Source organism: Candoia aspera, chromosome 1 (genome assembly GCF_035149785.1).
Source record: "Candoia aspera isolate rCanAsp1 chromosome 1, rCanAsp1.hap2, whole genome shotgun sequence".
Classification (NCBI taxonomy): domain Eukaryota; kingdom Metazoa; phylum Chordata; class Lepidosauria; order Squamata; family Boidae; genus Candoia; species Candoia aspera.
This window is the reverse complement of record NC_086153.1, coordinates 128,261,060-128,504,852: the sequence shown is the minus strand read 5'-3', so window position 1 is coordinate 128,504,852 and position 243,793 is coordinate 128,261,060. Positions and strand designations below refer to the sequence as shown.

Here is a 243,793-nt window from a genome sequence, read left to right as displayed (position 1 = left end):
CGGGCAGGTGCTCCGTTTAGTCATGCTGGCCACATGACCACGGAAGTGTCTACGGACAAACGCCGGCTCTTTGGCTTTGAAACGGAGATGAGCACCACCCCCTAGAGTCGGACACGACTGGACTTAAGGGAAACCTTTACCTTTACCTACTATATTCAGCTGGGCAAATCTAAATGAAACAGCATATATGACCAAGTCAGCTGACCTTTTATATAACATTAACAAAATATTTTGAACTTATGTATTTATAAAAAATTATCTGGTATTGATTGGATCTCTAGTTTACCAACAGCAATCTTGCCTATACTGAGTTAGCGAGGCTTTATACACATCAATGATAGGAAATGGAAGAAAATAACAAAGGATTCTGCAAAGGATTGACTATTCCAGCCAGGAATGCACAGTGTATGTCACGGCACCTGCCCTCTGAAATGACATCCCCTGCCCCAAGATCTGGGTGGCTCCCACCCTACTGGCATTTTGGAAGGCCTTGAAGACCTGGCTGTTCACCCAGGTCTTTGACTAGGATAGCTGTAGCCCCTTCTGAAGAGTGTGTGTTTTGTTGATGCCCAGTTTTGCCATCTGTGCTTTTTGGATTATCTTCTTCTATTGCTGCACTGTTTTATATTTTATAGTTCTTGTGTTTTCTTATGAACTATCCAGAGACTGCTAATATTAGAGATGTCTTAAAAAGGATACAGTGCTGTGTATCCTTCTCTGTAATTCCAATGTGTGCATGCGTGGGGGCAGTTCTGCTCCTTGGTTTGTTCCAATACCTATGCCATGCCTGAATATTTGTAAATAAAGCAAATAGTAAAATACATCTCAAATGTTCTTTCCCCCAAGGTAGCTAAAACACATGACTTCTATTTAAAAAACTATTTTCTTTTCCTGTGACTTTACCCTGTTGTATCCTTTGATGGCTGGAAGTGAGGAAAAGGCCATTGCTTGTTGAAGGTGAAAGAAGAGAGTGCAGAAGTTGGTCTGCTGTTTAATTAAAAAAAACCCCCAAAGATGATGTCAATAGGCAATACCAACTCAGTGTAAATAGGTAAAGGAGAAGTTGGAGTAACAGCCTTTTATCTTCTCAGACTCAAACATTCACAGGGAAGGTGTTTGTGGCTGTATAATAAAAAAAAGATGTCTGCTACTTGGGAGAAAGACTGACAGAGCTACCAAAATATGCAAATACCGTGATATTATGCTGACCACACAGTTAGAGCTATTGATTTCCCAGCTGTAACAGATAGCTGTAAAAGCTGGACCATTAGAAGGGAGGAAAGAATTTAAAATGATGTCTTTCAGTTGTGATTCTGGAGAAAATTGTTGAGAATACCTTGGATCACAAAAAAACGAAACAGGTTGTATTAGATAAAATAAGGTCAAACTGCTTCCTGTAAGCACTAAATATGAGGCTAAAACTTCTATTTTGGACACACAATGCATAGACAAGACTCACTGGCAAAGTCCTCGATGCCTGGAAGAAAGGAAGGCAATCAAGACGAGGCCAACAAAAGTGGTTAGATACGGCCCACAATAACATAAGTAAGAGCTTACAGTAACTTAAGAAAACAGTTACTGAACTGACAGAAAATCCTGGCGAAATGGTGTCCATGGGAACACTGACCTCCATCAGCTTTTATAAGAGTAGCGACAGATACGACTCGGAAACGTCTGAAAGACAACGAAAACGAATCGCGCTAAGGCATAACCAAGAACGACCTTGTGATCTATCCCAATATCTGAACAAAAAGGAGGAACATTGCAACATCCAAAGCATCGGATCGCTTTCCACAATTATCAGAATTATTGGGGAGATGGTTTTGTTTCAATGCATATTTCACTGCCTAGTCCTCCAATAGCCACTTTGAGTTAGAAACCGGAAGCGCGGGCTGCTCACGTCGCTCACCTATTTCTCTCTATGGTTTTCATGAACACCCCAAACTGGTGGCTCGAAAACGAGAGAGTCCTCTAAAACACACGGAGGCCCTCTCCGCTCTCGAGGCACTGTTACTTCCGGCTGGATCTCTTCCTGTCACTCGCTATTCCTTCGATTTCCAACCTTTTTTCCCCTTTCCTTCCCAACAATCTTCGAATGACAGACTGTGGAAGAAGGTAAAGGCATTGTCATGGCAACTCCCTGGAAGCAGGAGGAAGAGCCAATCAGACGGACGTTCTAATAAGGGAGAGGATATGATGTCACGGACTGTAGGGGCAGGGTACACTGATTTCGCGCGGGAAATTTAGTCGGCTTGGAGCGCTTATAGATTGCTGCTGGTCGGTGAGTAGTTTTTTGAATGGATTTCCCTCTTGTTTAGTTGATGTCAAGTGTTTCTAGCGAGGTGATCTTAAACGCGTTTTATTCATAAGTTAGTCTGACTGAATTCTAGAGTGTTTTCTTTTATACAAGTAGGCCACCAAAATCCTGCGGTGGTCTATTTCCGGAGGCATGTATTTCCTTAATCTCCTTCTCTTCAGATGTGTGGGGACCATAATTCCCAGAGAGAATACTGTGGAAGATGTGGTTCCAACAGATATGAAAGGTATTAGCTTCGACAACATTATTCTTACTTCTCCTTAAATGGCAGCAGGTACCCACACAATGCTCTACTAAAATGCATCTGCAAAATTTGTAGTTCAGTGTATTGGATGAACTGAATTCATCCACCGTGGTTAATTCACCGTTCAGTATATTGTGTGGAATCACCCAGTTGGATTAATTGTGAAGCTATGGATTATTTAACCATATGTTGGTGTGTTTTGCAAATGTAGAAATACATGTAACTGTGTTAATTTAGCAAATCATATTTCTTTTAGTTAACAGACACTAGACAGTTAGGATCATATGTGGTCTACTGATGCTTTATTCTTGTCACTTTTAACCTCTGAACATTAAGCTGCTGATCAAAGAGCAAAAGGAATGTAGGGTGCAAATATGGTTTTTGCAGTAACTGAGTATGGGAGGGGCATGGCCACAACCCACTTTTCTAGAAGTACTTGTGGACAGGTGTCTAGCCTCCTCCTGTCCATATTTTCCCTTTGGAGGCAGCAAAGAGATTCTGCATGGATGTTGTTCATTTATGGTAAAGATGTCCTCAAATTGAGTTCAACTCCTGGTGACTGCCTTACGCCATTTCCTTGCCAGTGTCTTGGTATTTTACAAAATATAAAGTTTGAATTGCATTTAAAATTATGTAACTGTTCAGGGAGAAAATCATAACATCAAATACATGTAACCAAGCAACTTGATCCCAGAATAAAACTTGTGTTCTAATGTACTTAATGAATATTCTGAATCATGCTTATCCTTTTCAGTCCTGATTGTTCATTTCTTATTAAAGTATTGCAATATTCTTTTTAGGTTTATGTGGAAAAATGCAATTTTCTTCAAATGGCAGACGGGGATTTTTGAAATTGGGAGATAACCAAGAGTTATATCCTTTTAGTGTCCAGTTCTATCTGCAGCCTCCTACTGAAAATATTTCTCTGATGGAGTTTGAAAGTTTTGCAGTTGATAGATTAAAATGTGAGTATATAGAATATATAACACAAAATGGTTGTTTCATTATCTGTAGCTTTTCAGAATGATCCAAGTTTATATTTCTGTGAAATTCCATGGAATTGTATGTATCTTCACCTTTTTTATAGTTACAGAGTTAATACAATTAGAATTCTGTTCAGTATGGCAGCTATCATAATTTATATGTGATTGCTATAATCTTGTTCTTATTGTTAGTTTATATCCATTGTATGAAATGAATATTTTCAGGTATTTTATGTTTTTAATCACTGCTCCACCATCATGTTTCAAGGCTCTTGTCTGGTCTTTGCAGTACTCAAAACAGTTGAGAACCTGGGTGTGAGTTATGTGAAAGGTGGTGATTCTTACAATGAAAAGCTACAGTCAGAACTTCGACGTCTTAAATTTCCATATTATGTAAGTAAAGGTGAATAATATACCCTTGATGCTTGGCACCCAGGATAAAATAAAATACCATCTGAGGAGAGAGCCAAATTAAATGTGTCTTGGATATAATGGGATTTGCACCATTGAATCTGGTATTCCCTCCTGTACTTCCAAATGATTGTGTACCTGGTTCCAGTTGATGGCCCTTGTAATAAACCATGAGGTTAGCCCTGCTATTGCCTGAATAAATGACTGACTTTTTATAATTCTTATAGCAAGTGTTAAAAAAGTACGGTAAAATCCAACATTGTACAAAAGGGAGATTAGGATTATACTTTCCTTTTCCTTCCTCCCTTACATCCCAGCCTCCTTCTCCAGTAGACTCCTGAACTACCCAAAAAACTTTTCCAGAGAGTTCAGGTGATAGACAAACAGGGTAGTCTCTGGGTGTTGAGTCTACAGTGCAGTGGTGGGTGAAATTGGCTCAATAGACAAGTGTCTGGTAAAAGGTTTTCCTCCACTTGCAATTAATAAGACACAGCTTGTGCTGTTTTGTAGGCCCTTGATTCTCTAAAGAACGCTTTTAAGAGAGGGGATTGCAGGAAATTGAAGGTATAGGAAAGAAGAGAAAAACTGTGGTTACATGAGCTTGCCTTCTATTACGTGATATTACCTTTCACCAATGTGTGGTATGTTACACTGGATGCGATACAAGTTTTCTTTTACTGATATATTCTTTTTTAATTAGGCTTTGATTGAAGAGGATTATGATGCAAGAAGAAAAGACCATATTTCTCACTTTATACTGCGCCTTGCCTACTGCCAATCGTAGGTACTATTTGTCTCGGTCCAGATGTTAAAATCTACAGTACATTATGATTTCAGATGTATTTTGATGTTGTACATGTTTTGGAATTGTGGTTTCCAAAATGGGCTAGAAAAATCTCTGTAAATTGGTACAGTGGGAGGAAGAAAACAAGCATTTTGTTTGCAGATAATATTACTAAAATTTGTACACTGCCTGATTCCCGGTGACTCTGGGTGGTTCACAAAGTAAAAACACAGAAAAAATTAATATAACAATAAAAACAAATGAAGATGGCAAAACCGGGCAGCAACAAAAACATACACACTATCCAGAAGGGACTTCACCTGCACTACCCCAAAGCCTGGGGGAAGAACCAGGTCTTTAAGGTCCTCCAAAATTCCAGTAGGGTGGGAGCTACCCAGATCTCAGAGGGAACCTCATTCCAGAGGGCAGGTGCTGTGTCAGAGAAGGCGTGCTTCCAGGGTCCTGATAGATGACATTGTCTAATCCAGGATTTCTCAACCAGGGTTCCGTGGCACCCTAGGGTTCCATGAGAGGTCACTAGGGGTTCCCTGGGAGATCATGATTTATTTAAGAAATTATTTCAAATTCAGGCAACTTCATATTAAAGAGGTAAGTTTCATTATTTTTAGTTTAAGAACACTGTTAGTGCATATATACAGGCCTACACATGAAATGCATATAATAATTTTGTAACTTCTGGCCTATGTTTGAGCCTGAATGTGCAGGGGTTCCCTGAGGCCTGAAAAATATTTCAGGGGTTCCTCCAGGGTTGAAAGGTTGAGAAAGGCTGGTTTAATCAAAAGAACCGAGATCGAATCAGCCCAACAGATGCAATGGGAAATAGGGTCTCACGTAATCAGGCCCTGTGCCATATAAGGCTTTATAAGTAACAGCCAGTACCTTGGCTATAGATGTGGTCTTTCCTTAAATATAATACCTCTTAGGTGGATGCTGTTTATAAGACATGATTTCTGAAAGAAAGAAAAATGGAAATCGATCATTGCTGTGAGATGAAGGTAGTTTTTCTTTCTTAAAAGATTAATAAAACCCCATAATGCTGTTTATGTTTATCAATAAAACCCCATAATGCTGTCCAGCAAACTTGCTCCTTTAACATGTACACTTCAGTGTGCATCTTAATAAGTTTCATAAGCAAATTTGCTGGGTCCCCCCCCCTCGGGGGAAATGATAGAATCTGCATTTAAGCCTATATAAGGGAGGTTATTGCTCAAATGTTATGTGGCTCAAATTTGGGGAACAAGCAATGAGAAAACTTTCATGTTCTACAAAACAAGTTATCGAATCCTGGGTTTTCCATCAGGAATTTCAGCAACATTTCAATAAGCAGAAATTGGCTTACTATTTATAACAGCAAGGATTAATAAATAATATTGCAAAATTAATAAAAGTTGTTTCAAACGGTAGAAAGCCATTTACCATCCATCAGTGAAGTGGCTTCACAGAGCTTTGGGTAAAAGCAAGTAAGTTTTATCATATATACATCACTTCCTGTCCCAAGATTTCTATGCCATGCAGAAACTTTTTGAAAGGATACCTTTATAATATTTTAACTGATGCTAATTATGTTGCCTTTGGGATTTATTGGTAAGCTTCAGATTCTTATAATGAATATTATTTTTAATTCTTCAAGTAAGCTTTCTGTATCATGTGGTGTCCTATTTTTAAGTTGGTTCACAACAAGAGGAAACAAATAGGCATAATTTTACAATGTGTGTGGTAGTATGATGGTAAGAAAGCCACAGCTGTTTATCTGCTAGAGATTTTAGTAGTTCAACAGTGCCACCATGAGGCAAAAAATTACATTGTGATTGTTTTAATTCATAAATTAAAGTCGCTCTTTGAGTGAGAAGGGTGGTGATGAAATTCAAAATATATATATAAAAATATTTGATACTGTAGTTTGATTTCACAATTATTCTTAATTTATTTGCCTATGAGTGAAAGAGAACACTATTGCTGGTTGTATATTTGGCATATTCAGTATGTATGTTTAAACAAAATACTGCTGTGTTTTGTTCCATGTGTTATTTCACTAGTTATTTTTATTGAATGTAAAAAATATTACAGTTGAATTTTCTTTAAAAATAATAATTTGTTTAATAATATAATGTACCTATATTACTATTATATAAAATAGCTATATAGTTTAAAAAAAGAAACCTAAGCTATTAAGGTGAAGAAAAAATAAAACTCTATATTAAACTACCTAAAAACAATACAAACATAGAGGAAAAAATAACCCAAGGAAATAGGAAAAAATGAACCCCTTTAAATTAAACTAGGAAATCAATTTAATAAAGTGAAATGCCTAAATACCTAAATTATATCTGTTTCTATATGGATAGAAATGCATTGATACAGCGTTACATTGATTTCCAGTTTATATATATTGATAGTATAAATTATACCGTACTATAATTTATATATACTAGTTAACATAAATTAATTATATATGTATATTCACACAGACATAAATTAGAGATTACATAATTTTCTTCAATTTTTCAATATTGTGATTTTATTTTAAACAATGAATTGAACCTAGATTATACAGAAGTATATTGTCCAGTCTTGTCTCTCTGAAAGTACGTACAAAGGCTGAGGGTTGTAACATATTATTAAGCCAGTATTTAGAGGCTGGTTTACAACCATTCCTCTCTGAGTACATGATAACATGTTTCAATTGTCCAAGCATCATATTATAATATAATAATTATAAAAAGGTTTTCATAGATTGAAAGATTCCAAATTTGGAGAATATAATTTAACAAAATATTAACATTTCCTTAACTGTCTTTGAAGAACCAGATTTACCATAGCAGTAATATCTAACCAATAAGGAGTTACAAGTAGACATATCCATCACATATGTACCAAAGTTCCTTCAAATTTATTGTATCTTCAGCATAGATATGATGAGAATGAATCTTTTCTAAACATTATTTGAAGGATCCAGTAGATCCTAAGGATTTGTTGTTGTTGTTGAGGTAGCTGAGTTTTTAAGTCATAAGAAACATACCTAATATTCCATAAAGCCTGAAGATTGATTATTTATTTATTTATTTATTTATAAATTTATTCACCGCCCATCTCCACCTCATGGGGAACTCTGGGCGGTTTACAATAAAATGCAGTTAAAATTTAAAAACATATCAATACAGCAATACAATAAAATAAAAATATAATAAAATCTAAGTGGCAAAAGATTTTAATCAGTCCATGAGTGTAACAGGCCCCTCAAAATCACTTAGGGCGCTAGCCACCCCCAGGTATAACTATTCCCCTCCCATTCCAAGCCTGCTGACAAAACCAGGTCTTTAGTCTTTTTCGGAAGTCCAGGAGCGAGGGGGCCTGTCTGACCTCTGGTGGGAGGATATTCCAAAGGGTGGGAGCTACAGCAGAGAAGGCACGCTTCCGAGACCCCACTAGATGAAATTCTTTTATAGATGGGATCCGTAATATGCCCTCTCTGCATGACCGGGTGGGGTGGGTTGATGTAATAGGGATGAGACGGCCCCTCAGATATCCTGGTCCCATGCCATGTAGGGCTTTAAAGGTAATAACCAACACCTTGAATTGGACCCGGAAGCAAACTGGGAACCAGTGCAGCTCACGCAACAAAGGTGTTACATGTGCAAATCTTGGAATGCCCAAGATTGTCTGCGCAGCTGCATTTGGATCAGCTGAAGCTTCCAGATACTCTTCAAGGGTAGCCCCATGTAGAGCGCATTGCAGTAGTCAATATGGGAGATAACAAGGTCATGAGTGACCGTTCGAAGGTCCTCCTGATCCAGGAAGGGGCGTAACTGGCGGACAACACGAAGCTGCGCAAAGGCCCTCCTGGCCACGGCTGCCACCTGCTCTTCGAGCAGGAGCCATGAGACCACAAGGACTCCCAAGTTACGCACCGGGTCTGTCTGGGGCAGTGCAACCCCATCCAGAACCAAAGATGACAAAGTCATGGGTATGGTAGAGCCCTTAACCCACAGCCACTCTGTCTTACCAGGGTTCAGCTGAAGCCTGTTGTTCCCCATCGAGGCCCCCACAGCCCCCAGACACTCAGAGAGGTTGGTCACAGCATCACTTACTTCACCTGGGATGGAGATATACAGTTGAGTATCAGCATACTGATGATACCTCATCCCATGGTGAAGGATGATCTCGCCCAGCGGTTTCATGTAGATGTTAAAAAGGAGAGGGGAGAGTACTGATCCCTGCGGCACCCCACAAAGAAGGGGCCATGGGGCCAACCTCTCCTCCCTTATCAACACCGATTGGGACCAGTCTTGGAGGAAGGAGGTGAACCAGCGCAAAACTATGCCGCCCACCCCCAACTCCCTGAGCCGACCCAAAAGGATACCATGGTCGATGGTATCGAAAGCCGCTGAGAGGTCAAGAAGCGCCAGGATGGATGCACTGCCACCATCCCGCTCCCGCCAGAGATCATCCATAAGTGTGACCAATGCCGTTTCCGTCCCATAACCGGGCCTGATACTGATTGGTTAATATAGGATACTCCAATACTGTATTTCACATTTCTTGTATATTGTCCAAATTTATTTTTGATTTAAAAAAAAAAATGGTAATAGTAGATTGTTGATTTAACTTCAGTATAGCCTTCTCCAACAGATTTAATACCTAATGGTGTTTCAGATGGTGTAAGGGCATCAGGGCCAAACAGTATAAAGAAATATTTAACTCTTGTGTATTGCCATTCAGCTTTTCTAGGTAAATTATATTCTTTTTGTGGAACTTCTTGCATGGTTGAATGAAATAATCCTTTTAAAATTATATGTTATATTCATAAAAAATCAGTCTCCAACTCACTGTTGTCTAAAACTAGCCTCCTAACTGAAGACCAAGTACTTGCTGCAGTTCTAACTGCTTTCAATGAAATTTGCTTCAGTTGCCCTTTAAACATATTCTAATTATTATAAAGCTGCTTAGTGAAAATGTGATGGTTTTAATAATAATAGCCTCCTCAAAGGCTATTATTCTTTAAGCTAGAATTGAATTTGTGAATGATTAGAAACTTTTGGAGACTTAGTTGTTGTTTATTCGTTTAGTCGCTTCCGACTCTTCGTGACTTCATGGACCAGCCCACGCCAGAGCTTCCTGTCGGTCGTCAACACCCCCAGCTCCCCCAGGGACGAGTCCGTCACCTCTAGAATATCATCCATCCATCTTGCCCTTGGTCGGCCCCTCTTCCTTTTGCCTTCCACTCTCCCTAGCATCAGCATCTTCTCCAGGGTGTCCTGTCTTCTCATTATGTGGCCAAAGTATTTCAGTTTTGCCTTTAATATCATTCCCTCAAGTGAGCAGTCTGGCTTTATTTCCTGGAGGATGGACTGGTTGGATCTTCTTGCAGTCCAAGGCACTCTCAGAATTTTCCTCCAACACCACAGTTCAAAAGCATCAATCTTCCTTCGCTCAGCCTTCCTTATGGTCCAGCTCTCGCAGCCATATGTTACTACAGGGAACACCATTGCTTTAACTATGCGGGCCTTTGTTGTCAGTGTGATGTCTCTGCTCTTAACTATTTTATCGAGATTTGTCATTGCTCTTCTTCCAAGGATTAAGCGTCTTCTGATTTCCTGACTGCAGTCAGCATCTGCAGTAATCTTTGCACCTAGGAATACAAAGTCTTTCACTGCTTCTACATTTTCTCCCTCTATTTGCCAGTTATCAATCAAGCTGGTTGCCATAATCTTGGTTTTTTTGAGGTTTAGCTGCAAACCAGCTTTTGCACTTTCTTCTTTCACCTTCATCATAAGGCTCCTCAGTTCCTCTTCACTTTCAGCCATCAAGGTGGTATCATCTGCATATCTGAGATTGTTAATGTTTCTTCCAGAGATTTTAACTCCAGCCTTGGATTCCTCAAGGCCAGCTTGTCGCATGATGTGTTCTGCATACAAGTTGAATAGGTAGGGTGAGAGTATACAGCCCTGCCGTACTCCTTTCCCAATCTTAAACCAGTCTGTTGTTCCGTGGTCTGTTCTTACTGTTGCTACTTGGTCATTATACAGATTCTTCAGGAGGCATACAAGATGACTTGGTATCCCCATACCACTAAGAACTTGCCACAATTTGTTATGGTCCACACAGTCAAAGGCTTTAGAATAGTCAATAAAACAGAAATAGATGTTTTTCTGAAACTCCCTGGCTTTTTCCATTATCCAGCGGATATTGGCAATTTGGTCTCTAGTTCCTCTGCCTTTTCTAAACCCAGCTTGTACATCTGGCAATTCTCGCTCCATGAACTGCTGAAGTCTACCTTGCAGGATCTTGAGCATTACCTTACTGGCATGTGAAATGAGTGCCACTGTTCGATAGTTTGAACACTCTTTAGTGTTTCCCTTTTTTGGTATGGGGATATAAGTTGATTTTTTCCAGTCTGATGGCCATTCTTGTGTTTTCCAAATTTGCTGGCATATAGCATGCATTACCTTGACAGCATCATCTTGTAAGATTTTGAACAGTTCAGCTGGGATGCCATCATCGACTTAGTAGTGAGGTCTAAGTTCGCTAAACTTGATTGCAATACTTTTTACCTTATTAATCCCTTAAGTGCTAGAATTAACATAGGGACCAGATAATGTGCTATCCATGGAAGGTAGCCTTTTGTCCATGTGCAGTATCAATCGAAATTCCGATGTAGCTTCTCGTAGCACAGATGTTCACACTGCTGGAAAAAGGAGGCAGCAAGAATAGTTTTACCCTTGTAAGCAAAATGCTACAATAGTGATTTAACAAGAATTTGCAAATAGGACTGATGAACTGTATTTTGTTCTAATTAGTTGTAAAAATAGAAAGCTAAATGTGCTAAGTTTTTTTCCTATCTCTCTGAAATTAAGTATCTAGAGAAACTCTGATGTATGTGTCTAAATCAACTGCATTTCATTTTGCATTAATTGTTTTATTATAGGGAGGAGCTTAAACGATGGTTTATCCAACAAGAAATGGACCTCTTCCGTTACAGATTTAGTCAGCTATCTCCTCCCTTAGTTGAAAAGTTTCTTCAATATGCTAATCTGGGATATGATATTGTAAGTACTGTATATCTGAATAACTCCGTAACTGGTTTTCGTTTCAGAACTCTTACTATATATGATGGTGCAAAAATAATTGCTACTGCTGGGCTCATCTTCATTTTGATCTGCTAGCTTTTTATTTTATCAGTTATGAATTTGCTGCATCATACATGCTGCAATGATTGTTAGAGTGTAAATTGTTTTGTTTTTTTTGCTTCCCAGTCACTCTCTTTCAGCCCTAAAAAGGACCACAATGGCAAACCACGTCTGAAAAATGTTGCCAAGAAAACTGCACAGACTTGTCCATGTAGTTGCCAGATGGAATTGAAGGCACACACACACACACACACCCCAGCAAAAAAGTGCCAAATGGCATATCTTGTATTGGTTGTGTATACATTACTTAGGAACCTCAGCAGGAGTTTGCATGAAATACAAAATATGTTTTGCTTCAGGCTTGAGACAAAATAACTCAAGATGTTTCACTGGGACATTCCAATTTAGCTGCATTTTGATGGGCAAAACTCAAAGCAGACTGAACATTCCAGTGATTCAAAATAATGGAAGATTGGGACCAACTTTTTGTTCTGTGTCTTGCACCCAAGATCACAACACTAGATGGAGTGGTAATCTTTTGTGACTGCTTTCTGCCAGCCAGCCTGAAGAAAGATTGGCAAAAGGGAGGATTTTAAAAAACCTTTTAGAAAAAGCATTAAAATATCCTAATAGGAAATAAATGATTCCAGGAAAAGATGAAGTAATCTCATCAATGCTCTTTCACTTCCTGGTCTTGAGACTAAAATTTGACAGTCAGGTAAGCAAATCTCACTCAAGAAAACCAGTGAGGTTGTTTAGCTATTGTTACTTTTTAATTAAAGATTGCCCCCAACCTAATTTTCTGCATTGTGCATACAGATTGCAGGCAGCAAGTCGAAGCACATATTTTAATACCTTTTTTACAGCCTAGCTGCCAAACAAAAAGCCAGTGCTGAGCACCTGCTTGACTCTTGCAGGAACAATTTACAGTACAAACTGAACAATATTGCCTCCATTTGCATTCTAACACCTGAATTTGACATAAAGCAAATATGCAATCATGCATATAGTTACCTCAACCTTTCCCCCACTCCCCCAAAACCCCAATTATTTTTACACTTCGAAATTCCAGTGGAGAATATAAGGGAAAAACTCAGTACTCCAGATCAGGATACCTTTCCAGAAAATACACCATGAACAGTATTGGCAGGTTTCTAGAGTATGCGTAAGTACACACACACAGAACTGTATCACCAAACTTGTATGAAAGCTGCATCTGTGACTTATGGGTGGATAGAAGAACAGTAACAGCATTTTTCCAAAGGTAAAGATAGCAAGAGTAAATGAAAAGCTATGGTAAAGTGACTAGACTTGAATTATGGAAGATTTTGTGTGAGGATGGAAGTAATGTTGGAAGGTAATAAAAGTGGTATGGGAAGGAAGAAGTCATGCCTGTAAATAAATAGACTGCTTAGCGAGCAGTTCAACACTCAGGACTTCAAGACTAATATGTGAGATGTCTCTTTGGTTTTTAATGTATTTATGAACAAATGTGTAAGGAACGCATGTGATGACATCAGAGGAACATTGGTTTGGTTATGATTTACTCTTGTATACAGATACCATGTTGTTGGCTGAAAAAACAAATGATTTGCAGCAAATGTTAGATTATGTTGCTATGATGCTGATAGCATTTGATTCTTGATTTAGGAGGAAGTCACTGGAGAAATGAGTTTGAAGGGAATGGATTAAATTGAAGTTTGTGGAGGTCAGCTTGGCTGACAAAGTTGTTATAGTAGGGTACAACTGAATGCCAAAGGTTAACAAGGTTTGTCTGGGGACTTTTTGGTTTAAGTTTTGTTTCCTAAGAAAAGATCAGAGCTAAGCCCCAAAAGCAGACAATCTAATAATCAATCTGGAAGAGGATTAAATTAAAAATCTTTGACAAAAGCATAGTATTTTAATTTGTACAATTTTAGGGTAGTTTTTTCTTTTGAACTGCATCTTTTGTTGCACCATGTTTTAATATTATTTGATACAATGGGCAGGATCTGGATTAGCCCCTCTGTGAATAGAACAGCTCCTTCCATTCCTCTCCAGGAATGGCATCAGTAGGGGAAAGGAAGTATGCAGTATGTTTTTGGCAGTCATATCAGAAGGAACGCAGAAAGGGGGCTCGGGACCCACATGTTGTACTGGGGCTCCAGATCAGGCCCCTCGCCTAAGGCCATGGACATCTGTTGGCATCTTTAGTGTTCTTATCCCTCTCCCTTCACTTATGTGTCTTTTGCATTCAGATTTCTCTGTATGAAGACAGCAGGACTTTGTAGATGTTTTTTTCCGTTTGTCCTTTGTTTATAAATTAAACTCAAATCATTAATACTTTGGCATCAGTATCATAATATCAAGGTTCAGTATAGAATTTTGCATTTGTGCTTTTTATATACTATTCTGGCTATTTCTCTAGAAGAAAAGCATCTTTATAGCTATCCGGATATATTTACAGAATTAAAATTTTAAAAGCTATATGGACTCACTGTAAAACCTTTACAAAATCTCTCAGAAACTTCTAGAAGAAGAGCTGGTTTGTGGGAGCCACTCTGTGAATAAATGCTTTCATTTAAAATGATGGAGCTTTCTAAAGGGCACTGTGGAAACAGGTGTATAGTACACACAATTTTAAGGTATTAAAGCATTACTGTTTCTGTTGGTGAAGATAACTAATTAAAATATTTTTATGGATGTCCCAAGCAGGTATTCAACAATTGCTTTCACATTACTTTTTTTTAATGGAGGAAAAATAATGCCTAATATTTTGAATATGAGGCTTATTTTTCGATGGGGAAATGCTGGATTTGTCACTCATGCTAATGTGGTTTGTTTGGTTTCTGCTTAGTGAGATGTATGAACCCAGCCATTGTGGCTTGTAACCATGGTTTCTGTTTTAGCATTGTGGGTGAACCAGGTCTTTGTAGGCTATTATATATCCTGGTTTTTTAATGTAGTTGTTGTGGTTAAATTGGGGTTGAATCATAGATCTTGTATGTCCTATTCACAGCATTTTGCCTACCATGTGTAAATTTTCCCTGTTAAGAAGCAGTAATCATACTTACTGCCATAGTGGAACTGGGGTTCTGATTGGCCTAGCCATAAACTTACTGTCATCTTCCCTGAATATTGAGTTGTGATGGAGTTGATTTACTATAATACCATGAGATATATCATGGCCACAATCTGGCATATAGATTTCAGTTCAGGATTTAAATGTCTATTTTTTGAGAATAATTGTGAATTACCACCAGAATTATTCCTATTGGGTTTTATGGACAAGGAATTAGAAAAGAAATATGAGTAATTAATATTGTACATGCTTGTTGTTGTTGTTTATTCATTTAGTCGCTTCCGACTCTTCGTGACTTCATGGACCAGCCCACGCCAGAGCTTCCTGTCGGTCGTCACCACCCCCAGCTCCCCCAGGGACGAGTCCGTCACCTCTAGAATGTCATCCATCCACCTTGCCCTTGGTCGGCCCCTCTTCCTTTTGCCCTCCACTCTCCCTAGCATCAGCATCTTCTCCAGGGTGTCCTGTCTTGTCATTATGTGGCCAAAGTATTTCAGTTTTGCCTTTAATATCATTCCCTCAAGTGAGCAGTCTGGCTTTATTTCCTGGAGGATGGACTGGTTTGATCTTCCTGCAGTCCAAGGCACTCTCAGCATTTTCCTCCAACACCACAGTTCAAAAGCATCGATCTTCCTTTGCTCAGCCTGCCTTATGGTCCAGCTCTCGCAGCCATATGTTACTACAGGGAACACCATTGCTTTAACTATGCGGGCCTTTGTTGTCAGTGTGATGTCTCTGCTCTTAACTATTTTATCGAGATTGGTCATTGCTCTTCTCCCAAGGATTAAGCGTCTTCTGATTTCCTGACTGCAGTCAGCATCTGCAGTAATCTTTGCACCTAGGAATACAAAGTCTTTCACTGCTTCTATATTTTCTCCCTCTATTTGCCAGTTATCAATCAAGCTGGTTGCCATAATCTTGGTTTTTTTGAGGTTTAGCTGCAAACCAGCTTTTGCACTTCCTTCTTTCACCTTCATCATAAGGCTCCTCAGTTCCTCTTCACTTTCAGCCATCAAAGTGGTATCATCTGCATACCTGAGATTGTTAATGTTTCTTCCAGAGATTTTAACTCCAGCCTTGGATTCCTCAAGGCCAGCTTGTCGCATGATGTGTTCTGCGTACAAGTTGAATAGGTAGGGTGAGAGTATACAGCCCTGCCATACTCCTTTCCCAATCTTAAACCAGTCCGTTGTTCCATGGTCTGTTCTTACTGTTGCTACTTGGTCGTTATACAGATCCTTCAGGAGGCATACAAGATGACTTGGTATCCCCATACCACTAAGAACTTGCCACAATTTGTTATGGTCCACACAGTCAAAGGCTTTAGAATAGTCAATAAAACAGAAATAGATGTTTTTCTGAAACTCCCTGGCTTTTTCCATTATCCAGCGGATATTGGCAATTTGGTCTCTAGTTCCTCTGCCTTTTCTAAACCCAGCTTGTACATCTGGCAATTCTCGCTCCATGAACTGCTGAAGTCTACCTTGCAGGATCTTGAGCATTACCTTACTGGCATGTGAAATGAGTGCCACTGTTCGATAGTTTGAACATTCTTTAGTGTTTCCCTTTTTTGGTATGGGGATATAAGTTGATTTTTTCCAGTCTGATGGCCATTCTTGTGTTTTCCAAATTTGCTGGCATATAGCATGCATTACCTTGACAGCATTATCTTGCAAGACCTTGAACAGTTCAGCTGGGATGCCGTCGTCTCCTGCTGCCTTGTTATTAGCGATGCTTCTTAAGGCCCATTCAACCTCACTCTTCAGGATGTCTGGCTCTAGCTCACTGACCACACCGTCAAAGCTATCCCCGATATTGTTATCCTTCCTATACAGGTCTTCTGTATATTCTTGCCACCTTTTCTTGATCTCTTCTTCTTCTTTTAGGTCTTTGCCATCTTTGTTTTTGATCATACCCATTTTTGCCTGGAATTTACCTCCAATGTTTCTAATTTTCTGGAAGAGGTCTCTTGTCCTTCCTATTCTATTGTCTTCTTCCACTTCCGCGCATTGCTTGTTTAAAAATAATTCCTTATCTCTTCTGGCTAACCTCTGGAATTTTGCATTTAATTGGGCATATCTCCCCCTATCACTCTTGCCTTTTGCTTTCCTTCTTTCTTGGGCTACTTCTAGTGTCTCAGCAGACAGCCATTTTGCCTTCTTGGTTTTCTCTTTCTTTGGGATGTATTTTGTTGCCGCCTCCTGAACAATGCTGCGAACTTCTGTCCAGAGTTCTTCCGGGTCCCTATCTACTAAGTCCAGTCCCTTAAATCTATTCTTCACCTCCACTGCATATTCCTTAGGAATATTAGTGAGCTCATATCTAGCTGATCTGTGGGTCTTCCCTAATCTCTTTAGTCTGATCCTAAATTGTGCAAGAAGAAGTTTGTGATCTGAACTACAGTCAGCTCCAGGCCTTGTTTTTACCGACTGTACAGATGTCCGCCACCTTTGGCTGCAAAGGATGTAGTCAATCTGATTTTGGTGTTGTCCACCTGGTGAAGTCCATGTATAAAGCCGTCTCTTAGGTTGTTGGAAGAGAGTGTTTGTTATGCAGAGTGAATTGTCTTGGCAAAATTCTATCAGCCTGTGTCCTGCTTCGTTTTGTTCTCCCAGGTCATACTTACCTGTAATTCGAGGTGTCATTTGACTGCCCACCTTAGCATTCCAGTCTCCTGTGATGAAAGTAACATCTCTTTTAGGCGTGTTGTCCAGTAGGTGCTGCAGTTCCTCATAGAACTGCTCTACTTCAGCTTCTTCAGCATTTGTGGTTGGGGCGTATATTTGGATCACTGTGATGTTAGATGGCTTGCCCTGAATTCGAATTGAGATCATTCTGTCGTTTTTTGGGTTGTATCCAAGCACTGCTTTCGCCACTTTACTATTAATTATGAAGGCTACTCCATTTCTTCTGTGGTCCTCTTGTCCACAGTAGTAGATCTGGTGGTCATTTGATGTGAAGTGGCCCATTCCAGTCCATTTCAGTTCACTGACGCCCAGAATGTCTATCTTTAATCTTGACATCTCACCAATAACCACATCCAATTTGCCCTGGCTCATAGATCTTACATTCCAGGTTCCAATGGTGTGTTGATCCTTAGAACATCGGATTCGCCGTTCACCACCAGCACCGTCGGCCGCTAGCCGTCCTTTCGGCTTTGAGCTAGCTGCGTCATCACGTCTGGGGCTAGTTGAGCTCATCCTCTGTTCCTCCCCAGTAGCATTTTGACCATCTTCCGACCTGGGGGTCTCATCTTCCGATGGTATACCGACATATCTCTGGTTGTACTGATCCATTTAGTTTTCACGGCAAGAATACTGGGGTGGGTTGCCATTACCTTCCCCAGGGATCGCATTTAGTCTGACCTCTCTGTCATGACCTTCCCGTCTTGGGTGGCCCTTCACGGTTTAGCTCATGGCATCATTGAGGTGCTCAAGCTCCAGCACCACGACAAGGTAACGATCCTTTGCTGAAGATTGTACATGCTATCCAGGGCAAAATTATTGTATGCAGAAAGTTGTAAAAGCAATGAACTACCTACAGTGGACGATCGGATTATAAAATTAACTGAACTTGCTTAAATGGTGAAGCTGAACAGTCTGATCAGAGAAAAAAATGACAAAGATTTTTTGAAAGACTGGCAACCTTACGTGGACTTTTTGTTGAAAGAGGAAAAGATCAAATTGATGATTTCTGAATTTAGGGATTAAAAAAGGACAAAGAGGATGGGGAAAAGAATAAGATGATAATTACTTGATAGAAAGAAGGGCAGGAGGCATATGTTTTCTCATTCCCTTTTTCTTACTTTCTATCTTTTTGTTTTGTTTTGTATACTTTTACTGTATTGAAAAATTCTTAGAGAGAAAATGTGAATTACCCTCAATTTAACTAGAAGAGAGGAAAAGGTTCTTTTAAAAAGATGAACTTGGATGCAACATTTTTTAAAAATCTCCCCCCACCCCCATGGTTGCAGCAAATTAAAGGACAAGGTGCAATATGACCCGAAATGAAAGGAAATTGCATAATATTGCTACTAATCTTTCTTGAACTGGAATCTGTTTTCTTCAGGTTGGCTTATGTATTACATAAATACATAGCATTCAGTATGCATACAGATTCCTCGAATGCTCTTCAGAGTACCTTAGCTGTACTGAAGAAGGAAGACAATGTTCTGGATAGACAGCTGGAGGTGCTAATGCTCTGTACTTCAGTTACTGACATGCTGGAAAAGGAAGGGCGGGGGAGTGGTGGTGGGGGAGATGCAGAAGCTAGTGAAACTTGATTTTTCTCCAGGTAGCTGCTCCTAGATTATTGTTATTGTTAGTTTTTTAAAGAATCGTTTTGGAGAGTTTTGTTAGGCAATGCAAATGACATTTCTTCAGTTTACTGTTTATCAATGAATTCTCTGGCCTCTTTCATTTGATTTCACTTTCATGCCTATTTTAATTGACAAATAGTAGAGCAATGTATATGAATGCTGATACTTCAGTTTTTCAATGTGTTGATAGTTTTGTAGTTTCTTTGAAAGTTCCAGCCAGACAATGGGCTTTGCAAGTTCCAGCCAGGTAACAGGCTTTTGACCATAGTTAATTTAAAACCTCGAAGTGCTTGATATCTACTATGTTTTGGATTTCTGAAGTATAGCTTCCTAACCATGTGAAATAAATCAAAATTGCATTTCCAATTTTGGATTTAGTGATTATTATCTGCAAGAAATTAGAAAACACAATGCTGGATCAGATTCAGCATGTCTAATCCATCCATGTTCCCATAGTGAAAAGTTCATAAGCAGGATATGAAAAGAATGGCTGAAAGGAATGGCAGCTGCTAGTAGTTACTGATTTCCATCAATTATGTAAAAACTGACTAGAAAATCTCCTTTTGGAAACTGCCCTACCAAAAATGTTTTAGTTAGTTTGAAGCTTTGAAAGCAGTTCCCTTGTTGAAGAGCCGTTGACTTTTCTATGAGGGTCCAGTTGTTTTGGTTTCCTGGCTTATTTCAGATTTGATTTCTAATAAATAAATAGTTAATACAGTGATATATCAATGTACCTGTTGTCTTTGTTATCAATGAATAACCACACTTAGTCCCTGTATATTTCATTAGAGCAGGTTTTCAAAGTCAGAGAGATACTCAACTAGATTTAAATATTCCTGGATTGGGAGGCTCTACTCTCAATCACTCAGGCCCTTGTCACCTCCAGAATGGTTAATGTAATGCCCTCTACATGGGGCTGCCCTAGAAAAGCACCTGGAAGCTACAGCGCGCGCAGAATGTAGCAGTGTGGGCAGTTATGTATGTTCCTTGCATGTTACACCGCTACTCCGTGAGCTGCATTGGTTGCCAGTTTGCTTCCAGATTTAATTTGAGATGCTGGTAATGACCTATAGAGCCCTACATGGCATGGGGCCAGGTTATTTGAGGGACCACCTGTCCCCAGTTACATCTATCTATTTCATCAGGGCCCTCAGGAGAGGCATGTTACGGGCCCCGTCTACTGAGGAACGTCATCTGATGGGACCCAGGAGAAGAACCTTTTCTGCCACAGCACCTGCCCTTTGGAACATCATTCTCCCCAAGGTTAGGCTGGCCCCGACCCTGCTGGCCTTTCAGAAGGCTCTTAAGGCATGGTTTTGTCATCAGCCCTGGGGATCATACCAGTGGCGGTATGGAGCCCATTAGCTGGTTGTATTGTTAGTCATTGTATGGATTGTACTCTCCCGCAAATTAAGTTTTAACTGTTTTAATTGGCTTTTAATGGTTTTCATTTTAGTTGTTTGTTTGTGACTATTTATTGTTTACTGATTTCAAGGGTGTGAGCTGCCCAGAGTCACATATGTGAGATGGGAGGCTAAATAGATAGATAGATAGATAGATAGATAGATAGATAGATAGCATCTTGTACTTCAGAAATTAACTTTTGAATTTTGTTAACACTATATCTCTTGGTCTACTATGATTCCAAGTAAGGATTATTAGATTAATTATAGATCATTGTACGTTTTATTTCTCATCAGGGACGTGTAGTTGCCTGAGGGCCTCACCGCTGTGGATGCATCTCATTTTGGTTTAGCTTCTCAAAAATTATGTAAGGACGAATTGTGCTTATGTTGTCACCACAGCTTTCTAATCTGCTACAATCGTACATAGGCAGTTTGGTATCTAGTCTTTTTGGCAGTCTTCCATTTAACTAAACTTACCAAATGTAATCACTGCCCATCTCCTGTCCTTTTGGAACATTTCCTCCATGAATGTTATTTAGTCTGCCGTCGATTTTGAATGAGGTAAAGACAGATGCCAATTAAAAGCAAGAGCAGTACTGAAAAATAATGGCATCAGCTGCCCATTAACTAAGCTCATCAGGGGTAATCACTGTACATCAAGCCCCAGAACTGGCACAGGGAATAGAGAAATATCCTATTTCGGTGTAGCTTAAACAGTTTTGGAAGTTCTAGATTTTGAATCCCTGCAACTAACAGTCCTGCTGGATGAAGATTTTTTAAAATGCTACATTAATGATTTTGTGGCTTCTGTACATCAGTTGAATTCACTTATAACCCTATGTATTGTACTCTTCTGGTAGAAAGCCTCTTTGAATTCGGTAGCATTTCTGAGTAGATATATAAAGGATTTTGCTTTAAAGTTGCAGGCCTACAGAAATTGAAATGAGATTAGATGCTGAATTATGAGTTTCATTTCAAGAAACAATAGAAAGTTTAGAGGTTAGATCTTTGAGTTTTGTTTAATTTTAGTTAGGTTTAGGATTAATTAATCCAACTGGTTATTACTTAATTAAACTATAAATGAAAAGAGAAAACAAAGCCTTTCTGAACTTTTGTGGTCCACAAGGATGGACATACTTTTCTTTCTGTGGAGGATTGCATGACCTTGTAAGCAACTCCTTGGAGCTTATATTGTCATGAGTACAGATGGTGAGCAGGAGGAGACCCCTATCCAGGGGGGAAAACGCATGCGTAGTTTAGAGACTTTGAGCTGTCATTCAAAGAAACTCAGAACAGACCTGACTTGAGTTTTGGGGTTTATCTGTCTGGGTTTTCCCATGCTTCTTCAGTTTGGTAGGATTTTCTGTCTACTATAGCAGTTAAATAAAACACTAGAGACTTTCTCCTCATCTCAGCATGGTTTTTGCTTAAGCCAGGACATATATACTGGTGATATTAGACTACTCCCTTCCTTCCTGCCTAGTGACAGAGTGCTTTGTATTTGTGTGAAGGTGCGTTACAGGCTGCTTACCTGTACAGTATACTACACCTACTTATTTATTGAAAAAATTATATCCCACCCTCATTCACAAGACTGGGTGGTTCACAATTCATAAAAAACTTACAAGTAAGAGCCATATTATTAATTCCTGTAAAACTCCGGAATACCATTCAATGAGATTCAGTGAGATTCTAATTAAATATATACACACACACGCACACAGTCCAAGAGTAGGCAGCCCAATAAACAATTGTTTAAGCCCACATGCCTGTGGAATAAAACCATATTCCCAGTCTTCCTAAAAATGAAGGAACCATCTGGATCTTTGGAGGCAAGCTATTCCATGATGATGAACAATCACCATTAACATCTGTCTCTGGGCTTTCATCTGCTCATCTTTCAGGTGGAAAGACCTGAGGCATCCCTTCTGACATGGAACACACAGGAGAAGCAGATTCTGTTCTGAGAAAATGGGAAAAGGGGGAGAAAGAGCCAAACCATGTAGGTCAATATAGGTCAACATTAGAATTTTGAGTTGTACCCAGAATGTATTAGCAACCAATGCAGTACTTGCAACTTAGGTGTGTCATTGCTGAAGTGCCCCTTTCCCAAAAAGGGCTGCAACTGGTTATCGATTCCAGATGTTGATCAAGAAGGAGTAGTTGTCTAGAAGAACTCCTTGCAGGAGGGGTGTGTCCCCATTCAAACCCATATGATTTCAGTGCGAACACTATGTTCATGTTGCTCAGATTCAGTTTTAGATATTTTTTTTTTTTGGTCTTATCCAGTTACCTCACAGAGTCTACAAATTGTGTGAGGATTGTCACTTCAGCTCCGCCTGGAATGGAGATATATAGCTGATACCTCACCCCATACTGATGGATGACCTCTTCCAGTGGTTTCATATAGATAATACAGTATATAATGGGTGTCATTGATTACAGCAGCATACAATACCAATAAACAAATTGTTGGCAATGTCATGGAAGACTGGCAGGTCCTAGAAATGTAATTGGGGGGCCTTGATTAATCAAAGCAAGGATGGGTAAGGAACATTAGTGGATTTGTGATGGAATAGATGCACCAAAGCTGGGGAACTGCAGTTGAGATAAACAGGGAAGATGAATGGATAGTATGGCAGGAAAGAGGGAACCATGGATGGGAAAACCAGAGGTAGGAGAATGGCAGTGGCAGGCCAGGGTTTCCCTGTAGCTAGTGAAAATTACAAGTTGGCTTGGTGGTGTGGAAGGGAAAGAAAAAACCAGGAAGAAAAAGGAATAGAGAAGCCAGAGAAAAAGAGCAAAACCGCTGAAAAGAAAATCTTTCCTTCTCCACCTCTTGAAGCATAGTGCCAGCAAAGTCGCTTTCCTAATTCTGTGTTGCTGCTATTCCACCATATAGCAATGAGTCTTCTCTACACATTTTGCGTATAAGAATTGTGCTTAAGTTTTTATTACCTTAGTTCTATAATGTTCAGAGATATCTACATTGTTCAGGAGAAGTTTAATGAAGTGGCCTCTGAGAGCATTGTCTTTGGCTGTGCTTGTTCTGGGCATATGGTGTAGTTTCTACAGTTTTTGTAAAGTAAAACTGTAAATGTGTTTGAGGCCTAACTGGATGGCTGCCTCTTCTTACTTCCATAAACATAATGGAAAGCAACTTAAGGCGAAAAACACAATGCTAATTAAGAGTTTCAATTTGTTAATTTTCTCAGTTTGATGAGAAACAGATGCTGATTTTCAAGAGATATCTAAATAGATCCTCCTAAGAGTGCTTTTATAGTTGGAGTTGTAAATCGTAAAAATAGTTGAGAATGAAATAAAACTTAACTATGACTAGTCTATGTTAAATGTATTAAATTCCACTTAGATTTTTACAAGTATTATAAATATTTAAAATATTTTTAAAATAATATGAATAGGCTACTTGATAGAATTGGGTTCCTAATGGAAGGTTCACATGCTTGCTCAGTCACAAATACATGGTATGCTGACTTCCAGGGAAGAAATGGTGGGCTGAAGATGGCTCCATGAAAAGTGGAGCCAACAACCATGGCAGAGTGAAGAGCTGGTGAGTAGGCTGGCTCTTCAATAATTCTTCTCCGGACAAGGAGAGGACTTGAGATCTCCCGCAAGTGTTCCAGACAGTTGCTCCTCGCAAAGAGTCCACAAGACAGTGGTCTCCAGCGGGTTTAGAGCTCTGGGAGACGACGAGATAGCCATCTTGCTCAAACCATGGTGGGTTCTCATACTTCCTCTTCTAATCACTTTTGGAAATTGCTTGTTAACTGCCTTTCAGCTATTAGGAACCTTTGGATTGACAAGTTTTACAGTACTGCAGGAGTCTCTTTCAATCCTTAGTGAAAAATTTTTTAAATACAAGTTTAAGGACTTTAAAAAATACATGGTATGCTCAGGGGAATAATAAAGCAAGAAATACAGAACTATATGATGCTTTTAAGTATAAATGCAAAATTTGTGCAGATTTCTGTTTGTGATGTTCAGCCAGACATAGCTGGTTCTAAATGAAGCTGAAAATATTGATGCAGAAGTCTGTAGAACTTACATAACTTCAGCTTATTTGTATATTATCAACAGTTTGCCAAATGTCTATTGCTGTTGTAAAACTATAGTCTTTGAATGAAAAGCTCAGTGGATTGCTGTCTAAGTAAAACAAGGTGTTTTGTTTACTGTATGCTCACAGTACTAACATACAGAACCCTGGAAAACCAGACTAACGCAAAGAATAAAACAGCTTTAATAAAGCAGAGCTCATTTTAGTTTTGCAGTTTAATATCTTGTGTACATGAGCTACGTGGTGTTGTATTAGTGGATTGGAAGGTAGTAGTCATTATTACTTGGGAACTCAAAATTTGCTTCACTCTAATAAAACTGAATAATATGAGGACTTCATTGTTGAATGCATGGTTAGTATGTGCATACATGAAGGTCAGCTGCTAGGACTGATATTCTACTTTCTAGCCTGATACCATTTGGGATTTTCTAAATCATTGCACTTAACCTTTCATCAGATTTGGTACATGAACTGGAGCAGTGAGGGAAGCACGTTTTCAGTAACTGAGCATTTCAAAAATTAGACATTTTAAAGACGTTCAGAAAGGTGTATTACAACATTGCGTGCTCCATTTATAAACTTCTGCCTTCATATGTGGATTACACTATTACAAAACATGTACTTCAATACCTATTCCTATGATTATGTACAGTTGACAGGATGAATTTTGTTGTTTGGTTCATCATTCTGAAGTTTTACTATTCATTGTACATCATTCTGAAGTTTTGAGAAAGTGTTATGAGGTGAATATTTTATGGTTTTAAAATATTCCACATTAAAAGAAATAATGACTGCATTTAAGGATGCATGCGACATTCCATGTATGAAAAATTCTGCATGCATGACACTGGTTTGGGGTGGTCAATACCTAGATTGAGATATGATATTTTAGATGTTTTAGTCCAAGGACAGGATGAAATTGGGTTATTTAGTTCTGGATATGACCAAAATACATTGTTTTGAGCAGAAGGGCTGGTGGGAAATGCCATGTTGGGAGCCTGTTCTATTGAGACCATTGCAAGAAGAAATGGCTGCACAGGCCAGTGGCAGCAGTGGTTGATGGGAGGGAGGGAGGAAGAGAAAATGCTGTGAAGATGGGGTGACACCCAGGTCATGGGGAGCTGGAAGCGAGAAAGGGAATGACACATTTCAGCCTTGCTCTGCTTGCCCAGATAATCGTTCTGGGATCCCCTCAGATTTTGTTTCAGCCAAATTGTCATAATGAAAATTCAGCAGAATTGCTAGGACATGATCGTTTTTTTTATTTTGAAACAAAACATATTTCCCATTTCATGAACATCCATAATTGCATAAAAATAATAAAGTGGTAAATCATAGTTTCAGCATGACAAGTCTGAGCTGCAGTGAGCCTTGGAGTTGTAGTTAACATTAACCCTGTGAACCCATTGGGTCATCCTTTGGGAGAAAGGTAGTGCGGTCTGATGTGACCAGAATGAACATTACATTTTAGGCTGACCATATTTTTCTTGCCCATTGCAATGCTGGACGGTCCCGTGATCATCTAAGAAGAGTATATATCATAAAGAGAAAAATAATCGTAGTGGCATACGAACACCATTAATAAGTCAATATTTACTTACCTAAACCGATAAACAGAATGACCACGAGCAGGCAAAAAAGCAGTGGGGATGGGAGCAACTTCCGACTTCCTGCCAGCTTCCCCACTGACTCTGCTTGTGGGGAGCTGGCAGGGAGCATCAGAGATCATGATTACGTGACTGCGGGGACGCTGCAACGGCCACAACTTTGGGAAAAAAACTGGTCTGAACATCATGGACATTTCAATTCCACAGGAGTAATGGGTCCCAGATTTTTTACACATTCTTTGAGTTAGCAGATTTTAGGTATAAAATAGATGGTATGTTGAAATGATCCTGTTTCATAAAATAGGATTTGGTTAGTTTGTCTGGTCTAAATACATGTATTTAGCCTACTACCATTCATTGTTCAGGATAATACAAGATGATACTGTGCTAAGTAAAACTAAGTAAAAGCCTCTGAAGTCTTCCCAGCAATGGGAGCAAAGTGAAAGTATGTGTACTTGAAGCTTGCTGCTGCTCAATTACATTAAACTCTGTGCTACTTTTTATCATTTTTATGCATGTCTTCCTTTTTAACCCTTAATATCTTTTTTTAATCATATAATTTTCACACCTCTGTAATCTAGATTTATTTATTTATGCATAGTTGCCTTAAAAGAACTTCCACTTAAAACATTTTCAGTGGGTATTAAAAATATGACAATTGTTTTAGCTTCCAGAAACTGAAAAGCTGAACATTGCAGACAAGCTAATAAATGCAACTCCTGGATTTAATACCAATGAACTAAAAAATAATGTCTTCTATAAGGTAAGCAAGCAAATGGCAACTGTGATGATATTTAGAATAAGTTGCAATTCTCTATCATTCTCCTCTTAGTTTTACTCTTTTTCTGTGCAAACAAGTGTTTTTTTAAATTTCATATTCCAGTTCTTTCTTTTTGTCTAAAATATTTGACTCAAAGGATATGGATGATTGATTTACAGGTAGTCCTTGAGTTATGACAGCAATTGGGACTGGAATTTCCATCACTAAGCGATGCAGTCATAAAGCTCAGTGTCATGTGACCGCATCTCTTAGCAATGGCAATCCTGGCACTCCACGTTGCCACTGTTAAACAAATTCCACCAGTCGTTAGCCAAGGACCCACCCCAAGCCATTCCTGGGCCTCAGTTCTTCCAAGTGCCTCCCCTTCAGCTTCCCCCCAACTGCCTATTCTCCCCCCCTCTCTGACCTTTTGGCCTCCCTGCATCTTGCCTTGTGAGGCAGCAAGCAGCCCCAGAACCGTGTGGATCTGGGGCTGCTTGCCACGCTGCAGCTCAGGGGCTTTTTGGCATGCCATGGCTGGGGCTGCAAGAAGCCCCTGAGCTGCTGCACAGCATGAAGCTGCAGCTGCCCTGGGAAGCTGCAGCTGCCCTGGGAAGCCATAGCCACCCTAGCCTGTCCCAGCAGTGCAGCATGAAGCTGCAGCCGCCCCAGCCCAAACCAGAAGTGTGGTGCGGCATGGTGCGAAGCCACAGCTGCCCTGGGAAGCCACAGCAGCCCCAGCCTGGCCCAGCCCAGCCTCAGGAGCAAGAAGATGGCAATGGTCAGCTGGGGCAGGGGAACACAGGGCAGCAGGAGCAGCGGAGTGCAGGGGACCAAAAGGGCACAGATGGGGGGAGATAGGTGGGTGGGGGGAGTTGAAGCACCCCTACAGTCATAAGTGCAGGCGGACTGCCAAGCGCCCAAATTTTGATTATGTGACTGTGGGGGCGCTACAGCAGCCGTAACTTTGGGGACCGGGTATAGTGCCCCGTAACTTTGAATGGTCACTTAACAAATTGTCATAACTCGAGGACTACCTACCAATCTATATACTAATATAGTAAACTGTCAATATCTGTGCAAATAAGTGGATGAATACTTTCCCAGAGTGAAAGTGCAGTATCAGGCTATTGAAATGTATCTTATGTCTATAAAAGAGTTGTTCTTGGTCTGAAGCAGCATTTTCTGAAACTTGAACTTACAAGTACTAGTTCACATCTGCTTCACAGAGCTAATTATTCAACAAGGTCATGTATCCTACTTCAGGAAGTGGGCTTGATTGCTTTGAGTTCTAGAAATAATTTAGACTTTATTTTCAGATCTGAAAATAACAGAAACGCTTCTTCAGTTGTACTTTGGCTCCTATATATACGTATACTGATAGTGTGCTTTCCTGTGATACAATTCTATCCTCCTAGAGATTGTGTGTAATATCCCAACCATATTCATGTAGCCAAATCCATTGGTCTCTCTTTGTCTCTGGACAGTCTCTGTCAGAAATGATGTGCTACTAAAAGAATGTGGTCCATTTAATACATTGGGATGCATTAGCATGTTAATCTGCATATTTACTTTTAAAGGTGTATCTTTTGTGCAATGAAAAGAGAACATCTGATCAGGAAACAGCAATCTGCAGTCATGTCAACTTGTGTAGAAATTCATGTAGTTGTAAAATATTTACTTTGTGATGTCTAGATATTCATAACTCAGTCTTCCCTAACCCAGGGTGTATCAGGACTGCACGGCCCAGGATTTCCAGCCAGCATTGCTAATAGTGTTACAGTCCCAACATACCCAATGAAAACTAGACGGTGGTTTCACATGCCCTGAAATGAAAATGTTCTTTATTGGGTTTTTAAATGGTGGTACTTGGTTCATTTTAATCCTCCAGATGTTTTGGACTATAAGCCCCATCACTCCTACCCTACCAAGCCAAATGACATATTGGCTGGGTGGTGATAGGTGATTACCCAACTCTAGCTTGGGTAAGGGTGATTTATTGGAGTTTTAAATAGTGTTTTGTATAATTAATTATATAATTATAGACCAAAAATATAATTGTGGTCTATTCCTTTATAGATCATACTTGCTTTTTTATACAGGTCCCTTTCTGTGATGCTGTGGATTTAGTTCGTGTACGAAAAGTTTACTTGCTTGGTGGGTATGCCTGTGTACCTCAGCAGGATTTTGTTAGCATTGTCCTGAACAACCACAGAACCAAACTATCAAAAGCTCTGGCGGTACGTATTTCTTTCTTTCCAATTTGCTCTGTTCTCCATGGTCTCTTGTTTGTTTTCTGTTCATGAGCGGCAGCCTTGTATCCAGTCAGGAAAAGACTGATTTCAGAAGGATGCAGATTTAGCTTGCAGCGTTGAAGTATTTTAAGCTTAGAAATAATAGCAGTCATGTGCAAAATGTTCTACAGTACTGTACCTATGAACCATTCTGTATACAGAACAGCTGGTTTAGGATGATCCGTGCCCAATTCATATTTTTAGCATTTGGTCCATGTACAGAACAAAATGGTGTTGTTTCAATCTGGGTAGGAGTGACGGGATGGGGAAGAGGGAGAGCAGGAGAACAGCCATGGGCATTGGTAGTGGAGAAGAGGATGGGAAAGGAAGGTGCTGGGAAGATGGGGGTGGATGGGTTGATGGGATAGACTGGCCTGGGAGATGCTGAGGGGAGGGAGGACCAACAACACCGGTTTTGCTCTGCTCACTCCTCAGATTTTATTTCTTCTAATCCTGGAACATTCAAAGCATTCCAGGTTTCAGTTCTGCCAAACCATGGAAGATTTGAAAGGGTTTAGAAATAGTGTTTTTCAAACTTGGCAACTTTAAGAAGTGTGGACTTCAACTCCCAGAATTCCCCAGCCAGCATGCAGTTTAGAAGAACTTCTGGAATGCAATGGTTTGTTCCAGATTCAAGAGAATTTTTTTTCCTGTTTTGTGTACACTTCTAATAAACTCTTTATTCTTAATACATACCACTTCCATTTTTACTGTACAATATATAATTAGAGCCCTTCTGTTAGTGGTAGCATTAATATTCACAGTCATTTTTTATGATAACTTCTAATGCCAACCAGTTCACTTTTGTTCCAGTCAGCTTTGTAAAAAATTGAAATGAAGGTATAAAACTGTTAGAAACAGTGGTGGTATCTTGAACCTGAAGTATTGTTACTAAGCACCCTATTATTCTAGCTGATGGAATAAATCTTTGCCATTGGGGAATGATCTATCCCTGATAAACTCTAATTAACATCTTTATACTGTAATAAGCTTTGGATGGCCAGAATTTTGAAATGTGGGAGTAAGTTCATTAAATTTTTAATATTAATGAGATGAAGACTGATGTGAATAGCCAGTCATAATTCACTATGCTACAACTGCCCTGTCAGTGTAAATGCCAGACAGTATCAGAGTTTGGTACACGTCTTCTCTGAGGCCTGAGCTCTATAACATACACTCAGGAGATTCCCCCGCCACTTCATTTTCTGGATGGGAGAAAGCTTTGTTCTTTTAAAACCAGAGGCAGAAGGAGGTATGCAGCAATAGGTTTCTGTGCCTGAGTTAGGAAAACATGTGGAGAGTATCTGTAGTGGTTGCCTACTCCAAAATACTCAGTCTCACAAGCCAGAGCTTAAAGATAACTGATTTATTAAAAGAATAGTATGCAAATACAGAGAAAGCTGAGAATGAGCAAAAGCGCGCCAAATACAAACTAAAAACCCTTGCTTCAAAACCAGCCCCGCCCTTACCCCCTCTTAGCAACCACCCCCTCCCAGGTGCTGGCGACCGTTACCCACATCGGCCTGAGAAAGTAACCTTGAACAGAGTTACAAACCCAAACATACATTCCTAAGCAGCAAGATAAGAAACAAAGAGAAACGGAAAAGTACCAGCAAGCCTGTCAGCCTGCAATACACAGATCAGAGGTGTGACATGTGAAACGTTACGATGTTAACAGAATGTTGAAATGGTGAACATGACAAGTATCTTTAGCCCAACAGCTCTGATAAATGGCTGGAATTATACTAAGAAGCCAGGGAAGGTCCAAGGACAAAAAAGCAGAGAACTTTGCTATAGGATTAAAGTTACTTCTAAGGAACAGATGGCCATGTTGTTTTAATTTTTTTTGTCTGTATTTGTTAGAAGCCTTATTCTCTCTTACCTGTAAAAGTAGGGCATTCTGTGTAATTTTAGATTGAGTTCAAGATTTTTTTGCTTTTTAATTTCTTGGGAGCTGATATTTAAGATGAAAGCCATCGTTCTTCCATGGTCACTAATTATAGTGGAGCAGCACTGTCTTGTGGTCTACTGAGAACATTGTATGGATTTTTGTAAACTGGGCTTCATATATCATATCTCTTCAGTTACTTTTTTAAGAAATGAACTTTGATTTCTATCTCTTGCCAGACTGATTTGTCTCCCCACTGGGGGAGGAAGTCCTTAAACCACTAGTCACACACCTTTATGCTACAAATCCAGGAGATTACATTATAGATATTATTTCCTCCCCCACAGCTTTTTTTAACCTTTTATTCACCAGAGGGGCAGTACAGGTTGTGGGACCCTTATTTCTCTCCCACATTGGAGTTAGCAGGAGGATACCAGATGAGTTGCCTACTAGAAGATAGGTAGTAACACAGAGAACTACCAAGATGCTATGCTAGACAGGAGGTAGATCCAGGATGTGTAGATCTAGAGGGCTTCTGGGAGAGAAGGTTGAGACCTTTAGCCTTTTACCCTAGGCTTTCAAGGTATAGTATTATTATTATTATTAGCTGCACAGCAACATGAAATCACAGCTGCCAGTTCTTTAGCTGTTGACCTTCATTCAACTGAGTTCTTCCCAAGTACCTAGGATGTTGTAATGTATTGGAGAGTATATGTGTGGATCCAAGCAGCGTGGCCTTTTGTAATTGACAGATGGAAATTTTATCAATGCGCAGATTGTCTAAGTGTCATCCAAGATTTTTTGGGTATGGCACCCAGTGTGCTGATAACTACTGGGACCACCATAGCCAGTTTATGCTGTAATCTTTCAACTTTGGTTTTCAGATCTTGATACTTTATGACCTTTCTCCAATTCTTTGTCTTCTATTCTACTATTCCCTGGTACTGCCACATCAATTACCCACACATTCTTCTTTTCAACCACAGTTAAATCTGGTGTGCTATGCTCCAGAACTTTATCAGTTTGTATTCGGAAATCTGACAGTATTTTAACCTGCTCATTTTCAACTACTTTTTCAACTGTATGTTCCCACCAATTTTTCATTTCTGGCACATGATAATTTTACAGATGTTGTTATATTCCCCTCCAGTGAATCATTTTGGCAACTGTGTTAGGTTGTCTATAGTCAGTTTCTGCAGTCTTCTTGCACAAGCTGAGTATATGATCTACTCTTTCTTCTGCTTCTTTGCACAATCTGCACTTCGAATCATTTGATGATTTTTCAATTCTGGCCTTGACTGCATCTTGCTCTTGAGCAGCCAAAACCAAGCCTTCAGTTTCTTTTTTTAATGTTCCACTTATGAGCCATTGCCAGGTTTTATCTTCATCTGCTTAACCCTTGATCTTTTGTAGAAATTGACCATGTAATCCTTTTCCTTGCCAGCATTCTGTTCGTGTTTTTATTGCATTATTTTAATATTCACGTTGGTTTCGTGTACATTCAGTAAGTTCCAATTTTTAACTTGCATCAGTGCTTGTTCTTGGCTGTCTTTTACATAATCAGCCAATGCATGCTTTTCTTCTTCGACAGTTTGTTTGACTTGAAGTAAACCTCTGCCTCCATTTCTGCAGGGCAGGTATAATCTATCAATATCACTACAGGGGTGTAATGCATAGTGAATAGTCATGTGTTTTCTTGTTTTTCAGTTCAAATTGTCCAGTTCAGCTTGTATCAGTTAATAATTCCAGCAGTGTATCTTATAACAGTTAAGGCTTTGATGGTGTTTCCACCATTCAATTTTGTCTTTAACAATTTTCTCACTCTATGGATGTATTCTTCACTGATCACATTTTTAACTTGTTGGTGCTTAATGTTATTTAACTGTAAAATGCCCAGATATTTACAGGCTTCATCCTGATGACTCCTAATGGTTTGGCCATTCAGCATTTCAATTTTATTACTGTTTGTGATTTTACCCCGATTTATTGCTCCTATAGCACATTTCTCTGTGCCAGATTCCATTGTTATATCTGTGCTAAAAATTCTTACAGTATTTGTCTTACAGTTGTTGTTGTTGTTGTTGTTATTATTATTATTATTGGTAGTAGTAGTTGTTGTAAAACTCAAGGGAGCATACTTAATGCTCCCTATTTTCCCCCACAACAACAGCCCCTGGGAAGTGGGTTGGGCAGTGAGAGAGTAAATGGCCCAAAGACTCCCAGCCAGCTTCCATGCCTAAGGGAGGACTAGAACTCATGGTGTTCTGATTTCTAGTCCAGCACCTTCACCACTACACCAAACTGGCTCTGTATCAAGAGGTGTTATGATTTTAATTAGTAGAGTTTCTAAGATGATTGTTGAAGAACATAGAAAAGGCTGCATTTTAAGTCTTGCTGTCAGAGTAGGTAACATTCCTGAATTCATCTCATATTCCTGAGAACAAGTACATAATTTTCCCCCAACACCAGTATATTAAGCATATTACGTTACATGTCTCAATTTAATTTACTACTATTTAGTGTTCTATTAATCTACCCCAGTTGGAATATACTTTCTTTTTCTTTGCACATAGGAATTCTTTTTGGCTAGATTATTTCCTGATGCCATTTGATATTCTAAAATTAAAGTATGTGATATGGATGCTAATACAATTCATGCTTCTGTGAAACTTATAGCTTTATGTGATTCTAATGTGAATACAGTCAAGGACCACTTAAAGACTGTATGTTTGCTAAGTGATAAGAATTTTATTAAACAGATGGAACTGGAAATGGCAGAGGGTTTTTTTCCCCACAAAGCAGACATTCAGTTATACCATCTCTAATAATGCCAAATTATCACATACATATAAACAGAAATAACTATTAGTTAAAGTTAAAATTTTAGAGAGACTTTATACATCCCATCTATCTCCTGACTGATACAGATCTTTGGTACCTACTAGGTATGAATTTGACAAGCTGTATACTTCCTCAACAAAGTGATACTGGGAAAAGGGAAGGAAATCAAGTAAGATATTGGCTTCCAAACTTAAATAAATTAAACAATTTAATATTGTGCCCTTTATTCAGGAAACAAGTGGAATTATGCATGGGACTCAAAATTCATTAATTATTGTTATTATTTGTATTTTATTCTAAATTCATGTATTTATTTATGATTTGATCCTCATTCCTTGCTATATGAGCAAACCACCTCAATGTAATCCTTTCATATTGGCCACTTACTTTTGTATTTAATCCATATTTATTTAGCACCTATTACTTCCTGACTCTATTCCCTCTTCTTTTAATACACATACTGCTTAAGAACCCCATTCCCACTGCATTCAACTTATTACAGGTGGTTCTTGAGTTATGACCGTTCATTTAGCGACTGTTCAAAGTTACAGTGGGAAGAAGGCCTCATGTGGCCAGCAGCTGCCTTGAAAAGGGCCAGGCGGGAGCAAGAAGAGGCGGTCAGCTGGGGCAGCATAGCCCAGGACAGCAGGGGCCTTGGTGTGCAGGGTGGTGAGGGTGGTGTAGCTAGGGCTGGGTTGGGGCTTCCTGGGGCAGCTGCAGCTTCATGCTGCGCCATGCTGCTGGGCTGGGGTGGCTGTAGCTGCAGTGTGGCGGCTCAGGAGCTTCTTGGCCCAAAGGTGAAATTTGGTTAATGATGGCAATGGGGAGTGCCAGGATTGCCATAACTAAGTGATGCGATCATGCGACATTGAGCTTTACGACTGCATTGCTTAGCGATGGGAATTCTGGTCCCAATTGCTGTCGTAACTTGAGGACTACCTGTATTATGTTTCTCCTGACATACCCAACTCTCACTTTCATGTAGCAGAATAGGTAGAAGTACACTGTGATACAAAGCCATTTTTGCCTCTTTAAACAAACATTAATTTGTTGCAACAGATAGTATACAGTATTAGCTACCATCTTTCTAGTAGCCTTTACACTTTATTTATTTATTTAACAAATTTATATGGCTGCCCAACTCACACACAGTGACTCTGGGTGGCTTATAGAATTAAAACCAGTAAAACAAGAAAAAGCCAATAAACCTCCCCACCTCACTCGGTAGCAACAGACACACTCTAAATAACTAATGGGCTCCATATTGGCCTGGGGTCCCCAGGCCTGCCAACAAAACCACGTCTCTTCAGGGCCTTCTGGAAAAGTATGAAGGTGGGAGCCGGTCTTATCTCTGTGGGAATGGTGTTCCATACCAAGGGAGCCACCATGAAGAAGGCCCTTTTTCTTGGTCCCACCAGGTATACCTCCTTCATTGATGGGACGCGCAACATACCCTGCCTCCCTGCTCTGGTGGGCCAGATATATGTAAGGGGTGAGGCAGTCCTTCAAATAGCCTGGCCCCAAGCCATGTGGGGCTTTTAAGGTAATAGAAGGCTATAGAAATCAACTAACTAACTAACTAACTAGCTAACTAACTAACCAACTAACCAGCACCTTGAATTGGACCCAGAGGCAGATCAGCAACCAATTCAACTCCTGCAAAAGAGGTGTCACATGCACAGATTTAGGCTTGTGCAAAACTGCAGGCTGCTGCATTTTGAACCAACTGAAGTTTCCAGATACTCTTCAAGCGCAGCCCCATGTAGAGCGTGTTACAGTAGTCCATATGGGAGGTGACTAAGACGTGGGTGACTGAGAGAGGGGCATGTTGGTCCAGGAAAGGGCATAACTGGTGCACAACTTGCAGTTGTGCAAAGGCCCTCCTGGCAACGACTGCCACCTGCTCCTTGAGCAGGAGTCGCTAGTCCAGGAGAACCCCCAGATTACTCACCGAGTCCCGTTTGGGACTGTGCAACTCTACCCAAGACCAAAGATGGTCATTCTCTAGAAACTGAGGGGCCCTGAACCTAAAGCCACTCCTTGCCAGGGTTCAGGGTTCAACCTGTTGTTCCCCATCTAGACCTCTACAACCTACAGGCAGTAAGAAAGGGCAGTCACAGCATTGCTTAAAGCACCATGAGCAGAGATGTACAACTGAGTATCATCAGCATACTGCACATGTCACCCCATGGTGACAGTGATCTCACCCAGCGGCTTCATGTAGATGTTAAACAGGAATGGAGAAAGCACCGACCCCTGTGGAACTCTGCAAAGCAGAGACGGAGGGCTGGACCTCTCGCCCCCAGTCAACACCAACTGGAAATGGCCTCGGAGGAAGTAAACCAGGACAACACAGTGCCCCCCACTCCAAACCCCCAAAGCCGGTACAGAAGGATACCACTTACTGAAACCTCTCCATTCATTTCCCCATATTTAGTAAACGTTCTACCAAGGTACACACATCCATTTACTTGTGCTAATTTTTCACCATTTACAGTTTGCAATTGTTCATGTTCCTTACAGTATATAACTATGGTCCGTATTCCTTAATACATCATACAGTCTAGCTATCATTTGCGGCAAATGATTTGGATTCTCAGCTGACAGCGCAGCATTGTCTGCATGCAAAAGAACATGTACACTCCTATCTGCAAGTCAGTGCACTTCTTCCTTAAGGATTCCTCTTATATTTATCCATAAACAGATAAAATAATCAAGGGGGTAACACATTATTGTCTTAATCCTGCTCAGTGTTTAGTTTTCTGTCTCTCTACTCTGCTAATAAATAGCTTCTTCTCACTTTAACATAAGAAACCTAACTGAATTTTAAGATGAATCTAGGCAAAATATGTTTTATACAAGATTTTGTGTGAAAAGGCATAAGCAAAACAATTGGGGAAAAAAGGCTAACAGTGTCACTTTCCTTGCATTGTTCAGGAGATGCAAAGTTATGTGAATGATTAAACCGCTGGAACTTGCTTTGCCTATAATACGTAGCTGTCTCAATTTTCTTGGGAACAGTAGACCAAAGGATTTATGAAGACAATCCTTCAGTGTTAAACCATTTATATCATCCATTCCTTTATCTTGATATGCACTGTTGCTGAGATACAGAGCAGCATAAGAAACACTAATTTTAATCTGTAAATATCACTTACAGAGATAGCGATAGTACGTTACAGTATCTGTCCACTGGCAGCTAGCAAAGATGTATGTTTTGGTAGCTCTGTTAACTTCCATTGGTTTCTGTGTTTTTATTCAGGTTCTCTTGGGAAAATACTGAGTTTTGTCTAAGTGCATCAGCACACTGACTACACTTATTTTGTCATAAAATATTTGAGATAGGAAGGAGTTGTAATAAAAAGGAAAAGGGTTTCTTAGAGGTAACACATTTTTAAGAGGATGAGCCGGTATCTTCTCACATGGTGATTTGCCTTTGGAGGAGCAGGGCACCCCACAGCAGCAGATTTCAGTATCAGAGGCATAGGCAGTCTGTGATCAGTGCAGCAACTGTATGATGGTTTGAGTACCTGTTGACTTGAATGCAAAATTTACAACAAGCTTACGTTACAGCATCAGTGATGCTTCTACTGTGTTTGTTACTCTGAGAAGTGTTACTATTCTCTTAGTGAAGTGCATAGTGACAGCTTATGCAATACTTTGTTTTAGACACTCTTCGTTTTATTTCAGCAACAGCTGGATTTTGAAACCTACCTTTCCCAGCTTTCTATCATTGGTGAATTAACATCTATTTCACTTTGGTTTTTCCAACAAATATGCATTATGGTTGCTGGTACTGAATATTTAAGTGGTAGTTTGTATAGATAGGTTGCTCTGCTACACTTCATTATGCATTAACGAGTTTTGAAACATCCACTGAAGTCTGAGAAATAGGTGAGATAGTTTCTGAAACATAAGGGGCAGTAATGAAAAGTTCAAATCAATATAACAGTTCTGTTGTGTCTGCATTAATGGAAATGGTTTTGAAAAGTATTTCATTTTAACTTCAGCTGCTTATGGTCAAGGTTTCTTTATACTCCATTGTTAACTCATTAGTTCAGACAAGGCTTGGTCTGTTAGATAGCTAATGTAGGAGAGTGACTGAAGTCCAAATCTAATCTCTACTGAGAATTTTGTACTCTTTTTATGGAGCCACCTTTTCAGATTTATCTCTATAATAGAGATGGATTTACAAGAAAGAAAATTATTGGTACTATACCACATGGCCTACTTCAATTTCTTCTGATTCTGCCTTTCCACAGCAGTTTCCCTATATGCTGTATCACATATTGTTCTATAGAGTCCCCTTACTCTTAGGGAAAACTTAAGAATGTATTATTACAGTGGGGAAAAGGGGTGAGTAATCTATTACGGCAGAGGAGTAATGTTTACACATTGTTGGATCCAAGACATTTTAAAGACATGTTCAACTGCTATGCAAATGGAGTTTAGAATGTCAGCAATTTGACTGTACAGTAATTGCTTGTTATATCATGTGGAGTAGATGTCAATCCTTCCTACCCCTGATTTAATGATAAACTTGCAGTTTTACATTTTGGCTCATGTTGTTGTTTATTCGTTTAGTCGCTTCCGACTCTTCGTGACTTCATGGACCAGCCCACGCCAGAGCTTCCTGTCGGTCGTCAGCACCCCCAGCTCCCCCAGGGACGGGTCCGTCACCTCTAGAATATCATCCATCCATCTTGCCCTTGGTCGGCCCCTCTTCCTTTTGCCTTCCACTCTCCCTAGCATCAGCATCTTCTCCAGGGTGTCCTGTCTTCTCATTATGTGGCCAAAGTATTTCAGTTTTGCCTTTAATATCATTCCCTCAAGTGAGCAGTCTGGCTTTATTTCCTGGAGGATGGACTGGTTGGATCTTCTTGCAGTCCAAGGCACTCTCAGAATTTTCCTCCAACACCACAGTTCAAAAGCATCGATCTTCCTTCGCTCAGCCTTCCTTATGGTCCAGCTCTCGCAGCCATATGTTACTACAGGGAACACCATTGCTTTAACTATGCGGGCCTTTGTTGTCAGTGTGATGTCTCTGCTCTTAACTATTTTATCGAGATTTGTCATTGCTCTTCTTCCAAGGATTAAGCGTCTTCTGATTTCCTGACTGCAGTCAGCATCTGCAGTAATCTTCGCACCTAGGAATACAAAGTCTTTCACTGCTTCTACATTTTCTCCCTCTATTTGCCAGTTATCAATCAAGCTGGTTGCCATAATCTTGGTTTTTTTGAGGTTTAGCTGCAAACCAGCTTTTGCACTTTCTTCTTTCACCTTCATCATAAGGCTCCTCAGTTCCTCTTCACTTTCAGCCATCAAAGTGGTATCATCTGCATATCTGAGATTGTTAATGTTTCTTCCAGAGATTTTAACTCCAGCCTTGGATTCCTCAAGGCCAGCTTGTCGCATGATTTGTTCTGCATACAAGTTGAAAAGGTAGGGTGAGAGTATACAGCCCTGCCGTACTCCTTTCCCAATCTTAAACCAGTCTGTTGTTCCGTGGTCTGTTCTTACTGTTGCTACTTGGTCGTTATACAGATTCTTCAGGAGGCATACAAGATGACTTGGTATCCCCATACCACTAAGAACTTGCCACAATTTGTTATGGTCCACACAGTCAAAGGCTTTAGAATAGTCAATAAAACAGAAATAGATGTTTTTCTGAAACTCCCTGGCTTTTTCCATTATCCAGCGGATATTGGCAATTTGGTCTCTAGTTCCTCTGCCTTTTCTAAACCCAGCTTGTACATCTGGCAATTCTCGCTCCATGAACTGCTGAAGTCTACCTTGCAGGATCTTGAGCATTACCTTACTGGCATGTGAAATGAGTGCCACTGTTCGATAGTTTGAACATTCTTTAGTGTTTCCCTTTTTTGGTATGGGGATATAAGTTGATTTTTTCCAGTCTGATGGCCATTCTTGTGTTTTCCAAATTTGCTGGCATATAGCATGCATTACCTTGACAGCATCATCTTGCAAGATTTTGAACAGTTCAGCTGGGATGCCGTCGTCTCCTGTTGCCTTGTTATTAGCAATGCTTCTTAAGGCCCACTCAACCTCACTCTTCAGGATGTCTGGCTCTAGCTCACCGACCACACTGTCAAAGCTATCCCCGATATTGTTATCCTTCCTATACAGGTCTTCTGTATATTCTTGCCACCTTTTCTTGATCTCTTCTTCTTCTGTTAGGTCCTTGCCATCTTTGTTTTTGATCATACCCATTTTTGCCTGGAATTTACCTCCGATGTTTCTAATTTTCTGGAAGAGGTCTCTTGTCCTTCCTATTCTATTGTCTTCTTCCACTTCCGCGCATTGCTTGTTTAAAAATAATTCCTTATCTCTTCTGGCTAACCTCTGGAATTTTGCATTTAATTGGGCATATCTCCCCCTATCGCTGTTGCCTTTTGCTTTCCTTCTTTCTTGGGCTACTTCTAGTGTCTCAGCAGACAGCCATTTTGCCTTCTTGGCTTTCTCTTTCTTTGGGATGTATTTTGTTGCCGCCTCTTGAACAATGCTGCCAACTTCTGTCCAGAGTTCTTCCGGGACCCTATCTATTAAGTCCAGTCCCTTAAATCTATTCTTCACCTCCACTGCATATTCCTTAGGAATATTAGTGAGCTCATATCTAGCTGATCTGTGGGTCTTCCCTAATCTCTTTAGTCTGATCCTAAATTGTGCAAGAAGAAGTTCGTGATCTGAACTACAGTCAGCTCCAGGCCTTGTTTTTCAATCTGATTTCGGTGTTGTCCATCTGGTGAAGTCCATGTATAAAGCCGTCTCTTAGGTTGTTGGAAGAGAGTGTTTGTTATGCAGAGTGAATTGTCTTGGCAAAATTCTATCAGCCTGTGTCCTGCTTCGTTTTGTTCTCCCAGGCCATACTTACCTGTAATTCCAGGTGTCATTTGACTGCCCACCTTAGCATTCCAGTCTCCTGTGATGAAAATAACATCTCTTTTAGGCGTGTTGTCCAGTAGGTGCTGCAGATCCTCATAGAACTGCTCTACTTCAGCTTCTTCAGCATTTGTGGTTGGGGCGTATATTTGGATCACTGTGATGTTAGATGGCTTGCCCTGAATTCGAATTGAGATCATTCTGTCATTTTTTGGGTTGTATCCAAGCACTGCTTTCGCCACTTTACTATTAATTATGAAGGCTACTCCATTTCTTCTGTGGTCCTCTTGTCCACAGTAGTAGATCTGGTGGTCATTTGATGTGAAGTGGCCCATTCCAGTCCATTTCAGTTCACTGACGCCCAGAATGTCTATCTTTAATCTTGACATCTCACCAATAACCACATCCAATTTGCCCTGGCTCATAGATCTTACATTCCAGGTTCCAATGGTGTGTTGATCCTTAGAACATCGGATTCGCCGTTTACCACCAGCACCGTCGGCCGCTAGCCGTCCTTTCGGCTTTGAGCTAGCTGCGTCATCACGTCTGGGGCTAGTTGAGCTCATCCTCTGTTCCTCCCCAGTAGCATTTTGACCATCTTCCGACCTGGGGGTGTCATCTTCCAATGGTATACCGACATATCTCTGGTTGTACTGATCCATTTAGTTTTCACGGCAAGAATACTGAGGTGGGTTGCCATTACCTTCCCCAGGGATCGCATTTAGTCTGACCTCTCTGTCATGACCTTCCCGTCTTGGGTGGCCCTTCACGGTTTAGCTCATGGCATCATTGAGGTGCTCAAGCTCCAGCACCACGACAAGGTAACGATCCTTTGCTGAAGATTTTGGCTCATACCTCTAGGTTATTTGTGAATGAACGCATAAACTGCTTTTCTTCAGTGTTGTACTACGTGCTCATAAACACCAAATTATTTCAACATAAGACAAAATATAGCACTACTGTATTCAGTTAGACTTCCAAACCCAATTCTAAACTTAAGTACATTCATGACTACACTTGAAACAGTTTAATTTTGTTTCTGTGGAATACAGAGCAGATGCTGCATTCAAGCTGTTCCAGGTTTCATTCCAACAGAACTCAGACCACTCAAAATGTCTCAACAAAACATTTTGTTTGGGGTTGTTCTGCTAAGGTATTTATTAGGAATGTGCACAAACCAAAACAAGGTGCTTTGTTTTGTGCTTGGAATGGAATAATCTGCACATTGGAAGCTACTGGTCATTCATGAGGCTTTCTCCTTCCTCTTGCAAAGTCTTCCTCCTTGCAGAGCCTGCAGAGATTTGCAAAGCTTCCAATGTGAGCTGCAGAGCATGCACTAGAAGGGCCCGCAGACTCTCCAGGGGTGCTTCTGGCTTGTGCTCTGTAGCTCACATTGGAAGCTGCAGGCTGTTTTTGAGGCTTTCTCCTTCCTGCAAAGCCTTCTTCCTGGAAAGCCCCAGAGCCACAGCGCAAAGCCCAGCTCTGGCCCAGCCCAGCAGCGCAGCACAAGGGGGCTTCTTGGTGTGAAGGGCCAGGCTGGGCATGCCTCGTCAGCAGCAGGAGCAAGAAGACAGCATAGGGCAGCTGGGGCAGCGGAGCACAGGGTGGCAGGGGCCTGGAGTGCAGGGTGGTAAGGGTGACTGCAGCTGAGACTGGGCTGGGGTGGCTGAGGCTTCGGGGGGCGGCTTTGTGTCATACTGCAGCTCATGGGCTTCTTGTAGCCCAGAGCCGTGGTGCACCAAAAAGCCCCTGAGCCTCAGTGTGGCAAGCAGCCCCAGAGTCATGTGGTTCTGGGGCTGCTTGCCACCCTGCAAGGTAGGGTGCAGGGTGGCCAAAAGGGCAGAGAAGGCAGAGAAAGGGAGATAGGTGGGGGGAATTGAAACGCCCCTGTGGTCATAAGTGTGGGCTGGCTGCCAAGTGCCCAAATTTTGATCACGTGACCGTGGGGACACTGCAACAGCTGTAACTTTGGGGACCAGTTGTAAATGCATTTTTTTCAGCACCGTTGTAACTTCAAACAGTCACTGAATGAATCATCGTAAGTTGAGGACTACCTGTATGCTGTTACTCCCCTCACAAAAGCCAGGGCAGACCCAAGAAAGAGCAGATCTTGCACAGGTCAGAGAACATTATTTTTGGAAAAAGAAAATAGGGAAAACAAATATTATAAAACACGGATGTCCAACCTTTTGGCTTCCCTGGGCCACATTGACTGAAGAGGAATTGTCTTGGGCCCCACATAAAATATATAATATAGTTAATGTATATAAGTAATAAAACTTCATTTATTTTTTAATATTTTTATTATAATTTTTTTTTAAAAGAGGGCAACATAAAACTAGTAGGATATTTGACCTTGTTTTTGTGAAACTAATACATCAATGTCTGGTTCGATAAAAGTGGTTGCAATTCTCAGTGAGTTCTCAAGGCGCTCATCAGAAATTTTAATTCTAGTTTTACTCTTTGTCTGCTTCATCCTTGAAATAGCTGCTCACAAATGTACATGCTGCCAAAAAGTGATGTCATGAATAAGGTGTGATTGTGAAGCGAGGGATATTTTTCTCTGGGAAGATAGGTCTTATAAAAGTCCAGTAGAGAGACATGATCAAATTTTTCTTTGAGTTGAATGTCTGATTGCAACTCTATGCATTCCATTTGAAAATCTGGAGGTAATGTAGTTATGTCAACTGAAAATAGAGTCTTTTCTCTAATCAAACAAGTCAATTTGGCCATCTCAACAAGTTCTGTCATCTTCACCAACCATTCCTCTGTTGTAGGCATTGCCAAATCTTTCATTGTTAATACAATTTTTATTGAAACTTTAAAAAAAGAAGATAAAAACTAATACAAACTAATATAAAGTAAGGAAGAAAAAAGAAAAGGGAAGAAAGCAAAGAGAAAGCAAAAAGTGCAAGAAAAGAAAAAATGTTGAAAAATAAAAAAGAAAGAAAAAAGATACAAGAAGTGGCTTCTGATATTCTTCACGGCAGTTATAAATACAATTACATTTTAATCTATCTCTCTAAGGGTACATCATAATACTCTTCTTTCTATAATCTATCCTGTCTAATCAAAGCCATAAATAACAAGTTCATTTTTACACAAAAAGTCCATAAGAGGTTTCAGTCACCAATAAATGTAGATAGTGTCTTTTCTCTAATCAAAGAAGTTAATTTGTCCATCTCAGCAAGATCTGTCAATTTCACCAACATTCCTCCATAGTGGGTAGTGTCAAATCTTTCCATCTCTGGTATTGCAAAATCTTTCCATCTTTGTGCATACAATAATCTTGCTGTGGTTATCGTATACAAAAACAAAGTTCCATGACTTTTTTTCCAGCTGATTGTTCATCAGTCCGAAGAGGAAGAATTCTAGTTTCAATTGTATATTAATCTTTAAAATCGTCTGAATCAGTGTATGTATTTGAATCCAAAATTTTCTAACTTTTTTTCACATCCACCAAGCATGATAAATGACCCTTCTTGTTGTTCACATTTCCAACATAAATTTGAAGTGCCTTTATATGTTCTAGACAATTTCTCTGGTGACATACACCAATGGTACATCATTTTATAAAAGTTCTCTTTAAGATTATAACATAAATTTCAGTCCTTTCAACCACATACTTTCCCATTGTTCAATCTGTATATTATAACCAAAAATTTTACCCTACTTTATCATACATTCTTTCATTTGTTCTTCTGTTTCAAATTTCAATAGAGGTTTATACATTTATACATTATACATTAATATATTTTATATTATATTATATTATATTATATTATATTATATTATATTATATTATATTATATTATATACATACACACACACACAAACACATTTATATATTATATTATATTATATTATATTATATTATATTATATTATATTATATTATATTATACATTATACATTATATTATACATATACATTTATACATTATACATATAAAGGTACATACATTTTAGCAATCACATGTTCATCATTTGTACACAATTCTATTTCAAAATCAGCTTTACAGTGTTCAATACCATAAACTCTTGTCTACTTTAAATCTTTTTTGATAAATGTAAATAAGAAAACCACTGGCAATTATATCCCTCTGCCACCAATTCTTCTCTTGATTTTATTTTGTATTCCCCTTGACAAAATTCTAGTATCTCACAATAGGTTAGCCATTTGTGTTTGCCTATTATTTCTTATCTATGAAATGCTTCTTGTGCCGAGAGCCACAAAGGTGTTTTCGGACACAACCTGGAGGAGTTGATATTTTTATGGTGATATCAGAGAGGAATGGGGAAGATAAATGGCAATTAAGAAATGCATACATTCTGTGTGATTGCAATAAAACCAGACAAAACAGTTTCTGAGTCTTGGTGTTGGAGCTTAGAAGAGGAAATGCTTAATATTTTTCCTTCTGGAACAATACTTTCATGCTTTTTGTCAAGGATTTGCACTCACCCCCCACTCCCCAATTTAGATCTGTAAACATCATCTATCATTGTAGCTTTTGCCTGTAAATTCTGCTTGGAATTGAGAGTAGGGGTATGCAATTTTGTGCAGATGGTGTTGAATAATATTTGATCACCTGAAGTTTCATACTGTGAAGAAGAAGGCTTTGTGTTAAGGCTTTAATATCTGAAAATTATGATTAATGAGGGTCTTGTCACTTGAGATTTGTTTCAGGTACTGAATTCTGAGTGTTAACCCAAAGTAATTCACTGTAACATAAATGGATGATTTTTATAATATGCATATACAAGGTTATAAGGTAATAACTTTGACACTGCAGTATAAAACATGATTAAAATGACTTTGTCCTCTGGATGCTTCATGCTGAAGTGCTATAGAGAAGTGCTTTCATTTTGGTATAATTTCATTTAATGTCTTATTATTTCTGTGCCATTTATTATTTTTTTCAATTTCTGGTAGTATAAAGCAGTTACAATTTGTTAGGCCATGCTTGGAAGTTCAAGGCACTTGCAATGTTTTCTAACATGTTTTTAATAATTTCAGTCGCTGTGCAATGAAGTACATAAATATTATTCCTTGCAAGGCCATTGTATGAGATACGCTGCTGTGAGTGCAAATGCCAAAACAAAGATAAGCTAGGTATAAGGAAGAGATTGAGCAGGCACTTGAAATGAAGTGAATTATACATGAGGAATACAGTACTGGTAATTTCTGCTTCCTTAAAGATTTTCTTTCCATTTTGAAGTTCTTTGCCAAGAGTTAGCTAGGTTTCAGATTAGGATCTTGATATGTGGGTGATCGTCATTCCTTTTCCCCTATACATAGAGAATGGTTCAGGCAGGATATTACAGTACATTTGACAGAATTGGAACTGATTGGTTTCTGTGATGCTTTGGGGTTCCATGTTGATTCTAAGTTAAGTTTACAGTTTTATTATTTGAATTACTTTCAGTAGTCCCCAACAGGTAGCAGCACCCAGCCAGACTTGACTAATCTGAAAGAAAGAGCTAAGCAGCATTGGACCTGATGAATAGTTGGGTAGGAGACCATCGGAAATCTAAGGATTGTAGACTACATTGGGAAGTCAAAAAAAAAAAAAAAGACCCAGATGGAGGCAACGGAAAACTACTTACCTATGTTTGCTAGGCAAACTGTCTGTATGTTCACTAGGAATTTAGCGTGACAGAGTTTTAAACTTTAAGAACTTAAATTGTAGCAGCAGTTATAGCTGTGTATGGTATTCAGAAGTATAAAGAAGTTCTTTTTTTTAAATACTTATTGTGTACACAAATGTAAAGCAGCTATTTGAGAACTGAGTACATTAGCAATTTTGGTACATGAATTTGATTGAAGCTTATCTCTTTGAGAGTAATCCAGCGTGCTGTAAAGCCATTGTATCATTAGGGTGGAAGCTAATTGTTCTGTAGTAGAAGAGTATCTTTCTGATTAAGCAAGTGAAATACCTGTTTTGGTCACTGGCATTATGGGAATTACTAGCACCGAGCTATTTGTGATGACTGGGATGCTCATACACTCATTCAATTATGACTCATAAGCTTTTGCTTAGAAATCTATTTTAATGGTGTGAAACATTCCATACAGAGAAAAAGTTGCGAATGACATTTGCCGCGCGTTTCTACAATTAAAAATCTCAGTGAGTTCAAATTCCCCCCCACTGCCCCATTCGATATGCACCCCTCCTTCTCGTGCCAGCAGTTGTCTGTAACGGTTTTCTGTGGATGACCTTGGTGCTGGAAGGTGGTAGTCTAAACAGGATGATTCACACTCCAAGCATGTTCCCCCTCCCTGCTGGTTGACTTGCAAGCTGACACAAGTTGCACCAAAATGGATGCATCGCTTGATCGCAATTTGTTTTACTCCTTGCTTACTTCTGGAGATGCTAGTAAATTTCTCATCTTTTCATTGTTTAGCAAATGTAAGCTAGATAGTAACAAGGCAGAATTAACTCCTTATGACTGTTCCTCTATTTTTCCAGAATGCAAAGATTTTAAATGGATTCTTCAATTGTAAAGGTGGATTTTTTTATGTCTTAGATAAGATGTACACTTGAGTTTCTCAACCTTTATCAAAGTTCTGGTTGCCTTTAGGTATTGCCCTCATTTATAGTTAAGGGAGAAATAAATATGATAGGGTGGTTTAGACATTTTGTTAGGCTATAGACAACAGCAGCAACTTAAATGAAGTTGTTAACAAATGTGTTCCTTGGAACTGTTACATAAACAAGCCATCTGTTGTGTACAATCTATAGTAATTCTAATGGTTTCATTTCAGTTAACCATCTATTTTTAACTGGTGGAAATGTTCACAGATGGCAGGCTGTTCAAAGTGCTTAGATTTACCACACAATTCTTTTTAGAGGGGCTATCATTGGTTTAGCTATAACATCACATTGGTTCCATTTCAAAAACTGAGCTTAACATTATGCTTCTAATGACTTTCTGAAGTAAAATCACTGAAAATGAGTCTAGCATGTTGTTGTCTGTATGCTGGTTGATCATGATGCAATAGCAACTCTAATAAACTAGAGACTTCAGAACTTCTTTTACTGACATGGAACAACTGGAGGAATTACAGAGACTACTTGGCTATTTTCCATAGCAAGGCGGGGCAGAAATAAAATAAATGCTATTTTAGAACATGTCTGAAGAGTCTTCATTTAGATATAATTAAAATATGCTTCAAAAATTCTGTGAGACAGTAAACTAATTTAAGAAAGATAATCAAGCTAAAAATAGTACCCAGAGTTAGACTGTACTGGTATGGTAATACATTTATAAAAAGAGTTGAGAATCTTGTTGATAAAAGAAACACATTTTAGCTTGCTTGTTTTTATCTTGTAAACATTAGAAGAATAACTCACTGTTTAGATATTTTTATCCCATGTTTAGATTTTGTTTTGTAATTAAAAGTACATACTGCATACTAAGAAGTCATTGGGAACCACAAATGAATGAGGAGATACATACCCCTGCATAAAATTTGACAAAATAAATAAATGAGAGGTGTATGGCAAGCTTCATATTAAATATTTTTGCTCAGAATTGAGCAGTATACCAAAATATAAAGCTCTCCATTTCTTAAAGTGTTGCCCTTTTATATACAGACCGTGACTCTTTGCTTTATAGTAGAATTTCACTTAGGAGTAATTTTGTGAATTTTGAGATCTAAGGATTGCATCCAGCAGTGTCATTTTACTTCTACCCAAATCAACTTTGGAGAGTTGGGAGACTCTCCAGGGTAGGATCTGGAGATTTTGGCAGGGGTAATGGGAAATCTTATTGAATAAGTGGAAGTCCACCTGCACAGTGTTGTATATAATTCGCAATTTACATTCTGGTTTCCTTTGTTGAGTGTCCACCAGAGCAAAAAGGCAAAATATAAGCAAAATAAAACCTTATTTAGTTCTGAGCAATTGAAGTCAGTGAGGCTTACTCCAAATAAATGAATATATGTTTGTGCTGAAAACAGCATTATTGAATTATTTCAGGTTCCTTGAACTTACAATAGCTGGCACCTTTTGCTGTTATAATGATAGTTTTTTTTTTTTAGAGGTGATGATCAGTCTGATAGCATAGCCTTTCTATACTATGCTCTCCTGGATGTGCTAGAGTATAACCTTCATTATTGTTAACCAGCTTGGCCAAATATCTGACTGGGAGTTGTGGCAATTACCACAATTGCTCATTCCAATTATTGGAATTCTTTGCAGTAGCTCTAGAATAATTTTCTTATGTTTCCTTTGTTAGTTATTCATTTCAAAGTTATTTTTCTCCTTACTATTTCCTCAGTCTTTTCACTGTGATGTTCCTTAGGTTCAGTTAGTGATGTGCTTCTTGTATACAGAATTTATTTTTGTTGTTGTGGGGAAAATAGGAGGAGGAAGGAGTATTAGGGGTGTTTGCTGCTTTGAGTGATTTATAAAAATAATAAAGGCGGGATAGAAAATAAATAAAATAAAATACAGAATTTATTTAGATGATCAACAATACTGTTTTAAACTGATAGTATGTCCAGCTTATCAGTGTTATTTCACTCCCTGAATCCCTCCCATGATTTATGTATTTCTAGTATTCAGATTTTCTCCAGATGATCTCTAGAGTTTGGGGAGGGGGACTGATTGTAGCTTTATATGTTACCCAGTTAAATGTGTTCCAATCTAGTCATTATTACTATTTCCAAAGGAATAGCATTACAAGTTTAGAACCAGTGTTGTAATAGCATCCCTTTCCCCTATTCTTTTTGGACCTCAAGTCCAAAGTAAAGGATTTGCAGGCTGGAAAACCTATGGTTCAATCTTTTCTTTCTTCCTTCCAAGTTATATTTCATGTGAAGCTGCATATTTGTAAGTAATTATATCTATCTACCTACCTACCTATCCTATCTCAAATAGGACAGCTTCTCATACATATGTGTATAAAGTTTACAGTACAGTTTCAATAAAGGATTATCATATTTCATTGTAATCATGCATACATAATCAACGTCTGTAAGCAACGCATCTGTAAGTCACAAGTAACTCCAGATCTTCAGTCTGCTGAGGAACTGGGGCTATAGCTTTTTCTTTCCAATGTTGAATAATTAAAACTCATTTTCTTTTTAAACCTTTGCTTCCACACAGTTGCAGACATGCAGTTACTCTGGATTTTATCAGAAGCATACAGATTGTGAATAAATATTTTTATAAAACATATCTGAACTGGCAGAATTGTCTCTCAGTTCTTATGCAACTGCACCTTTCTAGTGGCTTGTGGAATATTCTTGTCTCCCAAACACAAATGACAATTTAGTTGCATAATTTATATTTCTATTTAATGTTGTTTTGCCATGTAAGCAATGTATATTTCTATATAATGTTGTTTTACTATGGTGTGAAACAAATGGAAACATCTTAATTATACTTTACCTTACATTGTTGAATAATTTATTTGTGCTATGTGTTCTTGATCTGACCAAATGTAAAAAATATACAGAGCATCATGGGAAACAAGCAAGTGATTCACTTTTAAGGCTTTCTGTCATTAAAAACAATCAGGTATTGAAAGAGGTTTTATTTTAAAAAATGCATATAATACTGGATGAGTTTATATTCTACTTAAGCTTTACTGACTACTTCTTTTAAGAAGTAAATCAACAGCACAGTAATTTTAAAAGGTGAAATTTATTTCTGTGCTGTAGAATGCCATTTACTCTCTTGATCGCCTACCTTTTAACTTCCTCCTAGATTTCATTTCTCATATATATATATATATATATATATGCATGTATGTATATATATATATATATATGCATGTATGTATATATATATATATATATGCATGTATGTATATATATATGTATGTATGTATGTATGTATATATATATATGTATGTATGTGTGTGTGTGTGTATATATATGTATGTGTGTGTGTGTGTGTGTATATATATGTATATATGAATGAATAAAAATAGTACAAATTTTGAAAGAAAAAAAACTTCCTCATTGATTTCTTACTGCATTTTCATCTTGTATTCTGTATCTTCCAATTCACCATATTATGTTTTTATTATTAGACTCAAAATGTTAACAAAGAAAATATTTCCAATACTCTCCATTAGAATGTGGATGCTATTATGGCGTATGCACTGAGTGATGATACCTATATTCAGCTTATTCTGTAATAAAAGATTAAGACTTTAGATGAGCTATCCTGCTACTTGTCAGGGACTTCTGAAGACTGAATTGCGTATAATCTTACTTGAGGAGTTGCTGCAAAGTAACTCAAGATTTCCTTCACCTGTCCAAGTTTCCCCCAACTGGGTCTGCTGCTGACAGCATACTTGTGCTTTGGTGAAAGATAGAGAGAAGGCTGAAGGTCATACAGATTTTCTTCATTGTAATTCTGAAGCCACCTTGCTTTCATAGTATTTCAGAATGTCTGCTACATGCCTGCCAAGCTACAGACATTTTGAATCTACATTTGCTCATTTGGATTTGAATCCATATCATTTGGAGGGACAGATGGATGCTCTGGCTCACATATGCAGGTAGATCACCCCTAAGTACCTTCCTTTTTGCTAGATATAAAAATTCTGTTGTCGTCAGAAACAGAAATAAATGTTGGACACCAAGGCTAGGAAGAGCAGATTCATATCTCTCTAGGATCCTCAGGGCTCATCTGGAGGAGGGACGAAGGAATTACTGAGACACAGAGAAATCTGTTTCAGCAACAATTACTTCAGGAAGAATACCTAAAATCTTCTAGCCAGCTATATTGTGAAATATTATTTTTTGTTTCTTTTTCTCTATGGTGTTGATCTATGCAAACTCATTTATTGTATGGTTGATGCCTCTTGGGATCTCTGAGCAACAGATCCATCATGCCTTATGATCCCTCTCAAGCTTTACGGATTTTTAGGTGAGATTCCTTTAAGGTGCTATTCATGATTTTTGTGATACTGTATTTTTATTGCATTCAACATTGATTTATACATGTAGTTACCTGAAGTTAAAAAGGAATTCTCGCACCTTTTTCTTAATAGTTGATTTTAAATTATACCTTGTGATACTGACCTAAATGTCCCCCCAAAAGGAGTGGGGGTGATTTATCTAGTCACAATTATAATGCTACAAGGGCCAGGAGGTGGTTCTGTAGAATTTTATTTTTAATCTGTGCCCCCGCCCCTTCTTCTTGCCAGTAAGGCACATAGGCTGTGGGATTCCTGTCCGTCTCACATGCTAGGGGTAGCAGGGAGGACCCCAGGTGAAGGCATTCTGCCGGAACACAGATGGCGGTAGCAGTAAGTACCAAATGGCTATACTAAGACAGGAAGGTGAACCAGGGAACATGAACCAAAAGGCTTCTGAGAGAGGAGGTCTTCACCTGGTGGGCTTTGTCCTGCCATGACAGTTATAGTTGGAGGCAAATGTCTTTATCAACAAAAGTAAATGTTTCTCACTTGGTCCTGGGAGTTACTTATATGTGGAATAGCTAGCATAATTATAGCTGGGTGAATGTGAGCAAACTCATTAAAATTCAGCCAAGGTGGAGACATCATTGGTCAGTAGGAAACTAGAGTCTTGGTTTGGCGTTCAGCTGTTTTGCATAGGTATCATTATTAGCTGTTACGATTCCTAAGCTGGGCAGTGCTCACCTGAGATACCCGTGCCCCAGTTACATCCTGACTGTAAAATTGTGAGGCGTAACTTTTCAGAAGTGGCTGTAAGCTTCAGCTAATAGAAATGCAGTAACTTCATTGCTAACCAGTACAAATACCAGAATGTATTACATGCATGTTAGAAAGCTGTGCTTTGGGTGCCATTTGTTTTCCTGGCACAATTTAAGTTGCTGTTTTTGACCTTAAAGCCCCAAGTGGCTGAAACTTGATTGTGTTAGGGGGAGTCCATCTCAGTATGGATTTGTCTGGACATTAAATTCTCTTAAAAATGCATTCACTTTCCAAGTTCTGTTTTTCCAGCACACAGGAGACAGCCTTTTCCTGTGTGCCCCCAAAATACAGAATAAGTGATCTTTCTGCTTTTCGGAAAGGATTTAGGACCTTCTCTTTAACCAGACATTTTCAGTTTCATTTAATTAATGTGATTTTAACTGTTCTGTCAAATCTTTATCAGAACTCTTTATAGTATTTAATTCTAATTGTTAGTGGCTTGATTTGCATATAATGTGATTTGCTTAATTTTGATTTAGCTTGAAGTGTGAATCCAGCTATTACGGTTTATAAATTATGTTCTATGGCAAACTTTCTTGGTTTATGGTACCCTTAGTGTCTCAGTAATTTTTTCACAGCACCCCTAGGCTAAAACTGTGAACTACCTCGAGCTAATAATTCGTGTGGTGTCTGACAGATGTCAAGTAGTGCTACGTTTCCTTCAAAAATTTAAAATATCCCACAGTGCCCCTGTGAATTTGCTGCAGCACCTTGGAGTGCCACAGTGCACAGTTTGGAAACTTTGGCTCTATGGCATAGCATATTCTGTGAGTCAGGTAATTGAACAAATCATGATAAAAATAAATGAAACATTTGGTTATTATCTTAAAATTTAAGAATTCTCAGCATATAAAAAACTCACTGGGCTAAATGGAGTGGATGAAGCACTGCTCAGGGATATAAAGGTATATTTAAATCTGCAGTTTTATGAACCTATCTAGAACATACCATTGTATATATTTCTGAATGTAAGAGTATGCTAGAGAACTTGAATGAACAGGAAACAGTTTATAACAGGTTTTCAATAAAAAACTGTGTATGCAGCTTCCCCCTCCATCTGCAATAACCCAAGAACTTAAAGAGAATAGGCTGGGTCAGACCAAGGGCTATATATACACATTACACAAACAAATTACTGGAAACTTCCCCAACACATGTATATAAGCACATCACTTTGGCAACCAGACTGTACTCCAACCCTGGCTGGTGTACCTGGGACTGGAAGAGAAGAAGAGTAATTTCACCCTTGGATTCCATGGGACCACCAGTAGATGCTACTGGATGCAATCCCCCATCTATTTAGTCCATTTTTTCTTTCAGTAACCCTCTTCTTTGTATTCTGCAGCATCTGGAACTGAGATGCACAACGTATCAGTGAATGATATAATGAATTACTTAATTCTTTGCACCTTTGCATAAGGAATTATGAAACAAACAAGAAAAAATTATTAATATTTGTCACAAGATGTTACTTTGGTAACTATTTTAAATTATCACTGTTTGATGTTTAGTTTAAAATACCTGTTTTGAAGCAATGAAATTAAGAGATCTGACAATTCTTATCTTGGCTGGATTACCACTACTACTTTTTTGAAGAGAGGAATGGCCCTAATGAATCCTAGCACAATGAGACAAATTACTTATAATTATTTCTTGAACTATATCAAGTGAGTTACCACTTTGGCTAGTCTCGTAAGTTACAGAGAAAGACAGAATTACATCTATGATTTCCAAGTTCATGTCTCCCTAGTTTGTAGCTGTAGCATTATTTAACTGAGCTTTCTGTGTAAGGAATTCAACTAACTTTTCAAAAATTTGAAACAACACTTTCGTCTTGTACTAAGTGCCAACCTGAATGGTCCATCGGTTCCTCAAAACCAGAGTATTCCAGCAAAGAAAGCTTAATTGATTTTTTTCATAGTCATCCTTTATGCTTCTCAAGATATTTTTATAATAATGTGCACAATATTGTGAATATGGAGATAGTCACAAAGTTTGGTGCCTTTATTTGACCATAATCAGATACGGCAAATGATGATGGACCCCTGGAAATTCTGAATTATCTAAAAACAGTTAAGAGAGATGTGCATGATATGTACCAGTCATATCTATAATGAAAATCTCCATAGCAGTGTTTCCCAAGCTGTGCAATTCCCAGCATTCTCAGCAATGGCTTCGCTAGCTATGGAATTCTGGGACTTGACATTAACAGATCTGATAGTTGCCCATGTTGGAAAACACTGTTGCGTGGGAACCTATCAATGGAGAAGAGCATTAGATGGTCTGTAGGAAAAGATAGAGGATATAGATACTGATTGTGTATCTAATGTATTGTTCAATGCACCATCTTGATTCTTCTGCATCATATCAGCCCAAATTTAAAGTATATTGGTAAGCCAAATAGTGGTACGGAATGTTGGAAAGCAGGATGACAACAGATGCAAAAATACATTGCCATTTTTAGATAGTGAATCTTAGATTGATATCGTACTTGGAAAATCTAAACCCTCATTAGAAAAAGTTCCATATCCTTGCTTTGAGGGGAAAAAATGATTAAAAGTATTCAAAAATTGAGAGTAATTTGAATGTCACATTCACTGTGTTCATAGTTTATTTACTAAAAAAATCCCCACCATTGTATAATTTTAGAATATTGACAATGGATTTAGAATCATAGCATGGTTAATGAAAAAGTATTCTGGAATAAGATACTGCAGTGTCTGTCTCTTTCCTTTTGTGGTCTTTTTGGTTGATTAGTAATCTGGCCATTATGCATTCTGGTCTTTGAATTCTTTAAGTATGTTGCTATTGCTGAGTTGAAAAAAAAATGGTACTGATTAAATGAATTGTAAACCAGGCATGCAATTGGTATCTTTTATCTGATGCTTAATGGAAAGAAAATGTTAATTCAGGGTAATGAAATAGGCCTCCAAGTATAGTAGGTGAATAGACCATTAGGTTAATTAAAATGAGGATATGTATCACTGCTGTAGTGGAACTATCATTTTGAGGGAGACAGTTTCATTTAGTGGCTGAATAGTGAAATTCAGGATGCCTCCCTCCCAAGCTGGATTTATGACACATAAGACCAAGATAAGTGTCAAGGGCAATTCAAATTTCTATTCATTTACTTTTACCTGCCTACCATCACTTGTCAGTCTTGACTGCTTGTCACATAAAGGTGAAGATTTATTCAGCCTTATTTAAATCAATTAAATGCAAATTGTGTTGCTTCACTGTCCATCACGCAGGCAGTTTCAGTACAAAATGTATTAGTTGTGGCAAACTGCATACAAGAAATTCCTGAACCTATTTTAATGATTATATATGCAGTCTCTGTCTCTCTAGATGGAACCATTAAAAAAAAAGAGATTATGGTAAAGAAGTTTGTGGAATAGAACATATTGAATTTGTATCTAATGATTGCTTAGTTTTCTAGAACCTACTTACATTTACTACAGCTGTCGAACAAAAGGAAAATATGTATGCTGTCATGCTTAAAGTAAAAATTAGTTTTGGAATTTGAGCTAGAAACAGCCAGATAAAAGTGTTAAACTGCAAAATAAGACAACATGCATTAGTAACTATTTACCTTCTTTGAACTGACAACTTACTCTCTTGACTTGGCAAGTATTTTCCCATTAATCCTTGCTTCCTAAAATAAAATACGTTATGCATTACTCCAATGTTTAAAACTTTTTTCTTACCTTGAAAATTCTCTTTGTCAAATATTTGAAGTTTTTTTTTTAACAGAAGTAAATGGTATTGCCCCTGCAGCATTTTAGGTATATGTATTTCCATCAGTAGCACATAGCTGTTCTCAACAAAGTAAAAGCAGGTTCAGACTGGGTTAATACTTAAATGGAGACTATCATGAAATACCAAATCTGGAGACTATGGTATTGTTGCCATGACAGTAATATGGGCACATTCACATAGTTACCAGAAATTGAGCATGACTTCAGACTGACCCCATCCTTGGTAATCTTCTGGAAGTTCCTCAAAATGTAGCTAAGTCAGTGGGCTTGGGGATCTCAGGGAAATGGTGAATTAGTGAGATGACTACATTGTCTGTGACATTGAAGATGCTCTCTTCTAGTCTTTAAATAATATCTTTTTTTAAATTATGGAATATTTTTCAATCTTGGTTCTTTTTTATGGTTTGTTTTTACTGTATGCCACCCAGAATCACATTTGTGAGATGGGCAGCTATATAAGTGTGATGGATGGATGGATGGATGAATGACAACCAGGCTTGACTTCCAGGCCTGGTATAATCATAGTTTCTAGCTTTTACCAAGACATTTTGATATATTTACTATTAGTAGCCTCTGAGGAATAAGGATTTCTTAATTTGGGATGCTGGGAATAATTAATCATATTTTTGACCTTCATTTATACAGAAAGCTCCTGATTTGGGCCAACATTTTGTTTATGGAGGGGAGAAACAAGTTGGTTTTTTTTTTTGGCTAGTTCTTCCTCCTGCATCTCATAATATTTTCAGAGTAAGATCCAGAGAGTTGGGAAACCCTCTGGAAAATGGAAGGAATAGGTTGTGGAACAGTTGCAGAGGAAGTAGGAATTAACAAAAATCATTGCCACCTTGTTTTCATCTGCAGGAGCATTCTGAGTTAAATTTTGCTAGAGTGAGGCTTGCTACTGGTAGCATTAAATTGTGGATTCAACACTATACATCAAATTATCACCGAATAATTCCTGACACAGGAAAGCTGTATGCCCTAAAGGAAAAAGAAAGTCAAAACAGATTCTCCACCCAACAGGAAAACAAGCATCTGGATTCCACAAAGATATATGGCAAATAGATATGTTCCCTATATTTGTGGGAAGATTACATATTTCAAAATATTTGTATATTAAAGTATTATATGTGTTATGGAGATTGCTGGTAAAGAGGAGGGGGACCCTCTCCAGGGGGAAAAGTGCATGTCCAGTACTGAATCTTTGGTTTCCAATCAAGAGGACCAGAAGAGAACCGCCTTAGCTTTTTGGGGTTTTATAGTAGGATTTGCTAGTGCCTTTTCAGTTTAGCAGGATTTTGTCTTGTAGAGTAGAACAATAAACACTAGAGCTTGATCTTCCAGTCTCAGTGTGGTTCTTCACTATAAATCCTGACAATATGTTAATTATAAGTATTATAGGTAAGCATCATATGAATTTATCGGTTTTTCAGCTGAAGTGAAGTTGGTTAGAAATCTTTATAGCAGCTACTATAAACAAGTATATAACCAATAATATTCCAAATGAGTACTGGATTTAAAAAGAAAGAGAAAGGAGCTCATTCCTTATTATATACTGCTTAAGGAAATCTTGCCACCTTCAAGAGGGAGACATGAGGGGCTGCTTGAGTTCTTGATACTACCTCTATGGAGAGAGAATGAGAATGGCCTTTCTAATTTGCCATTACCTCCTAGGAGTTGGGATACAATGATCTAGATGGTGTTACTCCACTTTTAACACTATTGTTGAACTCACTGCCATATCAAGGTGTTCAAAGAATATCCTGCCAGTTCTGACACTCTTTCTTGGGTATTTCAAAGAAACATTGTGCCCAGGTCATGGTTAATTTTTCTTTCATTAAGATAGCTTCTCCTAATGAGAAGTGTTCCCAAAATACAAACCTTTTAAAGTCCTTTTTGTGTTCATTTGACAGGTTTACTGCATCCTGTGTATTGTGGGTCAGAAACAGAACTGATCCAGGAAGGACTTAGACTGAAATTAAAAGAAGTGAGGCAACCTAGGCTTGATGGCCACCTGAACTCTTTTCTGAGCACTCAACTTGTGGATCCCAAACTCAAATAACACTTCTGAATTTTGGAGACAAAAATATTTGGGCTAATGGGAGAGTGTTGAGGTTGGAAATGGGAACAGCTTGCCTCCCAGAGGGCCAATACTCTTATTTTCCATTTAATCCCCTTCCAAAATTGAGCAAGAAACCCACAAAACATTCCCACACCTTTCTGTGACATCAGCATCCTTCTGATGACATTATGTGTGGCCTTCCAGCTGGTCATAGGAGAGAACTATGTACCTCAATGCTGGGAAAGTTGTCTACCTCTACTATACTGTGTGTGTACTATATGGTAAAGGGCTTGCTGAAGAATAGTCAATATCTCTATTGAATACTATTCTTCCTTGACATAACCATTATTGCTTTAACTTTTCAGCTTAGCATTCTAAAAGTTAAAATAGCATATTATCTGTAAGAACCAGCCTGAAAGTAGGGATTTATTTCAGAGTTCTTCTCTGGGTGGCTTACCTGTTTTGTTTTGTTTTTTCATGCCACCCACAGCATCAAGCTTTCTTGCTATTTTTCAGATTTTCTTTATGTTTTTTGGCTTTTAAAATATCTAAGATCCTATTCATTTACTTTTCTGCTGCTTATTTGATATTTTATGTGAATTTACTCCAGTCCATTTTGGTACTTCTATGATATTTTATGTTGTCCACATATATTTTCTGATCCTGGATGGACTATTATATTGCAAGCCGCCTTTGGGTTGCTTTGGTGCAAAAGTGCTGTATAAATATGGCCAATAAAATTAGTAGGGCTGTGCAAACCATGCCAGGGAAGCTTTTCAAATGCATTTCGTGTGAACAAAGCATCCCTGCTTGAAGTGTTGAGGCAGCCACGTCCTCTGGGAGCTTGGTACAGTTGCTTGAGAACTTCCCCCAGTTATTTCCACACACGTCTGCATGCATGCAGAGCTGCTCACTTCACTAGCTTTCCTAATAGAAGTGTTTGGTTGCCTCAATATTTTGAGGAGAGATGCTTTGGTGGTACCAGTGTGCTTTTGCAGTGCACCTCTAATAACTCTGTCCTGCAGGAAAGATTATTATTTTTCTTAAAGAGGGTTAACAACAGCTCTAATTGTCTCATTTCCTTTACTGTTGATACTTATCATGCTTTTTTGAACTGACATTATAATGTATCCTTAGTTACTGTGGGAATGAAACAGGAAATGATGTTTCCTTTTTTCCATTCTCTATAAACTATCCATGTTTTAGAATATTGTTCTGTTCAAAAGAAATAAAGACCTAGTTTTATCAGTATCAAAGGATGCATAAATCTTGAATAGCAAAGTTGGTGACTTAATGTTGATCAATATAGAGACAATTGGGCTGTTGACAAGCAGACTGGAGGCTTATGCATACTTTGAGAAATCCCTAAAAATATACAGAAATGCGTAACTTAAAAAAAAAAGACCTCCTCTAAGGAGCAAAAATCTCTAAAAATATTTTCTGGAGATTGCATGGTTGGACTAGAGCTTTGGTAGAAGATGAACATATATGCAAGTATCAGTGAGGGACAAGCAGTGATCCCTGAAGTATGAAGAATGAGTGGATTTTTCTTAAGTCTAAGGCTAACCAAGAGAAAGTTACTTTGATAGAGCTGGGTTAACAAGCCTCTTTTAAAGTCCCTTGACAAGTATTGATCATTTCCTAAGGCGAAGATTGAGTTAAAGAGAGATCCTGAATCTGAAAATGTTTACAGCCTGATCCTTTGTTAGTGAACTCAGAAGTAATGTGACCTGTTCCCAAATAAGAATTAGTCTATCAGAAGAATCTGTTTATTTAAAGTATTTTAATACCACTTTTCATTGCAAAGAATCCTGAAGTGGTCTGCAAATACAATAAAAGTCAGAACTAAAAACCATTCCCCCAAAAACAAACATTAGGGGGAATTAGTGATTAGAGAAGGCCAACATAAAAAAGACATATTTTTTAAAATAATAATCTAAAACAAGGTAGCAGTATTGGGGCTTCTCATTACCACAGTTCCCAGCTTTTATGCATGATCATAAAAATACCTAGTTTGTTTATGAATTTCTTTCTTTTTTGAATTTTTTTTAACTTACAACTTTATTAACTTCAAAAAATAAAATACAACCACCAAAAAATCAAACAAACAGATTACAAACAAATTTTAGCATAACAAAAAAAGAGAAAAAGAAAAAGAAAAAAAACATAATACAACACAACACAATTTACACTTATATACACCATAAAAAAAATGCGACTTCCGCCTAACCAATTTATAGAAGTATCTAATTACTTAATAACTTATTTTTTGCTATTAAATCTATATGTATTATTTCTATGGAATACCATTCTTATTTTATAAAGCCCAGAATTTTGTTTCATCTTTTTCAATCTGTAGTAAATATTCCACAAATGATTGCCATACTTATTTAAAATTAGCAGTATTTGTGCCTCTTATCAAGTCCGTTAATCTGGCCATTTGAGCAAGATCCAATAATTTAAGTGTCCAATCTTCTATCGATGGAATTCACAATTTTTTTCAATATTGAGTATACAACATTCTGGCAGCTGTAATCATATACAAAACAAGATTTCCATATTTTTTCTCCAGTTCTTCCTCCATAATGTCTAGTAAATACAGTTCTGGTTTTTTTAATATACTAATCTTCAATATTTTCTGAATTCTTATATGAATCTGGTTCCAAATCTCTTTTGCTTTTCCACAGGTCCACCAAAGATGGTAAAACGTTCCACCTCCTTGTGAGCATTTCCAACATACATTAGAAACGTTTTTAAAAATTTTAGGCAATTTTTTGGGGGTTAAGTACCAATGGTACGTCATTTTGTAAAAATTTTCTGTTATAATTTAACATAAATTTTAATCCTTTAGACCATATTTTCTCTCATTGGCTCATTATAATATTGTACCCAAAACTCCTAGCCCATTTTATCATGCAGTCCTTAACTAGTTCATTTTCCTGATCTATTTGTAATAGAAACTTAAACATCTTTGCTATAATATGTTGATTATTCGTACATAGTTGTTTCTCCAACATGGATACTTCATTCACGAATCTAAACTCTTTTTTATCTAATTTAAAGCATTCAAACAATCGTCTGTAAGAAAACCACTGGCACAAATGACCCTCCAACTCCAACCTTTCTCTTGATTTCAGTATCGGATTTCTCTCCTCAAAAATTAATATATCTTTATACCCTAACCATTTGTTCTCTCCCCCACTCTCCTGCCTTGTAAATGACTCCTGAGGAGAGAGCCACATGGGGACATTTGGTAATGATCTATGTTTATGTCTTACCCATACCCTTAATAAAGCCTTTCTAATATAATGATTTTTGAATTCCTTATTTATCTTTGCTTTGTCATACCATAAATATGCATGCCAGCCAAATCTTAACTTGTGACCCTCCAGTTGTAATATTTTTTCTATTCTCTAACGTTATCCAATCTTTAATCCACATAAAACAGCATGCCTTGAAATACAATTTCAAATCTGGTAATCCCAAACCACCTCGTTCTTTTGCATCTTGTAATTTTGTTGTTTATTCGTTTAGTTGCTTCCGACTCTTCGTGACTTCATGGACCAGCCCACGCCAGAGCTTCCTGTCGGTCGTCAACACCCTCAGCTCCCCCAGGGACAAGTCCGTCACCTCTAGAATATCATCCATCCACCTTGCCCTTGGTCGGCCCCTCTTCCTTTTGCCTTCCACTCTCCCTAGCATCAACATCTTCTCCAGGCTGTCCTGTCTTCTCATTATGTGGCCAAAGTATTTCAGTTTGGCCTTTAATATCGTTCCCTCAAGTGAGCAGTCTGGCTTCATTTCCTGGAGAATGGACTGGTTTGATCTTCTTGCAGTCCAAGGCACTCTCAGAATTTTCCTCCAACACCACAGTTCAAAAGCATCGATCTTCCTTCTCTCAGCCTTCCTTATGGTCCAGCTCTCGCAGCCATATGTTACTACGGGGAACACCATTGCTTTAACTATGCGGGCCTTTGTTGTCAGTGTGATGTCTCTGCTCTTAACTATTTTATCGAGATTTGTCATTGCTCTTCTCCCAAGGATTAAGTGTCTTCTGATTTCCTGACTGCAGTCAGCATCTGCAGTAATCTTTGCACCTAGGAATAAAAAGTTTTTCACTGCTTCTACATTTTCTCCCTCTATTTGCCAGTTATCAATCAAGCTGGTTGCCATAATCTTGGTTTTTTTGAGGTTTAGCTGCAAGCCAGCTTTTGCACTTTCTTCTTTCACCTTCATCATAAGGCTCCTCAGTTCCTCTTCACTTTCAGCCATCAAAGTGGTATCATCTGCATATCTGAGATTGTTAATGTTTCTTCCAGAGATTTTAACTCCAGCCTTGGATTCCTCAAGCCCAGCATGTCGCATGATGCGTTCTGCATACAAGTTGAATAGGTAGGGTGAGAGTATACAGCCCTGCCGTACTCCTTTCCCAATCTTAAACCAGTCCGTTGTTCCGTGGTCTGTTCTTACTGTCGCTACTTGGTCGTTATACAGATCCTTCAGGAGGCATACAAGATGACTTGGTATCCCCATACCACTAAGAACTTGCCACAATTTGTTATGGTCCACACAGTCAAAGGCTTTAGAATAGTCAATAAAACAGAAATAGATGTTTTTCTGAAACTCCCTGGCTTTTTCCATTATCCAGCGGATATTGGCAATTTGGTCTCTAGTTCCTCTGCCTTTTCTAAACCCAGCTTGTACATCTGGCAATTCTCGCTCCATGAATTGCTGAAGTCTACCTTGCAGGATCTTGAGCATTACCTTCCTGGCATGTGAAATGAGTGCCACTGTTCGATAGTTTGAACATTCTTTAGTGTTTCCCTTTTTTGATATGGGGATATAAGTTGATTTTTTCCAATCTGATGGCCATTCTTGTGTTTTCCAAATTTGCTGGCATATAGCATGCATTACCTTGACAGCATCATCTTGCAAGATTTTGAACAGTTGGGATGCCGTCGTCTCCTGCTGCCTTGTTATTAGCAATGCTTCTTAAGGCCCACTCAACCTCACTCTTCAGGATGTCTGGCTCTAGCTCACTGACCACACCGTCAAAGCTATCCCCGATATTGTTATCCTTCCTATACAGGTCTTCTGTATATTCTTGCCACCTTTTCTTGATCTCTTCTTCTTCTGTTAGGTCCTTGCCATCTTTGTTTTTGATCATACCCATTTTTGCCTGGAATTTACCTCCAATGTTTCTAATTTTCTGGAAGAGGTCTCTTGTCCTTCCTATTCTATTGTCTTCTTCCACTTCCGCGCATTGCTTGTTTAAAAATAATTCCTTATCTCTTCTGGCTAACCTCTGGAATTTTGCATTTAATTGGGCATATCTCCCCCTATCATTGTTGCCTTTTGCTTTCCTTCTTTCTTGAGCTACTTCTAGTGTCTCAGCAGACAGCCATTTTGCCTTCTTGGCTTTCTCTTTCTTTGGGATGTATTTTGTTGCCGCCTCCTGAACAATGCTGCGAACTTCTGTCCAGAGTTCTTCCGGGACCCTATCTACTAAGTCCAGTCCCTTAAATCTATTCTTCACCTCCACTGCATATTCCTTAGGAATATTAGTGAGCTCATATCTAGCTGATCTGTGGGTCTTCCCTAATCTCTTTAGTCTGATCCTAAATTGTGCAAGAAGAAGTTCGTGATTGGAACTACAGTCAGCTCCAGGTCTTGTTTGTACCGACTGTATAGATGTCCGCCACCTTTGGCTGCAAAGGATGTAGTCAATCTGATTTCGGTGTTGTCCATGTGGTGAAGTCCATGTATAAAGCCGTCTCTTAGGTTGTTGGAAGAGAGTGTTTGTTATGCAGAGTGAATTGTCTTGGCAAAATTCTATCAGCCTATGTCCTGCTTCGTTTTGTTCTCCCAGGCCATACTTACCTGTAATTCGAAGTGTCATTTGACTGCCCACCTTAGCATTCCAGTCTCCTGTGATGAAAATAACATCTCTTTTAGGCGTGTTGTCCAGTAGGTGCTGCAGATCCTCATAGAACTGCTCTACTTCAGCTTCTTCAGCATTTGTGGTTGGGGCGTATATTAGGATCACTGTGATGTTAGATGGCTTGCCCTGAATTCAAATTGAGATCATTCTGTCGTTTTTTGGATTGTATCCAAGCACTGCGTTCGCCACTTTACTATTAATTATGAAGGCTACTCCATTTCTTCTGTGGTCCTCTTGTCCACAGTAGTAGATCTGGTGGTCATTTGATGTGAAGTGGCCCATTCCAGTCCATTTTAGTCCACTGACACCCAAAATGTCTATCTTTAATCTTGACATCTCACCAATAACCACATCCAATTTGCCCTGGCTCATAGATCTTACATTCCAGGTTCCAATGGTGTGTTGATCCTTAGAACATCGGATTCGCTGTTCACCACCAGCACCGTCGGCTGCTAGCCGTCCTTTCGGCTTTGAGCTAGCTGTGTCATCACGTCTGGGGCTTGTTGAACTCCTCCTCTGTTCCTCCCCAGTAGCATTTTGACCATCTTCCGACCTGGGGGTGTCATCTTCCAATGGTATACCGACATATCTCTGGTTGTACTGATCCATTGAGTTTTCACGGCAAGAATACTGGGGTGGGTTGCCATTACCTTCCCCAGGGATCGCATTTAGTCTGACCTCTCTGTCATGACCTTCCCGTCTTGGGTGGCCCTTCATGGTTTAGCTCATGGCATCATTGAGGTGCTCAAGCTCCAGCACCACGACAAGGTAACGATCCTTTGCTGAAGCATCTTGTAATAGCTTATATTTAATTCTGGATTTTTTTCCCTGCCATATAAAATTCGAAATATCCTTTTTCCAATTTTTAGAAGCGATATCTACTGCTATAATCGGTATTGTTTGAAACAAATAAAGCATTCTGGGAAGTACATTCATTTTAATTACTGAAATCCTCCCCATCAGGGATAAGTGTAAATTTTTCCATCTTATAAAATCCTTTTTCACTTCATTCCAGATTTCATTATAGTTATTTTGAAACAATTCACTATTTTTATTTGTCAAAACAACCCCCAAATATTTAATCTTTTTTTTTATCTTAAACCCTGTTTTTCCCATCAGTTGATCTTGATCCTTAGTTGTCATATTTTTCATTAACATTTTCGTTTTTGTTTATTCACTTGAAATCCTGCCAAGGATTCATATTCTTTAAATTTTTTCATCAAGTATTCTGCCGATTCCACCGGATCTTGTATTAATATAACCAAATCATCAGCAAAGGCCCTTAATTTAAATAACATCTTTTTGATTCTTAATCCTTTTATTTTCTTATCTCCCCTAATATCCCTGTTAAGAACCTCCAAGGCTAAAATAAACAATAACAGAGATAATGGACAATCTTGTCTAGTCCCTTTTTCAATCTTACATGCTTCTGTCATTTCACAATTTACAATTATATTGGCTCTTTGTGAATTATATATTGACTTAATTCCCTTTATGAATGCTGGCCCAAACTCCATCATCCATAGTACTTTAAAGATAAAATTCCAATTTAAGTTATCAAATGCTTTCTCAGCATCTAGGAAGATAAGTGCCATTTGACATTCATTATTGTATTGTAAGTATTCTATAATATCTACTACTATTCTTAAATTATCTTTTAATTGTCTTCCAGGTAGAAATCCACACTGATCTTGATGTATAATATCCTGTAAAATAATTTTCAATCTGTCTGCTAATACCAATGTAAATATTTTATAATCGCTATTTAATAATGATATTGGTCTATAATTTGTAACCATGGAGGGATGTTGACCTTCTTTTACAATAAAGCTAATATTGGCTTCCTTCCAAGTTCCTGGTATTGGTGCTCCTAGTAAAATCGAATTCATTCGCTCCTTAGGTAAAGGTAAAGGTTTCCCTTGACGTAAAGTCCAGTCGTGTCCGACTCTAGGGGGCGGTGCTCATCTCCGTTTCTAAGCCTTGGAGCCGGCGTTGTCATAGACACTTCCGGGTCATGTGGCCAGCATGACGACTCGGAACGCCGTTACCTTCCCGCCGAAGCGGTACCTATTGATCTACTCACATTTGCATGTTTTCGAACTGCTAGGTTGGCAGGAGCTGGGACGAGCAACGGGAGCTCACCCCGCCGCGCGGTTTCGAACCGCCGACCTTCCGATCAGCAGCTCAGCAGTTTAACCCGCCGCGCCACCGCGTCCCTATTCGCTCCTTAAGGGGTCCAATAATCTGGTCTTTAAAACATTTGTAATATTTTGCTGCGAGTCTGTCGGGTCCTGGTGTCTTTCCTGCTTTAAGTTTCTTTATAACTTCTAAAATCTCCAAATCTAATATAGGGTTATTTAATATCAGTCTTTGTTCTTCTGAAAGTTTAGGTAAATTTTGCTTTATTAAATACTCCTCAATTTTATCCACAGAAATATCCTGACTCTGATATAACTTAGAAAAGAAATTATGAAATGCTTTTTAAATTTTTTATTTTCCACTAATTTTTCATTACCTTCTTTAATCTTAATAATCATTTTCTTTTCTCTTTCTCTTTCTTAATTTGTTGGCCAACCATCTTCCCAGCTTATTGGCCTGTTCAAAGTATCTTTGCTTAGCATATTGTAATTTCCTTTCCATTTCTTTTGTCATTAGTATCGAAATTTGCTGATGCAATAATTTTAAGTTGATGCAGAATCCTATTATCCGATGGTTTTTCTTGTAATTCCTTTTCTTTTAATTTAATTTGTTCCATCACCCTTTGTACATTCTGTTGAAATTTCTTCCTTATGATTTTATTATGATATATCAATTGCCCTCTCATAACTGCCTTACTTGTATCCCAGACTGTTTTTATATCAACTTCATTATTCAAATTTATCTCAAAAAACTCTTTTAACTTATTTTTACAGTCCTCTAGGACTTCTTCTTTTCTTAACAAGTTTTCATTTAATCTCCACCTAAATATTCCTATATGTTTCTTAACTAGCATAGTTACCGGGTTGTGATCGGAAAATGTTCTAGGTAAAATACCAACTTTCAAAATTTTATTAGCTATATCTAATGATGTCCAAATCATATCTATCCTTGAAAATGATTTAAATCTTTCTGAGTAGAAGGTGTATTCTTTTGCTAGATCATTTTTATGTCTCCACACATCAATTCATGTTAAATCAAAAAAGGGTTTTGGTAATTTTCCTTGTTTGAATTTAATTTGTCTCTCCGATAATCTAACAATGGCATCGTAACTCCATTCCAGTCTAAGAGACACCAGCTTAAATGTGAATATGTTGAAAGCTCCTTTAATAATTTAACATAGAATTTATTTTCCCTTCGTTCAGTGCATAAACTCCTACTACCATCACTTTAGTGCCATTTACATCTATTTCAATTCCCACATACCTGCCATTCTCATCTGCTAACATTAATTGCGGCTTTAAATGAGCTTTAGCAAAAATTACTGTTCCATTATTCTTTTTTGTATTAGCAGAAATAAATTCTTGACCCAAATACTATTTCTCAAATATTTTATATCTTTCTTTCTTATATGAGTCTCTTGCAAACAGATCAAATCACATTTCAATTTACTTACATAATGATAGACTTTTTTTCTCTTTTGTGGGGCATTCAACCCATTTACATTCCAGGTAAGGAATTTTAAGTTCATCTTTACTCCATTACGTGTTCTGAATTTCTTTCAGTAGATTTCTCTTCTTCTTTTATTAATGCCCCTACTCTTCTTTTAATTCTTACTGTTCCAAATTTTTTCTATGTCTTTCTAAGAAATTCTTAGCTTTAGAAATCATATTTAATTTGAACCTCTTTTGTTGGAATGTGAAACTCAGTCCTTCCAATCTCTCCCAATGGGAGGGCACATTATTCCTTTTCAAAATATCTGTCAAAAAGCTATATTCCTTCCTTTTCCTTAAAATTCTCACTGGTATTTCTTTTAATACAGTTATTTCAGCTCCAGCAATATAAAGTTTATTATCATAATTCATCTGTAAGACTATATCCCTCACCTTTCTTCTAGAAAATTCCAGTAACACATCTCTTGGTCTCTTATACATCTTGGCATATTTAGAATTAATATGGAAAATCTTTTCTATTTCTTCCATCAATCTGTCTTCTTCCCACCCAATTATCAAAGCTGAAGCTCGAATTATTTCTCCTTTTAGATCTTCCTCTTTACGTTCTGGTATCCCCCTTAACCTTAAACAAAATTCGTCTCTTAATTCTAAGAGTGCCAGTCTATTTAGTTCATACTCTCTTTCAGTTTCTAACCCTTCCATTCTATCATTCATTTGTTTAATCTCTCCTTCCCATTTCTTTTCCATCTTCTCAAGCCTCTGATCTAATCTCTTTTCCAAGTCGGAAAATTTTTGTTCTGGTGATTGATTTGAATAATTGTTTGTGAAGTTTTATATGTATATTCTTCAAACATAGCCTTCATCCAGTCATCCTCCCCTGACCCTCGTCTAGTTTGCTTTCTGGTATTCATCATTTCACGTAATTACCACAATTATATATATTTCACTTGATTAACACAAATAAATCCAATCCACTTTATATTTCTTTAAATTTCCAATTTCCCACTCCGTTTCGCACTCCTTCTGGCCCCTTTATCTTTAAACCAAAAGAAGTCAAACCTTAATGGTGTTCCTCATACAACACCAATTCCTTCATCCCCCCCACTCCAGTTCAGGCTTGCAGACTTTTCTGCTACTTAACGAACTCAGAATCCTGAAATAATGTGCCTCTCTTCAAAAGGTAATTTTCTTCTATAACCCTGATTAGTCTTCTCCAATTCTAAAATTGAATCAGTTCACAATAAAGGTGAGACGTAATAATCTTAAAATATTTCACCCGCAGCTTCTACTCGATGGTACTTGGACTTCCCAGCTGGCTCTGCTGATGGTTGCCGAATTGCTTCGTTCAGTATTCACCAGCTGTCCGGAAGACAGGCCAAGTGATTCATTGCTTGTTCTTATGCTGGAGCTTGCTCCATCTTATCCTGGAGCTTGCTCCAAGAAACAGCAGTTTCTTCAGACTCTAAATGTCATGCCCTGTCTATGCAGAGTAAAGCACTGACGCTGATTCATGCGAGAGCAGGTTCAGTTTTATTCTTTACATAGCAACGGTTCCGAAAAAAAGCTGAGAGTGACAGGAGCGCGCCGGTGCGGGGTTTAAATACCCCGCGCCGGTCAGCGCCCCCTCACTCAGGCTTATGTCATCCCCCCTTTGTCCTGCATGCTGTCTTGCCGGTAGGTGAGGGGTTGCGAGGCCCCGCTGGTGCTCCGGGATCGCCCATCATCGGTTTCCTTATTCAGCCGGTGATTGCTGTCAGCTGGGCGATCTCCGTTGCGCTGGTGCTAACAGCTTGGGCGTGCCTCGCGATCCGCTTAGCCTTTGTCTCTTCTTTTCTTCTTTGTGAGCTGATGGCTGCTTATCTTGAGCCCCTTCCCCTGCTTCCTCGTTATTGTCATGTGTGCCATTGCGCTGATGTCTTCAGCTCAACGGCACTCATGACATATTGCCCCCTGTCCGAATAGTGCCCCCCCCCCGGCTTTCCGGTTTTTTACCAGGAGAGCTATCAAAATGGTTTTTTTTTTTTTTTTTTGAATTTCCCGCCAGAGTGTTTTCGCCCCTCCCTTTGTTCCGCCCTCTACCTCGTGTCCATCTAGGGTGTGTTCCCAGTGTGCATGCCCCGACCACACCCTGGGCGTGCGCATGCTCCGGCCACACCCTGCTTGTTTGGCTCAGTTCGGCGAGGAGAGAGGCGTGGCTGGTCGGGTGCTTATCAGCTCCAGGTAGGGCCCTTATTTTTATTCTAAGTGCGTCGGCTTTGTTATGTGTGCCTCCTGGGCGTTGCCCCCAGGCATGCACAGGTGACCAATGTCACTCCTTCGTGGGCCCGGGCGGGGGGAGGGTGAGTCCCGGGGGGAGGGAGGTCTACCCAAGTCGCGGGCTTGGGGGGGCCCTTTCCCCTGGGGGCGCGGTTGGCGGGGGGGGCCCGCGGGGGAAAGGGTGTTCGAGGCCGGTTCAGCTTGTCGCCCCTTTGGCTTGTCGGGGTACGTCCGGTGGAATGCCTGGGTCAGGTCTGGCACCTTGACGTGTTGCGCCGCCACCCATTCTGGGTGGGGGAAGTGTTTCCACCTTACTAGATAGTGTAATGTTCCCCTTTGACGGCGCGAGTCGAGTATGTCCCTTACTTCAAAATGTTGTTGGCCGTCGATCATCACTGGGGAGGGCAGTGGCGTGTTCGGGTGCCATCGAGAGGTGGTTGCAGGTTTCAGGAGGCTGGTGTGAAATACCGGGTGGAGTCTCCGTAGATTGTGCGGCAGTTCCAGGCGTATTGCCACCGGGTTCACTATCTGGGTTACTCGAAGCGGCCCGATATACTTAGGCCCCAGTTTTTTCGAGGGTTGAGGTGACTTCAGGAATTTGGTGGATAGGTAGACCATATCCCCTGCCTGGAACGTCGGTTGCTGGCGCCGGTGCTTGTCGGCCTGCTCTTTGTAGGCCGCCTGTGCTTCCTTCAGCGCTGCCGTGATTATTGGCCACGATTCCGCAATCTTCCGTCCCCAGTCACTAGCATCCACTTGGGGTCCTGGGGGTTGCGGTAGCTCCGGTATGGGGACGAAGTCGCGCCCCGAGACTACTTCGAACGGGGTTTTCCCCGTGCTCGTGTGGACGGCGTTATTATAGGCGACTTCCGCGAACGGGAGCAGTTCGACCCAGTCGTCTTGGTGGTAGTTTGTGTATGAGCGTATGAATTGCTCTAGGGTGCCATTGAGGACCTCTGTGGCTCCGTCCGTCTGGGGGTGCCAGGCAGTGGATAGGGCCTGTTGGGTCCCCGTCAGCGTTAGGAAAGCCCGCCAGAATTTAGAAGTGAATTGTGTCCCCCTGTTGGTCACCACACGTGCGGGACCCGTGTAACCTGTACACGTGTATCAGGAAGAGTTTGGCTAGTTGTTGGGCGAACGGGACTGATGCGCAGGGGATGAAGTGGGCTTGTTTCGAAAAGTAGTCTTTCACCACCCAAATGGCCGTTTTCTTCTGGCTGGGTGGGAGATCTACTATGAAATCCATGGAGATTTCCTCCCATGGGCGGGAGGGCTCCGCCACTTTTTGTAAAAGTCCCGGGGGCTTACCTGGTGCCCGTTTGGCCCTAGCGCATGTCGGGCAGGACGCTACATAGGTTTTCACGTCCCGTCTCAGCGCGGGCCACCAAAATTGGCGTCTTGTGAGGTGCAGGGTCTTCAGGAACCCGAAGTGTCCCGCTTGCTTGGCGTCGTGGGATCTGCGCAGGATCGCCTGGCGTTGCAAGTCTGGGACATATATTCTGCCTTCCCCCCATGCCAGGTCCTGTGCCATCGTCACCTTGTCGGGGTTTGCTAGGAGCCAAGGGTCGGTTTTGAGGGCGGCAGTGAGGTCTGCGCGTATCCCCCCTGGCAGTTGTGGATGGCGCCGTCTGGTTACTGGTTGCCCCACCGTCGGTTGTGCCATGGGGTTGGGCTGTTTCCGAGCGCCGCTCCGGGTGTTCACCGCCATCCCCAGCTGGGACGCGGATAGGACCGTCCCGATCATGTCTGGGGCGGGCTCCTCGTCTTGGGGCAGTCGGGAGAGGGCGTCGGCTAGGAAGTTCTTTTTGCCGGGCATGAACTTCAGCTGAAAGTTGAAGCGGCTGAAGAATTGGGCCCATCTGACCTGTTTTGGGCTGAGGCGTCTGGGCGTTCGGAGGGCCTCGAGGTTCCGGTGGTCAGTCCAGACCTCGAATGGTTGAGTGGTGCCTTCCAGCAGGTGCCTCCATGTTTCCAGCGCCGATTTCACCGCGAAGGCTTCCTTCTCCCAGACGTGCCAGCGCCTTTCTGTCTCAGAAAATTTCTTCGACAGGTAGGCGCATGGTTTTAGGACTCCTGTGGGGTCTTTTTGGAGTAGGATGGCCCCCAGGGAGAAGTCTGAGGCGTCGGCTTGGACCACGAATGGCCGTTCTGGGTCCGGGTGCGCGAGGATTGGCTCCGTGGTGAACAGCGCTTTCAGCCTGTTGAATGCGGTTTGGCACGCGGGAGTCCAATTCAGTACTGTGCCCGGGTTCTTGGCGCGTCGTGTGTCCCCCACCCCTTTAGTCTTGAGGAGGTCTGTTAGGGGGAGGGCTATCTCCGCGAACCCCCGGGCGAATGACCTGTAGAAATTCGCGAAGCCGAGGAAGCTCTGGAGTTGGTGCCTGTTACGGGGGCGTTCCCAGTTCACCACCGCCTCGACTTTTGCGGGGTCCATTTCTATGCCTTCCCCGGAGATTCGGTACCCCAGGTAGTCTAGGCGTGCTTTGTGAAATTCGCACTTTGAGGGTTTGGCATAGAGTTTCGCCCGTTTTAGCTTGTCGAGGACTTGTCTGACTAGGGTCACGTGTTCCTCGTGCGTTTTAGAGTAGATGAGGACGTCGTCTATGTAGACCAGGACCCCTTTGAACAGGTGCTCATGCAGAACCTCATTGATGAGCTGCATGAATACTCCCGGGGCCCCTGCTAGTCCGAATGGCAGCACTTTGTACTGAAAGGCGCCTAGGGGGCAGTTGAACGCTGTTTTCCATTCGTCCCCCTCCCTGATTCGGATTCGGTAGTACGCTTCGCGCAGGTCCAGCTTGGAGAATACTCTGCCCGTGGACAGGTGGGCGAGCATGTCTTTAACGAGGGGTAAGGGGTATTTATTGGATAGGGAAGCTGCATTGAGGCCCCGGTAGTCGGTGCAGAGCCGTAGGGTGCCGTCCTTTTTCTCTTGAAATAGGACGGGTGCTCCGACCGGTGAGCATGCCGGCTCTATGAATCCCCTTTCCAGGTTCTTGTCGATGAACTCCCGGAGGGTTGCCATCTCCTTCGGGGTCATCGAGTAAATCTTCAGCCTAGGTAAGGGGACATCAGGCAGCAGGTCAATCCTGCAGTCCGTCTTGCGGTGGGGGGGTAGTTGATCAGCTTCCGCCTCTCCGAAGACCTCTGAGAACTCAGCATACTGCTCCGGTAGGTCTGCTGGTGTGGTTGTGTTGTCCTGGGTTGCCGCCTCTGCTCGTCCCACCGTGGGGTTGGTCTTGCCCGCTGAGACTGGCGCCCGGTACTCGCCGTCGTCAAATCGGAAGGTGCGGGTCGCCCAGTCAATGCGCGGGTTGTTTGTTGCGAGCCATGGTATCCCCAAGACTACGATGGGCCGTCCTATGTGGGTTACCACGAACGATGTTCGTTCGGTGTGGGTACCCATTTGTAGGGTGACCGGCTCGGTCTGCATCGTAGCTGGTGTCCCTCCCGCTGTTGAGCCGTCCAGCTGGTGAAATGCCAGCGGCGTGGGGAGGGGGAGGCAGCGTAGGGAGAGTTTTGCGACTATGTCGGGGTGGATCAGGTTTTTCGAGCACCCCGAGTCCACTAGTGCTGCGGCCGTGGTGACTCCGTAGCCCCCAGAGAGCTTGATCTCCGCCGTTATGACGGAGCTTTCGCCGCTCTGTCGAAGTGATCCGCGCCTCTGTCCCACCACCTGCCTCGCGGCGCATTTTAAGGCAGGCGGGGAGCGTTTCCCGCCGGCTGGTCTGGGTCTACGGCATCCTCTCCCCCCCAGTGGGCGTCCCAGCCTTCGTCCGGTGTCGCTGTGGCTCCAGTCATTCGACGGTGGGGGGGGTGGCGGGTTCGTTGGTTTGAGGCTAGGTTTCAGTGCGGGTTGAGGAGCGCTCGCTGGGGTTCGGCTGGAGAAGCACACTGCCGTTTTGTGCCCCATTTTCCCACACCTCCCGCAGGGCCCGCGAGTAAATTTCTTCCTTAGGTGTGTGGGACCGGCCGCCCCCACGTGTGGCGCGGGTACCTTTGGGTAGGTGTTGGTTTTATCTTCCGTCGTTGTCATTAGGAAGGTGCGGTGCACGTGCTCTGCTTTCCCCGCGAGGTGGATCCAGCCGTGCAGAGTTTCCGGATCGTCCCGGTAGAGAGCCCATTGAAGTACTTCGCGGTTGAGCCCCCTTTTAAACATTTCTAGCAGGGTGGTCTCGGACCAGTCCTTGATCTTCCCTGCTAGGGCTTTAAATTCGAGGGCGTAGTCTGGGACAGTGCGTGCGCCCTGTTTGAGGCTTTAGAGTGCGCTTTTTGCCCTCTCTTTGGCCAGTGGGTCCTCAAAATAGCGCTTCATCTCTGTGATGAAAGCATGGAAGTCCGAGAGGGCGGGGGAGTTGGACTCGTACATTTGGACGTACCAGTCCGCCGCCCGGTCTTGTAGCTTGATCGCCACGGCTGCGATCTTGTCCGCGTCGGAGGTAAAGGAGTGTCCGTGCCGCCCCATGAACTCCCTGGCGTTTGTAATGAAAAACGACAGTTTCGTGGGGTTCCCATCAAAGAAAATGGGGAAGTCCTTTGGGGCTCGGGCGTTCTGTGGGTCCCCTCCTCTTGCTTCCCGACTCCTGGCTTCGTCCAGTTGGGCCGCTTGTTGATTCACATTCGGCCCCTGGGAAAGCGACGACCCGCTCGGGGTGCGGGCCTGTGCGGGAACGTTGTTGGGCGGCGCCGGGGACATCAGGGATTGCAGCATGGTCCTGAGGTCCTGTAGCTGGGCCTCCATGGCCGCGAGCCTGGCCTGAGTTTCCCCTTCCGAAATCCGCGCCTCAGCTGGGGTCGGGTCTGTCGGGGTGTCCGCCGGGTTGAGCCGCTGGTGGGGTTCAGGCAGTCCCATCCGCCGATCCGCTTCCTCCGTTTGGGGGTGTGTTGGCTGGGTCGCCTCTCCGTCCTCCACCGAGCTTGCTGCAGTTGGGCTGCCGCTCCACGCCCGTGGCTGGGGTGCGATGTGGGGCGGGGGGGTCTCTGTTGGTCTCGGGAGGTATGTTGCTCCCTCCCGTGGCCGGGTCGCCTCCGCCGCCATCTCCCTCCGGGGTTGGAGCTGAGGCTCGGGGCGGGCCGGGCAGGTGGCCGCGGCCCCCGTGGTCCGCGGTGCCCCTGGCCCCGATTGGTCCTCCTCCGCTTCTTGCCGTGCGGTTCGCCCGTTCTGGCCGCGACGCGTCGGCCTCATTGCTTGTGGTCTTCTCGCCGTCTGGTCCTCCCGCGGTTCGTTGTCCGGTGGGGCTCGGCGAGGCTGAGTTTATGACTCTCAGCTTTATGTCATGCCCTGTCTATGCAGAGTAAAGCACTGACGCTGATTCATGCGAGAGCAGGTTCAGTTTTATTCTTTACATAGCAACGGTTCCGAAAAAAAGCTGAGAGTGACAGGAGCGCGCCGGTGCGGGGTTTAAATACCCGCGCCGGTCAGCGCCCCCTCACTCAGGCTTACGTCATCCCCCCTTTGTCCTGCATGCTGTCTTGCCGGTAGGTGAGGGGTTGCGAGGCCCCGCTGGTGCTCCGGGATCACCCATCATCGGTTTCCTTATTCAGCCGGTGATTGCTGTCAGCTGGGCGATCTCCGTTGCGCTGGTGCTAACAGCTTGGGCGTGCCTCGCGATCCGCTTAGCCTTTGTCTCTTCTTCTTTCTTCTTTGTGAGCTGATGGCTGCTTATCTTGAGCCCCTTCCCCTGCTTCCTCGTTATTGTCATGTGTGCCATTGCGCTGATGTCTTCAGCTCAACGGCACTCATGACACTAAATTTCAGCTGTGTGGTGTGTCCTAGCTAGCGAGCTCCGCTAGGATCGCCCATCTGCCATTGCTCCTTCACTGGAAGTCTTTATGAATTTCTTTTCTGATTTTTATTTGTGGATTGTATTACAACACAATGCACAAATTACTAAGCCTTATTATTAGACTTACAGCTAGTTCAAATAGACTGGCCTAATTTACAGAGGGTTACTGAGAACAAAGGCTCCCTACACTGAATGGAACTTGTTTTACCCACGGAGCTGCCTTGGAATAAACTGTTTATTGATGCTAACAACTTTTCTTCTACTAGTACATCCCCGATTCCTCCACTTTCCCTTTATGAGTTCATAAAGACAGAGTCTGACTTCTCCACCAAAATCAGGGTTGCAAGATACTGTTTTAAAATACAGAAACTTACTGTTCTGTATCTATTGTCCCTATCTTGTGAGATTTACTGGGATCACTTAGAAGCAATGCCTTAGAGAAGAAGCACTCGATTTACAAAGAGTAGCCACCTAGGACCCTTTAGAACATAAATAATCTGTTTAGGAGTATGTGTGAATGTTTGGTGAACTCAAAGTGGGAGAGGATGGGGTCTTGCTCCAGATCTACTCCTACCACTCTCCATCCTGGGCATGTGGTCTGAATGAAAGCAGTATTTCTACATGCTTGAATGTGAGTACTGCTCTCCTCATCATTTGGGATCTGAATAAAGTCTCTTACCTTGCTGATAACAGTATTCTTGTTCAAGCTAATTCAAGTACAGATCCCTTCCAGATCTCCTGACTGATCATTGGGGGTGGGGAGTAAAGGACATGTCTTTGTACAGAGCCCTCTTCTCTCTCCACTTAGAGTTTTCCATGTATTGATATAAACAACTCTCCACTTAGAGTGTTCCATGTATTCATATAAAACCCCTGAATGGGTCCAAAAGTATGTGCTTATTATGTAGTTAAGCTTGGACGTGTGTTGCAGATCAGATTACATGTTGCCTCAATATTAATTAATAAGACAAAAGGACATTGGGGGTGGGGGGAAACACATGAATCAGGTACAGTCAGAGACAGTGTTACTAATGGAATTTACAAGGCTAAAATATGTGTGAATTTATGGTTCATAAATATCCTTACAAATATTTCTGAGAATTTCCCTTACAAAATATTTCATCTGAAAAAAAAAATTCTGGGACCCTGAGTTACATCTATTTATTTTATTTTAATAACATTTTAAGAAAACAACTAGACAACCCTGTGAACCCATTGGGTCATCCTTTGGGAGAAAGGTAGTGCAGTCTGATGTGACCAGAATGAACATTACATTTTTGACTGACCATTTTGTTTTTTTGCCCCAATGCTGAATGGTCCCATGATCATCTAAGAAGAGTATATATCATAAATAGAAAAATAATTGTAGTGGCAAATGAACTTCAATAATAAGTCAATATTTATTATTGACTTATTATTGAAGTTAATAATAAATATTGCCCACCCAGAGTCCTTCAGATGGGAGGAGATGGGCAGTGACAAATTTGACAATAAACAAACAAACAAATAAATATTTACTTACCTAAACAGATAAACAGAATGACCACGGGCGGGCAAAAAAGCAGTGTGGATGGGAGTGACTTCTGACTTCCTGCCAGCTTCCCCACTGACTATGCTTGTGGGAACCTGGCAGGGAGCATCAGAGATCACGATTACGTGACTGCAGAGACGCTGCAATGGCCACAACTTTGGGGAAAAAACTGGTCTGAACATCATGGACATTTCAATTCCACAGGAGTAATGTGTCCTGGATTTTTTGCACATTCTTTAAATTAGCGGATTTTAGGTACCCTGATTCAAAAATTGTTGTGGTATAATGCACCATTTGGGCTAACTTGAGGGTACAGACATACAAACACAATGAGAGTTTTAGTAGTATATAGATTGCAATTAACTTTAAATGTCTATAGCTAAATGTTTCCTTCCTTCCTTCCTTCCTTCCTTCCACCAGTGGCTTGTACGAAGCTAAATGAAATTTTAGCAGCTGTAGGCTACAGCAAGTCTACAGTTAGGAAAACAGGACAAGAACAGTCATATATCCAGTTTTTGAAAAGATAATGATTTCGCAATGAGAATGATTTTAAAAATTAAAGCTCTAAGGGAACGTGTTTACAGCTACTTTGCTCCATTAAAATTAAAAAAACTAAAATAATTTTATTAGGATTAAATAAAGTTATGAAACAGCAAGGTTTATAGGCGTTTTCCAGATTGGAAGAAAAAGCAATGGGTGTAGTCCAGAATGAAAATATGCAAAATTGCTCTGGGGCATGTTAATATTTTGACATCAAAATGGAATAATGTATTGTAATTTTTGTTCATAATACATGAGATTTCTCATATAGGTTGTTCAGTGGGAGGGTCTGGTGTTACAAGGTTATATTGGGTCTGTGAAGTAATAATTGGGTTCTAAATCTACTATTGCATGATTAGGAGGAACTTTTTGCTGACACACAATGGCTCAAATATCACACTCACTTGAATTAAGTCATTATTCCGCTGAAATACTTAGTCATCACTAAATTGTAAATGGAAATAATCTTGTATAGAATATTATTAGTAATTCTGTCCCAGTACTTATGCTTCTGTTCTGATTTATATTATACAAATTTTGAATGTGCTGATTTTTTTTCTTTGTTAATAAAGGAGCCAGCCACTCATCAGGAGAGTGAGGGAATTCAAGTTTTTGTTGAAGAACCTGCTTTAAGTCACATAACTTTTTTTTTAATTAGGGGCCTTGTTTTTTGCTATTTTTCATCAAAGAAAATATATTCCAAATTGTTTAAACACTTAACTTTGCATTAATGCTGCTTATTCAACCATCTGATTTATCTTCATGATAAAAGATGCTGGTTTTTCATTAAGAAAACCAAAGCCAGTTCTTTAAATGGGATTACTGTTACTTTTATTAGTGTGTTTGGAAGTCGAGCAAGAGTACCTAGAAATACATTACACCAAAATGTAACTTTTTCCTAGCTACGATTGTTTATTTTCAGTATTTCTCAAGAATAGAAAGGTATTAAAGGTTGAAATCAAACTCCAAAAATGGATCAGCATTGAAATGTCAACTATCTAGTTGCAGCATACAAAACCATGGTCTAATATTGATTTCCCTGGTTGCATAACATTTGCATTGTGACATTTGGCTTTAGTATTAACAAAGTAGTTGTTCCTTGATCAATCATTTTTTGGTATTACATGCCAAACAATCACTCAGTGTGACCTATTTGAAATTGCATATTAACTGTTGGGCAAAAGTTTTTTTTATTGTAAGCCTAGAGCATGAATTGTGAAGAAGATGTAATTTGTAAACACATATATAAAGCTATATAATATTTTTTTATCAAGCATCACATGCAGGCAAATTAGTTTCAACAGTGCAACCTCGTATATAAATTATGCATGTGGCTATGTGCATATGCGCTCTCTCACACACACACACTTGATTAACACGTTGCTATGGCAAATAGTTCTGCATTTCTTTCTAGACTTCCTGTAGAATTAAATGTATCTGTGTTTTTTTCTTTTTCCCATAATGCTTTCTGATGTGGGAGATACTACCATCCTTCTCAGAAATTCAGTGAGACTTGCATTTTCCCAGTCCTAACATTTTATTGTAATTGCAAACCTGTAGTAACTAGTCCACAGTCACCCCAAAGACTAAACTATTTTTGACAAGCAGGAAAAGAAATAATAAATGTTGTGAGAATGTTGATAGATGGTAAGACTGTAGGCATAGATGGTGAAACCAGAGAAATGTTAAATATACTTATGGAGTTGCTGTAAGACTTGTTAAATATATATCTATATATCTCTATCTATTTGAAGGCCGCATCTATGCCTAATGTTTGGAAGATTGATGTTATTCTTTTATATGAAAGGAAATGTAGCAAGTGAATACAAAAACTACAAGAGACTTACTTAGTTAAATATGCCTGGAAAAATATTTGGCAGAATTTTGATTGAAAGGGTAAAAGAGGTGACAATGAGCAAAAATTTATTAAGTGCAGTGTGGGTTTATGCCAGGCAGGGAATGTGCAAACCAGTTATTTGTTCTCCAGCAGGTCATTGAAAAATGTACACATGTGAGAAAGAAAGTTTATCGCATGCTTGTTGATTTAAAAAAACTTGTGATAAAGTGAACTATGGCATTTTTGCAAGAATATGGAGCTGAAAGCTGAAGAATTCAGTAGGAGTGGTATATGCTGAAGGAAAGCATGTGTGAGAGAGTAGAATGCTTAGCAAATGATTCAGTGCTGAACAGAGAAGAGGAAAAGGATGTGTGATCTCCCTTTGGTTGTTTAATGCATTTATAGATAAAGGTATAAAGAATACAATATATAAGTATGGAACACTGATGTGGGTTTACTTTGTATGCACACTAGGCTGTGTTGTTGGCTAAAAGCTTAAACATTTTGCAGTGAATGTTAGATTAACAGGGAAAATGGTTGAATGATTGCAAACTATACATAAATAGGAAATGAAAAAGACAGAGCAAATTGATGAATATGTGTGTCTTATTAGAACATCTACTACAGATGGGAGAATATTGCTAGAAAGGTAGTGGATAGTCTGTAGCCTGTCATGCGAAATTCATGTTATTAGAAACAAAAGTAACTGTCTGGGACCATGCTTCAGCCCAGTTTCTCGTGTAGAAGTGAGAGTTAAATATGTCAGAAGAACAGAAAAGTGGATTGAATGCAGTGGAAATGAGGTACTTAAGAAGTGTGTGTGATATAACAGAGAGGGTCAAGAATGAATGGGTGCTGAATTAATATGAACTCAATGTGAAGTATGTTGAGCTGGTTTGGTCATATAAAGAGAACAAAGATTGACTTGGAAAATAAATATATGAACAAAGAGTGAATAGAGGAAGGAGAAAGAGAAGAATTCATGGCAGGGTGAAATGGATAAGAGAGGTGAGAAGTTAACAAAAGGCAGTGTATGAATCAATGTCAGGATGTGATGGAAGGAAGGATAATTTGCAAGGACAGGACTGTAAGGAGAGGTGTAGATACTCCTTTGAAAGGGAGTAGCATGGGTATATCTAATGGACCAAAGTCACTCTAGAAGCTAAACTGCACTTGGCAAGTATTGGAGAGAAAAACCATGAGTACCACATCTCCCTCTCCCTTCTCAGCCATTTTTATAGTGAGGTTCATCCCGGTTTGTTCGTCTACTCAATCAAGAGCGCGAACCCAATACTCAGTCTCCAAAACAGAGACAGAGCCTGCTCAGTCATACAAAGGACACACTAGCAATGCTCCCAAGGTGAAAGACCCCCTCCCCCTGCCAAATGCAGGCTATATATACTTTACAGGAACAAAGAGACTCAAAGTACAAACAATATTCATTACAAGGTAGGTGTCAGGCATAAGCATGTGTATTAGAAAAATATGCACTAAGCAGTTCCTTATCTCTACTGTGCTATATGGTAGTTTGTACCAAATGCACAAACTTCTCTGTTGTCCTACACAAGCATATCCTTGGATATGGGTTGGCTCCAATGTCCTGCAGTTGTGATTTACCTCAACTGTGATTGCCCCAAGCCACTTGTGCTGGCTAAGGTGCTGAACTTTATAAGCCAGCAGGATTGGTAGGTGTGAGCTTGGTAAAGGCTTCTCTGCTCCAACTTGAATAAAGCAAGAGAAAGTATGTGACACGAAACATCTGAAAGGACTTGTAGGTAAAACACTGAGCCCATTTTCACCCTACAGTCTTTATGATGCTGGAAATAAAAATGACTTGAAGGAAAACACCAGGGAGAAGAGCTAGATAGGGAAGTGCTGTAGATCCTGTCCTCCACCCAATCCTGTGCTTTACATTTTTTAGGGGTGGGGGAAAAACACCGATCTCCTAGTATCAAGCATGTCTCCTCTTCTTAGTGAAGAATGATTTGAAATAATTAAATGCAAATAATTCAACTGCATTTTTGTTTATTATTTTTCTTACATTTAACAAAAGAAATTGATTATCATACTTCAGTATGATAATTCATTATTATAATAGCTGTTTAACAGGATTTTGTGCTGTTGGTATAGCCTCTCCTGTGATTTGTGAATCTCTGACTTTTTAACAGACATAGTGTATATATTATCTTGACATGAGCAATGTGAAATGCAGGAATATTGTTCCAGTATACTGCATTTTTGCTCTGCTTTGGAATAAAATGCATGATAAAATGTGAGATTGTCAGTTATAAAAGAAAGTGGCTGCTGTTCAAGCTTGTCTTTTGCTTGCTTGTCTGGTTATTAATCAAACAATTCCATTCTGCACTGAAATACTTGTGCTGAAATACTTGTGCTGAAAACCAGTCAACCAAATGCATCTCTTATATCCTTCTTTACTAATGTGACTGATAAGGATTTGTACTAGGTATGTAGTTGTGTGCAAATCCAATTTCTAAGCATCAGTCGGTTCCATCATAAATTACTGAGTAATAACAATGCACATTTTGTTTTTAAAATTGCATTGGCATTGTATTTAATCATAGGAATTATAATTTTAGCTTAAATGATTATGTTTAAATAAATTGCCTTTCTTTTCACCTTTGCATTTCCTATTTCTTTAGTTGTTTTTTAACAATTGGGATGGCCTTAGTGTACATGTTTTTCCTGGACAATATCTCAAGCCTAACATACCGTGTGAAATTATCTTGGGAAGGCATTTGGCAGAATCTTTTTCTTAGGAGCAAACAGCAACCAGAGAGCTAATTCACAAAATTATCCATAATGTGTTTTGCTTGGTTTTGTCTTAACATATTATGTGAATCTAGTTATTGTGAATTTAAATAATCATTTATTATTTAATATGTTATGCAAACCTAGCCAGTTGTCTTGTGATCAAAAACTATGGTTAAACAAACTGGCTTTTAGTGTGCTGTATGAACAGAGTAGAATAGACCAACCTGAGCTAGATGGACAAATGGTTGGACTCTACATAATGCAGTTTGTTTTTATGCATTCAGTCTTCCTATGTTGTATTTCCACTTCATTTTCCTTTGCACAGTCACACTAGGTTTCCTATCATTTGTAAATCTTGTTAAGATATTATGTCTAGGGATTGGTTTAAAAGAGGGATGCGCAAAAGGAGACGTAGACATTTAAGTAAAGAATATCAAAAATAGAGATGGGAAGGGGATCTCTCTCCTCTTCCCTTTTAATCAGCCTTGAGAATCTACAATGAACAATAAAGGTTATTAACTAAACATAGGAAATCAAACTGGGGAGGTACTGTTACTTCCTAAGGCAGCATTGCCTCAGCGCTGAGTCCGTCTTCCAACTGGTGCTCCTCTTCACAAAGCAGCCAGTCAGGTTCTCAGTCTGTTGCAAACAAGCTTAAATGAATCTCCTCTTTCCCTCTTCTCTATCCCCTCCCCTGTCCTTTGGCCATTGAGATGGAAGCTATGCTCACTGTTTTATTGGCTGCATTTTCCAGATCTCTGTGGTTGTTCCACACAACAAAGCCTACAGTACAAGTAAATTGCAAAGCACTTAAAAGTTAGAATGCTCAAAACAATGTGGAACAAAATGACTGGTTTTGTCCCAAGTAAAGGGCAAACCTTTAGAATATGGGATGTTTTGCTCCCAATTTAGAAATCTCAGAAAGCTGTTCCAAAGTTCAGAATGTTTTGAGCTTGGTATATTTATCAGGCCCATAGCTTAATGCATATATTCTAAAAATAATGTAGTAGTACAAACATAGATATTTGTTTTCCTTTCTAAAGGAGAAACATGTCAAGGCTCTCCTGCTTTTCCCTCTGCTTCTGATTGTCTTCCAGTCCTGTTTTTTTTTTTTATTATTATTATTATTATTATTATTATTATTATTATTATTATTATTATTATTATTTGCTGTCCTGACCACCAAGATCATCCCAGCAAAACCTCAAGTGGAGTAGAATAAAGCTGCCTGAATATGACAAGGTAGTTTTCTATTATACCAACTACAACAGGTGGCTTTCAGTATATTTTTCAGCTATTGGGAGTGTTTTACCTTTATAGCATATTAGCTTTATTCATGTTTTATTTTTTTCCAGAGTACTATAAATTACTGTACCTAGGAAGACTTTTGTCCTTAGAAATGTCAAGAATATTTTAAAGAAACGAATAATATAAATTCTTTATTAGAGTCCCAGACCAGCTTTCATGAAGGATTTAATATAGTGACAGGAAAGAGATACTGACTGCTGTTTCTTGAGAACAGGAACAGTAGGAAAGGGTGAAGGTACAAAGCACAGTGAAAAGCTGATTCTCTGTATCAGGTTGATGAGTTAGGAAATAAGGTATCTGTCTCACTGGTAACTGTGTGTGTGTGTACGTATATGTGTGTGTATGTACAGTATATGTGTATGTGTATTTCTATATCTATATCTATATAGATGTATCTAGTTATTGCTCCTCTGGGACTTTTTATATTTGCTCATTTTTAGCTAACGGCGCGATCGCTGCCTATGGTACAAACTGATGAGAGACTGCAACCCCTGCTCAGTCACCTCAGGTAATGAAAATACAGTAAAACCTCAAGTTAGTGGACCATGTGGGGGAGAAGGGGGTATCCATTACTCCTGAAAGTCCACCATTCACGCAGATTACCTCATTTGTACAAATCAGGGCTGGTTTGGGAAGCTGAGGGAATTTAATTTGTATTCTTTCTGATTAAAAAAAATATGAAGACCTTTTTGTGGGCCATAGGCACTGTGCCTATTGTGCCTAATGGGTAAGTTGGTCCGGTGTTCTGGGCCAAAGGCAGAATGGGATTGTTTTATCTCCTCCCATAATTGATCCCATCAGCTTTGCGTGCAGAATAGTCTAATCACAGTGTGAGGAGCACATATAAAGAGGACCACTCTGCTGTTCTTTAGACTCTGCAGACCATGGAATTTACAGGGGAAGGCAATAAAAATGTTTTAAGAAAAGAAGAGTAGATATTAATAAGCTTTTTTATTTACAAATGGTTAACTTGGCAACTTTATCTTCAAAGATACTATTTCAATACTTGCATATCAGCCTCAGTAACAAAGAAATAATGGGAGTGTTTTTACATAATGAGCTTGCCATGGCAGATAATGAGCAAAGTTGTTGCCATACATCTGTTTCCAGTCAACACTTTGGACTTCTCCCTTAGGTAATCATTGGCTCACATTTGGAAAATGATATTTTGCCCTTGAAAAAGGGCTTTATTTTAATATTCCTCTTTACTCAGAACCTTTAAAAATATAATAATGAAACTATAGCTGTTTATTATATATCTTTGTGTTGTAGTTCCTCATACTACTAAATAATATCTCAATAGAAATATCATCATTTGAAAAATTCAAGAAAGGAGTATGTTCTATGGCTCCCTTAATAGGAAATATCTGAGAGGTCTATGCCTGAATTCTACAACAAAAAAGTATTCAACAGTTGTTTTCATATGGTTTATTAGATTTCAAATGATCTACTTCTACTTGAAGTCTAGTGTTCTTCTAAAGTATGATTTTGAACAAGTTAGAAATATTTCCAAATAAGTATGTCCTGGTAATCAGAAATTTATTGCATAAAGAAAAAGACTTAAGTTCTCCAAGGTGAAGGAATTATTTTAAAGTCAGTATCTAACATATTTATTTTTTGAATACTAGTTTTGAAATATTGCTTTTAAAATTTATGTAAAAAAATGCTTGGCCTCAGGTTCCTGTGGTAACAAAAAAATGCCTTTTTAAATTCTAAAAATAACTTTTATTTCTTTTCTTCTTTTACCACATCATAGCCATGCATATGTTGGTCCAGATTATACCATTGAAAAAGCAATGGGGAAAATTTCATTGGAACAAATTGATGCTGTAAGTATACTGCATCCAACTCACTATAGTTAAACTGAGTAATTTTGTCTACCCACCTCAGTGTATTCATAGTGTCTCAAATGTACTGATGACAACATTCATATACTGTACAGTAGAGATTACAAGGGGCTACATATAAAGAATTGCATTAAAACAACTAATAGAAAAATGTATGTTTGAATGAAGAAAAGTAGGTTTAAAATATAAGAAACAAAAAGTGAATATGAGTAACACTCAGGAGCATAAGTAGAACTCTATGGGCTTCAAAGCAAACCTTTCATATGAGCACCTCCCCATTTGTGAGGGAATTCAGGCAGTGATCCCCCACCCCTGGCCACAGCTATTAAGGATGGGCAGAAGAAACCAAAGAGAATCATCACTAGGGTACCTTTTCTCAGCTGCCCCTGCAGCAGTGGTAGGCCAACAAGATTGTCCTCTTACCTATTCAGTCATCCAAGCATCCCTTCTTCTCTCCTGTTCAATTTCCTGCAATTACACCCTCTTCTCTCAGAAGACCACCCCCAACTTGGCTGCCTGAAAAATTTATCTCTTAGGCTTACCATATCTGGTTTCAAAACCCTGCTTCATATTTCTTATCAGCCAATATTTTTTAACAGCTTGTGTCTGCTGGAAAGAGGGAGATGTGTGTATATGTATTGTAATATGTGTTTGTGTGAGACAGAATGATTAGTATTTGCAATGGTGGGATCTTATTTCACAAGAAATCAATTTTAATTGGTTGTTATTAGTCCAGTTAATAGAGATGTGTATTTCTGTGTTGGCCCTGCCCTCTTTTGGAATGGATATATGCACAAACACAAGTGTGTTGCATGCACATATACATGGAGGCCAGGAGTGGTTTTGGCTGACATTGGTAATACCAAAGTTGATAAGGTGGGAAAGACAGACACTGCACATAAATGTTTATCTGTGTTGATTTTTTTTTAATGCGTGCTTCCTGGTGGTGGTGGTAGGAAACCAAATTTAGCCGTGTCTTCCTTCAAGTAAATATGGTAAACAGCTTTAAATGAATAAAAAAATAGCCCCAGATAACTGACATCTGTGACATTAATTTAGAATATGTTAGGGGGAGGGGGAGGAGCAGTAACGATACTATCAAAATAGAATCAGACTCTAGATTAATTACCCACATTGATTTGTGCATTTTACTAGAATTAATAAATTTTTAGTATCTTTTAACATCTGTTTTCCATTTATTCTTGCATTTGTACAAAAAGAAATTAGATCTAAATGCTTACAGTATATTGAAATTGTGAAATAAGAGTTTTTTCTTAAATCCCTGTAGTTGAATCATATATTGTTTTCTCAAACTCTTCACCTTTCTGGTTGGTGATCAAAATACAGCCTGTAAGCTAATGTAGTCAGCAGATCATTAATACAAGTTTTCTTGTTTGCAGCTTTCAGTTAAATCATTTCCTCTCTGCATGCGCCAGCTCCACAAAGCTCTGCGTGAGAACCATCATCTCCGTCATGGAGGCCGTATGCAATATGGCTTATTTCTCAAGGGCATTGGCTTAACACTAGAGCAAGCTCTGCAGTTCTGGAAATCTGAATTCATCAGAGGAAAAGTAGATGCAGACAAGGTAAATGAGTTGTCGGGAACAGTGCTCAGTTCTTAACAGTTCTTTTCGGAACACTTCTATAGTCCACAACCATTGTCCATGCATTCTAAAACATCTGTTTAGTTTACATAAACAGTAAAGAGAAAAGCAGCAGTTGCTTTTGCATCCTCTCTGCACAGTAGGAACTCATCAGGATTCTTTTTTCATTATAAGTTTGTATGGTTAGTTTACTTTATGTTTGCAAAGATTACAAAAAGAAAATAGGAATTATTTATTTATTTTATTTTATTTATCAAATTTGTCACCGCCCTCTCCTCCTCCTAGAGGGATTCTGGGCGGTTTACAATAATAATCAATAAAACAATAAATATACAATAAAATTACATTACATAAAAATACAATATCTAAAAAACAGTTACAGGTAAACAATAATTATAGATAAAAATAAAATCCAAATGGCAGATAAGAACTCAGTTCTTGTATGTGACGAGCACTCTAGGGCACTAGCCATCCCCAAACATGACTCCCCTCCCCGCCCCAAGCTAGGTGGCAGAGCCAAGTCTTCAAATTCCTCCGGAAGGCCAGGAGCAATGGGGCTAGCCTCACCTCCGGGGGCAAGATGTTCCAGAGGGTGGGAGCTACTGCAGAGAAGGCCTGCCTCCTGGACCCCAGCAGACAGAATTCTCTTACCAACAGGGTCTGCAACATGCCCTCTCTGCTTGATTGGGTGGGACGGGTTGACGTAACGGGGATGAGGTGGTCCCTCAGTGTTGTTATAGTGTTGAAAAGCATCTATGCACTGATACCAATATTTATCTGATTTATTTACTAATGCTTCTATACTGCCCAATACCCAGAGACTCTAAGTGGCTTACAGAATGCTACAGTAAGCATTAAAATAAAATAAAATAAAATCCAACACATGGACATCCCACAAACCATAACAGGGCCATTTTACAGTGGTGGGCTAAATGTCCATATCCCCAAATGGCTTCTTAAACAGCCAAGTCTTTAGGGCCCTTCAAAAGCCAAATAAGTTGGAGGATGACTGAATATTGAGGAGTCATCTGCTTCAAAAGCAGCCATTACCAAGAAGGCTCTCTTCCTGGGGTCTGTATAGGTGGTATTCCCTCCAGAGAAGGAACCCTCAGCAATCTTTCTCTTCCCAATCTTGCTAGGTAGGTAGATCCAAACCAGAGAATGTGATCTTGCAGATATCAAGTCCCCAAGCCTGCTTGTCTCCTCCCTCCCTCCCTTCCTATTTGCAGAGTTTAAAGGCCACTCCAGTGAATTGACTCTGACATACCAATGCCCCAAGTCTGTAATTTGCGTTAAAATAAATGCATAATGAATTGAAACCAAGATCATGCATTATAAAACAACCACATACATCTGGAGTCAAACATTCCGGTAATACAGTTAGAAATAATTATTCTTCCTAAAAATTGGAAATGCTACAACAAAGATGGAACATTTTATCATATTTATTTATTTTATTATTCAAATTTAATTACCGCCCATCTCCCCCAAGAGAGGGACTCTGGGCGGTTTACAATAAAATCAAACTACGATCGTAAGCGTTAAAATCTCATAAAACCAGACACATTACAATTATTATAAAATGCAATAAATAAATATAAAATCCAAGAGGGTATAAAATTCCAAGCTGGTGGGAGAGACTCTAGGGTGCGAGCCACCCCCAAGAATGGTTGCCTGCTTTCCCGCCCCAGGCAAGATGGCAGAACCAAGTCTTCAGGGCCTTCCGGAAGGTCAGGAGTGAAGGGGCCTGCCTCACCTCCGGGGGCAAGATGTTCCAAAGGGCGGGGGCCACTGCAGAGAAGGCCTGTTTATGTGGTGGTTATTCAAAAGTATTGGAAAGAAATACACCAAAACATCCAGAAAATTCTGAAAATAAAATTTGATTTAAAACCACAAATATTTTTACTAGGTATGATCCAAGAGGATATAAATGAAAAACAATGCAAGACTGGAAAATACATGGCAGTGGAAAAAACTGACTATATATATTTACAGTAAAGGAAAAAAATAATAGGAAAAAGTATTCTAATAGATTCCCCCTTTCCCCTTCCCAATGCTAACTGCTACTCAAATACCTTTATACTATGCTTTGGACATCTGTGATTACTGCTCATTCTATTTGGATTCTAATTATTCTAATTATTTTTTAAACAGTTTCTCTTTTTCTTCAAAAAACGTATTCTAAGTGTCTTAGTTTGTCTTGCTGTTTAATGTGTTCTATATAAGGGAACCTTTCCGGCTTGAATTTCGTTAGACTTCTATTTTTTTAATTTTTTAAATCAAATTTTCACTTCTACCTTTATTCTAGTGTAAACTTCATTTTATATATGTATCTGTATTCCTTTGCCTTTTCTTTGTTTTGCCTTTTTTTGTTTTTTATCTAATTAATAAAAACATAAAACCAGAAAAAAATTATCCTTCCAGAGTCATAATAGCCAATCCTCAAAGTTGGGTGTATTAGCCAGGTCTTTAACATTTTCTGAAGATCAGGCAGAAGGGGGCCATCTGAATGTCTTGACTGGATCACTATTCCAGAGGAGGGGGATAGTGGCTGAAAAGGCATGTGTCCGTGGCCCCTGAAGGTGGCGATCTCTGATTGAGAGAACACATAAAGAGCCTGCTCTTATTGGGTAGGTGTATGTTATTGGAAGAAAGCAGTTCTATAGATACTAAGAACAATACATAACATTGAGTGCATTTGTCTTCATGGAGCCTTTCCTTTCTTCTATTTCTCCCATACAGCCATTTCCATTATGCCCCAAATTTAGTCTAGCAGTTTTCCCAACTCTCCAAAACAGTTTTTAAGGATGTTTGATAGATGGACTGCAAGGTGGAAGGAGAATCTGTCCTGCTAAAGTGGTCCACTCTGCTGGGGGACAGACGTGGTTGGATTTTAGTGTTCTCACCATGCATTGTCTTCAGTCCTTTAATTTTACAGTACATACAGTAAGAATTGTTTTTCAATTCTGGAGAATGCAATGTTTGAAGCTTAGAGATTTCAGACTTCTCTGGTGACCTACAATTCCAAATTGTTCAGCAGTTAAAAGATTTGAAATTAAAAAATCAAGTCTTTGAGGTAACATTTGACAAGTAAACTCAAATAATCGCAGGTTTAGAAGTTGTAGCTAGTGTAAAACTCTGAAAGGAACATCTTACTGTGAACATGTTAGACCTGTTCCAAAGGCAGTGCACTGGCTTCTGGTTTATTACCCAAATAATTTCAAGATCCTTGTAATGACATGCAGAGGTCTTTTTTAACTTAAGTCATGGCTCTCTAGCAAAGTACTTGCTCCCTGATGTTTCTGGTTGTCATTTAAGATCTAGTGGGAATGCCTTCCTCAGGGTGCCACATCTACCAGGAATTTGATATGTGGCAATCCAAGAGAGAACATTCTCAGTACAAGTACTCTTTTAGTGCCTTGGTTGGCATGAAGCATTGCAAGTGTTCATCTCCAGCTTAAATTAGATTAGATTAGATTAGATTAGATTTTCTTGAAGTTATACCCCAACTTTCTATTTGTATATTATAACTATGGGACTATTTAAAAGTACAAAGTATAAAACATAACTGTAAAGCCAGTATCCATAAAATAATGAATAATTAAAACCTTGACAATAGAGATACAATTTTGCCATTTTCCTAAATATTGGGAGTTATATGCACTTCCTTGGAAGTCCATTCCATAGTCTGTGAGCTGTACAGGAGAAGGCCCTTGCCCATGAACCAATAGCCAAGTAACTGGCAGTTGACTTTTTTTCAAAATGGCCTCTCCTGCTGAGCTATGTAACTGGGCAGGTTCATAGTAGGAAATTCCTCAGAGAATTAGATCCTAAGCTATTCAGAGGTTTAAAGGTCAACTCCAATACTTTGAATAGTGTCTAGTAGGCAACTGGCAGCTACTGCAGATGCTTCAATACAGATGCTTTGTGATTCCTGTACAGGTTAGCAGTCTGGCTGTGGCACTTTACTTCAAATAAATTTCCAGACACATACATACATACATACATACATACCTCTCTCTCTCTCTTTCTCTCTCCAATTATACATTGATTCTGAGCAATATACATAAGAAACATATATCAAAATATCCCAAATATTGCTAACAACAATCCGATACATCACTACTGTAATTGCATTGCAGTAGTTAAGACAGGTTGTAACTAAGGTAAGAATAACCATTGCTAAGTCCAACTGGCTCAAGCAGGGCCTTAGTTGGCACACCAGCTATAGTTTTGGAAATGTGGTCCTCATCATAGTCATCACCTGCAAATCCAGTGATCTGGAGACAAGGAGTATTCTCAAATGTTCTCTTTTGGGAGAGTGCAATATCATTCAGCCCCTACTCACAAGAACGTCTAGCATTGGAAGATGAAGACAGACCAATGCTCTGGTCATTATCAAAAGAAAAGCTACAGGATTTGATGGAGCATCTACAGAAACTATGGCAAGCAACAAATGAAGAGTCTGTATAGGTTTTAAACGGACTATTCCAGTAAATAACAGTGATCAACAGATTGGTAGAGGTCAGTCTACATACCAGTACTAAAGAAAGGTGATTTAACAGATTGCTCAAACTACTGCACAATATCCTGTATTTGCTTACAAAATAATGCTCAGGATTATTCAACACAGATTAAAGTCCTACATGGAAATGCCAGATGTTCAGGATGATTTTAGAAAAGGCCAAGCAACAAGAGATGTTATTGCTGATGCTTGCTGAATAATTGAGTAAGCAAAAGAATACCCAAAAGAAGTCTCGATGTGCTCCATTGACTACAGAAAGGCCTTTGATTGTATTGACCATGTCAAGCTGTGGAATGTGCTTGGGGAAAATGGGAGTCCCAGAACATCTCCTTGTTCTCATGTGAAATCTAGACAGGACAGGAAGCTACAACCTAGATGGAACATGATGAAACAGACTGGCTCCAGGTTGGCAAAGCTGTAAGACAAGGCTGCATAGTCTCTTCTTATTTATTCAACCTATACGCTGAATAGATACTGAGGGAAATTGGTTTTATGGGTTTTTTTTTAATGTACATTGTTCTTGTGAGTGGTGAAAGCTGCCCAGGGAATTATGTTATGGGTCTGCACACAAATAGAATAAATATATAGGCTCTGCATCTGCCATGCAGAATTTAGACAGTCTACAATGAAAGCATATCTCCTTTTCCAGGTCCCTAAAGGTTTTATCTTATAGTTGTCTCCAGCTGGCCCAGTTTCTCCTTTCCCTGATCTCGCATTCACAGTTCAGTAACACATCTTTTCCCAGGACTGTGCAGCCATCAGAGTGGGCAGCTACACAATTCTAGGAAATGGCATAGCTGCTTTAAGGAGTTGTGGACTATGTTCACACCCCCTTGTGCTCTAAAGCTTTTTTTGCCTTTTACTCTGAAGCACTGGGCAACCCTAGTTAAAAATAGTATTTAAAATGATAATGCGGGTCCCCATGGTATATTTAAAGTTACTGTAAATTTTAGATAGCATTCCAACACAAAACATAAGAAAACATCACTGAATTGTTAAGGCAGCTGATTTATATATGAGAAAAAGATAGTAAACTGTTTGTACTTTAAAAACTTACTGTGAACACCTGAGTTGATTATGATATACACAGTATTGCAGTAATAATATAGAGGAGAATAAGAACATTTCAGAAGAAGTAAAAATGTGCAGCTATGAAGTAATCATAATTTAAAAATGGATGCAGAGTATCCTACATATTCAACAGACAAACTCAAATATTTTTCAGCTTAAAAGGGGGATGGATATGGACACATACAAGCTGTGTCTGCGTGAATGTTTTTTATGTTACTGTGATAATTATGTGAAGCATTGCACATACTACAAATGATTTTATTTTTATAAATAAAATAATACCTATGAAAGAATGAAAATGTTCTTACATTTTAAAGGAATTTGCAGGCTTTTAAAAAGAAGTCCTCTTCCTGCTATAGAAATGCCATTACAGTAACAGCAGTTTTTCAAAACTTTTGGCAGAAACTATTTTCTTGTCCCTAGAGAAGGAAGTCTGCAAGTAGAAAAGATGCTTACCACAAGAAGCCTCCTTGGTTTGATGTATGAAGATGGTAGGGTTGGAAAGCGTTGTATTGCAGGGGTGTAGATATTGGATCCACCCTGTGACACATCCCTAGGAAGAGAGAGAAGCCATGCCGTTCTTTGAGTTGGCACAGCTTTTTTCCCCTCCCAGTGAAGCTGCTGTGAGCGAAGATAAAAACAATGGAGAACAGGAAATATTTATTTATTTATTTAATTTATCCTCGCCCATCTCCTCCCATTGGGGAACTCTGGGCGGTTATCCACATCACCCTGATGCCCATGAGGCCAAAAAGACTTGGCAAGCAGGGGGTTCCCTGCTACCCCTATAGGAATGCTTTGCCCATCTACATTACCTAACAGTTACATAAAGCTTCAGTATGGCTAGGTGGAATGCAACAAAACTTCTGCATTTGTCTTAGAACCTTAAAAAGCCAGAGAGAGAGTAATTTGGCATCACCACAGTACTGAAACTAACAAATGTCAAGGAGAGTTTTCTTCTTATATATCAAAATCGGCAAGTAACCACACAGATCGACAATGACATATTTGCCCAGTTCATCTGGCTGTAGCAAGCCCCACTCCTTGCCCCAGTGATTAGATCTGGAAATATGGTTTGCTACTGAATTTCTGTAGTAGCATGCTCTTTTAGAACCTGTGACGCTATGCATTCATTTAGTTTGTAGGAGTAGAAGAATGAGTTAACTTTTTTGAAATTGGTATAATATGTTTTATTTTTTAATTCTTCTTCTGAGTTCTTTTCTACCTTTGCTCTTTTCCCTGTCTGCTTCTTTGAGAGTAGGCCCACGCACACCACTTGGTGGGAAAGTGTAGTCCTCAATCCAGAACAAGTTATCCACCCTTGTCCTAAACAGTAACAGTGCAAATCAAAATGCTGAAGAGAGTATGGGGGAAATGCAATAAAACTGAAAAGAAAAATGTTGCCTCTGCTTGTTTAAGCAGAACTGGAGCCTATGCAAATACTAAAGCTTGCAGTGGGTACTGATTTGCTGTGATGTTGCAAGAATATTGCTGCTGTTGAGGAATAAAATACTGAATATGAATAACTGCCTGCCTGTTTGCTGAAGTAAGTTTGCTCAGAAAAGCGTACTTCCAAGTTACAATGTTCTAGAACAGTAGGAAGTGATATTAAAAGAGAAAATACTGCTACTTGGCTGAAACAGGTGCCTACATTATCAAGAGGCTAACGAATCATAGATTTGATAAAATTGTATTTTGTTAAAGTTAAGTTACTGATAGGTATTAAAATAAAATTGGAATTTCTAATTAGGTACATTTGTTTATGTGGGATGATTGTTTTATTCTATTTTGTATAGTCCGTATATTTTTCACATTATTTTATTTTTTGTTTTGCACTGGTGTTTATCTGATGACGTGGATTAATCAACTCCAGATAAATTCACTGTAAACCTCACCCCTAAATTAACATTATTGACTAGGATTGAATTACTTTGTTTTGGCAGGATGCTTATGCTAGTGGAATATTGGCTTTTTAAAAAAATTTGGAACAGTTGAGTCCTGTCATCATAATGAATTTGTGGAATTCCCCCACAAGAGAATGCAAGTATTTTTCAGTATGGAAATATAGAGGTTTATTAGGGTTTCCCTTGGCACCTCATTGTGACATCAAATATGATACGAATGGTATGGATTTCTGATTTCTTAAATGAAAAATGGTACAGGATCAAACCAAAGATTTATCTAGTCCAAAAATCTCTTCTGAATGTGGTCAGACAGATAATACTAAAAGCCCACAAGCAGAAGGAAAATTCCCATCCCCAAGGCACACTTTGATTTTTCAGTAACTAATAAGGAAAGGGGCTGTCCCATCCATGCATTTCTCCAATAACCTTTTGAAGCTGTTGTCACACCTTTCATAGCAACTACTCTCTGTGTAAGGAAATAATCCCCCCTTTTAAACTGAATTCTTTGAGTTTTTAATTTCATTCTGGTTCTAGCATTACAAGAGAGAGAGAAAACTGTTGTTCTCCCCAATCATAGTCTTCTTTACTTGCCATTTATACTTTCAGATACAAAGCTTGAAACACTGCAACTTTTTCATGTATGAGAGTTTTTCCAGCTCCTTTATCATCCTGGTTGCCGTTTTCTGCATTATTTTTAGCTCTAGACATTTTGAGATTTTTTTTTTTGTCCAAATCAGCAGTCAGCCAGTTTAATGTTTGTTTTTCCAGTTGGCAGAGGACGCTTTTCAGTTCTAAACTATCCCTTTCAGTTGTAACCGCCTTGGATAATCTAACGTGCCAACCTGGCCATCCAATATCTCCAACTTATTTACAAGCAATTCTGATACAGACCATCATGTAGCCCAATTGTTTACAATCTTACATTTCAAGGATTTCTTTTTGCTCTTTGGTTTCTGTTTTTATTAATGTGTAGGAGGAAGAAGAGTAGGAGAAGTTTGGTGAAGTGGACATTGAGGAAGCAAAGATGCTGATAACCTACAGTGGTCTTCTGAAATACTTTTGTTGGCCTTGTACAAAACCCTTTTTACAGAAAGGTCTTTAGACCTGTGATAGGTTCCCATTTGTTTGGTCTTTGTAGTGATAATTGAAGAGGTTTGATCTTGCTAGCTTTAATTGTTGTTCATAACTCTTCCAGGTTTGGCATTTGAAGCAGTTATTTAGTGGTGAGATGTATCTTGTATAGTTTTTCCCAAGCTCAAATTAAATACACATCACATTGCAAATTAATAATGAAAAAGTGATAAAACTGCCATTAAAAATAATGTTTTGTTTGTTCAGCTGTTGGTGGCCATCAAGTTCCAGTTAAATTTATACCTAATACTACTAGGTACAGTGGCCCAGAACTTACTTCAGGTATTAAAATTATTCTGAAATAGGTATTTCACATTAAGCATGTTGTCTTCCAGCTGAATTCTTTAAAAAGAGTACCTAAGTGCCATAAGGTTCACATAATTCGTGAATCATATTCTCCATCCTCCTATTCAAAAGGATTCTTAATCCAATTTAGGTTATAAAATATTCAATGAACAATCATAATTTGAGAATACCGTACAAAGTAATATTGATCCCAACTATGATTTGGTGGATGTTGTGACTGATTAAGTAAAATAAAATGTTTCACATAAGGGCTTTCAAATGATTCCAGGTTTAGTTCGGTTGGCAGTGTAGTTTTTCATTATCCTGCATCAGGATTCTGGAGATATGGACAATGTAGCAAAAGACTTTTTAGAGTGGGGGATGCCACACTTCCCTTTTTCCCACAGATTCTTCAAATGACATTTTTCTTTGTCTAGTTTCTGCAAATTTATCTTCAAGCTTTTGCTCTTGATAATGCAGTAACTTACAGGAAGGACTGTCATGTGCTCTTGGAAGAACTACATTTCAACTGAACTATGAGCCAAATTGCTAGTTGAAAAACCTTATTCTTGTAATATTCTTGTAGTCCTATTGCCAAAGATCAATGCATGTCATTTTTTCCATATTAGTGCTGTTAATCTGTCATTGATAGATTTTTAAAAGGTTACTTTTGAGGGTCTTTGATAAATTTTAATGAGTGCTTCACAACAATTCATATAAAACCTTGCCATTTTAATTTCAGTATACATATACACACAAATACACATACTGTTTACATATACTGTATGTACTGTATGCAAACACATCCACAAACACATCCACAGGCTGACACTGTGGACCTTAGACTTCTGTTTTAGGTGCAAAGTAAAATACATTAATAAGAATGCCTTTGGGATATGTATGTATGTATTATATATGCATGTTTGTGTGTTGTGTGTGTCTTTGACTTTGATTTTCCTTTTATTTCCAATATATTTATAGAATCTTTTGTTATTTTTGATATCTGTCACAAACTTTATCTCATTTTGAGTTTTAACCTTTCTGATATAATTCCTATAATTGCCAGAGACTACTTTGTATTTGTTTTTTTTACTTACCTTCTCCTTCTCTATTTTCTATTCATGTCTTTTTTTTTGTTCAGCATCTTTGAGAGCTCTATCTGCTTTGATTTAATTGGAGTCCTCCTGTTTTCCTTCTTATAGGAATTATTTGTAATTATGCCCTCATTATATCACTTTGTAGGATTTTCCAGCCTTCCTAGACACTTTTTTCCTTCAGGATTTCAAGCCTTGGATCTTACCTATCTTCCCTTGAAGTTCATCAACATTTTCTCCTTTGAAATGCAATATGCAGATCTGACTTTCCTTAGTTTCTCCTCCATGGGTATTATAAATTTAAGGATAACACAATCACCTTTCTCTACCATACCAGTCAGTTTTGCTTCTTTGAAATGCTCCTTGTTGGTGAGGATTAGGCACAGGATAGCAGACTTGTTCTTTCTTCCAAATTCTGACAACTGAAATTGACAGCAAGAGTGAACAAGTATTTGTTGGAGTTAACAAGTTTAACCTGGCAGAACTGGATTTCCTTCAGATGTCAGAATAATTGAAATCCCCCATTATCAGTATCATGTGCCTCTTTGAAAGACTGGTTGTCTGACCCAGAGAAGCCTCATCTGTATCTTCCGTCTGCTCAGGCAGTCTATAATAAACTCCCATGATGGTATCACTTTTGTTTCTCTCCTTTTATTCTTATCCAAACACTTTCAAGGGGATTTCCCTGCTCTGATCCTGAATTTCTGTGCAAGTACATATTTTTCTTTCTATATAGCGCAACATTCTCAGTCTTTCTGTTGGTGTAATGATTTGTGGGAATGACTTTGGGAGACTGGAGGAAGAGCCACAGCCTAAACAACCATCGTGCAAAAGGTGTATCAGCCCACAGAAGGAAAAGGGCCGTGGGAAGCAGCTTGGAAGGGACCCTTCCTAGTTTTCTGGAAAGTAAAAGTAAAGGAGAGGAGAGGTACTTTTAGACTTGAAAGATTCTGTTACTGTAACCTTACAATAAAGGTAGTGTTAGTACTCATGGTTTGTGCTTCTTGTCTGGACTACCTTGAAGGGCTGACATCAGTGTTGCAAGTCTGAAAGCACCTCTCCTCTCCTTTACTCTTACTTTGCAGAAAAATAGGAAGGGTCCCTTCCAAGATGTTTCCAACAGCCCTTTTCCTTCCATGGGCTTTTGCATGACGGTTCATCTATGTAGTCTGTTTCTGCAGACTACATTTAACTCTCTGTTGTCTTTTTTTTTTTAAGAGCTGCTGTCTGCTGTCTTTTGTTGTTCCTTAAGAGCAGGTGATTATTTAACTATTTACTCCAAGGAGTGTTTAAACATTTGACAAATTTTAATACCCTTCCTGAATTAGAATAAGTCAGGATTGCACAAATTACTTCTTCTGGAAAAACTCAACCAGAAAACTCAGTAGCAAATAAATGGTATCTAATGATGGAAAAACAGTCTCCCTATTCTTTGTATATGTGTTGAAAGTTATTCATAATTTCCTAAAATGAAATATATTTGTTTTCTTAATTATACTGCCGAATTTCATTGCTACGCAGTGACTAATATTGTCTTTGAAATTTTTATTAATGCATGTTTTTCAAGCTTATAATGGTGTAATTTTACTCTAATTATGTTAAAGAAAGAGTCTGGTATGAAAATTTAAAACCCATCAGTTTTCCTTAACTTGAATAATGAAACTCAGTAATGTCTGTTGCTAACAAAAGCTGTATCAAAATGCATCTTCTAATGCATTCTGTGGAAATTGTTATTTAAAAAAGAAAGCCTTTCTATCAGAATCAATTTTTGCCATGTGCATGTAGAATTCTTCCAGCTTGAGAAAGTCAGAGGCATAGCTCTTCTGAATAATTACTAGGAGGTTTGATAGTGGTTATATTTTAGACATTGAATTGATTGATCCTTAATAGAAATGAAAATCCAAAAAACATTTAAATCATGGCATGATTTTCAATCTTAAAAATTAAAAAGCAATTTTACACCCTTAAAGATTGTTTACTTTCCTTCTGCTCACTACAAGAATCTTAAATTATAGGATCCCAAACAGATGTGGCCCTACAACTTCTCAGAAAGTTAAAACCAGGAGAGGAATGAATGATTAAATTGATGGAACTGGCCCAAATAGCCAAGTTAACAGTGTTGATAAGAGAAAATACCGTGTCTGGTTTTGTTTCTACTTGGCAACCACTTTTAGACTATTTGCTTGTGTTGGAAAAAAATGAAGCTTTTTGTTTTGGGTTTTGATGATTAAATGGTCTGATTTTATAGAAATAATATTACTAAGGTTTAACTAATATTATATTTGTAAATGCATTTCTATCTGTATTGGAGAAGGTCAGAAGTCACTTTCTTTTTCTTCTTTCTAACTTTGCACTTTTATAGTTTTTCCTTTATCTTTAGTTCTGTACTCTGTCTTTTCTGTATTCTATATTTTGTATTTTAACTATACTTTAAAAAATAATAAAGTTCTTTAAAAAATAAGAAAGTTAAAACCAGGTGAAAATGAATTTGCAACTTTGTTTGCAGAGATGTTGGTAATAGCTTATCATTTGGCTACTTGAACATCATTAGATCTCCCAACTACAGTAGTAGAAAAAGTAGTTCCTAGAAGAAATCTCCATTTCTAGTTAACTCCAGAGATGCATAATATTTGGATTTAAGTCCCTAGTCCGGAGAGGGATCACAGGAAACACTCCTCTGATAAGTGACAATCTTTCCAGTGCAACCTTTCAGAGCATCTTTAGTTTACCGGAGCATGGAAAAATAAAGTTATTTCCAGAATGTAGTATCTATTCACATGAAATCTCAGTAATTGCTTGCTACTTTTCAATCACTTCTAGTTTTCTAATGCGACAGCTGCTAAAGCATGTTCTTCTTTGCTTATACCTAATGATTTTGGTAATTGTAGTAAAAATGGGTTGATTCAAGTTTTAATATTAGCACTAGGCTCTGGCATTCCTGCATTAAATAGTTCCAACTGCACTGCGTTAAATAGTTCCAAAATTCTCTTTCTCCAGTTTTACAAGCGGTGGTAGCCAAAATAATTACTGAGGCTCTTTATCTTTCCTTCTCATCCTTTTCCCTCTTTCCTTTATTCATCTCTATTCACTTTTTCCCACCCTTTTCTTACAGGGTTGGTAGACAGTTGCCCTTCTACTTTTCCTTCTCCTCACATCTTGGGAACATGCTTATTTATGTCCTTTGTTGAAAAACTCTTCCCTTCATCCTTCTGTTTGTGCTGATTTCTGTCCAACTCTGAGCAGGTCCGACCTATCTGGTAGCTAGAATATTCCTCGCAGCAGCCCTGCAGATGATCCTGTGCCTTGTCCCTCCCTAGCAAGGATCAAGTCACCCTAAATAGGGCTGCTGAACAATTGTTGGGGTGTAATTACATTTTGCCGCCCTTATCACCACATACCACCCTGAGAATGAGAAGTTGTTTAATAAATTCTTGCCTATTAATTTGAATGTATGAGTATTGATACTATTATAAGTCATAGGCCTTTTCATTTAGGATATCCTTATGTTATAATATGATAGCATAATTAATTGCAGTGTGTTGTAGCATTAGTCATTTAATCCTATATTTGTACTGCACTTAGAGCCAGTTTGATATAGAGGCTAAGGTGCTGGACTGGAAACCCAGACACCATTAAAGGCGTTTCAGTTCAGTTAGTACTCCCTATGTGCTTCTCGTTAGAACCCAGCTGCTTTATGCATTCCTGTTACAGTCTCTGATAATTCAGAAGCACATGCTACTCAGGCACCCTCCGCGCCCTCCCCCCCCCATTGGACAATCAACAGTAATGGTCCTTTTGCCCTCACAGCTTAGCACACCATCCCTCAGAAGACACAGCTTCTCTGGTCGCTCTCCTCTCTTCCACTTGTGGAAATCCTCAGACAAACGTTGTTAGCCTCTTTTGGGGAGGGAAACTGTTCTTTAAAATCTGGCGAAGGTCTCTTTGAATTATTTAACTCTGGTTCCATAAGATGCCAGGTAGTCTTCACACGTGTAGCTGTTGCTACACCACCACACCTCAAGGTTCCTTACTCACTATGACGAAAGAGCCAAATCAGAGTATTTATTTTACTATGCTGACATTTATATAAAAGTGCAGTTAAAAGCACACTTATGGGAAATAAGTCGTGTGTGTGTGTATGAGTAAACATTCTCAGGAATGTGCTGCAAAAGACATGGGACCCTTTAAGATGCTAACACTATTCCTTTGCAACAATTCATAGTCTCTGTGCATTGACACATACAGGTCTGTCTATGTGCAAAGCACGATCCAGAAATACTCCATTGCTGAGACCTGGTTTGGAGTCCCCCTTCCTCCTCAGTGTGTATCCATCTGAATACAGCTCCCACCTTCCATTTAAGTTCTTTTCCAGTTATTGCATTGGTAGCATTATGAAGAACTTTCTCCACTTTCTTTCAGTCAACGCTGACAGAATGGCTTTCCTGTTCTCTTAAATGATTTTAACTGGATTGAAGGATGGATGTGGGGAGGAGTGGCAATTAGAAACAGGCTTTTTGTATAGTTTTGGTTTTAAATGTATTTTAAGTGTGCATCCCTTTTGCACTAGGTGCTTGTTGGGCAACCACAAAACGGAATAGACTGTAAGACTGAAGTCTTCAAACTGCTGGTTTAAACCCTGATGGTATGTGAGGCTTTAAAAGGTGTGGGCTCTTTAGTTTTGGGATAAGTTAGGAAGGCAAAGATACTTAACTTCTCTGTCGTTGCTCCTTCCCTCTGGAACAGCATTCCCCTGAACATATGTATAGTGCCCACTCTCCTGGGGTTCCTAGGCCTGGGGGTAGTGTGTTTGTAAAGACTCTGTCATGTTTTTTATTGTTATGGTTGCCTTTTAGTCTGACTGTAAGTTTTGTTGTCATGTTTTTAACTGTTTTAACTGCTTATTTTGATGTTGTAAACTGCCCAGAAGCTTTTGGAATGGGAGGCCATAAGAAATTTAAACAACAACAACAAATACCTACTAGAATATAGTTTGAAATAAATACAAGCTTGTTGCTTTTTATATCATGCAGGAACTAGTGAATCTCAATCATCAAAGTTATAAAATGAACTAATTGCAAAATGTGCCACTTACTACTCTTAATAAGAGCTTCTTTTTAGAGTTTGAAAAACTTTTTTTTTTTTTTTACTAAACTGATGGTTTCCTTCTGTTTCTTTTGATTCTTTTTAATAGCTCCAGTTAAAGGAGGTATTGAGCAAAAAACCTGCAATTCTAGCTTTCTGTAAGCATACTGTAAATAACAGACTGCTATGGTAATTTACTAAGAGTAAAACTCCCTTTCTGCCAAATGCTTGATAACATAGAGTCATTTTTTTACTTTTAAATTCTTCTGCTTGTAAAACTTCAAACAGTTATGACTACTCAAAGCATCAATATTTCATCCTTCATAGTAACTGAAATCACACACACTATGCACACTCTTTCAGTTGTAAACCGTCTGCTTTTTTATTGTTTGTTTTCACTATTCAGTTTGACAAAGGATATGCTTACAGCATCCGGCATAACTATGGAAAAGAAGGCAAGAGAACGGATTATACTCCATTTAGCTGCATGAAAATTATCCTGTCCATTCTCCCAGGCCAAGGGGATTATCATGGTGAGTGCTTCTTCCTAACACACTTGTAATGCACGGTCACCCAGCAGCTTTGGAAGCCAACGGATAGGCAGGCCGTATTACCAGCAGAAGTTCATTTTGTGGCTTAAGTCGGCCTTCACTGTCAAGTGGAGTGTGCTGTTCCTCTTCTGACAATTTGTCTTATTACAGAACTAGGTCAGGCAAAAGAGGTTTATTCAGTCACTGCTCCACTGAACCTTGCAGCATTTCTTCTCTTGCTTGTTTTCACCCCCACAACGTTTCAAAGCAACAAGTTCCTCAGTACTTTTTCTTTGCCAGGAAACTCTCAAATAGCTATAAATCATTTGGATTTTTTTTTCCAAAAACCAGATACTCTCTGGAATCGTATGTGATGTGGTAAATCTAATGATTCTCTCTAGAATGAAACAGGGAGTACTGTAATACATTTCCACAAATTGCATAAAATCACGTTTTCTTCCAGATGTTTAGTTTTTCCTTTTAAGATTCTACTTTTCCTTTGGCAATGGGAAGTCACTGGCCAATTACAGTGAATTGTTTACTTTCTCCTTTCTTTCTCCCTAGTCAGTTAAGTCCAATACCCTAAAGTATAGATCTCCTATGCAAAAGGGCCTAGATAATTGTATTTAGAGGAAGCTATAAGGGACGCGGTGGCGCTGCGGGTTAAACCGCTGAGCTGCTGAGCTTGCTGATCGGAAGGTCGGCAGTTCAAATCTGCGTGACGGGGTGAGCTCCCGTTGCTAGTCCCAGCTCCTGCCAACCTAGCAGTTCGAAAACATGCAAATGTGAGTAGATTAATAGGTACCGCTTCGGCGGGCAGGTAACGGCATTCTGTGTAGTCATGCCGGCCACATGACCATGGAAGTGCCTACAGACAAACGCTGGCTCTTCGGCTTCGAAACGGAGATGAGCACTGCCCCCTAGAGTCGGACACGACTGGACTTAATGTCAAGGGAAACCTTTACCTTATATAGATAAGTATATATATATTTTCTTTTGTAAAGGGGGTAAATAACAGTTCCCTAGTTCTATCCTAATTTTTGTCTATGTTCCTCAGTGTCATTCAGGCTTGAATGCAGAATTAGAATACCACTAAGACTGTTTAGGATATATATTTATAGTATTAAAGAGACAGAGAGCCAGTTGGTGGCCTTGGGCCAGTCACTCTCTCTTAGCCCTAGGAAGCAGGCAAGGGCAAGCGACTTCAGAAAAACCTTGCCAAGAAAACTTCAGGGACTGTCCAGGCAGTTACCAGGAGTTAACAATATTAAAGTGATATGGTACTTTCCTCCATATTTGAAAGTAGTGTACAACCAATGGTGTTTGCTGATTTCACTAGCAATAATCTAAATTTGATTATAATATGTATGACACTTAAGGTGTGATACTTGAATTTTAAGTCAGTATGGACAATCCCAGTGAAATAAATGAAATAGAACACTGCCGGGTACCAAAACAGTTTAATTATTGTTAGCTAGTACTCTATGTTAACATGTTTTTCTTTCCACTAGGTAAAAGTACACATATTTTGAATTATTTGTAAACTATTGCAGCTTCTTCAGGTGATATAGTTACTTTTTTATGTGTATAACTTTTCATACCCGTTGCAACCTTGGCCTACTGAAATATATACTTTGAGCTTGGAGAATAGCCTTCCCCAACCTGATGCATTCCAGAGAGGCCAGGACTACTCCCAAATATCTGTGCCAGCATGTTGGTTGAGAATTGTGTCAGGTTGTAGGCCCAAGATTGCTATAGAACCACAAATACCCAAGTTGAACAGATCTTGTTGAAAAATTTGCACACAGCGATAGTTATTTTTCTGTTATTTATAATCTGGTAAATAATAAATAAGCATTGCTTTGCTAGATTCTCAGGTTCTTTGCTATGCAAATTTTGAGTAAATAACTTTGTGGGTATGTTCACCTGTTCCCCCCCCCTTTTTTTTTCTTTCTGTTAGGGTGCCCATTCCGCCACAGTGACCCAGAGCTGCTGAAGCAGAAACTTCAGTCATATAAAATACCTCCTTCTGGAATCAGTCAGGTAGGGAACCTTTTCTTCTGATACTTTGGTAATGTGGCATCAGATTTTTCTTTTCAGATTTATGTAATAACGATGGACAGTATGTGACAATGAATGCAAACTATCTCTTATATCAGAGCATACAGCTTGTTATGAAGTTCTCACCTACTTGGACAGATGTGTGCAAGCTTTTGCAGGCACCATTGGTGGGCTCTATTGTTGCCTTCTAATACTTCCTTCCCTGTCAGCACCTGTAAAACTGCAGACAAGAACCATAGAAGTAGTCATCAAGTAATATTTGTGATGCTTTTAACATTTAAATGGAAAGGTAGGGTATAATTTAGGCTGTGTGTGTATGTATACAGACATACATGCAAACCTGCCATATTTTAAAAATAAATACATTATTTTTTTAAAAGTTTCTGATTCTGAATTTGAAAGAAATTAACTAAATTTTGAGAAACTGTAGTCTGTCATTCTAAAGTTCATCACAGTCTAGTGATGGTACTAAATCTGGTCACCTCAGAAAATCTTTCATTTAGGATAATCATTGAGACATCTTGCCTCTCATAAATTGAAACTGATTACACACACACATACTTTTTCTGTTGTTTTTTCCCCCCCTTCCCCTCAGTCCAGGAAGAAGGAGCAGCAGTTTTCTTTCTCCTGATGCCTTGCTTTTTAATCTAAAAAAATCTTACCTCATGAGTGGCTAATATTATTTTTTAAAAAAAATACAAATAGCAACTGAAATGAAAAGCAAAACACTGTGGACCAAATAAATTCTCAAGTGGAGCTGGATGTAGGCAAGATGAAGAGTTGTGTAACTGTTCACTTCTGTCTTACTGTAGGCCAAGCCTTAGCCATCTTGGCTGGTACTGAGTTAGAGGAGGTCCTTTTTAGATTCCTTCTACCATTTTAAAACTTTATTGTGTCAGACTATTTGGAATGAAAAAAGAAAAATTACATGCAGAAACTGAATGAAGAAAATGATATTACATCAACATTTGTCCCCACTCCGAAGAAGGAAAAAAGGCTGGCAATGTATCTTGTGTACAAAATAATAGCAAGAATATTGACCAGATGGCTTAAAAGTACATTTCCTTATCTATTGTCAAAAATAACTTTACTTCTTATGTAGACAGGTAGTACACAAGCCATTGCTGCAAGTCATGAATAGGGTTATGTTCCATTATTGCATAATAATTATTTTAGTAATTCCATATTCACAAAACACCCATAGTTTTTGATGTCTTGCAATTCCAGACTGCTGGAGATACAACTAAACAAAACATATACATCCATAACCAGCAATTATCTATCTAAAGTTAATAACCCTGTGGATTGTAGCCTGAAAAGTAGCAATAATAAGAAAAGTCCATACCATATAAGTGAATATTCAGATTTCTGAATTGCATCTCTAGCATCCGGACAATTTCATCCAATCTTTATTGAGGTGTCCAGTACACATGCAATATAATGTGTGTTGATTAAACTCATTTCAAGATAAAAAAGAAATAATGTCACATGCTTGCAGGCAAACCTTCACTAGTTTACAAAAACAGAACAATGAAGCTCATTATTCCAGTATTCAATATGTAGTTAATGTCTATTTCATAATCTTCTTTCTTTTCCCTGTAAGAGTGGACTGCTTGTTCAGAAGCCTCTATGGTTTTCTTCAAAGCTTCTTATAACTGGAATTTCAAAGGTGTCAGTGGCATTGGGGCCAAACAGCAAATGCTTAAATTGCATAAACTATCAAGAAGCACTCTTAGCTAAACCAAACTTTGTTTAAAGTTCTGTAATGGTTTTCAAAACATTTATTTTCAAATTAAGTTGCTTCACAATAATAATGTTGTCAGATATCAGATTTACCCCCAACAGCATTTAACAGCATTTTAAAACTGGGATTATCTTGTAATCTAATGTTTTTCATAGGGAAAAGGATCAAAACTGTTTCTGTGACCTGATGATTTTCCTTATATATCTTAAAGTATTAGATGAGAAGATTAAAGGTGATCCCCAAATAAACAAGTAAGATTTTAGTAATCCACACAGGATTTTAATAGGTTCACATAATACATTTCAAGATGGATCTGAGGAGGAGCTTAAGACTGAAGTACTTTATTCCAGTCAATAAATAAAGCTGAAATAAAGGCCCAATGATAAATCTGGAAGTGTGGAAAATTAAATCTATTATATCTTCTTACATATATGTCCAAATTATGGAAAAGTTCATATTTAGCAATTGCGAATTCTTACTAGGAATCTTTACACTGAGATAACCAAAGGCATTAGAACACAACCTAACATTCTGATGACTATACCTGTCAAGAAGGCAGTTCTAAAAATGTTGCTAAGAAAACTTCATGTGGTCACCAGGAGTCAAGAAAACTTTTTATTTGTTTATTTGTTTGCTTATTTATTTAAATTTATTGGTCAAGTAGTAACCATGCAGTCACCAGGAGTTAAGACTGACTCAAGGGCACCCCTCTTCCCCCCACCTCTGTCCTCGATGGCATCATCCTATCAATTAAATTAGACTAGACTAGACTAAACTAAACTACGCCCTCCAGACACCCTCTTACGTCATGGCAAGTTCAACTTCTACGAAGGCTCTTCCATTAAATGGGGTCAGGAGAGAAACACCTCCTGGCCTCAAGACCCTTGATTTCATGGAAGAGAGGGATCACCAGCAGTTTCTCCCAGGATTTACATCTCAGATGAATTAACTCTGGTTACAGAGGACTATAATACAGAGGACTTCAGTGAAATAAGGGATAGGGAACTATCTGAAGAAGATTAAGTATATATGTTCAATAGAATAAACAGTAAAAACACAGTACACTTTAATAGTGCCAAGGATAAGATTTTATTAAGGCCCATTGCCATCTTGAATTTTATACTCTATACTTTCATACTTATATATTTGTATTCATCCATATTTATATTTATATCAATTTTATACTGTATTGTTTTTATTGATTGTTATTTTATGGTCTGTAAGCCGCCCAGAGTCATGCATGAGATGGGTGGCAGAGAAATTTAATAAATAAATAAATAAATACATAAATACATACATACATACATAATAGTGATTAAATGGAAAACGAGAAACAGGAATTCTCCACTTTCATACATTTAATTGTAGTTATAATTCCTTGAAGAGTAAGGTAAAGTGATTTGCTCCAGTGATAGCTATGGTAATTTCATTTTCTGTTAAAAAAATATGTGTCTCTCAACTTTACCATCTATATCATAAACAGAAGACAAACTGTTTCATTGCTTAATTTGTTTTAAGTCTAAAAGCAAGCCAATCACTAAACTACTCGCACTTTCCCAGAATTGTTACCTGGTACAATGTAATAAAAATTACGTTTCAACAGCATGAAACTTGTTACAATCATATTTAGCAGGGGCCAAAGTTCTGTATTGTTCAGGAAATAGATGAAATGGATAATATACAAAATAAAGGCGGTACATAAATCTAATAAATAAATAAATGTAATGAAAACAAGGCCATAGAAAAGAATTCTATTATCTCTGTTCCATTTCCTTAATGAAACCATTATCATTTAGCAAAGATATATTTACATGTCATTATTATCAGAGTAGGTTATTAACTTCAGAGGAGCATGAAGTTATGTCTAATAACATTATTTAAGTTTAAATACCATGAAGTGAGATTTTAGGAGATAATCTAAAAGCATGGTGGGATGTTAAAGACAGGAAAGTATATTCGTATTTGGAAGGCTGATCAGAATGTCAAATATACACCAGGTTAAATTTGAATATATTCTGAAAAACATATTATGAATATATTTTGAGTGGGAGAGTCTTATGATGTAAAAAGGTTCTAAAATGTGATTCAAATCCCCATCAAGAATTTATGATCCACTGACTTAGCACAGAGGATGATTAAAACAGTTACTATGAATCCTGAAGAGTCTATAATTGGACCATATTAATTCAATAATACTAAATGTCAATCGCTCAGTTTATTGATGAGTACTAAATAAACAACCCTCTTTTCCTGATACTATTTCTTCAAACATCAGTTTGGAAAATCCGTTAATCCAAAATTGCAACACCTCTTGCCTGCCCCTTGCTTACTTTTCTCACAACAGCTTAGTTTCTCCTGCTAAGCTTTTGGTGAAAGATCTTAATCCTTTGCTTTTGCTTACTTCGAGACTTTTATTTTTCTAAAATTCATTCTTTAAATTTACATAACACTTACCCAAGTGTAGAAGTAGACTGCAGTCGCTTAACATCACATTACAAAAAACCCCTGCTGTTACAATTACAGTGCATTCGGAAAGTATTCAGACACCCTTCACTTTTTTCAGTTTTGTTATGTTGCAGCCTGATACTACAATCGTTCAAATTCATTTTTTTTCTCATTAATCTACACTCAGTACCCCATAATGACAAAGTGAAAACAGAATTTTAGAAATGTCTGTAAATTTATTAAAAAGGAAACACTGAAATATCACATGTACGTAAGTATTCAGACCCTTTGCAACAACACTTGAAATTTAGCTCAGGTGCCTCCCATTTCTCTTGATTGTTGCTGAGCTGTTTCTACACCTTGATTGGAGTCCACTTGTGGTAAATTAAATTGATTGGACATGATTTGGAAAGGCACACACCTCTCTATAGAAGGCCTCACAGCTGACAATGCATAGTGTACCAGAGCAAAAGCCATGAGGTCAGAGGAACTGCCTGCAGAGCTCAGAGACAGGATTATTGCAAGGCATAGATCTGGGGAAGGCTATAAAAAAATTTCTGCTGCACTGCCAAGAGCACAGTGGCCTCCATAATTCTCAAATGGAAGAAGTTTGGCATAACCAGGACTCTTCCAAGAGCTGGTCGTCCGGCCAAACTGAGCAATCGGGGGAGAAGAGTAAGAGAGGTGACCAAGAACCCAGTGGTCACTCTGATTGAGCTCCAGAGATCCTGTGTGGAGATGGGACAAAGTTCCAGAAGGACAACCATCACTGCAGCCCTCCACCGATCTGGGTCTTATGGCAGTGTGGCTAGATGGAAGCCTCTCCTCGGTGCAAAACACATGAAAGCCTGCTTGGAGTTTGCAAAAAAGCACCTGAAGGACTCTCAGACTGTGAGGAACAAGATTCTCTAGTCTGATGAAACCAAGATTGAACTGTTTGGCCTCAATTCTAAATGTTATGTCTGGAGGACAACAGGCACCACTCATCACCTGCCCAATATCGTCCCAACAGTGAAGCATGGTGGTGGCAGCATCATGCTGTGGGGGTGTTTTTCAGCAGCTGGGACTGGGAGACGGGTCAGGCTTGAGGGAAAGCTGAATGGAGCAAAGTACAGAGATATCCGCAATGAAAACCTGTTCCACAGCGCTCAGGACCTCAAACTGGGCCGAAGGTTCACCTTCCAGCATGACAATGATCCTAAGCCCACAGCCAAAAGAACACAGGAATGGCTTAGGGAGAACTCTGGGAATGTCCTAGAGTGGCCCAGTCAGAGCCCTGATGTGAACCCTATTGAACATCTCTGGAGAGGCCTGAAAATGGCTGTCCACCGACGGTCCCCATCCAACCTGACTGAGCTTGAGAGGATTTGCAAAGAAGAATGGCAGAAAATCCCCCAATCCAGGTGTGCAAAGCTTGTTGTGTCATACCAAAAAAGACTCGAGGCTGTAATTGCTGCCAAAGGTGCTTCAACAAAGTACTGAGTAAAGGGTCTGAATACTTTCGTACATGTGATATTTCAGTTTTTCCTTTTTAATAAATTTATAGACATTTCTAAAATTCTGTTTTCACTTTGTCATTATGGGGTACTGAGTGTAGATTAATGAGAAAAAAATGAATTTGAACGATTGTAGTATCAGGCTGTAACATAACAGAATTGAAAAAAATGAAGGGGGTCTGAATACTTTCCGAATGCACTGTAAGTACTAATAGAAACAAAGAACAAGAAGAAAAAAGATGAGAAGCAGGCTCCGAATCTTCTATCATCAGGATTATTGCAGAGCTCTCTATGTACTTTAATAAGCTCATTATTAATAGTAATAACAATTAGTGGTAGTAATTATTATTAATAGAAAGAGAAGAAAAATGCATTCTGTGTTAAAGAGCCTGTTAAAATATGTACCTTCAGTAAAGGAGGGGAAAAACGAGAGCGAGCGAGAGAGAGAGAGCGCTAATCACAGCTGTAAAAGGAACAACAGTTTATCATCTCCTGTTAACAAAGGTCAGCTTCATAGAGCAAACAAATACCTGCTCATAAAAGCATGCAGTGTTGGTTTCCTTTGTCCTCCAATTAGTTCAACAATATTTTTGTTGAATTAATCATAATTTTAGATCTATACAAAAGGTAACATTACAGATGCAAAGATGGTCTTCCAGGAATTAGTACACTACTGAACATTCAAGTTGTTTATTTAATGCTTCCTATGATCTTACCATCAAATTTTGTGCATTTGAACATAAATATTTTTATAACTATATTATATATTCTAATATTAGTGAGGATTCATAAGCCCTAAAAGTTTAACTGATGATACTATCACTCTGGACTTTTTAGTAGATGATGTTAATGTTGGACCTCCTCAAATAACAAATTAATTGATCCACCTTCCACCCAGGTTTCTTCCATAAAAGAATTGCTATGCCATGAAATCTTTATCTTTTTAAAAAATTCCTGACGTCTGAAGTTTATGTCTTCAAAATCAATCGCTCTCTCTTTCTCCCTCTCTCTCTCCAGAATAATTGGAATAAAACCCTTGAGTATGATACTTCTTTCATCTCTATGTACATAATTTATCCATTTGTTCTCTAGTTTTCAGAAATGTTTGCCATAGACATGATAATGCAAGGTCTGTCTTAGCAGAAAGGAATTTAGTCACTTCATTCCTAACACTTTACAATTCCCTGTAAAGAACTAGAGAGGAATGACTAGCAAAACAAAACAATAAAAAAAAATGTTCCTGTTTTTCATGCAATATCCTTTATTTTTATTCCTTATATGGAAATAGAAAATCATTTATTCTCTGATACACTTTGCATGCTTTCCATTCAATAACATAAGAGGACTCTGAGCTCTCATTAAAGTATTTTTAAAGTTTGATAGCTATTTGCTCTTCAGCAAAGGATCATTACCTTGTCGTGGTGCTGGAGCTTGAGCACCTCAATGATGCCATGAGCTAAACCGTGAAGGGCCACCCAAGACGGGAAGGTCATGACAGAGAGGTCAGACTAAATGTGATCCCTGGGGAAGGTAATGGCAACCCACCCCAGTATTCTTCCCATGAAAACTAAATGGATCAGTACAACCAGAGATATGTCGGTATACCATCGGAAGATGAGACCCCCAGGTCGGAAGATGGTCAAAATGCTCTGGGGAGGAACAGAGGATGAGTTCAGCAAGCCCCAGACGTGATGATGCAGCTAGCTCAAGGCCGAAAGGACAGCTAGCGGCCGATGGTGCTGGTGGTGAACGGCGAATCCGATGTTCTAAGGATCAACACATCATTGGAACCTGGAATGTAAGATCTATGAGCCAGGGCAAATTGGATGTGGTTATTGGTGAGATGTCAAGATTAAAGATAGACATTCTGGGCGTCAGTGAACTGAAATGGACTGGAATGGGCCACTTCACATCAAATGACCACCAGATCTACTACTGTGGACAAGAGGACCACAGAAGAAATGGAGTAGTCTTCATAATTAATAGTAAGGTGGTTAAAGCAGTGCTTGGATACAATCCAAAAAACGACAGAATGATCTCAATTTGAATTCAGGGCAAGCCATCTAACATCACAGTGATCCAAATATACGCCCCAACCACAGATGCTGAAGAAGCTAAAGTAGAGCAGTTCTATGAGGATCTGCAGCACCTACTGGACAATACGCCTAAAAGAGATGTTATTTTCATCACAGGAGACTGGAATGCTAAGGTGGGCAGTCAAATGACACCTGGAATTACAGGTAAGCATGGCCTGGGAGAACAAAATGAAGCAGGACATAGGCTGATAGAATTTTGCCAAGACAACTCACTCTGCATAACAAACACTCTCTTCAAACAACCTAAGAGACGGCTTTATACATGGACTTCACCAAATGGACAACACCGAAATCACATTGACTACATCCTTTGCAGCCAAAAGTGGCGGACATCTATACAGTTGGTAAAAACAAGACCTGGAGCTGACTGTAGTTCAGATCATGAACTTCTTCTTGCACGATTTAGGATCAGACTAAAGAGATTAGGGAAGACCCACAGATCAGCTAGATATGAGCTCACTAATACTCCTAAGGAATATGCAGTGAAGGTGAAGAATAGATTTAAGGGACTGGACTTAGTAGATAGGGTCCCAGAAGAACTCTGGACAGAAGTTCGCAACATTGTCCAGGAGGCGGCAACAAAATACATCCCAAAGAAAGAGAAAACCAAGAAGGTAAAATGGCTGTCTGCTGAGACACTAGAAGTAGCCCAAGAAAGAAGGAAAGCAAAAGGCAACAGTGACAGGGGGAGATATGCCCAATTAAATGCAAAATTCCAGAGGTTAGCCAGAAGAGATAAGGAATTATTTTTAAACAAGCAATGCGCGGAAGTGGAAGAAGACAATAGAATAGGAAGGACAAGAGACCTTTTCCAGAAAATTAGAAACATCGGAGGTAAATTCCAGGCAAAAATGGATATGATCAAAAACAAAGATGGCAAGGACCTAACAGAAGAAGAAGAGATCAAGAAAAGGTGGCAAGAATATACAGAAGACCTGTATAGGAAGGATAACAATATCGGGGATAGCTTTGACGGTGTGGTCAGTGAGCTAGAGCCAGACATCCTGAAGAGTGAGGTTGAATGGGCCTTAAGAAGCATTGCTAATAACAAGGCAGCAGGAGACGACACATCCCAGCTGAACTGTTCAAAATCTTGCGAGATGATGCTGTCAAGGTAATGCATGCTATATGCCAGCAAATTTGGAAAACACAAGAATGGCCATCAGATTGGAAAAAATCAACTTATATCCCCATACCAAAAAAGGGAAACACTAAAGAATGTTCAAACTATCGAACAGTGGCACTCATTTCACATGCCAGTAAGGTAATGCTCAAGATCCTGCAAGGTAGACTTCAGCAATTCATGGAGGGAGAATTGCCAGATGTACAAGCTGGGTTTAGAAAAGGCAGAGGAACTAGGGACCAAATTGCCAATATCTGATGGATAATGGAAAAAGCCAGGGAGTTTCAGAAAAACATCTATTTCTGTTTTATTGACTATTCTAAAGCCTTTGACTGTGTGGACCATAACAAATTGTGGGAAGTTCTTAGTGGTATGGGGATCCCAAGTCATCTTGTCTGCCTCCTGAGAAATCTGTATAACGACCAAGTAGCAACAGTAAGAACAGACCACGGAACAACGGACTGGTTTAAGATTGGGAAAGGAGTACGGCAGGGCTGTATACTCTCACCCTACCTATTCAACTTGTAGGCAGAACACATCATGCAACATGCTGGGCTTGAGGAACCCAAGGCTGGAGTTAAAATTGCTGGAAGAAACATTAACGATCTCAGATATGCAGATGATACCACTTTGTTGGCTGAAAGTGAAGAGGAACTGAGGAGCCTTATGATGAAGGTGAAAGAATAAAGTGCAAAAGCTGGCTTGCAGCAAACCTCAAAAAACCCAAGATTATGGCAACCAGCTTGATTGATAACTGGCAAATAGAGGGAGAAAATGTAGAAGCAGGGAAAAACTTTGTATTCCTAGGTGCAAAGATTACTGCAGATGCTGACTGCAGTCAGGAAATCAGAAGACGCTTAATCCTTGGGAGAAGAGCAATGACAAATCTCAATAAAATAGTTAAGAGCAGAGACATCACACTGACAACAAAGGTCCACATAGTTAAAGCAATGGTGTTCCCCGTAGTAACATATGGCTGTGAGAGCTGGACCATAAGGAAGGCTGAGAGAAGGAAGATAGATGCTTTTGAACTGTGGTGTTGGAGGAAAATTCTGAGTGCCTTGGACTGCAAGAAGATCCAACCAGTCCATCCTCCAGGAAATAAAGCCAGACTGCTCACTTGAGGGAATGATATTAAAGGCAAAACTGAAATACTTTGGCCACATAATGAGAAGACAGGACACCCTGGAGAAGATGCTGATGCTGCGGAGAGTGGAAGGCAAAAGGAAGAGGGGCCGACCAAGGGCAAGGTGGATGGGTGATATTCTAGAGGTGACGGACTTGTCCCTGGGGGAGCTGGGGGTGTTGACCACCAACAGGAAGCTCTGGCGTGGGCTGGTCCATGAAGTCATGAAGAGTCGAAAGCGAGTAAACAAATCAACAAGCTATTTGCTGTTGAAAATTATAGTCCTTTAACCAGGAAACATCCAAATGCCATGTGTCTTTTACTTCAGAAGGATTCCCTAGTTGCAAAGAAATGAAATTGGGGCATGATCAGATGTTGCAATTGTACATGTATGACAGTCTATTGCAGTGTTTCTCAATCTTGGCAACTTTAAGATGTGTGGACTTCAACTCCCAGGATTCCCCAGCCAGCATTGTATTTGAAGCAAAGATGAAGATTTTTTTTAAATTAAAATGAGAGCAATCTTCATAGACAGAAGGAAATACAATGTTTTTCAGATGGGTTTGCTAAAACGAAACCAACCATATACAGTACATAGAAGCCTTCAGTGCTAACTGAACTGAAGACTGGTTTTTTACCGTCCTATAGATGAAAAACTTATGTCTCAAATTAAACCAAGAACACCATTCAGTTCCCTACCCATTATCACAAAGCTATAGTCAGTGAAGTCAGCGTTACCCCAGCACCCAAAGCTAATTCAGTTTGCTAAAACTGGGAGCAAAATGGCTCAGTGTTTTGGTTTTATTCAAAAGTAAGGGTGCAAAGGAGAGCAAGAGACCTCTGGGGGGCCTCTAGCTCACATTTCTACCCCCTAACTTCCAGGCCATTTTGAGGGGCTGGTTTTGTTACGTTTTGTGTGTATGTTTCTGGGGTTTTAAGAGTGGGAATGAGAATAATAAGCTTCCATTCCCACCCAGTTTTGTTTGGTCAAATGGGCCAATGGGCCATTTCAGGTGGGATATTTTGTTTCATGTTTGAAACAAGACACATTTCCTGTTTCTTGCAATGCCCTACTATCAACATGTACTTGAAGTACATGCAGCCAATCTTTCAGCCCTTTAAATTTACCCATCGTATTTTAATTTGTTTAATGTAAGACATTATATTTTCACATTCTTCATTGTGGAATGTAGGAGAAAATGCAGTTTGTTTTGCATTAGATCTGTATTCTACCTTCCCTCCAGGAACTCAAAATGGCTTTTACAATACCTCTCTGTTTCTTCCCACAATCCGACTTCAAGATCCTGTGAGAGAGGATGGGTTAGAGATACTGACTAAAAGTACCCAGTGAGCTTCCATGACTGAAGGTGGACTCGGATCTACATTATCCCAGTCTAGCGCCTTCATCTCTATCCCATAGGTCAAAGCATTCTTCTCAGTTTTTGATTTTCTTCCTTTTGAAGTAACCAAGGCATGCTATTAGAGGTTTCCAAGTAGGCCAATAAAAACAAAGTTTACTCATGCTAATAAAGGAGATTTGCAGATACCTAGATGAAAGCAAAGTAGAAGGCAATAGAAACAGGGATAGCCAAAGCTGACTAAACATACTGTATATCTTTACCAGAAGATTCATACACCTAATAATCTCTATGATATATTTATCCTGTATAAAAATAAAAACTATTTTAAAGTATGTGAGTGACCTATTTGTCTACGTATGACAATGTTTATTGTCATCAAATGATAGAAAAGCATATCTGCATGAAATTTTCATATTAATAGTCTCTCACAGGCAGTTTTTTTCCTTTTGCTTCTCATGCTAGAGTTGTTGCTCCTCCTCTTCCTTGTAAATAAAGAATCACATAGAAAGAAGAAAAAATGGGTATTGATATCCAAAAGAAAAAAAAAATATGATTAGGTAACTTCATGCTAGAGTTCTCAGTGATGGACAATTTGCTTGATAAGTGCTGTACTGGAATTTCTTATCAGAAGCTAGGATCCATCAAAATATACAGTGGTAGCTAAGTATTAAAAGTGGTAATTTATAAGGGAATGTTTTATGGTAATAGATTAAATAATTTAAAATATTGGTCCATGTTTAGTTTTTAGAATGATCCATCATTATGGTGACTGGCAAAGTACCATAGCTGTCAGTGAAATAATTACATTACATAAACATAGGAAAGCTTCACATTCCTTTTCCAACTAAATTCTATTCAGGTAGCCTTGTTTTAAGAAAAACGTTTGGCTGCAACATTAGAACACTTTTTATTTTAATATTTAAAATTTAAAAGTGACTCTGGTGGTTTAAATACATTTAAATGTTTAATATTTTAAAAACTACCGGTATGATGTATAGAATTGCTTTGATATTCCTCACAAAAAAGCAACACTGAATTACTTCTCTGCTACTGTTGCTGAAGATAACTGAAAATGCCTTGTTAGATCAAGTTGTCAGTGAACAGAATTTTGTGAGAATTCTGGTAGCATATATACTGCATGCTACGGTACAGGAGGCATTTGGTGTATTGTAACTTACACAAATTTAATGCACACGTTCACAGGCTCTTCTTCCCAGCATTCTACTCAGGGTCGGAATATGAAGGAGCAAAATTGCAAAGGTGATAGTTATTGGGGGATAGAGTTCACAGAGGTAGTTCGACTGCTTCCTTAGTATATTGGTTAAAAATATGGATGGGTTCTCATCAGAAGGCCTTAGGTGGTCTCTTAAAACTGGCCAATGTTTCTGCACACATTTTACCCTATACTCAGAGACTTAATGTTTACACTGATTTCAAGTATTCCATTGAGTCTGTGATCTTGAGTCTGTGAACTGACTTGGTTGTGGGAAGCTGGCAAGAAGTTGCCTCGCCTAACAGCTGTGGGATTTGGTTAACAGCAACTGGGACTGCAGGGATTGCTGCGGTAAGCAGTGTGGTTGCACTTTGTGGCCGCATCACTTAGCAACAGAAATTCTGGTCCCAATTTCTGTTGTAAGTTGAGGACTACCTGTATAGCATGTGCCTGGGGTCATTCCTGTTCAAATCATTGAGACAATAACAAGCTATGAAGCAATGGGGCTTGCTTAAATTCCTAGCCCAAATGCCTGTGAGAACCTTCTGGTCTTTCATGAGAGTTAAAGACCAACAGTGTTGGGGCCATCCAAATAACCTGCCCTTGTGCCATGTAGGATTTTATAAGTAACAAACATCACTTTGAATTGAACCTCGAAGCTCCAAAGAGCCATTGCAGCTCACGAAGCAGAGGTGTTACATGGGCATAACATGGAATAGCCAAAACTGCCGTGCTCCTGCGTTCTGGAACAGGTGAAGCTTCCAAATGCGCTTCAGGGGCAGCCCCATCTAGACTGCATTATGTTAATCCAACCAGGAAGTGACTAAGACATAATTACTGTGAGTAGGGCTTCCTGATCCAGAAACATTTACTACTGGCACAAGATAAACCTGTGCAAAGGCCCTCCTAACCATGACTGCTAGGAACTGTAAGTCCAGGAAGACCTTCAAATGTATTTGTATGTAGTCCACTGGAGTTGGGTGGCTAATAAATTTAGATGATGATGATGAGTACATTTAGAGGCCAGCCTACTCCAGATGACTCTGAGTGACTTGTATTATAAAATGAAATATGATAAAAACAGAAATGAAAATAATGAAATTGCATGGCAACTTTGGGGGAGTGCTGCCCCATTCAGAGATAAAGATGGAAAGTCTCTGGATCTGAATGGCCTCGAAACCCACAGCCACTCAGTTTTGTCAGTGTTGAGCTGAAGCCTGTTCTTCTCCATCCATGCCCCCATAGTCTCCAGACACTGGGGGAAAATATTGATGGCATCACTTGGTCGACCCAGGAAAGACATGTATAAATGGATATTGTCATGAGTACAGATCGTGAGCAGGAGGGGGCCCCTGTCCAGAGGGGAAAACACACGTGTAGTTTAGAGGTTTTGAACTGTCCTTCAAAGAAACTCAGAGCAGACCCGCCTTGAGTTTTGGGGTTTATCTGTCTGGGTTTCCCCCGCTTCTTCAGTTTGGTAGGATTTTCTGTCTACTATAGCAGTTAATAAACACTAGAGACTAAATTCTTGTCTCAGCGTGGTTTTTTGCTTAAGTCAGGACAGATATCATCATCGGCATACTGATGATACCTTGCCCTCTGCTGACAGATGGCCTCCCCCAGTGGCTTCACGCAGATGTTGAATCGGAGTGGGAAAAGAGTAAAGTCCTGAGGAAGCCCGGAAAACAGGGGCCTCGGGCTCAATCTTTTTTCCCCTACCAAGACTGACTGGAAGTGGTCCTATAATATGGTGCTTCCCACTCCCAAACCCCTGAGCCAGTCCAGAAGGTTACCATGATTGAAGGTATTGAAGGCTGCTAAATGAGAAAGGAAGGCTAGGATGGACAAACTACCCCCATACTAAGCCCACCCAAGTAATTGACAAGTGCAGTCAATGCTGCCTCAGTGCTTTAACCAGATCTGATTCTCAATTTAAAGGGGTCCAGATAATCTCCAGAGCTCTTTAGCAATGGCAATCCCAGGCAGTCCTGGTTGCCATTGTAACCCTAAGACCCATGGGTTGTTACGCAGGAACAGGTGGGAGTCCCAGGTAAGGAGATGGGGGATGTGGGGAAGGGCCTGGGAGGGCCAACACAGGCTGTGCATGAGTCGGAGGCTGGGGAGGGCTTGCGCAGGCTATGCGTGAGTTTCAGGAGGGTCTGAGAGGGCCAGTGTAGGCTGTGTGCGAGTCATTGGAAGGCCTGGGAGGGCTGGTGCAGGCTGCATGTGAGTGGGGGGAGGGCCTGTGGAGGCTGCATGCAGGTGGGGGAGTGCTGCAGGTGGGAGAAAAAGTGGGTGGAAGTAACTGGAGTGACTTGCAACCTTCCCTGCTGGCTTCCTCATTGACTTTGCTTGTGGGAAGCTGGCAGGGAAGGTCACAAATGGCAATCATGTGACTGCAGCTCCCTGTGATGTTGTAATCACAAGCCAGGGCCCAAGTGCCTGGATTACAATCATGTGACTGTGGGGGTTCTGTGATGGCTAGAGCTTCAAGGACCATTTTTTCAGCACTACCGTAACTTAGAACAGTTACTGAACGAATGGACGTAAGCTGAGGACTAGCCGTATTGTGCTAATTGATTTCATGTACAAGAATAATTTCATATCTTATTTTGATCACATCATTTGCAGTGGCTACATGATGAAAAAGATTGAGAGAATGTACTAGATTGTTGTTTCTTATTAACAGTTGAACAAATGTTGATTCTTCTCTGCAGTATAGAATAATATGGTTATTTATCATAATGGACAGAAGTTCTAACATTTTGTGGCATTTCCTCTAATTACCTTATGTAATTAGATACCATCACTTTTGGGGGAGATGGGCGGCAACAAAATTTGAAAAATAAACAAACAAATAAATAAATAAATGAAGGCAGAAATGCATTGTTTTTGTTTGGTTTCTTTCTAGCTGAAAAATTAGGATTTTTAAAAATAAAATGAAATTCCCCAAAGGTATAAATAGAGGTATTCCTATAATTTTCAGTGTTGGATGTTAGAAATAAAATGCCCAGAGAATGAAGATGGTGGCTTTGGCTAAGCAAAGAAATGAATGTCTTTGTAAAACCCTTAAAGAACAAGCAGCGTTACATTGGGGTGGTGAGATACTGACCTGGAACTACAAAAATGTCTCTAAATATGTTACAGTTGCTGCACTTCAATCACATTTTAAGTCACCTTTCAAATAAAAATGAAGGTTAGAAGTAGATAAAATGCAGCAAGCCTTTATTGAAAGATTGAGACTTTAGAAATAAAAGTAACTGTTTCATTTGAAAAATGCTACAAACTGACCTTGAGTAAATGAATAGATCAGTGATTGTAAAGGTAAAGGAAGTTAACTGTGCTAAGCTTGTATGTAGCAGAATAGCCCATCATCTGATTTCATTGATAGGACCCAGAGAAGAGTGGGCCATAAACTTGTCCAATAAAGCTTTCCTGCCTCATAGACCCACCTTCATACCTATTGCCTGCCCAAAGCAGTTCCTCAGGTCAGAGCATTTTCAGAAACAGGTAGTAGAGTGCTTCTGCAAGTGGAAGTGTGTTTCCTCCTGCACTGATTATCTTTTGGGTCCAAATCAGTATATCTATTCTTCTGGAATGCCACATGAATATAATACATGCACACAGAACCTACTGTTGGGGAAGGAAACTGGTATGTCCTGGTTGTGGTGTGTTGAAGAGATTTGATGGGAGGGACTGAGAGGAACTGAGTTTGCCATTCCAGGAGAAGAGAGATTGTCAACTTGGGGGCAGTCCTAGCTACTGCCTAGTTAGCTCATTCCTGGGTCATGCTGGTAAGATCATTGGTGATCTTAGACTCAGGTTTTTGATGGTAAATGCCAGGTTGTGTTTGTAATAAGACTTCTGGTGGATGAGCATGCAAATCTGAAGTGCTGGGTGACAGTGTGATGTTACTCTCTCAAAGATTCACACTGCTGTGTTTTGGGACCTTCATCAGCCTTGACACCAGGGCTGGTGAAGTGGTGTTAATCTTTAAAGACACTTGACCTGTGATCAGGACTTCCAAAAGATTACCTTTGAAAACTATTTGGAAGCTTCAGCAAGACCAGAATGTAGCAGCCTGGATGTTGGCAGGTATGTGCCAGCGTTAGCACATGCCCTCAGTTCTCTGGGCTCTGCACTGGCTTCCTTTCTGCTTTGATATGTAACTGAACGTGCTGTTTTGGTCTTTAGTGCCCTAATGATTGACACTGAGGTACCTTCAGGACCATCTTCTCTATCCAGCTTTGACTCACCTGACATATAGTTCCCAATAGAATTTGCTAGTACTGTACTTCCCTGCTTTAGTGGTGTAAGGAGAATGGAAACCTGCAGTCACTGTTTTTCTATTGCTGTGCCAATGCTTTGTATTACCCTTCAGTCTGAACTTCAATCACTCCCCACCTTATCAAGCTTTAGAAAATCATTAAAGCAGAATTATTTAAGATGGCCCTTGAATTATGAATGCTGCTAACTATTCATTGTTTGTATTTTCTGGATTATATTTTATGACCATGGATATTTTATTGGAATTGTTGACTGTAACTTTCCAAGAGTCTGTTGATTGTGGCAAGCAGGGGAATACACATACATCCCCACAGCATATGTATACATACTGCTAGAATGCTATATAAGCGTAACATGAATGCAGCAAAAATGAGGATTTATGAGGAAAGGAAATTTTAGTAAGTACAGGTAGACCTTGCTTACCGACTGCCTCATGCATGACTGTTAGAAGTCACAACGGTGCTGCAAAAATTATTTTGTGACCAAGGTGCACATTTATGACCTTTGCAGCATCCTTCAGTCACATGATAGCCATTACAGTCAAAATGCATTGTCCTATGCCTGACTCATTTTTTTCTCCCCCCCCCCCCGAGTGGAGAGGTTGGAGAGGAAGGATTACAAGAGAGTAAGCAGGCATTCAATGGGGAATACACCAGCTGCTTGTGTAACACACTCAGGGCTGCTGGTGCCAGTGCATTCCTTTCGATGTGCATTTCCCTTTGTGTGCCTGCTTACTCTCTTGTCCTTTCCTCACCAATTAATGTAAATACAAACATTAATTCCCTTCTTGCTAATTATCCTTGTGCTGGGGTGAGCATTCCAAAGGGCAGGGGAGTGGGGAAAAAGGAAAGCTGAAGTAAAATCATAAGCACAGTTGTGATCACATGATTTCCCACTTAGTAACTGCTTCGCTTAACAACTGAGTTGCCGGTCCCAATCGTGGTCACTAAATGAGGACTGCCTGTATCTTTTTCTTACCTTTTCTTAACCAGGATCTTGCCCAAACCTCTTCTGTATAGTTGTGAAAGATACAGGATTCTTGGCTTACTATGCTGGTTGTATTTGTTCCAGAAGCCAAGTGTCATGTATCCCATTTCAATGTTCTGTTAACATTGTAACGTTTCACATGTCAAGTTCTTTCCCGTGTTCCTTCACCCTCCAGGCTTTTTCCATTCCTCCGCCCTCCGTTGTTTGGAAGCCTTGGAATGTGTGTTTGGGTTTGCGCTCCTGTTCAAGGTTACTTTCCCAGGCGCGTGTAACGGTTCCTAGCACCTGGGAGGGGGTGCGCACTGACGGGTGATTGGGGCGGGACTGGCTCACAGGCAAAGCTTTTAAGTTTGTATTTGGCGTGCTTTTGCTCATTCTCAGCTTTCTCTGTATTTGCATACTATTCCTTTAATAAATCAGTTATCTTTAAGCCCGAGCTTGTGAGACTGAGTATTTGGGATTAGGCAACCATTACATAAAGCTGAGAATCATTTCAATCATCTTCCGCTAGCCCCATCCAAACATTGGATAAGAGGGAGCGCTAGCGATGACCGACCAACAGCTTCGCACGAGTGAAGGGAGCGAGGAAGAGCAGGAGGCGGCAAGGACCTGGCCTGTTCTAACTTCGAGAGCGCAAAGAGCAGCACGTCGGGAGATGCGGGAAGTCCAATTAGATGAGTTGCTGCTATCCATGCAGGAGAGCCTCAGAAGTGAACACAAAACCATAGTGGAAAGGGCAATGGGGAGGGGGTCCCCACAACTATCCTGGGAGTCCGAAATCCCCTTGTCACCGAGGGTGGTGGTAACCAACCAACCTATGGAAGAGCCGGTCACTCCTGCTCGTATAAAAGCAATCGAGGACAAAATGAATCTGATAGTGACAATCCTTAAGGATCTCCCCAAGGGTGCAGAGCCAACTCAGGAAGATTGGGAGGAAGAGCCGTCACAGCTGGCTTACCCAAGACACAGCACCCTGCCACCCAGGGGAAGAAGCAAGACTCGAGCGTCCCGCCAGTTGGGGGGGCGAGAGGCAAGACTGCCCAGGGATCGGCCACCCCTGGGGGCTCGGCGTACCTTGACATTTACGGAGCCGCCACAACCAGCTGAGCCGGTAAGAAACTTCCCACCGTTTGGGGTGAAGTTTGATGGGGATCCCACTACACTCTCCTTCTTTATCACTAATGCTAAGCATTATATGGAGGATTGGGGCCGAAGCTTTCGTTCAGAGCATGGCAAAATCAATTTTATTGCCAACAAACTGAGAGGGAGGGCAGCTGATTGGTATGTGCAACTGTGCCAAACCGAGGCAACAGAGTTAGAGGACTTTGATGACTTTTTGTGGGCACTTAAACAGCACTTCGAAGACCCTTTAGCCCAAGAGACAGCAAAAAACGCCCTGAGGAAACTCTATCAAGGGTCCCTCTCCGTTGCCAATTATGCGCTTGAATTGAAAGCTTTATCTGGGAAGGTGGAAGATTGGTCTGAGCCAACTTTAATCGAAATGTTCAAGCAAGGGCTAGAACCAGAAATCCTCCGTTGGGCACTAGGAAGAGACGACCCTAAAACGCTATACGGATGGATTCAGTTAGCGGGCAGCGCAGAAAATGCCCTGCAGACCTATGCCCATACTAAAGAGCTTAGACAATCCCGAATTGCCAGAGGAGCGCGCACGACTGGACTTACCAGCCGCCCCAAACCAAAAACCTGGGAAGAGGAAAGGGAACGACGGTTTTCCAAAGGTCAATGCCTGAGATGTGGAAAAGAAGGGCATCACGCCACTTCGTGCCCTAGACGCCGTCCAGAAGAACGACAGGCGAAACCTCCATTGAAGTCGCCTGCCCCGCCGCGGAAAATGAAAGCTGCCATCGCGGAACTAGATCCACCAGACTTCCCATTCGGGGAAGAGGAAGAGGAATTGCAATTCGAACAGCCAGCGGGAAAAGGCTACCACCTGCCCTGAAGGGCGCCCTGGGGCAGGTGGAAGAAACCGGGCGTGACCACAATTCAGTGAGTGGGAATTTCCCTACACTGACTGTAAAAGTTAAACTAGGATCAAAAACCAAAACTGTGGAAGTTTGGGCCATGCTCGACTCGGGCTGCTCCCGTTCCCTTATGCACCCTGATGTCGTAGCGGCTCTGGAACTGCCCACGTTCCCTTTGCCAAGACCTATGATCTTCACCCAATTGGATGGAACTATGGCAGGGGGGAAAGCAGTCACTCATTCCACAGGACTGGTTGCCTTACAAATGGGTTCCCATCGGGAAAAACTACCATTTGTGGTAGCTCCAATGGGGGGCCCTCTGGTTATTTTAGGTATGCCCTGGTTTGTACAACAAAATCCTTTCATCAACTGGCTACATAGAACTGTTACCTTTGCGGATGGATTTTACAAAGTACCCGAAAAAGATCTTCTAGACGACATGGAGGGTGGAGGGGTAGCGCACACCACTGTACAAATGCTTCAACCTCTTGAGGGACTACCCAGTCAATATCAGGATCTAGCTGATGTGTTTGGGGAAAAGGAAGCAGATCGCTTGCCACCCCACCGAAAAACAGACTGTGCCATTGAATTCTTACCTAATGTAAAGTTACCTCACCCAAAAATATACCCCATGTCTCCCAAAGAGCTCACCACGCTAAGGGAGTTCATTGACAAAAACCTGGCTAGGGGTTTCATTGAACCTGCTAACTCCCCGGTAGGGGCTCCTGTCCTATTCAGACCAAAAAAGGATGGATCATTGAGGCTTTGTACCGATTTTCGCGGGCTCAATGCGGTCTCAATATTAAATAAATATCCTTTGCCCCTGATCAAAGATATGTTATCACATCTGGCCAGAGGCAAAATCTTCTCAAAACTGGATTTGAGAGAAGCCTATTTTCGTATTCGCATAAGGGAAGGGGATGAGTGGAAAACGGCGTTTAATTGTCCTCTCGGAACGTTTCAATACAAAGTCTTACCCTTTGGTTTGTCGGGGGCGCCTGGGGTTTTTATGCAACTAATCAATGAGGTCTTGCATGACCACCTATTTAAGGGAGTATTGGTGTATTTAGATGATGTATTGATTTATACGGAAACCATGTCAGAACATATTCAATTAGTGCGTCAGGTGCTGGCTAAATTGAAAAAAGCAGAGTTGTATGCTAAACTGTCTAAATGTGCCTTCCATCAATCACAAATTGATTATCTGGGATATAGAATTTCCGCTAAGGGCATTGAAATGGACCCTGCTAAAGTAGAAGCTATTGTGGCATGGGAGCCTCCCCGTACCAGGAGACAATTACAAAGTTTCCTTGGATTCGCCAATTTCTATTGGGCATTTGCCCAAAATTTTGCTGAAATCGCCCTCCCCCTCACTGAACTGTTGAAAACCAAAGCGCAGGGGGATACGCGACGTTCAAAAAACCCAGGAGCGCTCCTTAAATGGACTCCGACCTGTCAACAGGCGTTCGAAGCGCTCAAACAAATCTTCACCACTGAGCCAATTTTACAGCATCCAGACCCCTCCAAACCATTCGTTGTACAAGTGGATGCTTCTGATTTCTCAATCGGAGCACTCTTGCTGCAATCTGACCACTCTGGGACCTTAAAACCCTGTGCTTACCTCTCATGCAAATTCACCGAAACAGAGAGGCGATGGCATGTTTGGGAGAAAGAGGCTTTTGCTGTAAAAACTGCTTTAGAAACTTGGCGACACTTATTGGAAGGGACTTCCAACCCTTTTGAAGTCTGGACTGACCATAAGAACCCGGAGGCTCTAAGCACCAGTCGTAAACTCAGCCCCAAACAGCTTCGCTGGGCTGAGTTTTTCAGCCGCTTTGACTTCACCCTTAAATTCATACCAGGCAAGAAAAACTTTTTAACTGATGCGCTCTCCCGCCGACCCCAAGATGCTGGCCCAGGGCCAATGGTCCAAGGTACCGTCTGGACCGAAAAACAATTAAGTTTGGCAGCGGTGACGCGCAGTCAGACGCGAGCGCATCAAACGCAAACTCCAGCCTCCCAGCCGCTCGCCGCGCTTGCCAATTCCATCGGATTTGCAACAACAGTTGCTCCTCCACCTTAAAACTGACACTTGGTTACAAACAAATCAAAACATTGTAACTTTCACCGACGGTTTTGCCTGGCGCAACGGTCGTCTCTATGTGCCTGATGCTTTGCGAAAGACAATCCTCCAGCGCTGCCACGATGACAAGCTGGCTGGGCATTTTGGATATTTAAAAACACTTCACCTCGTTCGGCGGCAATTCTGGTGGCCAACGTTGCTTAAAGACCTTAAAGCCTATGTCACATCATGCCCTGTTTGTGCAGCAACAAAGCGCAAAACAGGCAAACCTCAGGGTCTCCTTCAACCCGTCGCCACCCCATCTGTCCCCTGGCAGGACATATCCATGGACTTTATCGTTGATCTACCCCCCAGTCAACGAAAAACCGTCATTTGGGTGGTCAAAGATTTTTTCTCGAAACAAGCCCATTTCATTCCATGCGCTTCTATCCCCACCGCGCAACAGCTGGCACGCCTCTTCCTCGTTCACATGTACCGCCTTCACGGTATCCCCGCCCGTTTGGTGAGTGACAGGGGCACACAATTTACCTCACAATTTTGGCGGGCATTTTTAAAACTTCTAGGCACCAAGCAAGCCCTCTCCACCGCGTGGCATCCGGAGACGGACGGCTCTACAGAGGCGGTCAACTCTACTTTGGAACAATATCTGAGAGCTTTTGTCAACTACCAACAAGACAACTGGGTCGACTTACTCCCTTTTGCAGAAGTCGCTTATAACAATGCCATTCATCAGAGCACTGGCCAAGTTCCCTTTAAAACTGTCTTTGGCCGAGACTTCGTTCCTATTCCTGAACTTCCCCATCCACAACCCCTGCCAGCCTCACTCACTGACTGGGCTGACTCTCTCAAACACTCATGGCTCAACATTCAACAAGCTCTCCTCCATTCCCAGGCCACTTACAAACGCCATGCTGATGCAAAGCGCTCGCCTGAACCTGCTTTTACTGTTGGGGATAAAGTCTACTTATCAACCAAATTTATCAAGTCACCACAACCTTCCAAGAAACTTGGCCCTAAGTTTGTGGGTCCTTTTCCTATTGTGGCACAAATTAACCCTGTTACTTTTAAACTTGCTTTGCCTCACAACCTCAAACGTTTACATCCTGTTTTCCATTGTAGTTTACTCAAGCCCTACCTGCCGTCGGACCGCTGGCATCCCCAACCCGTTCTACCACCTCCTCTCATGATTGATAACCAGCAACACTTCGAGGTGACAGATGTCGTGGACTCTCGCCGCCAGCGCTCCACTTTGCAGTACCTCGTTCGTTGGAAACATTTCCCTCATCCTGAATGGGTCGCTGCCCCTGACGTACACTCCCCTCGTCTGGTGGCACACTTTCACTCTGCCTACCCTGACAAACCAGCTCCATAGCATTGTTTTGGGGGGGGGCGATATGTCATGTATCCCATTTCAATGTTCTGTTAACATTGTAACGTTTCACATGTCAAGTTCTTTCCCGTGTTCCTTCGCCCTCCAGGCTTTTTCCATTCCTCCGCCCTCCGTTGTTTGGAAGCCTTGGAATGTGTGTTTGGGTTTGCGCTCCTGTTCAAGGTTACTTTCCCAGGCGCGTGTAACGGTTCCTAGCACCTGGGAGGGGGTGCGCACTGACGGGTGATTGGGGCGGGACTGGCTCACAGGCAAAGCTTTTAAGTTTGTATTTGGCGCGCTTTTGCTCATTCTCAGCTTTCTCTGTATTTGCATACTATTCCTTTAATAAATCAGTTATCTTTAAGCCCGAGCTTGTGAGACTGAGTATTTGGGATTAGGCAACCATTACACCAAGGCAACGTGGGGATTAAAGGAAAATTGGTCCGCATGGTTTTTAACTTAGCTACCAAGTGGAAACTAAGTTTGCTCTCAGATAGACAACAGCTTTGTACAAGAGTGACTGCACACAGTGATTGAATAAAAGTGTGATCCAGAAAGTGCTTCTTGGAATACTGTTTTCACAGGTCACTTGCCAAGTCTTTTAGCTGACTGCACGAGGAGTTCCTTCTACTCTGTAGCTTAAATATCCTCATACTTTGTAGGATTCCCAGGTTCATTGCTGCAGGTTCAACAAAGTTGGACCCTTTAAAGCAAAATTACCCATATTTTTCTACGTGGACCTTAGCAGGATTTAGTTATCACATGAAACCATACTTGTATGAAAATATAAGTAAGTTCCACTGTCCATAGATATTTATGACTTCATGGTAAAATCTGGTATGGTGCTTAATGTGGGCATTGGAATGAATCCCAGTCTAATGAAATGGAAAAGCACTTATTTTCATTCAAATCAGCCTGCTGACTTCTTCCCATTTCCCTATCCTACTGCAGTCCCAATTACATCTCTTATCAATGGTTTTAGGGTATAGCTTAGGGGAAGGGGGTACACAGCCAATGTAGTGGAGGGGGCGGAGCTGGGAAAACCCTTCTGTGCAAGTGAGGTTCTGCTAGATCACAGGCAGGCAATCTGATCCCTCCAAACGATTTGAGATACAGTTTCCACCAGATCATGGGAATTGTAGTCTTAAAATATCTGGTGGGGACTAAGTTGGTTACTCCTTCCTGTGGTAGACATTATCTGAATCCACCCCTCTGGGAGGGTTGGAGAGAAATTGGTAATCTTTTTTTTTTTTAAGTGGATTGAAGACTGGTATATAAAAAGCTTTTTCAGGGAGTTTGCAAAGCAGAACTCCAACTCTGAGGGAGGGAGCTAGGTTATCCTAACAACTGTTGTAAAAGTGATAGCCTCCTTTATGCTCCCAGTTAATTTTCTGGTTGAGTATCTGAAGTACCTGCCAAGCAGAGGAAGTGTGAAACAGTGGCTCTTAGTTAAAACTTGTGTTATGAGTACTGATGGTGAACAGGAGGGGGCCCCTATCCAGTGGGAAAAACACATGCTTAGAGATTTTGAACCTTACTTGGAAGAAACTCAGAGCAGACCCACCTTGATTTTTGGGTTTAATCTGTAAGGGTTTCCCACAGCCTTTCAGTTTGGCAGGATTTTTTGTCTAGTAGAGTAGAACAGTAAACACAGACTCAAGCTACCATCTCATCTTGGTTCTTCGCTCTAAGATAGGACATCTTGTATGGAAAACTCGTCCAATTTTTCTCCTGGAATGCACCAAATAAACAAGTTCTAAGGCTGGAATGCCACAAATCTTTTTGTGTTCTAGAATAATCATTTCTAGGAAAGAACAGACTCCTAGAAATGGAGTAGAATTGGCACACTCTGGTAGAAGATGAGACAATTGCACATTCCAGGAGAAAAGTCTTCTAGGGAACATCACAATCTTCTCTTCCTAGATTGTGAAGCTTTGCACACCACCAGTCCTGTGATTCAGGTTGAACTGCCCATATGCTACTCAGAATGACAATTTAAAGTTGCCAGTATACAGTATTGTCCATCTTTTACTGTAAGCCAAGGAAGTTTTCCATGTATGTTATATCTGTGATGTAGTATTACAAAATGTTCTTGGTTGAGTATCATTTCAACCTAGGTTGAAGCTCTGTTTGCAATATGCATAACTGTATTTTTTCAAAGCCACTACCTGCTTCATTTCGAAAGCAAGGAGACAGTGCCAGTCTTGAGATTCTTTTCGCTGGTCGACTTGTTTTTCACATTGTACTTAACAGGAAGTGACAGGAAACGCAGATATTTAATCAGTTTTGCTTGTAACAGCAAAACTGACCCAGTAAGCACTTCTTTGGCAGCAATGTGGTTTGATATATTCAGCAAACATTATTTGTACATCTGTCAGTAACTGTGAGGCAGCCTCCATAATGAGGACAGCAGGGATTTGTGCTGGAGTTTACTGCTACTCTTGACTTTAAAAGGTCAGCCTCTGAGAAAAAGGGTTAGAAATTTGCATTTCTCAAAAATGTTCTCCCTACTGAAGCTATCTCTTAGTTACAGCAGTTTTCTATGGCTGATAAGCAGCACATATACAGAATAATTATATATCAGCAGAGGAAAAAAATGACATGCAACTTAAATTTTAAAATGCCATTGCATTCTGCTGATAAGAATGAGTGCTTCTGCTGGACAGAAGCGATTACCAGGTAGAATTGGAAAGCAATTGTATTTACAAGAGATAGAAAAATGTTTCTAATGGGAGTTCAAAACAGACAATTTCCTTTCTTGTTCAGGGAACTGCTGCTTAGAAACAACTTACTTTGAGGGCTGAACTTTTTGAAGGTAGAAACACATTGCTTTCTGCTACTTCTTTTCTAAATTACTTCACATTCTTAGTTGGTATCACAGTACCACTGTGTTACACATGCATGAACAAGCTACGTGTGAAGAGTGACAATATATTTGAACAATTTATGTTTCAGTTCCTCAAATGCTAAAAGTTTATTTGCAACTATGGAAATGTTTTTGAAAAAAATATCCTGGCAATAATTATTCCAAATACAATAGCCTTCATTTTCCTGAGTTCTGATTTTAGTTATGAAATTCTTTAAATGACATTTACAGTTAGTAAGGGATGCATTTTGATCTCTGGATAATTTGACTTTCATATTAAACAAAGGAAGACTTTCTTAGAAGCATTACGCACATGTCAACTATGCCATGCTTTCTAAAGATGTGTTCTCTTTACAGACTGGAACTGTGGTAAATATATATATGTATATATACTGTATATATATACTAACTCAGTTCAATTTCTTTCTTTTTAGATTCTGGACTTGGTGAAAGGTATGCATTATCAGCTGGCCTGCCAAAAATACTTTGAACTGACTCATGATGTGAGTACATATGTCATGTTCACCGTTCCAATGTTGCCGGTACATCATAACGTTTCGCATGTCATTTGGCGGATGCGTGTTTCGTCTGGGAGGGGAGGAGGATTCTATCTCGTGGGATTGTTATATGTTAGTAGCTGGATTGGAATGTGTTTGGGTTATCCCGTGTGTTCAAGGTTCCTTTCCCAGGACATCAGCAGAAACGGTTACCAGCACCTGGGGGGGGGGGGAGTTTGCAACGGCAGGGCGAGGGGAGGAATTACGTTTGACCCGAGGGTTTTTTAGTTTGTATTTGGTGCGCTTTTGCTCATTCTCAGCTTTCTCTGTATTTGCATACTATTCTTTAATAAATCAGATATCATTAAGTTCCTGCTTGTGAGTCTGAGTCTATTAGAGTAGGCAATCATTACAACATATTTCACTGATGCCTCTAGAAAAACCAAGAAAATATTCTGTTCACAGGCGTTGCCAGTGCCATCCATTATTAGTTATGCTGAGCTAATGATTAGATAGCAGATATCTTTGATTGCATGTAAAATTAACATTAAACATATGATAATTATAGACTACTATAGCTACCCTGCCTTTCTCCTCCTACAGAAAAGTGTAATAAATGGATCTTAGTGTTCATGTTTGAACTGAGGCTCAGAGATTGGAAATTGAAACAGAACTAATCTCTGCAACTTCTACAAGTTCTACAGCTCCAATCTTTGATCCTGGTCCATAGTCTCTGGGCCTTAGACCGTTGTTTCTCAACCTCAGCAACTTTAAGATGTGTGGACTTCCGCCCCCAGACTTCCGTAATCATTTGGGAATTGGATACATCCTGTTATGTTTTACAAGGAAGGGAACCCTAGCTGAATGATATAGTCAACAAACACAGTCTTGTATTCAACTCAGGGCAACAATCAAATTGTCTCTCCTAGTGGAAAGCTACTGTTATGCTCTCTTTCTTACAATTTACCCATCTTTTAAACCAGAACAAACTCAAATCATCCCATGCATAGTATAACCTTGTTGCTATCATATTCTGGAACTATAGAAGATGGGAGAGGAAGACAGAAAACCACTGTCTGGGTAGTTGTTTATAATGCTTCAATGTACTTCAAATACTGCTTTTTCCTCTGTATTATATAAGCATATTAGATGGCAAATTTCAACTTCTGATTTGTATTACAGTACTTTAATACCTGGAATATAATGCAAAAGGTCAAGATTGTTATTTTCAAAGCACACTTTTAATCACCAAATTATTTACATGCTGTGTATTATCTAGAGTTGAACTCTAACCTTCAGTTTTTTTATTTTCTCTTTAGTTCTGTTGCATAGGATTAACTCTAGTTGTTGTTACTGCCTTGTTTTCAAGGTTTGGACACAGCTTGCAGCTGTGTAATTGCCTGTGAAATGCTGTTCTGTAGCCCTCTTGCTGATCTTGTCCTGCAGTTGAAGTATTCTTTTATGGTACTAAAATGCCATGTTGTGGAAAGAGAGAAGAACACTGGTGGAGCCATGTCAGCAGCTACTAATGGATAGGCATTTGGCCCTGGTGCATTGTAGTGCCAGAATCCAACAGACAAGGGGAAAATATGTTAGCAGGAAGGCTTGCTTGACCTTCTTAGGGCTCTGCTTCTCAAAGTGTGAATAGAAACAGTTGTTGACAGACTGCAATGAAGACACATTTAAGGGGCATTTTGAGTACAGAGGGTCAGCAGTGTATCTTTACTTTGTTGAAGCTATAGTTCTACTTGATAAGAACTTAAAAACTGTGCTGGAGCCAGCTGCAAAACTTTCTTGCTTCTTGGGAAGACCACAAACAGGGCAAAAGACTGGTAGCTCTGAACTGCTTGATCCTGTCTGAAAAAAGTGAGGTGGCTATTATTCACACAATCATACTCTTGATACTGTGCATTGCTTATTCGTAGTGGGCACCTTTGGGTACTATTAGCCTTGTTCTTGACTATTCTCAGCTTCTTGTTGATTCTGGTATTTGCATTTGGATTTGAACTTTGGTTGATTCTTATTCATAGGAATAAATGAAGGTTCTCTCTCAACAGTGTTGAGTGAAAATATTTGTGAATACAGGTTAAATACTAAACAAAGCATTAAAAGAATAAAGCACACACATTCTTTTTAAAATGCTAATTAATATTGTATTTGAAAATATATTGAAGAACGGGAAGTAGTTACAGTAGAGTGAGCTTCAAATTGGATTTACTTTTAGGTATCAAATATTAAATTAAGCTTTAGACACAGAAAAATAAAACTATAAACAAATATGCTTGAAGTGGTGGTGGGTTTTTTTTTGCTATAGGTTGTAACAGCCCAACCCCATTAAGATGAGCTAAAATAATGACATAAAGATATAGCCAGCTTATGACATACAATCACAGTTACAGTGTAATACATGATGAGTGAAAAGCAGTTGGTGGCATTGTAGCCACTGTGGTGAAAGTAGGGAGTTTCAGTGTAGATTCTTTGTCATTGGCTATTGACTTAAAGTGCTTTTCAACCCTCAGAGATCACAGAGTAGCTTAGTTCATTGAAACAATAACATTAAAACAGAAATGTGTCTATTTTTTAATAATGCGATTCTGTGGAATTCCTGTGGAATTCAATCAGACTTCCTCCCAGAAGAGCAACACTTGAAGGATTGCAATTTAAACAGCCTACTTAGAGACATATTCATGAGTGTTGGCCCCATAGCATCGTTCTCAACTGGGGTTCCACAAGAGATTGTTTTTTTAAAAAGGAACTCTGCATTCCGTGCAATTATAGCACTTGGAACGTTGGTATTTTTATGTGCTGCAACTCAGCTAATGGCCTGCTTTTTTGCTAGGGGTTCCACAAAAGATTGTTACAAATAATTTTTTTTAACCTTCACGCACAGTGCAATGCTAGCCAGAGGTAGGATAATTTTTATGCAGGGTTCCCTGAGACCTGAAAATTATTTTAAGGGTTCTTCTGAGGTAAAAAAAGTTGAGAAAGGCTGCTCTATAGCAATTGATGACTTCTCTTCCTTCAGGGCCCATTAATTCTAGCAGGCTAAGAAAGGAAAGAATCAAATTGGGACTCCCATTAAGACTAGACTACTCCTAGTATGTAAGGTGAAGACTCCCTTAAACCAAGCTGAATTCCTGATGGCTATGTTGCCAGTCAAGACAAATAATTGTTTTCCTCATTTATGATAAAATGCTGGAAATATTTCTATTTGTTTTTTGTCTCAATTATTTGTTTGCCTTAACTGATAAACTTGTGCATTTACACCCATGCTAATGGATTCTTGTGCTTGAATGCCTCTAAATGCTTTGCTATCATGAATGATTTGGCTGAACCAATATTCTTAGTAAATATAGTATGTGTTGAAATATATTAGTAAGCTGTCAAACCCATTAGGTTATAAGCAGTAATAATTAGAGTGGTTGCCATTAAACTTGGCAATGCACATATCCCTAATTATAAGGAAACTGCCAATTTTAATGTAGCTTCACAAGTACAATGCATTTGATACTGTGGTAACTGTTGCCTTTCTAATGACTTTCCTTAGTGAAAAATAATACATTTTGATTTGTAAAGAAGGAAGACTTGTTTACTTTTCAGTTTCTTGGTGGTCAAACCTCAGTTTCTTGGTTGATCAAATAATATGATTGAAAAAGTAGATAAATAAGAAATAATTCCATATGGCCTTTTTGTAATAACAGCTTGCCTCATTATCACCTGCCTTTTTGCACCTTCTTGATTAAAGCCTTAAGATCACGCAGGTTCAACATCATGGATTCAGCTTTTTTTTAAAGCCAGATGCTGTAACACCAAATGAAGCCAAATTTTATGTGAAGGGTACAGTTCAGATTGAACAGAATCTGTAAAAATGTTTACTTCTAGAAGATGAAATACAATATGCGTGAAATAGAGAAAGCTGTTTTTAAATTCAGTGTCCTTCTATTGCTGTGTCAGTCTAGATTACAAGGTTTGCTTTTCTGCTTTGTTTTTTTTTTTTTTTTTAAAGCATACTCAATAAATGTGTTAGGTTTTAGTTTTCTTGTGCAGCAGAAATTTGTGGCTGAGGTAGCAGTAGAGGATTAGCTTCTAGTTAAGTGTCTCTTTAAGCATTTTTTTGGCATAAATTACCATTTTGAATAAAAAGAAGAAAGAAGAACTATACCTACATTTGTTTACAACATACCAAAAAAAAAAAATCCCCTCTCACCTCTATGGGTAGTATGTACCTTTCTCAGTCTCGGGTCTTCTACCAGAGGCCTGGGAGTTTGAGGGTTCTGCGCAGTATCTTAGCTGCTCCTAACACTGCACTCTTCTGGACAGAGAGCTCTGATGTTGTTCTTGGGACCTGTTGGAGCTACTCTCCCAGCTTAGGAGTCACAGCCCTGAGTGCTTTGTTCCTGTACACAAAGCCAGCTACTTGGTTGTGCTGTTCAGTGTACAGGTAGTCCTTGACTTATGACCACAATAGGGACCGGAAAATTCCGGTCATTAAACAAGGCATCACGTGACTACACCTGATTGCATGACAGTTTTCATGGTGACTGTTAAACTAATCACCGTGGTAGTTAAGTGAATCACATGGTTGTTAAGTGAACCATGTGTCATTAAGTGAATCACACAATTCCCCATTGATTTTGCTCATCAGAAGCTGGCTGGGAAAGTTGCAAATGATGATCATGTGACCCTGGGATGCTGCAGCCATCGTAAATACATGCTGGTTGCCAAGTGCCCGAATTTTGATCACATGGCCATGGGGGATGCCACGACAGTTGGAAGTGCAAGGACTGGTCATAAGTCACTTTTCTCAGCTCTGTCATAACTTTGAACAGTTGCTAAACGCATGGTCATAAGTCGAGGACTATCTGTATGCTGTTCCTTCCTGCATCTTACCCCCTGCCACTATGTGTTGGACTGTCTCTGAGGCCTCTCTGCACAGTCTGCACCTTGGGTCCTGTCTAGTGCGATAGACCCCTGCTTCTATGGATCTGGTGCTTAGTGCCTGTTCTTGTGCTGCTATGATCATGGCCTCAATGTTGTCTTTTAGTGCAGCCCTTTCCAGCCACTGGTAGGATTTCCCAAGGTCAGCCACCTCAGCTATCTGTCAATGGTGCACCCCATGCAGGGTCTTGTCTTTCCATGGCACTTCCTCTGCTTGATCTTCCTTCCATGTCTGCTGCTGCCTCAGGCATTCTCTCAGCAGCTCATCTTTGGGTGCCATCTTACTGATCTACTCCTGGATGCTCTGGGTCTCATCCAGGACAGTGGCTTGGACACTCACCAGACCCTGCCTACCCTCTTTCCAGTTGGTGTACAGTCTCTGGGTATTGGACTTGGGGTGGAAACCTCTGTACATTGTGAGGAGCTTCCGGGTCTTCAGATCGGTGGCCTCCATGTCCTGTGGCCAGCTCACTATACCGGCAGGGTATCTGATGACTGGCAGGGCATACATGTTGATGGCATGGATCTTGTTCTTCCCATTTTGCTGACTCTTCAGGATCTGACTTATCCTTTGGTGGTACTTGGTTGTTGCTGTCTTCCTTGCTGCCTCATCGTGGTTCCCATGTGTCTGTGGATTACCAAGGTACTTGTAGCTGGTCTGTATGTCTGCTTTGTGGTCTGCTGGTAATTCCACCCCATCAGTCTTAACTACCTTCCCTCTCTTTACTACCATCCGGCCACACTTCTCCAGTCCGAATGACATTCCAATGTCCTCACTGTAGATCCGTGTCAGGTGGATCAGTGAGTCGATGTCTCATTCACTCGTAGTATACAGCTTGATGTCATCCATGTAGAGGAGGTGGCGGATGGTAGTTCCACTCCAGAAGGATCTCTTTGGTGAATGGTCAACCAAATGTGGATGTGGTTCACATTAAGTAAGTGTGAAGTGATGCAAATCCCCTAACTTGACATGTACACTGATGAAGCCTGAGCAGTCTTAACTAACTAACCAGAATAAAGATCTTTCTCACTGAAGATGCTGACTCAATGTGCAGCAGCCATGAAAAAGGCAGAGTCCATGCTAGGGATCATTAGAAGAGGGTTAGGAAAATAAAGCTGCCAACTTCGCAATGCCATTATACAAAGCTACTGTACATGTGCATCTGGAATACTGTGTACAATTCTGGTTGCCAACTTTGGAAGAAGATAGAACTGGAAAGAATGCAGAAAATGGCAACCGAAATGATTAGAGGACTTGAATACCATTTCATAAAAAAGGGCTAGACTTTGGAACTCTTAGCTTGAAAAAATGGTGATTGAGAGAAGACATGATCAAGGTGTATAAAATCATGCTTGATTGATTGATTATGTGCCATCAAGTTGTTTTTGACTTGGAGTAAATAGAGAGGGGCAAGTTTTTCTCCCTTTCTCAAAACACTAGGGCTAGGATCACCCAATGAAGCTGACTGAAAGGAGATTTAGAACAGACAAAAGAAAGCACTTATTATATTGCATAATTAACCTATGGAACTGATTACTACAAGTTGTGATGGCCTTGGTTGGTTTTAAAGAGAGACTGGATAAATTAATAGAGGTCAGGTTTATCCAAGTCTATAAGTCTTGAATATACAGTGTTATCTCCAGATTGAGGGTAGAATGCCTCCAAATACTCATTGAAAGAGCAATAACTGGAGACATACAGTACCTCCTACTTATGTAAAGGAAGTGATTTTGGTGAAATGGCTATGGTTCTGAAGTAGAAACCAAGAAACTCTGAGTTCTAGTTTCCTCTTAGATGTAAAAGTTGGCTGAGTGACTTTGGACAGTCATTCTCTCTCAGCCCAACCCAACTCACAGGTGGGTTTTTATTTTTATTTTTGTTTTGTGGAGAAAGTAGGCAAGAGCACTAGGTATGTATGCTACCTTGAGTTGACCAAAAATAAAGGCAGGATAAAATTTGAATAAATGAATAACCAAGCGGCATCTGGTTGGCCACTGTGAGAAACAAAATGCTGGACTAAGATGGGCCTTGGCCTGATCCTGTAGGGCTAATTTTAGTTCTCATCTGTTCTCTTTAATTTATGTTGTTTACAAACATGTAATAACATAAATTTATTTTTGAAAGTATGTCTCGCAAAGAGAGTAAGGTCTTTGATTTAAAATAACTAGGGTTTTCTTCTTGATAAAAAATATTGTAAGGATTTGGTAGTAACAGACTCTGATTTTGAACACCCTCTGCTTGATGTTTTAAGTTGCTTGAATCTCTCCAGAGTAGAAAAATTGGCAGCTGGACATTCTTAAGGCAATGGAAAGGGCATCTTGGATTTATTTGTGGATCTATGTGGTAGGTTGCCTGTTGTTATGCTGGACTGAGAATCAGCTGGAAATTATAAATCCAAAGCATTTGGTTTGTTCCCACAGTGAAAAAAAATGTGCGTACACATATATTTACAAAATTGCCAGAGCAATACCAGGAAAGCACTGATAAAAATCTTCAATATTATTAGTAGCCAAGGGATTTTCTCCTTTCCAGTCCTTTTTATAGGGTATAGGCACCTTGTTTTTCAGCTGCTTCTTCTAGGGAGAAAGGAGGCATGTTCTTTCAAAATCGTATAGGACTGTAAATTAAGAACCAGCAAACAAATCTCTTAACAAGCTGTCCTTTGGGAAGTCAGAACATAGCTTTGCTGTGCCACAATGTGTAAAGGAACTGAATATGCAATCAGGGAATGTGGTTTAGCTTTGTTGCTTTTGCTTGTACACCTGATCAAATAATCTGTAAAAACAGAAAAGGAAGAAATGAATGCCTGTGTCTTTGCACTATAGCCTCTATGTTTGTTTGCCATTTTAATCTTTAGTTTTGTTCTGATTTGCAGTAAAACATGGGTAACCAAATCGCAAAATATGCTCTGACTCTTAGCAGCTTTAAGAAAGCACTGTTTCAAGGAGGCCAAAAAACCATAGTTCATTAGTGCAACAAGATTTACTCCTCTGTTTTCCTGATACGCACCCCAGTACTGCTCAAGGACGTTCCAAAACTGCAGATAGGTTTATTACAATGTCCATACCACTATGTAGAAGGACACAGTTAAATCCAGCTATAATATGTAGCCAAACTGTCCTTTGAAAAGGAATTATTGAAACATTTGAACAAAGTAATGTTAGTGTGCATTCTAAAGAAAACTTACATACTGTATAGTTTTCAAGAATAGATGTTTGGTAGAAATTACCATTCAAAAATTATAGGAAAAACAATTACACTTAGATTTTTATAACACCTGTATGTAGGTAGGTAGGTAGGTAGGTAGGTAGGTAGGTAGGTAGGTAGGTAGGTAGATAGATAGATAGATAGATAGATAGATAGATAGATAGATAGATAGATAGATAGATAGATAGATTGATTCATTTTTGGATTCTAGATACCTTTTTTTAAAAAAAATAAAAATTTGTGGGGAGGGCATAGGAAAGAGAAGATGCTGAAAATTACCTTCTTCCATTCAAGCTAATTGAATTCTACCCTAAAACTTTAAACTTTATAGAATACAGTAACCTAGCATGTTCCTTTTTTTTCTTTTTCTATACAGGTCAAAGAAATTGGTTTTTCTCTGAGTCACCCAAATCAGTACTTTATAGAAAGTCAGCAGCTACTTGGTGGCACCAAAGAAATAAAAAAAGATGAAAGGCAGCTTGAAAGCTCCCAGCTGAAACCCAGCAGCCAGACAGGTGCAGATATATCTACTACTCCCTCTTTAAGTACAACAGAAGAAATGGAACTGGAGGGACTTGAGGATTACTTTGCTGAAGATTAAATGATTTTATCACTTTTCAGCCTACTTCCCATTATCTTCCTATATTATGAAGCAGTGCTCTGTGAATGAGGAATGAAGATAATTGTAAATATGGACTTGTGTTCTGCATTAAATAGATAGTGTGGAACAGTACTGTAATGCAAGAAGTTTTGAAAAACAGCCATTCCTTGTGACATGGGAAGCACAAAATATTTTGCAAGATTGAGTAATAAAATGTTTATTTCTCATTTCTGTTTCCATGGGCAAATGTTAGAGTTGTAAGCTTTCCATCATACAGTATTACCATGTTTCATTCTGCTTTAACTCCAAGTCTTTTTTCTTAATAGATCTGATTTTGAAATGTAGAGAATTGTAAATAATTTGAGTACAGTTTAACTCATTCCTGCAAGATATATTGTATCATAAACAATTCATGATTATGAATTCCTCCTAAAATGCAAAATCTTCTTGCTGTGATTTTTAAGCAATAAGGCCTGTTTGAAAAGGAAACAAGATTTTAAATGCACGTTGTTAAATTTACACATTAAAGCTGTATAATTAAAAATGAGTAACTTTACATCTACTTCTAAGGTTCCAACCATGATTCCTCTTTATATGTAAGAAAGTTTTCTATGTGAAACCAGAAGACAAAAACCAAAAATATCAATGAACTGGTTACATTAAAAGCAGTCAATATAGATAAGGGTGTTTAGGAGAACTGGTATAATTATGAAAATCAGACATTTTTAAAATGCACTTTGTATCTCTGAAGAAGGCTACATATTTACGATAAAATTTCCCATTTCAAGACTGATTGGTTTCGGCACTTTACATTAGAGTACCAAATCAAATGAATGAAATTAGTTTTACATAATCAAGAGTGAATGAATGAATGAAATCTCATTAAAATTACCTTGAAGGAAAGTAGTAAATGCAGCCTAGGTTTCAATCCTGTAACCACTTATATTGGAGGAAACCATTAACTTGGTGGAATAAATTTTTTATTTGCCAACGTGTGTGATTGCTATAAGATCTCAGGTATGCAGCTTTCTTAGAAGGGTGGGGGTTTTTTTTGGTGCAGGAACTTAAAAATCCTTGCTACTGTGCAATAGACTTGCAGTTATTAATGAGATGCTGTAGCATTTAATTATATTATAACCTCAATTGCTGTATAAGTTGTAATCCTATTACTTTTCAGGTAATGCTTCAGTGAATTGCCATTAGTGCAGGCTCCTATATGCTGAAATGGTTATGCCCTTGTTACATATTCAGAGGCTGTAGAAAGCAATATATTTGCTATTCTCCACAATTCATGGCATTTTAAGAATTTGAAAGCAATGGGTTCTCAATTGAATATGAAGCTATAAAGATTTGTCTTCCAAATCATTGGCTGCTACAAAGGTATGTCTTTCATAATTGTGGGCTTCTATCGTTTTTTTTAGCTTCCTTAAAGAACTCTTTTTTGTTGTTTATGGAGTTTAATAGTTCCAATTCTTTAACAGAGAATTGAAGGAGTATAAAAGATGATTCCACCATCACTACAAAATATTCCTTAGGTCGCAGTTCAGCTGTGAACTGAACGGACCAAATATTCTGTGGTCGCTGGGGGGTATGCTGTAGAGATGGTGGTAGGGCAGCAACTTTAATGTACCTTAGATGAAGTAGATTATCTAGATACCTTTTAGTTTGGTCTCAGGCCTGGGCATGAGACAGAAATCACTTGGGTTGCTCTTGTGGATGTCCTGTGGTAGGACCTGTATGGGAGGGATTATGGTCCTTCTGGCACTGCTGAATATCTCAGCAGCATTCACTATCATTGACTAGGGTAATTTGGACTACCTATAAAGGTAGCAGGCCCTGGAATCCATCATAAGGCTTGCACTCTCACTTATTCTTTTTAACATCTGCATGAAGCTGATAGAAGAAATCATCTGCTGGTTTGGAACAATGTATTGTTGGTATGCTGATAATACACAGTTGTGCATTTCCTTCTCAGATCAAGCGAGAGATTGATCAACCAAGTTCTGACCTAGTACCTGGAGGGTATGACGGACCGAATCCCTTAGAGCTTCTAGGCACTGACTCCAAGCCAGAGTTTGTCCTGAAGCCATCTGGCTCTGAATTGATTAATTGATTGGTTTTGAATGCTGCTAAATCTGTAGTTTAGTTCCATGAATGGTTCTAGATGGGGATGCATTCCTCCTGAGGGAGAAGAGGATTCTGAGCTGGATGCCATGATCAGGAAAATCTGGCCAGTTGGTACCCCAGCTGCAGTCTTTTCTGGAGCAAGGGGCTCTAGCAACAGTAACTCATGACTTTAACCTCTCATGTTTAGACTACAATAATGTATTATACATGAGGATGTCCTTGAAGATTACTGGGTGGTTACAGGTGGAGCAAAATGCAGCTGTACTTGCTGATGGTTGAGAGCCATATAGTAGGATACTACCTACTGTATATTGTGGGAGCCACACTAGCTGTGCGGTCTACTTCTGGGCCCAACCTATAAAGCCCATTATGGCTTGGTTCTAGTAGTATTTGGAACTACTCTGAGTAGAATCTGCCCATCCAATACTGGCTGGCTGAAAGCATTACAGGAGCGCTGGAAGATGGCTTGTTCATGGCCCCCTCATTCTGAAGCAGCTTGTGCCCTGAGATGAGGATGGCTTTTTATTAACATTTTATTTATTTTATCTATATATCAAATTTGTCACCACCCATCTCCTCCCACCAGAGGAACTCTGGACAGTATACAATGGAAGCAATCAATTAAAACAATAAATATAAAGTACAAATGCAATATATAAAAACATAAATACCATTAATAAATAACTATAAAAATAGTAAAAAATAAAGTCCAAGTGGCAAGATCTAACACATGCCATGTACGTGAGGAGCACTCTAGGGTGCTAGCCATCCCCAAGTGGAGCTACTCCCTTCACCGCCCAAAGCAAGACAGCAGAGCCAAGTCTTCAGGTTCTTCCGGAAGGCCAGGAGCGATGGGGCCAACCTCATGTCTGGGGGCAGCGTGTTCCACAGGGCGGGAGCTACTGCAGAGAAGGCCCACTTCCTGGACCCTGCCAAGCGGAATTCTCTTGTAGACAGGGTCCGCAGCATGCCCTCCCTGCATGACAGGGTGGGACGGGTTGATGTAATGGCGAAGAGGTGGTCCCTCAGGTAGCCTGGCCCCATGCCATGTAGGGCTTTAAAGGTGATAACTAACACCTTGAATTGGACGCTGAAGCAAACTGGTACCCAATGCAGCTCGCACAGCAAAGGTGTTACATGTGCCCTTCTAGGGGCACCAAAGATAGCCTGCACAGCTGCATTCTGGACCAGCTGTAGCTTCCGGATACTCTTCAAGGGTAGCCCCGTGTAGAGTGCATTGCAATAGTCTATGTGGGAGATAACAAGGGCGTGAGTGACTGTTCGAAGGGCCTCCCGATCCAGGGAATGGCGTAACTGATGCACAACGCGAAGCTGTGCAAAGGCCCTCCTGGCCACAGCTGCCACCTGCTCTTTGAGCAGGAGCCGTGAGTCCAGGAGGACCCCCAGATTACACACCGGGTCCGTCTGGGGCAGTGCAACCCCATCCAGAACCAAAGATGACAAAGTCCCAGATACGGAACAGCCATTAACCCACAGCCACTCCATCTTACCAGGGTTCAGCTGAAGCCTGTTGTTCCCCATCCAGACCCCTACAGCCCCCAGGCACCAAGGGAGGGCAGTCACAGCGTTGCCCCACCTGGGATGGAAATGTATTATTAAGTATCATCAGCATACTGATGATACCTCATCCCATGGTGATGGATGATCTCACCCAGTGGTTTCATGTAGATGTTGAAAAGGAGTGGAGAGAGAACTGAACCCCACGGCACCCCACAAAGAAGGGGCTGAGGGTTGGAACTTTCACTCCCTATCACCACTGATTGGGACCGGCCCTGGAGGAAGGAGGTGAACCAGTGTAAGATTATGCCACCCACCCCAACTCCCTGAGCCGACCCAAAAGGATACCATGGTTGATGGTATCGAAAGCTGCTGAGCGGTCAAGAAGAGCAAAGATGGATGCATTGCCTCCATCCCGTTCCCGCCAGAGATCATCCATAAATGCGACCAATGCCATTTCCGTCCCATATCCAGGCCTGAAACCTGACTGAAAGGCATCTAGATAATCCATTTCATCCAGAACCCTCTGGAGTTGCAACGCCACCACTTTCTGAACCACCTTCCCCAAAAAGGGGAGGTGGGAGACTGGATGAAAAGTGTCCAGAACAATAGGGTCCAGTGATGGTTTCTTGAGTCAAGTGAGTCTGGCAAATATACTTACAATGTATTTATTTTATTTTATTTTATTTATTCAAAAGGCTACTATATTTATTCTTAAAATAGTAGCCTTTTGCAAAGCCATTGAGGTATATGATGCCAAGTAATCTGGAGGAGTATCTTGCTTTTAATGTTGGTTTGGTTGATTGATGCCTGCAGTGTTTTTATTATATACAATTACATATTTTGATGTGAAATATTTCCCAAGCCAAAATTTAAATCACTTTTTAAGAAACCTTCTCAATAAGCTATGTAAGTATTCCTAGTTTTCTTTATCGTGTTTGTAGTTAAGATGCAAATTTCAAGTCTGTTTGGTTTTAAAAACAATTTCTGCTCAATGTTAAATTAATACAAGTAAATCCTGAAGTCTTTGGCAGGATTCTGTCCTCCCCATACTTATTCTAAAGCTTTAAGTATATTTAAGGGAAAGAAATGTAGTTTCCTTATGTACTCACTTATATCTCTCATATCTTAAGGTTCCTGGGACAGCAACTGATTCTCTACTATCTTAAAAAGTAGCATGCACACTGATTATATTATATAAATAATAGCACCTGATGTCTGCATTAATTTTGTTTCACTTATCCAGATAATAGCATCATTCTACCATTTCAATTTTTCACAGGAACACTTTTCAGGCAGGACATAATTCACTTTGTGTTTGTGCCTGCTAAAGTTCAGTGCCCCATTAAAGTCCAAATGTCCCAAACATCACCTATTTCAAGTTTCCTCCACCTATTCTTTCCTAAGTGAAACAAAAAGCTGTCCTTCTAAAGAGTGGTGGTTTTTAAAAGAGGTTCTTGATGGCTGACCATTTCTTACAAAAGCTTGTTTCTTGTACTTACTGAACATATAATGGAAAGTGGTGGAACGATAAAGGCTTTCATATTTTCAGCTGTGCTGTTGGCAAATTGCCTGAGTTTGGAAAAATCTTTTGGCATCAGCTGTGCCCCTCATAGGCATCTCAAAAGGAAAACTGCTGCAAATTGAATCTGTGTAACCTTTTATCAGGGCTCTTAATATTTCACCCCTGTGTAGCTGTTACCTGAAGGTGATGTCCTAGGACAGAACAGCCCAGGATCTATTGCTCTCAAGAGCAGACAAGCCTGACACATCTTTCTTACAACAAATATGGAGTGGTTGGTGAGTAATGCTAGGCTGCCGCAGGACAAATTTGGAACAAAGAAAGGAAACTGCGTCTGTGCCCCCCCCCCCAGGTAAAATACTGTCTGGAAATAATTCCTACCTGCTATGACACCAGATTAAAACAAAAAACAAGAGGTCATTAGTAATTGTGCTTGCTATTTTTATTGATGCAACATTTTAAAAGTGCCAATAATTTCAAAACAAGAATTGATTTATCCATTACAGAAATGTCTTTCCTGCCCTTTAAGCAAATGCCTGTCCACCCACCTCTCATGTAAAAACCAAATTAAAAAAATATCTTGCAGACCAATGTGCAGGGATAAAGCAATTAGATTGAATTGTTAAGTCAGGGAAAACAAAAACGTCTTCCTTTTCCTTTGGGACCTGAAGGAGCTCTCCTTGTGATACACGTTCCACAAATTTTGGCGTTACCACTCATGTAGCTATTCACTCTGTCTCTGATAACGGGAACACTGTTGGAGTTTATAGTGGAGATATAGGCACTGAGAATATGGAATTAAAAATCACATACTAAAATTTGATTTTAATTCTCAGACAGGCATTCAGAATGAAATGAATATATAATCAAAGTCCATATTTAACATAATGTTGAGTTCAACTCCTGGTGGCTTCACAGATACGTTCATCTATTTTTCTTGGCAGCAATATGTAAGTGATATATCACTGTCTGTTTCTAGGGTGTCTTTTCAATTTCCCAGTCTAGCCTACAGCCCTGGTAGTCTCCCATCCAAGCTGTAATCAGTTCTGATCCAGCTTTACTTTTCAAGATCAGCTAACGTCAACTAGGTGGTGTGATGTAGCTGGTCAAAGTTCCTGTGTTAATAAGAATATTTTTGGTTGCTCTTAGACGTCATACTGTTTTTTTTTACTAATGCATTCTTCTCCAGGTAGGAACTGCTCAGATTTCTAGAACTTACTTGCTTTTTTACCTTATATACCCAAAATCCAATTTGGAATTAGAGAAGTTTGAAGCCAGGAGTTTGCTTCTAATCCCAAAGTGAATTAATGGTTCCCATACCTTTTTCATTTTAGTACTATAATTTGGAGACAGAATCGTATTACAGTTTCTGTTTTTAGACAATCTACTAGAAGATCTCAGTATACTTTCTGTCTGCTGCTGTTACAGCTGTAAACAAAGCTCTGTAATATCTACATTTATAACATTAGACTGCGGTTCTTATACTATATTATTAAGTTTTATTATGCAAGGAGCACTGGAACTTTTTCACTGCCTTTCCTTAGCAGGCCTTTACAGCTTAGCTACCTATCAGGAGTGTGCAAATCACAGAAAATTTGAATCGATTTTACCAGCTGAGCCTGCTGAGAATTGCAAATTAGCAAGATACAGAGAGGCATAGATTACCTTCTCTTGTCCTAGAATTTTAATATAGAAATATAACTCTATATAGAGTCCTAGAAAATGACTGTCAAGGAAGAAAACCACTAGAAAAGCTGGGTTTTATTTTCAATTTAATTTTTAGATCAAACTTATTTTTTAAAAAAAATTAAAAATTAGTTAATTTAAAAGTAAGCCAGTTGCCTATTATTTATTTTTACTGCACTTTGGAACAAATATTGCCTCTAAAACCAGCTTGCTTCAATTAAAAGGAAGTGACCAGGCTTATAGTCTAAACAGGTAAGAGACATAACAGGGAATTGAAGGTAAAGAGGACAATAGAGAAATTGGTTTTCAAAGCCAGTATAGAGTGGTGGGCCATAAACTGCCTTAAAAACAACAACAACATAGACTTGACTGATCTTTCCTTGCTAGTGTTCCTACTTGAATAGCACTTGGAGTCCCTGGTCTCAGGATTGTTGAATGAAGCCAGAGGGTCTCCCAGGGCAATTCTCAAGCATGGTGTTCTCTATGGCAAGCAGAGACAATGAGGTTTCAATGTTTTAATTAATTAATTCAACCTTCCCCAGCTTAATGCCCTTCAGATGTGCTAGAGTAGGGCATATAATTTCAATTGGCTGAAATGCCAGTTGAGTTTTGTGTGAAATGTGGAGGGTTGAACACCCAAAGTGGGTAGGTAAAAGTTACCATTTTGCACCTAAAAATCCTCCTACAGGTCCTATTTTTAGCCCTACCCACTCAGGATTCTGGAGGCCACAGAAAGGATGCTGTTGGGCTGCATATGGCCTGCAGGCCTCATTTTTAGCACTTCTGTGCTATACCTGGATTGGGGAAAGCTGACTTCGTGAATTCCCATGATCACTGTGCAGGATCCAAGATATACAGTATATTCAAAGGGAACGTCCAGTTCCGCTTGCAATGCTTCAGCCCTCTGCATGTGTGCCTTTGAGACAGCGCTGACTCCTGGCGACTGCCTGGCCAAGTCCCTGCAGTTTTCTTGGCAAGGTTTTTCAGAAGTGTTTTGCCCTTGCCTCTTTCCCAGGGCTGAGAGTGAGTGACTGGCCCAAGGTCACTCAGCTGGTGTTGTGTCTTAGGCGGGACTAGAACTCACCGTCTCCTAGTTTCTAGCCTGATGCCTGAACCACTAGGTCAAGCTGGCTCTCTTCAGCCCTCTACAGTTAGGCATTTGGTTTAGTTTATTGTCATGTCATCACTGGACTGTATAAAGTTAATATAATTTGACTAAGATGTTAGCGATAATCCAAGCAAGTCTGGTGAGTTGGACAGATTAGGGTTAGATTCTATCTTTATGTTAAAAATGCAGATGGCAGTTTTTTATATAACATACTCAACGTTACTAAAAGTCAGAAAATAATGTGAGAACACCCCCCCCTGTATAAATCCAACAAAGTCTTGAGAAGCAGCAAAAAGTTTAGTTTATTAACGTTCTTGCAAGGATGGGTGCCCAGCCAAAATAGGCACACCCCTTTACACAAAGCATACAGTTTTATTCCCTATCCCGGCCGTTAGAAGCCCTCCTCCTGTTCCCCATTGGATAGGTACTTAGGAGTTAACAGCCTATCCGAAACGCCTAAAATACCATGGGAAGTCCCGCCTCTGTTTATATCTCCCATTCCTCACTTTTTACCTCTCCCAGTCCCTTATTTACTTCTCCCCTTATAAGGCAGCTAACCCCCTTGGAGCAAGTAGGTCAGGGTCCTGTTTGATCACAAAGCTTGCTAGAACTGGTTTTGAGCATATTTTCAACATTGATTAGGCAGCTTATTTCCTTTACACCTGCTAATATGGAGAAACAGTCTCCTGTTCGCCCAACCACATATCCCACATCCTCAATATACTGACAAGCAAGCTTAGTTTTGCAATTTACTGGAAAAGCAAGCTTCATTTGGCAATTTACTGAAAAGGCAAGTTCTCTTCTATCGCAGAAATAACTATTGCAAAAACAACATTTTTGTCCCTTTTTCTCACAATAAGATATAAAATGAAAACAGCATATGGCAGTAGGTGGGATATAACCCCCAACAAGAGGGGTGCTGTGCATGCTGATGGACTCAGAAGGGAACTTTGGGGGTTTGGCATGAGGCTGGGTGGGAACACTGTCAAAGCTCCCTCCAGGAAAGAATTTAAATCAGATCAGCACTTAAGTGCCTCATTTAGATTGGTGCATGCATTGTGCTAAATTATGATTTAAGCATGGTTTGTTTGATAAACCTTTGTAAATGCACTAAGCCAAAGCCATTAAGCGACATTCTGGCTCAATGAAAAGTCTGAACCTAGTGTCAGTCTAGGTTGTTGTCCAAGAAAAAGCCCTCAATTGAAGAGTCTTCTATTGCAAGAAAAACTTACTTTAAGCCTTTAAATAAACCTAATGACAAAATGTACAGCCCACCTGTTCAGAGGCAGTTATAAACACAATTGATTCAACACAGAAATAACCGAACTTAAAATTTCTGTGAAATCAATTATACTCAAGAAACTTAAACAGAATCAACTTTACGTAAAGTTTTCCCATCCAGCTCATAATAAATGCTTCAATTTTGAAAGGCTAGAAAAGTCTTTTTCCCAACCTGTTTGCTGAGACCCTTGTTAATATTGCTTAGAGGGATGCTTTTATTCTTTCTCAGTGAGTTCAGTATAGATCTCTTTGGTGGAAAGAGTTTGCACAGTGTGTAATTCGTTTGCACTACATTTATCATCATCCGTCCTCCTCTTAGAATGGAAGTCACGGGCACTTTAATGAATGGAAGCGAAATGTGGCCAATTTTGCTTTAGTTCTGAAACATGGGTGGTGGTGTTTGTTGCCCTCTGTTAAGACACTGTTTTGTAACTTATAATAGCAATTGCTTTCTGTCTTGACCTGAAATTGTTTACTATATTGCTCCAAGCTCCTACTGTGATACTGGAGAGAATCTTGTATGGCGACTAAACTGGGAAGATAGTTCAGGAACATGGCTTATGCCCATGAATAAGGTAGAGAGTCCAAAGAAACTGCTCCCTCCTATTTTAGGTGCCATATTGTTTGGTCTCTCAACTGCCTCCTGGCCTTGATCACAGAAAACATCCTAGCTGGCTCTAGGCTGAGCAGAAGACTGTGTTAACATCTGTGTCTCTCTATATAAGGGAATATTGGAAAAACTTCTTCCCAGCTATTTGTCTCCTCCAAGTCAAGCCCCAGATAATTTCTCCCTGAGGAATCTAAGATATTGGTGAGTCAGGGTGAGTCCCTGACTGGACATTGGATACTGTGTGTATCAAGGAATAGCTGGAGGAAGAAGCCACAATGGAAGACCCAGCTGGAGGTGAGCAGAACCAAGGGAGAGATCTGAAAAAACTGCAGCTTTGGGGTGTCGGAACCAAGCTTGCCTCTGATTTAGAAAGTGAAACTAGTTCTGAGTCAAAGGAGGAATTGGAAACCTACTGGGCTGGAATCAGAGAAACAAAACTCCAGCATGACTCAGCAGAGCGGGGAGAGATCCGGAGGAGGATTTGAATACGCCAATCAGCGCATGCCAGAGATGGGCTGAAAAGCACGCGAAGGAGAAGGCAGCCTGATTGGTTGCAGGAGACTCCAAGACCGCCAAAGGTCAGGATAAAGCAGAGCTGTCAGCCGCGCAGAGAGTGAGCGGTCAGAGACAACTGATCCTCCAAGCCTGCAGCTTCGGGAGAAGAGTCCTTACTGGTATCGGAGTCAGCATCTGTGGCTGAAGAGGAACCAGCATTTGAGCTCCGCTCCGAAGACAAATTGAATCCTGCATCTGCTGCCAGCAAGGAAACAGTGTCAGCCATGCCTAGTAGCTTTTGCCTTGCTTCCAGCCGTGAATCTCCGCAATCACCTCAGCAGCGTGGGCAAGCTTTGACATTCCAGCACCACCATTTGCCTTCAGTCCTGCACACCCGCGCCTCGTATGCTCCATTGTGTCCAGGAATTTCACACCTATCGTGTTCAGGATCTGGGTGTCAGCCTAGTCTGGGGCTTCCAGCCAAGTCCAGTCTTGTTCCGAGTTCCCAGCCTTGCTCCAAGTCTCCAGCCCAGAGACTTCAGCCTAGTCTGGGGCTTCCAGCTGAGTCCAGCCTGGTTCCAAGTCCCAAGCCTTGCTCCAAGCCTCCAGTCCAGAGAATCCATTCTAGTCCGGGGCTTCTAGTCAAGTCCAGCCTTGCTCCAGTTTCAAGCCTTCTCTTCAAGTCTTCAGTTCAGAGTACCCAGCCTAGTCCAGAACCCCCAGCTGAGTCTAACCTTGCTCTGAGTTCGAGTCTTTCTCCAAGTCTCCAGTTCATCCCTGTCTGTTGTTCGTAGTCCTGTTCCAGGTCCAGTGAGTCAATGATTCAGCTTCAGTGCCATTCCAGTACCGTTCCAGTTTGAGAACTGTTGCCTCCAGTCAGCCCAGTTGGGCTTGCTTAACCCAGTCTCGCATATCAAGGACTTACTTATTGTAAATAGTTATTTAATGGTGCTTAGTCTGAACAGGACATGCGGGGAATGTCAGCAAGGACTGCCTGATAAAAGTGCTGGAATCCAGCAAGCCCAGAAAAGAGTTATTTTTCTCTCTTCCAATCCCTCCTCCCAGGCTACAAGTGACTTCAGAAGTGAAAGTACTGAGAATCACTGCATGAGTCATGGAGGGAAACAGTGAAACAGCCAAGAGACTCTAAAACTCCCCATCTGGAACTGTCTGTGTAAAATGGTGTATGTATAGTTTGTTAAGCCAAGGCTACTCTATTGGAAATACACACTATTATCTACCTGAAGGTTCCACAACAATAAATACTATAATTTAAAGGAGAACAATGTGTGTGTGTCTGTGTGTGTCTGGAAAGGTCTTCCCTTCCCCCCCCCCCCCCCCCAATATATGGTGGGGAACTTTATCCACTGGGAATAAAGTTACCTTTAGGAAGCTGCTAGGATGGGTGTGAGGTGTAGGATGTCAGGCAGTGATTAGGATGGTGCCATGGTTCGGCTTATGGTCAATCACTCACAGACTCACAGCCTGCTGAGGCACGTGGATCTTGTCAGCCCCCCTTGCTTTCTACCTGGGTTTTCCAGATAGGTGCGGCTTGAGCAGACAAGACACACAGCCCTGGTCAACAGCGGGGAAGTAATTAGGGACACGCACAAATAACTTTCAACCGAACACTGAGGCACAACAGGTTCTTTGAAATACACAGAGACCCAGTGAATTTAAAGTAACAGCAAAACTTTACTGGTTGCAAGATACATTGCTCTTTTGCACACGCACATGCGCACACACGCTCATCCACTTACCCATGTCCAACTAAGCTGCCAGGCACTAGCTAGAGGGACGGAAGCTGCCAAGTCTGGGTCCAAAGATGGCTCAAGGAGTGGGCGGGCTTCACTCAGGCCCAACTTCCTTTGTCTGGTTCAGGTGACATTTTTCCTTTGTCTCCTTAACGACTTGCTTCCTTCTTATCTACCTCCCTGAAGGGATCTTTTAGGCAAGTTTCCTGGCTTTTTTCCTCTCTGCTTATGTGCCTGCTCCATCTTTAGATAATGGCAGTTTCAGCCTAGTCTGACAATGTCAGGCAGTGATTAGGATGAGCCATTCAGTATTGGCCATTAGGTGAACTGAAATACTTCTGACTTCCCTTCAGGTGTGTTGGACAACAGCTTCCAAATTGGGAAAGTGACTGCCATAGTTGGGAATGTGAGCATAGCACAGATTTATTTCAACTTGGGAATGAGTATTTGACAAACAGGGACTTTCTCTATAGTAAGAAAGGAGTAAGAAGCTCTCTATTGACACATTCTACTAAGTACCCAAATTAAGAAAATGATAAAGACTTTCAAGCCTTTTGTGGCTGTTAACAGGTAGAAAAAAAGACTACAATAGGGAATTGCACCTAAAACTTGAAAACGTAAACATGTGTGCTTTTCTTCACTGGGATTTCATAGTTGAGAAACGGTGTAATTCAGAGTGTTTTCTTAAAGGATGTAATTTCCGCATGGGCATATGGAAAGTTTTTGACCCCCTTTTTGACTCAGTGAAAAGTTATGAACATGGAAGAGGTCAGAGGCAGAATCTTTGTGTATAACTTAGGGATTTTGTTTGGGACCAATTCTGCTTTGCCTTGCCTATTCTTTTGCTTGCAATATTTGTATTTCCAATAGAAGAGAATATCTGTAGCTCAGGGTTGAACTGTGGAGTCCTTGGTGCTCTCTGAGCTTGGTTGTTTGCGTGCAGATGTTTCATGACCCAACTAGGTAACTTCATCAACACAAGTTGGGTCATGAAACATCTGCAAACAACCAAGTTCAGAGAGCACCAAGAACTCCACAGACTTGCATCTGTCCTAAATCCTTCATGTTAGCTTCTTATCTTAAAGATCTTGCTCAAAGGGGCTCCATGTATAAGCTTTGTTAACCCTTCTGATTCGACCGTGCCAATGAGAAGTTAATCCAGCAAAATATTTCACATGGTTTATGACATTTGTAACCCTTACTCCTACTTTACCTCCAGAAGAAGATTATAACTGTAAAATGATAAAAGCATTCCCAGAGGGTTTCTTCCCCACAAGGTGAGGTCAATTTTGGGCTTTGCATGAAAGAAATGTCTATCAGCAAACTAATTCCTGTTGCGCAATTTCACCCCATCATTAGGCATCAAGCAAATTTAAAGAAGCAAATATTTTGTTTCCAAGCATTACACTTTGGAATGGTGTAGTGTCCTACTTTACAACAATTTATTTAATGGATTATCTATTTGAAATCAGGTTTTAAGTATCAAAAGTCATAAGGGGCAGCAGGTGGTATGAAATTGCCTGTCAACAGTTGGTACATGGACAGCTGGTTAAGTAGGTAGACAAGGTAATCTGGACACCATCTTCTCTGGTATAGTCAGATTCATATTTTATTTCAAGTCTGTACCAATTATGTGCAGATTTTATGCAGATCTGCATCTATTTTTTTTCTAATTTGGGATAATGCACTAATGCATAAATTGTCCCTCCTATATACATCCATTTACACACACTAATGTTTTTCTTATTCAAGAAAATAAATATTTTTCAGAATCACTTAAAAATAATAGCAATAGCTGGAAACGGGAGTAAAGAAAGGACTATTTATGATAGCATAGCACTAGCAATAGGTATTCATTACCAGACACATTACTAGAATGGGCCAAAATACAAGTTTGTACAAATCTTTGGATCTAAAATGCATTGTTTATTGTATAGAAACTTCTAAGATACTTTACCTTTAGAAAAGCTTCATGAACTCTAATACAAGTCTACAATTCAGAGAATTGCTTGTTCTGTATTCCTAGACCAAAATGTTGGCTAGATAAATATGACATCTACCCAGGTGATTTGGTCTTTGGGAAAGGTTAAATTCCTGGAACCCACTATGAAAAATAGGTTCTAGAAATCCTGCAAGATGCCATTAATGCATATTAGAAGAAAAATGTATCAGGCGGAAGAATATCAGGTATCACCTTCTTATTTTAAAAACCAATTCTTAATTCTTTCCCAACCTCTAGTAATGCAAACTAATTATTGGAAAAACATTGAAGCTTAGACACAACACTGTAGTATGGACAGATTAAATAGATTCCAATATTTGTGTGTCTATGCACTTGTGTGCACATATGTATTTTTAAGGACAGAAAGGAAGAATATATCATATGAATAATGGTTTGAAATGAAGTTTTTTAATGTTTGCCAAATGATTCCAGTTTAACATCTGCTTTTGAAAGTGGAAGATAATATAGACCAACTCAGTGTTAAATGCTTTTTCTAGGCCAACGTGTAATTTGATGGGCTGCAGGAAGCTAACAGCTTTACAGAATGGCCTACTTTTGAAATAGGCAAGCAATTCTATTGCTTATGTTAAAATTACAGTGTTTTAGAAGACAAAATAAAACAGGGAATTTCTTCACTACAGTGTTTATTTATTGAAGCTCTGAAAGCTTCAAACCAAGTGAAATGTGAGCTCTAATATTTGCAAATTGCTTCAGAATGAAAATGAGGCAATTGACCTCTGATCTCTGGAATATTTCTGTATTACTATCATTAAGTCTGACTGGGCTGCTGTTTGGAAAAGTGGGTGATCAGAAGTGGGCATTCAAGGTTTTTATATGCAGGGAAGGAAGTAGAAGATTTCCTCTCTCTTTTTGTTTTCTGCTCACTAATACTTCATGCTACCTAAAGGAAAGGTATAATAGCACTGTAAAAATGCTTAGAAGGAAAGTGCAGTGAGGACAGATTTCCTTACTGTGATAATCCTTCTCATCTTTATGTAAATACTACGACTGTGCAGTACTTCAGATTATGCTTCAGTATGTGCTTCAGAATAAATGAGTTGCATTTTTCTGTTACTCATCAAAACAGCCACATCTGCTTCCAGGATCACTGCACAATCATAGAAAATGACACAACTGTTTTAATGAGTCACAAACAGCTGTATTCCCATTCTTGCACTTTTTGAAACTCCTTTTCTCTGAACTTTTTTTTGAAATGCCTACTTTTTTCCTGCATATTGTGATATATCAAGCAATATACTCTAGCAAGACTTATCCATAGTTTTGGTGCATAATAATTATCCACTGTTTTATCTAGTCTCCCTGTCCCCTTTGCCATCACTTACTTTTCAAAATTTATGCTAGCCTCCGTAATGAAGAAAGAGTTAGGTCTTATGTTCAGAAAGATCAGTTCTTCAAACTTTACTAATTAGAATAGTGTGTTATCAGCTACAATAACTTTTTTCAAAATCCAGCTTTCCAGGCTTCTCTTGTCAGGAAGGGATTTGGGGTATGCATGCATCCAGGGGTGGGTTTCCTGCTGCAGAAGTGCCCTAGTGATTCTGGATGTTTCCCGATGAGTTAGCCCCCAGCTTCGCTGTGCATGAGAGGGAGACACATGAGACTGTTGGAATAGAAGTCTAGAGAGGAGTCAAGAGGCAATCTGGCTGAAAGAGAGAATCAAAAGGGGGATGTGATTTCCAGTAAAAGGTTAAACATTAATGCTGGGCATCTTTGGATAAGCTGTGAGAAGCAGTGCTTTGGAATGATTCTGTATGGTAGATCAGATTTTTAGGTTTTATTTTATAGTATTGCTTCCCTGCCGATGTTGGGTGGGTGTGAAGGGCACCATTCAAGTCTTGCTATTTGTATTCAGTTGATGCAATTATAAATTATCCCAAACCAAACCATTGCGCCTGGCTCTTCTGTTAGCTATTTAGAAGGCATATCTATGTAACTGCTTAACATCACTCCTTTCCAGCTACATTTTATTTGGGCAGAAGGAAGAACTAGTTACAATAAGCTCTAAATGTAAGTGAGGGCATAGCTTGGGAAATAATGCAGTAGGTGTCTCTGTACTGAATTAACTGCATCATCAAAAGTAATCCAATGGACCACTTTCACATGTGATACTGTCAGCTAAATCTCCATCCATGTTGATAGTAAAGCTGACCTTTTTAAAGTATTTGGCACTCTTCAGTTCTCCTTGTTCCTTTCTCTATCCTTTTCTTAGTTTGGTCTCAGATTTTTCAGTTGTTTTAGGATGTTCTGTTGTCCTCGGTTGTGTCCCCATTTGCATTCCCTGGCAACATCTTTTTTCTGCCATGTCCTCAGCTCATCCACAGCCCAGGAGTAAGAAAGGATCATCCTTAGCTGTTCAGGAGTTAAGCATGTTTTTCTTCTTAAGCTGACAGTATCCCCAAACAGCTGAAAGGTGTGTAAAGTCTGTTAACCTTCCAATCCATTACATCAGAGGCAAGCCCAGGTGACCAATGGTCAGTGGGATCAGAGAGGCACCTAGTGGCCATTTCAGTCTAATGGAGGCATATCTCCTCTTTTCCAATCCCTTCCCAATCACTGCTGCCATTCTGCATTTGTCTCCTTAAACAGCTGGACACAGCAGTGCTGTGCCAGAGGTCTTTGGGGTTTGCACAGAAGTGGTCAAGCTGCAGTTGTGAGCCCAAGTGGCTGTCTGCCACAAGCACAAGTCTATCTGTGTAGATGTCACCATTTTACATCCTCTAGGGAAAGTGGAAACAATGACAGCCAGTAAATTTAGAAGGTGCAGTAGCACTAGAGTGCTTACATGGCCAATTTTAAGTGATTTAATTCTTATGAGGTCTTGCACAAAACTGAAATATGTAATAGTGTATTAATAGGGTAAACCACCTCCCACCCCATCCATTGCCTCACAAACAGAACATGGAAGAATCTGAATGTTGGGAATTGTTGCCTATATAAAGAAAGGAAAGGAAAGGGAAGGGAAAAAGTTCCAAACAAAAGAGCTGCTTGTGACTCAGCTCTCTTTGGGACTCCAATTTGACTTTTTTTTTTTTTAAGTTTTCAGGATACAACACAGTGGGGTGTAACAGGCAGGATACAAGAGATGATGGACAAAGTCCAGCAGTTAGGTCCACCTGCATTCTGGCTGCAGTAGGTGACTGGCAGATGTTTATCCTACTGGCTGAAGAGGGAGGACAGCAAAGCTGAGGGACCCAATCAATCACTTTCTTTACTTTGCACAGTCAGGGCAGGACCATTCACAGGAGACTCAGAACAGTAGAGGAAGGACAGGATATAGACCCCATGTAGTTTTCAAGCAAACCAAGGATGGGTGGGTATCACTTTAATTCAGCAATGGGAAAAGGTCCTGAGACACAAACCTTTCAGGTCATGTCAGAATTCAGATTGAGGATGACATTCTCTTGCCGTAATCAAGAGAAAGGAATATAAACTAAATTTGAACAGTTGCTTTGCAATTAGGGGGGGCTTATAAATTGAAATCATAATATAATAATACTGAAAATTGACTGGACTGGCAGACTCTTCAAGTGAGTCTGGCAAATATACTTACAATGTATATATCCTACTTTAAAAGCCAGGCTTGATTTCCCTAATGAAAAGTTACTGAAGCATCCTAAGTATGAAGGTGTCCGCTGCTCTTTTTGTTTTGTTTTGGGTTTTTTTGATGGAAAATATTTTCACTCTCAAAAACCACTTACATAGTGCCCTGCATTTTGCATTATAGCAATATTAATTATAAGTTTGGGGGAAAATATAATATTTTCTTAATTGTATTTTTATTTTGCCCATTTTTTTTTCAAAAAACAGAAGGCAATAAATATATTCTTCCCATGCAACATTTCTATGAAATAAGTTAGGCTGAGAGAATTTCACTGGTACAAGGAAATCCAGGGAGCTTCATAGTTAAATGAGGATTTACCAATCCTGGGTCAGTCTCTAATCTGTATGCCACATGGCCTCAATAAGCTACTTTGCAAAGACATCAATTTTTCAGGCAAGTGATTGAATCTTCTTATTTTAGTTAGGATAGTGTACTTTGTGTGTGGTGGAACTCAGTCCCAGAATTCTCAGCATCTCTATTATTACTTGTGTATGTGAGTGTGTGTTTTAAATTAATTCCTTCTCTTTGGAAATAATAATGCAGAGTGGCTTTGCTGCATATATTTAATATACAATCCATAACCAACTGACAATCTCTAAGTTTATAAGAGGGGAAATGAAGGGCTGACAAGGTTAAGGGATACTATGATATGTTGCACTAGCAAAATAAATGCTAACCACCATAGGCACGCATTTATATAGGCTGTACATTTTTGATGAGGTAAGTGCTTAATTCAGGTATTGAACAAGCATTACACAAATTACTCTGAGTTCACAAGATGGATCCATTTGTTTCCTTAACATTTCCAGAAATGAATAGATCATGTATACTCACAGTAATTTATATAATGCATGGTTGATACATGAGTGAATGAGTTACACTTTGAAATTGAGGCCCAGATTAGATTAGTTACTGTATATGTGCATGTATATAGTCTGTGCATAAGAAGAAATCGTGCCCAAGTTGGGGCAAATAATTATCAGAATCCCTGTAGAATAGCCTTATCAAAAGTATAGTTTTTGTTGTTAGCATTATAGCTGGTAGGAAGGAGTTACATGGGGGCTAGTTTTCTGATAAATATAAGGCATACCCAGCTGGTATTTTCAAAAATTATAGGGTTTAGTAGACAACATTGGTTAAGCAATCACAATAAGCAAAGAACCTTTTTGCATTTGCTCTGGTAACATCATGTTTCTTCAGGTTCCCATGGTGGTGCTTTCATTTTCATTTTGTTCAGTTTTAGGATGCTGTGAGGATGGAGAGCTGAAGGATCTCTCATGCATTCATCATGTGTCAGGATGATGGCAAGACCGGCTGGGACTGAACAGGGAATGATGATCTTTATCTTGAAAAAGTAGCCTGAGCTCTTTCTTGTCAGATGCTTCTGCTTCATATTGAAAAGTCCATGGGCCAGAGGTTGTGACTTCTTTCCCTGAAGCAACTTCTGTGAAATACCCATATTCAAGAAAGGGGAAAATATTCCCTTGTTAGTATTCAGGCACACAGGCTACATTCTGATAGACTGCTTTTCAGGTGAATTATTTTAATATCTCTGCCCTATATTTTCCTGGAGAATGTAATTTTACCTCAGCAGGGTAGCACTTCTTGTACTCTGACAAACTTTTGTGTGAACATCAATACTGTACTTTGACAGAGTGTTCTTCAGTCTGAAAATCAACTCCCAGGTGGAAGAGACAGCAGTAAAAGGACACCTTCTTTATTCACTTGTACTAAAAAGTTCTAGTTATTTTTTAAAGTCCTTGCACAGAAAAGTGTTTTCTTCTTTACATAAAATTGTAGGACTTTTCAATTCTCTCCAAAATTTAAAATATAAATATATTTACATTTATATATTTAAATATATATCTAGGTTGCTTGCTCCAGGCAAACTCTTTAATAACTGAATTCAGAGGAAGCCCTCTGGTTATATTTTCTCCTATGCTATGTACAAGGCTGTTTTTTGTTTCTGCTGAATTCGTTAACCTCCACACATAGACATCACTTCCTGAAGACAGGCAGGATTGCATTACTGGACTTTGGCAAGGAGAACATTTGTCTGGCTGTTTCACTGATTTTTTTTAAAGTCCAGTTTCTATATGAGAAGATGGTGCCCTCTTTTATCCCACATGACCAAAATCTTGCAATAATTGGTCAAACGTAGGCTTCAGATTGTCAGCTTCACCCAGGAAGTACTGACCAACCCATACATGCAGAAACCCACAGATGACATTACAGGCTTAGGGCCATATTTGTTTATGTGCTTTTCTTCTTTTAATAACCATAAAGTGTTGTTGTTGTTGTTCTTTTTAAATAGTGCCTGAAGTCCATCCAACCAAAGCACCAAATTTTCTTTCTTGACATTTTGAGACAAAAAATGCATGAAAACTGTAGGGTAAAATCAGCTTAACATAATTTTTAAAAGGAAGTGCTTCACCAATTCCAAAAAGGAATTCCAAATCTGGTCCCCATCATCCCATCCATTTTGTGCTATCTGCCACTGCATCCCTTGAAACCTTCGGAAACTCACTGAGAAAAACCCCAGGCCATGCCTGCTCTAAGGATGGATCAATGCAGCAACTCTCTCTCTGTTTCCAGCTCTCTTTGTGGTTGCCAGTCTTTGAATCTGGGAATTTTAGGATGTAATATATCTACTTTACCACTTAACTACTGTTCCCCTTACTACAATTGCAGTATGTGGGATGTATGTCTAATAGCAAGACCAAAGTGGGAAGTTTACATTGAGCAGAATGGCATCCAGGATGTATTCACTATTCATTTTTTTCTTGCTTATAGGAATAAGGTAAAGGTAAAGGTTTCCCTTGACATTAAGTCCAGTCACGTCCGACTCTAAGGGGCAGTGCTCATCTCCGTTTCAAGGCCAAAGAGCCGGCGTTTGTCTGTAGACACTTCCGTGGTCATGTGGCCGGCATGACTAAACGGAACGCCGTTACCTGCCCGCCAAAGTGGTACCTATTAATCTACTCATATTTGCATGTTTCGAACTGCTAGGTTGGCAGGAGCTGGGACTAGCAACGGGAGCTCATCCCATCACGTGGATTCGAACCTCCGACCTTCTGATTGGCAAGCTCAGCAGCTCAGTGGTTTAACTCACAGCGCCACCGCGTCCCACGTATAGGAATAACCAAACAAAAAACAACAAGAAATGTCCCACACTCTGCAGTGAGAGTTTGAGGGAAAGTTACCATGTGTTACCTTGTTTCTATTTCTTGATTTAATAAGAATATTTCTTGTTTGATAAGAATATTTACATCCTGACTTTTAGACCTAAAAGGCAAATAATTGAACTTATATTTTCCCTAACTACATTTTAAAGTTTGAAGTACCCTAGTGCAATCTTCCATAAATTGATCTCCCTCCAGATGTGTAGACTTCAGCTCCCAGGATTCTCAGCAATGCCCATGCTGGCTATGGAATTCTGGAAATTGAAGTCTGTATCTGAAGTTTGTAGGAAGGTTGCTCTAGTATGTATCTATTAATTTTTTAAAAATAAAATAGCATTCTACTAGGATTTTTAGGAAGACCCACAGATCAGCTAGATATGAGCTCACTAATACTCCTAAGGAATATGCAGTGGAGGTGAAGAATAGATTTAAGGGATCGGACTTAGTAGATAGGGTCCCGGAAGAACTATGGACAGATGTTCGCAACATTGTTCAGGAGGCGGCAACAAAATACATCCCAAAGAAAGAGAAAACCAAGAAGGCAAAATGGCTGTCTGCTGAGACACTAGAAGTAGTCCAAGAAAGAAGGAAAGCAAAAGGCAACAGCGATAGGGGGAGATATGCCCAATTAAATGCAAAATTCCAGAGGTTAGCCAGAAGAGATAAGGAATTATTTTTAAACAAGCAATGCGTGGAAGTGGAAGAAGACAATAGAATAGGAAGGACAAGAGACCTCTTCCAGAAAATTAGAAACATCGGAGGTAAATTCCAGGCCAAAATGGGTATGATCAAAAACAAAGTTGGCAAGGACCTAACAGAAGAAGAAGAGATCAAGAAGAGGTGGCAAGAATATACAGAAGACCTGTATAGGAAGGATAACAATATCAGGGATAGCTTTGATGGTGTGGTCAGGGAGCTAGAGCCAGACATCCTGAAGAGTGAGGTTGAGTGGGCCTTAAGAAGCATCGCTAATAACAAGGCAGCAGGAGATGACGGCATCCCAGCTGAACTGTTCAAGGTCTTGCAAGATGATGCTGTCAAGGTAATGCATGCTATATGCCAGCAAATTTGGAAAACACAAGAATGGCCATCAGACTGGAAAAAATCCACTTATATCCCCATACCAAAAAAGGGAAACACTAAAGAATGTTCAAACTATCGAAGAGTGGCACTCATTTCACATGCCAGTAAGGTAATGCTCAAGATCCTGCAAGGTAGACTTCAGCAATTCATGGAGCGAGAATTTCCAGATGTACAAGCTGGGTTTAGAAAAGGCAGAGCAACTAGGGACCAAATTGCCAATATCTGATGGATAATGGAAAAAGCCAGGGAGTTTCAGAAAAACATCTATTTCTGTTTTATTGACTATTCTAAAGCCTTTGACTGTGTGGACCATAACAAATTGTGGCAAGTTCTTAGTGGTATGGGGATACCAAGTCATCTTGTCTGCCTCCTGAAGGATCTGTATAACGACCAAGTAGCAACAGTAAGAACAGACCACGGAACAACGGACTGGTTTAAGATTGGGAAAGGAGTATGGCAGGGGTGTATACTCTCACCCTACCTATTCAACTTGTACGCAGAACACATCATGCAACATGCTGGGCTTGAGGAATCCAAGGCTGGAGTTAAAATTGCTGGAAGAAACATTAACAATCTCAGATATGCAGATGATACCACTTTGTTGGCTGAAAGTGAAGAGGAACTGAGGAGCCTTATGGTGAAGGTGAAAGAAGAAAGTGCAAAAGCTGGCTTGCAGCTAAACCTGAAAGAAACCAAGATTATGGCAACCAGCTTGATTGATAACTGGCAAATAGAGGGAGAAAATGTAGACGCAGTGAAAGACTTTGTATTTCTAGGTGCAAAGATTACTGCAGATGCTGACTGCAGTCAGGAAATCAGAAGACGCTTAATCCTTGGGAGAAAAGCAATGACCAATCTTGATAAAATAGTTAAGAGCAGAGACATCACACTGACAACAAAGGCCCGCATAGTTAAAGCAATGGTGTTCCCTGTAGTAACATATGGCTGCGAGGGCTGGACCATAAGGAAGGCTGAGAGAAGGAAGATCGATGCTTTTGAACTGTGGTGTTGGAGGAAAATTCTGAGAGTGCCTTGGACTGCAAGAAGATCAAACCAGTCCATCCTCCAGGAAATAAAGCCAGACTGTTCACTTGAGGGAATGGTATTAAAGGCAAAACTGAAATCCTTTGGCCACATAATGAGAAGACAGGACACCCTGGAGAAGATGCTGATGCTAGGGAGAGTGGAAGGCAAAAGGAAGAGGGGCCGACCAAGGGCAAGGTGGATGGATGATATTCTAGAGGTGACGGACTTGTCCCTGGGGGAGCTGGGGGTGTTGACGACCGACAGGAAGCTCTGGCGTGGGCTGGTCCATGAAGTCACGAAGAGTCGGAAGCAACTAAACGAATAAACAACAACAACACATGTGTCTATCTGTATCTGTACCTCTACCTCTATTCGGACAAGATTGCCTTACCGTGTACATGATACATCAGTGATGGTGGTAGTAATAATTCCTGTAGCAGTTTCCATGTCTGCTATAAGAAATCCTTGTTGCTGGAATGTGCTTTTGCTATTGACAATTAAGGCACTATTATGTATATTTTCTGATTTAATATTTATGTCTGAGCAAAAGTTCCCTTGGATAATTTTGACTCCTGGTTGACATCCATGCACTATTCTCAAAAATATGGAAGTGGTGTTGTTTTGATTTTCCACTCTACCCTACAGCCATGGGTTTCCTGGAGATCTCCATCCAAGAAACAACCAGACCTGACTCTGCTTAGGCTAAAAGAAATGAATTCTGGAAAGATCCTTTCCCCCTTATTGAAGAAAAAAAGAACACAGATTTGGACAGCTGTAGTTGAGGACTTCCGATGTACCTTGATATATTTATGCTATGATCTCACACAGAGACCTTGTTAATGTGCAGTCACAAGAGAAGATTTTCCGCACCAGATTATTGCAGTTGTCAGTGGGTGAGCAGGCAGATAGTACAAGCTACACCTACACCAAATAGACCTCTATTATGATTGAGACTGATCCTGGGTTTTGAGAACTCCATGACAAGGAGGGAGTTGGTATCTTTCTCCTAGCAAAAAAAGCTCTTTTAACTTTAGCAGGATATTGCAGTATAAACTAACATTCTCCTGAGTTGGAAGGTTTGTTTGTATGATGATTGAATTATGTCTTTAATTCTATGGTTTAATTATTTGGGTTAGTATTGTGGGTGCTTTGAGGCACTCATTGGTGAAAAAGAAAGGTAGAAATTAATTAATTAAAAAATAATTGTACCATTCAGACAGATTTCTCTACAGTATGTGGATGTGCAGGTCTTATGCTGCTCACTCACAGATAGCTAATTCAGTTCTTTAAAAGTTTGTGGCTTTTGTTGTAGAAGAAATGTGGTGGCACAGTGATTGGATGGAGTTTCTCTTTGGATATTTATCCAGACAAATGAATGGATACATTTAAATAAAAGTTCTAAATTTAAGATGCCCAGAACACACTCTGTCTCTGTCTCTGTGTTACTTTGAAGGAAGCTAGGGATTTGGGGTATGTTCTGTCTGTATCAATGAAAAACTATGGAGAACTATATTCCATGATTCTTTTATTCCTTCTTGAGCTGCAGTGCCTGATGATTCAGCAGATTCCATTTTTTTAACCTTTCAGTGTGAATCAGAGGCTCCTGAAAGAATAAAGTACCAACAACCTGGGCATTCACATCTGACAATAGAACAAATGCTGTCTTTTATACAGGGGTGGAAAACAGCAGCAATCAGGGACAACCATGAATGACTTCAGGGAGTCTCCTAGCATGCAAGGTGGAGCAGTGTGGAATTCTTCCAGGTGAAACGGAAGTAATTCCTTTGTAGTCTGGAAACAGTCAAATACCCTTCTGTCCTCTGAAGAAAAAAGGTTTTGAATCTTGTCTACGGTCCTGAGAGATTCTCAGATTTTCTAAGCACTGCAATTTAGAACTGAACCAGAGTGCTTTATAGGACAGTTGAATTGGATTTATATTAAATTAGAATGTTGAGGGCACCTAATTGCCATAACTAATCAAGGTTTCCCTCAAACATTCCTTTCAGATCTTCTGTGTCCTCCCTATTTAATCTGAGTAGTGGATTGAAATACATCTCCAAGCATCTAGTTCTTTGATGTCACAAAATGTCATTCCTTCCTCCTTGACAGTCTTCCCTATTTTATTGCTTAGTTGAATATTGATTTGTATTGAGTGCAAGCTAGCATTTCTTCTTCATCTTCTTCCCAAGTGCTGGCTTTATGCTGCGATTGGAAGGAGAGAGAGCTCTGTTACATTTACAGCCAATTTATTTGTTGAGAAAGAAATCACTCCAAGGTGAAATTCAGGTGATAACCTACAATGTCTTTCTATTGTTGACATGTATTTTGATGCTAAGCTTTGCTTTATCAGTTTATACTTAAAATTGTCTGAGGGGATGTACCTTTGGGCAAGAGATTCTATTCCCATGGTTGCCAAGTGACCAGAAACAAATGTGCCAGGGCCAACGAACTGCAAAGTGCAGATTGCAAACATAATCTTCAAAGAGATTGTCTTTCTTTTCTAGCATAGAAAGAAGTGCCTCCTCTAAGATAACAATTGGAGTGCAACACAACTTAGTGTTCTGGACTGTCAGATAGTCCTCTTACAGAATATTCCATTCCATTCTCCCACTCAGCCACTATTCTGTTCCTCCCACCTCAATAGCCACTCATCTTTCTGTTCCTCCCCCTCTCAACAACTCATCTTTCTGTGAATGTGTTCAGACCATCAACTGAAGTGTGAGGAGGCGTTTTGCAGGCTGTTTTTCTAACTTTTCCTTGGGAAGGGGGATTTCTACAAACTTTATGGGTCAGCGGAGATTGCAAATATGCCTTTTCTGCATGTAGATGCTTTTTTTCCTATACAAATACTTGCACTAACCCTTTGTTTTATTAAGTTGTCCTTCCCTGAATATAGTCCTAATTTCTTTATAGCTTTTTCTTTCAACTATAACTGTTTTTCTTGTCTTCAAGCAGTATTCCTTAAGTGATGCATCTGCCAAATCCCACCCTTATCTCTGAAATATGTAGTATAAGGCAAGGATTGATATTTTGCCTTACACTATCTTGTTCCTGGAATCTCTAGAACAGTGACTCCAGCAAATAAATGTAAGTGATAAAATGTCCATCAGTTCCTAAATATCTCCTGCTATCATTCTATTTAAATATTTAATATTCACTCCCCCAGACTCTCAAGTCTTTATCTGAGGCTGTTTTTGATGACATGCCATCAAGTTGTTATCGACTCTTAGTGATCACATAGAGGGTCTTCTTTAGGTATCCATATTTAAGGAAGCAAGACAGACTTGCCAAAGAGATGGGCCATTCTGGGAATGATAGCCTATTTATACCTTTCCAGGCAGGCTCCCCTGGAATCTACAGCATGTTCTTTTTAGTGCTGAATGAAACACTTCTTTTAAAAAAAAATTCCCAGGCATTTTAAGAATCATTCTGATATTTCCGAATGTTAGTGCAGTTCCTTTATTGTGATTTTCTTTCGTCAGGTGTGCTCTTCTCTCTGTAGCCTTTTATGTTACTCTGATGCTGATCTAATATTATTTTATATGGTTTAATATAATTGTATTTCAACTCATTGTACACTGCCCAAAGAAAATCTTACCCCTTTAGCACACATTTGCAAGCTAAGTATTGATTTTATACATGGGAAAGCCAGACAAGAAAGTTTATTTGAAAGATAAATAACGGAGTTGTTTGAGTGGGTGGTGTAAAATGCTATAAAACAAACAAATAGTAAATGTATTATTATATATTGGTTTAACTGAATCTTACTTACAGCTTAAACTGTTCCATTTATAGAGATGAGATTTTATTAATACATTATACTGGTCCCTTTGGTTGACATGAAATCCTATTTCAATTTAGGCCATACAGTTTGTTTCGGAAGTATGCATCTCAGTGAATAGGAGTCTCCCTTATCATTTTGCTGCCAACATTTCTTGAAGATTTCTAATCTAACATTTAGGCTTAAATGGTGGCATCCCACCTGTCTCCTTGAACTTAAAGCAACCAAATCACTTTGAAGATACAACATATATTTATTAGTGTGCATACAATATAGTGTGCACTGGGCTCCCATCAAAACATCGGCAGCTTGCTGAACAGCCTTGAGCAAAAGCAGAACCACAGCTTATATATCTTTGGCATACAGGTAGTTCTTGCTTAATGACCCTAATTGGGAATGGAATTTCTGTTGCTAAGTGAAGTGGTCATTAGGCAAAACATCACGTGACCGCAACGCTTAGTGACACCTGGTAGTCCAGATTGTGGTCGTTAGGTGAGGACCATGCTGTTGTTAGGCAAGGACCTCACACTTCTCCTGCCCTATTGTGTTCACCTCTGCTTCAACTCCCTCCACCAGCCTCTTTCCCCCCATCTCTGCCCTTTTGGCTGCCCAGCACTCCACTGCCACTGCCTACCTCTGCTGCCCCCCTTCACCCCCAGCTGACCTCTGCTGTCTTGACTGTGGCCTTTCACGAGGCCTTCACACCTGCCTATTTCTCTCATAGGGGCCTTGCGAGGTGTCGCACAGCCTTGTGGAGGCCTTGTGAAGGGCCAGCAGCTGCCTTGGCCAGGTATGCCTCATCAGTAGCAGGAGGAAGACTATGGCGAATGTCAGTGGAGGTGGTGGGGGGGCGGTTGGGGTAGGCAGTGGCGGCAGAGTGCAGGGCTGCCAAAAGGGCAGAGATGGTGGGGAGATGGGGGCGGTGGTAGGAGTTGAAGTGCACACTGTGGTCGTAAATATGGGTGGGCTGCCAAGTGCCTGAATTTTGATCACCTTACCGTGGGGGCGCTGCAACAGCTGTAACTTCATGGACTGGTTGTAACTACCATTCGTTCAGCACCATCCTAACTTCAAATGGTCCCTGAACAAATGGTTGTTAAGTGAGGACTACCTGTACTATTTTTGAGATATGAGCCAGTGAATATAAACAGTTTGGTCTACTTGCCACTGGTCCCTGACTGATTCCTCCCAGATACCACTTAGGGTCAATTCAGCTTGCTGTGAAAGTTTTCTTACAAGGGTACTATAAGCAGTTCACATACATGGGTGGGGGGGAGGCATCTCATAGGTTTGGTAGTGAATGCAGCTCACAAGTATACGGTACCTTTTACCATCCCATTCCTATGCAGCTTGCTCTTGATAAAGTGAGAGGTTCCAGCCTTGACTCTGACCCCTGGGGAGAAGGGATTCCTTGACAGCTCAGCTTTAGCCACAGCAACCCAGCTCAACCCAGGAACTGATCACATTTGCTGGTTCCTTATTCTGCTCTGCTTTTGGTTGGATAATGCTAAATAATTCAGACCTCTGTTTTCCTGCAGCAAAAATAACCTCTGCCTTTAGTTGTATTTTTGCAGTGGCAGGAGCCTGTGGAGCAAAGTCATCATAACCGCAGTCCCCTGTATGCAATCCTGCGTGCAGTCACTTTGTGTTCTTCCTGTGAGCATCATGGGCCCTGTTTATATTGCATTGATTAAGGCACAGTGTGAATTAAAACAAACAGAAAACAAACCACCACTCTATACTTTTTCTTTTCATGAGTAAAGCAAAAACTGCTGAGTTATTTATGGCTGGGCCATATGGGTATCTGTTTGGGGGAGGAATGACAACCCGTGTGCGATAATGCTATCACACGAACAATGTAATTTCTATACCTGTGACATGACATAATTGCATCATTTCCATAATGATGCTATCATGCCTGTGTCATCATTTTGATAACATCCTGGCTTGTTACAGAGGTGCAGCCCAGGGTCCCATTCCCCATTCTCTCCTTCCAAGTCCTGGGTATGATCACAAGGGTTCCTTTAAAAGTTGTGGGCAAATTGTGATTTGTAACCTGACAAACAATGAACATTATTGAATACTTTGGGAATAATCATAGTAACTGTGTTTAATTAACATAATTAAGCTATATCAAATTCTCTTTTGGCCTTGTTCACTTCATTGTTCTCCTTTGAAAATGTTGCCTGCACCCTTCTGCTCAAAGACTAAACATGGTTCTTGGTCTAAAAAAGATTTTTGGCAAAGATGATAAGCTGGCAGCCTGTCTAAACTGTAGTTTAGAAGTATCAAATATTAATGTTTTTAATGAACTACTATAGCAGACAGGGCTTTTGTAATCAGTACATTTACAAATGCTTTCAGTCTCAAATATAATGTAGAACTGTTTAAAAAAACCCCCAAGGCTTTAAATAAATAATGTAAGGGAACAAGTGGGGACATGAACCAGGGTTTCCTCAGTTGTAGTCCAACTCTATAGCCCCCAAGTATGGTTGGCAGACTGCACCACAGCCTCAGGAAGCCACAGAAGGTCTATATACTATGAGTTGTCCAACCATATTTTAAAGCCTACTCTATGGTAGCACTCATGGTGACAAATTAATTTTTTTCTTTTCCAGCATTGACCTGTGAAGTGTCAAGCAGGAGATATTCATTTAGAAATAAAAAGGGATATTATTTTCCCCTGTTTTGTGACAAGATATCTCCACAAGCCTATGCCAACATAACTGGTGAGAAAGATCTGGGTGAAGTTTCTGTAATGTTTTCTTGTCCAGTTATGATGGAAAATTCAACTGCTGTTGCCTCAAAAAATGGAAATATATCCAACCCAGATTAAAAAAGGTATTGATAATTATGGGTGGGACTTCTATCCTAAGGTGCTGAAGAAACAGGTGAATGTGTCCACTTCAGAGGAAACCTTTCCTGGGCCTCGATGAACTTGCAATCTTTAGCACGTTTTTAGGGAGTAAGAGAATCGGAGTGTGGATGGGCTCTCTTCAGAATAAACCTCCTTATAACTTACCTCTCCTTTTTTTTTTTTTGGTGTCAGAGATATTTAAGTACAAAATGTTTTCATACAGCTGTGGGGAGGGGGAATTAATATAAATCAGATTTGCATAAACATCCTATTCTATTCCACTAGAAAAGAGAAATAAATATCTGCTATTTCTTTGTGTCAGTTCTATAGGTTGCTACTAACTTGCGCATGTATGATAGGTGGAGTTTTTCTTATTAGTATCATTAGCCAATTCTTTTCCCGGGGCAATAGTTTATGGAGACCTTTCTATTCAAAGTTTAATTTTGTTACTTTAAAGAACTTTCAGTCTGTCTGCGGTTCTGGCTTACTGATGAAGTATGTAAAAACATATTCCAGGCAGTTAGATTCAGCCATATTTGCGATTATCTAGGCTCAGTTTTCTTGGGAAATAGTTTTCAGGAGATTTTTGCATCCATGGCCTTAACACTCCAACAGATTTGTGTTCTTCATCAGATATTAGTCAGGAATCTATCATGCCACAGGATTCTTTTCAGAGAGGAAATTCTTCCCTGTTCCAACATACTGTAGGTTTATTACAAAAATGACCAATTGGCCTTTCCCTTCCTTTTGACCTTTGAGAACTCTCCACCTATCTTGGTCTCCTGAACAGGTATCAGTTACCCCCTTTCTAGGTCTTAAGAAACATTGCCTCAACCTCACCCTCTAGAAACCTTGGAGACCAGATTTTAGGATGAGTTATACAAGATGAGAAAGGTTCATGTGATGTCCTCTTGATCATTCCCCTAAACATCAGCTCAGTCTGCTGTGTGGACCTAGCCATTATAAACTATGATTACGGTTTAGCACAGAGACAGGTAATGTGATGGTCTGCAGCAAAAAAAAAAAAAAAGTGCTCCCAGACCTTCCCTTAGTGTCCATGAGGGTCCCTGCCCATCTGACTTTTTAAAAAGATTCTTCTAATCAAATAATTAATTAATTAGGAATCTGGTCTGCTGCAAAGTGAAGTACCATCCTCCAGCATCACATTTATTTGAAAATGCCTCTGGGCTCCAACAAATGTTCCACTGGAGCACTGGAGAGACCATCCTTGGGGCTAATGGTATTCCAGTTAATGATGATTCACAGTGGTGTGCTGGCAAATGTTTAAGAATCAGCTCTGCTGGCTCCATTGCTGCCACCGCATCACACTGCTAGCCGCAGAACAGCTGTTTGGAGTGCTAGGCATAATGGTTCAGCTCCACTGTCAACTGGCTTGCAAAATTCTGAACATTAAACAATTGGCTTTTGCAAGCTGGTACAAGCCCACTCTAGCACACCACTGATGACTCCTGACTTGCAATGCCCATCAGTGGTGGCCATTTTGGAATGCACCCACCACCTGCTCTTAAAATTCCAAATGTGATCCCATCCCCAAGAGTTTGCCTCTCTGGCAAGATGTGTGAATGATGGCCACTATGGCTTACTCAACAATCCATGGTTTAAAAAAGGCATTTTTGTGCTGCGACAATCCTTGCCTCAGGCCTCACACATGCAGAAAATTTCTTTCAATGTGTAGTTTTGTCTCATCAAATATTTTTAATTCAAGGGAGTAGAACTAATAACCCCAGGATTTATTTCAGTAACATTGTGTTTATTTACTGGGCCATTGTCTTCAGTGAACAAAAACAGTGGAGGGAAAAAATATTTTGACATAGGATACCAAGAGAAAAACGGTATGAAAGGGGATCAAATTAATATACTGCTCCTGGACCTTTCTATCTTATCATGATTCTAGTCATAGGCAACAACAGCACTGGCTTTTAAGTTCAGCATGTACACTCAAAACTAACTTAAGCACACTGTCTGAATGCTGTGGGTGATGCCATTCCAAGGCTGTTAAAGCAATACTGCTAATTTCACACCAAACCTGGTGTCCTCTAGATGACTCTGGCCTAAAAATTCTGGGAGCTCTTTTTCCAACACTTCTGGAAGTTGCCAAATTAAGGAAAACCAGTTTACAGCAGAGTTATAAATCTGTCGTCTATCCAACTGATGACACTCTTCTGTTATGACACTCTTCTGTGACAATATTCTTGAAACTTCAGTCTCTAAGCGCTTGGGCTATTACCCAGGACTTCACCCTCTTTGTGACATTTTTCATGGCTTAAAAATCTTACTGTGACTTCTTCCTAGAGAATGAACAATTCATGACAAATAAACTATAAACAGCTTATGAGGGGAACAAAAAGATTACTCTTTAAATTAGAAATGATTGGTTACCACATCACTTAAATTTTCAACTAGATTGTTTTAAAAATGCCTTGCATGTTTGCAGACTTCTAAGACTTAAAAAACCAAAATCTATGCCAGATACAGTTAGTTCAGAATTTATTCACTGCCCCTAATAAAGAAAAGAAATGACTTCAGAATATATTCCCATAAAATATTACCTCCCTAGATTCAAAGAGGTCCTTATTAAATTTTTCATATTTCCTTAAGCTGCAAATGAAGCTTTTCCTGAGACGTGCAAATTAAGATTCTCCCTAGAAAATAATGTACAAGTGTAAATTAAATATAATAAAGTTTAATTTTTCTGACTCTTTGAAATGTCTAGCATGTCATGCGCTGATAAATTTCTACTGCCATCTTCCCTTTTCTCCACAGCCTAAAGATCCTCATGAAATATATAGCTGGGAAGCAGGCACAACTGAAGTTACATGCCTATCACTTTGACATGCATTCACCTTAATCATCTATAAAAGAATGCCTAAACCATGGGGCCTGGCACACACATGAGCTTTTTTTAATATATACATTAAAAAATAATAATTATATATTTATTTATTTATTAAGAAATATATAATATATATATATATTTATTATTAAATATATATATACATATTTATTAAGGACTTGATTGCATAAAAACTAATAGAAACTAAACTTAAAGAAAGAAAAGAGAATAGAAACAATGAAAAGTGCAAGAAAAAGAGAAGAAAGAGAAAATAAAGAATATAAGGAAAAAGAAAAATATATAAAGAAGTGACTTCCAACTTTCCTCACAACAGACAAATTTAGTAACTCTTTACCCCCATAAGGTTACAAGCAGATATCTCTTCATCCCATATCCCTTATCTATAAACAAATCCAAAGAACATCAACTTTTCAATCCTGGTGTCAGCAAAAAGTCCATAAAGGGTTGCCAGAACTTTACAAAAAAAAGTCTTAATTTAACTTTGATCAAATAAACCAATTTTATATTCCTTCCTTTTACTTCTAACAGTCTTAATCTTTAGTTCATTCAAATATTGTCATAGGATTTGATTTCTCTTCAATTCCTCTTTATCCCATCTCATAGACTTCCTCAAGAGTTTAACAAGCCTGTTTTGTATATCCAATAAGAAAACATTTTCCAGGTCATTCTCTTGATTTGTCATTTGTATTTCCCCTTTAATTTTCTTTTGTATATCCAATAAAGCATCCTTTTCCAAATCATTCTCTTGGTCTGTCATTTGTAGTTCCACTTTTGGTCCTTTCTCTGTCTTGTCTGGCAAAATTTGCTCCACATGTCATTCCCTCATTAACATTTTTTGGACATAGTCTACCCATAGAGTCAGACATCATTACTGACACTGTTGATACTGTAGCTACTAATTTCTGGCTCCATTCTTCAAAGATCTCCTTTAATATTTCCAATGTTATGACATTTTGTGTCATTTCATAAGTCCCAGTACTGACAGCAAAAGCAAGCTTGTATTTTTTCCCCTTCTACTTAGAATCTTTAGTCCCCTCTAGTGTCCAGTTTCTAAAATCATAAAGTTGCATATTTTTGTTATGAACCTAAGATAGCCAAAATAAGTCTGGTTCCCATGAGAAGCTATTTATTTTTTATAGTTAATTCCAAAATCTTATAGTAAAAGTCAATATTCCAAATTTAACTGGACCCTTAAACCATTTATAACTTCCTTTGTAACAGCTTTTTGCTGTTTATTTCAATTTTTTAAAGTTCTTAGTAAAGGTAAAGGTTTCCCTTGACGTAAAGTCCAGTCGAGTCCGACTCTAGGGGGCGGTGCTCATCTCCGTTTCTAAGCCTTGGAGCCGGCGTTGTCATAGACACTTCCGGGTCATGTGGCCAGCATGACGACTCGGAACGCCGTTACCTTCCCGCCGAAGCGGTACCTATTGATCTACTCACATTTGCATGTTTTCGAACTGCTAGGTGAGCAGGAGCTGGGACAAGCAACGGGAGCTCACCCCGCCGCGCGGTTTCGAACCGCCGACCTTCCGATCGGCAGCTCAGCGGTTTAACCCGCAGCGCCACCGCGTCCCTTAAGTTCTTAAGCTTATAATTAATTTTTATTTTGTTCAGAGTTGAAGCTAAACTCACCCGGTGACTTTTCAAACTTGTCATTCTGAAGGTCTCTAATAGCTTTAAGATGATTAATAGGCAATTTCCGAAAGTGATTAGAAAGTGAGGCTCGTGAACTTAGTGTCCTTTAAAAGATTCCACTGCAGTTGTGAGCATGAAGGCTAATCCCTTCATCTCCCAGCACTCAATCCCACATAAAACCATTGTCCTGCAGTCTCCTTGTGAGGAGCAGCTGTCTGGAGCACATGTGGGCAATCTCCTGTCCTCTCCTTGTCCAGAGAGGTTCCAAAGAACTGGTCTAGTCACCTCTTCTTCAGTCTTTGCTGTGGTCGCTGGCTCCACTTTCATGGAGAGGTCTTCAGTTCACCATGCCTCTCCCGGAAGGTTGCACACACACAAGCTTTTGTACATATGACTCCTTGCCCTGTTGAAGGCATGACAATTTTGCTACTGTTGCCATGATCACTTTGGACTGGTTGCTAGTATTGATCTTTGCAGGAATTCCTGCAGGTGACTTTATTTTTGCTTTGTTGATGTCCTGGCTGATCTGAAGAATACGGGACATGTCCAGGCAGGGAATTTTATTATTGCTAAGTATCCTTCCCTCCCTTGAAGAGCAAGTTCCTACTTTTTACAAGGTTTAATAAAAATGCCTTTGAGTTAATGTTGACTCCTGCTGAGTGCCTGGCCAAGTTTTCTTGGCAAGGTTTCAGAAGTGGTTTGCCCTTGCCTTCTCCCTAGGGCTGAGAGAGTGACTGGCCCAAGGTCACCCAGCTGGCTTTATGCCTAAAGCAAGACTAGAATGCCTGGTGCCTTGACCACTACATCAAACTGGCTCTCTTTTACAAAATTAAATATTAAATGATTTGCCACAGGGGTCAGCACTTTCTCTACTGAGTCAATAATTCCAATCTTCGAATATTTTTGTTTTTCAAAGGACTTGTCTGTCTGTTCCAACAGCTGAGCTGGATGTGAAAATAAGAATTTATTGGCTAATACGATTTCAAATATCTGTATGTGTTTGTTGCTCCCATCTACTGTTTGTCTGGATTTAACAGCCCAGATGTGGTAGGCCTAAACAAGTTCTGGGTCTTTTAACACAAACAGGGGACAATGCATGCTAGGATGAACCAACCAAGACTGAACTCCATAAGTTAAGTGCAGTTCTCTTGGTGTCCTGACCATCCAATTCACAAAATAGAATCTCTTTGCTATTCACTCATACTTTATCAGACTACTTATCACCGAATGCCAATTTGAAAGTAACATTATTCTCTTATTTACTGTTCTCCCATACTTTTCAGCAGTGAGAATGAATAGGAAATCAATGCTATTAGAGGGAAGAATGACGAGCTCCTCTGCAGGAAGTTCTGTGCCTGTAGATTTAGCATTCTTGCAGACTAAATCTCTTCCATGTCTCTGAAAGCCTGACTCTTAGGAAGGAACAAGAAGAAGAATTACTAATTCAGCAAAATATGTTGTGCTCATTATTGCACCTTTTTAGGTCATAGTTTCTTTTAATCAAGGTTTGTTCAATAAACCAGAATCAAGCAATTGTCTTGCAAAAGAACAAAATAAACAAGGCTTGTTGATCCAACTCCTGGATTGTTCCCTCCCAAAGAAGACATGTATGCATACTTATTTTCTGGAACATGCCACACAAAAGGAGGAGAACAGGTCTGACATAGCCTAAAACACCCTGTAGAGCCCTGGTGTGCAAATGCCAGCTGTCTCGGCACTCCCACTTTTCCAAGATGTTTTCTGCTAAAATTTACTGCCATGGCCCCTCCCCTACGCCTCTCTGCTTCGGGTAAGCTTGAATCTCCTATTGCTGGACTCTAATACTTTCTCACTGCTTTGTTGGTTCTCTATATTGAAAGTATTTGTAGCCCACTATCTTTGCTGGAACTCTGAGCAGCGCACAAAAGAAGGATCACAAACACAAACAATGAACATGCAATTCATCACTCAGCAAACACAATAAACAAGAAACCCACCCCTGCAGCAAAGCCAGTCAGGAGGATAAAAAGGAAAAAAACAGCCCCCAATCAAAGCATAATGCTGGAAAAATCAAGCCTAGCCAATAACTCCCCCTTCCTGAATAGCACATCTTGACCAGAGGGAGAAATAAATACTGTACAATAATGGAATCTGATATTCCACAGAGTTGCACCACCACCTACCTGACTTCTGTTTGTTGTACACCCTCTTGTGTCTGCCCATGCACCTAGTTAGCCTCTAATACTCTACCCCCACTCCCATCCATGGGGTTGAGCGAAGGAGGAATTAGATGGCCATAGTAGCCAGGGAGTAGCCATTTTAATTTTCTTTGCACATACGGGGATGGATAAAATATATCAGTAAAGGGTCTGAAAAGATCAAGAGAGAAATAATACATACCTTTTAGAAATCTTTCTGGCTGAATTGCATCCCTAGTTATTCAAGAGCAGTAGTACAAGCAATCCCAGTAGTAACATATGGCTGCGAGAGCTGAACCTTAAGGGAGGCTGAGAGAAGGAAGATAGATGCTTTGGAACTGTGGTGTTGGAGGAAAATTCTGAGAGTGCCTTGGACTGCAAGAAGATCAAACCAGTCCATCCTCCAGGACATAAAGCCAGACTGCTCACTTGAGGGAATGATATTAAAGGCAAAACTGAAATACTTTGGCCACATAATGAGAAGACAAGACACCCTGCAGAAGATGTTGATGCTAGGGAGAGTGGAGGGCAAAAGGAAGAGGGGCCGACCAAGGGCAAGGTGGATGGATGATATTTTAGAGGTGATGGATTCGTCCCTGGGGGAGCTGGGGGTGTTGACGACTGACAGGAAGCTCTGGCGTGGGCTGGTCCATGAAGTCACGAAGAGTTGGAAGCGACTGAACGAATAAACAACAACAAAAACAAAGAAGTACAAGCAATAGGGTTGATAGGGTACGGACGCTCTGGGTTCCTAACTTAGTATGTAGCTTGTTAAAATAATGCCAGATTTTACAGTATTTTGCTTTTCCATGGAGAGCAACTAAGCATCTTTCAAGGTAGTCAGTTTAAAGCATCTTGTCATGTTCTGAGGCTTAGTGAGAACAGCAGAATGTTAGAGCTGTGCTTATTTCCAAAATGAATGGGAAATAGTGCTTTTGACCAAGAGTGAGCATGCCTCTCTCATATTCACTAAAGTACCTCCACTTTGTTCAGGTTTCTACACAAGCTTGAAAAGAAATGCTGCTGCTTTCACAAACCCACTATTAAAACAGATGCAACTCTTAAAGCAACAGTGCTTTTCTTTCAGGTGTGAGGGCACCGAAGCTGGATAGAACTCAGCAGCTTTAATAAATGTCAAAGAGGTTCTGAGCTCACACTTGCATGAAATCCAAGGCATTTCTTCCAAATAATTTCTGAAATGTGCATAGCCCTGTTAATTGTGACTCAGGTAAAATGGGGAATGACTTGTGTTTTTCATCCTCCTGAATTTAATATAATCAAGAATATTTCTTTTTGTGGAGTCCTTGGTGCTCTCTGAGCCTTGTTGTTTTCTTGCAGAGGTTTCATTGCCAGACTAGGCAACCTCTTCAGTGCGAAAAGGTGAAGATGTTGCCTAGTCTGGCAGTGAAATGTCTGCAAGAAAACAACAAGGACTCCACAGTTCAACCCTGAGCTACAAATATTCTCTTCAATATTTCTTTTTATTTCTTTTATTAAGTTGAGAGGCTGCCCAACTCTGGGCAGCAGTCAATTTAGAAAGCAAGAACAACAGAATAGAGAAAAAGAATCATGTACATCTGGAGAAAAAATTGCAAACTACAGCAAAAAACAACAGACAGGGGTTCAACACCAAACCTCCAATAAAGCTTGGGAGAACAGATTTTCAAGGACTTTTGGAATACCATCAGGGTGGGAGCCATATGGATCTCAAGGAGATGCTGTTCCAGAGAACAGGCACCACAACAGAGAAAGCTCACTTTTCCTAACATAACTAGAACCCATACTCATTCAGTTTTTAAAAAGTGAGTATGAGCAAGTAGAGAAAGCCAGGTTGGTGTAGTGGTCAAGGCATCAGGATAGAAATTGGGAGACGGGAGTTAGTCCCACCTTAGGCTTGAAGCCATCCAGGTGACCTTGGGCCAGTCTCTCTCTCTCAGCCCTAGGAAGGAGGCCAGGGCAAGCCACTTCTGAAAAACCTTGTCAAGAAAACTGCAGGGACTAGTCCAGGCAGTCACCAGGAGTCAATACTGACTCGGCGTGTGCGTGCACACGCACACACACACACACACACACGAACAAGTAAGTTGGATATGTCTTATTTTTGTTGGACATGGTCTAGAAGAACAAAAATACCTATGGTATTCATGCCTAAACTTTCAATACATTGAGGAACTTACTAAAAAACAACAACAACCCACATCTTCTAGTAGGCCAGAAATTATGTTAAAATGAGAGTTGGTCTTAACATCTTTGTACCTTTCTTCAGTGGAACACAAGATGGCAGGCTAGAGGCAAAGAAAACTGTGTTTTTCTCCATTTGCTTGAATTCCTGTCTTTGAGAGTTTTTTTAATAACAGTACACAAAACTGGGCCATGTGGAATTGGCAGTAGGTAGATGTGCCAGTTAGATTTGCAGCCCTTCCAGAGAAAAGCAGCAAAGTTGGGTGACTCATTCATTGCAGTACAATTGGCTGAAGGCAAAATCACTCTGTAATATAGTTGAACTATCTAGTTCAGTCCTGTTTTATTCCAGTTGCTAGAATCAAATGTCTTAGGTGCAGACTTAGAGCTCAAAAACAAAGAACCCAGGGATTTCTATATTGTCCCTAAATTATTTATTCATTTATTTAAACAATTTGTATAGCTGCACATTTCATACCAGTGACTAGGCAGTGCAGATGATTAAAATCAACAAAGCATAATACAGCAAATACAATGAGAACAACAACAACGATGATGATGTAACATGCCCATACCTAAAATCAATCCAATATTAATCCATACAGGTCAGACAACCCATCAACAGGCCTGGTTTAATACTCCCCATATTCAGAAAAATAGTAGGGCTTGGATTTGAAGGCAAAGAAAGTGCTGTGGAGCATGTGGAGACATGCTCACACATTAGCACTGATCTGCAACCCCTTCAACCAAATCCATCATTTCTCAGGACTGTGTGGAGAACAGCCATGCAATTCTTGGAAAAGACTCAGCTGCTGCCTGAAGGAACTGTAGGCAGGTGCTGCCTTTCTGCACCCCCACACTCCACCCCCCCGCCCCGGCCTTTGAAGCCCAAGTGGGGCAGAGCCTTAATATTGATCCTGTTAGGAAAAAATTGACTTAGAAGGTTTTTCAAAAGTTGACATCAGCTTTTGCTTAGTTCAGGCATGTCATGATGGGGACAGATGAAGTCACCAGGAGGGGAAAAATTTGTACCTCCCAACCTATGTGCCTGTGTTGCCTACAGTGGAATTAAAAAGCCAGGAGCATTCCACCTATATAATTTAGCATGAATTTTGAGTTTAATGCACAGTGCTTCAAGTGGTGGAACACTCAAACCAAGAGTCCCTAATTTCCATTCTAAACTAATCTTTCTTTTATTTAGTTGTTAGATTTTATTTATTTATTTATTTTTCAGATTTAGTCACTGCCCATCTCACTCAAACAGTGGCTCTGGGCGGTTTACAATAAAAACTGGGCTTATATAAACTTATATTCCTCCTTTCACTAAGGATTTCCAAACAGTTCTCTCATTTTCCCCAAGAGCAGCAATCCTGCGTGGTAGGCTGGGCTGAGAGAGAGTGACCGGCCCCAAGTCTGCCTAGTGCCAACCTAGTATCTTAATTACTACACCTCACTGTTTATTGTGTATTGTTCAGACCTTAACCGACATGCAATTTATAAAAGTCTAAACATACAGAATAAATAATAAATAGAGAGAAAGGGAAAATGCCAGCTAAAAGTTTTTGAGGCACACAGAATTAGATTGATTACCTACTGGGACTTAAATGCAAGCTCTGCAAAAACGTCTCTCCTTACATTCTTTATTTAAGTTCTGAGTGGGTGAAAGCCACCCTGGATAGAACAACAAAGACCAGAGGTTGCCCCGGCTAACATATGATGGTAAAGTCTAGATAGGGCAGAGAAATGGGTTCTCCTGATCCCGAGACTGACATAATTGGCAAGGAAAGCCCAAGCAGCAAATCCCTCGCCTGCATTTTCACACAGGCAGCATGTTCACTGTTAATGAACCGTGATCCCTCAAGCAATTGTTGCGTGGTACACATTAATTATGGAGTCAAAACAATCAGTCCCCACAGTCACAAAGCCATGTTAGCTTCCCTGCCATTTTGTAAGATAGAAAGGCCCTTTTGACTGAAAAGTAGAGGGCTAGCTCTGAGTAAGGCATGGAGGAAGAAAAATAGGATCTGTATGAGAGCTCTCTAACATTCTATTTATGTCAGTATGACAAGGGACAACTCTAAACTTGCAAATAAGCCCATTTGATTTTAATCACACTAACGCATGCATCAAAACTTGTAATCATAGATGTTTTCCCAAGAGAACCTGGAAGGAAGAAGAACATCAGGAGGAGTCTGGTAGCTCCTTTTCTGACTAACAATCCCTCAGCTTGAGAAAACGTTAATAAAATCTGTTGGTTGGAAAAGGTGCTACCTGATTCCTCCTGTTTTTTTGCTACCATAGACAAACACAGCTCTCCTCCTGATATTTTTGGAAAAAGGACGCTTGGATTTAAAAATTTCATCCCCACTTAAAAATGAAATAATGACATAATAATATAGTATTATTTGTAAAGGAAAACAACAATTTATTATACATGCTTACCAATGTGCAGTGCAAAGCAAAACAACAGACTTAATTTTTATTGCATGGCTGAGTGTATTGGAGCATTTTAATTTGTGTGTGTGCATGTGTGTGGGTGTGCCTTCGGATCAGTGTTGACTCCTGGCAACTGCTTGGACAGTGTTGACTCCTGGCAACTGCAGTTTTCTTGGCAAGGTTTTTCAGAAGTGGTTTGCCATTGCCTGCTTCCTAGGGCTGAGAGAGGGACTGGCCCAAGGTCACCCAGCTGGCTTTGTGCCCAAGGCAGGACTAGAACTCACAGTCTCCCACTTTCTAGCCTGAAACTACTACCCTAAACTGGCTGTGTGTGTGTGTGTGTATAGCCAGTTTGAATGGATATGTATATATATTCATCATACACACACATATATGTAGTATGTACATACAGCATATCCATAATAATTTAAAACAGATGTTAACCTAAAATTTCCAGAATACAGTAGAACAATAGACCCTACACTAGTCCACTACTCAAATAAAAAGATCTTTAAACCCCTGTTAAATCCTCATAGAGATAAAAAAGAGGAATGGGGCTGATTCCAGAGTTGTGGGGCCAGGGCTCAACAATCCCAAGGCAAGAGCTCAAAGAAGGCCACTCCCAGAGGAAACTATAGAACAAACAAAGCTTTTTGGAGAAAAAAAGGCAGAGCACCACACCAGTAGTTTAAACTGGACTCCAGCTTGAACAGGGAGTCAGTGAAGAACCCTACATTTATAATCTTAGATGTAATCTGACAAGTTTTTGCAAGAGAAATGGGAAGGAAGAAGGACTTGGATTTATAAGAAAATCTTCAAGAAGGAACACAGGATTATCTACAGAACCATCCAAATTTACACATGGTTCATTGACTAGTGGTCAAGATGGAGAGCAAGTCCTACGAAGGAAAATAGAAGGAGTGTGTAAGGTTAGAATGGCGTGGAGGGTGTACATGAGCTGCTGCATAAAACAGAGCACACATTTGTTCTCTATTTTCCCAAGCTTAAGCTAATGCAAGAAGTGAACAATTTCTGTTGGCTCAAAAGCTGCATTCTAAAAGTCGGCAGGGCTGGGACATATTAAATCTTCCTAAATTAAGAAAAAATATAATGACAGTCCAAACAAATTATCTCTTGTTCTGGGGCAAGGGCCTCTAATTACCACAAAAAGATACGTTGGTATGTCACATGTGGCCCCTAGGTCATAGATTTTGAACCCCAATCTAAGGTGTTTGAATTGCAGGAGAGTCTGTATTTCTTCAGCAGTAGGTCAAATTTCCTAACAGGCTAATTCCACAATGCAGCAAATTATTTATCGTAGCTGTGTAAGTGAGCTAATTCTCACTGGAGCTCCTCAAGCAAAGGGACCAGGGTAGATCTTTTGGAGGTGTTCTGCTGTAGAGCGCCTGCATTAGAAGACTATGTTATGTCACCATGGTTGAGAAGTTACCAATGGCAGCAAACTCACAGGGACTATTCCATGCCTCCATGGAGATCTGGGCCTTATGTGGCCTGTATTCTTGGGAAGTCTAGCCTGGTGGCTTATCATCATTGTGATTAATCCCTCTTCTTCTTGGATATACATACCTTAGAGGTACTTTTGGGTAAGAGCCAGGCCACTGGTCAGTTCAGTTCTATGGTGGGCAGACATTTGCTTTAGATTCCTCATAATGCTCAAATCAGTGTCAGGCATTGCTACTGTATTTAGGAAGTCTAAGATGTTAGCTGCCTGCCCTGGATAGCATCTGTGGGGCTTCTTCCCATATGATTATGCCATTAAACCATTGGCTAAACTTGTACAAAAAAGGGGGGGGTAAGTGTCTGTTGACTGATGGCCGCTAGCAACAGCAACAGGAAAGGGCACACCACCATTGGGTGAAGATCAGATGTGGGAGCCCTTCAGTGGTAATGTGGAGGTTTCACTTACGACTGGCATTGGATCTGCCTGCCTTAAGTAGGGAGATTTGTCTGTTAAATCCCCTTCTATCTCTGCGTCTGGGTTTTCTCTTTTGAGAAAGAGGCAGTAAAAAACTGTAAATGCATGAACTCTGTATAATCCATACCCATTTCTCAATACCATAACATAACTCATTGTGTTTTATGCATTGTCTTTTCACAGTGTTTTGTCCCATGGGATGAAATATTTCTGTTCTAGCTGCATTAAACAAGAAATACACCTGTCTCTTTTATGTAATCTCTACTTTCCCTAGAGAAGAGTAGATAGCTGTGTATGTACCTGACTCTGCAGAAGTGAAATGTGCTTACAAAATGTGCTTACAATGTGAGGCTGGGAAATCTTGTTTCAAAACTCTGTCTACCTTATTCCAGCTAAAATAGTTGACATAATCTTATAATCTGTAATTAAGTCAGGAAATCATTTTTATGAATAATAGCGTTATTTTCATTTTACCCAGCTGATCAGGCTTGTCATATATCATATGAGTAATATCTGACACATAATATACAATATATCTAGTCTTACTGAAGATGATCAAGTATTCCCCAATCCCAACTCAGCTCATGATTTTTTCACTCTTTCCAAGCTATCTCATAGACATCAAGCAAAGGTTGAACCTAGTGGGAATTCTACCCCAGCCTTATTATATTGTAATTTTCCCTTTCCTAAACTTACCTTTGTAGAATGGGAGAAAGACTGGAATAGGCCAAGGATATCCTTAAGTTCCCAGCTTCCTGACAGCAGTACTGCTGAGAATTGACAACAATTCTGAGTGCCTTAAGGCTCCTAATATTGCAATGGACAACAGTCTCTTCAATAGCATCTTCACAAAGGAAAGTGTTTGGGTAGTGCCAGATAGAACCATTGTGCACTGGTTCAAATTTTAATGAGGTTTATCCTTGGTTCATAGTGGGCTAGAAGTTAGAGGACTTGCCATTTTTATTAAACATAAGCATGTATCCAGGTCCTGCTCTCTTTGAAATGGAGGGCACGCTCCTATACTCCACATGGCCAAATGTTCACATTGGACCATACAAGTTTCTCCCTTGCATGATGAATAATTGTGTGGTGAATCCTCTGTTTTTGTCTGAATGGATTATATGAGGGAAGCTTACCATTGACAGTTTGAAGGTAGGAAGTGAAATCAGGGCCAGTGAGAGTAGCCTTCATTCCCCCCCCTCCACTAATACAACCAACTGGTAAGACTTGTAGGCAAAGGGATGTTGGTCTGAAATGTGTAGCTCCTGCCTGCCAATACAGTAAGGATACACTGAAGAATCCCTTGAACCACAATTTCTTCAACCTTCTCCTTTTGCTGAATTCTGTAAATTAGCTAGACTCAGCTAGGATCCCTCCAGATGAACCACAGTTCACACCATCCACAACTAGCATGGTAATGTATTGAGAGGGTACTGCAGCAGCAATCTATAGGAGATAAATCTCTCTAAATATAAATCTAGAGGGATCCATTTGTGGTAGCCCATTTTAGAATGTAAAATATAATGATAGGATCATAAGGATGAAAATGTGATCATGTCACATACTAATGAAGAGTACAGTATTATATATGCTTTGGATGTCAAAAATATTTAGTTCCATCTCAGGTAGGCCTGTGGTGAGTGGGAGGAAGCCTGTATGAGTATCTGGAAAGCCTATTAGCATAGATGAGGGTTGGACAATGTAGGCTCCCTCAGCTGTTTCTAGACTACAATTCCCATGATCTTTTACAACAGGCCATGTTAGCAATATCTGGAAGTCAAATTACTCATCCCCACTTAGCCAATTGTAGTAGAGAGACCCTAAGAGGAAACCTTCTCATTGATTTTCTATAATAATGCTGATCTAACTGTTCCAATGAGAGCCAGTGTGGTGTAGTGGTTCAGGCACCAGGCTAGACACCAGGAGATGGTGAGTTCTAGCCCCGCCTTGGGCACCAATCCAGCTGGGCCAGTCCCTCTCTCTCATCGCTAGGAAGCAGGCAATGGCAAACCACTTCCAAAACCTTGCCAAGAAAACTGCAGGGACTAGTCCGGGCAGTTGCCAGGAGTCAACACTGACTTGTGGGCATGCACATGCACAAATAAAAATGTTCCAATACACTGAACCATGCAATAAAAATTAAACAAGCAAGGAAACTCAGGTAAAACTTTACCACAAGGCAACTTGGAGATATGTGTATTTTCATGCTATGCATGCAACATACACTGTTTTCATCCTTGTAGAGCAAAATCCATGCTGAGGTTTCACAGATGACAGTAGAATAATTCTGACCTTTGGCTCATGTCCTTACCTAGAAAGCAAGGTGGCATTATTGACTCTGCAGCTCTCCCCATCCAACTTCACTGAGTCTTGCTGTGTTGGTTCTGCTTTTCCTTAGGGCTGTGGTTAATGGAAGGCAATGTACGGCAGGCTTAATATTATTGTAGTGTGTGCCAGCACTACATTTCCAGTAATCTGATTTGTCTCCACACCAGGATTTTAGAGATATACTTCAAGTCATTTCTGCTTCTAGGTAGCAGCAGGGCTAACTTCTAAAATGATTTAGGAATGTAGATCTGGAATAAGGCTGCTGGCTGCTACAGAGAGTTGCTGGATTTGGGAAGGCAGATGCCACATTGTGCTAGTTCTCTCATCTATGATGGACTACTGCAGAGGCTGTTCTCCAGAGAGAAGAAGGGACTGCTAGGCATCATTCCTCTTCAGAAAGCCAGCTTTGGTACCAATCTTGTTATCAGTTAATTGGTAAAAGGAGAGAGGCCTGATCATGCAAATTGTTTCTCAGTAATTTGAAATTATCATGGGGGGATTATTACTGCTATAAAGAAAAGCATCTAGCAAATGCAGTTAAAAACTGTTAAATTGGAGACTTCTGGGGAAGAAATGGCAAACTGAAGATGACTCCGCTAAAAGCTGAGCTGATGACCACAGTGGAATGAAGAGTCAGCGAGTAGACTGGCTCTTCGTAATTCCTCTCTGGACAAGGAGAGGACTTGAGATCCTCAACAAATGCTCCAGACAGCTGCTCCTTGCGAGGAGACCTCAAGGCAGCAGCCTTCGACAGGTTTAGAGCTCTGGGAGACAAGGGAATAGCCATAGTTTTCAACAAACCATGGTCGGCATCTTCAAAAGGACACTGGGTTGAGTTTTCAACAAACCATGGTCAGCATCTTCAAAAGGACACTGGGTTGGCATACTTTCTTTTCTAATTGCTTTCAGAAATTGCTTGTTAGCTGCTTTTCAGCTATTAGGAACCTTTGAAATGGCAAGTTTTATGGCATCAGGTGAGTTTCCATCAATCCTTTGTGAAAGAAGTGTTAAATACAAGTTTAAGGACTTTAAAAAAATTCTTTTTTTGGAATAAACAGTAAAAAGGTGATTAGAATGTTGACTTTGGAAAGTAATAAATGGACTAAGGCTCCAGATGGATTTGAAGTAAGATTTTGAAATTAATTATAAGAATCATCCTGTGGGAAAATGCTGTTGTTTTGAATTCTTAAAAAAACATGAAAAGATGGGAATTTGAATGTTGGACACTAGAGGGAATCAGAAGGAACTAAAGATTACGATTAAAGGAGAAGAACACTTAAATTTGACTTACTAATACAGAATGGAGCAACATACTTTAACACTGGATGCATTAAAAGATATCTGTGAACAATGGACCCAGACATTAAGAATGTCTGCCGTTATGGATAGACTGTGTTTAAAAGATGTTATGGCAGAGGAACAAGTTTTACTGGACAAGACTGAAACAGATCTGAAAGTGAATTTAAAAACGACAAGCTATAAGAATGATATGGAAAAATATGCTACAGTGGATATACAAACTGCCCAGAGTTCCTCCTTTGGGGGGGGTGATAGGCAGTGATAAAAATCTGATAAATAAATAAATAAATGAAACTGGCTGATGTCTTAATAATTAAAAGGGATATACAAATGGCATGGACATGATTTGAAAGGATTAAAGATCAAGATTGTTAGAAGTAAAAAGAAGGAATATAAAGTTGCTTTATTTGATCAAGGTTAAAATAGATACGTTGTTGTCTCTGGTAACCCTTAATGGACTTTTGCTGACCTGGACTGAACGACAAGGCTTTAAGGATTTGTTTATAGGTAAGAGATGGAATATGGGAAGAAGAGATTGTTTGTTGTATTCTTAGAGAAGGTGATAAGTTACTAAAATTGTTTATACTTGTGATGAAGGCGGAAGTCATTTCTTTTTCTTTTTATTCTTTTATTTTTTGTAGTTTGTATTAGTTTTTAGCTTAATTGTAATGTTTAATAAAATTATTATATAAAAGACGACCCACAGCTTCAGTACCGATCTTGTTATCAGTTAATTGGTAAAAGGAGAGAGGCCTGATCATGCAAATTGTTTCTCAGTGATTAGGAATTATCGTGGGGGTATTCTTACAGCTATAAAGAAAGTATCTAGCAAATGCAGTTAAAAACTGTTAAATTGGAGACTAGTAAAAATCTAAGCTGTAAAAAGAAAAAGAAAGGAATCAATTTCAGTCCCCCCCCCCCCGCTGCAAAGCAGCACAATTAACTAAAATCAGTACTTACAGCTTACTTATCGAAGTAAAAGAAAGACAGTGGTGGGGAAGGTACATTTATTGTCCCTTCCCGTTGAAGACAAGTCCCTGGGGCTGGGAGAGCAAGGAGTCAGCAGGAGCATTTACAAAAGAACCATTGGTATGCCTTTAATCTGGCTACAGAGGACTGAGAAGGTGTCAAGGAAGACTTTTTAGAACACTGCTAATTTCTGCCTCTGGATCAATTTATGTTCAGGGACAACATTCTGACTAGATTCTATTTGTTGAGGAGCCTTTGGGCTGGCCATAGCAGCTACTGCACTTAGGGCCTCCCTGCCCTGGTCCTAGCTCTTTCAGTCACCCCCCGCCCCTCCTCCTCCTCCTCCTCCTCCTCCTCCATTTGCAGAAGAAAAGAATATGGATGCTGCAGGGTTAACACTTCACAGAAAGCAAGGACTTGCTTGAACAAGCCATAATAACCAGGTTAAGACTGAACTCTGTCATAAAACCATGGTTGATAAACCATCATGCCTAGGCTCAGATACTGCAGTAAGCTCAAACAAAATCAGCTATACCGTGATTAAGCACAGTGCATGACCCCAGGCCAGCCTATGACTATTATGACTATCTTTTTCTCCATAATTTCAACATGTAGTTTTGCAGGGGGAGATTGAAATGAAAGAAGGAAAGAAAGAAAGAAAGTAAGTAAAGAAAGAAAGAAAGAAAGACAGACAGACAGACGATCAGTTGGAAATGGGGTAACAATTATCTTTCACCACAATGGTGAAATGTGTGTTGTGATGTCACAGTACAAGGTGTCCCCTTTTTACACTAGTGGTACAATATCACAAATAAGTATAAGAGGCCAATAACTCACATTTCATCACTTGCCTTCCCCTCTCCCCTCTCCCCTCTCCCCTCCCCAAGATGCCCTTCATAACAGGAATGGAAAGAAAATGTAACTTTTTCCTATCCATCTGAAAATATGAAGTATTTCCATTGGGAGGAAATCTCTCAGTGACACAACTTTTGGAAAAGTGATTTCCTTGCCTTGCTTACCCCCATGCCCCTGGGATTGCTATAGCAGAGGGAGAAAAGGTCAAATTTCCACCTTTCTCTTGCAGCAGAGAATTTGACATTTGCCTTAAAAATATGTTAAATGTAAAAACTCAGTTAACATAACATTTCATTTTGCTCTGAGATTCCAGCTACATATGGCAGTAGTATATCTTTTTGTAGAAAGCCCAGGTTTCCCCCAGTGATTCCCAAAATGAAAAATGGAACAATCTGACCCTGGTTGGTCGGTTGGTTGGCTGCGTAAATGAAAGGCACTGATTTTTTGCCATGCCTGCTGCTTCTCTCCGAGGAGAAATTGGTTTCCCCAGCCACATCTCCTCCGATCTGACCTCACTGCCTGCTCTAGAGCAAAGCTGGGGAGAGGAGATATCAGTAAAGACCAGCCAGTAAAGGCCATTGTGCCCTGAGTCTAATTCAGAAAATGCACTTCCTCACTCTTCCCTCTTCCATTAATCCTTGCAGGCCTCTCCCTTAAATATAGCACTATAATTAAGGGGTTGATTTTAGCCACCTATTATTTCTGAAAATCTCATAATACCTCACATCACCATGTCTTTTGCCTTATTTTTAACAGAAGGAAATGTAGGATACTGGGGAGAAAAATTAGCAGTGCCAAAAATAACAGTTCTCCAAGTTCCCATTTAATATAGATAAGTTACTCAATCTACAGTATGCTGAGGCTATTTATGCATAAATCACTTAGTTCAGCTTGGATTCAACACTGATAGGACATAATTGTTCTTTAAAAGTTTCATGAAAGAATCACAGACTGTGAAATTAAAGCAGGGTTCTGTTGTTTAACTTTGCATTTCTATCAGCTGACAGGGTAGAACAGGCAATGGAAAGATGCCTCTTTTCTTTGGAGGATGAATATTTTACAGATAACATTGATATACTAAGTCAGAAACCCTAGTGTCTGGAGAGTTTGAAGCAAGAGTATTATTTTTCAGTGAAAATATAGGAACAGCCCAACTGGTAAGACTGGCCCTAGCATAAATAGCACCTTAGCCGATAGCATCTTTAGTGATGCTATTTCTCCCTAATCTTCTTTCCCTTCTCCTCCTTGACTGAGTGTACTGTATTAAACTTCGTCTCTTAGAATCTTCAGCCAGCATGACCAAGGGTTGATCCACATACCTGGAGAATGAGGATGACTGACCTGGTTGCTTTCTTGGTTTCATGGAAGCAGATTTCAGTTGCTAAAGATAATAATAGGCTTACGGTTACCTCACCCTCCCAGATGTGGGCTGCAAAATGCAGACTATTATTAGATGATGGCAAATAATATTCTGGTTAGTTGTGGGCTTTTGGGGGGGGTATCCAGATTTGTGCATCCCACATCTGGTAGTTGTTACTGATGACATGAACAACAAAGGCCTCTAGCTTTTCCTTATTTTTTACCTTTTCACCTTTAAATAAGATACCAGTATGATTCTTGTTCTTTATTCCTGAATAAATTCTTCCCAAAGACATATAGTGTTTTAAGAAAGCGAATGAGAAGAGTGACTTGGCTGTGAATGGCAGAGCTGAGCGCTTCTCACAGCTGGGCTTTCTCCAAAGAGTTTATCATGGAGGCAGGAGTTTCAAGCACTGCCAGGAGAGAGGCCCCAGTAATGGCTTTTCAGCAGCAACACGCTCCCAAATAAAATCATAAGCAACCTTCATCAGTTTCAAGTGGATCCTTTAGCATGAAGGACATTGAGTTGTATCTTGCAAGTTCATCTTTGCAGGCACAGATACAACCTGTTGTTGCTGGTGCTGGTGCTTAAGAGGAAATGTGACTTTAATTAAACGTGACTTTAACTGCAGGCTTGAAGTTATTCAATTGCGATTGGTTTTTCCTCATTCATTGTAATACCCATACTATCTGTTCGTACTGCATTCCAAACTGTTGTAAAAAAATGAAGGATTCTTAGTGATGGGAAGTAATGAAAAGGCACGAATAGCAAAGACAGAACACTGATATTGTTTGTAGGGTTGACAAGATGTGAGCATCTGTAAAACAGAAGCTCATTTCTTTCTTCACTGAACATGTGCTCAGAACTGGAATTACTCTGGACAGATTGAAATTCTGGCCTCTGGCATTGTAGTAGGTTTGAGCTGGATATACATTGCTGCTCACTGTGAAATCCAGTTCCTTTACCTTTTATTAGCTTCTTGGTTACACCAGATTTGGGCTGCAAAACTTAGGATAACCACTAGATGTGAGCCAAAAGGGTGAGTTTTCTGCTTGTTTCCATCTAGTGACTCTTTGGAGTTCTGCAGCCCAGATAGGGTATTCAGTAGGTGCCTCCTTGAAACAAATAGAAGTTGGGGAAGCAGATTTTTCACTAGGACCACAGCCAGGTGAGACCGGGTGACGCTCTTCCTTGCCACCTTCTGTAGTCCTAACAAGTAAGTCTTACTCTGCATTCAGAGAGGAGATAATGGGCAGATGTAGTTGCCACTTCCATAATAAACATTTACATAATACACCCACACAATTATTTTTTGGCTATTAGCCCTCAAGGTATAGAGGTCATAAAGATGCAAGAGGGAGGGTAGTTCAATGTCCATTTCCCCTCAATTTCGCTTTCCCATCACATGTGGAAAGATGTAACAACAAGCATGCTACTTTTATTTGAGAGTACTGAAGCTTTGGGCTTTCTGATGTTGAAATTACTGAAATTAATAAATGAATTGTAATTGGCTGCTTGCACAAGCTGTTTCAAGGGTCTTGGTCAAAAAATCTCAAGATAACTTGACTGCAGGTTCCACTTAATTTATTACAATATTCCTGAGAAGCATGTCTAATCAGGCTTCATCCCACAGCTGGACAAACAATGGCAAAAGGTGAGAATTTATTGGTGAGCACATATGGATTCAGTGGTTTGAGAGAAAAGTAGCTTGGTTTTCAGAATGGGTATAATGAGTGAGTGAGTGAGTGAATGAATGAATGAACAAACAAATAAATAGGTTAGGCATGACATTTAAAGAAACCTACCTGACCAGTGTAGGTTCTTTAGGAATCCAAACCAAAACCACAGGATCCCAGTCAAGCAGCAGGCATTTCTGGAATGGTTGCAGGTGATCTGCATGGTACGAATAGCCAAACAAAATGGTAGTTCAGAATCACATGGTTTGAATATCCATAAACTAACCTATATCTATCTCCCATGTAGTAAGCCATCTGCTGCACTCCTGATGAAATCTTTTGTGAGGCTGTTCAAATGTGTATTTGTTGCATTGGTTATTTGCTGTCTTTTAAAATTGTTGTCCATACAATGAAGAAGCAAACTTCACCCAGATCATTTGAAATTGCAAGCAAGGATACATTTTTTCTTTAAACTGTTGAAGGTTTATTCTTTAAAAGTTATGCCTGTTTTTTTTTTAAGGAGCATTATTTTTTTAAATAACTCTTTTTCTGTGGAGTCCTTGGTGCTCTCTGAGCTTGGTTGTTTTCTTGCAGATGTGACTAGGCAACATCTTCAGTGCTAGAAGGGAGTGGGGTTTGCTGTTTATATACAATAGCTTGTTGGCAGATTGCTAGGAAAGCCTTTGGCCCAGGAGAGATCAGAAAAGTCACATACCAGGCATTTCTATAAAAATAATTTTATTTACAGAAAGCAAAACATATTTAAAAGCTTCTGCATTCTTACAGGCTCTCAGTGAGAGCTGCTTAACTCTCTACATGCCTATACAGAAGGGAAACAGAAACTAAAACAAGTCCAGGCAAGTTCTTCCCCTCAGGTGCAAAAATCAACAACTAAAAAAGGGGACAATTAAATTCAATGTCTTCACCCGGCCAAAATGATTAGTTACCATAGTAACCTTAATCTGTAGTAGAAAACATTAACATAGCTTGCCCTGACAGTGTTGGTGGGGTGTTCTCTCCTTGGTAGTTCTCCTTTGCAAGCTACTGTATATAAACAGAGAGCAAACCCCACTCCTTTCTATTGTTGGTTTTTCACATTGTTTTATTTGTCTGTAAGCTGACCAGAGTCATATATATGAGATGGATGGCTATATAAATTAGAAAAGTAAATAAATAAATAAATAAATAGGGCTTTGGATTCCAGCATTATCAGTTTTGTTTTTCTGAAAAGATTCAGACATTTTAGAACCCTAGAATTATCATGCTGACTGTTGAATTTAAGAGGAATTCATCCATTGGGTCTGTGACTATATTAAAAATGTGATTATCTTAAAGACAAACAGCACAAACATTTGTTGACTAGAATCTATCAAGTGCAAAGCACTTTTATCTTTTGTTAGTGCATGTCTCTTCAGGATCATTACCTTGTCGTGGTGCTGGAGCTTGAGCACCTCAATGATGCCATGAGCTAAACCGTGAAGGGCCACCCAAGACGGGAAGGTCATGACAGAGAGGTCAGACTAAATGTGATCCCTGGGGAAGGTAATGGCAATCCACCCCAGTATTCTTGCTGTGAAAACTAAATGGGTCAGTACAACCAGAGATATGTCGGTATACCATCGGAAGATGAGACCCCCAGGTTGGAAGATGGTCAAAATGCTACTGGGGAGGAACAGAGGATGAGTTCAACTAGCCCCAGACATGATAACGCAGCTAGCTCAAAGCCGAAAGGACGGTTAGTGGCCGACGGTGCTGGTGGTGAACGGCGAATCCGATGTTCTAAGGATCAACACACCATTGGAACCTGGAATGTAAGATCTATGAGCCAGGGCAAATTGGATGTGGTTATTGGTGAGATGTCAAGGTTAAAGATAGACTGTAATGGTTGCCTAATCCCACATACTCAGTCTCACAAGCTCAGGCTTAAAGATAACTGATTTATTAAAGGAATAGTATGCAAATACAGAGAAAGCTGAGAATGAGCAAAAGCGCGCCAAATACAAATTTAAGAGCCTTGCGTTCAATCCAGTCCCGCCCCGATACATGTCAGCCGCCACCCCCTCCCAGGTGCTAGCAACCGTTACACGCGCCTGGGAAAGTAACCTTGAATAGGAGTGGAAACCCAAACATGCATTCCAATGTTGGAAAACAACGAGGAGAGCAGGAATGGAAAATACCAGCATAGAGTCCATTGAATATACACGGAGAAAGGGTTTGACATGAGAAACGTTACGATGTTAACAAAAGATCGAAACGTAGAGCATGACATATTGCCCCCCCCCCCCAGAAAATGCTAAGGAGACGGCTTGTGAGGATAGGCAGAGTGAAAACGAGTGACAAGGAGAGGTGAACGAACATCATTGGCAGAAACCCATTCAGGATGAGGGAAATGTTTCCAGCGAACGAGGTATTGCAAAGTAGAGCGCTGGCGACGGGAGTCGAGGATGTCGGCAACTTCGAAGTGCTGCTGGTCATCAATCATGATTGGAGGAGGTGGGGCTGGTTGGGGGTGCCAACGGTCGGAGTGCAAATACGGTTTGAGCAAGCTACAATGGAAAACAGGATGTAAACGTTTGAGGTTATGGGGTAAGTCAAGTTTAAAGGTAACAGGGTTGATTTGAGCAACAATGGGAAAAGGACTGACAAATTTAGGGCCAAGTTTTTTGGAGGGCTGTGGGGACTTGAGGAATTTCGTGGATAAGTAAACTTTGTCACCGACAGCAAAAGTAGGTTGAGGGGAACGCTTAGCATCTGCGTGTTTTTTATAAGAGGCTTGTGAGTGGGCTAAAGCTTGTTGAATATTTAGCCATGAGTCTTTGAGATTGTTAGCCCAGTCAGTGAGAGAAGCGGGGAGTGGTTGGGAATGCGGGAGCTCTGGGATTGGAATGAACTCGCGGCCGAAAACAGTCTTAAAGGGAACCTGTCCTGTACTTTGATGAACGGAATTATTGTAGGCGACTTCTGCAAAAGGTAGTAAGTCTACCCAATTATCTTGCTGATAATTGACAAAAGCATGGAGATATTGTTGAAGGGTAGAATTAAGGGCTTCAGTAGATCCATCAGTTTGCGGATGCCAAGCAGTTGAAAGTGATTGTTGGGTGCCAAGAAGTTTCAAAAATGCCCGCCAAAAGTGTGACGTAAATTGTGAGCCCCTGTCACTCACCAAACAGGAGGGGATCCCGTGAAGGCGGTACACGTGAAGGAGGAATAAGCGGGCCAGCTGTTGTGCGGTTGGGATGGAGGCACATGGTATGAAATGGGCTTGTTTTGAAAAAGTCTTTGACTACCCAAATGACGGTTTTTCGTTGACTGGGTGGGAGGTCAACAATAAAGTCCATTGATATGTCCTGCCAAGGGCAGGATGGGGTTGCCACAGGTTGCAAAAGGCCTTGTGGCTTGCCAGTTTTTCGTTTTGTTGTGGCACAAATAGGGCAAGCAGAGATAAATTCTTTCAGGTCCTTTGGTAAAGATGGCCACCAGAATTGGCGTCTAAGTAAGTGAAGGGTTTTGAGGTAGCCAAAATGTCCAGCTAATTTATCATCGTGGCAGCGCTGGAGGATCGTCTTTCGCAATGGTTCAGGGACATAGAGACGATCGTTACGCCAGGCAAAATTGTCAGTGAAGGTTACAGTGTGAAGATTTGTTTGCAACCATGTATCGGTCTTGAGGTGAAGAAGAAACTGTTGTTGCAAGTCTGATGGAATTGGCAAGCGTGTCGGACGGGAGGGAGGCGGAGTGGGTGGAGTTTGAGTTTGCTGCGCTCGCGCCCGGCTGCGTGTCAGCGCTGCGAACCCCAGCTGTTTTTCTGTCCATACTGTACCCTGTATTGTCGGCCCTGGGCCAGCGTCCTGGGGTCTGCGTGAAAGAGCATCAGCCAAAAAGTTTTTCTTGCCTGGTATGAATTTAAGGGTGAAATCAAAGCGGCTAAAGAATTCAGCCCAGCGAAGTTGTTTAGGGCTGAGTTTACGGCTGGTGCTTAATGCTTCCAAGTTTTTATGGTCAGTCCAAACCTCAAAGGAGTTGGAAGCCCCCTCCAATAAGTGCCGCCAGGTTTCCAAAGCCGTTTTTATGGCAAAAGCCTCTTTTTCCCAAACGTGCCAGCGTCTCTCCGTTTCGGTGAATTTGCGAGAGAGGTATGCACAGGGCTTTAAAGTGTTAGACTTGTCAGCCTGGAGCAGTAGTGCCCCTACGGAGAAATCGGAGGCATCTACTTGGACTATGAAAGGTTTAGTGGGGTCAGGGTGCTGGAGAATTGGTTCGGTTGTGAAGATTTCTTTGAGCGCATCAAATGCCTGTTGGCAAGTAGGAGTCCATTTAAGGAGCGCTCCTGGGTTTTTTGAACGGCGCGTATCGCCCTGTGCTTTGGTTTTCAGCAGTTCAGTGAGGGGGAGGGCAATTTCTGCAAAATTTTGGGCAAATGCCCTGTAAAAATTTGCGAATCCCAAGAAACTTTGTAATTGTCTCCTGGTGCGGGGAGGTTCCCATGCCACAATGGCTTCAACCTTGGTGGGGTCCATTTCAATACCCCTTGCAGAAATTCTATAGCCCAAATAGTCTATTTGTGATTGATGGAAAGCACATTTGGATAATTTGGCATACAATTCAGCTTTTCGTAGTTTAGTAAGCACTTGACGCAGCAAGTGCACATGTTCAGACATGGTTTCAGTATAAATTAATACATCATCTAAATATACCAATACGCCTTTAAACAGGTGGTCATGCAAGACCTCATTGATAAGTTGCATAAAAACCCCAGGGGCCCCAGAGAGACCAAAAGGCAAGACTTTGTATTGGAAGGCTCCTAAAGGACAGTTAAAAGCCGTTTTCCACTCGTCCCCTTTTCTGATGCGAATGCGAAAATAGGCTTCGCGTAAATCCAATTTTGAAAATATTTTGCCTTTGGCCAGATGTGATAACATGTCTTTGATAAGGGGCAAAGGATATTTATTTAATATGGATGCTGCATTGAGCCCGCAGAAATCTGTACATAACCTTAAAGAACCATCCTTCTTTGGTCTGAATAGTACAGGCGCCCCCACCGGGGAGTTTGCCGGCTCAATGAAACCTCTAGCTAGATTTTTGTCAATGAATTCCCTCAGCGTAGCTAGTTCTTTCGGAGACATGGGGTAGATTTTTGGGGAAGGTAACTTCACATTGGGGAGGAAGTCAATGGCACAGTCTGTCTTTCGGTGGGGTGGCGGTTTATCAGCCTCCTGCGCCCCAAACACATCAGCTAGATCCTGGTATTGGCTAGGTAGACCTTCCAACGGCTGAAGTGTTTGTACAGTGGTATGAGCTACTCCCCCACCCTCCATGTCCTCCAGGAGATCCTTTTCTGGTACTTTATAAAATCCATCAGCAAATGTTACAGTTCTGTGTAGCCAGTTGATGAAAGGGTTTTGTTGTACGAACCAAGGCATACCTAAAATAACCAGAGGGCCCCCCACTGGAGCTATCACAAAAGGTAGTTTCTCCCAATGGGAGCCCATCTGTAAAGCAACCAGTCCTGTAGAATGAGTGACTGCTTTTCCCCCCGCCATAGTTCCATCTAGCTGTGTGAAGATCATGGGTCGTGGCAAAGGGAACGTGGGCAGTTCCAGGGCAGCTACGACATCAGGGTGCATAAGGGAACGGGAGCCCCCCGAGTCTAGCATGGCCCAAACTTCTACAGTTTTGGTTTTTGAGCCCAATTTTACTTTTACAGTCAGCGTAGGAAAATTCCCACTCACCGAATTGTGGTCGCGCCTGGTTTCTTCCACCTGCCCAACGGCGCCCTTCAGGGCAGGTGGTAGGCTTTTCCCGCCGGCTGGTCGAACTCCAACTCCTCTTCCTCTTCTCCGAATGGAAGTTCTGGAGGGTCGAGTTCAGCGATGGCAGCCTTCATTTTGCGTGGTAGAGCGGGCGACTTCCCTGACGGTTTCGCTGGTCATTCCTCTGGGCGGCGTCTTGGGCACGAAGTGGCCTGGTGTCCGTCCTTTCCGCATCTCAGGCATTGACCCTTCGCAAATCGTCGTTCTCTTTCTTCCTCCCAGGTTTTTGGTTTAGGGCGGCTCGAAAATCCCGTCGGACGCGCTCCCTTGGCGATTCGGGTTTGCCTCAGCTCCTTGGTATGGGCATACATCTGTAAAGCGTTTTCTGCACTGCCCGCCAACTGAATCCATCCGTATAACGTTTTAGGGTCGTCCCTTCCCAGAGCCCAACGGAGGATTTCTGGTTCCAGCCCTTGCTTGAACATTTCAACTAGCGTTGATTCGGACCAATCTTCCACTTTTCCTGACAAGGCTTTAAATTCAAGCGCGTAGTTGGCAACAGAGAGGGTCCCTTGGTAAAGTTTTCTGAGGGCATTTTTTGCTGTCTCTTGAGCTAAAGGATCCTCAAAGTGTTGTTTGAGTGACCACAGAAACTCATCGCAGTCCTCTAACTCCGTTGCCTCTGTTTGACACAGCTGTACATACCAATCAGCTGCCCTCCCTCTCAGCTTGTTGGCAATAAAATTGATTTTGCCATGTTCCGAACGAAAGCTTCGTCCCCAATCTTCCATATAATGCTTAGCATTTGTGATGAAGAAGGAGAGCGTGGTAGGGTCTCCATCAAACTTCACCCCAAACGGTGGGAAGGTTCTTACCGGCTCCACGGGCTGTGGTGGCTCCGTAAACGTCAACGCACACCGAGCCCCCAGTGGTGGCCGATCTCTAGGTAGTCTCACCTCTCTTCCCCCCGATTGTCGGGACACTCGAGTCCTGCTCCTTCCCCTGGGTGGCAGGGTCCTATCTCTTGGGTAAGCCAGCTGGGACTGATCTTCTTCCCAATCTTCCTGAGCTGACCCCGACCCCTTGGGGATATCCTTTAATATGGTCACTATCATATCCAATTTGTCCTCGATTGCTTTTATACGAGCAGGAGTGACCGGCTCTTCTACAGATCGGTTGGTCACCACCACCCTCGGTGATAGGGGAATTTCGGGCTCCCAGGATGGTTGTGGGGATCCCCCCCCCCCGGTGCTGTTTCCCCTATGGATTGGGGTTCACTCCTGCGGGTTTCCTGCATTGACAGTAACAACTCATCCAATTGAACTTCCCGCATTTCTCGACGTGCTGCCCTTTGCGCTCTCGAAGTTATAGCGGGCCGGATCCTTGTCGAATCCGGCTCTTCCTCGCTCCCTTCACTCACGCGAAGCTGCTGGTCGATCATCGCTAGCGCTCCCGTTTATCCAACGTTTGGATGGGGCTAGCGGAATTGAGGAAAATGATTCTCAGCTTTATGTAATGGTTGCCTAATCCCACATACTCAGTCTCACAAGCTTGGGCTTAAAGATAACTGATTTATTAAAGGAATAGTATGCAAATACAGAGAAAGCTGAGAATGAGCAAAAGCGCGCCAAATACAAATTTAAGAGCCTTGCGTTCAATCCAGTCCCGCCCCGATACATGTCAGCCGCCACCCCCTCCCAGGTGCTAGCAACCGTTACACGCGCCTGGGAAAATAACCTTGAATAAGAGTGGAAACCCAAACATGCATTCCAATGTTGGAAAACAACGAGGAGAGCAGGAATGGAAAATACCAGCATAGAGTCCATTGAATATACACGGAGAAAGGGTTTGACATGAGAAACGTTACGATGTTAACAAAAGATCGAAACGTAGAGCATGACATAGACATTCTGGGTGTCAGTGAACTGAAATGGACTGGAATGGGCCACTTCACATCAAATGACCACCAGATCTACTACTGTGGACAAGAGGACCACAGAAGAAATGGAGTAGCCTTCATAATTAATAGTCAAGTGGCTAAAGCAGTGCTTGGATACAATCCAAAAAATGACAGAATGATCTCAATTCAAATTCAGGGCAAGCCATCTAATGTCACAGTGATGCAAATATACGCCCCAACCACAGATGCTGAAGAAGCTGAAGTAGAGCAGTTCTATGAAGATCTGCAGCACCTACTGGACAACATGCCTAAAAGAGATGTTATTTTCATCACAGGAGACTGGAATGTTAAGGTAGGCAATCAGATGACACCTGGAATTACAGGTAAGCACGGCCTGGGAGAACAAAACAAAGCAGGACATAGGCTGATAGAATTTTCCCAAGACAACTCACTCTGCATAACAAACACTCTCTTCCAACAACCTAAGAGACAGCTTTATACATGGACTTCACCAGATGGACAACACCAAAATCAGATTGACTACATCCTTTGCAGCCAAAGGTGGCGGACATCTATACAGTTGGTAAAAACAAGACCTGGAGCTGACTGTAGTTCAGATCATGAACTTCTTCTTGCACAATTTAGGATCAGACTAAAGAGATTATGGAAGACCCACAGATCAGCTAGATATGAGCTCACTAATATTCCTAAGGAATATGCAGTGGAGGTGAAGTACAGATTTAAGGGACTGGACTTAGTAGATAGGGCCCCGGAAGGACTATGGACAGATGTTCGCAACATTGTTCAGGAGACGGCAACAAAATACATCCCAAAGAAAGAGAAAACCAAGAAGGCAAAATGGCTGTCTGCTGAGACACTAGAAGTAGCCCAAGAAAGAAGGAAAGCAAAAGGCAACAGTGATGGGGGGAGATATGCCCAATTAAATGCAAAATTCCAGAGGTTAGCCAGAAGAGATAAGGAATTATTTTTAAACAAGCAATGCGTGGAAGTGGAAGAAGACAATAGAATAGGAAGGACAAGAGACCTCTTCCAGAAAATTAGAAACACCGGAGGTAAATTCCAGGCCAAAATGGGTATGATCAAAAACAAAGTTGGCAAGGACCTAACAGAAGAAGAAGAGATCAAGAAGAGGTGGCAAGAATATACAGAAGACCCGTATAGGAAGGATAACAATATCGGGGATAGCTTTGATGGTGTGGTCAGGGAGCTAGAGCCAGACATCCTGAAGAGTGAGGTTGAATGGGCCTTAAGAAGCATTGCTAATAACAGGCAGCAGGAGACGACGGCATCCCAGCTGAACTGTTCAAAATCTTGCAAGATGATGCTGTCAAGGTAATGCATGCTATATGCCAGCAAATTTGGAAAACACAAGAATGGCCATCAGACTGGAAAAAATCTACTTATATCCCCATACCAAAAAAGGGAAACACTAACAAATGTTCAAACTATCGAACAGTGGCACTCATTTCACATGCCAGGAAGGTAATGCTCAAGATCCTGCAAGGTAGACTTCAGCAATTCATGGAGTGAGAATTGCCAGATGTACAAGCTGGGTTTAGAAAAGGCAGAGCAACTAGGGACCAAATTGCCAATATCCGATGGATAATGGAAAAAACCAGGGAGTTTCAGAAAAACATCTATTTCTGTTTTATTGACTATTCTAAAGCCTTTGACTGTGTGGACCATAACAAATTGGGGACGCGGTGGCGCTGCGGGTTAAACCGCTGAGTTGTCGATCGGAAGGTCGGCGGTTCGAAACCGCGCGGCGGGGTGAGCTCCCGTTGTTAATCCCAGCTCCTGCTCACCTAGCAGTTCGAAAACATGCAAAGGTGAGTAGATCAATAGGTACCGCTTCGGCGGGAAGGTAACGGCGTTCCATGTCGTCATGCTGGCCACATGACCCGGAAGTGTCCTATGGACAACGCCGGCTCCAAGGCTTAGAAACGGAGATGAGCACCGCCCCCTAGAGTCGGACTCGACTGGACTTTACGTCAAGGGAAACCTTTACCTTTACCTTAGTGGTATGGGGATACCAAGTCATCTTGTATGCCTCCTGAAGGATCTGTATAACGACCAAGTAGCAACAGTAAGAACTGACCGGAACAATGGACTGGTTTAAGATTGGGAAAGGAGTACGGCAGGGCTGTATACTTTCACCCTACCTATTCAACTTGTACACAGAACACATCATGCGACATGCTGGGCTTGAGGAACCCAAGGCTGGAGTTAAAATTGCTGGAGGAAACATTAACAATCTCAGATATGCAGATGATACCACTTTGATGGCTGAAAGCGAAGAGGAACTGAGGAGCCTCATGATAAAGGTGAAAGAAGAAAGTGCAAAAGCTGGCTTGCAGCTAAACCTGAAAAAAACCAAGTTTATGGCAACCAGCTTGATTGATAACTGGCAAATAGAGGGAGAAAATGTAGATGCAGTGAAAGACTTTGTATTTCTAGGTGCGAAGATTAGTGCAGATGCTGACTGCAGTCAGGAAATCAGAAGACGCTTAATCCTTGGGAGAAGAGCAATGACAAATCTCGATAAAATAGTTAAGAGCAGAGACATCACTGCTCTTAAAGGTCCGCATAGTTAAAGCAATGGTGTTCCCCGTAGTAACATATGGCTGCGAGAGCTGGACCATAAGGAAGGCTGAGAGAAGGAAGATCGATGCCTTTGAACTGTGGTGTTGGAGGAAAATTCTGAGAGTGCCTTGGACTGCAAGAAGATCAAACCAGTCCATCCTCCAGGAAATCAAGCCAGACTGCTCACTTGAGGGAACGATATTAAAGGCAAAACTGAAATACTTTGGCCACATAATGAGAAGACAGGACACCCTGGAGAAGGTGCTGATGCTAGGGAGAGTGGAAGGCAAAAGGAAGAGGGGCCGACCAAGGGCAAGATGGATGGATGATATTCTAGAGGTGACGGACTCGTCCCTGGGGGAGCTGGGGGTGTTGACGACCGACAGGAAGCTCTGGCGTGGGCTGGTCCATGAAGTCACGAAGAGTTGGAAGTGACTAAATGAATAAACAACAAAAGTGCATGTCTAGATACATGATAGAGGTTCTTTCTCTACTTGCATCTAGCGACAGCACCAACATGCCTTGGTAACATACTTTTTGTGTTGTTCCCATGATGTTGCCTTCATCTCAAATCCAGCCCATGAGTGAGACAAGCTGATTTCATCCTTAAACATACCAGTGTTAAAGTAGCATTTCCTCCCTTAAAGTCACACTGCTCAAGGGCAGCTGTGTAAATCTGTTAGTCTTTGTCATCCTTTAACTTGAAGTCTGAGAAAAATTCACGTGAGTGGGAGCAGAAGTATTAGAAGTGGGACACCAATTGACAGGGAGGAGAGCAAATTTCATGACAAATTGTTTCCTGCCAGCTTAAAGATAGGTAGGGAGCACTTTCACTCAGCAGTGGGAAAAAACCCTGTTTTCATATCCTGAGTGCAAGTTCTTATCCAATATTTTGTTTCCTTGGAATGTAGTTATTTAAAAAATGGATGTTTTTTGATATACAGGAAAACATATTATTCGAACATCAGTTTTTCCAGCGACTTCCTTCCAAGGGAAACGGACATTCAGGAAAAGCTTGAATCCCTGATTCTAAAAAGAGAGAATGACTGATTTTTCTTTGCGCTCATGGATGTGTGCAAGGGTAGCAACACATTAGATGAGAAGACACAGCAGTAGTATTCCAACAAACACTTAGTCCCAATCAGATTCCTAGGGAATCCTAAATGCCACAAGGTTTTCTAAAAAAGCAAAGTCTGCTCTCCGCTTCCTTGCCAGTCCCAGTCCCAACAGTATGATATCGTGAAGTGTAACTTCATTCACCTCCTCCCGTTGAGCATATGGAAAAAGGGTGATGACCTATCTCCAATCATTGCCTATACCAGATGTAAGAAAACTCAGCCTTCCAGTGTCCTTGGCTAACATACTGGCTTCTTTCGCTTTTCTACAGGCCCTGCCCGCTTTCCCAAAGCAGTAGTTTAAGCAGGGCCACAACTCGGGGGGCAAGGGGCCATGTGCCCCAAGTGCCATGCTGGTGGTGTGTGTGCCAAAATGGCAAAATAGTATTTGTATAGTAAAGGTAAAAGTTTTCCTTGACATTAAGACCAGCCGTGTCTGACTCTAGGGGGGGGTGCTCATTTCAAAGCCGAAGAGCCGGCGTTTGTCCGTAGACACTTCCGTGGTCATGTGGCCAGCATGACTACATGGAACACCGTTACCTGCCCGCCAAAGCGGTACCTATTAATCTACTCACATTTGCATGTTTTCGAACTGCTAGGCTGGCAGGAGCTGGGACTAGCAATGGGAGCTCACCCCATCACGCGAATTCAAACCACCGACCTTCTGATCAGCAAGCTCAGCAGCTCAGTGGTTTAACCCGCAACGCCACCGCGTCCCTAGTATTTGTATACTGAATGTTTTATTAATTTAATGTATAATAGAATAATAAAACTTGCTAACACCTTCCTCACCAACCCATGGGGGGAGCACAGAATCCATGTTTGCCTGGGTGACACAGACCCTAGTTGTGGGCCTGAGTTTAAGAAGCCTCTTCCATGCTCAGAACTCCAAAAATCTCCCTTTCAAGGCAGCAAAACCTCATATCTCCAGCTGGCATTCGATCAAAGATAAGACCTTTCTGCTGCACATCACTGAATGCCTTCCTCCTCTGCTATCTACCTACCAAGTCAGCAGAAAACTGTACCATGAAATTTGTTGTTCACACTGTCAGCCCCTATTTTGCCTCTACTGGATCTGTTCCAAGTCACCACTGGATGGTGCTGTCCTGATTATATGTGTCCAGCATAGGATAGGCAAAGAGATTGGTTGGGTTGTTCAGCTTTGCTGCCTTCTCTCTCCAGCACATCACCAGCTGGTGAGGAAAGCATCTGCCAATCACAGTCCTGCAGCATGAATGAGACAGCTCCGACTGCAGGACTCTGGGCATCATTCCAGGCTCCTTCTTGTACCCCTCCTTTTACAACCAATAGTCATAATCCAATCTGAAATTAAGTGTAAAAAATATCAACCAGAATCACAAAGGGAGCTAATGCATAAACAGCCCTTCCTTCCTTCCTTCCTTCCTTCCTTCCTTCCTTCCTTCCTTCCTTCCTTCCTTCCTTCCTTCCTTCCTTCCTTCCTTCCTTCCTTCCTTCCTATGTATTGAATAAATGCTGAGTTCTAGAATCCTCTATGTTGTGCCAGTGAGATTATTTGTGTACTCACCCCAGCTCTTGCCAACCTAGCAATTTGAAAGCATGCAAATGCGAGTAGATAAATAGGTACCGCTTTGGCAGGAAGGTAACAGCATTTCCGTGATTGTCATGCTGGCCACATGACGCGGAAGTGTCCTTAGACAACGCTGGCTCTTTGGCCATGGAAACGGAGGTGAGCACCACTGGCTAGTGTGTCATTAGATACGACTAAATGGGAATCTTTACTTTTCAGTAGGTTATGCTATTTCACTGCTCATGATTTCACTATTGTGGTATTTTAGCCTTGCTTTGTGTTAAATGGGTAAGAGCCAGAGAGTTAAAGCAATTACAGCACTTCCAGCTGAGAAATCTGGTGCTATTGTGCAATTCTGTGAGACTACTGGCACAGAGTTGCTGTGCCCAGCTCTTTGGGGAGGCAAGAGAAGATGGTGGCAGATAAGGCTTAACAGGGACTGGAGGGAAGTTAGTGTGCCTGCATCAGCCTGAAGTGGTGGTCATCTGCTGCTTCTCTGACTTTGCCTCTGACTATAATGGACAGCAAAGCATAACAGACTTCCCACACTTTGCATCTGTCAGTGGATGCTGTTGGTTTAAGAGGGGGAACAGTAACATGAATACACTAAGGACACCTAAGTCTATCACAGGCTGGAGGTGAAATGAAGGCAATATCTTGGAGAACCTGCACGGTGTTGCCAAGACAAATTTCTATCATGTTTAAGCACAAATGGGGAAAAGTCCTGAAACAGGTAGTATTTTTTCTCCATGGGAAAAATATCCATCTGTGCAAAGCAGTGGATTTTTTCCCCATGCAGAACAAATCAGTAGTGATTACTCCTGTCTCTGGTGTATTCTGTATGGAGAAAGCAAAGATTTTCTCTATGAAGAGGGATACTGGGAATGACTGAACTCTGCCTTTTCTTGACATCAACAGAGGAAAAGCCCTGCTTACTAACATCTTCTGGCCTGCCCCTGGCTGATCAAGATTTTCTACCTGCCTTCCTGGGCCTGAAGGATGATCTCAGTGACCAATTTCCATTGGTCAAGTCTTAAGAAGTGCTCTCACAGGGCACCCAAATGGATAACTCTTCTTACAGAAATCTTAAGGATGGGAGTTAGAGAACTGGAAGAGCACCCCCTACCTCAAGAGGGCTGTTTCTCTTTTTCTTTCAGTCATGTGAACTACAATCAAATTCACCCAAGCTTACTTAATATTAATATTAATGTTGTCTTAATATGCCAGTAGGCCCCAAGATTTGTACTGCTGTAAAAAAGTGAAGAGAATGTGCAACTCCCAGAGAATGTATCTGTGCAGTTTTCTTGGCAATGGTTCATAAGTGACTTGCCATTGTTTTCTTCCAAGATTTTTAAAAAACTCTTGCTGTCTTGCCAACTGCCCTGGAATTCCCAGAGGGTCTCCCAACTAAGTACTAAGCGTCTCCCAACTAAGTACTAACCAGAGCCAACCTCGCTTAGCTCAACTGAGGTCAGCTAGGTGCTTTTACGTGTTAAAACTTTGCTGTGAACTATTATTAGTATTTTTCTTCCAGAAATGATTGGTAATTCTCATGGATTAACATGGATCCCTGTTAGAAGGAGCTCAGATCTGTAGGAAAGATTACAATTATTGGAAGATAAAACCAAATCCAAATCCCAGATTTCAGTATAAAAATGCCTACTTCCTTATAGAATCAGTAACTGTAGTGGTGCTTGTCACTACAATTGATCCACTACTTGTGCAGACCCAGTTCTTTTCAGTTTTATGCATCCATTCTATGTGCTCACAGGAAAAGAAAGCCTGCTGTTGCAAATATACTTTATCAAATTAATGCAGCCATCACCATTTCATGTAGCATATTGCATTATTTGCTACACTTCACTTCCTGGCATTCTTTCATTATAAGGAAAAGCTAAACAGAATATTGCATCAGTTAAAATATGTTGTATGCTGCCTGGGATTTGTTTATCTTTGTATGTTTTTGGATACTTAACCTTATGGCTCTGGAATCATTATGTGCTCAATTAACTCTGGCTTATGTGCTATCTGCTCTTTAAGACCGTATTGCTCTTTTCCTAGGAAAAATGGGATTACACAAAATTCTGATTGTTTGGGGCACAACAGACTAAGTGCAAGTCTGGTGCTACATTTTTTTATCATGGGTCAAAAGAGAACAGATGTAGCTGCAGAACATAGGGTTGAAAGGGGACAGACAGTTAACTGAATAGAACTGTACTATACCCACTCTTAATGCTGAATCATCTGCTGGAATGCTGCAATGGGACTCTTAAAATAATGAAATAATCCATATTATTTTGGCCTAATCACCCGCTCTAATTGTAGCTTTATGTTAAATGCTCTCAGGAAAATCATAATGTTGAACACCACTAATTTCTTTTGGCCAAGGATTGCTCTTCCAAGTTCAAACTTATGCACACTATGGAAAAAAAATGCAATAGAAAACTTATCCATCTCCATCCATCCATTTTTATTAGCAGGATATAAAGATACAAATGAGTGCAAAATAAAATAATGAATTAACTGGAAATAGAGGGTTGTTATTTTATGTTTTTACACAATATGTTTTGGAGCTGGAGCATGTTATGGAATATCCTATTGGGACATGAAATAGGACTATAGATTACACTTGATAAATAAGTAATAAATATCTAGAAGATGGATAAATCCATCCATCCAGAACAGACAGTTTAAGCAGACAGTTTTCTCACCCTAGGATTTGTAATAAAAAATGGAACTCCAGCTGCCACATAGGCTACTCAGATAAAGTAGAATTTTAACAGCAATACCTTATTATTAGCTTCAGTGGTTACTATGACCAGCCTTCCCCAACTTGATGCTCCATAGAAGTGATAGGACTGCATACCCTTCAATTGCCAAGTGAGCATTCTGACAGTTGCAGTCCCAGCACTTCGGTTGGGTGTCAGGATAGGAAAGGCTGATTCACGCCTTTGAAGTTAAAACCACACACCCCAGAAACAGACAGGAGATCTGTTCTGCCTCACCTGCAGTAGCATGTTCACTGGGACCTCTGCTTGGTCCAGAGAAGAGAAGCTGCTAAGGTATGATGAGGGACTCTGCTGCATCAGCTATATACCTCTTGACAGCACAGATGGTTTATCATGATGCAGTGTCCCGGACCATAGCCATCTTTATAACTGAGAGAGCAATCAAGTGAATGCAGGAAAACAGCATCTTCAAGATAAGAGTGGCCTTTGTAGCTTTGATTTCTGTCTTCTTTGGCTGAATATTTAAGTCTAATCAACTGAACTATCAGTACATAATACCTGTATGTATCTATTTTCCTAGGATGACTAAATAACACTGAGGAAAGTGACCTTGATGGTCTTGATGTTATAACCACATCTCCTTATCACCTCAAACAAATGGCAAGAATTGGTACTTGTAGCTAATCCTCCAACACTTTTCAAATATTTGTCTTCCAAATCCCTTTCTCCAGAAATAACCAGCCAGCATCTTTTTTCAGTTACATCCTGCAGTGAAAGAACTTCACATAGGACAGTCTGGCATGGATATATTTAACTTTGATGCCATGAGGATAGCTATTTTAAGACTGTGAGGTGTCCGGACAGAATTTTAATTTGAAGAACTTCCCTCTTACTTTCTTTCCCTAGAAAATTTTCAGACATTAAAAAAAAAGTGGTTCTTGAGGAACAGATTCATTGCAGCTGTTGAGAGTCAGAGGGAAATGCATCTTTATGATGGATGAAGAAAAAGTCGCTACTTATAGGGTCACATGCAAGGGTCAGTGGTGGGGCAGAACAGAAAGCTGACTATTTATCATTGGTAGTCATTTCCTGCAGCAGGTGGAATACTCCTTTATATGTGAATTCTAGGGCCTCTTCCCAGGGAATGTCTTAATAGGCTGAGCCCATATAAAGTGTGAACACAATGTGTATCCTATGACATAGTGGATTAAAGCTGGAAAAAGTACAAAAAAGAGCAATCAAACCAATTAGAGGACAAATCAGATTCTCTGTGAGGAAAAGTTAGAGTATCTGGGTCTTTTAAACTCAGAACAAGTGAAGGAGAGGGGGAACAGAAGTCTATAACGTCATGCATGGTATGGAAAATGGGGATAGAGAGATTCTACTTTTCTCATAAAAGTAGAACTTGGCTTCATTCAGTAAAACTAAAATGTGGAATCTGCTGCTCTGCTGCTACCAAACATAATGAAGGTCATTTGTGTAGATGGTTTTCAAAGAAGAGTGGACAATTTCCTAGAGGATCAGGCTGTTAATAGTTACATAGGATTATATTCTTCTTGTAGTTACAGTTACTTTTGTTTTTCTAGTTGGTCTCTATTTTTTCTTTTTCAGTGAACAAACTGGGCAGTGAGGTTTGTAGTCACTGTAATCATCAGCCAAAGTGATTCAGGTCATTTTTTAACATTTGAGACAGTGTTTCAAGGACTATGAAATGTAGGGCTGTGACTGAAACAAGTACTTTTTCAAAAGACTTGAAGTACAATTTATATAATAGCAATTTAACAGAAATGGAATTCATCCTGTGGCCAATAAAGTGATAGAGTGCCTCCACCACAGAACACATCAGAATGTCAAGGCTACCTGAGTCAAGTTGATGCTTGAGTTAGTATAATTGTTTCCTATCTAAGTTGCCAGTCTTCTTCCTAGAACCATTACACTAATACTAAGAAAAGAAACAAGATTATATTGGGAAGTAAAACAAGAAGTAGTATTTCAGGCAATTATAATCTTTGAGCCTGGGTTCATCTCAGCTGAAAGAAATTAATCTTGTCCTATGGATGATGCTTCATCCTGTGGAGTAGGAGCTATGTTGTCTCATCAAATGAGCTCAGAGAAAGTTCTATTAGATAATGCCTCATGGACATTGAATAGAACAGAATTAGGTTATTTTCAACTGAAAAAAGGAGAGCCTAACCATTATATTTGATTTAAAGAAGTTTTATCAATATTTATATGAGAGTCCTTCTACCATCACAACTGATTACCACTACTTGTCAAGACTGTTTAATGAATATAAATCCACCCCCACTATAGTGACCCCCACATATTGCATTGGGCATTAGCAATAGCAATTCATGACCACAAAATCTGCTGTATGGCAAGTCATCAGCATGGCAGTGTTAATGCACTAAGGAGATTACTGCTTTCAGGTTTGGCTCTAGGGAAGAGCATTTTGAGGAAGTGACATATTTTGCTGGAATGTTCGGGAGAAGCTCAGTGAAGGCCTCCCAAATAATAACAAAATTCTACCTTTAAATGGTAAATCTTTATGTTTAAAAGTCCCGTTTTACACCAAACATATAGAATTAAGTATGGAGACATGTCTATATATTTTATGGAGCAAACTGTAGATGATCACAATAAAAGTATGGCAAGAATTGCTGTAATTTTTTTCCACTTGAAAGGTTTAGCCTGCAATTATGTATGGGAGTTAAAACTAGATGTTGACTTGCAAAAAGCAGTTCAATGCCATTCTCAAAGAAGCTCATTCAACACTTTCCTCAGTCTTGTTTATTCATCCTAGGAAAATAGATACATACGGGTATTATTTACTGATAGTTCAGCTGATTATACTTAGAAATTCAGCCAAAGAAGACAGAAATCAAATTTCTATGCTACGAGTATGTTCTGTGAACTCTATAGTATCAAAGAGGATTGGCAAAGAACTTTGGCATACTGTATTTGCTGCACATGGACAGCCTGAAGTAATGGTTACAGATGATGCACCAACATTTACAGTCAGAAATGAAATTAAACAACCTTCATCAATCAAGAATGGATTAGACATTTTCTATCATGTAGCATTAAGTAGTTTAGTCGAGAGAGCGGTGAGGATTTTTAAAGAAGGACTGAGAAAAATTATGAGGGGAACTTTGAAGGTGAAATTGGTTCATTTCCTTTTGAAATACAGAACACTACTATAAACAGCCACAACCAAGTCCTGACCATCTACTAATGCGAAGGGAGATATATACTCAGTGTCCTGCATTGAAGGAAGAAGTAAAAAATTCCAAAGCTGCAGTCCCTCCCCCCATCATGACTTTCCAAAGACTGAGAGTACATAGAGATAAAAGTCCTGTATATATCACAAGTTAATTTTTTTCAGCCTACTTGGGTTTAAGGCATAAGGTAACAACCAACAGGGCTGCTATCTTTTAAAAACAAGAGTTGGTAACCATTGAATTATCTGGAGGTATAAAAATGGCATTTGCCTGTTAAGTGATGGCCTACGGAAACAAGATTATGAAACAGAAATAGAACTACATAAAATGTCTGACCATTCTGCATCAGGTAGTTTGGATTCAATTAGTTCATCTACTTCCAATTAGGAGGTCAGGAGGTCTAACTATAAACAGATACCTTTTCTGTCCAGGGAGAAATCTACTCCTGAGGAGGAAGTGATCCAATGAGGAAAAAGATTGTTCCAGTTAACTGAAGGATTATGTTCTATAAGTAATGTAATGGGACTTAGAGGATTTGTGTTTTCTTTTCAATAAACAGCGTTCCTGCTTCTGGCCTACAAACAGAAAATAAATTCTGCCTCATATATTTGGAAAGCAAAAACTCAACAAGTCTTACTGCCAATTTGTTATCGCTGAAATCACAGACAGCAAGCCTTGAGATCCAGTGGCTCAGGGGCTATGTTTGTGAGCTTCTGAAATTTATCTGGCTGGCCACTGTGTTACACAAAACGCAAGACTAGATAAAATGTTGCTTGACTGAGAACAGCTCTTGTTATGATTCTATGCCACAGAAATTTATGTGATGCACTGAGGACTTATGGAAAGAGTCCCCAAAGTTACAATATTTGAAAACATATTGGGCCTTCATGACTTCTAATCCAGCTAGTTGAATATATTTTTGATTTAGTCTGTTCTTGATAACCCACCTGTTTTTATAACCCCCAAGGAGACAACAAACCAGATTTATCAAGCCCTCCTATATCACCAAATATGTTTGTGTTCACCCTGGTGGATCACAAGTTGTAAAGCTTTGATGTAGACAATATTTACTTTGGGATTTTGTAACAAACCAGCCAATAACAATTGAGTTATAATATACACATCCATGAATTGGAGAAAAATTTAAGACTTTGAACTGAGAATGGCTGGTGGATTAAAATGCCTGAGTGATTCCGTTAAGGACTGTCTGGTGGTTGTATGAGGCTTTCAGCCTGAACCAAAAGAACATTGCTAGGTTAGATTCCTTTGAAATTCAGTTCAGCCAGTCTACGTGAAGTGCCTGATGTACTGAATGTCTTGTTTCAGCAACGACTATGTATTTTTCTTGACATCAGATTTTCTCTGCTCTGACCCTCGGCTGTTGAGATATTTTTTCTGCTGCCAAATGGAGACCAGGCATCTATTTCTGTGCTCGCATGAGAAATACAGTCTTGCTATAATAGCCCTAGAAAAGAATGACTGCTGATGGCCAGCAATTGCATTTGCATATTGCTTTGGATTTTATGGCATCTCCAAGTTATACAGAAGCTAAATGAATAAAAATCACTGTCCCTAAAACACTTATTGCCCCTATGAGAATGGGCTGTAGTGGTATTAGCAAGCTGGTTAACCATTATTGCAGCAATGCATTTTCTGCTAGTACAGCTGTGAACTAATTTTCTATATTTGTGTGTAGTGTATGTGTTCAAACTTTCAACATGGGTTCCATCTAAAACAAAATTATACTCCTGGATGTTAAAGAAAAAAACAACAGAAGTAGGGTTTATTTCACAGATAATGGGGTCTGATCTTGGGTGAGTATAGGACAGTAAAATAACTCAGCATCTTAAATAACTCATGCTTGAAATAGAATAAGCGCTATATTCCCACTTCCTCAAACTTACTATCATTTCCCCTCCCTTTCTCCAAATGTCCATTTGAGGAGACATTTAACTTGTAGCTTTGTTTTTAGTTTACACTGAACGCTCAGAAAGCAGATTTAAGGGGGAGGAGGAAGAGAAGGAGGAGGAGGAAGCTCCCACAGCAAATCATTGATAAAATAATTGAAGCCATTAGTGGACAGCTAGGACCACTGAATGGAGCAGAGCTTAACACAGCAAAAGATGCACACAGAAAAAGAATATTATCTTAAATAGCATTAATGAGCACGTTAGAGAAATATAGGTTATTGCTCTTACATACTTAGCCCACCCAAGCATAAAGAATTACACACTTAGACAAAGTAGTTTCAAAAGTAAGTAAAAAGAAGTCCTACTCATTTATTTGGTCCAGTTACATCCATTCAGAATAAAAATGATGATTCTTGTTCTTCTTCTGTCCCTAAACTTAATTTACTCTCAGCCCTCATTGCTGCTGAAGGCTGCGTGGAGAAAGGGGAAAAACCTCCTGATTCAAGGCCCAAGCATGTGGCCCCAAGATGGACAGAACTGCAAAAGCATGCTCTTTCCCAGAAAGTAGTAGTAGTAGTAAGAGTAAGTACAGAATGTGGGAGGGGCAACAAACAGCTTCCTCCAGAAGCACATAGAGAATTTGCATCCTAAAACGAACTCATCTACATGCTAATGAGGCATGCTGATTTGCTGATACCTCCAACAATAATGGGCTAAAATAATGTAAGCATTTAGCTATTTTATTTATTAATGTGAAAACTGTGATGCAACCAATAAAAAAACTTTCAGGTGGTTAATATAGATACGTGCTGTCACAATTGTTAGTGTTCTTATTACTGAGAAATTCATGGGTGTGGCTGAAAATATGGTTACACAGAAGGGTAAGTGACAAGTGTTAGTGGAAAGGATTAGTGACAAGAGTTATATCATCAGATCTTAGGTGTTAGTGGCCAAAATGTGAGATCTTGGCTTAGGAACTAACGTAGGAATATATTTATGAGGTCTAAGGCAAACACTGTTGGCATAAGCAGATAGGGTTTTGAGACTGATTTTTAAAACTTTAGACACTAGAACACCACAGACAACTCTGGCCTTAACCCTTTTTATACAAGTAGCTAGAAATGGCCCCACTGTCTTTTTCCCCCCATCTTTCATTCCCATCTGACTTTTTCACTGCTGGGATAGCACATTTCATTTCAGTACAGGTCTTCTGATTAGTGCCCAACCCTCCCAGTAGGATTGTTGCTGGACAGTTATGTCAAAATGATATGTCATTCTGGTTCTTACGCAGCTTCAGTTGGCTTTTTAAAAAATATCTAGGATGTCTTCAAAACCACATGCAAATCTAAATGAATAGTGCAACTCACCAATGAAACAAAGAAATTGTACTAAAACACAATAATCTGTGCACAGTTACAATTTAGCACTTATACTGTATACCGTATTGTAATTCCAAAACCTTGGAGATTAAAAAAGTTTGCTCCATATGAGGTGTCAGCCAAAAGAGCCATTTTAGATTGGGAGTTTCATAACAAGAGCCTTTCTACGGAAATGCAACATTGTTTTCCCCACGGTTTACCCATTTTTGCAGGCCCAGTTCATAGAGAGCAGAAAATCTGTGCATTTTCTTCCAAGGGGCAAAAGGCCATGCCTGTTGGATTTACCCAATGTCTTCAAAAATCCCCAACCTACCACCAGAGTTCCTGGATGACACAAAATGTTCAACTACTGCTGTCTGGAAACTTCCCATTCAACCTGGGTAGATGCAGATGTTAGGGAGCAGATTGGCATTTAAAGCATTCTTGTATGTTTGCAGGCCGAATAGTAACAGGGTGCTAAAAAATGGTTTTGGTGGTATATTACAGACCATTCATCAAGCAAAGATAACATAACTGCATTTTTTTAAAAACCCCTTGGAGGAACTGGTTATTGCAATGTGTCTGAAGCAATAATATGGATCTGTTTTATAGCCAGACAGTAGAAAGATAAAAGCTGAAAAACCCTTTCTGGCCTTAGGTGTGTTTGGGTGTCCTATCAAATACTGAACTTTTCCGTTCTGTACTTGTGTGAGAGAGACAATATAAACTCTTTTCAAACAATGGTTAAGAACAACAAGAAGAGAAAATAGTATCTATTTTGTTTTTGGCAGCTTAATATTAGTCGCTCCTATTCCTTTCTTTCTCTGTTTATTTATAGAATTTGTGTGGTGCTTTAGGTAGGCAAATAGCTCCTTTTGGCAACTCCTTATAACAAATGTCTTTCCTGTGATCATACTGCAATTTTGAAGGGCAACAGCATCAAAATTCTCTGTTGGCCTCAGTCAGTACCTTTAAACAGAAAATCTAGCAAGTAAGTACAAAATAAAGGTACAAAAAAGTTTTCTACATTCAGGCTGCCATTTCTTCACTTATGTGGACTGTATAAATTGTGCCCTGCCTGTATTAAAATAAGAATTATAATATGATATGACACAATCCAAGATCATTGTATTGTTTCTGAGAATTGTTTCTCCCAGGCTGACTAGGCTAAGATCAGTATGGGCAATATATTTTGGTGCATTGAAACAAAAGTTAGAATTTACTTTTATCTGTGGCCTTCTCCTTTATTCCCTGTGGATTACTGTATTTCCTTCTGTAGTACAAAATACTGATGGTGCAGTCAGTTAAAAAGAATTGGAAACCTGTAGTGAGATGTGCCAAAGTTTAAGGTGTTAAATGGTGTTTTTTGCCTTAGTCACTCACAGAATCCTATCAGGTTCTCACAGAATTCTAGAGTTCTATGAAACACAGTTTAAAAATCCTGATTTAGAGAACATAACTGAAATGCCACCTTCAAATTGCTCCCAACCCATTGCAGAGGAACTTGTGCTTGAGTTTACCCATTCCACTTTCAGAGGTGTCTTCCAGATTATTCAGGCACTAGCTGTGATGTGCAGTGTAATGGCATGTGGGAACAACCTTGGGAGACAGGAGGAAGAGTCACAGCTCAGACAATGGTCTGTTAAATGAAACTTGAGTCCAAATGAGGAGGGGTGGCAAAACTGTCTCAGAAGGGACCCTCCCTAGTTTTTGGGAGAGTAAAAGTGAGGGACAGGAAGGGTACTTTCAGACTTGAGGATTCTTTTACTATAACCTCTAAAGATAGAACTAGTGCTTCTGATTGTGCTTCTTGCCTGGACTACCTTGCAAGGCTAACATCAATCTTGCAAATCAATTTGATGTCAATTCTTGATGCAAGGATATTATATGTTTCTTATTGGAAAGGCTATTTGATTCCCACCATGGAAAAATGCTTAACCAAGCCAGGGACGTTCGTTTTGATGTCCAGAATAAGTTTGTACCTTAAAAGCAAATCTGATGAAGAATTCAGTTCTCACTGGAAACCATCCCTGGATAATAACTGAATATATGGATTTGTACCTCATCCAAAATTTGGGTTTGTCTATGGATAAAGTCTATATCTTAACTTTATGGGATATCCCAATTGAATAGATTCTCTATACCGATTCTATTTATTGTAGCTTATAATTCCAGCCAGTGTTGACCCTGGTTCCTAATATGTATTCACAGCTTAAAGCTGAATAGTGACCTTTAGTTTTTTTTAAAGGGATATAATATTTTTTATATTCATAAGTAATTAATGATCTATTGGAAAACTGTAATCCTAGACATTCTGGATTCCTTTTTTACTAATTTATATTTTACTCTTTTATATTTTTAGCAAGTGACCGTAAAGTAGAACTCTTCCTGTAGCAATCTCTGCCATTCCTGTAGGCATGCAGGGGACCTTTCCAAAACTGCAGAGTTTAGTGAAATGATTCTCCAAATGGCTCCAGGCTGTAGATCCAATCCTACTTGGGTCACAGTGGCCTATTTAAACAACAAAATAGAGATGTAGCATCTGACCAGTCATCACAAATGGGCCTGGGGGGCTGGGATATTGCTGACCTTCAGATAGTTTGCATTACAGCAAACCATCCTTCTTAGCCACATTGCCACTGGGGCAAGTGGGAGCTATCTTGCAAATCATCTGGAAGGTACCAGGTTGAGGAAGTCTCAGCTTGGATATGGGACTGAGTAATAATTAACCATAACACTTGTGTAGTCTCTTCTTTGTCATCATTACAATGCTGTGTTGCTACCATTCTTGTTACCAAATGAATGCTGAAAGTCAGCAAGGGTTATTGATGTTCTCTTTTCAGAAGCCAGAAATACTCTACGATTGTTCTGATAGCTTTCCTTTAACCAAATGCTGTTATTTGTATCAGTCTCATGTGGTCTTTTGTCATGACCTGTCATGTTCGCCGTTTCAATGTCTTTGATGCATCGTAACGTTTCGCATGTCATTAATTGGATGCGTGTTTCATCTTTCTGGGGAGGATGGGAACGGTTATCTTTTGGCTTTGCTTTGGAATGTGTTTGTATTATCTACTGCGCTCAAGGTTACTTTCCCAGGCTAGCAACTCTGACGTTTGCTAGCACCTGTGCCGGGCGGGACTGTTACGAGGGAGGCGGGATACGTTTGCACCAAGGGTTTAAGTTTGTATTTGGCGCGCTTTTGCTCATTCTCAGCTTTCTCTGTATTTGTCTTTAGTACTCTAAATAAATCAGATTTCATTTAGCAGCCTCTTGTGAGTCTGAGTATTTGGGGCTAGGGCAATCCTTACATAAAGCTGAGAATCTAAGTTCCTAACTCCGCTGGCCCCTGTCCAGGAAAGACAAGCGTCTAACCCTGTGAGGGAGAGAGCCCGCGATGACTGAACCCGACATCATGATGATGGAGGAAGGGGAACCGGACTCGACCGTGAGGCAGTCCGGCCGACCGTCCCAAGGTGGGGAGCTGTCAGCCATCCGAGAAGAGGCGAGCTCCGAGTCGGAGAGTGAAGCCGGGGGGCTGAAAACGGCCCCAGAGACCACCGTAAATTCTCCGGGCGAGCTGCTCACCTGGGATGAGACCCAAGGAGATGCCACGGCAGCGGGGGGTCCCTCCTGGAGGCAGAGATACCCATTATCCCCCAACGTGGTGCAGGTGCAGCCAACGGAGGGCTCACCCACTCCGGATCGGATCCGAGTGTTGGAGTCCAAAATGGATTCGTTGGAGGCTATATTGAAACAGCTGAGCTTGGATGTGACCTCGTTGCGAGAGGTCCGGGAAGAATCAAGCCAAAGGCATTCAACCCCCTCTTCCCAGGGGCTGTCCCCGGAACGGCGACGGGTGGTGCGGAGGCGCGAAGGGGACCAGTCGGTCCAGATGGAAATCGCAGCATCGCCAGGGCGATCGCCCCGGGGCCCCGTGCCGCCCCGAGCCAGGGGAACACAAGCCGCGGCAGCACCGGTGGTGGGGCGCAGCGCGGCGGGAGGCGGCATGCGAGACTTCCCTGTCAAGTTTGATGGGGACCCGACCAAACTCTCGTTCTTCCTGACGAACGCGAAAGCCTATATGGAAGAATGGGGGGCGTTTTTCCAATCGGAAAAGGCAAGGATCATCACCATTGCCACCAAACTGAAGGGGAGGGTGGCAGACTGGTATGTCCAGATGTGCCAGTCGGAGGCGCCTGAACTGGAAAGTCTCGAGGAGTTCCTCGGGGCGTTGAAGCAACACTTCGAGGACCCCTTAGCAAAGGAGAGAGCAAAGCGAGCCCTGAAGGAACTCAAACAGGGGTTCAGATCAGTGGCCGATTATGCTTTGGAGTTTAAAGCGCTAGCTGGGAAGGTGGATGACTGGTCCCAAGCAACCATTATCGAGCTCTTTAAGGATGGCTTGAATACCGAAGTGCTACGCTGGTCCCTGGGGAGGGACGACCCATACACGCTGTATGAGTGGATCCTGCTGGCGGGGAGGGCTGAACATGCCCAGGAGATCTTTGCCCAGCGGAAGACCGCCAAGTCGGGGCGGGAGGTGAAGCCCAGCCGCCCATCGACCACCGGGGGGAAACCGGGACAACGACCCTGGGACGAGGAGCGGGAGAAGCGATACGCAAAAGGCTTGTGTCTGAGATGTGGTAAGGAGGGGCATCGAGTGGCAGCATGCCCGAAGGCGAAGGTAGAGGAACGGCCCGGAAAACCGCCAGCAAAGTCCCCTGCATTGCCGAGGAAACAGAAGGCTGCGGTGGCTGAAACCGAGGGAGACGATGTGATGTTCTTCGAAATTGAGGGGGAGACCGAAATCCCGCAGCCGGCGGGAAACGCCAGCCACCTGCTCTAAAGGGCGCCGCTGGGCAGGTGGTAGAGGACGGGCGCGAGCCTCCATCGGTGAGTGGCACTTACCGCATACTCATGGTGAAATTGAAATTGGGCTCCCAATCCAAGACGGTGGAAGTATGGGCCATGATTGATTCGGGGTGTTCCCGGTGTCTTATGCACCCCGACGTGGTGGCGGCTTTGGAGCTCCCCACGTTCCCTTTACAGCGACCCATCGCTTTTACTCAATTGGATGGGTCCGTGGCAGGGGGCAAACCGGTCACCCATTTTACAGGGCGTGTAGCCTTGCAACTGGGCAGTCACCAGGAAGGGTTGTCTTTTGTCGTGGCTCCGGTTGGGGGACCATTGGTGGTGTTGGGGGTACCCTGGTTGGTGCAGCAAAACCCCCAAATAAACTGGGTCTACCGAACTATCACGTTTAGGGATGGGTTTTATCAAGCGGCAGAGGGGAAGGGTGCCCCAGAGGAGATGGTGGGGGTTGCGGCAGCTGCGACTCCGCCTTACCCGGCCTCTCCTCTGGAAGGCTTGCCGGCTGAGTACTGGATGTTTGCTGATGTATTCGGTGAAAAGGAAGCCGATCAGTTGCCCCCCCACCGAAAGACGGACTGTGCCATAGAACTGTTGCCCAACACCCAATTGCCTAAACCAAAAATTTATTCCATGACGCAGAAGGAACTGACTCTGTTGAGGGAATTTGTGGACAAAAATCTGGCGCGCGGATTTATTGAGCCGGCGAATTCACCCGTGGGGGCGCCGGTTCTTTTTCGCCCAAAAAAGGACGGCACATTGAGACTTTGTACGGATTTCCGCGGATTAAATGCCGTCTCAATTTCCAACAAATATCCCTTGCCATTGATAAAGGACATGTTGTCACATCTGGCTAAGGGCAAGATCTTCTCTAAACTTGATTTAAGAGAAGCATACTATCGTGTACGGATCAAGGAGGGGGATGAGTGGAAAACTGCATTCAATTGCCCGTTGGGAGCTTTCCAGTATAAGGTGTTGCCGTTTGGGTTGGCTGGGGCCCCTGGGGTATTTATGCAATTAATCAATGAAGTTTTGCATGAACATCTGTTCAAAGGTGTACTAGTGTATTTGGATGATGTGTTGATTTATACTGAAACCATGAATGAGCATGTAGCTCTGGTAAAGCAAGTATTGTGTAAACTCAGATCTGCTGAATTGTATGCCAAGCTGTCGAAATGTGCCTTTCATCAAACCCAAATTGACTACTTGGGGTATAGGATTTCAGCTAAAGGCATAGAAATGGACCCTGCCAAGGTGCAGGCTATCATGGACTGGGAGAGTCCCCGCACCCGCAGGCAACTTCAAAGTTTCCTGGGGTTCAGCAACTACTACAGATTGTTCATAAGGGGGTTCGCTGAGATTGCCTTGCCCCTAACTGAGCTGCTGCGAACCAAAGGGGTGGGAGATACTAGGAGAGTCAAGAATCCCGGAGCGCTGTTGAGGTGGACGCCTGCTTGTCAGACGGCGTTTGAGCAGCTGAAAGCAGCTTTCGTCAAGGAGCCCATTTTACAGCATCCTGATCCCTCAAAGCCGTTTGTTGTACAGGCAGATGCCTCCGATTATTCTATTGGGGCATTGTTAATGCAAAAGGACGAGGCAGGATGCCTCAAGCCCTGTGCCTACTTATCCCGCAAATTTTCCGAGACTGAGAGGCGTTGGCATGTTTGGGAGAAGGAGGCATTTGCCGTAAAAGCTGCATTGGAAGCTTGGCGGCATCTGTTGGAAGGGGCAAATCATCCCTTTGAAGTATGGACTGACCATAAAAACTTGGAGGCTCTTAGTACCCCTCGAAAACTGAGCCCCAAACAGGTTCGTTGGGCTCAATTTTTCAATCGATTCAATTTTCAGTTCAAATTTATTCCAGGGAAAAAGAACTTCTTGGCTGATGCCTTGTCAAGGCAACCTCAGGACTCTGGGGCAGCGCCAGATGTGGTAAGCACCCTATGGACGGCGCCCCAATTAGGCATGCAGGCTGTGACGCGAAGCCAAACGCGCGCGCAGCAGCCGCCCACCACAAGCGCTGTTCAACCAAGTGCTTTGTCAATTCCCTCCCAGTTGCAACAAAAGTTTTTCAAAGAACTAAAAACGGATACTTGGTTGCTTGCGAATAAAGACAATGTTACTTTTGACAGAGGCTTCGCTTGGAAATCCGACCGCCTCTACGTTCCTGAAAGCCTCAGAAAAGATGTGTTACTACGTTCACACGATGACAAACTCGCAGGTCATTTCGGGTTTGTAAAAACCTTGCACCTCGTTCGGAGGCAATTCTGGTGGCCCACCTTACGTAAAGATGTTAAAGACTACATTGCCTCCTGCACTGTTTGTGCAATGTCCAAGCGCAAGGCGGGCAAGCCCCAAGGACTGTTGCAACCAGTGGCAGCCCCTTCTTCCCCTTGGGAGGAAATCTCCATGGACTTTATTGTCGAGCTACCGCCCAGCCAACGCAAAACGGTCATTTGGGTGGTCAAAGACTATTTCTCCAAACAGGCTCACTTCATCCCTTGCGTGTCCATTCCGACGGCACGTCAATTGGCTCGCTTATTCCTTGTACACGTGTACAGGTTACACGGATGTCCCTCCCGCTTGATTTCGGACAGAGGTACACAATTTACCTCGCAATTTTGGCGGGCGTTTCTCAAGCTGTTAGGCACGAAGCAAGCCCTGTCCACGGCTTGGCATCCTCAGACGGACGGGGCCACTGAGGCGCTTAACTCTACTTTAGAGCAGTACCTTCGCGCTTTTGTGAATTATCAGCAGGACAATTGGGTAGACCTCCTACCGTTTGCTGAAGTGGCTTACAACAATGCCGTGCATCAAAGCACTGGCCAAACCCCATTTCGGGTAGCTCAGGGTAAAGACTTTGTACCTATCTCTGATCTACCACAACCTCCAACAGCTGCAGTCACTCCAGGTGATTGGACAACACAACTGGCTGACTCCTGGCCTATGATTCAAAAGGCATTGGCTGATGCTCAAGCGGATTATAAATTGTATGCTGATCGGAAGCGGGGGCCCCAACCTGCATTCCAAGTTGGGGACTCGGTGTACCTTTCTACCAAGTTTATCAAGTCATCACAGCCTTCAAAGAAACTTGCGCCTAAGTTTGTGGGTCCTTTCCCGATTATCGCTCAGATTAACCCTGTGACTTTTAAACTTGACTTGCCTCATAATCTTAAACGCTTACACCCTGTTTTTCATTGCAGCTTACTCAAACCGACTATTCCTTCTGACCGCTGGCATCGTCAACCTCCACCTCCCACCCCCATCATGATTGATGGTCAGCAACACTTCGAAGTTAAGGAAATTCTGGACTCTAGACGCCTTCGCAATACTTTGCAATACTTAGTTCGTTGGAAGCATTTCCCTCATCCAGAGTGGGTCGCTGCACCAGATGTAGCTTCTCCTGTTTTGGTGGCCCGCTTCCACTCTGCCTATCCCACAAAGCCGGGTCCCTAAGTGTATTTTTAGGGAGGCGGTATGTCATGTTCGCCGTTTCAATGTCTTTGATGCATCGTAACGTTTCGCATGTCATTAATTGGATGCGTGTTTCATCTTTCTGGGGAGGATGGGAACGGTTATCTTTTGGCTTTGCTTTGGAATGTGTTTGTATTATCTACTGCGCTCAAGGTTACTTTCCCAGGCTAGCAACTCTGACGTTTGCTAGCACCTGTGCCGGGCGGGACTGTTACGAGGGAGGCGGGATACGTTTGCACCAAGGGTTTAAGTTTGTATTTGGCGCGCTTTTGCTCATTCTCAGCTTTCTCTGTATTTGTCTTTAGTACTCTAAATAAATCAGATTTCATTTAGCAGCCTCTTGTGAGTCTGAGTATTTGGGGCTAGGGCAATCCTTACATGACCTCGTTGCAAGGCACAAAGAGCCTCACAACGTGGATCATGATCATTAAGGAAAAGGGGAAGAAGATAATCAAACCAGGGATTAACACAAGCACCCAAAGACACCCACACCCATGATCCCATAAGCAACTGAGAGACGTCAGAGGAGTGAAGATAAGAAGCACATGGTGACCCGGAGGACACAACCGTTGCAGGGAGACAAAGAGGACACCGGGGAAAACGCCCAAGCAGCCATCAAGGGTCCCATCAAGAGGGATTGGGGCATTGAGGGGTGGGGAAGCCCGGGGCAATACAGGAGGGTATAAAAGGGGCACCCCCACACTACCTACCCCGTTCCCGTTTTTCGTTCTGTCAGCTATCATTCCAATAAACCAGAAATCCTTAATATCCATTAAGTGAGTCTGTGTCTTGTTGCGAAGCGAGGCTGGCCCTGACATAAAAACGGGAACCCCAAAAAATTTTTTTTCCACCTGGTACCTATCCAACAAGTTTGTGAGGGACCCAGCCAGGCATGGAGAACCAGGAACCGAGGAGGCGCAACCCTTCGGCACCTGGCGACGAAGCCCCGCTCTCGCAGGGCGGGATGCAGCTGAGGTCTGGGCGATGCAACGCCCCGGTAAGTATGGGACCCAGCTGGGGGGAAGCAGCGGGGGAGGGACCCACCCCGGCGCCCCGGAGCCTGCGAGGCACCGGGGGCGAGACGAGGGGACCCTCTCCAAGCCCGCAGGCAACCCCGGAGGAAGCGCGAGACGAACCGCCACCTTGGGCGCTCGAAGGTGAGGGCGCGCATGGCACCGCGGCGGGGACGAGGGACGATCCGTCCTCTACCACGGCCAACGGCGAGGGCGAGCGGAGCGGCGAAAACCTCGGTGGGAAGCCGGGGACGGCAGAGAGGCTCGACGCGTTGGAGGAAGGGATGCAGGCGGTGCGGCAGATGCTCCAACAGCTGACGGCGGCGCAGGGACTTTGCGACGGAGGCGGCGCAGAGGCACCCCCGGACGAAAGGCGGCAGGGCGAGCGGGGCAGCGGTGACGGCGGAACCCGACCCAAGGAGCCCAACCGACGACCGGAGGCGCACCGGGAGGCGAGACGGGGTGGAGACCCAGCGGACGGCGGCGACCACGGCGGGACCCGACCCCAGGAGGCCACCCAACGAGCGGAGGCGCGCCCGGACGTGAGACGGTGGGACAACCTCGGCGGCGGCGGCGTCCGGCCCCAGGAGCCCACCCCACGACGGGAGATGCGCCAGGCTGAGAGGCGGAGGGACAACCCGGCGGGCGGCGATGGCGACGGCGGAGCCTGGATCCAGGAACCCGACCGAGGGAGAACACCCCGCCCTCCCCCCCGAGCAACGGGACGACGACCTTGCGAGGAGACCCAGAGAGAGGCACCAATGCCGCAAGAGAACCGGAGACACCCCGACCCGCAGCAGCTCCCGCAGAGCCCAAGGCACGACGCAGAGGGGGCCAGGAGCCAGACCAGGACACCCGCCAAAGACTTTGGCATAAAGTTCGATGGGGACCCCTCGAAACTCTTTTTTTTTGACTAACGCGAGGTACTACCTCGAAGAATGGGGTCCCTGCTTCAGAACTGAGCGGGGAAAAATCAATGCCCTGGCCATAAAATTAAAAGGGCGGCCGCCGATTGGTACGTCCAATTGTGCCAATCAGGCGCCCGGGCGCTGCAGGACAGCACTGAATTCCTGCAGGCACTAGAAAGGCACTTCAGGGACCCCCTGGAGCAAGAAAAGGCAAAAAGGGCGCTAGAGACACTCAGACAGAGCCCGCGCTCCGTGGCAGAGTATGCCATGGAGTTCCAAGCCCTAGCCGGAAAAGTGGACACTTGGTCTCAATCGACACTGATTGAGAAGTTCAAACACGGACTCAACTTAAACGTCCTCCGGTGGGCACTCGGCCGCGACAACCCCAGCTCCCTCACGGGTTGGATCCAGCTGGCAGCGGAAGCGGAGAACGCTCACGACACGTTCCTCCACGCAAGGAGGGAAACGCAACAGATGGAGACAGCGAGACCCCCACGCACCAGCGCAAGGCAGGTGAGGGCGAGACCCCAACCCTGGAAGGAGGAACGGGACAGACGCTTCGCTAAAGGGCAATGTTTCACGTGCGGCAGGGACGATCACAAAGCAGCCGCATGCCCCAAAACGACGCCCAGAGAGAGCCCAAGGAGGGCACAAACAGCACCAACCCCAGCGCCAAGAAAGCGACCAGCAGCAAAGGGGGAGTACCGACGCAGACACGCCCCCTACAGTTCAGAGGAGGAGGAAAGCAAGCCCGATGAGGCGGCGGGAAACGACAACCACCTGGCCTAAGGGGCGCCGAAGGACAGGTGGAGGACACTGACAGGCGCTTCAACAAAGGGGTGAGTGAGGAATGCCCCACCCTCTACGTCCGTGTCACCCTCACCCATCGAAATAAAACCGAAAAGGTCTGGGCACTCATTGATTCGGGTTGCTCCAAAAGCCTCATGCACCCTGACCTGGCAGCCGCACTCGACCTCCGCTGCTATCCACTTCAGCACCACCTGGTGTTCTCGCAGCTCGATGGATCTGCAGCGGGAGGGGGCCCGGTCACCCAATACACCGGAGAAACCGCGCTACGGCTCGGCAGCCACGAGGAAAAATTGGCTTTCATCGTGGCACCGGTGGGGCAACCCCGACTCATACTGGGGATCCCATGGCTCGTGCAGCAAAACCCAGTCATCAACTGGAGAACCAGAGAGATTAAGTTTGCTGACGGGCGTTACCAAGCACCTTCAGGGAACAGGGTTCCCCGAGCAGCCATGGGGGGGGCGACGACGACTGCGGAACACAGAGAGGCAGCACTGCCAGAGGGACTGCCAACCGAATACGGGGATTTCGCCGACGTTTTCGGTGAGAAAGAGGCGGACAAACTCCCCCACCACAGAAAGACGGACTGCACCATTGAACTGGTCCCGGGGGTACCCCTACCCAAACCAAAAATATATGCTATGACCCAGCGAGAGCTAGCAGCATTAAGGGACTTCATAGACAAAAATCTGGCGAGAGGTTTTATCGAGCCAGCAAACTCTCCAGTGGGAGCGCCAGTCCTCTTTCGCGAGAAAAAGGACGGGTCATTGCGGCTCTGTACAGACTACCGCGGATTAAACGCAGCAAGCATTTCAAATAAATACCCCTTACCCTTAATAAAGGACATTTTGTCCCACCTGGTAAAGGGTAAGGTATTCTCCAAACTGGACATAAGGGAAGCCTACTACCGCATACGGATACGGGAGGGGGATGAGTGGAAGACTGCTTTCAATTGCCCATTGGGGGCGTTTCAATATAAAGTACTCCCATTCGGATTGGCAGGAGCACCGGGGGTATTCATGCAGTTAATTAATGAGGTCCTGCGTGACCACCTTTTTAAGGGGGTTTTGGTTTACCTGGATGATGTATTGATCTATACAGAAACAGAACGTGAGCACGAACGCTTGGTAAAGGACGTGCTCAAGAAACTTCGCAAGGCAGAGCTGTTTGTAAAGCTCTCCAAGTGCGAGTTTCACAAAAAACAAATTGACTACCTAGGGTATAGGATTTCTGCTAAAGGGATAGAAATGGACCCCAGCAAGGTCCAAGCCATCCTGGTGTGGGAACGCCCACGCACGAGGAGACAGCTACAAAGCCTCCTGGGATTCACTAATTTCTACAGGGGGTTCACGCCCAGACTGGCAGAGACTATTTTGCCCCTAACTAACCTGCTAAAGACTAAGGGCTTGGGGGACACGCGCAAATCGAGGAACCCGGGGGCGCTACTGAATTGGACAGCTGACTGTCAAACGGCTTTCGAGAGACTGAAAACCCTCTTCACAGCTGAGCCAGTGTTACAACACCCCGACCCCACCAAGCCTTTTGTGGTGCAGGCAGATGCCTCCGATTTTTCCATCGGAGCCATCCTGCTCCAAAAGGACTCCGACAACCACCTAAAGCCCTGCGCCTACCTTTCCCGCAAATTCTCCGAAACGGAGCGGAGATGGCACGTATGGGAAAAGGAGGCGTTTGCAGTGAAGACAGCCTTGGAAACGTGGCGACACCTGCTGGAGGGGGCCTCCTGCCCCTTCGAGGTCTGGACGGACCACAAGAACCTGGAGGCACTCAGCACACCAAAACGGCTCAGCCCGAAGCAGGTGCGATGGGCTCAGTTTTTCAGCCGGTTCAATTTCACGCTGAAATTCATACCGGGCAAGAAAAATTTCTTGGCAGACGCCCTTTCCCGACGGCCACAGGACGACACGCAAGCCTCCGACATCGTAGGAACAGTATGGACCGAGAAACAGCTCGGCTGCCCAGCTGTCACGCGGAGCCAGACAAGGAATCAGCGCACGCCAGCACGAACGGCGGGGAGCGATCGGAGCCGACGCTCAATTTCACCGAACTGGCAACAAAGACTCACACAAGCACTACAGCAAGATACATGGTTGCAGAATAACCAACAACATGTATCTTTCAAAGACAACATCGCCTGGAAAGAGAAAGCCTTGTACGTGCCCGAATCACTGCGGGGGGAAATCTTACACAGAGCGCACGATGACAAATCTGCAGGGCATTTTGGGTTTGTAAAAACCCTCCACCTAACGAGGAGGCAATTTTGGTGGCCAAACCTCAGAAAGGACGTAAAAGACTACGTAGCCAACTGCCCCATATGTGCCACCACCAAACGGAAAGGAGGGAAACCCCACGGGCTGCTACAGGCGGTAGCCAGCCCCTCCCGGCCATGGGAAGAAATTTCCATGGATTTCATTGTGGACCTCCCACCCAGCCAAAGAAAAACTGTGATATGGGTGGTAAAAGACTATTTCTCGAAACAAGCACACTTCATCCCGTGTGCGACTATCCCCTCCGCACAACAGCTGGCACGTTTATTCCTAACACACATATACAGGATCCACGGCGCCCCCTACAGGTTGGTGACCGACAGAGGCACACAATTCACGTCAAAGTTTTGGCGGGAATTTTTAAAACTAATCGGAACCAAGCAAGCACTGTCCACTGCGTGGCATCCACACACGGACGGATCCACAGAGATCCTAAACTCAACACTTGAACAGTTTCTGAGGGCATTCATAAATTATCAACAGGACAACTGGGTAGACCTACTACCTTTTGCAGAGGTGGCCTATAATAACGCGGTACACCAGAGCACTGGCCACACCCCTTTTAAGGTGGTCTACGGAAGGGACTTTGTACCGATACCAGAACTGCCGCAACCTGAAACCCTGCCCTGCTCACCAGACGATTGGGCGGCACAGCTGGCAACAACCTGGCCAATCATCCAAACGGCCCTAGCAGACGCACAAACAACGTACAAAAAATATGCGGACAACCACAGGGCGGAGGCACCGAACTACAAAGTGGGAGATAGGGTCTACCTCTCCACTAAGTTCATAAAGACCTCGCAACCCTCGAAGAAATTGGCACCGAAATTCATTGGACCTTTTAATATCATACAGGTAATCAACCCAGTTACTTTCAAACTGGAACTGCCTTACAATTTGAGACGGGTCCACCCAGTGTTTCATTGTGCACTACTGAAGCCAACGAGCACATCCAAATGGCATACGGAAGAACCTCCACCCCCACCCATAATGATAGACAACCAACAACATTTTGAAGTAAAAGAAATACTGGACTCAAGAAAGCAAAGAGGAACACTACAATACCTCGTGAGATGGAAACATTTCTCACACCCAGAGTGGGTCCAGGCACGACATGTCATGGCTAGACAACTAACAAGACAGTTCCATGAGGCATACCCGGAGAAACCAGCACCATAGAACATCTTTGGGGGGGCAGCATGTCATGACCTCGTTGCAAGGCACAAAGAGCCTCACAACGTGGATCATGATCATTAAGGAAAAGGGGAAGAAGATAATCAAACCAGGGATTAACACAAGCACCCAAAGACACCCACACCCATGATCCCATAAGCAACTGAAAGGAGAGACGTCAGAGGAGTGAAGATAAGAAGCACATGGTGACCCGGAGGACACAACCGTTGCAGGGAGACAAAGAGGACACCGGGGAAAACGCCCAAGCAGCCATCAAGGGTCCCATCAAGAGGGATCGGGGCATTGAGGGGTGGGGAAGCCCGGGGCAATACAGGAGGGTATAAAAGGGGCACCCCCACACTACCTACCCCGTTCCCGTTTTTCGTTCTGTCAGCTATCATTCCAATAAACCAGAAATCCTTAATATCCATTAAGTGAGTCTGTGTCTTGTTGCGAAGCGAGGCTGGCCCTGACATCTTTATTCTATTCCAGTACATATCACTAATGATAATTCTAGTAGGTATGCCCCCAATGATAGGGTGCAAGAAAAATGGAAAATTCCCCACATCAAAAAAATTCTTTTCCAGAAACATGGAAAAATAGTCGGGTCAATCAGTCCTCAGCCATCTGAACAGGGCTTGTCTAATTTGTTCCCAGCCTTGTCCTTGGAAATCATTGCATCCATGCCAGCTGCAGTATCATGCCATCTGGCCACCTGAGTGAGTAATATCCAAAGCAGAGTATCATGACACTGTGAACTAAATAATCATACTCTCCCACTATTTTGCCACATGCTTGTGTTTATTGTTTAATAACGAATAACCTCTTTAAAATATTATTGAGGTATAGACTGGGTGGATCATAATGAGCTGATGTCCACAGTTTTAAAACACAGAAAAGGTGAGTACCTATTTATTTATTTGTTCAATTTGTACAGCCACCCATCTCACACGTGCAGCTCTGGGTGGTTCACATAGTTAACATTATTCTTATGAAGAACAGACAATACACGCAGCTAAAGATTTGGTTCAGGCTGTGGTGGTGCAGGGGTGGATGAGAGAAGAGGACTTAGGTGACTCCAGGTAATCATCATGTTGGAAAATAAACTGTCAGGAATCAATTACTGCAAAAAATTAAGACATGTACTGTAATTTACATGTAGAGGTTCTGGCAATTTTCTCCATTGGAACAGCAGTGGAGAGCAAATGGCCCATACCTTCCAGTACATGGTATCTTCAGACATCCTGCATTTTCAAAGTCACAGTTTAGCCAGGGAAGGTGTCCATAAGCTTTATACAGATAGCTATGGAGGTGAACTCATATGCATGGTTATAAACATGAAGAAAACTATTGGGTTTGCCATTAAATAATGGATCTTGCAATTCACTTCATAGGCATCTGAGATGATACAGTACTGTATCTCATTATATGTACATGCCTCTATTTGTGGATGCATTAATTTAGTTTAATTAAAATTTGGAGGTAGCTGTAGATGGCTGCAATAATATCTACATTAAGCCTGTAAGGGGCAGAAAATGACCATTTGGGAGAAGCATGTTCCTTTTACTTGGATGCTGAAAAACAATAAACAAGGTGACTTGTCCAGAAGTCAAGATGGAGCATTGTTTATTTTGTATCTCTCTCTCTCCCTCTCATCTCCTTTCCTCTCAGGAGCTCAAGCTGAGGGGGTCATTCCCTAATTTATCCTCACAGCAAACCTGTGAAGTGAGTTGGGCTGTGAGATAGGGACTGAACCAAAGTCACTTTGTAGGTTCTACAGTGGAGTGGGGAAGTGTACCTGGGCCTCCTAGATCCCACCCCGAGATTCTGACTAAGGACTTTGCTAGCTACAACTTTTCTTCACTGGCGGCTCTTTTCCTGAATTTGATTGGTGACGGGCTGAACTGATGCTTGCATTATGTCATTAGTATATACCCAGATCTGTGGTATGTATGCCAAAAAATAGCAAAGATGGAAAGAAGGCTTCAGGTTCAACTAGGGTTCAGCTCCAAATGTTGCTGTCAACTGCTCCAGTGAGCACAGCCCTGGGTAATGGTTGGGACTGCTAGGAGTTCAAGTTCCAGTCAGTAACATCTGGAGAGCCAAAAGTTGCCCACATCTAAACTAGGTACGTATGAACTAGCCTATCCTGCAACTGGCCCTGATTCATGGGGTAGCTAATATTTTCAGACTCTTCTTGCAGCAGTTTGAATTTAAAACCCAGTTACTATACACACCTTAGCTAAATCTGAAATTCTATTATGTAAACTGCTTTTTAAAGTGGACTATACAGGTAGTCCTTCCTTACCTACAGTAATTGGGACCAGGACTCTGTCACTAAGCAACATGGTCATGACTGTGCCAACTTACAAACAGCAGTTCCAGCAGTTCTAGTTGCCATTGTTAGGTGCATCCTGCATGGCTGCAGTGTCCCACAGTCATGTGATTGCCATTTGCGACCTCCTGCCAGCTTCCCTATTGATTTTGCTTGTTGGAAGCCAGCAAGGAAGGTCGCAAATGGTGATTGCGTGACTGCGGGACGCTGTGATGTCATAATTGCGGGCCAGTTGCCAAGTGCCTGAACTGTGATTATGTGACCGTGGGGATGCTGCAATGGCTGCAACTATGAGGACCTGTTGTAAGTCCTCCTTGTTCAGTGCCGTTGTAACCTTGAACAGTTGCCGAACAAGTGGACATTAAGTGATTACTATCTGTATAACTTAAGCTCTGCCTTGTATTCAAGTTTAGCCTTACCATTTGCTCTTTGAGAAATAGGTGATTTATGACTGGCTATGCCTCCAGTGTGGACTTTGAACAAGCAGGATAGAAAGAGTACAGTACTATAATTTTTTAATATAATTTTTATTAAAAGATTTTTATTCATGGGGTATAATTTTTATTAAAAGATTTTTACACTAATAAAAGACAAATTTATACAGTATAAATTTATAGAAAAAGAGTGAAGAAAGATAAAACTAACTGAAAAAAAAGAAAAGCTAGAGAAAAAGAAAGAAAAAGTGGCTTCTGATCTTCTTTACAGCAGTTACAAATGAATTTATCATCTATCTTCCCTCTTTAAGATTATATCATAATTCTCTTCTTCCCATATTCTGCCCTTTCTAATCATCAAATCCATAAGTCACCAATCCATTTTTCCCCGTTTTCAGCAAAAAGTCCATAAAGGGTTTCCAACCACTAATAAACGTACTTGTCTTCCCACTAATCAAACAAGTCAATTTTGCCATTTCTGCAAATTTTGTCATGTTCACCAGCCATTCCTCCATTGTGGTATTTCAGAATCTTTCCATCTTTGTGCATATAATAATCTTGGTGCAATTACCATATACAAAAGGAATATTCCATGAATCTTTTCTCGTTGACTATCCATAAGTCCTGGCAGAAAAAAAAAATCTGGTTTCAGATGAATATTGGTCTTTAAAATTCTTTGTATTACTATGTGTAGTTGTACCCAAAAATTTCTAGTTTTACAATTCTATCATGCATGGTAAAATGACCCTTCGTGTTTTCCACGTTTCCAGCATTGATTAGAAGTATCTTTATACATCCTGGACAATTTCTCTGTCATCATATAGGATAGAAAAAGTATGGATGCTTTTGAATTTTAGTGTTGGAGAAGACTCCTGAGAATACAATGGACGGCCAAGAAAACAAACAAACAAACAAAAATGGATCCTCAACAAAGCAACCCAGAGTTCTCACTCAAGGCACAAATGACCAGACTCAAATTATCATACTCTGGACACACTATGCAAAGACCAAGCTTTCTGGAAAAATCTATAGTGCTGGGAAAGGTGGAAGAAAAGATGAGACAGCTAGCAACAAGGGAGGTAGACTTAATTACAGCAGTGATGGGTGCAGTGTTGGAAGACCTGAAGGACTAGGTTGGGGACAGATCCTCCTGGAGAAAATCTATATATTTCATTGCTAAGAGTTGGCACTGACTTCATGGCACAAAATCAATGCCTCCAAAAGGTATCTTAGAAGAATGCCTATGATACTCAAAATGTCCACTGGCTAAAAATGTAGAGAATCCCTTAAAACACTCCAATTCTTTTTTCATATATGTGCATGGGACTGCTTCAAATAAACCATGGGAACTTCACATATTATTCTGGAATTGGATCTCTTATTCTGCATACTTTTAATTTATTTATTGTATTTATATCCTGCCTTTCATCAAAAGAAGTGTTCAAGGTTACTAATTTCATATACATTCCAATAAAATAACATCATAATTCATGAAATCTTAATGCTGAACACTAAAAAAACACATCAAGGAGAAATAAATCATAGTATCCACCATGCTAAAATTTAATTCAGCAATAAAATAGCATGAGTTAAATCAATAATAAATTCATACCATGGATGCAATTTGCTGGCAATTGCTTGCTCTAGTAACAGAATTTAGTTGTTTTTGTTTGAAGGAATGATTATAGAGTGGCTTGCCAAACTGTCATCAGGTAAGAACCAAGTCAAAGCAGAGTGACTGAGAGCCTAATATTAAGGGTTGAAGAGAAATAACCCTGGTAACTCTTTTCCTAAAAATAAACAATTTTAATGAATCTTGCTGTATAAATATGTTTCCCAGAACAGGTGATACTAGTAATATACTAGCTGTTTATTGATATTTGCCATTCTTGAATCATCATACCATAGAAACAAGCATGGCAGTTATGTCAAATGACAATATTTTTTTTAATTCTCTCTATTTTGGTGTCAGGTGAGGACAATCAAGCCACAACTTTGAATTGTATTCCCTAGTGCAATTGGTGGGTATAATGGTGCAACTAGAGAAAGTAAAATGTAGTTTAAAAATATACTCAAGAAGAACAGTGCTGGTTCAAACAAGTACTCTGTAGAAGAAATAGACTAGCATTATCCCATGTGCTTCATAGTGCTCAACTCAATTATTTTATTGTAAACTGCTCAGAGTCCCCCTTTTGGGGGGGGAGATGGGTGGTGATAGAAATTTGAAAAATAAATAAATAAATAAATAAATAGAAAAGAAAAGAAAAGAAAAGAAAAAGTCTGCTACTGTCTCTCATTCCTGGCTCAAGAATTGGTAAGAATGCTTTGAATGCCCATGTAACACTCCTGCTTTGTGAGTTGCACTGGTTGCCAGTTTGGTTCCAGATGCGATTCAAGGTGCTGGTCATTACCTATAAAGCCCTACATGGCATAGGGTCTGGTTACTTGAGGGACTGCCTGTTCCTCGTAGCATCTGCCTAGCCAATTTGATCCTGTAGGGTTGGCATGTTCTGGGTTCCTTTGATTAACAATGCCATCTCTCAGGAGCCTGGAAGTGTGTCTTCTTTGTAGTAGTGCCTGCCCTCTGGAATGAGGTTCCCCCAAAGAGCCAGATGGCCCCCATTCTACTGTTGTTCAGAAGAACAGTGAAGCCCTGGCTCTTGACCCAGGCCTTTGGCAGGAGAGAGAGACCTCTCGCTTCATTCCATCTGGTTTCGCATGCTTGCCATCTTTTATCTTTTTTTCTTCCTTTTAATCTTTTTTTTTTTGTAATTTCCTTGTTTTGATTGTGGTGTGCTGCCCAGAGTCATTGGGAGTTGGGTGGCATACACGTTTGATAAATAAATAGATGTGGGAAAAATATGCTTGATTTGGTATTCTGATTGGTGGAGTTGGTGATCTGAAAGATCTGTCAAAGATGGACAGCTAGTACAAACTTCTGTAGGAGTGGAGAACTGGATTGAAATGTTCCACAGATGTGCTTGGGGAATTTCCTGCTACAGCATAAGTTGGTATATACAGTATATGTTGAAATCTGGCTGATCTGAGGAATATAGACATGCCTCAGGTGGTCCCCTCTTCTCCCCCGTAGAATCAAATCAGCCTCTTGGTTTGCTAGAGTGCTGAGCACTATGAAGCACATGGGATGACAGCTTGTGACACACCTCTATTATTTTGTATGGAACAAGAGTGCCCCCAAAATGCTGAGAGGCTTGAATAAATGGATTTCAGCTTTTGTTTTGTCCAGAAAGCCTCTCCCATATAATTCCACTTATACAGTAGCATGACTGGTGAAAATTAAATTGCAGCTTTATCATTCCCCCAAGGGTCATTAGGATGCTGGGTTTAGCCACTACAAAATTCTGATTTGTTGTCTAGATCCAGGCATCAGAGATGGAATATTTTTCCTTGACTGGCCAAAGCAATAGACAGTTTCCCCAAAGAAGATGGTTTTCAATATCCTTCATGCAAGCCTGTATAGGATAATACTCAGGAGAAGAAAGGAAAAGGAACTAAGAGGGCCTGCCTATCAACACCCAAACAGAAGGCCCATATAATCTCTGTCTATCCATCCTCACATCAAATGGACTCTGAATATGTGCTGAAACCCAAGAGCTTCTTCAAGGAGGTAATAAGTAATTTATTTAGCTAAGTTGACTATATTGATTTTATTTTGAATTCAGGATGTCTAATGCATACCTTTCCTTGTTTTACCTGTATTTCCTTGTTTTTAATAAACTCCTTACATCCAGGGATTTAGATTAATCAGTTTAATTTTAAAAATTGTAATAAAACCTTTCCCAAAAGGAAGCCTGAATATGGCTTGTCAGTGGGTGATGGCTTTCTTCTGAAAGACCATTACGCCCAAATTCAAAAATAGCTTGGTGAACACATGGGGTAAAATGGGAGAAAGCAAGCAATAACAATTGAGCTTTGTTTCCAGATAGGGCAGCATGGGAACAGTAGTGTTGACAATTTAATAATCAAGAAGTCCAGTTCTGACCTCATGGCAGTAGCCATTGAATGGCCATGGAGAATGTATGTTAGAGCTGATTTCCAGATTTACACAATTGTGATTGGCCTGCACATACTAACACCAGTTATCACCATGATGCCTCGTGTTGCCGAAGTAGGAAGTGTGACATAACCGTAGCGAATTGCACAAACAACTTTGAGAACCAAGTGCAGACACTGGCCCCAGGAGTGTTGACTTGTCAAGGCAACAATATAGCACTTGTGCATGAGTCCTCAGAAATAATAAAAAGACTAAAACAGTGAAAAATATGGCCATGGCAAACACCTTGTTGGTGGAAGCAGCAGGAAGCCCATAATACGCTCAGTGATGACAGAACTAGCAACATATGACTGGCAGAAACTGGCTATCTTTCCTAGGCTAACCTGACCTTCTGAACAGCACAGAACTGTTCTGTGCAAGAGACCTGACAAATGCCCCAGTAAGTACCACTAAGGCATTTTGCCTCTGCAGAAGACCAAGGTCTGGCCTCCTTCAAGCCAAGCCAGAATGGCCCTGGAGGTCAATGCCCAGCAATTGGAGGGAAAGAAGCATGCCCCTAGCAGCCTAAAGTAGCCAGTAAGAGCTGAGCAGAGCCCAACCCCTGATATATCACCACCCGAATAGTCAGTGAAGCATGCCAGACTCTATCCACAGCAAAGACTGGGTCAGGAGAAGAGGGAAAACACTACTTCTACAATTGGAACAGCTAATGATATCTTAGATATGGGTTGGGGGTGAGATAAGGGCAATGACATGAGAATGTAGCAGAAGGAAAAGAGGTTATTACTGGGGCAAGTTGGTACTGTGGTTAAGGACAGGTCATTCTGATATCCAAATTAGAACAATTCACTACCGAATAGATGTTCTTTCCTTCTGACAGAGGCCAGTGAAATAAAATCAACGGAAGCATACCAAGATCCCCTGTAGAATCTTGCCTAGTCTCTAACAAAGGGTACCAATCTCTACTCCAACCTGTGTTCTGGGGAGTGGAGGTTGGGTGATGTTTCATGAACAAAGAGCTCATACTAGGCTTTGCGCAACGGTCTATTTATGCTGCTTTAATGCACAATTAGCATCCTATTAAACACTGCACACATGACCCTCATCTCTGCACTGTGGTTTTCAACCTCCACTCCCTTTAAATCATGCCATACCTCATGCCAAGAGGAGATTTTTTTCAATTAATCATACTATATTTACTGGTTAGCCTGCCAATAGCACTAACATTTTAATTGGTTTACCACTGTTTTTTTTTTCTTTTCCATTGCCAGGAGAGAGATAAAAAGGTCACATCTGGCATAAATAGGAAAAGGAATCCTACAACCTATGGGCATCACACCACCTCTCCTTGTTTTTATATTGTACACTTAGCTCAAAAGCAATGCTAGCAACAAACCCATGAATATGACATGAATGCAACTGCTTTCTAAACTATCTATGCATCTGTATGGATTTACTTATAACTTCTATTTAAACTACTTCATGTACCCGGAGAGTGAATGCATTGAGGAACTCTTTTTTCCCCTCTCCCCACAAAAATTATATTGGATTGTCTCCTTGAATGTCACATTTGCTTTCTAAAGTCCCTTGTTGGCTTTAAGATCTCACACGAACAGGGAATAACAAATGGAGCTGTGTAGTAATAACAAGAAAAGGCCTCTGTTCGCTGCAAGAGCTTTGAAAAGAATATTCAAGAGTGCCCTTCAGATTTGGTGCTTACAGTTGTCAAGGATTTATGCAAGAATTATACATAAGAAGGTGATTTTGATTCCAACCTGTTGCTTTGTTGCTGTTGCTCTGCTGTGATTCTTTTTTGTTTCAGCTCCTGCAGACACCAGTTACATTTGCAAACTATTTCACATCCAGCATAGAGGCATTGTTAGTTGAAATGATGAACAGGGACGTACAAAATTCAGAGGCTCTGTTGGTTTCATGGTGATTAAGCAGCACATGTTCAACAAGATGGTCCACTCTCCATTCATTCATTCATTCGATTTTTATCATCGCCCATCTCCCCCACATGGGGGACTCTGGGCGGTTCACAGTAAAAACAATTTAAAATTCAATAAAATTATAAATAATACTAATATTCCAATAAATATAAAATACAATATAAAATACAATAAAATCCAAATAAGGGCAGATCAATTCAGCCAATAAGGGATAAGGCTGGTCCCTGCAGGGCTCGGGAACTAACCAGCCCCAGGAATGGCTCTTCCTCTCCCCACTCCAAGCATGATGACAGAACCAGGTTTTCAGCTGTTTTCTGAAGTCCAGAAGAGAGGGGGCCAACCGTATTTCTGGGGGAAGGATGTTCCAAAGGGCGGGAGCTACTGCAGAGAAGGCCCACCTCCTGGACCCCGTCAGATGGAATTCTCTTGCAGACGGGGTCCGTAGCATGCCCTCTCTGCATGACCGGGTGGGACGGGTTGTGGTGACAGGGGTGAGACGGTCCCTTAGGTAACATGTATCCATGCCATGTAGTGCTTTAAAGGTGATAACCAACACCTTGAATTGGACCCGGAAGCAAACTGGCACCCAATGCAGCTCACAGAGCAGCAGAGTTATATGTGCTGATCTTGAAGCACCTAAAATCATCCGCGCAGCCACATTTTGGACCAGCCGTAACTTCTGGATTCTCAAGGGTAGCCCCATGTAAAGCGCATTACAGTAGTCTATATGGGAGATGACCAGGGTATGAGTGACTGTTCGAAGGGCCTCTCGCTCCAGGAAGGGGCGTAACTGGCACACAATATGAAGTTGTGCAAAGGCCCTTCTGGCCACGACTCTTCGAGCAGGAGTTGTGAGTCCATGAGGACCCCCAAGTTACGCACGGGGTCTGTCTGGGGCAGTGCAACCCCATCCAGAACTAAAGATGGCAAATTCCTGGGAACCGAGGGGCCATTAACCCACAGCCACTTCGTCTTACCAGGGTTCAGCTGAAGCCTGTTGTTCCCCATCCAGACCCCAACAGCCCCCAGGCACCTGGAAAGGGCAGCTACAGCATCACTTACTTCCCCAGGGATGGAAATGTATAGCTGAGTATCATCAGCATATTGATAGTACCTCGTCCCGTGGAGATGGATGATCTCACCCAGCAGTTTCATGTAGATATTAAAAAGGAGAGGAGAGAGTACTGAACCCTGTGGCACCCCACAAAGGAGGGGCCGTGAGCTCGACCTCTCCTCCCCTATTAACACCAACTGGGCTCAGCCCTGGAGGAAGGAGGTGAACCAGCGCAAAACTACGCCACCCACCCCCAACTCCCTGAGCCGCCCCAAAAGGATACCATGGTCGATGGTATTGAAAGCCGCTGAGAGGTCAAGGAGAGCCAGGATGGATGCACTGCCACCATCCCGCTCCCGCCAGAGATCGTTCATAAGTGCGACCAATGCCATTTCTGTTCCATATCTGGGCCTGATATGATATACTGTATAATACCATATTCTGAAATGCTGTACTAGAAGCTAGCAACATAGGTTTGAGAGCTGAATGTTCACATATCTGATATAGCAGGACAATAGAGAACAGTACAGATTTTGCAAACTGTATATAAGAGCTGCAGTTTCCAGTGATATTAAAGGCCACACTCTAAAAATATTCACAACTGTTTTATGGTAAGCTAGGACAGTACAAAGTTTGAAGCTAAGGCAGGATTCACACTTGTGGATTACAGTATCCTCTCCAGAAGTGTTTCTTAATTTTTTTTTCTGTCAGGACCCCTTTCCACTTTTAAAAATTATGGAGGACCCCAAAAAAGCTTTGGTTTGTATGGGTTATATTTATCAATATTTACCATATTAAAAATTAAAATTGACACATTCACTGCTGCTTCTCACAATTTGATGCTTCTCAGTTTGATGGGATTTTAATATTGTATTATTTTTCAACACAGGCTGGCAAATCATTTTGATTTTGTGGACCCCTGAGAGGGTCTTGGGGACCTCCAGGGTTCCTGGGATCACACTTTAAGAAACACTGCTCTAGAAACATCCAAACCATTGTTGTGCTGATATAATGGTAAAAAGGACAAGTTTTATATTGCCTGGGTGATTCTAGAAGAACTATAGCACTAGTGAGAAAATGCCCAATATGTAACCCAACAATGATGTATTGTGGACAACAAGATGCTTAACGAACCTACTGTCGGTCAACAAACACAAGAGGTTTATTATAGTCAGTTGGTAGAGCTATATCTGGTTTGGTGAGTCAAAGACTGGGATAGAGAGAGATTCCTTGAGTCCAGCTTGACCCCTGGTGACTTCAGAGACCAAGCCTTTTTGGTGTTCTCCCACCCAAGTATTAGCCAGATCTGATCCTGCTTAGCTTTTTTCAAGAGCAGTCAAGGTTGGCTGGTGCTGCCACATGCTGCGACTGAAGCCTGCTGGTTTGCCCTAAATTAAATCCAGGCAAAGACTTTGGTGGGCAATGTCCCCTCTAATTTCTGATGTGCTCTGTGAAGAAAAACATGATTTTGTGCAGCTTTTCCCAAACCAAGTACACATTTGTGCACCACAATATGAGTATACGAGTAAATTGCAAATGCATGTAATAGCAGCATGTTAAAATTTTTTTAAAGTATAATAGCATGTCACAAACACACTTAAAATTTGTGCTTTGAAATTGCTTTTGATTCCTGGTAACTGCCCCTGAAGTTTTCTGGGCAGCATTTTTCAGAAGTGACTTGCCTTCTTCCTAGAGCTGAGAGAAGTGCCTGGACCAAGAAGGTCACCAACTTAGTTTAGTCTCCTGGTTTCTAGCCTAATACCCTAACTACTACATTAAACTAGTTCTATGCATATAATCCTTACAGATTATAATATAAACTCGATGGTCACTGGTAACTGATAATTGCAATCAATATTTGGAAGCATTTAAATTTCTTTCTTTTTCTTTCAGAATTTGATACTGTAATGAAAGAAAAATGTAAAAAGAAAGAAAGAAAGAAAGAAAGAAAGAAAGAAAGAAAGAAAAGCATTATACAAAAAGCATTTAAATAGCCCTTCCTTCCCTGCCTCCCATTCTTTCATTCTTTGGATGAGTTCTAAACTTATTTACCTTAATTATTAATGTAAACATTGAAATTTTTACATTGTTAACAACAATCTTGGATCTTGTGTGGCCCAAAAACTCAACAGATATTAATTAAACCTTTTTTGATTTATGATTTTTTTAAGACTCTTCTGAGACTCTTAAATTTGAAAGGGAATGGGATTCAGCTATATTCACTTTACAACTCAATTTATCTTCCAGTTTTTTTAGGGCAGAGACTTTTCTTCATAGTTAATTGAGGAATCTGCACATGGCTGTTGTTTTCCCAACTGTCTCCTGAATCTCAGGCTGTAGAAGAGATCATTACAGCTAACTGGATGATGGTTTGCATTATTTTTCTGGCTGAGCATCATGTATGCTTGCTTACTTCCTAACCATATGATCTGACAGGCAGAGCATTACAACTGCAGCTGATCACCGATCAAATAATTAGTTAACAGACAGAATTACATTCCTTTTATTGAAAGTTTTAAAAACAAGAGTAAAAATTAATACAAACTAAAATAGAGTAAGAAGGAAAAAAGAAAAAGGAAGAAATGAAAAAGAAAGCTAAGGTACAAAAAGACAAAAAAAAAGGAAAAAAGGTAGAAGAAAAATAGTAAAGAAAAAAGATATAAAGAAGTGACTTCCAATCTTCTTTACAGCATTGTAAGTACAATTATAAATTTACCTCTTTCTCTAAAGTTACAACATGTCTCTCTTTCTATAATCTATCCTGTCTAATCCTCAGAACCATAAATTATAAATTCATTTTTTCTGTTTTCTGCAAAAAGGCCATAAGGGGTTTCCAGTCAACAATAAATGTTGTCTTTTCTTTAATCAATGAAGTCGATTTGGCCATCTTAGCAAGTTCCATCATCTTCATCCATTCCTCCATTGTAGATATTGCTGAATCTTTCCATCTTTGTGCATACAATAATTTTGCTACAGTTATCATATACAAAAACAAAGCTCCATGACTTTGTTTCAACTGTTTGTCCATCAGTCCCCCCAAAAAAGACCTTTGGTCTCAGTTGTATATTAATCTTTAAAATCCTCTGAATCAGTGTATGTGTTTGAATCCAGAATTTTCTAGCTTTTTTACATGTCCACCAAGCATGATAAAATGTCCCTTCTTGTTGTTCACATTTCCAGTTCGTACTTGAAGTACCTTCATACATTCTAGACAATTTCTCTGATGATATATACTAATGGTACATTATTTTGTAAAAATTCTCTTTAAGATTATAACACTGTAAATTTCAATTTTTTCAACCACATATTTTCCCATTGTTCCATCTGTATCTTACAACCAAAATGTTTAGCTCACTTTGTCATACTTTCACTTCTTCTTCTGTTTTAAATTTCAATAGAAGTTTATGCACTTTAGCAATTACATGTTTATAATTTGTACATAATTCCATTTCAAACTCAGTCTTACAATGTTCAAAACCATAAACTCTTTTGTCTACTTTAAATCTTCCTAACAACTGTAAATAAGAAACTATGTCCCTCTGCCATCAGTTCTTCTCTTGATTTTATTTTGTATAGCCCTTGACAAAATTCTAGTACATATCTCAGGATAAGTTAGTCAACTTTAGTCTCAGATAGCACTCTGTAGTTACAGTCAGCATCACAGTCTGGCTCATATTGCCTTTATCATTTGGTTTGTAAAATTCACCAATTGTCTACACTCTTTAATAGTAAAGAAAAAGCATTCCCATGAAGGTCCAGTATGTCTATTTTAATTCCAATTTATTCAAAAGCACTTTCATCAAAAAAATAATCTTTCAAAAAAACTGTCCCCTTCATCCATTTTAAACTTTCTTACATCCACTCGGTAAGCTTTTTCCCAAAAGTTTTTAAATCTTTAAAACCTTTTCCTTTTTAGTCCAGAAAGAATATTGACTCACCAAGTGGAATTCTCTTATCCTGCCACTCTGAAAATCTCCCCTTTGCTGTAAATTATTTACATCCAAAATTGTTTAGGAAAGTGAGGCTTTTGCGAATGTTGTGTCCATATATAGGCTGCATTACAGCTGTAAGCGTAGTTGAAGTCCCTCGACTCCCAGTTGCTCAATGCACGAATTGACCACAAAAACCTCACTTCCTGCAGTCTCCTCATGAGAAGCAGCTGTCTGGAGTACAAGTAGGCAATCTCACAATCTCTCCTTTTTCTGGAGACTGCACTGGCCAGAAATCTCTGTCTGGAGAACAGTAGGTGGCAGCCGTGGCTAGGGGAGCTTTTCCACAATCCTTATTGTGTGCCAATCAGTTGGACTGGGAGGCCTTGCTCACAGTCACTTATGCCTTAGTCACTTCTCAGTTGGATTACTACAACATGTTCTATATACGGCTGCCCTTGAAGACCTCCTGGAAGCTTCAGATGGTCCGAAAGGCAACAGTGCATGCCATTCTGGGCACTTCACAACATGCCTGTGTTATACTGCTGCAAGTCAAGATGTTGGTTATCATCTTGAAGCCCTGAATGGCAAAGGTGCAGGTTATCCCAGGAGGTGGCATGCAGTTGGGTTCAAGCAGTGGTTAAGCTTCTTTGAGGGAGGGCATGGTACCTTGAAGGAGGTGGTGGTGTACCCCCTTCTCAAAAAGCCATCCTTGAACCCAACAGTTCTTGACAACCTTTGTCCAGTCTCCAACCTTCCCTTCTTAGGGAAGGTTGTTGAGGGGATGGTTGGCACTCAGCTACAGAGGGCCCTGGATGAAGGAGATTATTTGAACCCTTTTCGGTCTGGGTTTAAGGTGGAGTGCACTACTGAGATGGAATTGGTTGCACTAGTTGATTACCTTTGGAGGACTCAGGATGGAAGTGGTGCAACTGTCCTGGCCTTCCTGGATCTTTCAGCAGCTTTTGATACCATTGACCATGGTATCCTTCTGACCCAGCTTTGGGGATGGGGAGTGAGAGGCATTGTTTTGCTGTGGTTCTCCTTTCTCCACGGCAGTCAGTGTTGGTGAGAGGAGAGAGGTTGAGCCCCAGGCCCCTGCAATGTGGGGTGCCTCAGGGCAATGTTGGGCATCCCTAGGTTCGTCCACATTACACCCCTGTTGCATGAGCTGCACTAGCTCCCAGTTTTCTTCAGAGGGCAATTTAAGGTGCTGGTTATTACCTTTAAAGCCCTACATGGCATGGGACCAGGTTATCTGCAGGACCACCTCTCCCTGAGGACATCTGTCTGTCCCACCAGAGCAGATGGGGTGGCCACCTCCAGGTCCCTTCCCTTGAACATTGCCATTTTCTGAGT

At 40.9% G+C, this 243,793-nt stretch overlaps 1 protein-coding gene across 1 annotated transcript; it reads left to right on the top strand.

Annotated features, from left to right (window-relative positions):
* The first annotated feature begins 3,366 nt into the window (after window positions 1-3,366).
* Window positions 3,367-141,456, top strand: PRIM2 (DNA primase subunit 2). Its single transcript, XM_063291132.1, has 13 exons — window positions 3,367-3,526; window positions 3,834-3,937; window positions 4,656-4,735; window positions 11,686-11,806; window positions 27,022-27,117; window positions 29,217-29,354; window positions 84,554-84,621; window positions 85,870-85,942; window positions 87,361-87,546; window positions 103,063-103,189; window positions 105,147-105,229; window positions 131,860-131,928; window positions 140,445-141,456. Exons 1-13 carry the CDS (start codon window positions 3,376-3,378, stop codon window positions 140,667-140,669), a joined length of 1,521 nt encoding a protein of 506 aa, XP_063147202.1. The 5' UTR covers window positions 3,367-3,375; the 3' UTR covers window positions 140,670-141,456.
* Window positions 141,457-243,793: the final 102,337 nt, after the last annotated feature.

Excerpts from the sequence above, each read along its gene's own strand:
- PRIM2 (XM_063291132.1), top strand. The coding sequence starts at position 3,376 with ATGCAATTTTCTTCAAATGGCAGACGGGGATTTTTGAAATTGGGAGAT. Across the intron at positions 4,736-11,685 it reads CGCCTTGCCTACTGCCAATC|GGAGGAGCTTAAACGATGGT; the intron begins GTAGGTACTATT and ends GTTTTATTATAG. Across the intron at positions 87,547-103,062 it reads GAAAAGTAGATGCAGACAAG|TTTGACAAAGGATATGCTTA; the intron begins GTAAATGAGTTG and ends TTCACTATTCAG.